The sequence below is a fragment of the Ochotona curzoniae genome, unplaced genomic scaffold (assembly GCF_017591425.1).
Source record: "Ochotona curzoniae isolate NIBS_2020 unplaced genomic scaffold, NIBS_Ocur_1.0 contig_1274, whole genome shotgun sequence".
Classification (NCBI taxonomy): domain Eukaryota; kingdom Metazoa; phylum Chordata; class Mammalia; order Lagomorpha; family Ochotonidae; genus Ochotona; species Ochotona curzoniae.
The window spans coordinates 3203055-3491412 of record NW_024465023.1 but is presented as its reverse complement, the minus strand read 5'-3'; the positions used below and the strand labels follow the sequence as shown (position 1 = coordinate 3491412).

Here is a 288358-nt window from a genome sequence, read left to right as displayed (position 1 = left end):
TCCATGACCAATGGCAGGATTCCAGGAGAGTCCTTTTCATGTGCCAGCAAAAAGGAATTTCTTAGAAAAGCTACAGAAATGTTGCTACTATCACATTTCACTTTGTGGCACAAAGGCATCAGAGGATGAGACAAAGAGCAAGTGATGAAGTTATCCCTAAAAGTCTCACCTCTGCAGTTGCAAAAGTGCAATCCCATTGCTGTTCTCGCCAGGGCAGCAGTTCCTGGGAGGGAAACTGGGCACCCACACTGGATACTTGGAGAATAACTTGCGTTGTTTGAGCTTTCCTTTTCAGGTGGAGGGAGAGAGCAGCAGTGGCCAGAGTGCCTGGAAACTCTATTTAGTAGCCTGCTTTCTGATGACTTGCCCAACCCGCCCTGGGGACGTGCTTCATACAGAGGCAAACCTAAGAGAAGAAAAGCCCTGGCACCAATATTTCTGAAGTTTTCCCTTTATTCTTTTCTCCTGCTCTTGGGTACAGACAGGCACAGTGAGGGGCAGAACAAAACATCATGAGAAATTGCTGGCACTGCCAATTTTAGACTGGGTGAGCTTTTAAGAGTCAATATACTCTTTTCCTTGCCATATCTACTACAGTAAGGTCAATGCCATCCACAAAAGTGCTCAGGCATTACCTACTCTTCGAAATTCACATGTTCATTCATTTCATTATTTATTGAATACCACCTATGCACTAGGCATAGGTCTAGGCACAGTACACTGAAGCAACAAAAATAGTGAAAAAAAAAGACAAATCCTCACCCTCATGCAGCTTCATTTCTTCCATTTTGGCATGGCAGACAATAAGACATGTTAGTAACTTACAATGGTTGAGAAGTAGAGTTACAGAGAAAAATTAAACAAGGCAAGAGGATGTAGAGCTAGTGGGTGGTGGTGAGGGAAGGAGTACATAGAGTAGTCAGGGAAGCTGTCACTGTGATCCATGAGGTCTTGGTCATCAATCCTCATGAAGGATCTACTGAAGCTGAAACTCTAAGAGATTCAAGCTGTCAACCAAGGAATCACTGCTACTCAACATGGGCCCAATCATGTGGAAAGGAACGCTGGAGAAGAAATGATTTTTATTTTCCCTCCTGACCTCCTCTCCTTTTGATTGATACAACCAAGACAGTGTGTTGCCTCTCTGCTGCTGACATGTGATCATGAAGGAAACCAGGGCTGGAAGAACCACAGCACAAAGGAGCTGCAATATTATGTCCCTGGTCTCTATGTTGCTTGAAACAACATATTTCCTTATGATATAAGCCAGTTAGATCTGTCGCTTCTGATACTTTCAATCAACAATGACGTAACTACAGATGAGACCTAGGAAGTATGAGAACAATGGGCATAACAAAAGTATCTTAGAGTGATGAAGGACATAGTTGGGTTACCAGGTATTTTCTAAAATGTTTCCAAACACTGGACCCAGGTAGAATAAGTTTTACAACTTGAACAAAGCTACTTAGTATAAATAAAATGGAGCACTATTTTATGTATTATATCCCTAATTGGAGAAGTGGCTAAAAATGTAAATGGCTTGAAGAGAGAAGGATGGAGCTGAAGATAAGACACATTTTAGATGAAATGGAAAAAAATGGAATGATACACATGGTGAGGTGGAGCATACTGTTGTGTCAAAGTAAGGAGCTAAACTGAAGGAAACCCCAGTGACACAAGCTGGGACAATCTGAGAACATCAACGAATAATTACGGTGTGGGATGACAACCCAAAGTCTAAATCTGCATTGATACATATATGTAACAATTGAAGAAAAAGAGGAAAAAGTCCAGCTTAGCTCTATAGAAGAATTCCAGTGACTAAAGAGTGGGGGAAATAGAAAATCACCTTTACAACACTGCAGTAATAGGGCCCAGCGGCATGGCTTAGCAGCTACAGTCCTCGCCTTAAACGCTCTGGGATCCCATATGGGCGCCAGTTCTAATCCCAGCAGCTCCACTTCCCATCCAGCTCCCTGCTTGTGGCTTGGGAAGGCAGTCGAGGATGGCCCAAGCCTTGGGACCCTGCACCCGTGTGAGACACCCGGAGGAAGTTCCTGGATCCTGGCTTCTGATCAGCATAGCATCGGCCGTTGCACTCACTTGGGGAGTGAATCATCGGACAGAAGATCTTCCTCTCTGTCTCTCCTCCTCTCTGTATATCTAACTTTCCAATAAATAAATAAAATCTTAAAGAAAAACAACACTGCAGTAATAACTACAGGCAAGATCCACCGATGCATGATTACAGTGGCTGGAAAAGGTTTGAGCGGAACCAGGACATTGCTGTAGTTTCACAGTACCTCTCTCAGTGGGAATACTGAATATACAAGGAAAACTAGTGTGCTATCGGGGTGTCTGGGATTTCTGTCCACAATGTGCCCTGTGATTTCAGACAGGACAAACGAGATCCTAGTTGCAATTGTACAACTAAAATTTCATGGGTTTCTCCAGGAAACAGGAGGGGCCGTTGCCATTTAGAACCCTTAATTAGCACCAAGCTGGATGTGGTCTGGCTTGGAGAGTCGTCTCCTTTCTCACTACTGAGGAACCTAAAAGATCCGTCCTCCGCCCCATTCCCTACCCTGATTGCTCACTGCCAGAGAGGGTGGTGGTAAATTTCACAAACTAATTCCAGCATGGAGATAGGCTGAGTTGCCTTTCGTTTCCTCTACATTTTCAGATTATTTGTTTTGGCACAGAGCCACCATGTTCAGCTCTTCCCAAGTTGGAACACATTCTCAGAAAAAGGGCTGGTCCCACCATCTTCATCTTGGTTGAGGCCAAAGTCTGGTTTCATTTTTCATTAAACTGCCATTTGTTACTTCCATTGACCAGAATGACAGCATGTTCAACTGTCTTCATTCAGTCTTTTTACAGGAGAGGGCCTTTGCTACCTCCCCTGAGAATGTGTGTTTTATGTCCTGCATTGTGCAATAGGCTTACCACTGTTACAACTAACACAGTGTTCTAGAAAAAATGTTGCTGTCTCACATGGTGACTTCACCCTGGTTGGCAGTGATTGGAGGTCAGAGGCAGGTGGGATCACATCTACAAAGACCTCCTTTATTTGATTGAGGAGGATATGGAGGGCTGGGACCACCTCTTCTTGCCCATCTTTCTCTGCCCAGGGGCTGGCACATAGTAGCTTTGGTAGTCAATAGTGCTCTTCAGCGAGTACTTCCAACTCTTCACTTTCTGGGCCCTCAAGGCAGCATTTCCTAGCCTTTTAGATCTGGATATAGCTATGGCAACAGTTTAAACCAATGAGTTGAGAGCAGACAAGTTGCCCATCAGTTCTAGGCTGAGCATTTCAACGTGTAGGTTGTAGCTCAGTAATCAGACATGTTTGAGAAGGCAGCTACTCAGTTATGCTTTATTCCCGAGTGACCGCAGTGGAAAGAGCCATCTTTCCAATCTATGATACACATCCAGTAGGAAGAAGAAATTGACCTTTGCTATGTGAGCCACTGTGACCCCGTGGGTTGCTACTGTGGCATAGCCTAGAATATCCTCACTGATACCACAGGCATAAGATAAATGTTTTCTGACTGAATGACTGAGTCACTTAACCAGTAGAGACCCTCATGCAGCATTGCTCTAAAATTTCTGTAGAGGAGAGACTCAGGCATGGAAATCTGATGACATGTGAGTGAAACCAGAAGCCTATATTGGCGGGGGGTTGGGGTTGTATACTATCTATTTTAAATAGATCCTTCATATTGGGGGTATGGGAAACTTGATGGAGATTAATTGGGGGCCTAAAGCACTCCAAACTAGCCCGTGGCACTCTTACACTGTCACTGAAGTTCTAGTTGACCTTGCCATCCCCTACACATTCCATCAATGGGCAAACTGAGACCCAAACAAAATGACAAAACAGATCAGTCAGTGGCAAAGCTGATAGCATGCCCCTCGTTTCTCAATTCTCTGTCCGGTGCTTTTGCCATTCCATCTTTCCTCCTTGCACAGCCGGCTAGGAAGAAGGTGGAGGCTTGAGAGTGGGGCTCTGAGGGGATGCCGCCCTGCCTCTGCCACCGCTGTGTGGCAGCTGGGAGAAGCTCCTCTGCCCCTTTCTGTCTTGGTTTCAGCAGGTTGCCATGAGAACGGAGCCAACTCCAGTGTGAAGTTTCTAAAGACCTCCCTCCTAGTCCTGTCCCTGCTTGGTTTTCACTTGCACTCTCTTCATGCAGTTTCCCAGGAGACCATAGGGTGGCGTCTTTACAGACTATTTGGCCCCGGGTCAATTGCTTCTGAACTTCTCAGGAGAGCAGGTCCTTGAGCTGTCATCCTGGGCCTTGACGCTTCACTGAGGGCCCACACGAAATGCTCCTGCAGGCGGAGGAGGCGAGGAGACACAGCTTTCTGCCCTCCTGAGACTTGGTCTTTGTGGTGCTTGATGATCTGCTCATTCCAGCTGAACAAAAACCAACACTGGCCCACAGAGCCTATGAGGCAAGAAGACCCAAACTCACCCACTCTCCAGTACTCGGACATTAGCCTGAAGGCACTGGAGAAATATTGAACTGCAAATCCCAAGCACCCATGTCCTGCCTTCATGTCACCACAAAGAACCTGAATAGGAAGGCAACTTGGGACCAGGGTTCCTTGTCCCAGAAATGGTCTGAGTCCTCTGCGGGATAGCCAGGGTGCCCTTTTACTCCTAGTCTCTTTCCTGTCTGCGGGTCCTGATGTCTCAGTGATGTTGGTTAGATAGTGTGGGTTAAGGGAATAAAAACTTGGCTGCCAGTGTATTGAAATATAAATTTTTAATTTGAGTATTAGAACTAGCTGTTTTTCATTTTTAGACATATTTTCTTAGAGCACAGTTTTTTTTTTTAAGCAGCAAGGTTGTGTAAAGGAAAATTTTACTTATTCTGGTATCTTAATGTTCAAAATTTAAGTAACTTTCAACTTCAGATATGGTTATTTTAGTTTTTTATCAAAGTGAAACACACAGAACAGTGTCCATGTCTTTGCTAAATGAGAAGTTCGGTGAATTCCAGTCAACAACTGAAGATCTATATAACCAGCTTCACTGCTATCCCATAGTGACCACTGTCCTAACAGGGCAGATATAAAATAAATAAATAAAACAACCAAAATTAAAGATTATTTGGAAAGTGATGGGGGTGGGGGAGCAGAGAGAAAGAAGTTTTCCATCTGTTGGTTCACTCCCCAAACTGAAGCTAAGTATTCCATCTGGATATTCCATGTGGATGGCAGGAAACCAAGTACTCAGATTCCCTGCTGCTGCCATCTGACACATCAGCAGGAAGCTGAACTGGAGGCACAGTATCCGGGACTTAAACCGAGATGCTTATAGGGTGCTGGCATTTCAAGTGGCTTAACCCACTGCCCCACAATGCCACACAGTGCCAGTCCCACCTGGTCCTGTTTTTTTTTTTTTAATAGAAACAAAAGCACATAGTATGTATACTTTTGTGTCCCACTTCCTTCACTCAGCCTTGCTTACAAGGTCTGTGTATGACCGACACAGCAGTATTCACGCATTTGCCTTGCTGTCTAGTATTCCATGCTGCAGTGACACGCTGCGATGTTTGATGATGCACAGTTGTGGAGCTTCTAATCTGTGGCTATATCACCAATATAGAGCAGATGTTGTAGCTCACACTGATTTCTACTGAGTACAGTCCTACACAGGATCTTGCTGGGCATAGGATAGGATTTGGAAGCTTAGCTTTGGTAGAATGTGTCAGAATTTCCAAAACAGTTGGAGTGATTTACAGCCCTACTAGCAGTGTGGGAGAGTTCTGGTGACCACACCATATGAAGTCTGGTTCCTAACAAGCCTAATGTAAATTTTAAAGGAACTAACTGAAGCCTTTAGGGTAAGACTGAAGCTGCTTAGCAAATCCACTGCCTCTCCTCATGAAGTCGCACTGGCTTTGCAACCTGCATGCATTTGCAGGCCTGCAGTACTCCTTAATCCAACCAGTCAGAAGTCTCTGAAAACACCAGCCATTCATTTGTGCAGCTAGAATGTTGTGAGTGTTAACAAATGGGTGTTTGCACAACAAACGCAGCCCCTCCGGCCACGCAGTGTGTGTATCTGCTCCTGGGCGCAGAGCCCAATGCCCAGTCCCGAAGTCCACTTTGCTCCCAAATCAAAATGGTACAATTGAGGAGAATGCAAGTTTAAATGATAAACACTTCCCAAACACAACTCAGAGTGCTTCTTTTCTCCTAGTCTCTTTAAGGAATTTACACCGCAGAACTGAGCTTCAGCATTTGTAAAACAGTGGGAATGCTAGCACAAGCAGTTCAGGTGACTCCCATTCAGAGGGAAGAAAGTCCAAGAGGAAAGGTAACCCCCATCTTCCGTGCCCCCCCTCACAGGCAGAGCACTGGATGGGGGCCTGGTTTCCACGTAGCTGGCATATGGGCCCTTGGCCAAGCAGTCATGCCACTAACCCCCTTTTCCCCTCTGGTAGTCGGACCTGTCATTTTTGCATTCTGGACTATTGTGCTAATACGCCGGTGGGCGTTTGGGTATCAGGGCAGTCCCTGAAGGCGACCCAAGGAAGGGCGCGGAGGGCCAGGCAGGCTACCGGCATCAACTCAGGGTCTAGAGGTCCAAGGAGCCAAGAGTGTCGTGCCCGCTTCCCGCCCCGGCCGGGGCGTCGTGGGCAGCCAGGTCCCCGTGCCACCCACCTTCTGCCTTCCCTCTCCATCCGTGGGCCAGCCCACCACCCGGAGCCCCAGGAGCCCCAGGCCGCAGGGCCCGCCGCCTGCTCGCCCCCGCCTCTCCCGGCGCCCCGCCCGCTCCCACCTCCGCGCCCAGCCTTGCCGCCGCCGCGCGCGGACGCCACACGGTGCTGGGCAGCTCGGAGCCCGCGGGCGAGCGGGGCCGGGAGAGCGGGGGCGGCGCCCAGCCCTCCGGAGGGAGGAGGAGCAGGAGGAACGGGGCCCAGGCGAAAGGGGAAAAGGAGGGCCTGAGGGCGCCCACAAGCAGCCCGTCGCCGGAACCTGCAGGTAAGAGCTCTGTCAGCCCCCTCAGACACCGGACACGGAACCGAGAGCTGGCCACCCGGAGGCGGAGGGTGCTGGCCCGACGCGGCTGGCGCTCCCGCCTCCCGGCTGCGGCTCCGGGCTGTCCTGAAAGAGCCCCCCGCCGCCAGCACCGCAAGCGTGTGCCTCGGTGGCGGGGCGGCGACGTGGTCTCTGAGGGGAGAGACTTGCGTATCCCAAGCCTGTAAAAACACTCACGTCTCCCCATTCCTTTGGCAAGTGGAGCCAGAAGCCTTACCGTGGCGAGGGCAGGCTGCGAGCCGCGACTCCCGGGACTCGGTTTGCCGCGCGGGGCGGTGGGTGTGGCGGTGCCTGTGGAGCCGGGACGCTCCCTCCGGGGCGAGGGACCGCTCGGCGCAGCACCACCTGGCGAGGTCCGGAACAGGTGGCCCGGGGCAGTGCGGGATGCAGCAGCGCAAAGGAGTGAACCTTGAGGGGGAAGGAGGAGGCTGGGGGTCTCAGGACTGAGCACACTCCGGCAGGGGGGCGTAAGTTTGGAAGGCTCCACAAGTCTGTCTAGCACGAAGGAAAGAGACAACTGCGGCAGCCCGGTGCTAGGTGAAGGAGCAGCCAGAAGTTTTCCGTGACCTGCTCGATAGAGACACTTCATAGCCTGGACCCTGCACCTGAATCCTTTGTGGAATCTCGTGAAAATGAGATTCTGATTCTGTGCACCTGGGAAGGGCCCGAGCGCCTGCCTGCGTTTCTGACACACTCCCGGCCGGTGCTGGTGCTGCTGCCCCGGGACGCAGGCCCTACACGGTAGCTCTTGTCCGGCAGGCTGAGCACCTTCAGGCAAGTGGAAGATCCTTTACCCCAAAGGAGAACTGTTACGAGGAGAGCTGTTCATTTCAAAGAAACACTACTTTTCTTACCGGCTTTCTAGCCAAACAGCTCATCTTCAGCACAGCTGGTTTCCGGGACAAGCCAATTGCACCTGGTTTCATGCCAATATTCTTAATGATGGTTGATTAAGGGGTCTCACACTTTCATTTTGCACTGAGCCCCATAAATTCCCTCTTGGGATCCGAAAGGTTACTAGAGCTGGCAAACGGCCCCTGTTTCCTTGATCAAGCTGTTGGATGGAGTTGAGAGAAGGTCCAGAAAGCAAAGACCCCGAGGTCTTTGTGTTGCAGTAAGTTTATCTTAAGAAGTAAGCCTATGACAATCCCCCGATCAGACAAGGCACAACAAAATCTATTGCTCTATTAGTATTAATAATGCATTAAGAGCTTAATTATTAATAGACAAGACAATTAAGTTTGATGTTCAAATAGTTTGTAGGTTAATTGACAAGGTGTGTTATGTCCGGACGACTAAGGGAGCCTTTATTTTTTGTCTCTGAAAATTCTGCTTAGTTGAGATCAAAAAGGAGCTGGATATCACTTAGTTTGGCTATATTTCCTGCTCCAGTTCAATGCTAGAAAACACAAAGTGGTCATATTGTAGAGCTGTTCAGGGGGCTGGAGCTTTACAGGGCCTCAAGAGCCACGCCGAGCCAGATCAGGTTCCCTTCTGCTTTTATCATTCCCACATCCTGGCAAGGGGCAAGGTGACTTTTACTGAAAGGGCTGGAGCAAAGCTAGCTACTGAGAGCAAGCACATCCGAGCTGCACAGGAGCAGCCCTGGTGGCCGCTTTGCCTGTGAAGAACTCCTGCCAAACAGACGCAGATTCCAGGTGTGTGTACTTTTCTAGAAAAAAAAAATGTTGGAAATACAGAGAAGGGAAGAAAGCTCTAATTATGGATATAATTTTGTTCAGCAGAGGGAGAAAAAAGTCTGAGAAATGGAATTTCATTGGTGGGTTTGGCAGGCAAAGGAAAATGCTGTGTTTTTGGTACCGTGAGTATGCCTTCCAGAAATGGCAAAGTGAGTTTGCTCAGGTGTTAGTGGAGAAGCAGCTAAGAGGTGGATTTTCCATGGCTCATGGAGTCATTCTGGGGATTCCGGGACGGACACCGGGACACATGTGCCTGGGACTTTTACTGCGTAGATGAAACCAACAGAGATTTTTCTGTTTTGCTGCTTGGGAGTTCCAAGGCAATTTCAAATACAAAATACCAACTGAGAAGAGCAATAATGATTTGAAGGGAGGCAGGACGGGTTTCCGTAAGGTCAACAGTTCCAGAAGACAGAAATGAGAGAGCCTAAGAAATGTGTTACCTGTTGTGCAAAAATAATCATAAAAGAATCCTCTTGATAAGATTCTGGTGAGTAGGTTTCATTTTGTAAATCAATGTGCTTAATTCTGGAGTCTGTTTTATACCCCCCGCCCTTTTTAAAACATATTTATTTGAGAGGGAGAGGGAACACGAGAGAGTATCTACACTTGTTGGTTCACTCGCTAAACTTCTGCAAAGGCAAGACCTAGACAAGGCTAAGTTCAGGAGCTTGGAACTCAATTGGGGTCTCCTATGTGGATGTCAGGAAGCCAGTTACTTGACCTGTCACTTGCTGTCCCCCAGGGTCAGCATTTTCGGGGAACTGAGGCCAGGTATCAAACTCAGGCACTCCATCGAATATCTTCTTCTTCATTGGCATCTTAGCTGCTGGGCTAAATGCCTGTCCCTATTCCATGTCTTTAAAATTGTAGCTCATTTATGGTAAAAGTCACACTATTGAATCTGCACTTCTAGAGGATTTGACAGATGTTTATACTCATGTAGCAACCACCAGTATCAAGAGACAGAATTCCCTTACTCAAAAAAAAAAAAAACAAAACATGTTGATTCTCTGCAGTCACTTCCTCTCCCTGCCCTCCCTCCCTCCCATGCCCAGTGTTTTGCTTTCTGTGCCTTTATTTATTTATTTATTTTTATTTTCAGAGTATTTCTGTGAATGAACTCATATACGAGATAGCCTGAGTCTGGCCTCTGTTCCCTAGCATGATACATTTGGGATTTAAACATGTTCTTGTAGGAGTCAACAATTTGTTCCTTTCTATCCCTGAGTAATATTCCTCAGTTTATTTATCCATTCACCAACTCTCAATTATTGGGAATAAAGCCAGTTTAAACACTCTCATTCAGCTTTTTGTGCGAATACAGGTTTTCCTTTCACTGGGGTAAATACCTAGAAATAGGGTTATTGTATTACATACGCTACGTTCTATATTCCCCTGAACAGTGTATGATGAGTTCAGTTGCTTGGCCTCACTAGCACTTGACCTTGCTAGTTGGTTTTATGTTAGCCATTCTGGTAAGTTTGTAGTGGCATCATTTCCTGACTTCAGTTTGTTCTTCTCTGATGGCTGATGGTTGAACATGCCCTGTGGTCGTTTATACCTCTTTTCTTGTGAAGAATTGTCTTGAGTTGTGTTTATTTTTATGTTTATCCAATTGTCCAATCATAAGAGTCCCTGAATGCAAGTACTGTGTCAGATAGATGTATCGCAAATATTTAATTTTAGTCTGTGGCTTGTCTTCATTTTCCTAATGTTCCTTTGAAGATCACAAATTTTAAATTTTGATAAAATCTAACTTATCGGGCTTTTTTTCTATAGATAACATACTTAGCAAACTAATAAATATTTGGCTACTCCAAGTTCATTAATATATTCAGTACCCTCTCATAGACATTTTGTGGTTTTGTCTTTTCTATGTAGGTATATAACATTACTTCAAGCTAATTTTTGTTGAAATAAGGGCTGAGGTTCATTTTTCCCAAAAAAAAATGATACCCAGATCTTTTAACACCATCGTATTATTTTTGCTATTTTATCAAAATTGGACTGTATATGTATGGGCCCATTTTTTATCTCTGTTCCTTTGATCCGTATGCCTGACCTTGTGCCAGTACTATTCCAGATATCTTAAACATTCTTGTTAAGTAAATTCCTAGCATTTTTATTTTTACTTATTTGAAATGCCAACACAGAGAGAGAGAGAGATCTTCCATCCATTGATTTTACCCCCTAAATGCCCACAACAGCCTGAGGTAGGCCAGGATAAAGCCAGGAGTCCAAAACTTAATCCAAGTCTCCCACATGGGTGGCAGAGATGCAACTATTGGAGCCATTACCTGCTGCCTCGCAGCTTATGCAATAGAAGGAAGCTGGAGTGGAAGTAGAATCAGGACTTGAGGGGCTGGTACTGTGGCCTCGCTAGTAAAGCCACCAGCTGTGACATTGGCATCCTGTATGGGCTCTGGTCCATGTCTTGGCCTGGGAAAATCGGCAGAAGATGGTCCAAGTGTTTGGGCTCCTGCCATCCATGTGGAAAATTTGGATGAAGCTCATGGTTCCTAGCTTCAACCTGGCTCAGTGCTGGGCATCACTGGTGGATGAAAAATATCTCTCTTCTTATCTCTCCCTCTAACTCTGACTTTCAAATTGAACAAACATGTCTTTGAAACAAACGAAAAGAATGAAGACGTGAACCTAAGTACTCTGGTTTGGGCCACAAGTGTCCCAAGCAGCAGCCTAAGCACTGTGCCTCATGCCTGTCCCTCTAGATGATTTCTGATGTGTATTTTTTATGGCTTTTAGAAAGTCTATATCTTCCGCCATTTCATCTTCTTATCATGATACTATTGAGTAAGAAGCCAATGTAATTTTCTGGCAAATCTTATATTCCTTAAGGAGCCTTCCTCCTTAATGTTTTATTAAATATTGTAGTTCCCCAGTTTGTTTTCTTCAATTTTTAAGGTATATTATCAAATTGTCTGCAAATGGCAATTCAGGGATTCCTCACCATGTCCCATCCCTCGTTACATTTTTACCTCAGTTTATTGTCTTATCTTAGTGATGAGGCTTCTCTGTAGGACAATGCTGAACAGTAACTTCTGGTTTTAGAGAATTGCTTATAATATCTTACAATAATTAAATGGTATGGCACCTTAATTATTTCAGGAGCTTCCCTACCCCATTTTTTTTAGTTTGCTAAAAGCCTCAAGTTTAGTCTAAAAATCTATTGTTCTGCTTGGAACTTTGTTTTTGTGGAAAACTTAGCATGATTAAGGTCAGTGTTCCCAGCTTTGAGATTCATATTTTGATCTACTTGGGGAGGCTAATATATTAGTCAATCAATTCATTTTATTAGAGTATGAAAGAGTTTACCTTTGAAGTTTTAGCATAGTGTTCTCACTTGGGGGACACTGGGTACAGTGCAGAAAGGACAGAATAAAACAATCCAGTCGTGTATAAATAAGATGGCCTTTTTTAGTATTTTGCGAATGTTTTTTGCTCACCATTCACAGGAAGGTGTGCCTTTTACACTTTAACACAGTAAAAACATAATTGAAGCAAAATCTCACAAAATATGTTTTTTTCTGTGCCCAGCATATTCAGGTATTTTCAGTTCTCTTCCATCTGTACTATTGCATTTTGGAAAGATAATCAAGATCCTCTAAATTGCTTTGAGCACCCTTTTTGCTGGAGTCCTTGGGCCACCATGTGCAATACACTGTTTTATAAAACTGGTCATGGAGTTTCTTTGTCCCCAAACGGTTGCACTGGTTTCAGGCTGAATTGATTTTCTATCAGCCCTTGTTATGATGCAAAGTTTGCTCCTTTGCTGGTGAAAAGGAATGTGAAATTGCTGTACGCATTTCTCTCTCTTAGAGGACCATGTGGCCTTTAAGCCAATCTCTTAGAGTCCCCTTGTTGCTGCTTGCCCAGCAGAACCAATAAATGCTGTCTTGTAGTTCCAAGGTTTGGGACCTGTAATGACTTTATAGCCAACTGAGGATCCATCGCCCACTCCATCCCTTGCTGTATCCGCCTGTACCTCTCTTTCCCACACTCCTCCCTGTGCACCAGCCTGCCTCCCTCCCAGCCTTAGTGTCTGTACTGCTCTCTGCCTGGAGCACCATTGCACCAGAAGATAACAGAAGCTGTCCCCTGATTTCCATTGGGCCTTCCTAACTGCCATTGTAAAATAGCACCTTGCACCTAGCTTTGGAAAGCTCCCTCCTCTGGCTTTTGTGTTCTTCAAAATACTGTTACCCACCATTATGCTATTTAATTATTTGTTTACTAATTCTCTGTCCTTTTTTTTTTTTAACCCTACTAGAATACAAATTCCAAGAGGGTAGTGGCAGTTCATGTTCTGCTCACAGTTGTGTGTCAGGAACTAGAGCAGTGGCATGTAGTACATGATCAATAAATACAAGAACTGCCACAAAGTCCCCAGGAGGGTTGTATTATGAAAAAGAAACATTCAAAAAGAATTTGCAGCAGATTAAGTTTATCTTTTAAATCCATTTCCCATCACTTTTTGAAGGTTCCTTGTGTATGTCAAATGACTGAATAAGTGTTCCCAGAATCTAGGAGAAGTCAAGTGTTAATCCAAAGAGAAATTCAATGTATTCTACTTTCCATCCAATTTTAATGTGGAACTATTTTGAGGTTGAGTGTTGAGTATATTAAGTGTAACGGCTCTCTCTTCCCATATCTACTATGTTTCTGACTTTGTGATAATAATAATAATAGTTACCTAATAGCAGAAATTTGCTTTCTGCTTTGCATATGTTAACTCATTTAATCTGCCTAAGCTCTTGAGGCAGGTATCTTTGTTACCACCTTACAGATGAGGAAACCGGGGCACAGAGAAGTACCTTGTCTAATGTCACATGGAAGGTAAGTTAGTGGACTCAGCACTTGAATATGGACCATTTGATTTCGGAGCACGTGTTCTTAAGCATTCCTAGCTATAGTAAGGAGAGTGTACAATTTGTGACCTCTAGAAGTGTGTGGTACTGGTGGCTCAGCTCATGTGACCAGCCCAGTGCTTCTCCGCAGGGGATGATTTTGCCTCCAAGGAAAACAACGAGGCCATGTCTGGAGACATTTTTGACTTTTGGTTCATGACTGGCCAGGCTGGAGGTGCTACTGGACTCTGGTGGAGGGAGGGCTGGGGTGCCACTCAACATCCTGAAATGCACAGGAGAGACCCCTCCTCAGTGCCCTCACCACCACCTCAGACAAACTGATTGATCTGGCCCTATCTATAGCAGGGCTAAGCTTGAGAAATCATCCCTTGACGTGGTGCTACTGGAGACTGGTTGCCTGTTAGCACCCCTCGGGGAGCTTCAGAAGTTAATGCCAACATTGAGGTCCAGATCCTGACCTTAACAAACCTCAAGTGGACCTTCAGCATTCTCTGGCAAGCCTACCCCACTTACCTAGGGGCCTTGCTTTTCCATTCTCTAAAAGAGCTGCTTTATATAAAAATTCCCTCTGCCCCTCCTGTATCAACCACGGGCTCAGCAGATAGGCAGCTCCACATATTCCACCACCCAGATTCCCAGCATGTCCGCATTTGTGCAAACACAGTGTTTCCTGGTGTGGTGGTGAAGCTGTGAATGGAAATGCTGCTGATACGTGCAAGGGCCACCTTCTTGTGGGCTCTCCATCTCCTGTTCTCTTTGTCTTCAAAGAACCTCTTTCTTTCTGTCTTCTTTGAAAATTATGTTAAATTTTACAAACCGATTGTAAAAATGAAAGCAAATGAAAAACGCCTATATACTCTTCCTGCAGATTGATCTGTTCTTAACATTTTGCCCCATTTGCTTTGTAATTTATACTCTATGCTTGCTTTTGGAACCATACCAGGTTAAGTTACTTTTATCTTGACCCTTTACTCCTGAATACTTGAGTATACATTTCATTAGAATATCAGTAGTCTCTTACCTAATCGTAGTCCTGTTATCAACATCAGTCAATTTAGTATGGATAGCATACTGTTAGCTGACCTGCCAGTTATGTTTCCATTTGGACAATAGACCTATAGCATTCCTGGCACTTTTCCTTCTCATACAGAGTCTACTACATTCTCTCCTCATGTCTCTTAGCCTCTGTCAGCTGGGAATGTTTCCACAGCCTTTTGTTGGTTTTTATATCGATATTTGGGATGCACATAGGCCATCCCCTCTCATTTTTTTAAAAATAGAAATTCCTCATTTTGGGTCTGTTTGATGTTTCTCATGATTAGACTTAAATATTGGGGGCTAGAATGCTACGTGCATGACATTGGGCCCTTTTCTGGGCTTGTCTCTTTCCTGCTTCAGTGAACACTTTCTTTTCTAGATCATTCCCACCAGCTTACAATCATGCTCTACTAACATGTCCATGAACTGCTATTTTCTGGCCTCCGTATCTCAGAGGAACCTCCTATAGGGGCGCTCGTACTTGGCTGCTGCAAGTTCCCCTCTTTTCTATTCTAATGCAGGTTCTGTGCTGAGGTTCTTGACAGTCCTCAGCGGTGTCCATATTGCCAAACAGAGCTGTGATTTCCCTCGCTGTGCTGGACTACACAGTAGCATTTGTCACACTTCGTCATTTCTTCTTTCTTTGAACATTTCTGATGGCTCCAGGTATCCTACACTGCTGGTTTTCCTGCTCCTGTTGGCAGCTCATTTAGAATCTGTCTTTTCCTCATCTCAATCTCTGAAAGTTCATGTCCTGCCACAGCACAGGCACTCTTGTCTTTCTCTGTACCCTGCTGGGATGACCCCAGCCGGTGTGAGGACTTTACATCCCATCTCAATGCTTTGGCCTCTGGCCATGACCTTTCATATCATTCAAGGCTGAATAATCTGTGTAAGGATCTGACAGACCTCTCAAGCTCAGTGTTCCAAACCTCCTTGATTGTCTCCCAGGGACACCCATTTTAGTCTACAGTATTGCCTCCACTCAGTTGTTCAAGCTTCAAACCCATGAGGTTCATGCTCCACATGCATCCTATCAACACAGCTTGTCAGTTTCCAGTCCAAAGTATATCCCAAGTGTTCCTGCTTCTTCCTTCCCCCACTTTTGCAGCATACTTTTCCCCACAACCAGGTCTTCCTTGGGTGATTTTTGTGGCCTCTCATAATCCAGTGTCACATGGCAACTAGAATATCTTTTGGGAAGCATTAATTGGTAACTGGATCATGTCATTCCTGTACCGTGATGTTCTGCTTGTCCTGGCCCTGCTGCTCACCTCTGTGAGCATACTCCTTAGTTTTGATTCTTCTAGCACATCAAGCTCCTTTTGGCCTTTGGCCTTTGTACTGTTTGTTCTCCCTAGAATGTTCTGCTTGCCTCCTCCTCCGTCTTTTATGGCTGATTTCTCATTCAGATCTCAGTTTAGATATTCACCTCTGTGATGATCTGATCCGAGATAGCCTCCAAGTCACCCTCTATGCTGTTCTACTTAATTCTCAATGTGTTTGTTGGCTGTTTTTTTCCCCTTTTTTTCTATGTGAACTGTTTCTTTGTCCTCCTCTCTGTCACCCCTCACTAGGATGTGACCAGGATCCATATGCTTCTCCCTAGTACCTAAAACAGTGTTGATATATGAGAAGTATTCAAAAAGATTCGTGGAAAATGCATTTTATAAAAAATCATGCCTTGACTTTCCTTGCTTACACCAAAACTGACCTGCTTCCATCTCCCATGAAGCCCTTTTGTGTAGCTGCTATTCGATAATTACTTGCTAAGCAATTGATACATTTACACTGTCCAGCAAGATTGTGGAAGATACTCAGTAAAGGTTCTCCGTTTTCTGTGAGTTCATTTGTGTGTCTTAGAAGGTTCTGATAAAGATAGTGATATTATAAAGAGTTTTATATTTATGTTAGGATCCTAATTACAACAGTTTCCAGATAAAGGGGAATTACACTTTATCAAGAGAAAAGCAGTGGTAAAATTCCCGGGGTCTCCAGTGTCACATTTTTCAGGGTGGGGTTTTCCTAACTGCAACAAGTCTGGTTCTCAGATTCCAGAAGATTGGCATGCTTTATCTTGAGATCTGGACATGTAAGTCTTCTAAGCGTGTTTTTGTTTGTTTGTTTGTTTGTTTGTTTGTTTGTTTTTGAAGGCTTGCAAGTATTTCTAAGTGGTAAGAAGGGGCTAGTAAAGGAAGTGACAATTTTTTTCTGCCTTTTTAAATGGTGTCATTTATGCTCTCCATTTCAGCAATCACTGTGATTGATATAAGAGATAGGTTATGTGAGCTTGTATGTTACTGGGGGAGGGGCAAGGATACCAAAAAGTATTTTCTAGCACTTGGCTCAGGTCTGAAATTCCTAAATTGAGCATGTGGGAGTAGGATGAAAGGCTGAGAGGATGTGTACCAAAGTGGCTTCCCTTTTAGCCGTTATTTGAAGAAGAGCTTGCTGTGTTTTTTAGCTCTTATGTTTCCGAAAACTCTTTTAGTGGATTCTGTTCTGGCACTAAAGCACCCAAGGAAAGCAGCATATATGAGCTCAAAGAGTGGTGGTGTTGTCCGGGTGATGAACTTTTTGACAGACTGTATCCCATGTTTAAGGTATTCGGATAAATCATTACCGTTGACTGAGAAGGACCAAACCATAGTCACAGTTCAAATATGGGTCAAGAACTGTGCACCGTTATTCACTTGGGTGGCATTTATCACCTATGGAACCACCTTTATGAAGCAAAGCAAGACTGTCAGCTCACCTTGCATGGGTTCTATTTAGAAGCTTATTTTGGACTCATCCACGAACATGGATCTAGTGTGAAAGTATGCTTATTTTTAAATTAAACTTCTCTTGCAGTACAAAATGTACAGGTTAGCAATGTATAGCTCAATGCCTACTGGATTACCCAGCCATCAGCCCACAGGTTAAGAATCACAACAGAGGCCCCAGAGATTCTGCCTGCTTGCTTCTCTACCATCCTCGCTGCAGTACCAAAGGTCTTGACTCCAATGGCAGCAATTCATTTTGCTTGTTCTTGAGTTCTGTGTATTCAATAATAGACTAGTGTTATTTGTGAATCTTAACATGGTCAATTGTTGTTGCTGGCTCATTCTCACTGCCTTGTGGTGCCGTGTTTATGAGACTACTGCTGACTGGCTTCTAATTCGTTTCTAGTTTTTTGGCTTTTATGGACACTGCTCTAAGGAATGATCTTGAATACCTTCTGGTGAACACATAGACTCTCTGCTCCCAAGTAAATATCTAAAAGAATGCCTGAAGTGTATTCTGAATCAATTTCATGCTTGTCAACTTTTTCTGTGCCAAAAGCAATTAGGATTAACAGTCACCTTTGGACACAACTCACAAATCTACATCCGTATTCAATATTAAGACTCATTTTTGTAATGTTTGGAGCGTCAGTTGTTTTCTACTTCACTTTGCTCCCAGGTATCTGTTTCTATGCTCATTTATTCCTTCACCAACTACCTATATCAAAATAACATTTTAAAGTATCTTAAGAATTTTGGCGTGCCTTTTGCTACAACCCCCCCCCCCGAGTCCCCACTTCTGATTTTGAAATGAAAAACACTCCTGGAACTATTGAATGAGTTTTGCAGATACTGGGGCAAAGGTTTACCACCTGAATAGCTTTCGGATGCTCTAGGCTTATTCAGCACTGCTTCTTATTTTTTCTAAGGCAAAAGAAGCCAAGAAAGAAGTACAAATAAAGCAGCTTAAAAAAAAAAAACTGCACTGTGATTTCCTTGCAACTGCAGGATTGTGTCTTAGATGGTAGGTGGGACATACTTTGTCTCCATCCAGTAAATCCGCTTGGTTGACAAATTCCGCTTTTTTTTTATGGGCAGCATCCTCCCTAAATTGACTTTTTTATACAATGTTTGAGCAAGTAACCCATAGTGGGGTCGCCTCCAGCTGCACTTTGCAAATTCTGAGGTATCAGGGATCTAGCTGAAATGCAGCTGCACTGCCGCCCCCAGTGCTGGCTGCTGCTGTTGGCCCTGCTGAGGACCGCACTTGGAGTTGGGAAACCTTCAGCTGCTTGCCTGTTCCTGCTGCCCCTTGCAGATGGTAAACATCCTTGCCCCAAGCCTCTCCAACCTACCCCGCTCAAGTACTGAATGAAGAGCCAGGCTGTGGGCATGCTGGGTTTCTTTTCATCAACTTCTTTCAATCCTTCTTCCCCTGGCCTCTCCTCAAGCATATCAGACCCCTGAAAAGAAGCCACTGTGTTCTTCAAATACACCCCAGACTGAAGCATGCACACGCGCACACACACACACTGAATTGCAGGTACTGACTTGACAGCAGGGGTGGGGGAGGCAGGAAGGCTTCCTCTGCTCACAGCCCTGGTTCCAATCTTTCCTATTTCCTCATTCATTGCAGAGCCCCTGGGTGCCCATGTCAACACTGGCTCCTAGAATTGCCAGGACCAAACTCTACTTGCCCCCAGTGGGAAATTGGCTTGCCACGTGCTGTCTTCGCTGCCCTCTTGTCTCAGTCTCACTTCCCCATTCTCCTGTGTTTCCTGGGATCACATCCTAAACAAACGACTCACTCTAAAGTCTGTGCCCCCGAGTCTCCTTCTGGGAGAACCCAAACAGAGGCAGGGCTCTTCGAGGCAAACAGGTCAGGGGCACTGCATTCATTTTGATCAAGTCACAGTTGTTATAAGTGGGGAGGGGCTAATTAGCGTTTAGATTTTTCTTGCTGGCATAACAGATTCAGCTCAATAATGAACAAATGCTTCTGTGTTCCTGGGGCTGTTTGGGGAACCATGCCAAGAGCTGATTTTTTTTTTCCTGGGCTCCCCAACAGAGCTGGTTCTGGTCTTTTCAACCTTTGCCTAGAAAGATCTGGCTGCAAGTTCTGCCCCAGGGCTTTGCCAACACCTTGGGGCCCCAGTGCATAACATCTTATCACCATGTGCATTTCCCTGGACCTCCCACCCTGGCCCCCTCTGTGCTGGGCTCTCTGCCTAGCCCCTGGGGACAAAGAGTTGTGGGACATTCATGGTGTAGAGCCCCTGATGACACTGAGGTTCAAGGACATGCCGACATGTATTTTCCAGAGCCACATCCTTAGCCCTACCCATGCCTTCTTTCCCACAGTGCAAGTGGATGTGATTCTTGAAATAATTTCAGGGGGGTTAGGACTGCCAGGAACCCAGTTGGGATTTTGGGGCATCATTGGACACAGCCTTTTCTCATGATTTTCCTGTACCTCTGCCAGAACATGCTGCCCATCAGGCTAAATGTCCACCTCTTTTGGGGGGGAGCCTCTTAGGGGAAGGGGTCCTTATTAAAGACCTGTAAGCCTTTGGATTTCTGTTTTGAAAGTATGCACTATACCTACAGGATTAACATTAGTGTCAACATCTGTCACAAGCTCAAGGGTGGATGGTGGGGTGGTTGCTTTCCTAGCACCTTGAGAGCCAGAAAAGATAACTTTCTTAGTCAGCCTGGGCTGCCAGAAGCAGATGCCATGGACTGGGTAGCTTAAACAGGAATTTTGCTCCTCACTGCTCTGGCAGTTCAAAGTCCAAGGTCAAAGTGCCAAGCATGATTGGTATCTGGAGAGAGCCTCTTCCTGGGCTGCAAACTGCAGTTTTATGTGTCCTCACTCAGGGGCCAGGGGAAGGAAGGGAGGGAAAGAGCGAGAGATCTTTCTCTTCCTCCTCTTACAAGGTCACAGTCCTATGGGAGTAGGGCCCCACCCTTATGACTTCATTTAATCCTAATTACCTCCTCAGACACTACCTCCTGACACACTCACACTTGGGGTTAGGGCTTCAACATGTGGACTTGGTGAGGGTGGAGACAATTCCATCAACAGGATTAACTTCCCAACTACACTCCCCATGCCCCATAGCATGTCACTGGTCATGTAGCTGGAGCCTGAACTTCCACAGTTGAGCATTCATTTCCCAGTTGAAAATGTTGTTAGAATAGCAGTGGACACAGAACCGGGTAGATGTGCCTGCCTGTAAGTGAAGGATTTTCCTTAGAGCAAACAAGGGTTTGAAAGGATGAGGTCAGAGGGCACTCACAAGTTGGGAATGGGCCCCACCTAGAGGAGAGAATGAATACTACAGGCAGTCAGTTTTCCTGGAACAATGCCTTGTTGTTGTCTTTGCTTAAGATAACCTGGCCTAGTGTTTGGTAATTTTTTTTAGCAGTGTCTGCAAGATAGCCTTTTAAATTCAAGATTTGAGGATTTAATTTTGTTATATCCATGAGTGATTTGGGAAACATTGCATTCTAGGTGATAGTCTTTTGCTTTGGTTTTTGTTGTTGTTGTTTTAAAGATTTATTTGTTTTAATTGGAAAGACAGATTTTCCATCCACTGGTTCATTCCCCAAATGGCCTCAACAGCCAGAGCTGAGGTGATGTGAAGCCAGGAGTCAGGAGCCTCCACCAGGTCTCCCACGCGGGTGCAGGGTCCCAAGGCTTTGGGCCATTTTCCACTGCTTTCCCAGGCCCAAGCAGGGAGCTGGATGGGAAGTGGAACAGCCGGGATACGAACCGGTGAGGATGCTGGCATTTGCAGGTTGAGGATTAGACTGCCCAGCTATGGCGCCAGCCTCAGAGTTAGTCTCACTGACCTTATTGCAAAGGAAGAGGGAGAAGCACAGTTTCTCACTGCTGGATTTGTCTCACAGCCAACACAAACTGTTTTTGGATAGCAAATTCCATACTGTTCAATTTCCACTGAGGAAAGTACATATGAATCCTGCCCCTTGGGGCCTGCCCTATCAGTAGCTGAGTTCATCAACCCAGGCCCTGGGGCTCTACTGTTCAAAACGTGTATAGAGTTAAGCATTATCCTGACGTTGGTGTTTGGCCTTCTCTAACATTTCTTAAAACTTCCCCTACATACAGCTATGTCCCTAAGCAGGAGAGAATGCCACTTGTGTGCTTTTGTTTATCAATTTGTTTTTTCAAAATTTATTATATTTTATTTGAGAGAGAGAGAAGGAGGAAGAGAGTTCTTCCATCTGCAGGTTCACCCCCAAACCAATAGAATCTGAAGCCAGGAGGTGGGAGCCAGGAGTTTCTTCCATACCCATATGCTCACATGAGTACAGGGGCCCGAGGAGCTAGGCCATCCTGTACTGCTTTCCCAGGCTGTAAGCAGGGACTGGGCGGGAAGTGGAGTGTGACTCAAACTGGCAATTATCTGTGATAACAGTGCTGGAGGTGGAAGCTTAGTGTGCTACACCACGGTGCTGGCCCCTTGCATGCTTCTTAACAATGATTTATTGTGTGCAATGTTTACTTTTGAGAGATTCAGCGCATTGCTGCCTGTAGCTCTGTTTCATTTCTTTTCCGTTATACTTGAGTCACTCCCACCGGACCTGCATTTGCCAAGGTAGGAGGGGTGAGAGAGCCAGAGCAGAGCCTTTTCTCTCTCTTTCTGTTTTGTCCCTGGGGAACCTCTGGGCAGCCCCTCCTCCATCCAACAGCAGCCTACATGCCATCTTCTCACAGGCCCCGTCTCTGAGACTGCCACCTCCTCTCCAGCACACTTCCAACCCCACTTCATGTTCCATTTCACACTTGTTCTTGACATGTAGGTTTTGCTGCAGGGCTACTAAGGTTTTGCTTTGCTTGGAAAGAAAATAGGCTGTGCCTATAAGGAGGAAATATATTTTTTGTGTTTTTAAAACTCATGTTTAGGGCCCGGCGCGGTGGCGCAAGTGGTTAAAGGTCCTCGCCTTGCACGCCCGGGATCCCATATGGGCGCCGGTTCTAATCCCGGCAGCCCCGCTTCCCTTCCAGCTCCCTGCCTGTGGCCCGGGAAAGCAGTCGAGGACGGCCCAAAGCTTTGGGAACCTGCACCCGCGTGGGAGACCCGGAAGAGGCTCCTGGCTTCAGATCGGCCCGTTGCGCTCACTTGGGGAGTGAATCATCGGATGGAAGATCTTCCTCTCTGTCTCTCCTCTCTGTATATCCGCCTTTCCAATGAAAAAATAATAAAAATAAATCTTTAAAAAAATCATGTTTATATCAGTAAAGTTTTGAAAAATACAGAAAAACATGTGAAAACATTGAGTTCACTCGTGGGCCATCATCCCCCTGACAAGGTTGGTATTTTGGTGTGTATTATGAATGCAGCTTATCCCAGCCCTGGAAGGAAGGGGTCCATTCCCTAATCTAATCCAAGGACTTTACACAGCATATAAGCAAAGGATGGTCTTCTGTGATTGCTAAGTACAAAGTATGCATTCCTCATTGAACAATCCCAAATGCTAAACTTTTTGGGTGCTACCTGAAGCTCAAAACATTTCAGTTTTTTGAATGTTTTGGATTTTGAATATTTGGAGTGGGGCTGCATGATAAAGTCCATGCTAATAAAATTTCAAAATCTGAAACTCTTCTGGTCCCAGGCATTTTGGATAAGGGATGATTGTGTTCTAATTTTCTTTCCTTTAAGATAAACTTTTTCTTACATATTTTCATGTGGAACTAAACTGAGAAATGGTCTAGCATAGTCCCATTTCTCAAGGTAAAGACAAAAATATAGGAAGGATAACTGAATGAAAAGGAATCTTTCCACACTTGAAATTAAGGTTTTGTGGCAGGTTGGCAAAGCTTTAGCCTGACTCTTGCCAAAATGAGAGTCTTAGGAGGAATTAGCGTGTATCATGCTAACTACTGGCTAATGTTATAATACTGACCAATCTGCTTTTCTGTTAGCATTATCTCTGCTCAGAATATTATCTCAGCCCCTTAATGTGTTTGCTTCCCAGCTCTCATAAAAATTTGTCATCTCCTAGATTTGCCAATTCATGTTTTTGTGGGTTTGAGTGCCCCACTGGCATGGACATTCCAGAAGGGTATAGTGTATCTGTCTTGTTCACCTGGGTGTTCTCAGCACATCTCATGGTGCCTGGCACCTGGTGTCTTATTCAATACATATTTGCTGAATGGAAAAGTGTCTAAGCTGGGGTGAGGATGGATGCTGATGGTATGCAAGGACCTCTGTGAGAGAATGAACCCCCAAAGGGTGGTCCTAGTCCTTCAGATAACATCCATACTTTCTCCCCTGGGACTCAAGTTCCTCTAACAAGGACAACATCATGGTTTAAAGGGAAGAAGCCTTTTGATATATGAAGCCATTGGCACCCTCCTGAAAAGTGTAGGGTAACTACCCACGTTTTCATCTAGCTCTGTTAGTTCAGCATCATAGCCATCATTCCTAATGAGCAAGTCACTGGTTTTACCAATAAAAGGTTTCTGGCATCACATGTGCTGATTAACAAAGTGTGGGGTGTTGGTCAAGGTCAGGGCAACGGCTGGCCTGACTGCTCCAGACAGTAGTCCTGCTATAAACTTTGCTGAGCAATCATAGAGTTCAACCTTAACTAACTGACCCACACAATATCACTGTTTGCCCTGCAGCATACTAAAGGGAGTTACAGGCCTTGTAATAGTAGATCCCATGCACCTTGCAGGCTGGGATCTGGTGGCAAGTAGTTAGCTTTGAGAGTAACTTGACTCATGGAGTCCACTCCCATTTTCTCAAAATATCTGCAGAGTTGGAATCTTACTGCAAGAGCAAATAATAATACTCCCAGTATTATTGTTCCAAGATTGAAACACTCCAGTTTTGGAAAAAAAAAATTATCACTTAAATGCTGTGAAACCACCCATGGTGTATCAAAGTGCAGAAGGGTCATTTGGGAGAAGGCGGCTTCCAGACAACTGTGGGAGGCAGGATTTGTATGGTCTGTTTGTGTGTCCAGTCTTGCCGTCTTTAGAGAACTCCATCCTGGCTGTCGGAAAACCACCAAACCTGTCAAGTTGCTGTTTGCCAGGTCTCCTGGAAAAACACACTGAATAATCTCAGTGCTGGGTGGGTCAAAGAGGAGAGTACTAAAAAAAGAAGAAGCAAACAGATGGCGCTGCTCCGGTGTAAGACCAGTGCTTGGCGCTGCAGCCAAGTTCACTGGTGATAGATGAGTTTCCATCAGTGGAGGTGTTCTATTCTGGCTTTCCCCACCCTGCCTGACACCATCCAGGCTGCAAAATAACCCCACTTCCGGTGGAGCCAGGTGTGGTCATTGAAGGTGTTGTCTGCCAAAGGAGCAGGTAGTGTTGATGCTTCAGGAGAGGACATCTTGCTGAGGGAGGAAAACCTGAAAACAGGAAGAAAGCTAGCCAGTAGCTGGGGAGAGTTTGTATTTGTAGGAGAGCTGATTGGAAGGGTGCACACTTCCGGTTTCTAGGGGAGCAGACCTACACGGCAGGCAAAGCCCCTCTGCTCAGGAGTTTCCAGAAGCTTGGGCTGTCCCTGTCTGACCCCAGCAGGCTCTCCCAAGTCTCTTAAGCCCGCTGTATTCCCCCTGCTCCCACTCCCCCCCCACCACACACACTTAGCTTCAAAACTGAGTGGTAAATGAAGTCTCACCCAACTGTGAATGATCACAGCAACTGAATTTGACATGTTTTAAAATTGAGTCCTTAGCTGGTCTTACATCGGTCAGAAATCAACTTTTAGGGTAGGAGAGCAGTCCTCCTTCAGGCTGGCTTTGCAGATCCCCAGCATCTTCTCAAAACTCTCTCAGGCCACATGTTTCTTTGCTCTACCTCCCCAAATGCCTGAAACAATGAACCACTCTCATCTTTGTGTCTTGCAAGCAGTATTCTGAAGACTAGGAGGGTGTTCCTTTGTATCTTTTGTCCTTGCCCATAAATTGGCCAGTCTTCCCGAAAAATGCCCCTTTATTTAGTCCTGGCACAGAAGGTGCTGGCTTCCTTGTGGAGGAAAGAAAAAGAGCCACCACTGCCTTTAACTGATGTGACCCACTGTCCGAGGTTCCTAAGAGCAGGGGCAAGCTGAGGATGGAAAGCTATCAGGTAGAAGTCTTTGTGACCTTGTTAATCAGTCAGTACAGCAGAGGGCTGGGAAGACAGGAAGTGGAGGGACGATATGCGTGTGCAAGCCCTGAATAGGTTCAGCTATGGACCAGATGCAAAGACAGGCTCTGCTCCTCCAAGTGTGTTCATGTTTTCTCCTCTGTGTGGATAAAATTTAGAATAAAACGTGATTGCTTTCTCAATTTTAGCATCCAAGAGTTTGGGGTTTGATCATTCACGTGTGAAGACCTTATAGTCTCCTGTTCTCTCTTCCTGTTCTCCTCCTTGGCCTTGATCTCGGTCCCTTATTTATGTTCTTGAACTTGCTTTTCTTTAAAAGTATAACAGAGTTCTGAGACACAGCCCATGTGGCATTCCTTTTCCCCATCCCAGAGAATACTTGGACTAGTCCTGTTGCAATATGTGTTTGTGGAGTCACTGAGATAGGTGCAAAGCCAGAGTTTTAGCACACTGAGATTGGGGGCTGGGTAGGGGAGCCAGAGGAAAAACACAGAAAAGGGCTACATACCCCCCACTTAGAGCTATGGGACTGGATTCCTATTCTTTGGACCAGTCTTTGTGCCCTCCCTGGCACCTTGGGGAGCAATTGTTCACATACTTGGCTCTTTAGGTTTATTCTCTTCCTTGCTGCCTTTGACCTTCCTCATTCTCTCCAGACTTGTCTCTGATCTCATCTTTCTATAGCTATTTCTTCTGGTCAGTTCCATCCCCACCCCCACAATTTGATTCTACACCTCATCAGATTAGGCACTGACAGTCTATTGCATTGATTTTTGGTTGTTGGCTTCTGCCTTATTTTCAAGTGGTTCACATGCATTGGTGTGAGGTGAAAGCTGGGAAATGATGTTAACTCTGTAGATTGTGACTATGAAGGCCCATGGTGTTTTGAGGAAGCATTCCGCACATTCATTGCCTAGCAACAGTGGAATACTAGGCCACAGAGGACTGGACTGGTGGGCTGTGGGCTGGGCAGGCAAGGTGGGGAGCAGCTGTAGTAGAGACTTATTGGGCCAGGAGCGGCAAAGCCCGGCTGCTTACTATCTCCTGGCCTCCCTTGCCTCAACTGAGCTCTAACCACTGCCTACTGCTCTCTCACCCTTCAAATTTCATCAGTGAATCCCCATTGGTCTCAGAAATCTGAACTTGGCCACACACCCCTCAGTGGGAGCTGAGCTATTTGTGCCTCTCCAGCCTCATCTCTCACAATCCCCTTCCCCTCACTCTGGCCTTTCCTACACAGGTGACATTTCTTCCTGCCACAGTGCCCTTGCACATACTGATTTTTGTACTTTTTGTGGTCTTCCCCTGTCTCTTTGCTAGGATGACTCCCACTTACCCTCAGGATTCAGCATTGCTTCCACAGGGAGCAATGTTTGTAGCCCATCTTTGCTTCCTCACTAAACTAACTTCTTGGAGGCTGAACTTGTTTGGCTTTCCACTGTCTCCCTCATCTCTAGCATAGGGCTAGGAATGAGCTGGAGCTACTCTGTAATGTTTATGGACCCAATGACATAATGTCCACAAAAGCATTTGCCAGCCATAACTCACTGTACAACTGCAAGAGATACTTACTCTGCAGAATGGATAAAAAGAAAGGCAATTATCTTTCAATGTGGAAAATCTATAGGCAGCTTAGAAACAGAAAATATTAGAGACATTGATCTTCCAGAAAACTCTGTGGAGTACTTAAGGGCAATCTTTGGAATGTGTTCCTGAGGGTACTCTTCCCATGACGGAAGCCATTAAAGTCTTTGTCCACCTGATATTTTGGGAGTTGATTTTGAAATACATTCACACATGCACCTAGAGAAGAAGAAAACTCTGGGGACTTTTGAGTAGCAAAGGGCCCCAATTAAAACCTTATAAATAGAAACGAATGTTTATCCAACCCTGACATCTAATTGGACCTTTCTAAACATTAATGTTTTAATCACAAACAAATGATGGGTTCTAGGACACCAGAGAAAAGTAAACTTTTTTTAAAAAAAAGAGAAAAAAAGCCTGAAAACCATCATTGGGGGAAAAACTGAGAGTGGGAATCAAAACTGAGGCTGTAAATGTGGAAGACAGAAGCAAAGTATTTTCAGAAATGACCCTGTTTTGGCTTCTGCATTACCCTGAAAGGTTTGATGTCATCAGTAAGACGATACTATTGATTTCCTTTTGTTCATGTAGTAAACAAATGGAAATCTAAGTATTTTCCACTCATGATATGTTGGCTCCTGTACTTATAATTTATTTTCTGCTCTCTTAGCCTAGGCAGCCATGTGAGGGAGCCTTAGGTTATGATGCCCCTTAACCCTTGGGTGCCTGATTTATAGGCTCATTGTCTTATACTTGTCCTCTAGCAGCTGAGAGTGATGGCTTGAGGAGAGGGCTACAGTACACTCAACAGGTGCCAAATGATTCACCATGGAGACCAGCAGGGCAAAGGCCCAGAGGTGGGCTCCAAATTCTGCCAAGATTCCACCTGTAGCTGGCTTATCTCCATAACTATCTGTTTCATTAATTTAAGAATAGGGTCACCAGTCCATGCAAGGTCTTTGGCTCTGCTTCTGTGAGTTCCAAAAGGAGTGGCTTAGAAGAAAAATGAGGTAGGCTTTGAACTAGAAGTGGTTCAGGCTAGCATGTTACACACAGTGAGTCCATCAATGGGTGTTTGTAGTCCTTATAAAAGGAAAAGAAGAAAGCAGGAAAAATAATGAAAGAAAGGAAAGGTAGAGAAGAAAGAAAATATGGAGAAAGGAACAGAACAGGCATTTAGGTTAGCTTTTTTTCTGTGAAAGTAAATGCCGCCAAACTCAGCAGCTTCATGCAACAATCGCACAGCCATTGTATGGCTTAATGATCAGGATCTTCTCAGAGGGACAAGTTATTAGGCAACTTCATCCTGATGGGAATGTTATAAGGTGTCCTTACACAAACTGAGATGGCTACAATAGCATGAAATGATGCAGTCCATGAAACCACTGTTGCATCTGCAATCCATGACGGGCTGAATGTTATTCTGCCATGCATGAGTGTAACAGTTGTTCACAGTTTGAGAATCTACAACCTTGGCTCAGTTCAGCAGGGTGGTCCTTCTGGCTGCAGCTAGGCTCACTCTTGCTATCTGTAGTCAACTGCCACTCATCTAGGTGACTGTTCTTGGGAGTTCCACTAGATGTTAGCTGGAACAGTGAGGTGACTGGGTTCATGGCTTTCAACATTTGGCACACTAGCTCGGGCTTGTTTTTATGCCTATATGGTAGCATGAGGTTCTAGGAGCAGCAGGAGACAGCAGATTCCATGTTGATGCACATTTCCAGCTCTTGCTTAAGTCCCATTTGCTAGCATCCCATTGGGCAAACCAACTGACAAGGCCAGCCCATGTTCAAGGAATGGAGAAACAGACTATACCTTTTTAATAGGTGGAACTGCCAAGTCACATACAGGCATACTGGCAAAGGGAGAATTTATGACCAGTCTTACGATCTACCATAGAGCACAAGGGCCAAACATGTCTTTTACTGGCAAATTTGGCAGAGATACAACAATTTTGAAGTTGAGCTCTCACATTGTATTTAAAAATATTAATCACTCACCAAGTCCCTATCTTTCACAGTTTATCTGTCAAACAGCTGGATAATAATGCAACATTTTACTCATTTCCAGGGGGAGCAATAAAAACTTTATGGGCAAGAGTTTTCTTGTATTGCATTCCCTGGTAGTAGACTAAGAAGCATGTAAGAGTTTAGCACATCTCAAAAAAAAAAAAGAAAAGAAAAGAAAAAGAAAAAGAATTTAGCTCATCTCAAGTGGCAGATATATTTAGAAACATTTCACACATCAGCTTTAATTTCCAGCCCAAGTGTCAAATATACAACAAAGACCTACTAAACAAAGGAAAAATTTACTTTTTTTAATTGGTGGGACCCGTCCTGTGTATATAATTGTTGTTTTCTCATCTGTTTTCCTTTTAGTCATAATTTCTCTCATTGAAAATGCAGTATCAGACAAAATTTAAGTAGAAGGAAAAATGTTGCTACTCAGAGGAAAGCAAAGTTAAGGATCATTAAAATGATCAATCATAGCAGCCGACATTGATTTAGGGTTGAGGTTGTTATCTACAAGTTTTCATATGAATAAGATAGTTTACCTCTAACTTTATATGAATACAGCTTAACACAAGGCTTGCATTTAACAAACCAAGTATTTCTGTTCTGTGTGTAATAGGAAATATTTGGTAAAATGTTCTGAGAAGTTTCTCTGAGAAGGACAGCAAGCTCACCAATTGTGTAATAGGAAATGTTTGGTAAAAGAATTAACTGGTATATTAAAGGTATATGCACTTATCTTTAACTGAGCAAAGTTCCCACTGGTTTGAAACACCTTTTGTGCTGTCAGGTTGGGTGGAGGGCTGGGGGACTGCCTCAGCTGGACCATTGGGCCTGGAGAGCAGGGAGCCTTGAGGGAAGGTTTCTAGCCCTGTGATCTTTCTCTCCTCTTCAGCTCTGCCTAGAGACAGCCAGGGGGCATTCTACCCCTGGATTACATGGCAAGCCCTAAACTGGAAAAGAGGAGGGAAGGAGAAACAAGGAAACCGGAATGAAGGCTAGTAGAAGAAAGGAAAAGAGGAAGAAAAGACTGGAGGGATAGAGAGAAGAGAAAGCTTTTGGTGTCATAGGAAAATAGCATAGCATGGCTTGATTCATTCCACCTCAGCATACAGCCTCACCAGACTAGCCAAGAGCTCAGTCACTCTTGCACTTTAATGATGGCCATTGCCAAAATGTTAGCTGAATAAATTATATTCACAGTTTTTTGATCTGTCTTTCCATTTCACTCTTGAATGGTGGCATCCATAAGTGGGAAAAATCCATCTGCAACAATGGGGTCCTGTCAGTAATAGGACCACCTCAAGACTCTAGAACCACTCTTGTCTTACTCCTGGGCAATACCCACCATTCTATAGCCAAGAATCTGCAAATTCCCCATTATGTACAGGTCCTAAGTCTGCCATTTCCCCATTATTTCTATTTGTGTGATTTGACTTTTCCACTAGTGTGGGAAAAAGTTCTCTTGGCTTATTTGTAGTCCCACTCCCTATTTATCAAGGCCTCTGCAGTCTGAGACTTTCTTCCATGGTATAGGGATCTTCACCAGGAATTGCAAAGTGGTTGCTACTCCTCAGTCTGGGTCACTGATTAATCATCAGGTTCTGAAAGAAGCCCTTTGGGATGCCACAGTTGTGTTTTCTTTGGGGTGGGTTTTATTTTTCTGGTTGATCCTTGGACCAGTGTCGTGTTACCTCAAAGGGACAGTGGAACAATGGCACTTTCCCTATTGGATTAGTAATTGTCCTTAATATGCCTGGGTCTTGTGGCCAGCTGCCCCAGACTCGAATCTTGATTCTTAGACACAGCCTCTCTGCACTGGGGCAGGGCTCTAAAAGTGTCCAGAGATTATTTCCTCCCCACCCAAATCACTTACAAAGTCTGCTTGCCATAATTTTTTTCCTTTTTTTTTTTTTCTAAGTCACTTTGGTATTACCCTGAGTTTTAGCCAGCTTGATAAATAGAGGAAATTGGATGCCTTCCCAGTGATGTCATGGTTTGGGGCAGTCTGCAACTGCAAGAGGCTGCAGTTAATCCTAGCAATTGGTGAGCTTGCTGTCCTTCTCAGAGAAACTTGTCTGTTCCTTGCCATGTCTTACGTAAGTTGATACGGTTCCTTTTGTGACTTGCCCTTTCCTTTCAATGATGTAAGCGGCCCAAACATTGGCATTCTCTCTGCTTTGTTACTGAAGTGCTGGTGCTCGTCGGATCCTGCTTCCTGTCTAGTTTCTCTAGGAGGTGATGGCCTGCGGGGCCGGTGGAGGGATCTGGGGCTGAAAGATGGGCAGTTGTTTGGTTATGTGTAGGCTTCAGTGTCCGTGAGGCGCTTTCACATCATTTGCTCTTGGCATTCTTCTCCATAGCTTCTTCCACATTCCCGGGAAGCTGATATCTTGGCTCTGAGACCAGAAATCTTTTTGTTCCCTGTTGGTCCTTTATGATCAGACTAGGGTAAGGCAAGAGGAGATGACAGTGAGCTGAGCAAGCAGCCTTCCCTTCCTTTGATTCTGCCCTGAGCTTGACATAGGAACTCTGTTTGGCCCTCAAAATAGTGCGCTTTTTTTCCCCCACAAGAAATATCCCTTATTGTGTAAGTAACACATGATACGTGTTTGTGTCCTACAAAAACATAGCTTTATCTTCTCCCATATCACACACCTATCTATACAGGCATGGTAGGCTTCCTTCTACAATTTGTTTTCTTCATTCATCCTTGTTGATGTACAAATAAACACAGAGATATGGTTTGGATTGTAGTTTCACATGTCCTGGTATACATATTATCAAGGAACTTATTTTTGCACTTGAATTACAGCTTTGACATTCTGTATGTTAGTATATCTGAAGCAACTAATTTACAGCATTGCATACTATTCCATAATGTGGCTGTGCCATTCATCTACTGGTGAATATTTGGATTCTCCTCTCCTCTACCCCTTGCCCCCCGCCATTCTGCACAAAGCTGTAGTGCCAGGGTTTTATGAATATTTTTATTTCTATGTCTAGAATTAGAGTTTTTATACATTTAAAGAAATTTACATGAATTAAAGAATAAAAGTATGCATGTTTAAAATCTTAAAATCTGAAAGTTTACATTTCTGTCACCTGTGTTTGTTTCTGCACATGCTCTGCAGCTCTGGATATTAGTATTATTAGACTTTTTAATTTTTTCATCTGTGGGGAAAAACAAATGTCATTGTTGTGTGCCCTAATTTTCTACCTGAAAGTCTTGCAAAGGCACAAACAGAATCTCCTGTTGTTCATTAATAAGCTGGATTACCAGGAACCGTTAAGTGGGCTTTATTGTGGTCATCAATAAGGCTTTGGAAGAAGCAGCATGTTGAGCTGTGAAATTTCACTAAAATATTGTCAGAAATTCCTATGTAGAAAAATCCTCATTTCCACAAATGTTCAATGAAATGATTTCTAAGCTGAAGGTCACAACCGATTTGTTTCTTTGGGTGTTTTTCAATTGATAATCTACTTCCACTCCATGGGGCACTGGGCCAGGTGTTTGTAATTTGTTCACCCTGCGGTTAGGGTGACATGTCTTTCATTTTTGTCTTCTTTAAACATTGCTTAATGACATTTTTCTGGCACATTGGACTTATAATTGAGAACTATCTTTTTCATTTCCCTTTAAAGAGCATAAAATGATAATAATAATAAAAAATGTAAAAAAAAAATAAAGAACATTTCATAAGTAACAAATTTGCCATGATTCCTTATTTCTTCACATTCATGGTCTGGATTCTTCCTTGAGTCCTCAACTTCTGTCACAAAAGTGTTGACAGGATTCATTGGTTCCAGGAGGACCCTGTAGAACATTTTCTCTCACAGACCTAGATTTGAAAGACAGTATGTCTCTGTTTCATGTGAGAGGATTGCACTATGTGAAGTGACTGTGCTACTGCTAATAGCTATACCAGTGTTTAAGTTTTGAAGTGGGATATGAATAAATTACAAGATAGAACTCAGGTTGTTAGTAGTGCTTTCTGTCTTGAGTGGGAACACACATCTGGGTTTTCTTAAGCGTATATCATTGTCACAAACTTTGCTTCCCTCTTTGGGCTCGGAGCCAAATGTAGTAGTCATAAGAGTCATATATCCAACCTCTGGCTTTGGGGGCACATGCGACAGAAATGATCTAATCCTTGCGGTACAGAAGGTTAAGTTCTAAGAAATTAAGTCACAAATACAAGGGGAGATACCTAACCAAGCATAGGCTCTAGAAAGGACCACCCTCCTCTAGATCTGATTCTTTCATTGTCCATGAGGGCCCCATGAAACCTCAGATGGAGCACTTACAAATGCTACTGAAATAATAGGGGCAGCACCCACACTGACACTGGGCTTACTCTCCCAGTGTATAAGCTTCTTAAGAGCAAGATTTGCATTCTCCATTTCTTTGGTTTTACTGTACTACCAGGTGAAACCTTGATGTGCCTGACCACACAATTGAAGTCTTAGAGTGCCAAGGACCTTTTCCATTGGTCTAATTAGCTATTCTTTTTCTTTTTTTCGTTTTCCAGATGTGTGCAGTGCTCCTCCGCTTTTTATTCTGAACTTCTTGACAGGTGAGTTCATGTCTATATGATAATGTTGTAGATGTGATAGATATAACTGGTTGGGATTTTTTTTCTTCCTTCATAGCTCTCCTCCTTCATTCCAAATCCTAAATTCCATAATAACTGCATTCTTGCTTGGTTTGTTTTTAACTCCTCGCTCCCACTTGAAGCTTTTTTTTTTTTTTTGACACTGTTCTTTTCCTTGGAGATTCTATTGCTGACCTATTTCTTCTTGGTAACCCAATTGTTTTTTAACAGACTTTCAGGAATGGTTACAGATTTAAAAATTACATGCTGCAGTAAGAGCTGGGGATGGAGAATGTTCATTTACATAGAATTCTTTGGGATTTTGTTTCACTGTTTTTCCCCTTTCCTGCTCCTTGGGCTTGCTTCCCTGGCACTCCAATGGCTCTGGTCGGGTGTTGAAACAGATGATGGAAATGATTGAAATATTTTCTCTCTTACTGCAATAGCTGTGTGGATGCAGCTCTCAGTGGCTACTCCCAATCAGATTTCTACTCCTGAATCCCTTTCTAGGGAAAGATTCTGAAGCTACTACTTTCATGCTTCTTTTGAGATTCATCAACAGTCAAAGTTTTTAAAAGCTGTTTATTTCTTTCAAAGGCCGAGTGTCATTGGGGAAAGGGTGGGGGGGTGTGGAGAGAAAGATAAATCTTCTGTCTGCTGGTTCATTCCTCAAATGACTATTAACAGCCCAGGATAGGTCAGATTGAAGGCAAACCCTACTACCCTAGGCCCTTTTCCATTGCTTTCCCGGGTGTGTTAGCAGAAAGCTGGATTGGAAGCAGAGCAATCAATGCTCTGATGGGGTAAGTGGCTGTTCTAAGCAGTGGCTTAACCTGCTGCACTGCAATAGCTGCCTCAGTGGTGACTATTTCTGGGATTTTGGTTATATAAATGATCAAAAACTCATAAACAATGCAAATATTTATTATAGTGAATAGAAAGTAGAATGATCTTATTACCATTTACTTGATAAACACATCAATTATTATAATAGATAGTACTCAGTCACTGTTATACATAAGGTTAAAACACCTAGGTAAGGTTAGCCGCCAAGTAAATGGGCAACCTAGGACTTGAAGCAGGAAACAGTATGGTGTGATGACAAAAGTTGGAAGGGCACAGAATACTGATGGGAAGGATGTGGAGGGGCCTTGGCTTTGCCCAGTGCCTCTTTTCCTCACCAATATGATCTCTAGAATGGTACCAATCACATTCTTCTGTCTCATCCCACCGTAACCTCCCCTTCCCACAGTGAGATCAACATCCTAAAGCCAGGAGCAAAAAACTGCTTCCTGGCATCCCACATGGGTGACAGGCACTGAGTACGTGACCCATTATCTGCTGCTTCTCAGGGCGCACATTAGTGGGAAGTTGAGCCAGGTCTAGAACCAGGTACTCTTGTATAAAATGTGGCCATAGCAAGCAGTGTCTTAACCATTGTGCTAAACACTCACCCCAACAAAGTATCTTTTAACTTGGTTTGGTTTTTGGAAAATCTAAGTAGTGGCTCTAAGCTATTGAAGGTGAAAAAGATACCTGTCTTGTTTATTGTAGTATCTTAAACCCTTAGCATCGTGACTTCCTGTAGTAGAACCTCAGTAAATACTTGTTAAATAGATGAATGAAATAGTTGTGAGATCTCTTCACATTTAGAATTGGAGTGTACTCTAAACTCATGTTGTAATTATGCTGTAATCATAGCTAATGGTTCTTGATTATGCTATGATTTACCCCAGTTGATCCCTATACAACCCTATGAAGCAGATCTATATTACCCTCCATTTTTTGTCAGGGGAATAAGTTCAGATCCACAAAGGTGAAGAACCAGCCCAAGGTTACATTCTGAATGGTGAAGCTTGAACCCAAAGGCAGGTAGATTTGTTCTGTCATGCATGCCCTTGAATGAGCTCATTTGTGTATCATAAACTCACTATGACCATTGGACAAAAAGCCTGAAGGTGAGGAGACAAAGATGAAGCAGGCTTTTGGCTTGCTTTGGCTAACTTACACTTGGATAATCATGGTAGATTGCAGGTAGAAGAGTGGAGACATTTGGAGATGAGTGAAGGACACAAAAACCTAACACCCCTCACAAGGTTTTGTGAGTCATGCATAATTAATTTCTATTTTTGCAATCTGATATTGATTCACTCGTTTAATGGAATCAAGCTCCTTTTTTCTGCAGTAGAAAGCCCTGAATGCTTACTAAGACAATCATTTTGCACTGCAAAAGATGAAACAAGTCAATTGCTTCCACTTGCTTCTACACATGTGAAAGCTTCATGCTGCACTCCCGCTTGGAGAGTTCAGCATCAACCTGATTTGTGCTGACAAAGAACACACAAAGCTCGCATTTTGCAGTGAATATCCAGCACTTACCAGTTAACCCAGTTTCTGTCATCTTTAGGATATGGTTTTTGTTGCCATGTGGAGATGTAGGTTCTTATACTACTGGTTTTGGTTCTTGGTGACCTTCTGTTCAAAAAAATTTGCTGCTGAAATTCAGAATGGTTCCTTTTGCCCTATGTTTATTCAAACTACGTCAGCTTACAACTTTGAAAATTGCTACTAGACAGATCTGTGACCATTCCAGAGAATTCTGTGAATAGTCTCACTTGAGTTATATGATGGGTAAAAATCTGTCAGGTCTTGGCACCAGTGTTGTACTGGACTTGTAAAAAAATGAGTTAGAGTAGTCCCTTTCTCTTCAAGTTTTTGGGAAGTTAGAATTTTAAGTTAAGATTTTAAGTTCCTTAAATACTTGACAAAATCACCGGTAGAATCAGGGTCTAGAACTTTCTTTGTGGGACATTTCTGAGGCTTTCAATAGTTATATTTCCTAATAAGTTTACTATTTCTTGTTCATTCCTTTTTGGTAAGTTAAATTTTTTGAGGGAATGATTTGTCCATTTATATCAATATTTTCAAAATTTCTGGATAAAACAGTTCCCAAAATCTTTTCTCGTTTTAAAAAATATTTATAGCATTTGCAATTGTGTTGCTTTTTCAGTTTTTATTTGGTTTTTCTTTTTTGCTTTCTCTTTCTCCTTATCCTTTATCCCCATCACCTTTGTCAGAATTGCCTTTTGAAAGAACAGTAGTTTTGCCAATAACCTTTACTTTATGTTTTTTAAATATTTCTTTATTTTTATTGGAAAGTCAGAGATACAGAAAGGAGAAGAGACAGAGAGGAAGATCATCCATCTGATGATTCACTCCCAAAGTGACCACAATAGCCAGAGTTGAGCTCATCCAAAACCAGAAGCCTGGAGCCTTTTCTGGGTCTCCCATGCAGGTACAGAATCCCAAGGCTTTGGGCCGTCCTCTACTGCTTTCCCAGGCCACAAGCAGGGAGCTGGATGGGAAGTGGAGCTGTTGGGATGTGAACCAGCGCCCATATGGGATCCTGGGCAAGCAAGGAGAGAATTTCAACACTATGCTATTGTACTGGGCCCAGTTTATGCCTTTTTTATCATCATTTTATGCTTTTATTGTCTTTGGGTTTATTTTTGCTGTTCTTTTTCAAATTTCATGAGGAGCTTAATTCATCGTTTTTCTCATATACATATTTAAAATACACTCAATCTTGACTCTCTCATATTTTGATCTTTCATGCTTTATTTGTTGATCAAGTCAGATATTTTCTCACATATATCATGATTTCCTCTATGATGTATAAGTTCTTTGTTAATTACCAAGTTTAACTCTTGGTTATTACAGTTTCATTATGTTGCAGTCAGAGGGGGTACTCCTTTTTGTTTATTCCAGTCCTGTAAGTTTTTGAGACTTCTTTGATGGTCTTGTTGGTTTGTATAAGCATTCCACACACAACTTGAAAAGTTGAAAAGATATACAACTTGAAAAGATATATTTTGCAGTTACTGAGTGAAGGGTTCTATAATATGTTCTACGTAGCTTAAATATTACATGCAAATATTCTGCATCCTTTGGCCTGGCAATTGTTTTCTAGCTTGTCAGCTCTAATATGTTTAAGAAACTGTTTAATATTTTCTTCATGACTTTTGATTGTCTTCAGTAGTAGGCTTAATCTAAATAACCCAATCTAACACATTCCTGGAATACTGCAGAAATATTTGTGCTTTCTGCTGCAGTATTGACTGTATCAAGGTCTTTCGTTAGAGAACAATTAGAAATTTAGTTGTGCTTTTACTAACAGTTTTCCTTTTTCTTTTCTCTGACCTTTCAATATTATTATTTTTACATTATTATTTTAGATGATGTTTGCATAGTTGATCAGGGTGGGGAGCATCGAGGGTTAGGAAAAAGTGGGTATGATCACATTGTCTCCAGATTTTCTACTTCTTCCTAAGGGAAGAGGGAAGGGGGAATAGGGGAGAAGAATCACTCAGCCTCCCAACAGCCCCAGTACCCAGGAATGGGGAATGGCCACCTGATACCAACTCAGGGTTCCAATGTGGTGCATGCTCCAAGGGTTCTACCCAAGTGGTTTCGAGAGTTCTGAAATGTTGTCGATCTCGCCAATCCAAGGATAAAGGGACACTTTCAATATCTATTGTCTGACACAGTCTTAGAATCTCCATTCACCCAGATATTTGCGGTCATCATTTGGCTGGGGTAATTGTGCAATTTGTCCTGTCCTCCATCCTCTGCTATGGTACCAGGTATTTTCTGCAGACCACAATGAGCTGCCATATCCTCTGTGTGGAACTGGGCCATTACTGCATCTTTTCCACTGAATGCGGGGGCAGAAGGGTAGGAAGAAGGGGTCCGGCAGAGCCCATGTCCCTTGGCCCATGTCATTGGATCCCCTCTGCGGTGGGTGTTGGGTTTGTGAGCCCCGGAGGTAGGGGATGTGGTGGGCACCCTCCCCCGCCGCCCCCGTGCCCTCCTACTAGACTTGTTACTCAACACTTAGGATTTTATGTAAATATCCCAAAGAGTTTGCTAGACGACTTGGGAAACAATTGCCATACATTTGTTATTCATTTCAAGAACATTGATCATTGCAGTATCATAGCTGCTGTGATATAATCAAGTTATGCTAGTGATAACAGAAAAGCCTTGATCCAGACCTTTCCTAAGCAGATATTGAACTGCTCCCTCCCCCACCCATTTAATTTTTTTTAAAGGGTTGTTTGAAAGGCAGAGTTAGAGAGAGAGAGGAAGGGAGAGATAGAGCTAACTCCCCAAATGGCCCAGCTGCTAGGTCAAGCTGAAACCAGAAGCTTCTTCTAGATTCTCATGGTGGATGTAAAAGATTAAACACACTTGGGCCATGCTCTGCTACTTTTCCAAGCTCACTAGCAGAATTGGATTGGAAGTGGAACAGTCAGGACTCCAATCAGGTCCCGTTTGGGATGCTAGCACAGCAGGCTGCTAGGTCACAGAACCGCTTCCTCCAGCCCCACGTGCGCCCCACACCAGCCTGACTCCTGCTTTAAATTTCATTCTTTAATTGTCCTGTATGTAGTTAGATTCATCATTTATTGCCACTAAATGTTGTATTAATATACATTTAAAATACAATAGTTATAATGTGAGTGAAAATGAAGAGCTCTAGATCAATCTGTTGGAACAGCTTAAGCAGCCTAGTGGATTACATACAGTCATGTAGACTGTGACCCAGTGTTACCATGTTCATTAACATCTGCAACCTAAATGGGGGCACTGGATTAAGACAAATTCGGGGTCATCTTTCATGAATAGTTGTCTAGTGTCAATGTCTAGATTTTAAGTGACCAACAGTTTTCTTTGCCTTCTTCAGTACCTTAAAATGTTCTAAGAGCCAGTGACTTTGCGGATCACCTTTGCTGATGACCTAGAGAGCATTGCAGTAACCTAGACCGCACAAGAAGATGAAACAATGGTCCAGATGAACAGGAATACCAGTGTCAAAATCCAGATTCTCCTCTTTGTTCCCAAAGACCTTATGCCCTAACAGGACCTTCTCAGTTTATGCAGAAGGCAGTGGGAGCTATGTTGTTTCATATGTATTCTCCATGAACTTTTTGAAGACTCCTTGTACATTCACCATTGAAGAAACATTCTAGACATGACAATTGAAAATGGTCTTTTCAGCGACTCCCAGCCTGTGCTACCTTCTTGGCTTATATTCTCTTTTCTGGATGATGGCTGCAGTCGCCCTTCATTCTGGACTTTCTTGCCCTCACGTGGGTGTTGACTGTTCTCTTCTGGTGACAAGGCAAGTCACCCTGTGTAGTAACCAGTCATTGTGTACACTAGTTCAACTTTGACCAAACCTTGTATACCACTGGGTTTTGCCCTGGGAGTTGGCAAAGCTTAAGTTTACAGAACTTTGAAATTGATGATTTATTTCACCTAACTCAAAACTTTGACTTACAGGGAAGTAGATTCTCGGGATACTGGTATTATGGCCTGCTTAAAGAGTAGAGATTCCATGAAACAGCAAGTGGCTTTGACCTATCTCACAGAGCATGGTGGTCTTCCTCCAAACATAGAATGAGCTTTAGAGGCTAAATGGATTCTAAGTTCCTTTCTGAATATAAACTGCTCTGATATTCTTCTCAGCTCAAGTTGGATACTCATGCATTAGACTTCTAAGCCAACTATTCCAATCAAGTCAAGCCAAAGGTATTGTAATAGGAGAGTTTTGGGGTAGAGCTTTAGTTTATTAAACAGTGGCTATCCTCCAAGTACAGTGCCTTTGGAGGTAGAGCAGAGTTCAGAAACTTTAAAAATATGTTCACCTGTAAACTATTTGCTGAAACCTCTTATTACACACATAGGAGTATAAAACGCAAACAATCTCAGAAACCAAACACACCCAGGTAACCACGGAACATACCCTGTACCCCAGAAGCCTCCGCCTTTTGTCCATTTCTAGTGTTACTACAGCCCTCCCTTTTCCAGAATGGCCTCCTGACCTCTTACTCCATTGATTAGTTTTGACTACTTCCTATTTCGCAGATAAGTGGCATCACATACGATATGCATCCATTGATGTCTGGTTTCCTTGGCCGTTTGTGTATTTCTGAGATTCATTGATACTGTTGTGTGTAGCTGGAGCCCTTTTCTCCAGAGAGACATTGATCACCTTTGCACAACTGAGTTAAAGTTTTACTTTGAGTGACTCATTTTAAAAGATCAATAATCTGCCATTATGAACAGAAGGAGAAGATAAGTGCAAAAGAGGAGGACTAAATCAGAGGCATTTTATAATTTATTAAGAGTATATTATTAATCATAATACAATTTATTAACTTTATAACAGTAAGCTCTCTTTTGAGGGAGATTCACCTCTTAAAGTCTAAGGTGCTAGCACAGCATGTCAGGGAAATAGTCACTCATCTGTACTGATTATGAATATTCAGGTACAGGATTCCTACAGATTGTCAGCTTTATCTTTTTTTTTTTTTTTATTGGAAAGGCGGATATACAGAGAGGAGAGACAGAGAGGAAGATCTTCCGTCCGATGATTCACTCCCTAAGTGAACGCAATGGCCGATGCTATGCCGATCCGAAGCCAGGAGACTCTTCCGGGTCTCCCACGTGGGTGCAGGGTCCCAAAGCTTTGGGCCGTCCTCGACTGCTCTCCCGGGCCACAGGCAGGGAGCTGGAAGGGAAGCAGGGCTGCCGGGATAGAACCGGCACCCATATGGGATCCCGGGCGTGCAAGGCGAGGACCTTAACCACTGCCTCCACGCCGGGCCCTGTCAGCTTTATCTTAAGAGTGTGGAATTGTAGTTTATTTGTTGCCTCCTTTTCCTGCCCTGAGCCTCTTAATTCTTGCATCACCTGAACCTACCCTCAGCAGGTACAAAATGGAGATTTGTTAAGTGGGTGGATGAAGGGCACTACTAAACATATGGTGCCTTCCCAATGCCAGCCACTGTAGAGACCTCATTATCCCAGCACAGCAACTCCAGCAGATTGGTGCTGCTATCACTGTTTCTGAGATGGGAAAACTAGACCCCTGGAAATTATTTGTTCAACATCACACATATACATCACATGTCACAGCTGGGACTCCTGGCTATATGCTGTTCAGTCTTCAATACCACACCTGTGCCCTCTAGTTTGGGCTTGTGGAGGCCCCAGTGGTGGCTGCAACTGTGGATGCCTTCAGCCAGGAGCTCCGCTAACCAGGAACATTCACCCAGGTCTGTTGTGGCCTCTTCCCATCTAACTATGCAGAGGAGCCTGTTCCATAGGTGCTCACTGCCCTCCACTTGTGTCTGAGCCCAGGAGTGGGTCGTGAGTTCCTGGCTAGTTTCTTCCTCCCTCGGTCCTCGCTGGTGTGACTGCACCCAGCATGGGGAACCTTGGTCGGCTCCTCTGCTCAAGTGGAGGAGTTGGCTCAGTGTCAGCATCTTTATGTATTTCTCTCTGTTAACTGCCTTGGAGCCCTCATGTCTCATCTGGTACATACTGGTCTTCCATGAGTAAATCAATGAATGGTAAATGAGGCTTTTAAGTTCAGTTGTGGCATCAGTCTCTTTTTTGAAAAATTGACTCTGTCCTTCTGACTGCTAAAAATGCAAGCAATTATAATAAAATCATATGCAACAAACAGGAAATGAAATATGCACATAAGGAACTGGGGCAGGTGTTTGGCACAGCAATTATGATGCTGCCTGGGATGCCTGCATCACAAGTGGTGGCTTAAGCTATTGTACCACAGTGCTGGCCCCATAAATAACAATGTTTAAAAGTTAAAGAGAAAACAAATGGGAATAGATTGCCTAAAACTATGACTGCCTTCTGCTTCTGGTTCTAGCATAGATTTTATCCAGTTTTTTTTTTTTTTATGCTGGTAATCATTATGGTTGTAACATTTTCTCTTTTTAATTTCTTCTCTCAATGTTTGCCATAAATTCCATGGATTATCTTGCTTCTTGTTTTAAGTATAAAATCCCACTCAATGGCCATGCCACCATAAACATGAGCATTGCTTTTTATAGTGGGTGCCCACTTGACATTGCAGTTTCCCAGGAGTCATGGTAATGTAAAAGAACTGGGATGGCAGCCTACCTGCATGGGGCTGACCTTGGGAATGTGACTGTGTGGGGACTCTGGAAGCTGGGCTGACCTGGTTTCCCCTTATTTTATTCCAGGATGCTTTTCTTTGGTGGACGGTTTGACCATGCTGGCAGACTTGAAATTTTAGCAGCCTTCAGATTATCCCTCATTGTCATCTGTCTTCATGTTGTTCTGGTTACAACCCTGGATGGTAAGGTGTCTATTTTCCTTGATTTTGTTTTTCTGTGTATCTTTCTATGTATGCATGTTTTTGTCATTTAAAGTTGTTTATTCTAGAGTAAAATAGACATAATAGTTACCAGTTTAACCACTTTAACCATTTCATTGACATTAAGAACAGTCACAGCTTTGTGCAATCATCACCCTTATCCACTGCTAGGTGTTTTCATTGCCCCAAATAGAAACTGTACCCAATAAATTATATTTCCCATTTCTCCCTTACCATAACCTCCATCCTTTTTGTTTCTATGAATTGGTCTGTTCCAGGGACTGCAAGTAAATAGAATCATAAAATATCTATCTTCCTATGTCTGACTTATTCACTGCAGGATAATGTCAGCAAGGCTTATCCATGTTACACCATGTATCCAAATTTCATTTCTTTTCTTTTGAAGACTATATTTCATTGTGTATATCTACCACATGTTGTTTATCCACTTACTTGTTGCTGGACACCTGGGTTGCTTCCACTTTTGGCTACTATAAATGACACTCCACGAACATGAGTGTAAAGTGCCTTTTTGAATTCTTGTTTTCAGTTCTTTAGGGTATATGCTTAGGAGTGGAATTGCTGGGTTGTATAGTAATTCTATGCTGAACATTTTGAGGAAGTGTCAAGCTCTATTTTTCTGCAGCACCTGTACCATTTTACACCCCTACAAACAAGGCACAAGGATTCTAGTTTCTCCATCTCCCTGACAAAACATCATTTTCTGTTGTTTTTATGATGATTCTGAAGTGGCATCTCATTATGGTTTTGATTCATAGTTCCTTAATGTTTAGTGATGTTGAATGTATTTTCATGTCCTTACTCGCCATTTATCTGTCTTTTTTGGTGAAATAGCTATTCAGGTCTTTTGCCTATTTTTTATTTTATTTTTATTGGAAATTCAGATATACAGAGATGAGGAAAGACAGAAAGAAAGATCTTCCATCCGTTGATTCACTCCTCAAGTGGCCACAATGGCTAGCACTGAGCCAATCCAAAGCCAGGAGCATCCTCTGGGTCTCCAACGCGGGTGCAGGGTCCCAAGGCTTTTGGCCGTCCTGGACTGCTTTCCTAGGCCACAAGCAGGGAGCTGGATAGGAAGTGGGGCTGCTGGGATTAGAACCAGCACCCATATGAAATCCTGGTGCATGCAAGGCAAGGACTTTAGTTGCTAGGCTACTGCACCAAATCCTTTTGCCTATTTTCGAATTACATTGCCTTTTGTGGCTGTTGAGTCTGAGAAATTTTTATAATATTCTGGATATTAATTTCTTATCACAGATATGGCTTGCAAGTATTTTTGCTCAATCTGTGGGACAAGCATATTTTCATTTTTTAAATAATTTCCTGTCATGCACACAAGTTTGTAGTCTTAATGAAGCCTATTATTTGTTTTTTTTTTTCCTTTTGTTACCTATGCTTTGTGCCATACCCAATAAATCGTTGCCAAACCCAGCATCATGAGGACTTCACCCTGTGTTTTCTTCTAAGAGTCTTACAATTTTAGCTCCTTTGTTTAGGTCCTTTGATCCATTTAGAGTTAATTTTTAGAGATATTGCAAAGGTAGAGTTAGAGAACAAGAGAGTGCAAGCTAGCTGCTGGTTCACTTCCCAAGTGACTGTAATGGCTTGGAACTGGGTAAGACCGAAGCCAGAATCCAAGAACTCTACCTGGGTCTCCCATATGGGTACCAGGGACTCAGGTACCTTAGCCATCTTCCACCTCTTTCCCAGGCATATTAGCAGGGAACTGGATTGGAAATAGAATGGCTAAGAGCCAAATGAAGGATGCTGGTGTCACCATCGGTAGTTGAATAGCTGTGCCACAAAACCAGCCCCTAGAGTTAATTTGTTTGTGCTGCAAGGCACTGGTCTTACTTTGTTCTTCTGCCTGTGGGTCTCCAGTTTTCCTGGCACAATTTGTTGGGATTGTCTGAGCTTGGCATCCTTTTCAAAAATCGTTGTGTATTTGATTTTAAAAGTATCCACTTGAAGGCCCTACAATATGAAAATTTAAAAGCAGTTGAAACTCAAATTAAATAGCATGGTATTGTCAGAAAAAGATGTTTAGAAGCTTATGAAAGGAGGAGAAAAGATATCTGAGGAAACCAGTCAAAAATCTTATACCTCTGCTGCCATTTTTGCAACATTATTTACCAAAAGAATATAGTGCTACACAAATATAAAATGCCTCATTAGGAATGAGAAGAGAAAATATATGGCATTTAAGAAGAAGGTATTACCAAAGACATACAGAAAAATGTCTCTTATTCAAGGGGGTGGCAGGCTCCAGGATCTTCACTGGGCAAAATAAGTTATCTCCTCACAGATAGCACATGTAGAAACATACAGACACACATGCACGCACACACAGAATGGGAAATGACCAGGACGCTAATACATAAGTGACAATCTTATGAAAAGGGACACATTGTCAAGAAGCCTTCCCAGTTAGAGAGAAAGAAAGAAACAACAATATCCCTGTGTGTTTAGCATGGACCTACTTTTCATCTTCTCTACCGTACCTGCAAGGGAGACACTAGTCGTAAGCCTGTGTTCCGTCCCCAGTCTGTAGTCTAGTCTGTCTGGGTAGGATCCACAGATTGTCATCTCTTGTGAGCTCCTAGGCTAATGCTGCTGTGAATGGTGTAAGGACCTGCTGGTGGAAGCTACGGACAGGGACAGACAACATCATGCACCAGATTCTGTTGCTCTGACCATGTGAATTCGTGTTAAGCTAGGCCCACATACGTCATCCCCTTGAGGCATTCTTAAAACATCACCATGGAATTGGCAGGGCAACAAAACAAGTGTCCCCGCTTTACTGGTGAGTGACTGATTATTTGGAAAGTTGTGGGGCCCAGACTGTGACAGCTTCAATGTCAAAGTTTCATTGCTTTTCCATTATTGGGGATGGGCAAGGGAAGAAAGTGGAATCTGAGGGGGGAAATGCACCCAAATCAATGTTGCTTCTGACAAATAATTCCTTCTGGCAAATTGTATCTGAATTTTAGAATTATCTTTAAAAAATTCTTTTTATTGGAAAGGCAGAATTACAAATAAAGGAAAGACAGATCTTCCATCTGCTGGTTCACTCCCCAAGTGGCTGCAATGGCCAGAGCTGAGGCAATCTGAAGCCAAGAGCTAGAACCTTCCTTTGGGTCTCCAACATGGGTGCAAGGTCCCAAGGCTTTGGGCTGTCCTCCACTGCTTTCCCAGACCAGAAGCAGGAAGAAGGATGGGAAGTGGAATAGCTGGGACATGAACCAGTGCCCATATGGGATCCCATGCATGCAAGACGAGGATTTAGCAACTAGGCTATCATGCTGGTCCCCCAAATTATCATATTTCTAATTTTATTTTAAAGGCAAAAAGACCGAGAAAGATAATTCATATTCCAGGTTACTCCCCAAATGCCTGCAAAAAGCAGGACTTGGCCAGGCTGAAACCAGGAGCCAGGGACCCCATCCAGGTTTCCCACATGCATGGGTAGAGACCCAAGCCCTTGAGTCATCACCTGTTGCCTTCCCAGGGTACAAATGAACAGGACAGTAGAATCTGAAGTGGAGCTAGGCAAACCTGGGCACTTGGATACAGGCATCCCAAATGGCATTATCACTGCTGCCCCTGAGAATGGATCATTTAAAAGGAAGATAGCAGCAACTAAATAGAAAACTGCATGCTTTGGAAATAAATGTAAGTAGGGGAAAGTTGAGTGGTCACAGAGGGTGGCTGAAATGTGTTTCTAATATCACAGCTCTCTGAGGAACTGATTTCTCAGAGCAGTGATTCTTAAAGAGAGACAGGCACACAGCCTATTGGAAGCACGGATTCTAGGGCCTGTTGTAGAGAAAGAACTTGGAAGGGGAGGGCCTGGCAAAGTGTGGTGGCAATGCTGGGGATGCTAACACATACTCAAGCATCCACAGTTGGCTGACAGTGTACTATTGGCTGCAGACCAGAGTAGAAAACTGCTCTGTAGAAAGATGTGACCTAGGTGCCCTTCCCTCAGGCCTTCTGCCACTCATTCTGTGATCTGGATTTGCCCCTTAGCTTCTTGGAGCTGCCAGTTCCTTGTCTTCCCATCAGGAAACTGCCATAAGGTCCGAGCTTCAAAAACATCATGGGAAATGCATCTTAAGAAAACACTGCATATGAATTTCCAGAAATGTTATTTTTTCTTTTCACTAAAATAAGTTTACCTTTTAATTCTCTTGAACTTTTTGAAGCACTCCCCTGTTCAAAAAGAAAAAAAGCAGCTCCCTCAAGGCAAAGCTTTTTTTTTTTTTTTTTTTGAGTGAGGTGTTTTGGCATCTCCAAAGCACTGAGCAGGACTTTATTATAATGTCTTGGAACTCCCAGTGAGAGTACTTATTTAAGTTACATAGCAGTTACTTCAGTAGCACTCACCACTGGGCTAGCTAGGATGCCAAGCTCTTATAAATGGCTAACTCAATGTAAAGGTCACTCAGCAAATCCTTTGGAAAGGGTGCTATTTTTAGTTTATTTGGCAGATAAAGAAATTGAGGTATGGAGAAGGTAAGTAACTTGCCTTGGGACAAACAGCAGGGGACAGCAGATTTTGCTTCCTATTCAGGCCATTGGCTCAAGATTTAATATATTGAACCTCTACTCTATGATGCCTTTTGGCATTCTTGACCTTTTTGCAGTACTAGTGTGTTGTGCCTGTGTAGATTACAAGATAAGGTAGAATCCACAATTGTGAAAATCACTGGGTCACCAGGGGACAGGCATTATCTCCCTCTGCCCACCGTGGGCTTGAGACAGTTCACGATTTTTTTGAGTATGGTCTTCAATGAAGGCCAAAGGGATCAGCATGCTACTTTGACATTGGATGAACAGTTGTTCAGTGAAGTGCTCCTGCTATGTGCCCAGCAGTACTGGCTGCTGAAAAAACATCAAGTCTGGCTTCAGGGAATTGCCACTCCAATTGGAGAGACGTGGTGTGACACATGAGCTCCAGAATGCTACTGGTGGCGTTAGAAAATGCATATTATGAAGAAACTCTATGTAAATTTCAAAGTTTTTCAAAAACACCCAAATAAGCTTTTCTTTTTACTGTTTTTCCCCATGAACCTTTTCAAGTACCTGTGTATCACCTTGGGCTAAATTTATGGATTAGTCTTGCTAAATGCTTAGCCACCAGTAGCAGGTGATATTGGTGCCCTGCCTAATATCCCCTTGGCCTACCCCCAAAGGTCACCTGCAGGTAGTCCCTGTGCATGGGGAAGGCTGTCACACCTCTGAGAATAAGCTGTGCCCATGAAAGCCTGCATGACCTATGTGTGGAATAAGCCACAAGTGCAGGGAGTTAACACCCTGAAACAGCAAGAGACAGGAGTGGTGTTGCAATGTGCCAGCCGGGCCAGCTTCCTTGTTCTTGGGTAGGAGAATGCCAAGGCCTGTTCTCCATCATCTCCCATAGTGCAGCAGTTGGATTGTGCCCCAGTTGCCCATAGCAATAACTGGCTCATCAATTCATTGGCTTTTCTACCTACCCTATCACACTTAAGCAGTCCTTCTCTTGACTGTCTGGCAACATTCTCATTTGGAAATATGCTCAGCTTCCCAGGTTCAGCCAAATATCCCTGCATCTGAAAAGCCCTGAACGCCACAGAAAAATCCCATGTCTCTCCCCAGGGCTCCCCCATCTCTTCATCCCTTCCTAGTGGCACTTGCCACTCTCAACCATGTTCCCTTATCTCATCTAATCTTCCCTCAAACTAGCCATAGAGGGTGTTTTGCATCTTATTTTGACAACAAAGCAGCTAGCATCGAAGAAATGAAGTCATCTGCCCAGAGCCATGCAGCTAGGGAGACCTCTTTTGGCATCTGTGACCTATGCTAGCCCTACTCCAGACCATCCACAGCACCCTCACTCAGTAAGTGTCCGAGGACAGAATGAGCCTGTCACTGAGGTATGGGCATGAGGTGGAGGAGGAACCAGGGTAAGCCGCTGGAGAGCAGTCACCTCCCTGGCTCTATGGGATGCAGACTGCAGACCTACTTAGTTCAGCCTGGAAGCAGAAGCTTTTGACAGCAGCCAGAGGTGGGCCTGACACTCTGTTAGTTCATTGGCCAACAGAAATGATCCTTGGGCCTTAATGCTTTCAGTTGTAGCATTAGGTGACATTTGAGGGAGTTATTCTTGGTCTACCAGGAGCCCAAATGGTCCTTGGCAGATAACTGTCCGTAGCTCCAGCCCCTTGTTCTCCTGGGCTGAACCAATGCTTTTAGCCCCCACTGTGCTTTTAGCCTTTGTAGGAGGACTCCATTTGGACACAACCATTCTATTTTCCAGAGGGTGAGATGACATAATAGTGGAAGATGGTTATAATTTCATTCTTGCAGAATTGTCTTCCCCATTTGGAAATAATTATACATTTGAGCCAGTTTGATGAGCTCATGAGCTATAATCCCCAACTTACTCTCCCTCTGGGCTGGGTCTAGATATTTCTGTGCTGCAGGCATGTTTAGTGACAAGTCCCTTTCTAATTGCCCTGTTCCAGGGCTCACTGCCCCGTTTCCTCTTCCCCTCTCGTACTCATTTGAGTCTTTGTTCTTCCTTGTGCAGAAGGCCTTAGAGCTGCAGGCAGTAACTGAGAGGTAGAAAACCTATCTGGTTTGACTTTGTCCTCCAACATCAAACAGCTCTGCCTGTTTCTTTCCTTTCAATCATTTGCCCATAGAAATGATGTTCTAAATACTTAGCAAAATTTTGATCTGATACCCAGCTCATCTCCCAGCCCTCCCAAATCCTACTCATCATCTAGAAGCATGAGGATGCTACTGGTGGGTCCTGACTCTTCCTGCAGATGGAAGTGGGAATGAGTTGTTTTATTCTAGATAGGGTTATGGGGGGACTGAAAGCAAGAACATTGTGCCCTACTTTCCACTTGGAAGCCTTGGTAGGATCTTCCCTTCACAGGGAGCCTGTGTGCCAACAGGGCAATTGTGGAGATGAGAAATGGTAAAACTGTTTGGGCAGAGAAGGCCAGAGGCAGGGTGCCCCCTCCAAGTCTGTCTCACATGGCAGGGAAGGGAGTCTGAACTGCCCTCACCTTCCTAGTGCTAGGTGGCTGTTGAGAGCCAGGGGTGAAGACAGAGCTGCAAAGACCAGGGACCAGTTGAAAAGAATATGACAGACATTCAATGGAGAGTGAAGAGGAAGCTACAGAAGCAAGAGAAAGAGACCCCCAGGTCTGGGTCAGATTCTCATACAATAGAACATGGGATCCACTGGGCACAGCCTCCAAGAACCCTGCAGGGTAGACAGGCTTTCTAGACAAGCCATTGCAAAACTAGGTGAGCTTACACACACATGCCCCCTTTCCCTCTGTCTTCTGAAAGGCATTAGCACCTCATTCCCAACCTAGATGCCCTCTTGATAGCAGGAAAGAGGGAAAGCAAATATTGTGCATTTATTCGAAATACATTGAATTAACGAAAGGACATGTTAGAGCAGATATAACAAAGGTTGCCTTTAAGATCCCTTTCCTACACCTCTGAAATGGAGGCCCCAAAACAAGATGGAGGCCTCCCACATAGCAGAGGGGGCTTAGGGATTTTTTAACTTCAGCTTTTGTTTCCCTATTTAAATGGTATCTATAACTTTTAAGCTTGTTCCAAAATTAATATACATTAGACATTTGTAATGTCTGGACATTCCACCTTGATTTTTTTTAAAGATTTATTTGTAAGAGTCACAGAGAGAGGGAGAAATAGAACTTCCCTTTCTGATTCACTCCCCAGATGGCCATGATGGTCAGGGCCGGGAGCTTCATCTGGGTCTCCCAAATGGGTGGCAAGGGTCCAAATATTTGTGCCATCTTCCATTGCTTTTTCCAGGCCATTGGTGGGCAGCTGGATCAGAAGTGGAGTAGCCAGTGAGGATGCCAGTATCATAGGCACTGGCTTTACCTGCTGTGCTCCAACCTGAAATTTTTGAAGGCCTTCATTATATCCTGGATTATGATCTTCTTCCTGGTTTTATTTTTTTTTCTGATATATAGAAATATCTATTTAGGTTCTTGAGGATAAGAATGGCATATGACATCTTTTCTCTCTACATCGTACCTACTGTCCAATAGTAAGTACTCAGTAAACTATAGCTGGCTGGCTTTCATGGCCTTTCTCCTCAGCTTATATCACCAGCATTAATCTACATCTGAACCCCATGTGTCCTGGTACAGCATGTACTAGTGCTCCAACCCTTTGTGTAGATTTCTGTGAGGTGGCTGTCCCTTGGCTAGAATTAGCCTTGAAAAATACATTTTCTTTTGTCCTTGTGATAAAGGGGCTCAAGTGATTATTTATGTCATTTATCATAGTAGATTTGTATTATTTGTTATGATGTTTACTTGATTGAGAAGGATGCATGTCCATGTGGACCACCGATTAGGTTGGGAAGGGTCAAGGAATGGGAAAAATAGATGTGATAACTGCTTCCAGTCTTCCTTTTTATTCTTCCTTTATCTGGGGAAAGGGAGGAGTAAGGGGGAGAGTGCCACTCCTAGCAGCCTGACCACACCAATACCTGAGGATGTGGGATGGCCACTCAGTGTCATCCTAGAATTCCTGAAGAGTGGTTGTTACAATTCTTTCACAGTCTAAATTCAACCCCTCAGTGGGGACAGTCTTCAGATTTCAGTCATTCTGGAAATTCTCATGTTGATGTCAGAAGGTGTTGATTATGCCAGATTTTGGGATTTTTCTGTAGGTTGGAATCATCCACGAGCTTTAAGGAAATCTAGGTGTAAGACATCCCCTGCCAGGGATTCTGATGTCATTTCTCTGGAGTCTCATCCTGGTTTCAGTATCCTTCAAAGTGGCCCAAGTGACTTGTGCAAGACTGAGAGCCACGCTAAGCTCTGCAATCCCAAGTTGATTGTTCTCCTATTCAAAGTTCCCAATGTGAAAATGAAAATGATTTCAAAATCATATTTTTTTGTGCTGTATTTTTGACAGGGAACAACTTCAAAGGCTTTTAAAGCAATAATTAGGCCAGTGAATCATTTCAATTCAAAATTGGTAAGAACCTCAGCAGTAGCTCTTACTGACGAGTAAATGCCCAAGGTGCCAGTGCTATCCTTGCCTTGTTCTGCACTGAAAACCCTCAGGGTCCCTTAGTAGGCTGCAATAGCAGCAGCACCAACACGCCTGGACATCTCTGTAGGTCTCATTCCCTGGAGGTAGGCAGAGAAATTGGTGTTATTTTCCTTTTGCTGATGCGATGAATGGCTGAAACTAGCAATGAAGAAGCTTCCTAGGCTACCCAAAGTTAACAGTGTGAAAATCTGGAAAGCAGCTTTCTGGAACTGTCCATACCAGCCTGAAGACTGCAGATTGGTAGTATATCCAGTGTCTGATGAACAGTAGAAAACCAGTGTTGATAGAATTCTAAACAAAGCAATATCACATTCTGATTTTCTTATGCAGGCTATTTTGGGTAAATAGGCATTTTTGGAAATTATGAAAATATGGTCTAAGTGGCAACCTTTGCAAAATTCACAATGCTGCAGTAGATCATCTTCTGGTCTGCTTCGCCTTTTGAACAGATTTCTATGAGCTTCAGTTTCCTCATGTGTGATAACAGTGAATGAAGCCAGTGATCTTTCTAGAAGGTGCCTTCCTGTAACCCCAAAGTATGGGAACTTCAGCTAGACAAACATGGTATTCTAATAATCAGCACTAGTGTATATATAAGAACATTTATAAAGTTAAAACAGAGATCACATACCTGCAAATCATGAGAAGGAACTATCCTTCATGATTTTCAAAGCCCTCTACAAATTGCTTATAATATAGCGTAAGAGGAAAAGAACCAGTTTATTATGTAAGTGTAAACTCCTAAGGACACAGAATTATTTAACCTGGATTAATAATACTTAGAACATATTGTTGGAATTGTGATAAAATTATTCATAAATATATTGTCATTCAAAGTAATCAATTCCATTTTATAGATAGGGAAACATGAACAGAGAAATGTTAGACACTTCGAGACAGAGACAGAATCTGAATCCACATCATGCTCTGTGGAAGATCAGTCTTTTAATCAAATCACAAATTTAAGCCTTGAGTAGTACGCATGTTCATGCACCCATTAGAAATAACTGGACAAAGGCATTTTCTTCATATACGGAAGATCACCATGTGACAGTGACAGATTGTTAAAAGTAAAGAATCCCAGAGCATACTGTCCAAGTTCATGACAAGCCAAAGACTGTACATGAGGGGCAACATTGGAGCAAGAGCCACCAACATCTAAAGGCCCGGGACCTGCTAAGGATCTTCTACCCAGAAGTAGCACAGCAAAAGTTAATAGCTGATGTGATTTCAAAATAGAAACAGCTCAAAAATGCAACTTTTCCCACTAGGTGGGATTTCCACGCAGCAAGAATAGCCACAGTTTCAACCTCTCATAGTGGTTTCAACTAGTACGTAATTGTTTACAGAATTGGTTTGTCAAATGGGAGTCCCACTGTTGAGGGTCCTGAAAGAACCATGATCTTGAAGCTTGTGGGGAACAAAGCTGGGAGGATGAGTCACAAAAAAAGGGGGCCATTCAGTCCCAAAATGGCAAGGAATTCTCCTCTGGTGCACATTGATTCCCTGACTCCTGACCTTGTCAATATGAGAAATGAAAAAAGAAAATGATGTGTTGAGAGAGTGATTTTTAGCATTAATCTTGCAATCCTTAGTGTCTCCATGGCTCTCAAATTTTATGTGGTAGACAGTGGCTGGCTTAGCACCAAAATGTTTTCTTCGCCCTGTCCATCAGCTTACAACTAGACTACATTTCCCAACCTCCCTTGTAATTGAAAGTGACCATGTGGCTGAATTCTGACCAATGGATGTGCGCAGAAGTGATGGGACCACCTTTAGACTTAACTGACAAATCTATCATCTGCTTTCCCTCCCTATTTTTCTCCTATTTGCCTTCTGAATGTTGCTCTCCAGAGCAAACTTGGGATCTTCAAATGGAAGATCATAGTGCCTATGTTAACCTGGTTCCCCTGCCAGATCCTCCCCTCCACCCCCCTCACTAGTAATCCATGCTAGACTGCCAATTAGGTATTATACATGGTAAATAAACATTTATCTTTTAAAAAGCACTTACTTATTCATTTGAAATGCAGCATTATATAGAGAGAGGGAGAGATACAGACAGATCTTCCAACCACTGGTTCATTCCCCAAATGGCCTGATTGGTCTGGTCCAGGCTGAATACAGGAGCCTAGAACATCATCTGGGTCTCCCACATGGAGTGCAGGGGCCCAAGGATTCCAGCCATCTTTTGCTGCTTTACTAGACACATTACCAGGGAGATGGATTGGAATTGGAAAAGCTGAGACTCAAACTAATGCCCATATGGGATGCTAGCTTTTCAGGTGGCAGCCTAACCAGTTCTGTCACAAAACCAGCTCCAATGGACTTCTATTTTAGAGTCCTTGAGTTTTCAGGGTGTTTTTTATGATGGTAGCTCACTTTACCTTAACTAATACAGTTGACTTCCTGCTTCTTGCTCAACTTGTTGCTACATCTCATTCTGCTCCTGGGAGATAGGGTCTGGGGGAGGAGAGGAAGGCATTCCTTCTTAAGATCATGTAAATTGTACATCACACGTGAGGACAACCTAATAGCATGGTTATTAGCCATGCATTCCATTTTCTTCCTTGAAATTTCACCTGTTATGACTTAGTATAAAAACTTGTGAAATGTAAGTTACTCATCAGCTTTTCTAAAGCTCTCCTTCCTCCATGTGCTCAGAGTGACCCCAAATGCAGATTGAAAATTGGAAGCAAATGCTATGGAGAGAAGTGGAAGCCTTGCAGGTAGAAGGAAGAAATCAGTTTTTAGATGAGTCACTAGGGAAATGAGGATCAGAAAAATGTCATATTAATTACTGCTGTGAGCGCTGTGCACTGTGTATTCTTCTCAATACTGTAACATTAGCACTTGTGAAGTAAGCCCTACTAAGATAATGAATTTCTTCCCTATTTTTCCACATGAGAAATAGAAGTGCAGATGGAGTAAGTTATCAGTTAGGTTTTGAGCAAATTGCAGAGGCAAGATTCAGGCCTAGGCCATTCTGATCTTTGGGATCTAGGCTTCAAACTTACTATGCTGCCTTCTTAAGGGACTCAAGACAGTGTCCCATTAGCTGTTGCAGGGAGGGATGTTACCAGTTTGACCAGTTGACACCTACTCTCCCCAGCCCCTCACATCTCAGGGACCCCCATCCCCATCTCCACCCACTCTTACTCCTCCTAAGAGGTATCTATAGGACATCTCTTTTCCTGCCAGATTCCCAAGCCTGGGTTCGAGTCTTCATTGGGTCTTGCTCAGTGTTCTACAGTAGGTTGCTCTCTGACTTACTTGTTTCAGATTTCCCTCTTTATTTATTTCTTAGTAAAATTTAAAGGAGGTACCAGGGCAAAACCTAGGAGCTCTCTGAGGGGAAAGGTTCCCAGGCAGAGGGAGCACTAAGTGCCAAAGCCCTAAGGTGGGACTTCTGATGGCCGGAAGGCTAAGCAAGAGGAGGGCAGAAGATGAGGTCAGGGTAGAAAGCCTCGTGTTCCCCAGGGATGGTGGGGTGATTCCCTGAAGGAGCGGGAGTAGATACCAGTGTGGCAAGTGCACAGGATGGGCTGTTCTACCTGTGCCCTCTGCCTTAGGGATCAGCAAGCAACATTTCCAGGGCTTTCGACTAAGATAGTTCCAGAAGCTGCCTGCCTTCACGATTCCTATTCAGGAAGGAAATGCACAGCCAAGATAGTGCATTATCAGTACAGGCCATCACTTCTCGGCCTTTTGGCTAAGATCAAGTGTATCAGTATGGGCCTTGCCCAGCAGCTTAGTGGACTGGTTGTATGTCTTATTTCAGGAAGACTGGGAAAGAGTAACAACATTTTTATTTTAAAGGTTTAGTTGTATTTGTTTTAAATAGAGTTACCAAGAGAAGGAAAGACAAAGAGGTTCTCCATCTGCTAAATTCTCTCCCCAAATGGCTACAAAGGCTAGAGGCTTCACCTGATTCTCCGGTATGAATACAGGAGTCCAAACACTTGGGCCTTCCTCTTTTGCTTTCCCAAGTGCATTAGTAAAACATGGATTGGAAGTGGAACAGCGGGACCCGTATGGAATGCCAGTGCTGCAGGTGGCTTAACCCAGTAAGTCTCAACACTAACCCCAGAGTTTATTTCAATGCTTCTTCAAGGCTACATCCCTCCTGGCAGAGCAGAGTGAACAAGTGACAGGTTGCCTCTTCACTTTCTTAGACCACAGTCCAAGATGAGAAGCAACCTGGTGTGGTGGAGCTACAGAGCCTGGCTCACATCCTTGTTCTACCCTGTTTCTTAGTAATGGTCTAAGTTTTTGTTTGTTTGTTTGTTTGTTTTTTGCTATGTATCTCAGTTTCCTCATACATAGCCAGGCACAGCTGGCATAAAGAAGTTGTTTGTGCTTGTGTGTGTGTGTGTATGAGAGAGACAGTTAGAGAGACAGAGAGAGAGAGAGAGAGAGACAGAGAGAAAGAAAGGATTTCCTTTTTATGTGGGTAAGGACTCAGGTTGGGGAATGTCACCATGGGACATGGCCCTTGTGGAGTAGGTATGAGCTAAGCTTCCTAGGATGGCCTGTGGGGCCTTTTCTTTTTCTTGGTACTGCTCCTGCTAGCAGCAGCCTCTTCAGGTCCACTGCCTACTGGCTGTTTTTCTTGCAGACCCTCCTTCTGCCTCACCTCTCCTGGGTCACTAGCCATTCCTCCCCAGAGAAGGTTCATGCTGCACCCAACTCGTTCACAATAATCATGAGCCAACCCATCTTTGGGAAGATTTGTTTTTCTCAGGTTGCTCATGAGGGGCCTACGGGTGGGGAACTTCTGCTTCTGCTCCTCCGTGGGTTTGACCACATCCTCTCACTCTCCTCTGATCAGAGTGCTGCGCTTTTCCATGGACCCCACTTGAATCGCTTCTTTTGGTTGCCTAGTTTCTTGGCTGTCTCAGCAGATGGTTCCTCTGCCCGAGCTGTGCTTTCTTTCACAACCGCCAGACTCTCAAGGAACCTCCCCCAAGCTCACAGGAAGACAAAGTGCCTCGATGTGAGGCTTCTCTCCCAGTATGCTCACAGTCACCCCAGAAGCAATGGACTCCTGAGGCTGAACTGCATTTGTTTGTCAGCTGTCAGGAGATGCAACCTTTGTGCTTGGCAATCTGTTTGGCCAAAGAAGGTGGCAGTGAAAAACTGAGTCGGTATTGTGGTGTGTCATCCCTGGTCTTCAGGGCTCTGGAGACTTGCCTCCCTTTGGGAGCCCCAGGAACTGCTGATCCCAGGACTGGCCATCACCCCATCGCAGAGGCCCAGTAGAGGTCAGAGTCACAAATGCGTTCTCGAATGTACTGAGCTGGACAGGTCATGACCGTGGAACTTTCTCATGATAGTGTTCAGATTTCACTGAGCTGTGCGGGATTGCATTTTGGGAAGTATAGGTAGTAACTGAAAAATATGAAAAGTTTACTAAACTCTTATCACTTCCATCAAAGAAGACCACTGTCTTTTCTATTGGGAACCCCATTGGTTTGGTGATGGAAGAGACCAGCTTTGCCTGTGGGTGGGACTATTCTGGCTCTTGAGCCACATTTTGCCCAAGTGCCAACACTTGACTGTGGAGTCCATGCCTGTCAAACCTGTGTACCCCAAGATGGCAACCCAGGCTTGTCAGTTTCCCAGGAAGCCTCTTTCACTCCTCTTCCATGCATATCCTTGAGCACCCATTCCCTCTCATTGCTAAGACAGAGGAAACTCGAATCAGCCTTTTCCCTCTGGGCACAACAGCTCTGGTTAAAGATTCAGCAGCACACAGGATTGTGACCATTGGTGTCTCTGGTCAGCCACTGGGTGGCTGGTGGAAAAGCAGCAGGTGGAGCCTCTGTGGTCCTCCAAAATCATGCTCCATCGTTCTTCTGTGGAACTCAACTTTTACCCAATGGCTTCATCCTGTTCCATGCCTGTTCCTTGCCCCTGCCCAACGCCATCTTCGCCTGCCCATATTAACAAATATCATGCTTAGAGGAGTCCATATTGAATTCAGCTAATGGAAGTTAACTCATATTAAGATTGAAAAACCGAGCACCCCCTCGATGCTCTCAAGAGTAGTTCTGAAATGAATTCTTTGAAAGGTAATTCAAACTCATTGGTGAATATTACAGTAGCATGAGGGATATATTGGAGAGCAGAGACAGATAAAGGTAATGATAGTTAAATTAGTGCATCACTGGAATACCACTCTGCTGAGGTCGGCCTCACTGGGTATGGGGCAGTGGAGGAACTTGGGCATTCATTCTGTCTTGCCTTTCAAACAGAATTGTGATTAATGATCCCAGAAATGACTAGTCCTTTACTATCTCTGCAGGAAAATAGGCTCCAACAGCCTAGCAGGCATGTTTCAGTGTGCCATTTTTATTTTCCAATTATGCTTATTCTTTCATATTAACCATATAAGAAACCTTTCAAAAATTCAAAGGCATTAGAATTAAAAGATGAATTTATCTTGCTGCAAAAATTGAAATCCGGGCCCGGCGCGGTGGCGCAAGTGGTTGGAGGTCCTCGCCTTGCACGCCCGGGATCCCATATGGGCGCCGGTTCTAATCCCGGCAGCCCCGCTTCCCTTCCAGCTCCCTGCCTGTGGCCTGGGAAAGCAGTCGAGGACAGCCCAAAGCTTTGGGAACCTGCACCCGCGTGGGAGACCCGGAAGAGGCTCCTGGCTTCGGATCGGCATAGTATCGGCCCGTTGCGCTCACTTGGGGAGTGAATCATCGGACGGAAGATCTTCCTCTCTGTCTCTCCTCTCTGTATATCTGCCTTTCCAATGAAAAAATAATAAAAATAAATCTTTAAAAAAAAAATTGAAATCCATGGCTAGTGTTTTCATAATACACACTTTCTATGAACTTTCTAAGACCCCTCAAATATCAAGATAACACTGAAAATTATCTTTGCAATTGAGAAAAAAATTTCAGTTTATGAGGTAACACCCTGTATAGGTGAGGGTTTGGGGAAATAACATTTGCATATGCAGAAGAGTTTCATATAAATTGTCAAGTTTTCTACTAGGGATTTTGACAATTAAAACTCCAGAAATTTCTCAAAGAAATCACCAAGTGCATATGTAGCAATTTAACCAAAAGGACTTATTGCAACATTGTCTATATTCATGAAAAATTGTATACACCAAAATTCCCATTAAAAAGAAACTTGTTATATGGATAAATGATACAGCCAATCAATGGAATGATGTGTAACCATTACAATGATGATGTGGAAAAATTATTCAATGATATAGAACAATTTCTAGTATAAATCATGAGAAAAAATTAAGTCAAATGTTTTTGTGTGATATGATCCTTTTTATACATATAAATGCCATATCTATTAAAATATGTAGACATATACATAGAGAAAGAAAGTATGCTCAATGTTAATATCATTCATCTCTGAGTGGTAAAATTGAAAATGGTTTTTATTTTATTTTATCTATAACTTCCAAAGTTTCTCCAATAAGTATGTATTGTTTTTATGCAGAAAAAGGTTTTAAAAAAAAAAGCTCAGAAACAGTAAAAAAAAAATGGCTCTGACCATTTTTCCAAATGAAAACAATTTTCCCAAATGAAGACTTGGTAGCTGGAGTAGTTTATGCATCACAAGCGGACCTATCCAGTTTAGTTCCTGAGAAAAAAAGTGATTAAATAGGTACAAAGTCCATTAAAACCCAGCACAACTGGTGAAAGTTTGATTCATGCAGACGTGCAATTTACTTTTTGCTCATTTTCATGAGTGTTAGCCAACATCTGAAGTTCTTATCACTTTTAGTTTGAAATGTACTAAGGCAATATATTGCAAACTCTGAAGAGATGTTTCACCAGAGATATGTCTGCAAAGAATTAAAGGAAGTATTGATTGGGTTGGTGACAATAGTAATCAATCAGCATACTGCCCTCTTTTGGTAGTTATTTGCAACTTGTTTTACATGCTCGCCTATTGAAGATGCTAGTTTACATGTTGGTGCAGGAATGGAACTAATGCAAATCACCTTTTTCCTCAACAGAAAATGCTGATAATTCCAGTTTACTATCACCATCTGGTAAGAATGTATTTTTTATGACTTAGGGAATTTTAAGAAAAATATTTTTAAAATTCTCCCCATTATGTGGCATGGAGTCAGACACAGCAAAGCTTGTTTACCTCTGTGACACATAATTATGGCATTCAATCTACACCTGTAGTAGACATAGGAGATAGGCATATTGATGCTTCCATTTTCCTGGGCAAAATTGGAGAATAAGTCATTGGGGGTGTAAATTGCAGTTTTCATTATGGGAATTTCTTGAATTTTTAATCTATTTTTGGTGCTATAGTTCACACAAAACATCAATACAAGCATACCAGATGTTCTAACGCTTAAGGGTAAAATGTTCTCTTATGGTCCCTCAATTTCCCTGCTGAAGGAGTATTTCTCACAGGCTTCTAATGGTTTATTGGAGTAGGAAGGTAAATAAGTTAGGCAGAACCCTATATGGGCAGGAACCAGGAATAGAACTGGAGTTTGAGACTGTCAACTGGAAGGGAATCTTAGGGAGAAAGTATCCCAACCTTAGCCGTTAGTTGAGGAAACCATGAGGCCTGGGGCAGTTCAGTAAATTTTCTAAGATTGCAGTTTCTTACCTCCTGGTGTAAGAAAGTAACACATGGCTTCTCCCACTTGTGTGTTCTTTCTGCAAAACAGTCTTTTATAATGAGACAGTTCACATTCTATACTTAGCTGTGTGAAAATGAGCTGCTTCTGATATGGATTCATTTATTTAAATCAACTCAGTAATAATATCCATTGCTTCTCATACAACACACTATGGTGCCTGGAAGTTGCCCACCCTTCACATTCCATATTGAGTGTAAGAATTTTTGCCTTCATGTTATGGATGGGGAAACTGAGGTTCAGATAAGATGAAACTTGCTCATGTTCATATTGTCTGGAGCCAGAATACTTGGGGTTCAACCTTAGCCACCCCTCCTCACCCGTGTTGCTAGCTGTGTGACTATGGGAAAGTAACCTGCATCTTTCTGTGCTTCACTTGCCTCATGTGTAAACTGGAGAGAATCATAATTCCTGTTCTGTAGGGTAGCTATGAAGATGAAATGAAGCACATGTGATTAACAGAGTAAAGACCCAATGAATAATAACTAGTGTGAGTGATTAAGGGATGAGACAAAGATCAGGGGCAGGCTCCCAGGCTTCCAAAGGCAACTTTGTCTTTCCTGGGCCAATTTGCTCTCTAGTTGTTAAGTTCTAAGGTGCAGTGAACACTTAATTTGGGTGGGGGGGGCGGGCAGAATAACCTCAGCAAACTTAATTATGGTGATGCCTGAAAAATTGTGTTTGCATGCAGTGGAGAATGGGGCCTTAGAGCACACGCCAGGTGCAGTCACAGCCTGAGGCCCAGGGGCTCTGGGAGAGTCAGTGTAATATTGAGGGACACGTGTGGCTGTGCTCACAGGTCTCTTCTCTGCATGGCATCACCAGGCATCAGCATCTGGGAGAATTAATAGTCATTAATGTAACAATAATTTTAGTTACTTATTCCATCCTGCTCCAGAGCAAAGGATTCTGTATCAGTCAGAAGTACAGTAAATGAAAAATATGGAAGCAATAGTGTGGGCAAACAGGGTGTGTGTGCATTTCAGCAAATGCATGAGCAGTCGCCAACAGGCTGGCCAGACATCTTGCCTCACCCAGATTTCATCGGTACAGGTGGAAAATCAGACTCACTGGTGTTGACAGTCATTTCTGTTGTAAAATGTTTGCTTTCCCGTGTTGAGGTTGAGCCTTGAGATTGGGTTTCTTTAATATTTAAATGTACAAAGTGTAGTATAGCAGATTGATCTCTGAGTATAAATGAAGTCATTCCCCAGGAAATTTGTAACTTAATCAAATGTCTTTATAGGAGCCATATTTTAAAGTAACGTACTGGGAAATTGTATTTGATAGGATAGTATTATGTCGTAGCAGCTGTTGTTTTGTTTGTTTAAATCCTGAGTTCACAAGGAAGAATTAGGCAAAATTACAACAGTATGGACCCCATGTACCAATATATTCCATGATTATGATTCAAGAAGTTATTGACACAATGTTAATAACAACAAAAAAAAAGAAGTTATTGACAGTGCTGTCCAGAACTCTGAAAATCTTGAAAGAAGCACTTATCTGTTGGTATGCTTCTCAAACTAATTTCCATAAGATTCCATACATACGCTTTGTGATCATGGATCTCAGGCCCCTCTGTAATTTTCTTATTAAATATGGACTCAAGGAGGCAAGCATTTAATCTAGTAGTTCAGAAGTACACATCACATATTGGACTGCCCAAGTTCAATTTGTTGTTGACTGCTAATTCCAAATTCCTGGGAGGGAAGTAACAGTGATGGCTTGAGTAATCGGCTCCCTGCTACTTACACGAGTCCCTAGATTGTGTTCCTGGCCCTTGGCTCCTGCCTGATGGAGCCTCTACCTTTGCAGGCATTTGGGAAGTGAATCAGAAGATAAGCGCTCTCTCTCTTTCTCTCTGCCTCCTAAATAGTTGGTTTCTAAATGCATAATCAGGAAGTAATTGTGGAGCTCACAGATATAACTATATCATTCTGCTAGTATGCTGTTCTTTTTACCATAATTGTCTCTAAAGTTCTAACACCTGAAAATTTACTCATTATTCCCAAGTATTTATTTTAATGTTTTGTTGTCATTTTCTCTTGCAGCTGAATCATCTCTTATCGGTTTTGTTCCCTTCTCCAATGGTACTCCAGGCAAGATTTTGGAAAAAAAAAATTAATGTAGAATTAGCTCAATTTGTTTTTAAGTTTTTGTTTTGCTTCTACTTTCACCTTGTTTTTCCTCCTTGGGATAAAAAGAGGTTCAAACTACAAGCCTCAATAGTAAGAATTTTTCTGAGGCAAGTGAAAACTGGAAACACTAAATAAGAAGATATGTAGAATGAATGAGGCTGAAGGATTTGATTTCTAAATTAATTCTGAATACATTGAGTAGTTGCCAATAGCCCAAAACTAAACCTGTGAGCCCTCAAAAGTGACTTCAATTTCTTGGTTAATTGATTAAAAAAAAAATCTTGCAGTCATGGAAAGAAGACAGCCCTCCATCACAACTGTTCTAGAAAAGAAACATAGATCACATTTGAAGAACTCCGTCTCAGTTGCTTGTCAACAAGTTGCATGTGACACACTGTTTAAATGTATGAGAATGTCCAATGATTTCGATATGATTCAGTAGTTATGTTCATTTTAAAATTTTATTTCAGATGCTACATCAAGTATATTATCTACTTTAAACAAAACAGGTAATATGTAGTTACTTTTGAAGTCATAGGCTTGTGCTCTCTAGGTTGAGTTGTTCACTTGTGTAGTCTGTTGGCTTAGTAAACTACGTTCCCCTTGTCTCCTTGTCCATTCTTCTGTGCCTTCAATTGTTGGCTTATTACCCCGCTAACTTTGACAGTGAACTATGATTCTCTTGTCACCACGCCCCTAAACTTGCAAACTATAATGACTGTAGCACTCTATTTAAAATAACACCTATTATTGTTTCTGGTATTAATAATGATCTTATAATAATGGGAAATAAAGAGAAATACAAAGAAAATGGAAATAATCTTTAATGTTGCTTTGCTAGGACTACTACTGTTAATGACTTCTTATCTTCCCATTTAGTATCACATATACATATTTTTATATACAGATATCCTGTGTATATGTCCTTTGCAAAAGTAGTCATAGCTTACTTGTTGTTTTCATCTTCCTGTGTCTTAATATAAATTGTAAGTATTTTCCAATATCCCTTATTATTGAGTTAAAATATTCCACTATGTACATATGTTGAACATTAAAGGTGTTTATTTTTTTCTAATAGAAGTTGTTACAATGAACATCCTGGTGGCAACATCTTTACACTCATCCTTTATTTCTGTAGGATACATTCCACGGATTGGATAAAATGGATCAGCATTATGAATATTTTAAGGCTCTTGATAGCTACTGCCCAATTGCCTTCCAGCAGGCTTTACCTAGCAGCATCCCTGCTAGTAGATGAGGATGTCTATATCATAATACCTTTGCTGAGACGATCATATATTGTTAGATCTTTCAATTTCTTAGGTTTCATTGTTTGCTCTTGATTACTATAGAGGTTGAACATTTTCCCTCAAAAACACTTTGGTTACTAAAACCAAAAATTCATTCCATAGTTATATTTTGTTTGCTTTGGAAAAACATCAGGGCAAGCAAAATAACATTTAAATGTTCATTATTCATAAAGTAAAATGTCATCAGCCTCTATAATTGCCACCAGTCCATAGGTCCCATCAAAACTGAAGCTCATCAGTAGCACTGCATGAACAGATCAAGTTGCTGAAGCTGCCAGAGTAATGCCCGCGTTCTCAAGTGTCCCTCTCAGAGTTTGAGCTTTTCTGCAGAACTTTTCTACCTTTGTAAAATTGTGTCGTGAACACAGTCTCTTCTAATTAGCCATCTGCACAGCATGAATTTCTAAAACTGGTACTCCATTATCAGGGGAATGAATCAGGGCCTCTGTCCCCCAAAGCGTGTTTGAAAGTTATTTCCAGGATTTTCTCCTTCCAGGCAAGTTAATATTTGCCTGTGGTCATTGACTTTGAATAGTCCAGGTTCTGTTATTAGCTTCATGTGTGACCATAGTAACATAGCCTCAACTGTTTTCAGAATAGTTCTGTCACTATTATGGGGATAGTATGATATTAATTCTTGAAATAGCAGGACACTTGATTGCATGGTAGCAATGTCTTGATGTATACTGTTTTGTAATTTTATTCTGAACCATCTGCTCTTTACAATTTGTTACCTTTAAGTCCTGATAGCAGCTTAATCCCACATCTGTGATGTGTAAATCTTCATTCATTGGTCCAGCAGTAGCACATGGAAACAAAAGTAGAGTCACTTTCAGTGGAATATGAGACAGGTGTGATCTAACTGGATAAACATGGGACTCCAACTTTCACATCCAACCTATGTCAATGCTACATGGTCCTTGTATGTGATTCCCATTCAGTCTGTTGCTGAGCTGACTGACAGTGTCTTAAAGGTGTCAACAGTGTGATCTTCCTAATATGTCATTAAAATTATACTCATGGCAAATTGTTTTTAAAAACAGCAATTCTGCTCTAATATTTAAATTGCTTCTTTGCAGAAAAAACTAAAATCACTATAGTAAAAACCTTCAATGCCTCAGGTATGACTATCAATATCAAGATTTTCTTTTTTATAAGTAAATAAAAGTAAGTGGCTGGTGTTAATGATTTCTTTAAAATCTGTTCTAAATGAATAGATATTTATGTACTGGGTATTTGAAGTTGAACTAGGTGTTTTGGAGCTATGCAATAATAAGCAGACAAAGCGCCCAGCCTCAAGAATTGCTAAGCTGAGGAAGACACAAGCCAAAGATACAGATAATTAATATGAACATGCATGCAAATAAAGTCAATGATTATACCAGCATTTGCAACATGATGAAGGTGACATGGGAGATAGAGAGGGTTCAGTACTGGTGAGTTTATTGATAGGATATAATTATTGAAGGATTTAGAGAGCTAAAACAATGAAGGGATATACTTCTAAGTATTTGATGCAAGGCAAGACCCACAAGACATGCTTAATGAAGGCTTTTGACAATGGGTTGTATCTAATTCACTGCCCATTTTGTAAATAAAGTTTTATTCGAATATTACCATGCTGATTTGTTTGCATATGTTCTATGGCTACCGTTTTTGCTGCATAGAAAAGCAGACGTATAAAGGTTAAAATATTTACTATCTGACCCTTGGCCACCAAAGTTTTCTTACTAATGATATCAGGAATGATCTGTGGTCCTGTACATGGGAGAAATTGAAGGTTACAGTTCTAGAAATAGGAGCGAAAATTCTCAGAATGAATGAGGAGAAAGACACCCATTACTAAAAGTGGAAGTGCACCTACAAGTTAGAGGAAGATGAGGAATGACTGAATGAAAAGCCGTGAACAAGTGAAGGACTTATAATGTGCAGTGGAAATAAACTAGCAATTAAACATTGCATACATAGTCCTGATCAAACAAGTTTCAGCAAGGAGACTCAAATATTTCTCAACAGAAAACTTTTTTCCTTTGCTTAATACATTATCACTATTTGCTCCTCCAATTTAATATGCATCTCTTCTACTTTGTTGCAAAAGATGAAATTGAGAGGGAAAAATTCTTAGAGAAGTGACTCGTGAGCTTGTTCGTGTCAAATGAGGGATACACTTCTCCCATCACCAATGGAGAAAGTTTTTCCCAGTTTAGTTTGTATGATGATCTTTGTTCTAATATGATTGATTTCATCTCCCACTCCTCTTTGCCTCCTTCACATGTCTGTGTGTTCCATCATCCTGACCATCAAGTCAGTGAGCCCTCATTACAACATTTTTATGTACTGGCCAGTATCACTATCTAGACTGTAAGCTCCTCTTGAAGGACAAGCTCTATATCTGGAACTTCCTACAGTTTGTAGAATATGGCAGGTGCTCAGCAAATATGTTTTGATTTTTACAGTTTTCCCCCATGAGATGGGACCATAACATTAATGCTATTTCATTCATGTATTTGAATAAAGGGCTGGGACTAAATAAGATGTTTATGGACTCCATTGCCCAGGAAAGAGCAGTCTATTGAATTTGTAGCCATGATGCTCTGATTATATTGGACAGGAGGGGAGTTCATTGGGAAGGGAACAAACAAATTTGAGATAGGAGTTAGGAGTCCGATATTGACATGCTAGTGGATAATAAAGACCCTAATTCCATAGTGGACCAACTAAGAAATGAAAACTCATTAATTCATTGTGGAATTTATCCAGCCAATATATTCAGCAGATTTAAGTCTACTTTTGATGCCTAAATTAATGAATTTTCTTGACAATGCAGTCTGTAAGTGTAAAAGTTCACATACCTAACTGCTGGGTTGTGTTTTCGTTGCAGGAATCAGACCTCAGAAGCATATCTGCAATTTGTCATCTATTTGCAATGACTCAGGTTAGTTCTTGTATACATTAGACAGTACCAGATAAATCAGCATCATAGCAAAACTGGCTTGTTTTTCCCTGATTTCTCTCTTTCATACTACCTACCTATTAAGAATCCCTAATGAAAGTAAAAACCATATCTTAGATCTGGCTGAAATGTTCTTCCCATTGTCTAGTGAGATTTAACTTCCTGAACACGAGGCAGAAAGATCTACAACAGACTGTTTTCACTATAGCTATAAATGCACAGCAAATACCATTAGTGTTTATTCATAAATAAAATAATCACTGATTATTGAAAGGTCATTTCTATATAAATCCCTCAAGCTTTTCTGTAGGAGGAATTTACATACTGCAGTTTTGAAATGAGATGCTTTCTTTTGCTAAGAATAAAACCAGTTTGCTAGGAGGTTGGAATGGATGCCAGTTCCAGTAGTGCCTACAGTGTGTTTGTTTTGCTATTTCTAACTAAGACTCCCATTATTTTTAAAAATCGAGATGGAAATCTCCTGAGAACATTGATTTTTGAAATGGGAATATTATCTTTGCTGTTATGGGCCAGAAGAATGAAACAACCACTTTTCTCACATTGATTTGGCTCTGTGGGTTCCTTTTCTTGTTAAAGCCAGTGAAAACAAATGTGAAAAACAGAAAAATATAGTCTGGCACATCAGAACTGGCCAGAAGAGAGAAGAGGAAGGCAACATGGTATTTTATGATATTGAAGTCTTAGAATGAGTCCTGTGATAAACAACCATTGTGGAAATGTTTGTCATTTTTTCTGTTCTTTTTAACAATAATTTAAAAAACATTGGTGACAATTTTAACCGAAATTCGTTAAGTCTGTATAGATCAGAAAACAGGAAAACTATATTGAGAGAATGTTGCCTAAATGCTTTCTATTGTGTAACTGTAAGATTTGCACACGTGAGTTTTCTGTTGCTAGTATGCTTTACATAGGCCGCAGGAGGAAGATATTAGCTGATTTCAATGAAAGAAAAAAACCTTTGGAATCCATTTCATTTTCCTACGTTGTATAATTCTTTTCTTCCCTTCTTCTCTTTGTGAAACTCCCCATATTTTTTAACTTCCTCTATGTTTCGAATTTGGTAACAAATGTCTGGTTCAGTGTTGTGTCTGCCAGAAGAATGGTATTTGATAAACTGTTTGAAAATTGAGCATGTAGTGAGAAATAAAATGGTCATCTTAAATAATGGATGCCAAAAAGCTTATTGGAGTAATGTTTTCCTCCAATTAGCTGACTGAATTGACCATTTGTTTTAGTGTCTGGTGAAAACAACCTCATCAGGAAGCCAGCTCTTTTGGCACCAGAAAGCCCACCATTTCCTGCCAGAAACTAGAAACTTTCCCTTCTTCCAGGTTTCTGTCTGGTTCATTAAGGGAGGTGGAGACTGGTAAAGAAATTGGGAGTTGACCAGGAAGAATTAGGCTGTGGATCAGGAGATGGTGGCTTCCTGGTTATCACTGCTCTGAGCACATTTGTGAAACTCAATGTGTACACAAGGAGAACGTGAGAGAGGGGGAATTTTGAGTGTTAGCACTCAAACACACACGCATATACACATAAACACTGAGTAAGCTTTTCAAAGTCAAGAGTTTTTTAGTGGCTAATTCTGTGCCCATATCAAGTATGTTTACTTTTAATAATTAGATACTATGGTCGTTGAAAGTCCAGTATCAATATGCTAAAGCTACCATTGCAAAGTTATAGTAGGATAGGGCATGTTAATCACCACCATGATGACTTTGCTAACCATTTTGGAGTGGAAATGGTCTACTGGGTGCAGGGCTATGACCTGCTGTTGTCCTTTGCAGCAGAATAAAAGGTGAGGAAGTCTTCAACCCTCAAGCTCAGACGTTGGCAGAATACTGTCTATAGTCCAAATGTGGCCTGCCACCTGTTTCCATAAGTTCAGTTATGGTGGAACACAGCCATGCCTATTCATTTATGTATTGTCTATGGCTGTTGTTAGTAGCTCCAACATAGACCCTATGACCTGCAAAACCTCAAGTATTCACTAACTGGTCTGTCACCTAAACCATTGGCTGAATCCCACTGGAGTTGATATGGCATCCCTACCCCATTGTTCAATAGACCTGTTTTGATATTTATAGATTTACAAAGTGCCCACCACATGCTTCTGTTGTTTCCAAATAGAGTCAAAGTTCCCAGGAATACACCATGCAGAAATCCAGGTTCAATGAAATTGAGTTCAATATTTCCCAAAAGGAACATTTAAGAAGATAATTTTCTGGAATTTCTAGAGTGAGAGCCACCATGAGTTGATCCAATGAAGAAAAGATTTGCCCTGCATAACATTTAGGTTTGCAGCTCTGTTTCTAGGGAAGATATTGCAACTGGTGGCTGTCTTTTAAAAGCAAAATAAACAACAACAAAAACTGGCAAAGAGGCTTGCATATGCTAACTGCCAAAAATACTTTTTCCTTCCCTCTTATTTGTGTATGTGCAACTAGAACACCTTAAATGATTTTTTTATAAGTTAGTGTTAGAACCACTGTTCCCCAGTTAGCATCTTTAAGGAAAGCAACGTTGTGATAATAAGCACATAATAATATCTTTTCTTGACAGAGAAGCAAATTTTATGTTTGAATCTCCATCTTAAAACTTTATGGTTCATATTTTCCAAGAACATTAACTTATTACAGAAATGAAATACAAATAAGGTAATGTTTATAAAGCAGTTTGATACCTTTTATGTGTTACATTAATCTTCAAAGTGTCAGGATTCAAGTCTTAAATTTCTTTTTGGAATAATCCTTTCCAGCATTTTTTAGGGGTGAAATAACATTTCAGTTTGGTGAAGAAAGCAACATTACCCAGGTAGGTTTTAACGTTTTTTTCTTATTGCAATCTTAAGCATATACAATGTGTATTTCAGAATTGATCTTTAACAAAGATTTATTTAAGGTTCATATTATTTGTAACATTTGGTATGTATGCTTTTATGATCCAATTTAACTAAATATATATTGTTGCTTATTAGCTTTGGGGTGAGGACTGGAATGCATAATAATCATGGTATTTTGTTGCTAATTATATCCTAGCTTTGATTAGGTTGGCTAAAAGTGCTAATGTGATGCATTTTCACGGCCCGTTAAAGTCCTAGTGGAAATGCTTAGCAATGAAAAAAATACATGTATTTAAGGTTAGAATCTCCTGTCTTCCCTACTCACTGTGTGGAGGATGCAGTACAGGGATACCAACCTTTCCTGTAAACTTGACTTATTCAGGGCTCCCAGCCAAACACAGTTTGTTCATTCAGTGAGTATTTCTTGAGCACCTGCCACATGCTAAGCAATGAGCTGGGTGCTAGGAATTCAGGGATGGCTACGATCAAGTTTCCCTTCTTAAGTGGAGGCGTATTAAATCTGGGTCTTTTCATGTTCTTTTGGGACAATCCTTGAAATAAAGACAGACAGAAATTAGCATATCAGAGCTGCTGATTCAGAATATTTTTAAATGAAAACTGGCTCAGTCAATATGGATTAACTTTAGAGAACTGCTTTTTCCCTCCTTCCCTTTTCTGCATAACTGCAATTTAATTGTCTGATAGACACAAGTCCAAGTAGTTTAAATCCAGTCTTTGGAGTAGAATTCTGTCAGTGGCGACCAAAACTGAAGGACACCTTGTTGTTGGAGCTGGAGTGTCAAGAAAATAGAAAAAAATAAAGTCAATGATTGTATTCTTAACGACTTTATGCTTCTAACAGAATCAACATAGAGCTAATGGCACCTTAAATGGAATCCTGTCTCTGAGTGAATTGAAGTGAGTAATCTGATGTTTAACTTAACCCTTCAGACATGAACTTTAGAGATTTATTGAGCCACATTTGCTTTCAGATACCAAGAGGAAAGAGACAGCCCTCAATGTCATAGAGCTAACTTGTTCTTGACTTTTTTAAAACTAACAATAGTCACCTATTACCAACTAATATCCCCATAAATTTGTTCACTGTAATATTCTAGAATTACATAGCAGCTTTGTTTGAAGTGAGTATCTGACTTTATCTGACTTTCTCATAGAACTTCACAGTCTGCATGGTTCAAAGAAGAGTTTAAGGTTTGACCTCCCATTTTTGCCACTTGTTCACACATGCTTTCCTGAAGCACTGGGGAATCAAGTGTCAAATCTTTGTTAAGAAAGAGCAAGAATGGGCGCAGAGGGACATCATGATTCCAACACCCTCAGGGCCTACTGAGTCTGGAGTGATTAGAAAACCCAGCCGGTGAAAGCTGGGCTTAGCTCAGGGTTATGCTCATGATCTTTATGCCAGTTCTTTGACCTGCTGATGAAAATCTTGCTTTCTTAACTATTGAAAGTTACATCATATACATGAAATAAAAAGCAGAAGCTATCAAAAATGTGGAAGGATTTTAAAGTTTAGATAAGCAATAATAGCGATAGAAGACATTACATTTCATTTTATGACACAGTTTCATAGGCTCTGGGATTCCCCCAACCCTTCCCCAAGCCCTCCCCCCATGGTGGATTCTTCCACCTTGTTGCAGTATTACAGATCAAATCCAGTCAAGATTCTTTCATTGCAAGCATGTACCATGCATAGAGTCCAGCATCTTATTGTCCAGATAAATTCAACAGTTTCTTGGGGAGACCATCTTTGGTCTGAAAGTAGAACTGGCAGAATATCATCCCGTCCAATGAAAAGCCACAACACAACATCAACAACAATTTATAACATTATGGAGTTAATTGACATGGTATTGAGTGACCAATATGCTAAAAAAAATGCAAGTTCTTAACCACATCCTGTGACTAGTTCATTGACATTTCAATTTTTTGTTTATACACAGCTGGCTGCTATACACCTTAAAATGGCTATAGGGTACTATTCAGCAGTCTCGTATCTATTTTCATTTTAGTATTTAGCAGTTTGTAGTGTTGAAGCATAATTTTTAGTGAGCTTGGCAGATTTTAGGATAGTCTAAACTGGCTTATAACTCTAATAACAAGGCATTTGTCAGCAGTTGAGCTACAGAACAATTTTGGGAGGGGTGTGCAGAGAAATCTTCAATACCTTAGTGAGGAGTGACTTATCTTTGTGTCCTACCTAGTAAAGTATATATGAGTCCAAGCTGATCATTTCCTGACTAATTCTAAGCTTTCCTTGTTGTTCTCTATCTATCTACTCTAATTTTTTGGGGGGGTGTTCCAGAGCGATCCTGATGGTCATTGCAAGAGAGGGTGGGGATCCGAACTTGGAACTAAGTAAGGACCAGAGAAAGCTCCCCTCCCGAGTCCCAAAGGGAGTTTACTGTTCTTCTGTTTCTGCAGACCACTCAGGGCTCCTGGTTGTTGTTCCAATGACATTAGATCCTGTGAGGAAGGATCTGGGCATCTTCCATCCCGTGTGGGAGATCTGAAAGGGAGTGGATGACCTTAGAGTTCTTGGCCTACAATAGGAGACAGTTTTTTAAACTCACAAAGTTTAGAATACAACTTAGCATATTTGTAACTCATTAAAAAAAAGATTTCTTTGAAAAGCAGAGTTAGAAAGAGAGAGAGAGGGAGCTTCCATCCACTAGTTCGTTCCCCAGATGGCCACAATATCCAGTGTTGGGCTGGGTTGAAACCAGGAGCAAGGGGCTTTTAATGTGGGTTTCTCACATGGATGCAGGGGCCCAAGCACTTGGGCCATCCTCTGCTGCTTTCCCAGACACATTAGCAGGGAGCTGGGTCACAAGTTGGAGCTACCAGGGCAAAAACCAGTGCCCATATGGGATACTGGTGGCTTTACCCACTCCACCACTGTGCCAGTCCCCAAGTCATTGATCTTAATGACTAGACTAGAAATAGAGTTCAGTTCAGTCACCCAGCATTTGTTAGGTGCCTACTAAAATAGATCAGAGGCACAGAGTCCCTAGGGTTAGTGGCTTGTCCCTCATTGAAATGTTTGCCTGGGAAAGCTCCTACTCCTGATAAGTGACAAGACTGGGCAGCCATCTTTTACATCTTGCTCTTGGCTAGAACCCAAGCAACTCCTGGTGGGTTAGTGTCTCTGGTCATATCAATGATGCATTTTTTCCCCATATAGGAATTTCTTGACACAACCAGCATTTCTTTCAAATGAACATTATAAAGTAACCAGTACTGTGTGCTTGTTTTAATTAAAGATCTAATTTGTTTTGCTTCTGTTTGCACATCATTAATGGTCTCCTTAATGCCAGTGTCTCTCATTTTGCTAACAGACGTTCAGAGCTCAACACAACCCTGCAAGCCCTAAGCCAGGTAGCTAATTTGCTTATAATTAGTGCTACTACTTGGGGGTGGGATGAGAGGGGGGAATGTGGAGTTCTGCATTCCTGGGGTGATACATGTTCAAATCCTCCAAACCTGTCATGATAGAGTGAATTGATTGGGAGTGATGGGCAGACATTCCAAGAAACTAGATTTTCCTTCATGTGAGACAAAAAGCCTCTTAAAATGAAATATGGTAGAATCTGCTCATTTGTGTACCTTTGAGCTTTTTGACCCTGAAGGTCACCAAGCAATGTTCACTGGCTGACCTGGCTTCAGCGACACGCTGGGAAGGAATAGGACTTGGATGAGCCCCAGGAATTCTTGAGGTGCTAAGGTTCTGTGAATCTGGGATTCGCCCTGGGACATCTTTTCCGATGCTCCCAACGGTCACAATGATCTTTTTTCTGTCATTTCTCTCTTTCAGACTTATTTTATAGTGTGTGCTACTGAAGAGGCCCAAAGGTTGGTCATTTTTAATATGTCGTATATATGATTTCTGCATTCGTGGGAAACGAGTGTTAAGGGGTCTTAAAATGCAGATATAAAAGTGTTCCTCTAAAATACATACATATTAGTGAGATTTGGGGCTTATATATTTTAACTTTTTCCAAACACTGAACCGTTTGCCATATTCACCTTCTCATTTCTTTATGAAGCATGGGGCCCGGAGGAGTGTGTTTTGGTGGGCCACTTACCTCTGGTTCTATGAGGCTAACGATCCTTGACCCCAGGGCCACCAAAATAACCACAAAATGATTTCCAGTGGTTCAAGTAGAGTGAAAGCCGGATGGAAGAAAAAAGGAACTTAATATGGAGCTTGTGAGAAGCAGAGAGAGAAAGAAGGAAACGAGGAGGAGGAATGGGACAAAAAGCAATTTCAAAGTGCATGCAGGAGTGCGTAGGCAGAGATTGTGGGACAATTACTGGGCTGCCTAGGTTATCACTGACAATTGTATCCACTCACTGTCCTACTTGTGTAAACCAGTGGCTTATAGGACAATAATCTCACTACCCAAGCATTCCGTGAGCGACAGTGTTGGAGAATGACAGTTTCTACTCATCACACTATTCCTTGATACAAGTAATGCAAAACCTCGCCTGGACTTGTACATTGAATTCCTTCTGATCTGCATTTTTAGTTCATTCATTTACAACATCAGGGGTGTGTGTGGCCTAAATCAAGGCTGAAGTAAAGGGAAACAGAGGATATATGACATTCTTGGTTCTCTGATAATTTGGATTGAATTGCCAGGGAGATTTTACATTTAAGAGACCTTGAGTTTCGTCTCGACTGGTATCTGAAAGGGCTCCCGTGAGGCAAACCCCAGGCAAGAAGCCAGCGGAGACCAGAGACTGTAGATTACAAATATGTAGGTAGGCTCCCAACTGAGTAACTTTCTGGTTTATGTCTCTCCTTACAGCACACAAAATTGTACATTTACAATAAGATTGAATAAGACAATGAATGTATGTGCCATAATGGTTGCTTTGAAAGGAGTAAAGATTCAACGCATGGGTAAGTTGGCTGAGGTTCTGTTGCTGGCTTCGTTTTTCACATCACTTGTGAGGTGTCATTTTTCAAATTGACAATACAGCTGATAAGTGCACATATCTTACAGCTTTCTGTTTTCCTTCCTCTCCTCGGGCAATTTTCAAAGAGCCCCAGAAGGTGATTTGTCCTGCTTTCTTATAAAACTTTGATCCGTTGTACTTGAAAACAACATAAAACCCCAGTGAGGGGGAAAATTCAGCTTAGAGAATCAGATGGATTGTCAATGAGATATGCTTACTTCTTTTTCTAAAAGACAGGTCAAAATTTATATTTTTATGATTTTTGTTACATTTCATGATGTTCCGATATGTTGCGGCATGAATAAATCAGGTTATTTCATATATGGATTACCTCACATGCTTACCAGTGTTTTCATGTGGTGAGAACATTCAAATTTACTCTTAGCAATTTTCAATTATACAATATAACTGTAATCATCATGTTATGCAACAGTTCTCTTGAACTTATTCTTCCTGTCTAACTGGAATTTTATGTTTTCTAACCCACAGTTCGCCGCACGCTCCCTCTCCTGCGTCCCCTGTCTTCACAATTTCACTGTTTTCTATGAGTTCAACTTTTTAGATTCCACATAGAAGTGAGATCATGCGGTACTTGTCCCTCTGTGCTTGGCTTATGTCACTTAACCTAATGTTCTTGTGGTGTGTTTACTTCTGAATCTCTTAGGAGTTGCTGAAAAGGAATGGGATAATTGTGTTCCTATAACAAAAGAAGAATCACATAATTGTCAGTGTAATGACATCCAATTAATTTTGTCATTGGTTTTAGACAATTGCTCTTTAGAATGCAGTCAGTGTAAGAACTGCACGATTACTCAGTGGGGCTGATCTGCTGTCTGGCTTTGTTCTTTCACCTTTTCCTTTTGTCTCCTACAGAACAATGCTGTTGTTCTGCCAAGACACCTTGCCCTTCCTCCCCAGAAGACCTAGAAAAGCTGCAATGGTAGGTAATAAACACACTGACCTTTCTCGGAACAACAACAAAAAAGTTTGCATCACCACGCTGGCTTATTTTTGGGATCCCAGGAGTGAAGAAGGTCCTTCAGTTTTCAGGAAAAATGCACAATTTTCTGTGAAGTTTCCATTTGAGCCATTCTTTAAACCAAGTCCACAATCATGGCTGTCCATTAGAATAACCTGGGTGACTCCCAATAGATGTGCCAGATGATTTCCCATTGTTTTTATGTAATTGTTTTTGTTTATTTGAAAGACGGACAAAAACAGAACATTACTACCCCAAATGCCCACAATATATGACCCAGGCCCATCCCAGAAACCTAGAACTCAATCCGCATCTCCCACATCGAGGGCAAGAATCGAGGCACATAAGCCATCACCACTGCCCCTTGGAGCTTGCGTTAGCAGGCTGCTGAGACTCAGACCCAGGCACGCTGATATGCAATGCAGGTATACCCAACCAGAGTCCACATGGCTGGACCCAATGCCCACCCCTATGTTGTCATTTTCAAAGACATTTTGCCAGTTTGAAAAATGATAGCTCGGTGTTAATTCTAGCATTTCTAATGTTAAGGTTGAGCTTGAATATTTCCCCCGTATCTTTAGGGGCCATTTATGCACCTTTATGTGATTGAGGTATTCATGCCATGTCCTTATGGTTTCTGTTGGGTATCTGATCGGTTTGTAAGAGTGCTTGATATATTGTGGATATTAATTCTTTATCTGTGGTAAGTGTTACATTCTCTACCAGTATGGCATTGCCTTTTGATGATTATTTTTTTGCCATGTAAATTCTAATTTTTGATGTCTTATTATTTTGCTAGTGAATCTGGAGACATAGGTAGAAAGCCTCTTCCTCCATTCTGATATTTTTCTAGCACTTTTATGGCTTCATTGTTTATATTTAGGTCCACTTGGGAATTTCTTCTTGTGATTTAAGGTATAAATTTTACTGTCTCCAGCACCACTTAATAAAAAGCCCATTGTACCACTACCCCTCAATAATTTGAGATACCTCCTTTGTTGTTTTATATGGTAATTTTTAAAGATTTATTTATTTTTATTGGAAAGTCAGATATACAGAGAGGAGGAGAGACAGAGAGGAAGATCTTCCATCTGCTGATTCACTCCAACTGGCTGCAATGACCGGAGCTGTGCCGACCCAAAGCCAGGAGCCAGGAGCCCCCCTCAGGATCTCTCATGTGGGTGCAGGGTCCTAAGGCTTTGGGTCATCCTCTATTGCCCTCCCAGGCCACAAGCAGGGAGCTGGATGGGAAGCAGGGCCGCCAAATACGAACCAGCACCCATATGGGATCCCAGCATGTGCAAGGCGAGGACTTTAGTTGCTAGGCTACCACACTGGTCCCTATATACTAAATGTTGAGAGGTATTTGAGCTTAACCTAGGTGATAGCTGTTAACATTGAAAGAAGCTGAGTGAGCAGTCTGCAAAACTTACTACTATTTTTGCAGTGTTTCCATAAACTTAAAATTAGCTTAAATTAAGAAAAATTTAAGAAGTACCAATTCCCAATCATGGCTGTCAGACTGATTTAATCGGTCTGGACGTAGCCATGGAATTAAGGGTTTTCAGAGATCTTCCAGCTCTACCTTAAACTTAGAACCTCAATGGAGAGTCACTTGGAGATGCTCTAAGTCAACAGAAAACTCTGAAGGTCACATAGGATGTGATCACAGGTACATAAAAATATCCAGAGAAAAAACAGCAAAGAAATGAATGAAAGTTCTTCCTGTCATTCCCAGTGATTGATCCATCTGCTGGCATGACAAGTATTTAATTATTTTTTCTTACTTTGCAGCATCTTCTGTATTTTTCTAAAATCAGATAAAAAGATGTACCTGGAATAAACAAACCCATGTTTAAAATGGGAAGCATCTCATACAGGAATGGAAGCATAAGAGTAACCTCTCTGGTCTTGACTAGCCACATTTCTGGGGTGGATTAGAAGATCGGACTTGAAGGAACAGCTCAAAATCTATAGTTAAGGATCTGTAGCATTTTCTGCATAAAAAGTGGAGTGTCTTGCCCCATTTAACACATCCCATTAAGCTGGAAGGTTGAGCCTGTTTGGCATAATAGAATTTCTGGAAACATTGGGATCTGATCAAAAGACAACAGTCTTTTTGAGGTCCCCCATTGACCTAATGGTGGCCAATTCAGAAAGCTGTTGCAAAGAAACAGCAGCACACAAAAGGGGGTGTCTGGCTAGAGCTCCATCATTAACTAGCTGTGTAACCACTCTTAGAGCAGGTGTTTTATTACCTTTGAAGCCTCGGAAGTGGGTATTGGGAATAGGCAGGACCTGGGAGACAGTGGCAGCTACAGAGACAACATGACATACAGAAGCTAGAAGTGGCAGATCTAGGATATAACCACATCATCCTGGCTGTGTCAGATGGCCACCAGGAGGAGGACATCGACTCCTCAGTACCTCATTGGTATCTCACCAGCATCTGTTTTTTTCCCTTCAGTGATCTGCAGCAGTCTGTCGTCTGTCTTGCTGATCAACCACACGATCCACCATTGGCTTCTTCCAGCAAGCCCTTCCTAGTTGGACCTCATGCCACCATTCGTTCCCAAGTCTCTAGTGCTGTTTCTTTGCCTGAGCCCCTGGATAATCCACTGGTCACTCAGAAAGCTCACTCTGCTACAGGAAAGGGTCACCTCCCCTCTCCTCAGCCTTCAGCTTCCATAGTTTCCAACCCTTCCATTGATATATCCCCCCAGTCTGGAACTAACTCTTCCCCTGTGCTACAGACTGATCTTTCCCACACCCTACCATCTGCAAATTCCTCGCTTTCCTCTCCTGCCACAGATGCATCTACAAATGTCATCAGTGCAGTGCCTGAAAGCACAGGTGCGTATGTGGAGCCAAGCTGTTCCAGGTTGGAATTTTGTTTCCCTGAGATGTTTACAGCTACCAGCTGTAAAGCTTAGATACCTGTGATCAAACCATGTTGAGCCTTTCTTTGTATGATGTTTGATTTCTTGAGCTTTCTTCAAGGCATTCATAGTCATAGCTGTAGCTGTTTTGACCAAGAAATAAGTCTAAGGAACAAATCCAGATCTCTTTTGATCTAGATGAATATTCATCAGGTCTCTTTCTCCTTCAAAGATTGCTAGCTCCATGTTTTCAAAATTCTGAAGAGAAAGCATTGCAACAATTAAAGTAGTTCCATGTAGATAGAACACAGAAATAAAAATTGGTGTTCTTAAAAATGAGTCACAGTGTGACGGAGGTGAGACTGAGCCACGATAGCAGTAGAAGAGTAAATTCCCAAGGATCTAGGCTTGGGGTCTGCATGAGGCTTCATTGGCAGTGTGATCAAGGAGAAGCTATTTGACTCCTCCTGGCTTAGCCTATTCTGTGGAAAGATGAAGATCATCCCAGTGATAATGAATATGCCATGAAAACCTTGGAGGCTCCTGGGTACCACACAGGCTTAGCTGTAGAGAGATAAAGGGACAAGGGAAAGAAGCAGAGAGCATTCTGGATACACTCTGGGATTTCAGCCAGTAAAAAGCAGATGTTCCCCCATGAATTTGGAGAATGCAACTCAAAGGCAGGTTTGGCTAGACATTTGATTGGAGTACAGGTTGTGCTCCATCCCTCCACCATGTTACCAGCATCCTCAGAAGATAGTGGAGCCTCTGCCCAATGGCTTCATATGTCTTCCAATTTGCACTGCTTTTTCAATTAAAAAAATTTTTTTTGAAAGTCAAATATACAGAGGAGGAGAGAGAGATTCACTCCCCAGGTGGCTTCTACTGAGCTCATCCGAAACCAGGAGCCTCTTTCAGGTCTCCCACACAGGTGCAGGGTCCCAAGGCTTTGGGCCATCCTTGACTGCTTTCCCAGGCCAAAGGCAGGGAGCTGGATGGGAAGCAGGTATGCTGGAATTAGAACCTGACACCCATATGGGATCCTGGGCATGTAAGACGAGGACTGTAGCTACTAGACTACTGTGCAAGGCCCTTAATTTTTTAAATTAAATATGGACATTCACACTAAAATGCCAAATTATTAGGGCTGTGGTCAAAGGAAGAATTAACAGTTGCTGAAGGATAAAGCAAAGCTAAAGTGTATTAACCTGGGCCTAAGTGACTCATCTTTCCAAACTTATTCTCATTGAATTTTACAATCAACCTAACAGGTATCCATCTATGCAAAGAGCAGAAGCCAAGTGATAAATATGTTAAAGATGCACATTGGGGCATTGTTTAATAGCTAAAAAGTAGATAAAGCTTAATGGTCCACAAGAGAGGAATGATGAAATAAGATGTGTCCACCTCACTTCCATGGCTATTACACCACCAGCTGCAGAAACCTGGAGACATTTGTCAGATTTTGACATGAAGTGAGAATAGCCAAGTAGCAAATAGCTCACACTCTGTAACACTGTAACTGCAGAAAAATATTATAAAGGAATGTGAAAGTAAGTGGGCCATTGATTGATTAAATTGATTTGTTTTCTGTTTAAGTGAGGGTTGTATCACTGTTTCACAATTATTACTTATTAAAAAATGCATTTGCAGGGATAGTCCAGCTGCTGATTTCATAATACAACATACTAAGAAAATTCAGGGAAAAGTTTGATTCAAAGATAAATTTACATTGGTGCAAAAGTTTTGAAATTCTTGCTGAATTTGTTCATAGTATGCATTTTTCCATGAACTTTTGAAATAACCTTCAGCCTCTTTCACAAGAGTTTCCGAGTATCCACATAAAATCCTGTACCCATGATATAAATACCAAGTATTCCTGTGCTTATATGGATATACTATGATGTGCTTCTACTTCTTTCAGTTATGTTTATGGAAGTATAATTTACATGCAGTAATAGGTTCAATTCTATAGACAAATGAAATTTTTACAGCTTAATGGAGTCAGATAAAGCATTCAAAATCATGTAACCACTATCACAATCAAGTTGTAAAACTCTTCCACTACCCCCCCCGCCAAGGCTCTCTCATGTCCATCAGTACCTACCCCTGTCTGTAACCCCTGGCCAGCACTGACCTGTTTCTTCTCCCTGTAGTTCTGATTTCTTTAGCATGCCATGTGAAGGGAGTCAAACAGCAGATGGTCTTTAGACTGTAACTTCTACTTGGCATGCTGTATCAAAAAATTGGAGGTCCATCTGTATTGTTAGAGAAAAGAGCAAGAAAGGTGTCTCCCATATATCCATCCACTTCTAAGTAGTAACAACTGCCAGGCCTGAACCAGGCTAAAGCCAGGAGCTTCATTGGGGTCTCCCACAGGGTGGCAGGGGCCCAGCCACTTGGATTATCTTCTACTGCTTTTCCCAGATGCTTAAGCAAGGAGTTGGATGGGAAGTGGAAGCAGCCAAGACTTGAACTGACACCTGCATGGGATGTCAGCCTTGCAGGCTTTATCTCTACCACAGCAGCAGCCCCCAGATGTATGTTTTCATTTCTCTGATACAATATAATAGGGGAGAGTTTGCCAGATTATAGGGTCTATGTCTGTTTATTTTGATTTTTTTTTTTTTGCTGTAATGTGTTGGTGACATGATTTGAATCTTTGTTATAGAAACCGTCAACATCACCACTATTTTTGATCTTGAGAACCAAGTATCTGAGATGGAGAAGGCTCTGTCCTTGGGCAACTTGGAGCCTGACAGTGCGGGAGAAATGATAAACCAAGTCAGCAAACTCCTTTGCTCCCCACTCACCCTGCTGGCACCTCTGGCTCAAAGGTATGACTTAGCAAATCTGCGTGGTGCTGAGAGGGAACCCTTGAATGCTGAAGATACTGCTAATACAATTAGCTATGGCCAAGTAACTTTCTCCCAGGTTCTAGGTTCATAACAGCTTCAGTGTGCTACTCTGTGTTCTGCTTAGAAGATGAGTAGAGATGAAAGTGGGTATGCTAAGTGTCAACTGTCATCTCTTTACAGATTGCTGAAAGTAGTGGATGACATTGGTTTACAATTGAATTTTTCAAGCAAGAATATAAGTCTGACCTCTGCTTCATTGGCTTTGGCTGTGGTCAGAGTGAACACCAGTAATTTTGACACGACCACCTTTGCAGCCCAGGACTCTGAAAATCTTTTGGTATGTTGGCATTTCTGTGCGAAACACATTTTCTTGTGCACGATTGTGTAGGCCCTATCCTACTTCATGATTGAAGTGATTACCGCTTGTAGTCAAGGGTGTACTAGAAGTCTCTAAGATATGTTAACAGTGAAGTACCACAGAATCAAAGATGACATTGGTCTTGGCCAGAGTAGGTTGTTCTTTCTGAATTTGGCTTCTTTCATTCTAGCAGAGTATGTTTGGAAAGTGGAGAGCCATCCATATTGTAAGTGTTCGTGTGATAGTGTCTATCCCTGGGTGGTATTCTATTCTACAGAGTGACTGTGGCTTGTTTATTCATTTTGTGGATCATGCTTATGTGGCTAGACTCTAGACATTTGGGGAGAGGGCTATTTAGGGTCTGAGTCTCTGGCAGTTGGAAGAGCTGTGCAGAAATACCAGCTCTTTGCCAACCCATTTCAGTGTTGTAACAAGTGATAACTACACTAGCATGTCTAGTGGTTAGTGCAGAGTATCAGTCATGCTTCCAGTATTTTCTATCTACCTGTCAGAGAACCTAAGGGCTTGAAAGAACCAAGTAAAACCGAGACTTGGTTTTTACTTTCCTTAGTCTTCTTTTTCAAATGTAATTCAGTGTTATATGAAAATTGTCCATAACTGCTTGTCCTAACTTGGTGTACCTACTGCTCTGGTCTCTTGTGCACTGCTTGACCATTTCTATATATCTTTGACAAGTTTCCTATGGGACTTGAGAGGCCTCATTTCTGGATTACACATCCTCTCTTTAATCCTGGAATAGTCAGATACACAAAGCAGAAGCCATTATATACAGAAATAGCAAAGATCAAGCCCTTACATCAAAAGGGGCTAAAGACATTTTTCTTGTCTTGCACTTGATGTTCAGGTTTCCCTGGAAACTCAAGCTCCTGAGAACAGCATTGGCATTATTACTCTGCCTTCATCACTGATGAGTGCTGTACCAGCTAATGATGTGGGGCTCGCTTCCAGAATTCAGTTTAACTTTTTTGAAACACCTGCCCTGTTTCAGGTAAAGTTGCCACCTACTGCCTTTGGTTTGGGTACTGTTGGGAGGTTGGGGGATTTATTTTAATCCCTGCAAATTATGAAACCTGCTCCTAATCAAATATTTGCTCAAAGCCTACAGTTCATTTTAAAGCACAACCCAAATAGCTCACTTACATAGGATTTATCAATTGCCAAGAACAGTCATATACTCTCAAAAAAAAAAAAAATGAAGGCAAATCTTAGTTCTGTGAGACAACTGTTCTTATTCCTTCTACCTGAGGTGTGAAGGTACAGCAAGCTTGAGCCTGCTTAGGAACTCAGTTTAAATGACTTAACGTTTTGTTTCAAGAATTCATGAGACGCTGTAGTCCTAATCTGGGTCAATTGAACAGTGCACAGTGGTGCAAGCTCCACTTCTAATTGTGGTCCTTTGGGAAAGTTTGTAGTCCTTGGCCCTCGACTTCTGACCTATATCTAAAATAAACAATATGGACTACAGTGTCCTCAGTGTCCTTCTAAAGCTCTGCAATAGCATTTAAGTTTTTGTTGTCATCTTACCTCTTTGGTGTACTAGGATCCCTCCTTGGAGAACCTGTCTCTGATCAGCTATGTCATATCATCGAGTGTTGCCAATCTGACCATCAGGAACCTGACAAGCAACGTGACAGTCACGTTAAAGCACATTCATCAAAGCCAGGTAGGAAAGAACTGGCCATTGGTCCATCCACTGACATTGTGTAAGCTATGCTTGTAAGACTTAGCCTGAAAAGAGACAACTGTAACCTAAAGAACCTTGACCTTTTTTCCAAATATTGTATGAACTGGAATCTCACAGTCACACTGTTGGATTTCAATATGTCTAATGCCTAATAGCTAACCACCTAATTTACATGAAACCTCAGTATGAAGGCAAGGCTCATGCCAGCTGTTGAATTGTGCTCTATGGAGATCTGTGGATCTCGCCTTTAAAGGGAGAACATCTCAGCTCACTTCACACCGAGTGTTGGTTATGACCTTACTACTCCATGTGGGCCACAAAACTGTGGCATTAGCACCTCCTGAGAGCTTGTTGGAAACTCAAGCTCTCTGCCCCCAACGAGGAGCTGCTGAGTCGGAAGGTTCACTTTAACCAGCCAGGGTGATCCCCACACACAAGCAACGGATATCACAAGTCCTGACTTGTGTGAGTGAGGATCCCTTGCTCCTCAGAACTGTCTAGGACTAGAATTCTCCAAAAATCAAGGCCAAGAGTCTGAAATAAACATTACCATAGTGGTGCTGCCACCCCGCCTTCAGTTGCTTTTATGGGTGTTTAGCTCCATAGGTGAAATATTTGCGATTTCTCTTTCTACTGCAGGATGCCCCAAGTGTGAGCTGTGTCTTTTGGGACTTGGACAAAAATGGTAGGTTCCAGTGGTAACTCTTTCGAAGTCTTTGGTGAGCAAGTAGGAAGGTGGGGTGTTATGGGTGCTTGCTGATACTACAGAAACTCTTCTCAATGCCAACAGATGGCAGAGGAGGCTGGTCAAACGATGGCTGCTCCGTCAAAGACAGGAAGCAGAATGAAACCATCTGTACTTGCAGTCACCTGACAAGCTTTGGCGTGTTGTTGGTAAGTGCACCTGGGTGACAGGGCCATAGGTCTAGGTTCTGAGGGTTACCTGGCTGTATCACTCTACAATGTCTATTGTGATGCATGCCCTGATAAATCAACAGATGTCCCGATATCATAGCACAGTTCTACGGAACAAAATGATTCTTAGAACAAGCCTGAAGAGAAATATTTGTTCATGCAAATCAAGTATTTTTCCACATTAGATTTTTATATGTGTTTCCCTTTTAAATAACTAAGAGGACTAAAGAATTCAGAGAATGGGCAATAAAAAATGTTTCATTTGCAACATTAAGCTTTCCCAAAATACCTCTATGTAAATGATCTGCTTGTAGTCCTGTAAGATATGTACAATGGGGCATTGTTATCATTTTTTAAAAAGCTTTATTTGAAAGGCATAGTGATAGCAGGACAAGGAGAGACATCTTCCGGCTTACTGCTCTATTCCCCAAATGGCCACAACAACTAAAGCAGGAACATGTTACAGTGTCAAAGTCTCCAATGTAGTGGCAGGAATGCAAGCACTTGGGCCATCATTCTCTGCCTTCCGCAGCATGTTAGTGGGAAGCTGGGACAGAATGGAGTAGCCAGGAGCAAGAAGGGAGAAGGAAGGGAGATCTTCCATGTTCAGGTTCATTCTCCAGTGCCCGCAATCAGCAGGAGTGGATCAGAGAAAACTAAGAGTCTAGAATGTAATCCGAGTCTCCCAGTTGGGTGGCAGGGACCCAAGTACTTGTACCCTCTTGTACTGCCTCCCAGGGTGAGGAAGGAAGCTGTAATTGGGGGATGGCACTAGAACTCAAACCCAGGCACTCCATTCTGGAACAAGGGCCTCACATCACCATCTTAGCCAGTGTGCTGAATACCCCAAAGTGTAAAACTAGCAGTGCTGGCAGTGCAGAGTTGCCAAGGAGAAACCAGAAAGTGCCTCATTTAAGTGCAAAGATTTAACTTCATGGATTGAGGAAAGAAAACTAAGTGGAGATTGCTAAGATCTACAGAAAGAATGAATCTTCTGCCTTTGAAATGGGGAGTAAGTGAAAAAAAAGATTTCTCCCCATTGTGCTGACCTGCCCCAAACTGCCTTGTTGCCCGATTAGATGGAAAAGACTTTAAATGATAGCGTTTCATGCAATCTGTGATTTCTGGCCTCCACCATGAATAAGGGGTGACTATGGTAAACCACAACTCTCATTGAAAGTCCTTTGATCATCTGAAAGTGTATTTGCTTTTCCAGGACCTGTCGCGGACATCCTTGCCACCTGCTCAAATGATGGCTCTGACGTTTATCACATATATCGGTTGTGGGCTTTCATCTGTTTTTCTGTCAGTTACTCTTGTGACCTACATAGCCTTTGAGTGAGTATTCACAACTGGAAATTCGAATGATAGGACCCATCGTTGTGGGACCAGTGCTCAGCTCCACTGCTAAAATGAAATATTCGAGCCCTTTCCTTGGCTTGCCTTATCCCCTGCACCTGCTAAGTGGAGCATCTACTGGTAAAAGTTCATATGCTTGTTTCCTTTCACTAGTCTATGTGCTCACTGAAGGCAGGAATTGTGCCATAATCATCTTTGTAGGCCAGAATGAGGCCAAGGCCTAGTTCATCATAAGTGTGAAAGGAAAGGTGAGTGTATACCCCCAAATCAAGCATTTGTGACCTTAGATAGACCTTAGCTCCATGAAAAGTGAAAGAGCTATGGTTAGCTTCTAAGTTATGATTAACACCAAAATTAACATGTTAAACTCTGGTGGGGATGACAAAGAAAGATGTTTGATTTCACTTAAACTGTCTCACCCTAGAATGGCTGTAGAGAACAATAATATAGGGGCTGGCATGGTAGCATAGCAAGCTAATCCACCATCTGTGGTTGTTGCATCCCATGTGGGCCCAAGTTCAAGTCCCGGCTGTTTCACTTATGATCTAGTATTCTGTTTATGGCCTGGGAAAGCAGCAGAGGATGCCCCAAAGGCTTGGGTCCCTGCACTTGTGTGGGAGACCCAAAAGAAGCTCCTGGCTCTGTGGATGGAAGATCTTTCTGTGTCTCCTTCTCGCTGTAAATCTGCCTTTCAATAAAAATAAATAAATCTTTTTTTAAAAAGTACTATGTATTTTTTAAAAAGTACAAGATGTTGAAACTTTTTAATAAAGAGATAAACACCTGAGGAGATAGTTATGTTTACTCTGAATTGGATCCTGCATAATGTATATATATCAAAACATCACGCGGTATCTTATAAGTGTGTATAATTCTTATGTGTTAGTTATAAAAAGTTTTAGAAAAACACTGAGAAAACAGATACTCATCAAATGCAGTTTTGCAAGTCAAAGCAGAAATGACCTTCCTCAAGTCATTCCAAGGGTTGCCTGGTCACTTTTTGGGAGGAAATTCCAAAAAGCATTCTATTAGAAAAGAAGGAAATAGCCATTTTAAATCACATTAAATCACACTAACTAAATTCTGTATGTTCTAGGATTTAGTTTTTTGACACTGACCAGGAAGTGTATAAACTTATTTTCAGCATTTATGATCCAGCTATAATGGCAGGTCCTCTGGTAGACTGAAAGTGTTGTTAATGAGACTAAATGATCTGAAGGCTAGCCATTACTCAGTATGACTTCACCAAATGCAGTTATGCACACATGAACATGTACATGTCATTTGTGAGCTGTACTTTCCTGTGCGGTTACATTTTGGATATATTTTATACTGTTCTTTCCATGATCTCATTTTAATTGGTGGCCTAAGATAATACAGGAATGTGGCTCATTTTAGTTATATGAGAAGCAGCAGCAATGTGCTTCTAAAAGATTGGGGGAAATGCAATGGACTTCCAGTAGAGTCTACTGCAAACTATTTAAATGTATAGGTCGACACTCGTCAGAAATAGGCACAGATTTTCCATGTGGTTATCAATGATTCCGTTTAGATTTGTGGGGGTTTGCTTCCTTTGATATTTCTAATGCCTCCCCCAAATAGTCACATGCGTATTCAAAGAGGCAAAATATACAAATACAGATGTTCACCAGAAAATAAAAATAATGGATTCAGAGATAGCTTGACAAGCATATTCATATAAGGGTTGGCTGAAAGTCATGTTAATTTCTTCTTTGCCCTTTTCCTTTTAGAAAGATCCGGAGGGATTATCCTTCCAAAATTCTCATCCAGCTGTGTGCTGCTTTGCTCCTGCTGAACCTGGTCTTCCTCCTGGATTCATGGATCGCTCTCTACAACAGTCGAGGCCTCTGCATCTCAGTGGCTGTGTTTCTTCACTACTTTCTCTTGGTTTCATTCACATGGATGGGCCTGGAAGCATTCCACATGTACCTGGCCCTTGTCAAGGTGTTCAACACCTACATCCGAAAATACATCCTTAAATTCTGTGTGGTTGGTTGGGGTATGTATAAGTTTGCTTATGTGTTGTCTTCACCTTCTTCTTCAGTGTTTTGGATGTTTTTGGTCAGGTAGACGGAACGTGAAGCAGATCATACCTGGTTGGGTGACAGCTTTGTACTCCTTACATAGTGCCCTGGCCAAAGAGCAATCTTGGCTTTTCTGGAACATATTTCCTCGCAATTTGCCATGAGCATAAAACACCTCCAGGCTGGGCTGTGAATTTGCTTTGTGTCTCCAGCCTCAAATTGAGGTTGGCACAGATGGTGCTCGATGCATTTAGAAAAATAGCTTAGTGAGCCTGAAGCCCACTAAGCCTAATCTTGGCGCCTGAGCTCCTGGTTGGCCTCGCTATTTTGTAGTTCCCAGGTAGCAAAGAGACATGTAATGATGCTATGGGTAGAAGGTGCTCTCTCAAAGCTTTCTCTCATCCTCTTTGGCTATTCAAACTATATGTGACTGCTGTTTCCTGTCTTGCAGGGATGCCAGCTGTGATCGTGTCCATTGTCCTGACTATATCTGCAGATAACTATGGGCTTGCATCCTATGGGAAGTTCCCCAACGGATCGCCTGATGACTTGTGAGTACAAAGCCCATGCTGAGTAAATTAGAAAATGAAAAACTCCCCAAAAACTGGAGAGTCTAATCAGCCTATTGACTCTTTAAGCAGATCCACCAATGTTCAACCACAGTCTTCCCAGTCATATGGAATGACATAAGCTCATTGGAAATGCAGTGCTGCTCTTTAATGAGTTAGAGGGAGCATTTTGAAAATAGATGGATTAGGAGGTACTATTTCAAAAATAGTTTTAATGGTTTCATTAGATAAAGATGAGATATGGTCACATTATACTGATAAAAACTCACACAGTTGAGTCACTGGGATTTACAATGATAGAACTCTAAATACTTGAAGTTTCCTTTAAATGCTTCGCCACATATAAACTCTGAAATAAACTCTGAAATTCTTCTTCCTGCTGTGGACATCAGCAGGTTTTTAATTTTTTTTCTTCTCCTGTGCTGGTAGAAAATGTTTTCATAAAACATAGATTCGCTGGGCCATTTTGGATTCTACATCAGTGTAATGTACTTTCCCCTCTTTCTCTCCTTCCACCCCACCTCCATGCCAGTTGCTGGATCAACAGCAATGTGGTGTTCTATATCACAGTTGTAGGATATTTCTGTGTGATTTTTCTGCTGAACATCAGCATGTTCATCGTGGTCCTGGTTCAGCTTTGTCGCATTAAAAAGAAGAAGCAGCTGGGAGCCCAGAGAAAAACCAGCATTCAAGACCTCAGGAGTATCGCTGGCCTCACATTTCTCCTAGGCATTACTTGGGGCTTTGCCTTCTTTGCCTGGGGACCAGTTAATGTCGCCTTCATGTATCTCTTTGCCATCTTTAATACTTTGCAAGGTAAGTTCTGTAGCTTTAAATTTTCCCAGCGTGATACTGGTCCGATCTACAAACATCGCTGCTAAGAATATGTGAAAACCAGCTCATTTAGTGACTTAGGGTAACTCTGAATGCAAAACAGAGATTTGATTTCACTGACAATTGCTACATTGAGATCTTTGGAAGAAAGATGTTCCCCAAATTCAAGAATTGGGGCTTCTCCTCCTCCTGACCCAGCAGTCCTCATTGGAGAGATCATATCTGGAGGACCCTGCCACAGTGGATTGCTGAGAGCGCCAATGACTGCTCTTGCTTCACTTGGTTCCTAGCTGACACAAAGCCCAACTTGTCATTAACATAGAACATGCATACAGAGAGGCATGCAGCCCCTGTGCTGTGTCCCTGACTGGGGCCCTGTGCTTCACCCTCTTGGGTCAGTGTGATTTGGAGTCAGTGAGAAATGGAAAGGCAAAAGAGCCAGTCAGCCTAGTGCAGGACATGCGAGAGTAAAGGAGCAGGTTGGGCATGTAGCCCTTTACTTTGACACTTCCTGTATTTGTATGTGTTCACCAAGTCCAACTACAGTCCTTTGGCAACCCTCAGAGTTGGCTTCTTAAAAATGGGAAATTACTAATTTTTTTTCACTGGAATATCTCCACAGGCTGTGAATGAATAGAAAAAAAGGAACAAAAGTCCTATTCACAGGGCTTTGAGGGTTAAAGAAGAGATGGGCTGGACATGTGGCACAGCATTTAAAACAGCCCTTCAATCACTGCGTCCCATCTCAGAGCACCTGAGTTCCAGTCCTCACTTCTCTGAACCCATTCCATTCTCTGGCACCTTGGGAGGCAGCAGGTGATGGATGACTCAAGTGCTTGGCTCCCTGCCAGCCACATGGCCAACTCAGACTGATTTCCAGCCTCCTGGCTTTAACCTGGCCCAGCCCTAGCTGTTGGGAGCATTTGCAGACTGAATCAGCAAAAGGGAGATCCACATCTCTGCCTCTTATTATTCTCATTGCCTTTCAAAAATAAACGTTTAAATAGAAAATAATGAACTTTAAAAAGAGATGTGCACAGGGTATTTGAATGTGGGTATTCCCACTTTGATCTTGGCGATTCCCATTGTTTGTCCCCTGATACAACCGAGGTGGCCTTCTGAGGTAGCAAATGCATACAGATGTATAATATTAAGTGAGTCTTGTTGGTGAACATGTGTATCATACTATATGCATACTCAGAATTTCAAAGTAGCTTGACTAGGGCTGGCCAAAGAGGTTCAAACTCCAGCCATTCATCTGCAAATGTGTATTGGCGAAAACTTTGGCAAGTGGCAGAGATGGGGCATTGAGATGAGCCCTAGCCTAAGAAACTAAGGGCACAGGTGGGCAGCAGGCAGACCGAGTGCCCTCTTTTCAGTCTTCAGTTTGCTCTCCATGCAGGATGCCAGGGGACTATTTCCTTAAGCAGGTCAGAGGGAGGTGGGAAGATAGCTGAGTGCCTGCATGTAGTTCCCATGGCTCCAGGGCAAGAGGGAGAGGCCCAAGCAAAGGCTAGACAAAGAGTGCAGCATAGGGGAGAGGGATGTGAGAGCTGCCACAGGGATGGCGTTCCACAGAAGTTAGGGGTAGATTGTAAATCCAGAGGCGGCGAGCTGAGAATCTTCTCTGCTGGGATCCTGGGCACATATCTTATACTTCCACCGCTACAAAAGCCAAGCCCAGGATGTTAGAGAAGAGTCAGGGAAGTGGGATCATTCCACTCGATTTTACAAAGATTAAAAACCAAGTTCACCTCCCACCTTGCCTCTCCTTTCCTAGGACTCTGAGCATTTATTTGTGAGATTGCATTTGAGCCGCAGCTGCTAAACATCTTATGTACAAAGCAAGTTCTTGACACTCAGGTCTTACGTGGCATTCATTCTGTTCGGTTTTGCTTCCTCCTCTCGCCCTTAGGATTTTTCATATTCATCTTTTACTGTGTAGCAAAAGAGAACGTCAGGAAGCAGTGGAGGCGATATCTGTGTTGTGGCAGATTGCGACTGGCTGAAAATTCTGGTAAAGATTTTCCTTCCTTTTTCTCCTCTTACACCTTAAGGCAAAAATGGTACACATTAAGGTTCAAAGCAGTCCTTAGCAAAGATCATTTGATCTGAAAGTTAGTGGGATCTGCCCAAGAGAAAATATCCATGGTGAACATGGAGGCTGGGGACTCTAGATGGGTTAAAAAAAGAATAACCAATACATAGCTGCCTTAGAAAGAAGAGACAGTGACGTTTTGAGAATTTCCCCTGAGCTCCTGTTTGTCATTTCCCAGAGTAATCTTTAATATTTACCTTCACAATCTTTTAACTTTTGACTCAACTTTTTATGTTAGCAGGCTGAAACTTGGTGTATAAACTTTAGCATCTGGATACATTTGATTAGCTGTTTTTAGCATATGTCTGATCATTCTGAAATTATTTTCACATATTCCCTGTTGGGTAGTCAGGTATTTCACTCATTAAGAAGAGAGAAATGAAACATTGTTGGAAGAGCTAGATTCCTTGTGCATCATAAGTACCTGGGAAACCTACCTTGGCAGTATCTAGCGAACATGGCAGTACCTATAATGAGCCATTTCCATGGAGTTTGGAACAGCAAAGAAACACAGCACAGTCAGTCTGTTCTTGTGGAGGCCATAGCAAGCTCTGCATTACCACCCAGTGCAGTGGATACCACACACACAACCAAGCTAGCTTGACTTTTCATGCCAGGAGATGATAGGGGACTTTCTACCAGGAAGTCACTTCTAGGACAAATGTCTCGGGTATAAATGAAACATTTTTATCACACCAGCCTGTGAAGTGTCTCTGTGAGAGTTCCGGTAGTGAGAGAGCAGGTGCTAGAACTGTTACACTGTGATCTGTCTCTGGCGTTTGAGCTTCAACATACTGCCCTGTTTTTCTGTAATGCTTATTCTGCTGTAGACTGGAGTAAAACTGCTACTAATGGTTTAAAGAAGCAGACTGTAAACCAAGGAGTATCCAGCTCTTCAAATTCCTTACAATCAAACAGTAACTCCACTAACTCCACCACACTGCTAGTGAATAATGATTGCTCAGTACACGCAAGCGGGAATGGTATGTATGTCTCAATATAGTATTTAGCAAGCTAGTATCTGTTGCTGAAAGTACTTTTATCCTTTAGTGGCATTTTGCTAAGCAATAGAATGACATATGACTAGTAGATCAAAATGTGGTTCCCTGATAAGTTTGTCCATCCAAATTCGTTTTAGAGAAAATATTCAAATTAATTTTTAAGATTTAGTTTTTCGTAATGGGATTGCATGATAACCTGAAAGTTTTAAGTCCTGATTTAAGTATTGCCCAAAGACTTCAGTACTGTGCTATTTCTGTGAGAGCAGTACCTAAAATAATCAATAAGACTGATATTTATTATACCTATAATCATACACATCTAACACTTTTAAACCATTCTATTTTTCATTTTTCACATTTGTCAAGTCTTTCCCACAATAAAGGTAATTTTGTGACAGCACCCAAACCCCATGAATATACCAAGTGTTGTACCCATGGCACTAATAGATGAACAGGTTACTGCTGCGGTGCCTCCCTCACTAATTCTGACATTTCTAGCTAAAAACTTTTGCGATCTTTCTTTCTTTCTTTCATAAGACCTGGCTGTTTATTACTCATAAAACTTATATTACCCCCTCTTCTAACTCCCCCCCTTTTTAACCAACTTTGACTTCTTAGTGTCTTTTGCATTTTTACAAGAACTTAAACTCTGCCAGTATATTATCTCCTTGCATGGAGAATTTGCCTTTATCTGTTGTTTTAGGCTAGCAACCCTTCTCATGCCTAATTCAAAAAGTTTGGGAGAAGGTGCACACATCTATAAAATAGCTTTACCACTCTCCAAAAGATGGAAGGTACTGCTGGTTTGTCCAGACTTTTAAAATACAATAGGATGTGTCAAATCAAGATTTCTCAACCTCAGGCACAATTGACATTTAGGGCTAGTTAATTCTTTATGGTGCATCCCAGCTCCAGTTTTGACAACCGAAAACGTCCCCACATATGGTCAGCTGTTCCTGGGTCAGGGGTCACATTGAGTCTAAGATTGCTTCTTTTTTTTTTATTGTTATTAACATTGTATTATGTGATACAGTTTTATAGGCACTGGGGATTCCCCCCACCCCTTCCATACCCCTCCCCCCATAGTGGATTCCTCCATCTTGCTGCATGACCACAGTTCAAGTTCAGTTGAGATTGCTTCTTGATGAGATCCACTGAGAGAGAGAGAGAGAGAGAGAGAGAGAGAGAAACAGCTGCCTCAATGCCCTTAGCTCTTTACTGTCATTACCAGAAGTTAGGCTCTGAGTCGCATGTCCAACAGCTATATCACAAGTGAGCCAGCATAGGTAAACAGAGTCGAGGTAGTATGAATTCAGGCTGGTTTATAAGCCTAAGAAAGCAACTTGAACACAGAATAAAAGATGTGAAGTGGGTTCTCAAAGCCTTCAAATCACAAAACATGTTTAGGGCTCTGAATTCATATGCCAGATCTTTCTGTAGAAACAACACTCAGAGATGAAATCTGACTGGCCTGGCCCTATCGATGCATTGCCATGCTCTGGGGAAATCAGATCCAACAGCCACGGCACATTATGCCACAGCTGCCTGCCATAGCTATGTTGATACCTGCCGGTGAGGGTGAACATACATGTTAGAGCCATGTGACATACATTAATAGATGAAAATCCCTGGTTCTGTACTCCCCCCGCCCCAGGACCCAGAATGCATGGAGAATGCAACTGACACTTGCAAAAAGCTGATAGTAGATCGGTTTGTTTATTTTGCCAGGACAAAGTGTTCCTGTATCAAATGTCCTCAAGCCAAAATGCCTAAATCTGAACAGCTGCCTCAGATGGCCAGGCATCTTGGCCTGTTGGAAAGGTAGCACAGACAAATGTGTTAACCATATCAGTGGCCGAATTTGTACTAATGTGACATATCTCAGTTATGAGCTGCCTTAGAGGGCTTGGATAACCTTGGGCACAGCAAGGCTTCTGCAGCCATAGTTTCATTATCCATGAAATAGGTCCTACTCAATCCAGTAGGATTTAAAATGAGATGTCAATTAGAATGTGCTCTGCATATTATTAGCATTGCTATATTTGCATTACCAATCGCCAACTAACAGATGAGCTTATTACTCAGCTTTCCGTGCTATCTCCCAATAGTATGGTTGTCAGAAAGATGGGGCTAAGCACAGCAGCTGTGCTCCCCTGCATCCAGGGCCTGCTTGCGAAGGAAGTGGCCAGGCTTCAAGCACGCCTGCCCTCACATGCCTGTGTGCCCTGGACTTTCAGGGTGGAATTTCCTCTTGGAAATCAGCTCTATCCTGAACGGATCCAATCTATCCTTATCTAATCAAACTGGCTTAAACTACAATTTAAAAAAGTGCTGTCTTGTCACAAAGGTTGGGGCTACTTGCCCTGTGTTGCTCTAATATGAAAGTTTGTTTTACAGGAATTTTAGGGAACCAGGGATTTTGCAAGGATACACGTGGGGACTCTATTAACCTTATTTAACATTTGAGGGGACACCAGGATCTTTCCTTAGGTTGTTTAACACTACTTGTAATCAATATAGACTCAACCAGAGTTAGGAAATAGGCTTTTGATTGTTTTGCTTTAAAAATGCCATAGAATATTTCCAGTTTGCTGTGCTGAGTTTGAGTGACCTTAAGGAGGGAATAATATGGATATCAAGTTTTTAAAAGATGTATTTGTGCATAGTTCAGATGAGAGCAATGTCTGGGTTTGTTTTTTACAGCTTTCTGTGGCTCCCTCATGACACTGACTTTGATTTTCCCAATGTAGGGAATGCTTCCACGGAAAAGAATGGGGTTTCTTTCAGTGTTCAGAATGGAGACGTGTGCCTTCACGATTTCACTGGCAAACAGCACCTGTGTAATGAGAAAGAAGATTCCGGCAGTGGTAAAAACCGGATGACTCTTAGAAGGACTTCGAAGAGGGGAAGCTTACCCTTCATTGAGCAAATGTGATTACCTCTTTCTCTGATCAGAGCATGAAGCTCGGCAGCATGAAAGGTCCAGCTTTTGCCTTTTTACACAATGTGAGATGATGAAAATCAACTTGTTTTCTACTTAGCAACCTCGAGAGGAGCAGAAGCTAACTGGGAGCGATGGTTACCTTTGAAGAGGAAGGAAAAATAAATCAAGAAATCTATTAAAAAAATCATCATAGGTTTTAGAAATTTGTGATTTGGTTTCTTTACTGTGTTTCAAAGAAGTTAGTTTTAAACAACGCAGTGAAAAACTATCAAAAAAAAAAGTAGTTCACTTAGTCTCTAAAGATGTGGGCTGAAAATGACCTTTGATAACGTAAAGAAGCTGTTGACTTTAGCCTGTTGGCAAGTGTAGTTCTGCATGCTTTTGTTATGTATATGGGCTAAAAGCTGGTGACCCACATTGTCCAAAATAGCACTTCTGCGTGTTTGGTTATTTATTTCCTACTGTGTAAGTTCATGCCTTCCTAGACTCAAAGTCGTACTTTGTTGAATGTGATAATTCAGAAAAATCCTTGCTGATTTGGTGAGTTCTAAAGCTCCTTTTGGAGACTGTATGGGCTGTGAAATACAGAGACTTCACTGAATTCTAGAATAGCAGTGCTAGTCAGACTGGGAACCGTAAGGTGACAGTGCCACAATGAGCTCAACCACTACCTATGAGCAAGTTAGAAAAAGGGGACTCCATGGGACAGCCAGCACTCAGTAGGCCTACAGTTCTGCAGGAAAGGAGCCATGTGTGAGCTCCATTCATTCTCTCTGGCATCCTTGTGCGAGGCATGACCCTTACAGCTATACGTGGCATCCAGTACTGAGGCCAATGGCTATCTGTGCAGCTACCCCTAATTAGCAGTGTGCAATCTGCAGCAAGTTAGCTAAAGACCTTGGCCACAGACAGGGATGGAACCGGAGTCTCAACCATCTGTTAGCAAAGTGGTGAGTGTGAAGGAGGTACCTACTGACACTGCCCACATCCCCGGGCCTTTCAGAAGAGAGGAGCAGCATAGGATGACTTCTTAGAAGAGAGATTGAGAGAAAGGGGAAAGAGAATATTGCTGTTCTTTAAAAGATGTGTTGCTGATTATTCTGACAAATCACTCTGGCCCAACCAGATTTATAGCTATTTTGTAAAATGTGTCAAGCCTGGAAGAGTGTATAGTGACAAGGGGGAGCAGCTCCTGCGAACAGCAGACCACTCTGATGCTGTTGTTACCATGCAGATCAACTGCCAACTGCTCCTAGGCACATGGAGCCCATCTGCTTCCCACTGACACATGTCCTTCGCCACACACATGTCCTTCTTGGGAACTGTTCAGAACCTGCTAGTTCTTTCACTAAAGCTCCCTTGCATATATTTCCGATGGATATTATATTCCAGACTAACTGTAGTAGTGCTATAATCTCCTTCTGTGAACGCTGATTTGTCTCTGCAATATTTTTGATTTATTGATTTATTTAATTGTCTTATATTTATGTTAAAAAAATCAACCAAAGGGTTATAAAATCAATGGAAATGTTACAAATCAACTGAAATGCTAAAATCAATAAAGTAAATTTGCAGCAGAATCCTTTGATGTTTGGTAACTGTCTTAATAAGAAACGCTTTGTGGTCACTTTCCCTGGTGGGGTGGCATAGAGGTGACAGGGCGTCTTATGAAGATAAGGATTAGTAATGTCTAATATCTTAAATCTGCTACACTCATTTTCCTATCAGGTTTTATGTTTGGACTATGATCTTTCAGCCAAATTGTCTTACCTGGTTTTTTTCTTAATACGTGCTTTCTTGGCAAGGCAGCAATACAGCTCTTGTCTCCTGGTTCACTCCCCAAGTACCCCTAATAGCTGCAACCAGGCTGTCCTGCAGCAGGAAGCTGGGACCTCCACCAGGGTCGCCTGCGTGGGTAGCAGGCATCCCACCATTTGGGCCATCACCACTGCCTCCCAGGGTCATGTTATCAAACCTATGCCTTATGCTAATGGATTCAAGTATCTTAACCCTTAAGCTAAACACACGCTCCTGTTTTTTTTTTTTTTTAATTTGTTTATTTGAAAGGCAGAGTTAGAGAGGAGCAAAGAACTGGAGAGAGGTCTTCCATTGGCTGGTTCACTCCCTAAATGACCACAACGGCTGAGCTGAGCCAGGCAGGAGCCAGGAGCTAGGGAGCTCATCCAGGTCTCTTGCAAAGATGCAGGTGTCCACGCATTTATAGCATCCACTGCATTCCCAGGGAGCTGGATTAGAAGTGGAGCAACTGGGACTCAAATTGGTGCCCACGAGATGCCAGTGCCACAGACAGCGGCTTTACCGGCTCTGCCACAGTGCCATACAAATATGGGACAGATCAGAGGCAGGCTGTTCCTAAGCAGGAGCCACAATCTGAGTGCCTATTGCAAGGAGACAGAGAAGAGAAAAGCCTTGACTATCAGAGCAGGGGCCAGGAGGTGGAGTTCTTAGTCAAGACACTGCCATCATTCAGCACGTGTACCGACTTCATTGACAAATGGTCAGGATTATTCCCTTCAAAACTGATGGTACAGCTTCACCTGAAATTCTGGGCTGTGTCTAACCAAGTCACCCAGGAGGCAGGGCGCTGCTGAGGACTTTATGTTAATCTTTAACCCCATTTTACAGATGTGAACATTGAGATTCAAACTGAAGTAGCATGCAAAAATCACATTACTTTTAAGTGGCTGAACTGAAGTGTGAATTGAATTTGAACTGACTCCAAGTTTGAGGTTTTTACTGAAAGAACAATTTGAAGAATGTGGAGGGCCAATAGGAAAGGGGAAAGTTACACTGGCCCTTTAAGAGAATATTCTGGTGGTGAGAAGGGAGGGCCGAAGGGGTCAAGCCAACAGAAGCTATGTGGAAAACAGCAAGGTGTTTGCAGCATCGATGCCATGAAGCTAACTGTCCAGCGAAATTCTTATGAGGGCCACATCTTGGTGGACAAACGAAGGACCTAGATGTTTTCTGCTTTTGTGATTCTGCCTTAATTGTTTGGCTGGGGGCTGTGTGAACTCCAGGCCTGATAGTCTACCTGACACCTGGCAGGACAGCTGGCAGTCACCTAGACAGACCACTGCTCAGGAAGGAGGTTCCTGGTGTTTGATAAGATCTACCACCCATCAATTTGTACCTTTTGCTTGCTTCAAACCCACCAATAGAAGCCTGCTAAATCATGACTGTATAATTAATAGCCTGAAATGTATAAGGACCCTGGGCTGTTCAACGGGGGGGGGGGGGGCCCTCTCCTCTTTTACCCCCCCTGCTGTTCCTGCAGCAGCCTGGGCTGCAGCGGCCCCTCCCCCTCCAGCCCTGCTGCGCTCAGGGAGGTGGCTGGGAGACCGAGGCTAACCTGAATAAACCACCGTTATGCCTTAGCACTGACTTCAAACTTGATGATTTTCTGGGGATTTCAAAATCCGGCACCACACGAGGACTGCCAGGCCAAAGGCCGGCAGGAACAGTAGGCGATCAGCAGGCATGGGGAATGAACGAATAGCAAGTCTCAAATTGCAGAGCGATTCAGGAGAAAATGAAACCCTAGCCCAGGTAGCTGGAGGACCCCCGTCGAGTTTTCCCTATTTCCCTTCCAGGCTAGGATCCCCCAGCAGGGTTCTGCACCGCAGCGATGGGGATGGGGACAAGGACGGGGCAGTGAGATGCACGGCTTGAGAGGGCCTGTTTCTCCAGCACCGGCTGGGGCTTACAGTCCTTGGAGGAACAGAGTGGCTCAGGAAGGCCAGCTGCTTCCCACCTGCAGCCAGTTTCGCCACTGCTGCTGCAGGCCAGCCCGGGTTTGCTTCCCTACAGGACAGGCTCTGAGGGTTCCGTGGGTGGCAGAGGCGGGGCTAGGGGTGGGGCTCTGATGACATCACAGGGTGGGGCGGGGCCTCTGGCCGAGCTCTTGCCTGCGGGTCTCCCCTCAGGCCCGGCGCCGAGGGTTCGGCCCCAGGGCGGGGCAGGCCGCCGAAGACCGAAGACCTGTTCCCCCGGCCTCTGCTGGCAGCCTGGGGGGAAGTGAAGGGGATTAAGGAAGTAATTCAGTTCCCATCCTAAATCAGGTTGACTACGTTCCCTCGGGGCATCCCTTTTTCTTCCTCCTCAGGCTGCTTGCAGGGTCGGGGCGGGGGCAGGTCTGGGTGGGCTGCCTCACAGCCGAGGCGGGCTGCCCGCTACGCCCAGAGGACAAAAGATTCTGGGTAAGGGAGCACGGCTGGCCTGGTCGAGGCGGAGTCGCCATAACGCCTGCCTCCGTCTCCGCCCCCGCGCCTCCCAGCCGAGCCATACTGGCTGGCTCGCTTTCCAGTTACACTTTTCTTTCTTCTTCATTTTTTTTTTTTTTGAAAAGTCCCCACCTCCTCCCGCCCTTCCCCATCCTGAGTATTTGAGAAGCCTGCTTGCTAGGCAGCTGCAGGCCAGGCGGCCCGCCTCTCCACAGCAGAGCAGACTTCTACCGACTTCTGGAACCCGGAGCGTGGAAGAGATGCGCAGCAGGAGCAACTCCGGGGTCCGCTTGGATGGGTACGCACGGCTGGTGCAGCAGACCATCCTGTGTTACCAGGTAAGATGCCACTGTGTCAAGCTTTCCCCAAGTCTCTGTTCCCCCCCCCGCCCCCCCAGCCCGCTGCTGTCCGAGACCTTGCAGTTAAGAGGCGTCCCACCTGAGCCCACTCCTTGCTAGCCACTAACGACCACCCCCATTCCTGTGCAAATAAGGAGACAACTCCAACAGCGACTGTGACTGCTCTTCATGAAACTCTTTGATCATTGTTTACAGCCAAAACTTAGAGCTGCTTGTATATGCAGTGTCTTTCTGTTGTGTCTGCTTTTGAATGAGAGGTGTAGGAAGGCCGGCCAGCCTCTGCAGGGTAACTACTATTGCAGCTGCTGCAAGTAACCATCTTAGTGACCCCCCTGTCCGGGCCTCAGTGCCTACTCACATTGCTGTTTCACAAATAAAGTGCGACTAGCGAGATTACTGAATGTAGTAGCATATGGGCCAAAAACAGGTCGTGTGTTCCTAAGCTCCAAGGGTCCTGTAGAGACACCATGTGCTCCAAAGTGGAAACATGCCTGCCGTGCCTTGGCCAGCTGGGCCACTGAGGTGTGGGTCCGCCTCGCAAGACCACTGAACTATTTTTATTCAGAGTGTAGACAGCAGTTGTGTTGCTTGCCTTCAATCAACACGAGCTATTTATAGGGCCTTCTGAGTCAAAGAAACGAGCGGTATTTGGTGGTTAGAGGTCCAGCCTGCAAATGGGCAGCCATGGACCATTCTCAGCGCGTGCTTCATCTCTCAGCCTCGCCCCTTCACTCAAGCCATATTGGCTGTGCACCTGCCACATGCAGGGATCCTACGAAGGACTGGGCTTCAAGAGGATGAATTCTTGTCGAGCAATGAAATTTATGCCTAGGGTAACTGCAGATTCTCACATTAGTTTATTTCATCTCTTGCCACCAAACAGGCTCGGTCCACACGGCAGTTTGCAGCCCTAACTGGTGTTTGTGACTGACGGAGCGTGCTCCTCGTCTGAGAGCTTTGAGCAAGTTTGTGGGGCGGGAGAGGAAGGCCTGTCACGTGGAGAGTTCAAAGCGCAGGCACGCAAGGAGGGGAATATATTTGTCACAAATTTTATTTATTTTTATTGGAAATGCAGATTTATAGAGAAGAAAAGACAGAAAGATCTGCTGTCTACTGGTTCACTCCCCAAGTGGCCACAATGGTTGGAGCTGAGCTGATCTGAAGTCAGGAGCCAGGAGCTTCTTCCAGGTCTCCCAAGTGGGTGCAGGGTCCCCAGGATTTGGACTGTCCTCTTTCCCAGGCCACAAGTAGGGAGCTGGATGGAAAGTGGAGTGGCCAGGACATGAATTGGCATCCATATGGGATTCCAGTGAATGCAAGGTGTTTATCCACTAGGTTATCGCTCCAGGCCCTTGTCACATATTTTTAAATCCAACTTGAAAGGCCTCTCCCTCAAGGTCTGTGATGGCAGTGGCTGCAAGAACTGATGAAACCTGATGCTTGTGTCAGATCTAGTCCTGAGTTTGAATTCTTAGCTCTGCCTTAAAAAGATTTTAGCTATACTTTCTGGAACCCAAGCCCTAATCTGAATATGGGGACAAGAACACCAACTTCCATTGAACTACTATAAGGAAAAAACTTACGCCCGAATACATTGACTAGCAACAAATGGACAGTCAGTAAGTACTGGCTTTTCTTGATGGTGTTAGGGCATTGATATGGGCCTTGTGCAGTAGCCTCGTGGTTAAAGTCCTTGCCTTACAAGCGCTGGGATCCCATATGGGCACTGGCTCATGTCCCAGCTGTTCCATTTCCCTTCCAGCTCCCTGCCTGTGGCTGAGGCAAGCAATCAAAGATGGCCTAAAGCCTTGGGACCCTGCACCTGTGTGGGAGACCCAGAAGCAGCTCCTGGCTCTTAGCTCCTGGCTTCGGATCAGCTCAGCTCTGGCCGTTGCCGCCACTTGGGGAGTGAATCAGTGGGTGAAAGAACTTTCTCTCTCCTTCTCTCTGTAAGTCTGCCTTTCCAGTAAAAACAAATAAATCTTAAAAACAAAAATAAAACATTGATTCAGGACATGTGTTAGCACCCAGGTGGTTCTCACTTGAGCTGCTGGGTGATGCTGGGCGCTCCCGATGTCCATGACGCAGCTGCTACTGGCTCTGTGGCCCCCGGACGTAGTTACTATGCCTTTTCAAGCACAGAGACCTCATCAGTTGTGTGCTTTTGCATGGAGCAGTGAGTGCCCCAAGCTTTTGAAAGGGTCGCTTCATCCCCTGCTCATGAGACACTCCCTACACTGGACCCCGCTGCTGTGCCTGGTGGGCATGCCTTCCCTCAGGAGCAAAGAGCATCTTCCCAACAAAGCCAGTCTGCACGCTTGGACTTTCTTCCCCAACATTTTAATCATTAAAAAAAAAAAGTTGTCTGAGCCTTCAGTTGTGTTTGCTTTGGGGGTAGATGGTGAGATGCCCTTATGTTTGCCCTTTTTGCTTTTCTGGCTGCAGTGTCAAACTCCGCTGACTGACCAGCACAGCAGGTGTAGAATTGTGTGCTGTGCCACCCAACCCTTTGACAGTCATTTCCACCACCTGTAAAACCGCACTCTGGGGAAGGCCCCGGCCTCTCCTGAGGGATCTTAGGCAGCCACCTAATCACACTGTCAAAATGAATGAACAATTCTATATTAGGCATGTTTTGTATTATATATATTTTACCACACTAAAGAAAAAAGGACCAGGCCAAGTGGTTTCTATAATTTCTATTACGTTTTTCCATCTTCTACAGATACGTGCGAATGGGTTAAGGTGTTTTTCAGCCCCAGCTGCTAGAAGATATGAACTCTATCTGTGCTTTGCTTGTTAAGATAACTCACATTGGTTTTTCCTTGGTAGAAGTCATTCTGTGTTAAATATGTCAAGTTAATTACCATTCTTCTGTCAGAGGCAAGAGTCTATCAGCTAGCATGTCAACCAATTGTTTTTCCTGTATCTGTAAAGGAGAAAGACTTCCTATTTTTATTTGCCAGATACTTTTTATTAAATATTATTTGAATGCTTAGGGAAAAGAAAAGAGCTATGCTTGTAAAAGGCTCCTTTTGCAGATTTTGTGAATATATACACTAGAAAAATCACCAAAAACTTGTTGTTAAAAAAAAAAAAAAAAGATTTCTAGGCTATTTTGGCCTGACTGAGCAGAGCCTGATGCATTTCTTCAGTAGCAGCCCTGTTTGAAAGTGCGTTTTTGAAAGAGTTAAGTATGAAGTAGTGGTAATAACATAGGGATTCAAGAGTAGACACAGGCCTGGGTTATCGGCCTAGCCACCAAGATGCCGGGTGAGACAGGTTCCGCCTCGGGCTGCCTGGGAGTGATACTTGAGTCCAGTTTCCTGCTAATGTGGACTCGAAGGCAACCGTGCTGGCTGCACTAACCGGGCTCCTGCGGCCCACATGAAGGTCTGGATTCTTAACTTCTGACTCCTGGCTGGCTGTCGCAGGCATCTGGGGGGGGAAACCAGCTGACTTGGAAGTACCCCCTCACCTCTTGAAGAAGTTTTTAGTAATCAAGACAGTATTTTTTAACTTCCGATTATTTAGTACAATAAAGCAAGTAGTTAAGTGACCAATAACTAAACATTAACATCTAGCCGCAATAAAATTTAAAATGAGAAGAATGAAATAAATAAAACAAGAAGTATGGAACAAATAGTAACAGAAATAAAGACCAATTTGGAAAAGGTGAAAAAGAGTATAATTAAGTACTGTAAGATAATATGGCAAAAGAATAGGAATAGACTGGACTTCAACAATTCCAAGGTCTTTATTCATATTAAGAAGGAGGATAGAAGTATTAATTCTTTAAGAGTTCTTGTGTAAGCATGACCACAAATACAAATAGAATACAAGACTGCCAACATGACAGAAGAGTAAAGAAAATTGATTATTCCAAGAGTAGGAAAGAGGGTTTTGGGGGAAGGTGAAAAGTAGGAGGCGGCAAGGTAAGTTGTAAGAACAAAATAACTTGCAAGTAAGTCCAACCAAATCAGTAGTCACAGTAAATGCGGCATAGGCTTAATTTAGCTGGGTAATAGAAATTAATAAACTGGTTCGAAAGGGGTATATGGTTCATGAGACGTAAAACCTGAAGTGCAGGTTGCTAGAAGGTTGGGAGTAATGTAATGGGGTAGGATATAGTAGGCAAAAACTAGCCAAGAAGAAGCTGACGTAATTGTGCTAATGTCAAAGTAGGTTTTGAAATTTTTAAATTATGAGACATTGAAGTCTATTACTAGATGACAGATGGTAATTAGTAAAGAAAATATAGCAATTTTAAATTCACTAAATGATAACAAAGCTTCAAAGTATATAAACTTGCCAAATCCATAATTCTTACTTCTTGTTTGGATTGAAAGGGTTGCCTGCCATAGCCAAGGGCTGGGTCAGGTATGAGGCCAGGAAATGGGGTTTCCAATATGAGTGGCTGGGACTTAGGTGCTTAAGCCATTATTTGCTGCCTCCGGAATGCATTAGGAGGAAGCTACATAGGAAGCAGAGGAGGGACTCAATCCAGGCACTCTGATAGGGAACATGAGCATCCCCAGTGGTAGCTTAATCAGCTGTGCCAGAACCTCCAGCCCAACAGTGGGAATTTGTTTAAACTTTGTTTCTCAGATACTAATAGATCATGCAGAGAAATATGTAGGGCATAGAAAATTAGAACACCATGAGAAACTGGAATAAGTATTTTCTACATATGTAAAACTACTGAATCAATGTGAGGTACTTATTGTTGCAACTTTGCAAAATCTATTTTCCAAAAACGAGTGACAAATGAGGGTGGAAAGGCAGTTTCAACAAATATACAAGAGTCTGGGTCAGTGGTTGGTGCAGCAGTCCTGTGGCTGCTTGAAAACTCTGTATCCCAGATTCAAGTGCCTTGTTCAGGTCCCAGCTCCTCTGGTCCAACGTCCTCCTCTGTGCACCCGGAGAGGCAGCAGATGATGGCTTAAGCACTCTGTCTCTGCTGCCCTGCATTGCATTGAGTTTCAGTCTCCTGGCTCCAGCCTGGCCCCCACTCTGTCCATTCCAGGCAGTAAGGGAGTCAATCACTGCGTGCAATATTCTCTCTCTCTGCCTTTCAAATACCATGAAAAATGTTTTTAAATGTTGAAAAATCAGCTTTAAGCATGCCACATTTTTAATGTAGGAAAATTGGAAGTAATTGCTAAAGTCCTCCAAATGTGTTTAGCAGCTTAGCAAGACTACCTAGCAAGATCTAAAAACAAGTAACGAAAACTATATAGTGTTTAGATTTGAGTGATAAAAAAAAAGCATTCCAAATAAAAATTTATAGTATGTAGAGTGGTATTTGAAGGAAATTTAAGTTCTTAAATGTATAGATTAGAAAAGAGCAAAAACTTAAAAATTGGTTGACTCAAGACTGAGGGACAATAAAAAACATCCAAGAAAATAGAAGGAAATAAACAATTACTATAATTTAAAACAAAGAAAGATTAACAAAACCAAACAAAGCTGGTTGATTTTTTGTTTTGTTAAAAAAAAAAAAAGTGGCTTAAGAAGAGCCAGTGCTTTGGCTTAATTGGGTAATCCTCCACCTCCAAGAGCCAGCATCCCGTATGGGCACCGGTTCACATCCTGGCTGCTCCACTTCCCATCCAGCTCCCTGCCTGTGGCCTGGGAAAACAGTGGAGGATGACCCAAAGCCTTGGGACCCTGCGCCCATGTGGGAGACCTGGAAGAGGCTCCTAGCTTCAAATGGGCTCAGCTGCAGCCATTGTGGCCATTTAGGTAATGAACTAGCAGGTGGAATATCTTTCTGCCTGTAAATCTGCCTTTCCAATTTAAGTAAATCTTAAAAAAAAAAAAAAAAACAACTCAAACTCTTGGCCAGGTTGATGAGAGGGGAGCTGGGAGGAAGGACAAATAGATAGTTTTGAGGGTAACTGAAAAACACTATCATTTTTGTCAGTAAATTTGAGAACATAAATGGACAGTTTTCTAGATAAATGTTGCCAGTATTAGCTCAAGAAAAAAATTAAATCCTGATCAGATCTATAGCTAAAGGAATGGAACAAGTCAAAAAAGTTCGAGTCTAAGATGGTATTACAGACTAGGACCAAAAACCATTCTGAGGTTTATTTACTCAGGAACCAAGGTGAAAAAGAAGCCAAGTTTCTGTCCCGCTCTGCTTTATACATTAAGAAAAGTGTTTTAAAATTCCAAAGCTATTGGAACCAGAGTTTTCCATTCTTAGACCAAGTTTGTCATATATAACATCTTTAGAAAGATATATATTCATGAAAAATGTATCTTATGGAAAAACTGCATAGATTTCAAGAACTTTCTATTAAAATATACCTCTTTTAATACCACTTTCCCATGAGCCTTTTATCTTAGAAGATTCATGTGCAATAATCAAAGTATCCCCTTTACATCAGCCACAAATGATTCATAAACATTAGTTTCTTGTTAAAGCATTTACTGTGACAACCAAAACTATGAGGGATCTGAAGAAACCGAATGGGAGGGCTAGAGATGCTCAAAGAAAGTTATAAAGCTCCAGTGAGGGACATAAGAGGAACCCCCATGTTCCTCCCTTTGGCCCCAGATTTATTTGAAAGAGTGACAGAAGGAACAACCAGTTGGTACTGGTCTACTCTCCAAATGGCCTCACCGGCCAGAGCTGGGCCAGGCGAAATCCAGGAGCCTGAATCTCCAACTGGTCTCCCATGTTGGTGGTGGGAAAAAATGATCTCTTTCTTAGACCACACACAAGTGGAAATCCAGAAGGAAACGTAAATATGAAAAGCAAAGCTATTACTCTTAGAATATTTTTCAAGTAGTTTGATTCATTTCACCAACTTTTCTTATTAGACATTCACAAAGGAGTAGGTGGAGAGGCAGGGAAAGTTTTGAGCTTGGTGGGAACAGTGGCTGAAAGGCCAGACGTGAGAGGAACTTAGTGCCGAGTGAGCGGGGCAGTGGGGGCAGGGAGGAAGGACACTCCTTTAATGAGCTATGCCCTCCATCCTAACATGCCATCCCCTCCCCAAAACAAATCTAAGGCATGTTCGTGTGTTTATTTCAGAGAATTAGGCAAACCTCAGAAAACAACAACCAAAATAATTTCAGTTTGAATGTTTTTATGACCTTGAAATAGAAACTGTTTTTTTTAACTAGTAGCAAAAATCAATCCTAAAAGATATATTCAACTATATGCAAAGCCCCTCTTATATGACAAGAAGCTTATCTAAGCAAGTGTGAAAGAGATTCTCCAAAAAGGAGTTTTTAGATGTGTCTATCGGACATGCACTTACAGGGAAGAAGGGTGACACCTTCCACCCTCAACCCTTGTCACTCCCAGGTGGCCTCAACAGCCTGACCGGGCCAAAGCTAGGAGCCTGGAACTCCCTCCGGGTCTCCCATGTGGGGAGTTGGCATCCGAGCACTTGGGCTGTCTTCCACTGTTTGCCTCAACACAGTAGCAGGGAACTAGATCAGAAGTGGAGCAGCCGGACACAGACCAGCACCCATATGGGAATGCTGGCACTACATGCGGTGACTTAACTCGCTGTGCCACAACGCTGGTCCCTGAGCAGGGAGATTTCTGAAGCCATCAGGGAAGCAGCTCCTGCAGCACAGGCGTGCTGACCCCAGCTCCCACAGATCCACAGAACTGATGTAATAGGAGTTTGTTGGTTTGTAGTCTCCTGGTTTCAGGATTATTTGCTATTCTGTAATAGCTTACTAACGAGGAAGCTTACACCTAAAAGAGACCTTAGGGAGCCAACTGCTTGTCTAGCCAGTTGGATTCAAGTTTCCATCTCAGTTGAGAGCTTATTTTAACTTGATTAGCTAACAGGTACAATCATTGTTTAGCTTTCGACTTTGTAAATACTCTTCTCATTACTCCATAACAAAGAGGAACGATTTCAACATGGTGCCAGAAGAGCCCCAAAACATTTTAAACCCGTTATTTACTTCACTGTTTCTCTTTAATTAAGTTGGTTCTTTCATCTTTTATAATAATTGTATCTATATTATACTCATTTTTATTGTGTTCTATGATAAACAATTAGCAGAAGAAACTAATAAGTGAAAAGATGACTCAACCTCACTAATAACCTGAGAAAGTAAAGCAAATTAAAGCAGTAAATTCACTCAAAAAGATGGTAACGTTGTTGCGAATAATTATCAGCAAAGAGAATGAGTCATTTCTCTTCTAGCACCCACGGGAAGATGTACTAGTTAAGGTCAGCTAACTGCTATAATAAATAAAACCCCAAATGCCTAAGTTCTGGCTAAGCACGGCAGTTTCTCTCACACAGAGCAGTGCACTATTTGAGTACATGTAGAGCAGGTTGATAGGGGTGTCTTTCAGAGACCTGGGCTCTGCCTTCTTCAAATGCAGATTCCAAGGTGGATCAAGGAGAAGTATAGAAGATAACTCACAAGATTTTATAGATAGGGTGTGTTAACTTATGGGCTTGCACTAAAACCCAACACATTGGATCACATGCAACTGCAAGGGCTGATGGGAAATGAAGTACAGCTGAGTGCCTGAAGGAAAGAGGAAGTTGGATGAGTGGTTAGCTAGTAGTCTGTGCCATAGAACTGCTAATTCCTGCAATGACCTTACAGAGCAGTTTGAGATGTTAGTGAAATTGAAGTTGTGACTACTTTATGATCGAGGCTGACCATGTCCGTTTTTATTTTTTTAGAGATTTATTTGAAAGTGGGAGAGATGGGAATAGAGACTGCCATATATGGGTTCACTGCTCACATGCTGAGGTCAGCTTGAAACTCCTTTCAAGTCTCCCACATGGGCGACAAGGGTTGTAAGTACTTAGGCCATCTCCTCAGGCACATTAGCAGGAGCTGGAGCGGAAATGCAGCAGCTGGAACTTGAACAAGTGCCTGGATATGGGATGCAGGAAGCAGCTTAACCCTACTCCGCCACCAACCTGGCCTCATATCTAGGATATAGGCAGTAATTGCATGCTTTCCCCCTGCCCAAGGTGACATGGACAGGGCTGTTTGTTGAAATGAAAAAATTAGAAACAAATTTTCTGGCATTTACAAATGGATAAATAGAAATACAGCCATACAACTGAATACTAGATAGTATATAAAAGAAACCATTTAGTCTTACATGTATAAAATTGTGTAACTCAGTAACTTAAGCTTAAATAATGACTATAACAATACATTCTTAAAAATCACTGAGTTTGTGTCATTACAAAAATGTGTTAATTATGTGAAATGATGCATGTTAAAGTTAGCTATCTATAATGTATACATATTTCAAAATAGTGTGCATGATAAATATGCTGAATGCAATTTTTATCAATTAAAATTAATTGTAAACATTTAAAGTTTAAAAAGTTATGGAAAAATAAGTACAGTATATGTTATGCATGGAGAACTCCCAAAATGTCCAAAATGTTGCTATGTGTTATGAATGCATTATGGACACATTTGTTGTAAACATTTTAGAATCAGACAGTGAAAATCCACTCTCGCTTTGGAGTAGGCTCTCTCAGTAAGGCCAAAACTCTTCTCATCTTGTTACCAAGATGTTATTTGCTTCTGTCACTGTGCTGACATTTGCAGTGATGATAGGGAGCCAGCGGCTTAGCTTAAAGCCAGCGACTTACCCTCACCTTCAGATACAGAAGGGGAAAAGATGGAAGCATTTGTCCCACCTTCCTTCCTCCATAGTGAGCCTCCCTAGCCTGGTTAGTGGCCCACATGGATGTACTTTCTTCTCACCTATGTAAACATAAAAAAAAAACCTAGAGACCACAAACAATCTCAGGAGTCATGCACTTGCAGGGTAATCATTTTAAAACTAATTACGTTTAAAAATGTTCTTGTTGTGTTGCAGCAAGAAAATTATTTCATTTTTTAAATTTAAGCTTTCAAATATCTTGTGAAGTGCTGCATACTGAGGTGGGCTGGCTGCCTTAGGGAATATCGTGTACATGGTTGAGATGTGAGCTACGCCAGCAGGCTCTTGACTTGCCAAAATGATCGTCTAAAACCAGAAACTTTGAGAATAGCTGCGAAGTTTGAGAATTGTCTCGGGGAGACCATAAAGAAGTCTAACTTGCTCTGTAATCTTCTGTCTCCTTAAAATAAACTTTCAACAAAAAGACTGACACAGGGGCAGGGAGATGTTTTCATTGGTTGGGTCTGGGTGATGGGGTGGGAATGTGAGCATTTGTCATATTCCTCTTTGTTTTCCTGTTTTATATATATGTATAACCTCAAAGACTACTTTAATAAACAGACCAGGAACGTCTCTAGAAGTCAGCTTTGGATCCCTTCTGTCCCCTCATTTTCTACCTGGAATGCAGAAGTCTCGCTGATGGGTGAGAACATCAAGATGTGTCTCAGCCACACCCACTTCTTGTACATGCCTGTCTTCCAGTCCCCCTCTAGTCCTCCCTGCTTCCACTCTTGCCCAAAGCAGTAAGGGATCATATAGCAGGTACAAGGCTGCATGGCTTTCCCATTCACAACATTCCCTCAGCTGCAATGACCTCTAGCGTAAGATGCAGAGTTCTTGCTTGTGGCTCCATAGACTGAGCTGATGGCGGCCACTCTTCCCCTCATTCACCATCCAGGACATCCCAGCCAACACTACAAAACAGGCTCTTTTGGCTAGATAACTTGGCTTCTCTGCCAGGAGTGATAGCAGGTGGAGGAAAGCAGAGAAAGCCACACCAAATTTCTCATGCCCTACAGCAAACCTATGAGCTCTCCCAACAAATCTGGACATCATCAGTTACTTGGATGCCAATGTAGAGAACCTGGGTTTTTTTTTTTTTAAATTTGTGTCCTCTTTAGTGAATCCATTTGCTGCTTCTGATCCTGTCAACTTGTCAACCACCAGCCTCCCCTGTCTGCTCCTACACTTGCTTCCCAAATCACCTTCTCCCTCTATCCTTGGTCACCTCCAGATGTTTTTTCCCAGTTGCAGCCAAAGTAGGCCTCCTCGGGGACAAGCACCAGCATTCCGGGCAGCCCTTGGTCCAGTAAGGGCACACAGAACACTGCTTAGTCTGTGGTGGAAGAAGGGACCGTGACAGATGGTCTGTTGGTCTGGCAAGCAAGCACTCCACAGGAGGGCTCTCCTTCCTGAGGTAATCCTGCCACTTCTTGCTGCCTCCTGTTTCAGCTCTTTCCCTGTGCAGTGAGGAGAAAGGCTTTGCTGTGCCCTTCTTCAGGACCAGCCTTTAAATATCTTAGTGTCAGATAAACACATTTGAGAAATTCAAAGAAAATTCTGAAATTCTCCCTTTACAGATAGAGGATTGCAATAACTCATCCTGGGGTGAGATTGAGTTTTTTCCAGCATTGCAGGGTTGAAAATCATCTCATCAAATGAAAGAGCCTGAGAGATCACGCGGAGGGGGACCTTTGTCAAGGTCATTTTCTAGGAAGCTGACAGCTTATAAGCATTCTGACTCATAAGACCAGACCAGGGCAGTAGAGTAGTTGAGATACACCATATTTTTGTGATTTTCAGAGGAAATTGTTTGTTCTTTACTTCATGCTCTACTCTACTTACACTTTTATGAAGTGGCCTATGGCTAAGGCTTGGTTTATTTTCTTGGCACAGGAAGAAAAAGGGCAAGGAGAGAAGCACCATGGGTTTAAAGCAAAAGTGCACATTCAAGGAATGGGCACAGGTGTACTCAAAAGAGAAAGCCACAGGTAACAGGGTTCGGGTGGTCTTTTTATATGAAGTGGGGCGAGGGAGACAATGGACACAAGACATGGCTTGTGGGGAAACGCCTAATTGAATTTTCAAAACGTTTGGGGTGGAATTTGACTACCTCTCATTGAGTACCGCCAGTTTCCTTGTGCGTGATGGGAGCAGGAGTGTTTACCATGGTAATTTTATTATCCTGAACTAAAGGTCATCCCTGGGATGCAACTAACAGCTGCATTGGATGGTGCCAGTTCTAAAAAATAAAACAGGTGCCATTAAATATCACTGTTAATAAGCATCGCACCTGTCTCACAATGGGTAGGAAGAATATTAATGTTCAGATACTTAGAGAAGTGGTTAGCAGTCAGATGGGTGGATGGCAGGCATTTCATGGCCTTCCACCTTTGTTTCCCCTGCGAAGCCCACACTCTTCACAGATCCTTAGACTCCAGTAAAGAGCCCAGATGCTGAGTGCCATGTGTGTGATATCACCAGGCTCCATACCTGAAATCCTTGGAATGAAACAAATCTTATTGAGAATTGCAAGTAATGACATCTGCAAGTCTTCTGTGATCCCGTGATCCATTCATGCCTGAAATTGCAGGTATAGGCCATGGGGGAATTGACAGCACCCCGAGTTTATTCTGTGGTTGTTGCCACAGCACCAGACCAAAAATTGACATCTCAATAATGCTCCTTCCTTACTACAGGAATTGGAGAAGGAGGCAAAAGCATAAGCCTCTTGGGACCAAGAGGGTCATTTGCATATTTGATTGTAGTTGAGGGACCCAGAGCAGCCTCTGTGAGTCTGCAACATGAATGTTGGAATATAGAAGGAAGCTGGAAAGAAGTAACGCTTGGCTCACCATCCAGTCCGTTTCCCTGTAAGCCATCACTGGGTGCAGATGCCTAGGGAGCTTGGGCATTTTTTGTCAATCCAAAGGGGGAATGCTAATGAAGCAGAAATTTAGAGGGGCATCATGTAAAAGTGAGACTTGCACTCCTGTGCTGCCTGTAGGGAAAGCATGAGGCTGCTACATGTGAGAGCTCGGTTTTCAAGATTTTTCTGTGCCAGCTGAGGTTCACCTATGAAATGGTTTAAGATCTGTCTTCAACTCATGTGAAAAGCATTACTCAGAGGTAGTCTGTTATGGATGCAATTTTTTTCAAAGATTTATTTGTTTTTATTGGATAGTGAGATATACAGAGAGAAGGAGAGACAAAGAGGAACATCTTCTGTCAGCTAACTCACTCCCCAAGTGGCCACAACTGCTGGATCTAAGCTGATCTAAAGCCAGGAGCCAGAGGCATCTTCTGGGTCTCCCATGTGGGCACAGGGTCCCAAGGCTTTGGGCCATCCTCTACTGCTTTTCCAGGTGAAAGGCAGAGAGCTAAATGGGAAACGGGGTTGTCGAGATTAGAAACGGGATCCTGGTGCTTGCAAGGTGTGGACTTTAGCTGCTAGGCTACCATGACGGGCCCTGGATACAACTATTTTTAAGTCAGTGCTATTATAATTCCCCCTTAAACATCTCAAGTCCAAAGCATTGCCCTCCCTCATTCCCCTTTTACATTTATAATTGACTTATTCTTGTTTGAAAGGCAGAGCAACAAAGAGATCATCTGCTGGTTCACTCCCCAAATGCCCCCAATACTTATGGGTAGGCTAGGCACAGCCAGGAACCTGGGATTCAGTCTGCATCTCCCATGTGGGGGATAGCAACTCAGACATCTCCTGTTGCCTCCCTGGGTGCACATTATCAGGAAACTGGATCAGAAATTGAGCAAGGAGGTGGCACACACTTCGTGATTCTTCATTTGAAAGGGAGAGGATGGGAAGAGGAGGTAGGTGTTGGCCAAGAGACCTCTGACCTTGGCCACTGAGCATAGCCAAAGGAACCGCCTGCCCACAGGAGCAGCAGAGAAGGCTTCTGAGGGATGGAACAGAGGGTAGTTTGCCAGAAGACCTCATAGACAAGGAGAGGAATGAGGCTGTGCACAGCCCTAAGTGGCAAGCGGGACATGCGGGTGGGTTTTTGGTGGGGGGGTGCTAAGGAAAGGAATTGTTTGGTAGGCTGGATGGGTGGTGAAAACCAGCACATACCCTCAGGTGGCAATCTAACATTTACACTTTGCAGCTGAGGCCATGCCAGACCAGAGACCTGACCAGAACCACACAGAGTTGGAGCAGGTAAAATCAGATCCTTGACTGGAACAAGGGACACAGGCAGGGAGCAGCAAATCCCTCAGGACAGGCACGTGTACCCTCTGGTCTGTTGTGAATCAACAGGAAAACCACATCCTGGAGAGGTTCAGTGATGTGCTCGAGATCACATGGTGAAGAAAGGGCCGAGATCGGAACCTAGGGATGTCTTACAGGGGAGAGGCTTTGTCCTTACCCACTACTGTCCACTCTGCCTCCTGGGAAGGAGGGCCCCGAAGGATCCCAGGGCCTGAATTACCTCCAGCCCCACATTCCTGTCTTCCTTTGTCACCCCAAAGTGGAGCTTTGAGCCTCCTTGTCACCCTGTTCACCTGCCTGTGAGTGTGCTCTAGGTAGTGACTGTTCCTTTTGAAACAGATGTTTGGCAGCCACAAAATACCCCAGATGTGCTCGCTGGGGAGGGGGCAACTCAGTGGGAATTGCTCTACATGTTCTACTTTTAACATAGTCCTTGTGCTGCACTGTGGTGTGCTCATGTGCTGTTGGCATGTTGCTGCCAGTGGTGTGCAATTGAATGCTTTAGTGCCCAAGTGTTGGGGGCATGCCAGGCTGGGTTCCAGGATAACTGCCGGACTTGGCCACTACCTTAGTAAAGCAGCAGTGGGGCCCAGGAGATTGGGTTGTATGTGTAAATGAAGTTGAGTCCATTCAAAGCGGACAGGATGGCTGGTATAATTAGCTCATCAACTGTTTATTAAATATGAGGGCCCAATAAATGAATGCTTGTTGATTTCCATCTAGTTTATGTCTACATTTTTTCCAAGTCCTTTAGCATTTTGCTTCTTCAGCACTGGCTCCATCTCCACTTTGCTGTCCTTACCCAGCCCTCCGCCTCACAAACACACATCGCCATTATTTCAACATCTTAACTGCTGTTAAAATCTATCCCCCGTCCCCTCTTACTTTGAGAAATAGCTTGCTTCTTCGTGTTGCCAGCAGCCGAGAAGGTTGTGTAAGTGTTGATTCTGAAGTTTGCATAAGGAAGACTTTCAGCTTTTGTTTCCATTTTACAAGTAGAAAATTATGATGTTGAGCATTTGTTTTGGATCTATACTCCCCAAAACACAAATGAGGGAGTCATATACCCCATCCTCTCTGAGCCACTCACCACCACTATTACCCTCATACTCCCTGTGGTTCATTGCCTTCTTACGTTTCACCTTTATCATGTGAGGTTCCTGTTTTCTGTTTTCCCCCAGCTCATGTGAGTTAAGCAAACCATTTCCTATGCATGAAATAGCCCCTGTTTGGCCCACTCTTCTAGTTTTAAAGAGGATGTATTCTTTCTTTTGAGTCATTTCCCCGATTCGCTATACCTGTCTGATTTGCTCCTCCAGGGCTTTCTGACTAAATACTGAAAAGAAAGTGCCTCTTAATGGCAAGTCAGTTGTATTGACTATGCACAATACGAATGTATATGGAGCAGCATATTCAGTATTAAGTGTTTGAAAAATATTTCTGGGTCCGGCAGCATGGCCTAGCAGCTAAAGTCCTCACCTTGAACGTGCCGGGATCCCATATGGGCACTGGTTCTAATCCCGGCAGCTCCACTTCCCATCCAGCTCCCTACTTGTGGCCTGGGAAAGCAGTCGAGGACGGCCCAAAGCTTTGGGACCCTGCACCCGTGTGGGAGACCCAGAAGAAGTTCCTAGATCCTGGCTTCGGATCGGCATAGCATCGGCCGTTGCGCTCACTTGGGGAGTGAATCAGTGGATGGAAGATCTTCCTCTCGGTTTCTCCTCTCTGTATATCTGACTTTCCAATAAATAAATAAATCTTTAAAAAAAAAGAAAAATATTTCAAACCATAAATCAGTAAAAGTAACCTTTATTATAAAATTTATTCAATACCTAACTAGGCCAGGACCTTGGGTTAGAACGGTAAACAAAACACATACTTTACACATGGAAAAACTTGCAGCGTGGGAGCATTGCTGGTGGGGGAAGTGCTGTGACTTTCTGGGTTAGGCCGCTGCCTCTGACATCAGTATCCCATTTGCAAACCAGCAGCTTGTCCCAGCTGCTCCACTTCTGATCCAGTTCCCTGCTAACAGCCTGGGGGTGACCCAAGGATTTGGGCCCCTGCCACCTATAGAAGAACCTGTTTGTTTGTTTCTTTTTTTTTTCTCTCAAACAGCAGCCAACAAGGGAGCTGAAAGGAGGTGGGGAAGCCAGGAGAGCCAAGCAAATGACTAGGGTTAGAGGACAAGCCTGCCCAGCCATTGGCCACTTGTCCTGGGTCAACACAATTTAAATTCAGCTTGTCTGTCAGACTGCTTCTCTGTAGTCTCAGCCTTGACTCCTGGGTTCAAGGATGTCACCATCAGATATTTGGGTCCTTGCCACCCACGTGGGAGAGCCACGCTGGAACTGGATCCTGGGTTCCTGCCTTTGGCCTTGCCTGGCCCAGGCTGTTGCAGGAATTTGGGAATGAGTCCACAGATGGAAGATCTCTTTCAAATTTAAAAAATGAACATAAGTGTTGAAAAAGAGAAAATAATCAACTGGGCTTTGCATGCTCTCTCCTATAACTGAATCGGTACACTATTGAGTAATGTATTTTTCTACGCTGGCAAGGTTCTGATTGTTATGCCTTTGATAAGATATGCGTTTCCCTGTGTATTTTCAGGAAAGGGCTGGGGGCTTTGTGACTTTCTCATCTATCCATTTTGTTTCTAGGCATGGAGCTGATCAGGACTGTCTTAAAAAGCATCTTTGGACCTGGTCCGTACTTAGGACCCCCACAGCCTATGTCTGAGCACTGGGCTTAAGTCCCAGTCACTCCCTGCTTCTGACCTAGCTTCCTGCTGATGTGCCTGGGGGGCAGCTAATGATGGTCTAAATACTTGGATTCTTGCCACCTGCATGGGAAACCTGGCTAGGGTTCCTGACTCCTGCTTTAAGCCTAGCCAAGCCCTGGTGGTTGGTGTTATTTGAGAAGCAGCAGGTGAAAGAAGAGCTCTCTCTCTCCCTTTCAAATAAATCTTCACAGAATAGCTTTATTGAAGTATAATTTACTTGCCATACAAATCACTTATTTATGCGATTGAATGATTTTTAGTATTTTCAGGATTGTGCATGAAGCACAATCAATTCTAGAACATTTTCTTCACCTACAAAAGAAGAAAACTTGTTAGCAGCACTTTCATGTTCAACCCTGGCATCTGTGAATCTTCAGTTTCTGGAGATTTTCTTGTCCTGGGCATTTCATCCAGAGAAAGTACACTGCACACAGCCTTTTATGAGTGCTTTCTTTCACCTAGCATAATGTTTTCCAGGTTTATTCCTGCTATAGCATGCATCAGTGCTTCCTATTACTGCCAAGTCATGTGGTAGTGTTTGTAAAGGACATTTTGTGTGTGCATCCATTAGTCAATGGGTTGTTACTTCTTGGTTTTTATGAATGCTACTACTATGGATATTGTGCACATTTGTTTTGGTATGTGTATGGTGGGCTGGTTGTTTTTGTGACCCTGTCCTTTTAAATAGCACTGAGAGCCTAGCTAGACAGACTTTCATCTTGCCTGATGCTCAGCACCTTCTGTTTAGGTCGATAAAGGGTCTGGATTGCAGACGAGGCTGCTGAGGCCCAGATGGGGAAGACAACTTCTCTGGTGTGAAGCTAGGGAGCCAAGGAGGGCCCTGTGTCCGGATCTCCTGTTCCCGGGTGCCATGCTCTACTACCGATGGGAAATGTGAAGGCCAAGAGGAGCCGAAGCCCACAATGCATACATGTGTAAAAGCCTGCGGGTTTGCTGTGTGTTGCTTCTGCTATTTGACATAACAGTGTACTCTGAAAGTAAGAGAACAAAAGTGCATAGAGTTCTCGTTTGTTTGTTAGACGTGTGAGGAAACTGAGGCACAGAAGTGATGCAACTTCTTGGCCAGGGTGGTACGTTAGTGGCAGAGCAAGGACTGAACTCTGGTCTCCTGCTCTCTCTCCTTTTCTACTTCGTCTGCCACTCGAGGAGGAACATCCATTGCCTAGGAGCTGTGTGCTGATACCTAGTCGTGTTATCTCTTTCCTTAACCAGAACCCTGTCACGGGGCTGCTGTCTGCCAGCCACGAGCAGAAGGATGCCTGGGTGCGAGACAACATCTACAGCATCCTGGCCGTGTGGGGCCTGGGCATGGCCTACCGGAAGAATGCTGATCGGGATGAGGACAAGGCTAAGGCCTACGAGTTGGAACAGGTAATGCCTGCCAGCCATGGTGTGGTTGCTTGGCAACTTTTCCTTCAGTTGAAAACCAAACAGGGAAGTAGCTGTGTGTACAGAGCAGACTGGATACAGGCCTCTCCTCCATTTGTCCTATAGAATATTTTAGGAAAGTATTTACATAGTCTCAACCTTATATTTGTCTTTTGAGATTTTTCCCTCTGGAAAATGGCATCAATAAGTATAGTGGATAGGAAACAAAAATCTGAATTTCTAGCTACAAAAATATTGCTTTGCCCAAGTAGCTACACTTCTCACATGTGCTATACCAGCTTTATACATATTTATAGACAGGATGTCACCGTAAGTTAATATGACTGTTTCTGAAATGTCAGCACACCACAGCCATGCATTCCAAATGACACACTCTTCAGATTGAAAGAACATGATGCATAAACAGTGCTGCTGTTGCTTGGAATATTGCTGAAACATTTCTTAAAAATAGCTGTCCAGTCTGAGCCATTCCAGAAAAGCTCTTATTAATTTATGGTCACCCTATAGTTTGAAACCAAAGTGGTATCACACAGCTTGTGTGCCTGTGTTAAACAGCGTAAGTACAGTTTCTCTCACTTTGTAAAATCAGAAACCAGGATTCCCACCAAAACAGAGCTTTACTGTGACTGAGTTTGTCAAAAAAATAGTCTGTCTTTGAGCACAGGTGGTATTTTCCAGGTGTTTTTTTCCTAGTTTCCAGGTGTTGAAGTAGGGAGCGTTAAAATATGCGAGTATGGTTGTTTTGGCAGGAGTACACCTGTCACGTATTTTTTAAGATTTATTTTGATTGGAAAGACAGTTACAGAGAGGATGACAGAAGTATTCCCTCTGCTGGCTCACTCCCCAAATGACTGCACTGGCCAGAGCTGAGCTGATCCGAAGCTGGGAGCTAGAAGCTTCCTCTGGGTCTCCGCAGAGGTATAGGAGCCATCCTCCACTGCTTTCCCAAGTCACAAGCAGGGAGCTGGAAGGGAAGTGGAGTAGCTGGGACATAGCCTGGCACCGGTATGGGATCCCAGTGCTTACAAAGGGAAGATGAGCCAATTAAGCCATCATACCGGGCCCCAGGTCTATCTTTGGCTCAGATATCCCATGATGGCCAGCACAGCCAGTGCGATTGTCAGCTCTTGGAAGAGTGCTCCCAGTCCTCTGGGTGCTTGTTTCTGGCAGCTTCGAGTGAGCACAAGTGACAGGAAGCAGGAAGCAAGCTGAGACAGGCGCAGGGAAGCTAGGGAAGAAACACAGGGCAGGGCAAGAAGGATTAGACTTGACAAGACACGCCACATGTGAGAACATCTTCCAAGTCTCAGGGGTACAGCAAGGGTGGAGTGCTTTAAACATTCCATGCAAGCACCAAACACTTCAAAAAGTTGGATGGTTTCTACACAAGTGCTTCATTTACTAGAATAAGAATTCAACAGCAAAATATTTGGCTAAATTCCTCATCCTTCCTGTCCCCCCTCCCCCCGAGAGAAAAGTCAAAGTAAAGCAGTGTCTGTCTACACACAGCTAGCCCTATTTGGCCTGAGTTGAGGTTGACATAGCCATGCTACTCTTTAAGAATAGTGAGATGTGAGGAGCGCGCCTAGCTTCCCAATGCCTTTGACTGTGTGGTGAGCATAGTTAGTAACTGGAACAGGTGTCTCCCTTGATTATGGCGAGTAATGTGGACAACTTCCAGGGATCATTAGTGAGGGTGCTACTACATCCCGGGCTCATTGTACGAGGCTGACCCGCATGTTGCAGCTCGTTTACGGTCTTTGGTCTGCATCAATGAATGCCTCACCTTCAACACTGACAAAAACTCTTCCACCCCCACATTTCCTCGTGCTTGCCCACCCCCCAGGAGTGGCAGTAGCTCCCCCAGTTGGCAAACATTCTACCTCTTTCTAAATAAAGTAAGGTTCCCATTGAGGGGACGTCAGGTGTCACATGTTTATGTGGTAGGGAAAGTTAATTATAACTACATTTTCCTAGGAAATTGTTACATACTTTTTATAATAAGGAGGTATCATTCTCCAACCCAGTAGAGTTTATAACCCAGTGAGAGGGTAGTGTAGAATCCCAGCGCCCTAGAGGTGGAAGGATCTGAAGGACAACTCGCTCTGGAGGCTTGGCTAGTGAGGGATTCCCGGGGCCCTCCCCTGGCCACCCCTCACGTGTTCTGTGAGAGGGAACTGACATGCCCGTGCATGGACTGCTGGACCTGCAGAACATCCTGCTCTTCAGGCTGAAGTGGCAGCACAGTGCTTTGAATGGGCCACAATAGAATGAGTTTTAAAGGGGCCTGACACATGGAGGTGGGAGGCGCATGCTAGCCAGGCAAGGAGCTCAGACTCTGCCATTGGACTGCATGGCCTGTCTCCTTGCTCCCGTCCTGGCCAGCTGGGAGACTTGAGTCATGTCACTTCCCCTCTCTGCACCTCAGTTTCCTCATCTATGAAGTGGAGTGGTGACACAACCCACCTTGGCAGGCTGGTGCAAGAATTCGCCGGAGAAAATCCAGGTGGTGCTTTGCTACAGTACCTGAGCGTGCTGTGTGATTCACGTAGCCTTATTATTTATAATGACAAAAATAGGAATTGACTGCAACACATTAAGATACCTTGGCTGCCCTTTGTATGATATAAGGGCTTCACTTCAATAGGCCTATTTACAGTCATAAGCTTGGTCTGGCACGTTGGCTCAGTTGGTTAATGGTTCACCCGCAAGTGCTGGCATCCCATGTGGGTGCCAGTTCATGTCTTGGCTGTTCTGCTTCCCATCCCTCTCCCTTGTTATGGCCTGGGAATTCAGTAGAGGATGGCCTAAGTCCTTGGGCCCCTGTACCTGTGTGGGAGATTAAGAGTCTCCTGGCTCTGGAGCAGCTCAGCTCTGACTGTTGTGGCCGTCTAGAGAGTGAACCAGAGGATGGAAGATCTCTCTCTCCTGTCTGTAAATGTGCCTTTAATAAAATTTATTTTTTTTTTAAAAATAAAAGGTTTATTTTTATTGGAATGGCATACTATAGAGGAGACAAAAATCTATCATCCACTGGTTCACTCCCCAAGTGACCACAATGGCCAGAGCTGAGCTGATCTGAAGCCAGGAGCCAGGAACTTCTTCCGGGTCTCCCACATGGATGTAGGGTCCCAAGGCTTTGGGCCGTCCTCAACTGCTTTCCAGGCCACAAGCAGGGAGCTGGATGGGAAGTGGAGCAGCAGGGACTTGAACCGGTGCCTGCGTGGGATCTTGGTGGATGCAAGACAAGTATTTAGCTATGAGGCTATCACACCAGGCCCAAAATAAATATTTTTTAAAATGTCAGAAGTGGCTGTTTTAGCCAAACATTGCTTTTGGGGAGGCATGGCAGACTTGTCTTTAGTGTAACAAAGGTAAATTACTAAAATGTAACAAAGCTCTGGTTCATGAACCCTGTGTTGCTGAATTGTCAACAGTCACAGAATCTCAGAGCCAGGATGTACCATGTGATCCAAGCACCTTTAGGTGATGTAAGTCACATGGTCATGGTTTATATCCCTCTTTGTGATGGCGCAGGAAAGGTGCCACCATTATGTGAACCTTGCAAGTACTTCTTACGCATCCAGATCGGGCAGTCTCCCTCTGACTCCACTGTGTTTTTCTGCAGAATGTGGTGAAGCTGATGCGAGGTCTGCTGCAGTGCCTGATGAGGCAGGTGGGTGCCGACTGTCACTTCATCGGAACCATTCAGCTTGCTTCTTTTTACAATGACCACCAGTAGTTCTATTCTAGTGTAAAATCAGTCTCAAGGACACCGAGAATTCTTTTCGCAGAGTTAGATGTGTAAAAGGGGAACACACCTTGTCTTTCAAATAGGGAAGAAAAGTTTTAAAGCCATGTGATAGTGTGTTCTATCAGGTTAGAGAAAGTGTATTTTTGAAATGAAATGCTTGACATTTTATGACCTGACATGACTGTCGGGGCCGTTTAGTGAGAGGTGATGGAAGCATTGAGCACGCGCTGTGCACGGCACGTGCAGGACCTGCACCGACCCGCAGCTGTCTGGCATCCTCAGTCGGGACATTCTAAGATGCAGTTGCTCTTTTCCTTTCAATAGTAGGAGGTAAGAAGTTGACATTTAAACAGGTACTCTTTCTTGGAAGCTCTACCATGTGCCACAGTTGGGGCTGTGCCAACAAGGACGCCCTCTGACCCCCACACACAGCAGAGCTTGTTAGCATCTCCCTGGTCAGGGACATTCCCAGCGAATGAGCAGGAAGAACTCCCAGCACAGCATTCCCTGTGGCTATTTTCCATCCCCCCCCGGCTCCCCGTGGTAGCAGGAAAAAGCCCAAATGCAGGTGACTCACCCCTACCAAACATGAAGCCTTGCAGCTCTTGGAGCCAGCGTGCTGTCTCCCTCAGGTGGACAAAGTGGAGAAATTCAAGCACACTCAGAGCACCAAAGACAGCCTGCATGCCAAGTACAACAGCGCCACCTGCAGCACTGTGGTGGGCGATGACCAATGGGGCCACCTGCAGGTGGATGCCACTTCGCTCTTTCTCCTGTTCCTGGCCCAGATGACGGCCTCAGGTGAGCCAGCAGCGGTCACTTGAACCCACGGTGTAGAGGGTGCCAATCCAGGAGTTGGGGGTGAGGGGAGGGAAGGGCGCCAAGCCTTGACCCACATCTTAACCTTAACCGCATCTTAAGACGCTATAACAAAACGAAACTGGCAAATGATAAGGACCAGAAATTTGTTTTCCCATAATTCTGGAGTTTGGAAAGCCCATGATCCACATTCAGTTAGTAAGGGTTCCTTCCCCCAGAGGGAAAGCGCCCCATCTTCAGGCAGGCAGCAAAGGCACTGAACACAGAACTGTGAACTGAACCCTTAGCAGGGCCGTCATGCGGCGAAGGCCCGAGGTGGCCCAGATGCCTGTTGAAGGGCCGCGCTCCTGTGCCCTCACAATGGCAGCCGCGCAGTGTTGGACAGACACATGGGAACTGTGGCAATCAGAATTTTTAATAAGCAAATGCCACATGGGAGAAGCCTGCTGCCCTGGGATGTTACCGGCACTTACCCCGTGTGATAGAGCAAGGAAGGCAGCCATCCTGTCCTGGCACCTGTGCCCTTGACGGTCAGCTGCTACCCAGGCACTGAGGGCTGTGGAGCCCGCAGCTACCTTCTTTTTTTCCCCCTTTATTATATTTTCGACATTCTTTACATAGTTAATTAGGGTAAAAAGGCTCAAGGGCTACAGGAAAGTAGGCGAGACTATTGTTTCCTTCATGTATCTGAGGTAAAGGGGGTTATAAGGGAGAAGCCCCACCCAGTCTCCCATCCTCCCCAGGTCCCTGATGTGGGGCGTGCTCCGAGGGTCTTGCTCGAGTGGTTTTGAGAGTTCAACAGTTATGAATCGCTGCCAATCTCGCCATTCTAAGCACGATGAGGTTGTTGAAGAATCCACTGATTGACATAGTCCATCATAGAGTCTGCTTGCCCAGTCTTTCACTGCCAACATATAACTGAGGTGGTTGATGGACTTGTTCTGTCCTCTGTCTTTTCATGACCACGGTTACCTTCTTGCCACCCTCACCTAGCACCCTGAACCATCTTCCTTTCACCCCCCTGCCGCCCTCCGTTTCTATAATTCTAACACCGCAGATAGTCCCCTGCCTGCCTGGGCTCCCATTGTCTGCCCTGTCCCTCCAGCTTCCCTCCCCGGTCCCTAGTCACCTTCTTGTGGATATGCCTCTGTTATGCAAATTGCCTTCCAACACCACCCGTTCCAGGGCTCTACAGTGAGCTAACCAGTCTGCAGCACCCATGCTGAGGCAGCACCCGGCTTGCACAGTGTGGTCATCGCTGCTGAAGCCCAAACTGCTGGCTTCCATGTTAGCCTGACGGCGAGGTCAGCTCCAGGCCGAGCCTCAGCTGGACAAGTGTCTCTCCCACCACAGCATCTGCTACAGGTGTTCTCTGGATTAGGGCACTTGACTGCTGGTCTCAAAAGTTCTTATTAGCAGCCCAGTAGACTGAGGCTTCGCACTACAAGTATGGAACTCTATACATCCCAGAAATCAATAATTATGCATTATCTTTATGGCTTTGCATATAAACTGTGCATTCTAAAAATACTTTTTGGTTACAAGTTAGTATGAGCTTATTGTAGATATTTTAAAAATTCTAATACAAAAAAAATTTTCCACTGGTAACTATTTCTTCTAAGTCTTTTCTCTGCATTTTTTAAAAAGATTTTTATTGGAAAGGCAGATTTATAGACAAGAAGAGAGAAAGCTCTTCTGTTTGCTGACTCACTGCGCAAGTAGCCGCAATGGCTGGAAGCTGAGCCAGTCTGAGGCCAGGAGCTTCTTCCAGGTCTCCCACACAGGTGCAGGGTCTCAAGGCTTTGGGCCATCCTTGACTGCTTTCCCAGGCCACAAACAGGGAGCTGGGAAGGAAATGGAGGAGCCGGGATACGAACCAGCATCCATATGGGATCCCAGTGCATGCAAGGCAAGGAATTTAGCCACTAGGCTACTGCACTGGGCCTCTCTCTGCATTAAAAATAATTTAAAGCCATATTTTATACATGAACAGTCTTTAAATCACATGGCATTATAACTTGTTTCCTCCATGATCTTGTAAGTTCTTGATAACACTGTAGTAACTATCAATGGATATTTGATAGTTTGACTATTTCTTTATTCTCTGTGGTAACTGTTTCAATACATTTGACCTGCACCTCTGTTTACTGCCTCATGAAGCTTAGATGCCATTCACAGGCTACAGATCCTAGTTAAGCCTTCATGGATGTCAGAATGTACATCCTTTTACAGCACATGCCATAACATAACCCAGCTGTACTGCTGAGGGCCTAGCGAGAGCCGGTGGGCAAGTGGCTAGGAGCTGAGCTTTGTGTGGGGGAGCGCGGGTTCCTGAAGCTGGGGCCTGCTCTCACTATGTGCCATGGAGAGAAAGGGCTCAGCCTCCCCTTTCACTCACCCAAGGACAGGTACAGTGTCTCGGATTCTCGTGGCCTAAAATCTTTATTGCGGCTTTCTGTGCACGATCCAACCTGTCCCGCTCCTTCCTTCAGTGCTGTCTACGTGTGGGTTCATGTACGGAAAGGGAACTTGCCCGCCCTCCCTCCTGTCTACCATTTTTGCTTTCTCTTTCCAAGATTAGGATTATTGTTGACTTACTCCAGACATAACTTTTGATACCATATGAAAAATGAAAATGAGGATAGAAGGAGGATCTGCTTTCTAACATGACACCATTAGTGCTTTGTAACTGGCAGCTTCCCCCATGCCAGCGCTGTGACCTCACTGCACGTCTGTCTTTACTTAGGTTTGCGTATCATTTTCACTCTTGATGAAGTGGCCTTTATACAGAATCTCGTTTTTTACATCGAGGCTGCATACAAAGTCGCTGTAAGTATCAACTCTGGCGGTGCTTCCAGGCGTGCCCGCCGTCCAAAAAAATACACATCGTGCAATTCTCAGTGAGCCGGGCTGCTTGGGGCTTCCCTGAAGGTTAGCAAGCCAAGCCTGGGCCTTTGACAATATTATCCATTTCCCGTGCAAAGTGCAGAGTCTTGTTCTGCTCTATATTTGGGGAGTTCTGTTTTTGGAATGCCCTATGAGCTGTATGAATCCAGTACGCTTACTCTGAATAAGAAGCCACAGTGTCCCGTGAGCTGCATGTGGGCCAGCTGGGCTCAGGGCCAAAGAAATGGTAGCTGTAATGATTTAGTTAGAGCTGGGATGCCATGGGTAAGGCCCAAGCTGGCCCACAAGAAGAGGGGCCCAAGCGAAGCAGATAACTCAGTATGGTCAGCTTGGACATAATGTGTGAACTCTACTCCTTCCTGGCTTCTCTATGGTTTGTAGGGTAAGGCCAGAGCACCTCTAGACAACAGCCAAACTGCAGGCCCTATCGTCTGTCCCTCTACTGTCATTCGAAATCCACCAAAAAATAATAGTTAAGCACCTGAATGAGGCCATGTGCCAAATGGATTTGACAAAAGTCTGTGGCAAGCTAGGTTTGCTGAGAGCTGTTCTTTCCTGGCCCCAGAACTAAAGCGCTTTAGGAAAAAAAAAAAACACACAAAAGCTTTCCCTCCCATAGGAGATGTGGCAATATCAGGAGTCATTTGTGGGGTCACAGCTGGCAAGGGCTGCCACCAGGTGGGCTGAGACCCCTGACGCTGCATCCTCCCGTGCACAACACACATCCTACAGGACTCAAAATGACATGGCAGCCAAGGTTGGCCATGGCAGCCAAGCTTGATGAACCTGGGCCTAAATTCCAGGAGCCTCTGTGGAGAGGCATGCCCTGGGATGGGCCTTGCGAGGCAGTAGGGCTTAGATAATTAGCAGGGAGAGAACAGTGTAGTTGGGTGCAGAATAGCACAAGTGGTCCTGGGTTTCGGGGGCTTGCTGGGACAAGGGTACAGAGTAAAGGAGCAGACTTGGGGTGGAAGTTGACATTGCAAGTAACAGGAAGGAGTGGCGGTGCAAGCCAGGTCACAGAGGGGACGGATGTCCGGAGAGAGGAATGTGACTCGCCAGGGAAGAAACTGGCATTTTAGTCTGACACAGGGAAGTGAAGTGATCAAAGCAGTTTTGGAGAATGAGTCACTTGACTCTGGGTTGGAGTAAAGGTTGGAGGGAAGACCAGCCGAGCTGGCAGGATGACCAAAAGTAAGTCCTGGTCTCTGCTACAAAGCATGCCCGGCAGGGAAGGTGCCAAGACTCAACTTGGACACTTTAGAAAATTTTCACAGAGCTAGACTGACATCTTGTCCCTCGCCCTGTTCCTGCTGGATTGGACACTTCCTGTAGTGCATGTAGGATGATGTTAAAACAGCATCCAGTTCTTCTGTTTGTAAATCACATTCTCTGGGTGACACTGTTCCAAGTCAATTCATATTAACTGGGTTTAAAATACTGTGTACATTCAGCATGCCTTGCCTCGGTTTTGACTTTGGCTCCAGTTACTAGCTGAGCAAGTTTTGCCTAAGATAACGCTCAAAAAAATCTCGAATCATTTTAAATGGTTTTAATTATAATTATTTAATAATAAGTGACTGGTTAAGGTTCCGTTGTTCGGATTTGAGTGTTCAATATATGTTCCAAGACATTGGCTAAATGTGGGAGCAGGCTTTTGATTTTTTAAGATAAATATTACCTACAAATCAGTTTCTTACAAACTACTCTCATTCAGAAATAAAAAGGTTTTGCATGTCCTTTTATTCTACTTGGGCATTTTCTAAGATTCTGCATAGGAACTGGAGTCGAGAACACACTGACCGGGAGTAGATCAAGCTGTGACATTTGGGAGCGGTGGAGCAGTACCCGTGTTGCTTTATGCCTGCAGTGATGTGGAGGCTCATTTTCCACAGCATTGCTCATATGCCTCTTTCTCTGATTCTCACCTTCTTCTGCCCCAGGATTACGGCATGTGGGAGCGTGGAGACAAGACTAATCAAGGCATTCCAGAATTGAACGCCAGCTCTGTAGGAATGGCCAAGGTGGCGATCCTTTTTGGTCTTGCTTTTTTATTTTTTTCCCCACTGTTTTGCTTTGTTTTCTTCACCAGAAGTTTGCATTTCATCAGCACAGCTATTTTTCTTTAATATATTTGATGTGATGGATAGAGAGATAGGCAAAGACTGATGAGAAAATAGCCCATTTTTCAGAAGTCAATAGCTAGCATGTGAAATTCAAGTGGCCCACATACCCCAGCCAACTGGTCAAGAAAGTAGGTTTGAAATCTGCAGGTGGCCTTTTGTCCTTACTATGCATTCTCATCAACAGCTCTCTGTTGCTTTAGAGGTTGCGTGCATGGTCTTCCATCTTCCCCTTTGGCTCCTAGAGAGGGCTAAAGAATTTGGCTGCTCTGAAACTTGTGAGCCCGACCTACACAGTCCACAAGGTCAGGCAACTTAGTTTGGCAAGTGAAGCTTGCCAGATAAAGATGTCCGGAGTACTAGGACACTAGGCACTTTCCCTAAATGCTTACCAATTCACTTTTTAAAAAATGTCCTCCAAGCCAAGCAAAAGGCTTGTTGAAAGCAGGTTCGCTGTGACTCCAGCTTCTGTTTGTTGCCATAGGCTCTTAGCCTGCCCCTCTTGCCCATCCTGAAGATGTTGTTGGACATAATCGAGGCTCCAGAGGCAGAATTTTTCAGTGAAACAGACACCCTTAAAGTAAACTGGCAGGAAATGTAGTTGTTTCTGAAACAATTCAGTTTGCAAGTGCCTGCCGGGCTAATGTTAACAGCTCCCTCGCCTAGAACAGGTGGGAGGAAGGCCCACCACCAATTCAATGCTACATGTGGTATGAGGTTGCTAATGTTTTGTGTTTTGGTAGAATAGCGATTTTATTCTAGGAGGTGTTGTCCTGTTTTGCTTGGCCCTGAAATGAACAGCAAGAAAAGAGGGTGCACTTCAAAAACTTCATGGGAAGTGGAACTAACAATACATGTCTTTTGCTACCAAAAAAAAAAAAAAAAAAAAAATGAAAGCCACCTATAAGCGTAGTCTTCCAAAAGTTCATGATGGTGCATGTTATGAGAAAAACTACGGGCTTCCAATTTTTTCTTGCATCAGTTTTTCATTTTTCAAACTTTTTGAAACACTTTCATACAAGGAAGCTGATCTGCTGAAAAATCAGGGTAGAGCCTGACGATAAGACTCCTCAGCTGGATCTTTAAAGACGGGTTTCGTTGCTTTGGGGAACACGTACGCTAAGTTGCTCAATAGGAAAGGGACGCCAGATGTTGGAGGGGATGTTCAGTAGAAGACAAACGCAATTCATGCCTGTATTTGTAGGCAGCGCTGGAGGCAATTGACGAACTGGACCTTTTTGGAGCCCACGGAGGGCGCAAGTCAGTGATCCATGTCCTGCCTGATGAAGTGCAGCACTGCCAGGTAACGGAGGCTGGGCTCCCATGCAGATTCCTCACCTTTCTAGCTGCCTTGGACTTGACTTCAGTGAGCTTTAGATTCCTCAAGAGTAGAATGGGCATACTGGGTCTCCTCCTCCTCTCTTACAAGAGATGAGTCAGGATCAGAGTACAGCAACTGAAGACAGCTCATGCAAGCACTTTGTAAGCCAGAAAGTTCTATGAAAGCGTAAGACACTGTGATGCTGCGTATACGTATGTGATCCGAAACCCTAGCAACCTTGTTTTGGTGAACGAGAAATCTGTTTAATGTGGTTTGAGCACATAGGTGGGGCTCTCTTGAGTTTATTTCATCATGCCCCCAAATTCAAGGTCTAGCAATCCCTAGGTCCCTCAGGGTAGTTGTGGGCAGAAATGTGTAGTGGTCAAGAGGTGAGAGATGGCAGGATAATGGAATACAGATCGTAGGAAGGAGTGACTTGATACAGGATTGGAGGACTCAATTACATAGATTATAAGTGATCAAGTTGCTAGTCAGTCAGCAAACTCATTCAGAGCTTACTGAGTTCCAGGTACTGTGGGTTGGGGCTGAAGTGAGTCAGGTACCTTGTAAATAGAGAACTGCCAGTGGGAGTTTGTCTGCAGGCCAAGAGCTCCTAGGAGGAATGACTGGTTGAGGAACTGGGCCCAGGGACTCAGAATTTGAGTCCACGTACACGAACTGGACACAGCACCCTACAATTCCTTCCTTGTCCTTCACGAGGCTATCTTGGCGGGGGTCTAGCCCTATGTGCATCCTTCCTAGGTCTCCATGTTGGTGCCTTTCCTTTCTGAGACTTCCTAATATTTTTAAATTGCTTTTCCTGTTTAGTAGGGTCTAATCCAGATACCTTGTAAATGAGAAACTATCGTAGTGCCTCTAAGTAGCCACGGGAAGGTGCTAGAACTACCCTACTTGTGCTGCTCATCGACTTGCTAGAGTGTTTATGGAACCTTATAGATTTGACTGCTTTTAGAAGTTTCTGGGTCACTCTGTCCAGCTAGTCACAGTCCTCAGAAGCCAGCCGTTTCTCCATGCTGGCTGTGTGTGTGCCGTTTTCTGGTCTCCGCCTCCATAGCCAGGACAGCCTGCCAACACAGGCAGCACTGTACCCAGAGTTCCTGCCCTGGCATGTCCTGAAGGTTTGGTGAAGTGGAAGAGGATGTGGAAGCGAGGGAGGCAGGCAGTGCTGAGCACAGGCTCCCGGCTGTAGCATGCTCGTCCCCTTCCTCTTCTCTACCGTGGAACAGGACGCAACGGTGAGGTAGGCCAGCTGCGGCCACGTCAGCAGACCAAAACTCCTACTCCAGATGGGCAAAACTCACTTGAATGTGCCCTTGGGACTAAGATTATGGCCTCTAGACAGTTGGTCCGGTAGGACTTCTCCTGGTTACACAGCCTCTTTGCTTTTCATTCAGTCGATTCTGTTCTCCATGCTGCCCAGAGCATCAACGTCCAAGGAGATTGATGCCGGACTTCTTTCCATTATCTCTTTCCCGGCCTTTGCGGTCGAAGATGTGAACCTGGTGAATGTGACCAAAAATGAAATTATTTCCAAGCTGCAGGTAAGTGCTGGTCACACTCACGTGCTTCAGCCGGTTACTGAGCACTTCCTTCCTATGATAACCTGAAGAAGCACCTCCCCCTCCCCATGCCCTGGCTCTCTGACTCTAGTAACTTCATTTGCATGCAATTGGATAAGGTGCTTAAAGTGGAATCCACAGCGAAAAGATGAAACCTCTGGGGATTAAATGACACAGTTTCAAGTAACAGAACTTACACCAAGCAGTCACCTGTGAACCCCAACTCCTGATATTACAAGCTGCTTCTAAGGAAGCCTGTATAACCCTTCAGCCATCATAGACAGGTTTTTGCAAATCTCTTGAAAGCTAGAAGGGGGCTGGTGCTGTGGCTCAACAGGCTAATCCTCTACCTTTGAATGCCAGCAACCCTCCTTTCTGTATATCAGCCTTTCCAATAAAAATAAATGCTTAAACAAAATAAAACACAAATGCCAGCATCCCATATGGGCACAGGTTCTAATCCCAGCTGCTCCACTTCCCATCTAGCTCCCTACTTATGGCATGCGAAAACAGCAGAGTATGACCCAAGTCCTTGGGCCCCTTGGGGCACCCATGTGGGAGACCCAAAAGAAGTTCCTGGCTTCAGATCGGCTCAGCTCCTGCTGTTTTGGCCACTTGGGGCACGAGTCAGTGTATGGAAGATCATTTTCTGTCTCTCCCTCTCTATTAATCCGCCTTTCCTATATATATATAATCAGGCTAGAGGGTCACTTCCGGAAAGATGCCCGTGTCTTTCCCAGTAACCTCGCACTGTACACACTATTCCAGGGAAAATCCCCAAATAAATAGCAATGAAAACAATCCATGTCCTCAGGTGAAAATTGCAGTAGGTTATGAAATGTTACAGCAGAGCCAGACTGTTACCCAGTACTCCAGCTGAGTGAAACCTAGGTTTCCAATTTTAAATTATATTTGACAATCTTTACATAGTTAATTAGGGTAAAAAGGTTCAAGGGCTATAGGAAAGCAGGTAAGACTATTATTTCCATATTGTTACCTTCATGTTTGAAGAGGGGTATTAAGGGAGAAGGCCCACCCAATTTCCCACCCTCCCCAGGTCCCGGATGTAGGGCATGCTCCGAGGTTCTTGCTCAAGTGGTTTTGATAGTTCAACAGTTATGAATTGCTGCCAGTCTTGCCACTCCAAGAATTATGAGATCTTTGAGGAATACACTGATTGACATAGTCCATCATAGAGTCTCTGCCCCATATTTCGCTGCCAACATATAGCGGAGATGGTTGATTGACTTGTTCTGTCTTCTCTCTTTTCTTGGTTAGGGTCTGAGTCCAGCATTTTGATTGGGGAGATCTCCAAAGAAACTTTGAGGTGTTCTCAGACCAGATTCTTGTATGTACTAGCAAGTACAGGGCCCGGCACAGTCCATCGCCCCGATCAGCTGGTGGTTGCAATTGCTGGGTTGGTTCTGTTTTCAGCCCCAACTTCCACTGGAACCAATGGGTGTTGCAGTCCAGCCTGGTTCTGCCCAGCACATACTCGGCCCTCGCATAAACCAGTGGGAGCTGCAGCCTAGTAGGAGCGACCCACAATAACCCCCCACCAGGCCCACCCCCTACCCTGGTTTGCCAGTATGTGTAGAAACCTAGGTTTCCAAAACTGAAATCTACATGTTGGCTGTCCTGCTTGGATTCAGTGGAAAAGTCTCTTGTCCCTTGCAGCTGGGTCAAAGGGTCTCTAATCATAATCCCCAAAGAAGGCACATGTGAACAGTCAGAGTTCTGTGGAGCATAGGGGACTTTCAGGTAGCTGAGATGGGAGCAGAGTTAATGAAGAGACTAGAACCTTTGCCAGGAGGTTGGGTGGGGCTCTATGCTGAGGCCTCCGAGGTGCACTTCTGGGACAAAATAAAGCTGGCCGCTAGGGGTGTGGCTATCAGCTAGACATCTCCACCCCCCCCCCCCCACACACACACACTGAGGAAATGAAGCATGGCCACCTAAAGCTATTTTCCAGGGATGAGGGGTCAGAGAATGCTGCCCTGCCCTCCCTTCTTGGTACCCAAGAAGCTGTGGGGAGCCCAAGGTCCGAGCCCAAGGAACCACACCCAGGCTTCACCCAGGTCCCAGCTGATGGGCTGGGGGCCTCCACTCCTCAGGCCTCATGGCCAGGAGTCTGGGCTTGACCCTGGTGCTTTCCAATCTTGTGAATGGGAGCACACCCATTGGGTGTCTGCCCTGGTAGCTTCTGTAGACAGCAAGGCCCCCTCGGCAGCTTCGGCTGATCCAGCGAGGCAAAATGCAAGTGTGGCCATTCACTGACCACTTCAGAATTTGTCTTGTAAACCTCGTACTTCTGTGGAATGGTTTGCTTTTCCCATCAAGTGCTGAGCAAGCCTGAATCTACTCGGCTCATTGTTTGAAAAAGACTCTTTAGGGCAGCATTGTGGTATAACAAGTTAAGCTACCACCTGCAATATAAGCATCCCACCAAGGCACCGATTCAGATCCCACTGCTGTACCTGCCATCCAGCGCACAGCCGATATGTCTGAGAAAAGCAGCAGGAGTGCTTATAGCCCTGCCACCCACACGTCCAACCCAGATGAAGCTCCTGGTGCAGCCTAGCCATCCAGGAAGTAAACCAGCCTTTCTCTAACTTTGTCTTTTAAATACATTTTCAAAAAATATCTCCTTGTACTGAGAGCGAAGAGTACTTGAACATTTCATTACTGAAAGACTCATAGAAGAGAAGCTGGAGGGCCGACTTTAACATCAAAAAATAAAAACCTCCTGATTTCACCCAGTGCACTTTCTTTGTCTTATCAGGGACGATATGGATGCTGCCGCTTCCTTCGAGATGGCTATAAAACTCCGAGAGAGGTTGTATTTAAATACTGTGTATTTGGTTCCTTTCCTGCTTCATATCCAAGTTGCCATTTGTTATTCTCCCTCTATTGATTATAATTACAGGCTGGGATATTGGAAGGGAAGGTATTAATTTTAGAGTCAGCAAGCCTGGAGGTAGGCAATCCATCAGGAGGGCAAGCAGGCTGGGAGACAAGGCCAACTGGATCTAGAGTGCACACATGGTTCAAGGATCTACCACGGCCTCCTCTTTGGGTTTCTTCCCTAGAGTGACTAGTACAATATAAACAAAGCACATTGTCTGCCCAGCATGGACACAGGCAAATTACTATTTATTTGTTAGAGATATAGAAGCTTTAGTCTGAAGCCATCACAGAGTCTTGTATGTGTTTGACTTGCTTTCTGACATTTTACCATGGGAAATTGCCAAAGATAGCAGCTTCCTTTAGAGCAGACTGCTAGTCTTAGTAACCTCCGAGCTGCTGAGCCTCACATCAGGCAAGCACGGGCAACCTCGGCAGACACATAGTATTATGTATGTCACCTGACTTCACCTTTAAGAAATTTTCCCTGCTTGATTCCAGGACCCAAACCGACTGCATTATGACCCTGCTGAACTCAAGCTTTTCGAAAACATTGAATGTGAGTGGCCTGTGTTCTGGACATACTTCATAATAGATGGAATCTTCAGCGGTGATGCTGTCCAGGTGAGATGGTGCTGCCTGTTGGGGAACATTTTTTTAAAGATGTATTTATTTTTATTGCGAAGTCAGATATACAGAGAAGAGAGGAGAGGAGAGGAAGATCTTCCGTCTGATGTTTCACTCCCCAAGTGAGTGCAACGGCCGGAGCTGCGCCGATCCGAAGCCAGAGCATTTTTATTCCACTGCTATGCTATTGGAATGTAGGGTTATGCAAGAATTTTGGTCACTGCTTTCAGTTATCCATTGCCACTTATACCATATAACTTACTTAGCAAACTGAAGCAACAGCTCTTTTGTTTGTTCATAGTCCTGCAGCTGCGGCAGGGCCCAAGAGGGACAGCTTCTGTCGGCCTTGCCTGCTGTTGGCTGATAGGATTCCTGGGGGAGCTGGAGCATCTGCTTCTAGCACGGCCTTGCTCACCTGGCTGGCATGTGCATGCAGACCATTGACTGGTGCTGTGTGGTCAGTGGAGCTCTTGTGTGGGGTCTTCGTTCTCCCCATAGCTAGCTTGGGCTCTCCAAATGTGGTATGGTGTTTAGACTTTGGACATGGTGGTTGCTTTCTCCCAAAAGGCAAGAGTACAAAGTGTCAAACTTTCTTAAGGCTTTGACCTGGAAGTAGCAAGTATCATGGCTTTCTGTTGTCTAAGGGCTTATCCCCCACTCCAAAGTGAAGGGCAAGGGGACCAGGAGGCACAATTCAGGTCTGCCACAGCTGTGTTGTTGCTATTGTTCCTAGCCATCAGCCAGTGGCTGAGGCTGTCTTAGCTGTAGTTAAGGCACACTGTCAGATAACATCCTAGCATAACAGTCTCCCACCTGCTAGTTTGGGTCTTCATCATGCCGCAGTGATCCTCTTCTAAGTTATGAGTATGCCACCGCCTTGCTAAAAAGCTTTGAGTGGCATTTTGATTGCTTTTGTACACACACTGCCATGTATTTTGTGGGGTCCCCTGTTATCAGAATCTGTTAGTACATTAGCCCGATTTCTAATGGCTTGCTTCCTTTCTTGAGTTCAGAGAACCCAGCATGCTGACAGCCATTTGGTCCTTTGGGCAGGCCCTGGTTTTTCCTGCTCCTCTGCTCAAATGCCTGGGACATTTCTTGCTTACCTCACTGCCCCACCCTCCTCCACTTGGTTCATTGCCGGCAGTGTCTCTCCTTCCAGAAAGCCTTCTCTGACCCTAAAAGCAGGCAAGGTGCCCCCTTTTCCATTCGCCACAGCACAAGTCACCCTAGACTTAGTTTCCCACTTCTCCATTAAAGGACTCTTACTATAGAAGCCATCTCTCTCTAGTTCATGATTTATTGCTCAGGCCAGGTGTGTGGTCAGTGCTAAGTACTGAGTAACACAATGCTTATTTGTTCCAGACATTTCTTCCAGATCTACTTGGTACCACACACTGTGCTGTGGCCTGGAGCATACAAGGGGACTCCACAAAGTTCCTGAAGTGGAGTTAAACACGTTTGTTTGGGTATTAAAACCATTTGGGAATCTATGCAAAGCTCTTTCATGAGACATTTTTCATGAACTTGAGCAGCACAGACCTGCACTTGAGAAGCTTAGGGACATGACAGACTGGGCTTCTGGGTCCTTTTCAGCATGAGGAGGAGGAGCCTAGCATGCCAAGATGCCTTTGTGCTTCCCCGAGCTGCCCTGCTCAGGAATGCAGAGGGGCCCAGCTGAAATGTTGGCACTCCCTCCTTTTTGAATCTTAGTCTAAAGCTTTCCACCAAGGCCTTGGGTCTTATGTCTTCTGTCTTTTTAAACCCCAAATTGGGAGATTTGGAGAAGATCCACTTTGAATTTCAATTGTGAACAGGCTTAATTATAAGGAAAAACCCAAAAAGCTAGTGGAGGAATGATTATGCTTAGTGTTTTGTAAGCCTCACTGCTCTGGGCCTATGCCATTGTTTCCACTTGATGCCTGCTGACATTAAAAAATATATATAAACTTGTGACCATACTTTGCCATTCATAAATTTTAAATGGAGAGGAAAATGAGACCTGACGGCATATGACTTGGCTCTCAAAAAAACAAAGTGACGCGTTCAGTAGGCAGGGGACTTGGCAAGAATTTGTCCCTTCTTTTCCCTTTAAGGAGATGGGTTTTATCATTGCTTTGATCAGGGCTTTTCCGTTTAATGGAACTGTCTGTTTCAACAGCTTTTATTGTACTGAGTAGTGTGTTCTAGGAGACCCTGCAGGTGGGCCATAGCACACACATTTCCTTTCTCTTACAGCATTTTTTTCAGCAGACATTTCTTGAGCCAGTAAGTGAGTGAATGCCTTTTAAGTGGAACACTACCAATGGGTGGAAAATGGGAAGAGCTGCTTAAGATATGGATTCCTACCCCCATGATGCATTGCTCTGTCCCTTGCCCTCAAGGCTTAATAGGTAGAGCAGAACCTAACACGCAGTCAAGAAAACAAACAGTGGTGGTTACCGCCTCCTGCCATTAGCTGTCTGCAGGAGTCCCTCCCACACTCCTCAAGACGAAGGTTATGTGTACATTTTGCCTATGTCTCACTTCTGTTTTTGGCAAGAAGGCTATTTCTCTAGGTGGTGCTGCCATTACAGCGTCGGACACCATAGCTCTTTCATGAAGCCAAGGGGCTGTTTTCCAGGTCCAAGAATACCAGGAGGCCCTAGAAGGAATATTAATCAGAGGCAAAGATGGGATCCGCCTGGTGCCAGAACTCTATGCCATCCCACCTAGCAAGGTAAGCAGGTGGTACAGGCTCTTTGTGCTGCTTATATAGGACCAAGTGCATCGGTGCTTGGCCGTTTGGTATTCTTCACCTCCCATTTAGACCTGGTAAACACTGTCTCTGGATTGTTTCTAAAGCCAATCACCAGGAGTTGAGGCTTTGGAGAAACATGAACATGGTTGATCATGGATGTCTCGGGGGGTGGCAGTTAAAGACCTTCAAAGGATGCATGCTCCTTCCCCACTCCCTCCCCCAACACTGCCTGGCCATAAGGAAGTCTAAAGAGCACAAAACGCTGGGGTATACCACGCTCTTACACATTACCACAGCAGCAGCCCAATGCATGGGGAGAGTTGAGAATCTCTGATTCAGACAGTTTCTGAGCTGAGGTTTTTGAGGGATTAGCTAGAAGTGCTGTGCGTCAATGAGGGAGAGATTGTCCAGTTCCAAGAAGATACCCAAAGATAGTTCTGTTCTGTATCGCTTACCAAATTGGGAGAGTGAGCCATATGCTCCCACAGATCGAGAGGGCCTAGAGGAGACAGCCAAGCAGAAACCTGAGCCACAGCAGCTAGGATGTAGGTGTTCTGTGGTTGGAGCAGCCACAGACATGCGGTAGTCAGGGCACTGGCTACGCATCTCAGCTATGACTGTGGAACCTGTCAAAATGCACAGTGCTGGGCTCTTGCCTGGGACCAGACTCCAGGATTCCGATCTCTGCCTGGTCCCACATTGCCTCCCAGTGGGCGGTCCGTTTCCAGGTCAGAGATCTGTCTACACAGATGCTCTTGCTGGCCTTCCTGAAGCAGTGCTATGGTGGCCTGGTTGTTACTTGTACATAGAAAACACATTTTAAAGCAGCTGGATGCTTGATTCTTAAGGCAAAAAAGGTACCACTGTGGCTTGCTTTGGCCCTTAATCTAGAAGGAAACATTGTGTTACAAAGCACAGAACCAATGAAATCATTGAGAAAAGCCAAACAAGGGAGTTGAGTTTCTGTGAATAGAATATTTTGTTGCTAGGAGCATTGCATCTTGGGCATTTATAACATCCCATCTGGCCAGCTAGTTCCCACTGAGCTTTGCCTAGTAGGTCCTTGAGGAGGCAATGTCCTTCTTGGACAGCAGGACGGGAGGCTCACTTAGCTCTGCTGAGCTGGACACTTGGCCCCGAGCACCGGAATCATAGTGACCCTTCATCTCAGTATGGCAGCTCACCACTCAGGCTCTCTCAGGACACATTGTCAGAGTTGCGGGCAAAACCTTGGGCACAACAGGTCCTTTCTTCCCCACATAGATCAGGCTCTGGGACCTGCCAAGGCTATTTCCTGAGTGTCAGAAAAGCACATCTTTTGCCAGTGTATGTGGCTCATTTTGTGTCAGGCGAACTTTTGGCCAGGGCCAGGTTACTTTCCAGCAGCTCCTGCTTGTCTCCCCTCATCCCATTACTCCTCTTCCAGTATGAGGCCCTTGACCATACAAAATCGGGAATGGAGGTCCTTGGGAGGCTGGTGGAGGCCAAATAAGGGAAGGAAGAGGACTTGAGGGGTACGCTTCCTATTTTCTGATAGAGAATCACCAACCCACTGACTCTGGAAGGCCACATTTTACTGATTACACTAAACGCTGAGGGTTAGAAGCTGTGTTCTGATGCACAGTGCTGGCTGCACATGCTACAAAGTTCTTCCACACTTTGTCTTCAACTGCACACTGACCTTTGGGATGCTCCTGGTTGTGACAACATCTGCCCTTTAGTCAGCATATTTACCCTAGCAGGCTAGGCTCCAATGTAGGACAAGAGTTTGCATTGACTGCATTTGTGTTTGGCTATGTTCAGGTGAAGGTTCCAGAACATGTAGAAACCACTGGGAAAGATTCCTGCACACAGGGCCACCACAGTCCTTGTGCTTCATGCTTGGACTGGCCACAGGGTGGTGCATGGCTTGTATTTCAGCCTCATGCATTTCCTCAACCAGATCAGCCTGTGCAGAAGGCCCTGTGTTGCCCAGTAGGAGCCTAGAAGAGCGACCAGCAAATGTGGACCAAGCAGCTGATTTGTGCCAGGCACCAGGCAGGGGACTCAGTCACACCAGTGCAGTCTTTATAAGATTATAAGCTACTGCGGGCCAGGGGAACTAGGCCATAAGCTAGAGTGTAGCCAGGGTATGGCTGAAAGGCCTGGTGCCTTTGAGGCCCTGCACACAGTTCTGAAGGACCAGAGTGGAGGAGGGAGAGGAGTGTCTGCACAGGGGCAGGAGCTGGCCATGGCTGGGAGGAATGGCAGAGCGTGTTGTCTTTGGACCCTGCTACCTTATCTGCTCTTGGCATTGCATGTTTCCTCCTCCTAGATCTTTGTAGTCTACCTTAACATGACTAACTTTCTAAACTTTAGCATACTCTGACTAGGGCAGTTGTCCTGCACACTATAAAACTTCTAGGGTTCTGCAAGAAGAACATATTTCTCCTCCAATGCTGGTGCTCAGATAAGCACCCTGGCAACATGGACATTCTCCTGTCTGCTTATGCACTAAAGGTTCCTTTAAATGTTTGTCACTAGTGCAAATGTTAAAGCTTTGTTAAATATGAGTCATCTCACTAATAAGCTCACAGAGAATGCCCCTGTGGTGTCACTGTCTTTTGGAGAAGGTCATTTCCTATGATTGACATATGCTTTCTGCAGGAAAACATGCCTGTGATATTAACCCCCAACTGATGTTGGAGTAACTGCAAGCTCACAGGTCAGCATGGAGTTTAAGTTACAGACTGCCTTACACCGTGCATCTAGCATGGTCCCTCAGAATGAACACTGAGAAATGTACATTTGGCTTAAGCAGTTAACACATCTGCATCCGTGTGCCAAGGCTTCATACCCAGTTCTGGCTGTCTGCTTGTGCAGGACCTGGGAGGCAGTGCTGATGGCTCAAGACATAGGGTTCCTGCCACCCACGGGGAGGGGGTCCCCAAGCTCCCTGCTTCAACTCTCCCCAGCCTCCGCCACTGTGGGCATTTGGGAGAAGGAGCTTATTAGGTTTTAGAATTTTATGGTTCAAAGGATAGGAGGTGACTGAAGATTTTATTTAGGGGAAACAGAATGGAGAAGGTGCAAGAGCAGAGTGGGAGCAGAGGCAGCCCTGACAGAGGGCAGGGACAGAGTCCCTTAAGCGGCTTGGGGGAGGTGCAGAGCACACCGAGGACCCCGGTAAGGTTGGTGGAGGATGTGCAGAAAGGCTCCCTGGTCAAGTTCACTGTGCAGGTCAGCACAGCGAATGGCCACAAGCCTTTGGCTAACTGCCTACACCCAATTCCAAAAGGCCTGGGGACATGGCTCGGTGTTCCGACAGAGCCAGCAGACACGAGCTTGGCTTTCAGCAGTCTCTCCCTGCCATTTGAGTAAATAAACAAAAAGGGATCACTGAGCTTGTTGTGCTGGAACTTTCTGTTTTTGAGACCTTAATGGAAGTTAGTACTGTAACAGCTCAATTATTTTTCAATAAATGGTGCCACCTTCTGGTAGTTGTCTTGTGCAGGTACACAATTTAGAAAGCTCTGCTGCTGGCAAGATAGAAGAAACTTGGCCCCCACCGCTGCGCTGCCGCACCTGCTGCCTATGCTGTGTAGTACAGCCGCACATTAGAGTGAGTTTGGAAAAATTCCTGCTGCCCAGAGCCTTGCGCCAAGAAGGCCAGCCGGGCGTCCAGGGCCATCGCTTGGTACAAGAACACTGGCCTAGGGCCAGGCAGAGGGCCTTTGCCACCCTGTCCTCAGGTCCAGCACTGGCCCAGAAGTGGCCTGAGGACAGGGCCACTTTGTGACTCATCAGCACACCCATTGGCCTCTGACGTGCTCACCGGGGGCTTCTCTCTTTGTCAGGTGGATGAAGAGTACAAGAATCCTCACACAGTGGACAGAGTTCCTCTGGGGAAGCTACCCCATCTGTGGGGCCAGTCCTTGTACATCCTCAGCTCGCTGTTGGCCGAGGTAGGGGCTGGCTCTGCCTCGGGGCTTGGCATTATGGCCAGGCCCTCCTCAGAGCTCTCAGAACCGCTTTTTCCCCTCTCATGGGCTCAGATCGTTTCTTGGAAGCGTAAGGAGATGCCTATTCAAATAGTGCACACTTGGCAAGGTGGGTGGGTGTCGGGAAGTTCTTGTTGTTTGTATAGTCAGCTCTAAGCCAACCCTCACGCTGCCATTTCCCTTTAGGGGTGTTGCTTCAGTTTCCCCACCTATAAAGTGGTGATGCTGGTGGTGCCCAGCTGCTAGGAGGCCTGACTGGTCGTGGCCATGCTGGGCTCAGCAAGCTCCTGGCACGGAGTGAGAGTGCTCAGGGAGTGTTAGTTAGCATCCTTTGCACTCATAGAAGCTGCTGGCATGTCTGCCTAGCCCTACACAACAGGATGCCCAAAGTGTAACATACTCAGTGGCAACTTCCAATGGTATACTCTATTTTCAAGAAAATAAACCATCAACTCCAAGACCACAAAGGACAGATCGAGTGTGTTGAACTCTAAAATCTCATTTTTCAAACTTTGGTTAGGGTGAATTTCTAATTGATGTTTCATAGTGTTATTTCACCTTGTCTTTTCATAGGGATTCCTTGCCACTGGTGAAATCGATCCCTTAAATAGAAGATTTTCCACATCCATCAAACCTGATGTTGTAGTACAAGGTGTGTGAGCATGTTTACTATTTGTCTACCTTTGTAAAAACCAGTATTATTTGTAATTCAAATTGTTCCCTTATTCCTTACTTTTTGAAAGATGTGTATATGCATATAGCTGTTTGGTGTGAGGTCCTTACAACACCATAGCACCCCAAAGGCAACAGTTCTCTTTCCAAACACAAAGTTACTCTCTGCAAAGCCAGAGTTTTCTTCAATAGAACCCTTGATTGCAACTGGGCATGAGTGATTAATTGAACACTGTTTTTCAGAAGTGTTACTCTTTATTTCAAAGAACCTTAGCCCAGGTAACACTTCAGAATGCAAGGGATGCTCCTTCAATCCCATCTTGGAGTTGTCTCCTTTCTCTCTGACCTTAGCTGGCCTCCCTCCTCTCCGTGACACTGGGAGGCCATCCTGGGTTGCTATCTGCCCAGTGGTGGGACTCAGCTTCTCTGTGCATAAGTCAAACCCAATGCCCCTCTCACCAGGCAGTCTTACAATGTACTGAGGCTGCGAGGGAGAAAGCGCTTCATGCCCAGTCAGGGAGTGACAGTCCCCCTTCCCTCCTTCCTACTGGCGGGCCTTGCTGTAGCTCACATTTTGCCTACCTCATAGAACACTCCTGTACCTTCTAGTGTCATAGTGGGTTGTATATACAGCTAGTTTTCGCTAAGACTAAACAAGTCAAGGCCCATACATACCATTCATCTTGGTTCTGTGTTTAGAAAACAAAGGGTAAACAAGATGAAAACCATTCTTGTCCCTGGCCACTGGCTCCTTTGGCTGTGCATGCCCATGATACAGTGAAAACAAGCGAATTGCTCAGTTGATTATGAGTGGCAATCCCAATTCAAGATGCAGCCAACTGTCCCAACATTCTGGTTAGGTACAAGCTGTAATGATAATGACTGTCATCTCCATCTCACATGCTCAGGATCTCATCACTGACAGCTAGGTTTGCAAACCCAGTTCTGCCTTCGAGGTGCAGGAAGTCAGCTAAACTGCGGTCCCTGTACTCAAACACATCCTGCTAATGAAGTCGCCTCCTAAATTCACAAGACTGCTTTTCCGGTGGCAGGCTGGGACATGGACACGGGTCCTGAGTGACATGTGTTGATGTGTAGAACAAAATGGAGTAGAAATGATCAGGGTCTGGCATGGAACAGAAGAAGTGTAGTTTCAGAAATGCACCCACATGGAGCTGTGTTGGATCGCGGGGCCCCCAGGGCTCTGTCAAAGCCACTGCTGGGAAAAGAGCAACTCCTATGGAGAGTGGTCACCATGTAGTTGTAACAAATGTGGGTTTTGTCATTGGAGGCTTCAGAAGTTAACGGAAGCCACCCACCCAGTCCCACATAGCCAATGCTCCCATTTGCTTGGGGTCTGGGGGTTAGCTTTCCTTCCTGCTTCAGCTGTAACTGGCCAGTTAGAAAATGCAAACTTCCTCCAAGGCTTGTTGTGAAGACCAGGTAACAGATGCTGACGTACTTTTAGAAGCATTGAGTATCATGCAACTAAGACTGTGGCATTTGGTCCTCAATGGAGTTTATATGTAATCTACATCCAGTTGCTGCCTGTCTGGTTACAATGAGGGAGGAGGCGATCATGACCTGCTGTCACAGCAGCCAAGGTTTTGGCCTCTGGTTGACCACAACCTGGCTCCTATTGTCCCCACAATGCTCTGTTGCAACTGGACATGTCACCAACCATTGTACTTTTCATTCTCCAATTGCCCTCACGGAACTCCTTCCCTTTGCCACTGTACTGCCCCTTCCCATAAGTGCCACCACTGGTGGTACAGTCTCCCTGACCCCCTGGTGTGACGTCAAGTGAAGGTCTCACATTGCCTGAGGTTGCAGACACCGAGAACTCCCTGCCTGCTAGACAAAGCTAGGTACTCTGCCTCACCCGGAGATGGGACCTAGCTGCTCCACCACCAAGTCCATTTCCTTTCTTGCCCCCTTAGAGTGCATCCTGTGCACACTCCCCTACATTGCCTGTGTGCCCTGGCCTTCAGGAGCAAGGACACGGGCATCTCCTGACAGCTTGCCAGCAGAGCCCTTTCCACTCTTAACCCTGTGTGAAAAGGCACGAGACAGCTTGAGAATACAATACAGACCCAGTAGGAGGTGAGACATCATTTGTGATGAGGGCTTTGGGTTTGGGACCTTTGGGAGACCCTCTGTTTCTAGAAGTCTATCAGCCTGTCCTGTCCACTGAAGGTACTTGATAAATATGCATTATGGGTGTTAGGAGGTGACAAGGAGAGAATCTGAGAAGAGACAGGACACATGTTGTCACTTCCAAAGGCAACCAGTGCATGGAGAGCATGTTAATGGGTCCGGTAGGGCAGAAGAGTAGGTGGTGAACTAAGCACCCATGTGGATGCAGTCTGCATTCTTGTTTGCAGTCACGGTTCTGGCGGAGAACAGTCACATTAAGGAGCTGCTGAGCAAACACGGGCTGAACATCCAGAGCATAGCTGACATCTACCCGATTAGAGTCCAGCCGGGCCGCATTCTCAGTCATTTATACGCCAAACTCGGTATGCTGGGGGAAGCTAGAGCATTTTTGGTGGAGGTGCATTTTGGTCCTGGGTTTGGGGGTCTGAGGGAAACCACGATGTATGCAAGTTCTGAAGAATTGGGCATAGCACCTGCAGCATGGGTTCATGCCCCATCAGCAGACAGTGCCATGGACTGGCCAGGCAACTTGCTAGATCTTGTGGAAAGTAAGGAGCCACCTTTGCAAATTCCCAGTTGCATCTTGGTGATGCTCCCCATGTTGATCTGCAGAAAGTAAGCATTTACCATCAAGATGGGAAGAGTTCGTTTTTGGGGGAATTTGATTTTGTTGAGCAGCAATGGCTCAAAATTAAGTCAATTCATAAAATCCTTTTAGTAAACTATGCCAAAACAGATCTAACCAGGGGTCTATGTGCGCGTATGACATAACGGGAGTGGGATTTGTTTCTGTCTTGCATCATTCTAAAGAGGGTCAATGCTATGAAAAGACCAAACCCAAGCCCAGTCTTAGGCTAAGTCACCACTAGTTGCTTCATATACTTCCTTTAATTCCAGTTTCTTGCTTGTTCCAAATAGGACGGAATAAGAATATGAAACTGAGTGGGCGACCGTATCGGCACATTGGTGTCCTGGGAACGTCTAAATTATATGTGATTAGGAACCAGATCTTCACTTTCACACCCCAGGTGAGAAGAGCAAGCCAGTAGCAAATCAGTAAGCATCCTTGTTAGGTTCTCTTTGCTGTCTGGTAAGTTTGTGTTACTTTGAGTTAGGGCAGCCTTCTGCATGTTCAGCCCAAGATAGCATGAACAATGACACCCAGCAAGACTGCTCATCAGCAGGTGCCCAGGAAAGGCTGGTCTAATCGAAGTGAGTTGTACCACTACTTCCAGTCGTGAATATTAGTAACACTCACATTGGTTTACACGTTGTCTATGGCCATGTCACTTGACTCACAGCCCTTGTACCCTAATCTTGATAGTCCTCAACCCTTGTGTAGGCTTGTCATTGGCTCCTGTGCAACAGAGCTGATCTGACCTTCAGGCACCTGCCTCCTGAGAACTCTGATTATGTCATTTGCTTCAGAGCTTTTATTTCCAAAGAAAACTAGTCCCAGGGAAAGTATGTTAAACAGTTTGCATCCATTTGCTGTGGGGCTTGAGGTCAGTAGCCCCAAGCTGCACTAGCTCATCCTATCCACCTAAGTTTTGCAAGTTATTTCCCGCTGTAGTAAACTTCAGAGCAGAGTTGAACATGCACGAGGTCCAGTGGCTAAGAGAACAGTTTGATTTTCTTCAGCATCAGACCAAATTGCCTTTCATTGCCACTTACCAGGCCATCAGGCATGTAAATAGAGCCACCATATCTTGCTGGCTCTCTGCACCTGTACTTGGGCAACATCTGGACCATGCCACCAGCGAAAGAGCAGGAATTAAAGAGTTGCTGGTTTGCTTTCAGAGACAACAGTGCTGGGCAAGAAGCTGCAAATAGATGTAGGTCCAAATGGCCCCAGAGCAGGCCACTGATCTGAGCTTGAGAGGTGCAGCCCTTACGGGGGTGGTCAAAGTCAGCTCTGAGCATATTCCCTGGCAACGGAACACAAGTTAGTTGTGTCCTGCACGACATGGCTGCAGATGTTCCAAAATCAGCAAAAGGCAACCTTTAACCTGGTCTCCTCTGACTTTCAGTTCACCGACCAGCATCACTTCTACCTGGCCCTGGACAATGAGATGATGGTAGAGATGCTGAGGATCGAGCTGGCTTACCTGTGCACCTGCTGGCGGATGACAGGCCGACCCACGCTTACCTTCCCCATCACTCACACCATGCTCAGTAACTCTTTAAATTTGGTCTGCCTCGTCCCGCCAGTGGTGGTTGGGCCCTTTCCCCAGTGTTTAGGGGGCTCCCATGGACAGAGCTAAAATACTGAGAGGGGTTCTTAGCAATTTGGCTTTTTACCTCAGGAATCTTCTATGCCAGAAATATTTCAGTGAGGTTGTATTGATGAGATCACTTCCTGTTAACTAATTCCTTGCTTTTATTGCCCTTAGCAAATGATGGCTCAGACATTCACCCTGCAGTTCTCTCTACAATTCGAAAACTTGAGGATGGATATTTCGGAGGAGCTAGGTAATTTGTGACTTTGTGACAGAAGTTAAAGCAGTCCTGGTCTTTTAAGAATGCTGCTGCCCTCCTTCCATTTTTTCTATCAGTTGCTGAGCCTGGTAACATGGAGTTCAAGTGTGTAAAGGTTGGCATTTTAGCTGACCTGGCCTCCCAGGTGAAACCTGAATCCCTCCTGATGCCATTGAGGCAATTCAAGCACCCACTGGCACCTAGTTAAGCATTTGCAGGCACAGAGGTGAGCCTGGCACCCTCTGTGGGTGACAGCTTCTTGGAATGCTTGCAGGGAATGCTGTGTCTTTGTTAGAAGACCTGAGATCCCACGGGTGCACAGTCAATGCTCAGTGCATTAAGTGTGCTGTCACCTAAAGAAAACTCACGGGACATGGCACATTCCTTGGTGGCCCTCAGAGCAGAGTGCCTGAATGGAGTTGTCGTGCTGTAGGGATTCCCATTGGTACCTGATGGAATGCCACTTCCTAGTGGGTATTTGGGAGTTGAGGTTCTTCCCTCTTACATCCTTCCACCTGAGGGACCTTGCTACCACAGAAGTCAACTGCCACATTGTAAAAATTGTGATGAAACATGAGTTATAACATTGCCATTGTACCCATCTGAGTGTACAGTTTGGCAACGTTAAATCCATCTGCTTTACTGTGTGGCACATCTGCAGAACTCTGACATCTTGCCAAATGAAGACATTGCCCTGTTAAACAATTTCCCTTCTCTCCAGGGCTGCCAACCACTGTCCATTCTGCCTCTGATCTTGATGGCTCCTGATAGCTTCTATAAGTGGAGTCATACAGTCCTGGTCTTTTTATAACTGGCTCATTTCACCTGGCATCATGTCTTCAAGGTTCAGTGTCTTAAGATGGAAGTGGCCATGGCTGTGTTGTAGTCCTGAAGGGGCCCCTCTGCCTAGCTTCTCCCCACCACTTAGGTGGCAGTGAGACTGTCCCCCATGTTTTGTTGTCTACATTCCCAGGGCCAGTGCCACAGTGGCAGTCAACAGCCACTTTGATAGTTTACCTCCAGTTTGGTCAAGTTGTCACTTAGTATATGTCTTCATATCCAAAAGACAATGCCAGAGGCCAAGAGTTAGCCATTTTGCAAGTTAATCTTGTGGCAAAAGGTTCTTGTGTGTGTTGAATGGAGTACTCGCTGTGTGTTCCTTGTGTTGTCTTGTTTGGTTTTCACGTAACTGAGTGAATGGACCATATCCCCCATTTGATAGGAGCAGTGAAGCAGGTCTCCATAAATCCAGAACTTGGCCTCTGACCCCATGCCACACTGATGCGAGCTGTGGCCAAAGTCACAGAAGCTTGGAGGAACAGGAATGCCCAAAGCTCCCTGGGCCGTGTTTCCTACTCAGTCCTCCCAGGATAAAGTTTTAATCCCATTTTAGATTTTCCTCTAGGGTCTGAGGATTTTTCAAAAGCTACCTTCTCCTGCACCTCACCATGGTTGGCTTAAAAGAACTGCCTTTCCACTATGAAGTCTCCTTCAGCCTAGTAAAACTGACCCCTTTCACCCTCTGAGGAAAAAAACTTTCCTTCCCCTGTTTGTCCTCTCCAGCACTCCACCTCCTCTTCCCCAACCCTGCAGACACCCCTGAGAACTGCCCTGGGGCTCCAGGGGGAGGGGATGAACAGTCTCCCTCCAGCCATCTTTCTGTGGCTGGCCAGCCAGAAGCTCCAGTGCCTAGGCTCCTTCGGCTGTTTAAGCCAAGACTGTTGTGTGCAGCTCTGAGGATCCCTTGTTCCTGCCCTCTGATCTAACTTGTTGAGAATGTTTCTGTAGGGTGGAAACACCCTCACACTGCCAGCAGGAGGAGGTGGATCTGCGGGAATTGGAGGCTGCTGCCTATCAGGCCCATGGGCTGCCAGACCCAGGCCCCAGGTGTCAGTGGAACTTTGCCCAGCCTGATGTAACAGGGCTACTAAGGGTGTGTGCTCCAATCTGGGAGTAGGCCCGCCCATAAAATTCCTTCTAGAGAACTTTGGCTTTGAGATGAACCTTTTGTATCATAGCTCCCCTATGCCTGTGTGACCACATGTAGCAGGAGGGACTCAATGGCTCGAAGCTCATGGGATCATTGCTTCTTGTAGAAATAGTTTGCACAATAGCTTCTGTAAAACTGTTGCTTGGTTTGGTGAAATAGATTTGTATGTATGTTGAGTTTGGGAATAAGAAAGCATTGCTCACTTGTCACTTCCTATTTGCTATTTAATTGTTGTTTGGCTTTCCTGGCTGACTACTCCTCTGGAGCAATCTGCAGAGTAAGTTATTGATTGGTGTGGCACAAGTGCCATCTAATCATTGAGGAGTCTCCTAATCCTTTGGAGTGGAAGTTGGTCGGGCTCCACTGGTGTCCCTAACTGTTGATGTAGTAAGCACCCATGAAGAGAGAGCAGCGGCAGAATGCAAACAAGCCTTTATCAAACAAAGGGACGTTGGCTCCTGGGCCTTTCCTCCATGCCACGCAGGGACAAGGAGTGGATAGGACTATGGGCAAGAGGAAAGAGTGTGGTGGGCCACGAGAACCAAGGTTTTATCCCCCTTTTGATGTACAGTATTGGCATGGGCTCAGTCAGGGCCCAAATAAGGCAAGGAGTTGTCCAGTATTGGTCAGTGTGCACCTTGGCTGCCTTGGGGCATACCCCGTTCCAGAGTGAGGTCAGAGTGATGTGTCTGCCCAGGAGCCAGCTGCACCCACCTTCCCATGCCCATGGCAACCATCACTAACGCTGTATCTTCTTGGCAGAGTCCAGTTAGGGAACCTTGCGGAATTTCTCACCACATCGTTCTACACGTACCTGACTTTCCTGGATCCAGACTGTGATGCGAAGCTGTTTGATGGTGCCAGCGAAGGGAGCGTCAGTCCCAATAGCGAGTCAGAGTTGGGAGGATATTTAGAAGACACTGATAATCAAGGTATGGCTCAAAATGCTTGAAAATGCTTGGAAGGCAGACAGATCTTCCATCTTCTGGACCACTCCCCAAATGCCTACACAAGCCAGGGCTGGACCAGGCTAAAGCCAGAAGTCAAGAATTCCATCTGGTCCTCTGCATGGGTTGAGGGACCCAAACAGTTGAGCCATCTTTGCTGCCTTCCCAGGCACTCGGGTTGGGAGCCTTTTTTTTCTGCCAAGGGCCATTTGGATGATTGTAACATCATTCATGGGCCATACAAAATGATCAACTTAAAAATTAGCCTGTGCCAGGCCGCCTCTAGCTCGAGAGGAGAGCAACAACATCTCAGAACTATGGAAACCACCTGGGCGGAACCCTCAGAGCACACTCCACATTGGGGACCCTGAGAGATGGCATCGGTGAGGCAGCCGGAAGGCTGGGTGCAGCTTCTCCCCTTACCTCTCCCTTCGCCCTAGATACAGGAGAAAAAGAAAATCTGGAAACATCCTCACCAACTTTCCCTTAATCCTTGACCCATCCCCCCTCCTCAAATATGTAAACATCATCAAAAATAACAAATTTTAAAAAACCCAAACCTACAAAGCACACAAACATGAAAATGCATAATGAAACCACTAACCAATTCAATAAAAAAAATTAGCCTGTGGGACTTATATGATGCACAGGCTGGATGTTGCCCATTCCTGTCAAGAAGCTGGATTGGAAGAGTGGCAGGGACCCAAACCAGCACCCCAATATAGGATATCAGCATTGCAAGTGTTATTTTTTCTCCACCCACTCCCTGCCTTTTTTTAAAGGTTTATTGCAAAGGTAGAGTGGCAGAGAGGAGAAAAGCATCCACTGGTTCACTCCCCAGATGGTCTCATCAGGCAGGGCTGGACCACACTGAAACCAGGAGCCAGGACCTTCGTCCAGGTCTCCTATATGTGGCAGGGATCCAAGCAGGTGGGTCACCTTCCACTGCCTTCCCAAGCACATTAGAAGGAAGTTAGTTTAAGAAGTGGAGAAGCTGGGACTCAAACCTAGGCATCTGTGTGAAATACCTGTTCTCAGAAGCAATGGCTTAACCCAGTGCATAAATTCAGCCTCTTCCCCACCCCAAAAGAGGCATCTTAATCCACTGTTTTACAACACCCTTCTTTCAGGATGTTTTTGAGTGGTTTGTTGAATGTAAACTTTGGCATTGTAAGCAAACTGTCAAAAACTCAAGGGCAGAAAATGATTGGTAAATAAGCTGGAACCAAAAATAACTTTATGAAAATTGTATGTGTCTAAATGAACAAAACATCAGTGTAAAAACCTATGCTTGGGGGCCCGGCACAGTGGCACAGTGGTTAAAGTCCTCGCCTTGCACGCCCAGGATCCCATATGGGCACTGGTTCTAATCCCGGCAGCCCCTCTTCTCATCCAGCTCCCTGCCTGTGGCCCGGGAAAGCAGTCAAGGACGGCCCAAAGCTTTGGGACCCTGCACCCACGTGGGAGACCCGGAAGAGGCTCCTGGCTTCGGATTGGCATAGCATCGACCGTTGCGCTCACTTGGGGAGTGAATCATCGGACAGAAGATCTTCCTCTCTGTCTCTCCTCTCTGTATATCCACCTTTCCAATAAAAAAATCTTTTTTTAAAAAAAAAAAAAAACCTATGCTTGGGGTGGGATTGTCGGTCAGAGGGTTAAGCTCACATTCCATTTTGGAGTGCTTAGGATCGCGACCCAACTTGGCTTCAGATTCAGCTTCCTACCATTGCACACTGCGAGGCACTCAAAGTACTGAGTCACCAACACCCATGTGAGAGATGTGGTAGAGCTCCCAGTTCCTGGCTTTGGCCTGGCCTTAGTATGCATTTAGGGAGTGAACAAATGAATGGAAGATCGACGTGCTGCATTTCAAATAAGGTTTAAAAAAAAACCCTAAACTCAAAAGCATGGCCTTAGAAATGGAAACTTGTTTTTTAAACTCAGGAACAAGGAGTTTCAGAAAGAAGAACTTTTCACAAAATATATTCTGTAGACAGAATTATGCTGCTCAGATTTTCAAAGCAACAGAATGATCTAGGTTTGATTAGAAATGTTATATACCAAAGATTACAGGCAAATTCTGAACAAGCTATTGAGTTGAAGGAACCCGTTTCCTTTGTTGGCTTGCTTTTAGCTCGTAGATGGGTCAGTAGATAGTACTGCTCACTTAGGACAAGACAGACAGCAGCTGCCATCCTTCAGATGGTGTTAGCACTCAGTTCAGCCCTGAAGTCACAAACACTCTTTTGACCTGTTATTTTCTTTTCCTGGAATAAGGATTTCCCAAACAGTGAATTTATACCCATCTGCATTATCTCAAAATCTTTCTACTTTCCAGGAGTATGCAGGGCACAAATTTATCGCCAGATGTGGTCTTTGACTAAGTTGATGCAGTCCTGCCTTGAAAGGCAATCATCAGTAAGTATTTGGATGTTTCTCCAATTTGTTCTCAGTGGCTCTTTATTTTATCCAATTGCAGAAAACCAAGATGAACTTGACAAGTATATCAACCACCTTCTGCAAAGCACTTACTCCCAGTGCCACCTGCCACCTCTGAGCAAGAAGATGGAGAACCACAATATTTTCAGTGCCATCCACTCCACTCGGGACATACTTTCCATGATGGCAAAAGCAAAGGGTTTGGAAATTCCATGTATGTTATTAAACATATTCATGCTATTCACATAACCTCTTTCAGAATGACGCAGGGGCTGATTTAAAAGTCAAATTGAAAGGCTACAAAATGCCTTTCTCCATCCTTCTGCGTAGAAGCGACCACTTTCACCCTCCTTAGCTGCTCCTCCTGACACTATCTTCATGTTTCTCAGTATGTGTATACACTTGTCTTTGGGTGCCTCCATTTGGTTTGATCTCTACTTACTTGGTGTTGTGTGGGTCAGGGTATAGCCATCTTGAGTCTTTACTCATGTCACTGTCCTTATCTAGAGAATTGTAGCACAGTTTAACTGAAACCATATTCACTCTTTATATTATTGTGTGTATGCAAGCAAATAATATTACCAACAGAGCATTATAACATGTTGTATTACTATTCTTATTTTTGTTTTCTAAAAGTAATAGTGCCCTTTCTTCTCATTTGCTTGCTTTCTTTCCACAATTCCCACAGCCTCATAATATGGATTTCCCTCAGGTCAGTCACATCAGTGACTCCCTCGATTATTTTGCGCACAGCCCTCAGCTTGGGGTTGAAGCCATGACATAGTAGACTAGCCTGCAGCACCGGCGGCCCCACTTCCCATCCAGCCCCCTGCTTGTGGCCTGGGAAAGCAGTGGAGGACGGCCCAGGGCCTTGGGACCCTGCACCCATGTGGGAGACCTAGGGGAGGCTCCGGGCTCCTGGCTTCAGATGCAACCGTTGCAGCCATTTGGGGAGTGAGCCAGCAGACAGAAGATCTCTTTCCTTCTGTCTTTTAAGGATAGATAGATAGCCAGCCTTGGCTTATCTGAAGTTCACTACCTCTTCAGCCTCAATTGCCCTCCTGTGTGGGTTGCAGTTTTCATCCTGGGATCTTTGCCATCATTCTGGAGGGTTCCCTGAGTGATCCTCTGGGTTGGCATTTTTGTTTATCTCAACTATTCTGCTCCTTACTGATTCACTTTTCTTTTGGTGAAGAGGACCCAATGGTTTTCTGAGAAATGGTGCATGGTGAGTATAGTTGTTGAAACTTTGCAAGTCTGAAAGGATCTACAAATACCCTCCAGCCATGAATCTTGGCTTGACATACAGTTCGACAATAGAAATAGAGTTTTGGAAGCACCATTTCATGATCTTCATTCCAGGGTGCTGACAAGAAATCTAAACCCATTCCAAGTTCCAATCCTTCAAATATAAATCCATTTCTTGGGAAGTTGTTAGGGTCATCTCTGCTTCCAGGTCCAGGCACTGCAGTCAGGGTTGGGTGCTGAGTGCACGGTGCTTCGTTTCCTTCCCCACATTCTCTTTCTAGTACTGCCAGGATGCTAAGGTTGGCTTCCTGGAGAAGTTTTTAATCATTTCTCTATTTCTTTGTTTTGAGGGCCATTGTCTCAGCTGTTACCCCCAGCCCCCATGCACAGGGGACTTTTGTGCTGCCGTTTTATATCCTCACTCCCCACACTGCATCTGTTTCTCTCTTTACACGCACTCTATTATTCTAAGAGCACTGATGGCAGGGCTTCTGTTTCCATTCATTCACATTCTCCCCTTTGGGCTTTCTGACACATGAAAGCCCTCCAATGCCTCGTGCTCTTTGGTTATCTGCTCACATGCAACCATGTGGGTGAAGCTCATATTTTTGCTTTACATTTTTTAAAGTTTTATTTGAAAGGCAGAACTACAGAGAGGCCAGGAATGGGAAGAAAGATTTTTCATCCACTGGTTCATTCCCCAAATACCCACAGCAGCCAGGGCTAGGGCTGGTAGAGAATGGGAGCAAAAGCCCATGCCGAGCTGCCCCGCTGGTGGCAGGCACTACTCGAGTGCCATCTGCGTCCGTGCATGTCAGCAGAAGGCTGTGCGGGTTGTAGCAGCAGGATCGAGTCCCAGGCATTCTGCTATGGGATGTAAGTAATCAAAGCTGCCGCATAACCTGCTACACCATGAAGCCCACCCCTAGGGGGCACTTAGTGACCGGATTATATGCACAGAGGCTGATCACACTGCCCAGGGAGGTTCTATCATCTCCTACTCCATCTCCTAGTTAGAGGGCAACAGTCCAGCTACCTGGAGCTGCAGTTATTTTGTCTTCCCTAGGAAATGTATTCAGGCCTCCAGTTCTGCTGGTCAACACCCACACCCCACCCTAGTGGCATCCTACCTTTTTACTACCCCTTCCTTCCAAGGGATTGCCAAGTCTGCCAGAGTGAATGAGGTGGCCACCGCGCCGTGTGCCCCTCAGGAGGGTAGCTACGGAGTGTGCCGCTGCTCACACGGCTCCCCTCCTGCAGTCTAGATTTTGCTCACCCAGTTCTGGACTGCCGGTGCAGCACATTCTTGAGACTCCCCAGAACTGACAACGATCTCACTGGTTCTTGGCTTCCCCCACTGCAGGCTGGGGACCTGGTAGATGATCTGCCTGTGGCCAAAACTTGGTGTTGTTTTCTCCTAATTCTTGAGGATCTGTCTCTATGAAAAAAATTATATATTTCCTGTAGTGTTGGTAAAGATTTGAAAAAGGGAATAAAACTTAGTTTGTGTGTTGTATACACAAACTAACCTGGAGGTCTAGAAATGCCTTTTACATATGCGTCAGCTTGACCTTGAAAACTTCCTGATCTCCTAAGGTGATGTCATACGGCTTGGAACATGGAGATGGCTTAGTGAATAAATGTTGGTTTAATGGGACTTCCAAAGGCAGTTGGAGCAGAAGCCCTAACAACTGGCAATGTCAGTGTCAGCCAGCAAGCCTGAACACCTGCACTGTGGGAGTCCCTGTGACCTTGGGCCAACAGCCTACACCCCTCTTGGGTCCCAGTTTCCTTATCTGAAAGAAAGGGAGCAGGCCCAGCCACTTCCATGGCACCCTTCAGTCTGAAAGTGCTGTCTATTTCTCCTTGAATTCTTGAAGGCAAAGCTTGAAATCAGCTCCTCATTGCAAGTCCCTTGTCCTTTCCTTATTCCCAGCGTCTATGTGATAACTCCTTGTTAAAGTGAATTAAATGATGTGCTCATTCTTTCACCTGGCTTGTGGGGACAAGGTGGCTACTGGGTAAGAAAGTGTCTTCCTCTGCCTCCTCAGAAGAGTGCTTTTGTTTTTCAGTTGCTCCCATGGCTTTGACAACTAAAGCGCTCAGTACCCACCGCAAGTCACTGAATCTTGTTGACTCTCCTCAGCCACTCCTTAAAAAGGTAAGTATTTGGAATATCAATTTTGAAAAGTATAATACTGTATGATGTTGGATTAGTCCCAAGAACTCTTCAATGGTTGTACTCTAAACAAAGTCTGTTCCTCGATAGGAGACCTTTAGTCTTCATGGGAACTCTGGGTTTGGACATAAACCCAGCTGGTTCTCTGGAAGCTGAGTTGCATCTGTCTGGTCACTGGATTGGATATAAACCTTTGCATTTTTGCTTGTAGGCTAATGTTCTCTGCCTACTCCTCAGAATCATGGTAGCACAGGCGGGGCTGGGAAGGCTCAGCCTGCAGGCCAAGTCAGGCGGGTGGAATCATTTGGTCTGGGCCTGCCTAGGCAACTGCAGGCAAGATTCAAAATCCAGGAAGTCTATAGCAGGCTACTCAGCTGATAGTTTTGTATGGTCCATAAATAATGTTATCAATATCCAAATGGTTCCCCAGCCCTAGAGAAAATAAATCAGTTCACTGTCTGGCCCCGTCCACGGCCGAGGGAGGTGTGCTTGTGGTCCACAGCATGGAGCTCTTTGTTGATAAAAACCAGTAATGGAGTCCTCAGGAGGATGAAATCTCCAGGTAGCTGTTTCCTATTGTTTCTCAGATTTATTGTCTTACCCAGAAGCCTCCCATCTGAGTAGAAAGATCCGGAAAGATCTGAATAGAAAAATCAAGTTAACCTAACTTGATTTTAAGCTAAGATAGCTTTGATGTTTGTTTTGCTCTCATAAATACCTAAGTATAACCTACAGAAAGACATGAAATTCAGGAAGCAGTGAACTAGCACTGAGCTAACATACACACGTGGATACAAGCCTCGTATCCTTGCCTTTGCTTACTGATGCTGCCCTCTCAGCATGAGAAGGCCAGGGCAGACCAGCCCAAACTCTCCAGATGTTGGGGATGCTTTGGTATGGCGTAACCCTGGGTGAGACTCCGAGGCGCCGAGAATACCCAGGGACTTTCAAAATGCACAGTGTTCCAGTCCCTTTGTCTCCCACCCTCTGGCCCCTCTTTCCACCTTTCTCCTCCTGTCCAAAGCTAGCTGCCATGTGATTTTTAACCCAGTAATTTTGCTTATTTTTTTTGACTTTGCATAAATGAATCCCACACAAACAGTAGCCTCTTGAACACTGACCAACACAGCAAGCGATTCATTAAATCAAAACCAGCCTATAAATAAAGGTATGAAAGAGCCACCAAGAAACTGAACCACAGCACAGTACATCATCAGAAGCCCAGGGTGGCATTTTGCTTTGGATTCTTTTTGAAAGTCCCTTCTCTTGCTCATCCCCTTTTCCTGTTTTTGGATCTTTGTGTGCCCAGGAGCCTGAAGGTGACTTCCAGTGGCTCGGAGATGACCAAAGTGGCATGGACTGCGAGAAGCTGCTTGAGCAGTTGAAGGATTGCTCCAGTCTACAGGACCAAGCAGATATCCTGTACATTCTTTATGTCATCAAGTAAGAGCCTCAGTCCCTCTGGGCTGCTGTAACAAGATCCCCACGCCCCGGGTAGCCTTTCCACGTCTGGAACTCTTGTTCTACACACTGGCAAGTCCAAGGATCAAGGCCAACTTGGCATCTCCCGTGGGCTCATTTTCTCATTCACAGTGCCTCGTGGGGTGTCCTCATATGGTGGGCGGGATGAGCTCAGCCTGCGGGGCTTCCTGTAAGAGGGCACGAATGCTGCTCATGAAGGCTCTTTCTGTGATCTGACTGGCCTCCTGGAGGCCCTGGCTCCTAAAACTCGAGTGAGGCGCTCAGCCCAGGGGCTGCGGCAGGCAGTCGTCCTCGGCGGAGCACCAGCTGCCTGTCACTACACCGAGCTTCCCTAGGTCCCCGGAGCTCTTAGTCTTCCTGGCATTCTTGCAAGACAGGGTTAGGATTATAGTCACCCAGCAGGCCAGTATGCTGCCACGAACAAGACCTGCATCCCTTCCCCTGCTGTGGCAGTGTGCCAGGACAGCAGTGTCCTGGCGTTAGGCCTCTGTTCAGGAGACCTACAGCTGGGATGCTTAGATAGGACTCAACTCTCCCTGTGCAGCTCCGGTGAGATCCATCCCCCTCTTCCCTGCCCGTATTCCTGGGTGCTTTCTACCTCTTTGCAGGGGTCCCAGCTGGGACACAGCCCTCTCTGGACAGCACGGGATCACCGTCCACAGCCTGCTCAGCGAGCTCTATGGGAAAGCTGGCTTGAACCAGGAGTGGGGGCTCATCCGCTACATCTCAGGCCTGCTCAGGAAGAAAGTGGAGGTCCTGGCCGAGGTAGAGTGGCAGAGTCTGCTGGGCTGACTGGCCCTCCCTAGTCCCCGGCACTCCATCCCCATTCCGCCACTGGTCACAGAAGTGCGAGGCCAGCACCTTGGATTTGTAAGGGAAGCAATTAGCCGGTGTGGGGCTGGAGCCAGGCCTGCCTGGCTGACCTCCCACTGCTTCAGGAAGGCAAGCAGAGGGAGGGACTCTTCAGTTGATTATTTGAGCTCTTTCCCAGCTATGAGAAAGATGCTTCTCCAGAAATCAGGCGAGGGCACTTGGTGGCCTGGCATCCTCTTAAGTGGAGCTCTCGCCTTGTGCACATCTGCAGCACAGTGATCATTAACATTCATAACCATGATGCCCTGCAAAATCCAGTGGTGCTCTTAAGACAGGAGAGCTCAGTGCAACGGTAAGGTGAGGGCATGCGCTGGTACGAGCCACAGGCAAATTGGTTACTTAGGAATAAAGTGAGCTCCTTAACTCGCCATCGCTCAGTGAGCACGCCCTCTGCCCGCCTTGCTGCAAGGTTCACTGCGGCGGCTCCAGCGGGCGGGCTCTGCAGAGCTGCTGTGCCATGCTGCAGATGCAAAGACTGAGCAGCTGGCCATTGCCTGGGTCACAAAGTCTGAGGCCTGGGTATGAATTTACAAGTAAAGGGCAAACATGGGCCATGGAGTTTATAAAGATATGTTTATGATCATATTGGCCATGAGCCTTCCCTGTTAGCTTTGCAAATTTTTCTCCTGTCCTTGCAAAACACACAGGCCTGTGCAGACCTGCTCTCCCACCAGAAGCAGCTCACGGTGGGCCTGCCTCCAGAGCCCCGGGAGAAGACCATCTCTGCGTAGGTGCCCTGCCTGAGGGTGGGGCAGGTGCAGGTTGGGGAGCCCTGGGACCTCTGCAGCTTCTCTCACAGCTCAGGAGAAGGGGCCTTGGCAAGCTACTGGCCTACTGGCCTACAGGCTCGTCTGATACACAGATCAGGACTCTCCCATGGAGGCCTGGAGGCCTGGAGGCTGGGCTCTAAGGCCCATGACCTCTGCCTCTCCCCTCACCTCCCTAAGTCCCCGGTGAACCCCACCTCTCCCCCCTCCCTAAGCCCCCAGCCCGGTGACCCACGCCTCTCCCCGCACCCCCCTAGGCCCCTGCCCCCGGAGGAGCTCACGCAGCTCATCTATGAGGCCAGTGGGGAGGACATCAGCATCGCGGTGCTCACCCAGGTCCGGCCTGTGTGAGAGGACCAGGGCGGGGCGGGGCGGGGCGGAGTGGGGCGGGGCCTTCCCCAGAACGGGCGGGGCCTCAGCTCCACAGCTTCCCTGTGTGTCCCACCAGGAGATCATGGTCTACCTGGCCATGTACGTCAGGGCCCAGCCCAGCCTCTTTGTGGAGATGCTCCGACTGCGGATCGGACTCATCATCCAGGTCATGGCCACCGAACTGGCCAGGAGCCTCAACTGCTCAGGTGAGGAAGCAGCTGCTAGGCCCTGCCCAGGCTGGCTCCCACCGCAGCCATGCCCACATCTTCCGGAGCTGGCCTCTCAGCCCTACTGGCAAGCTTGGCCCTCCCTGTCAGCCTGTGCACCACAGAGTGAAGTTCACAGGAGATGGCCCCTCAGAGGGTTCCCAGGAGCACTCAAGAGCCAACTTTGTACCCTGCTCCTGCCATGCCAGTTCGCTGGTGCTGGCTGTCCTTGCTGGGAGATGGCATGTCCCGTGCTCACTCTGCAGCACATAGACCAAACCTGGAACAGATAGAGATTAGCATGAGCCCTGTACAAGGATGACATGCAAATTTGTGAAGTGTTCCATAATTTTCTCTTCAGTGACACATAGGTTACACAACAGCATGGTTTTCTTCAGGAAGGTCTTTGATTTTCATTTCTTCAGTGACACATTAGTCATTCAGAGCATGTTATTGAACTTCATGCCGTAAATTTTCTACTCTTCCTGTTGATTTTGTTTTTATGGCTTTTCATTTAAGGAGATGTACAGTAACTGTAATAAAGACTGTCACATATCCAGATGTGAAGATACAATGCAGTGTGCATCTCTACTTCCAACTCAGTGAAACTTAAATACATCTTGTAGGATTATACATATATATGTAAATAAATAAATATGTATTTAAGTTGTAGGATGCTGGACTCTGCCATTGTCAATGCCAACAATGTCAGGATACACTTAAATAGCAGAAGGATGGATTGATGACTGTTTATGAAAGACTATACTATTGTAATAATACAGAGGGAATCTGTGAGGAGGAAAAGACTTGGAGAGGGGGAGGGGAAATCCCAGAGCCTATGAACTGTATCAGAAAATAAAATTTTTAAAAGAGACCTTCCCTGGTGAAAATGCAGCCAGTTTAAATATAACAACCATTGCAAGATGCGATGCATCAGGCATGAGTGGGATGGGTGATCAGGGAGTGAAGAGATGGGCCTTAGGGTCCCCCGGGATCAGCGCATGCCACCCTGCGGCAAAGGTGAGGGAATCCCGAGCAAGCTGCATCCTCCCCCCCGCCCCCCCCGCCCCGCTCCCCGCCGCCCGTTGCTCCCAGCCCAGCAGCTGGCTGGGGAGCTCACACGATGTCTGTCTGTAGGGGAAGAAGCTTCTGAAAGTTTGATGAACCTCAGCCCTTTCGACATGAAGAACCTGCTGCATCACATCCTTAGCGGCAAAGAGTTTGGTGTTGAGCGCAGCAGTGAGTACCTGCACGGCCCCCGCAGGGGCTGCGTCCCTCGCGGCAGGCAGTGTGTGAGCAAGGTGCCCAGAGGGCTTGGCATGCTAGCAGATTGCCGAGTGAGCATTTTCTTCCACATGGCAGAGTGGCCCCTGCAGACCCTGCCCTCTGTGTCACTTGAGTATCAAGCACCAGCACTTGTCTGCAGAGTGGAGGGGGAGGTGAAGGTAAGGGACAGGTGTGTGTGAGAGTGTTGGGCCTTGGGAGTCACGTAAAGTGTCAAGATGTAAGTGCTATGCGTCCAAGTCACCTTTGTGACCTGCCCTGGCCTTTATGGGTCTCAAAGCATCAAGCCAAGTTCTCATCTGCCCAGCCTGGCTTGCTCAGCCCCAGAGCCCCTGGTTCACAGTGAGCTCTCAAACAGACCCACCCAAGCCCTGGTAGGGTTCTTGTTCATGAATGCTCTCTAATTATAATTAAAGCAATTATACGAGCAGGAGAAGTGATAAAGGCCCAATGATGTGCAGGCGCACGGGTGGATTCGCCTCGGCAAGCCAAGGCCTCCACTGGGGCTGCCATGCCTTTCGGCTAATAAGAGGGACATTGGGCACATCGTGTTTTCTCGAGTGTGTGCCAGGCGCAAACACGACCCATGCTGTGCGGTCACATGTGCCCAGTGCCTGGCTCAGGGAGCCGTGCCGAGACTATCTTCCAAAAGTAATTCCCAGTGCTCTCTGGTGCACGCTCCTTTAAACGGAAATGTGTGAGATAAATATTGCATGCGCTCAACTCATCATCATGTCATGCGTGGCCTGGCACAGATAATTGTGGCAGTTTGGGAGGAGATGTTAACACTGCAGCTGCCCAGGGAAACCAGCCTAGCCAAGCAAGGGCGTTGGAAAGCCCCAAGTGTGTCTAATGACGGAGGAGGACAGAAGACATGCCATCTTTCAAATATATCATCTCTTAATTGTCCTTTGTGATTGTTCACTTTGTATAAGTCAGGATGCTCAAAAAGATGCAGAATGCTAATGAAACCCAGAGATGCGCCAGAGAACTATCCCATGAGCACCCAGCACCGCAGTATCGCCACGCCATCTCAAACCTCAGCCCCTGGGCCTGGACAGCCTCTCCACCAAATTTTACAACTGGTGCCCAAGTTTCAGGCCCCTCAGTGGGCACTCAGCAGTCTTGTCATTCCCTAGGGTCACATGGGCCTTGGGGACCAAAGCCAGCTGGGCTGGTGTGGGGTGCTTAGCTATGAGAAACCCTCTCAGAAATACAGATTGAGTTTGTTATCTACAACCCATCCCCACTTGAGACCTAATGCCACGCAATGCCACCAGAAGACATGTATGATATGAAATGCAAGATTTAGGTCATAGAACCCCCAGCTTTACATATCTTATATGTGTATAGCTCATGTGTATAGATCTGTGATAAGTCTGTTTTGGAAGTTAAAAACATACACAGATTTAAAAACGGGGTGGGGGGCCCAATATCTAAAGTCCTTGCCTTGCATGTACTGGGATCTCATATTGGTGCAGGTTTGTATCCCAGCTGCCCCACTTCCCATCCAGCTCCCTGCTTGTCGCCTGGGAAAGCAGTCAAGGACGGCCCAAAGCTTTGGGACCCTGCACCCGTGTGGGAGAGCTGGAAGAAGCTCCTGGCTTTGGATCAGCTCAGCTCCAGCTATTGCTGCCACTTAGGGAGTGAGCCAGTTGAAAGAGGATCTTTCTGTTTTTCCTTCTCTATGTAAAATCTGCCCTTCCAATAAGAATAAATCTAAAAAAAAACAAAAAAACAACAATAAACAAAAACAAACCTGGTGGGATAAACTAAAATATCAGCAGGTGTTAAGTCCTGGTTTCCTTGGGTAGATGGTCTCAGCTTTCTACAAGGAGGATGTGTTCTTTGATAAATATTAAACAGATCAACTCCCATCGTAGAGGGCTCGCTAGCTGTGTGCTGCTGCAGTGACATTGCATCTTCATAGGTGCTGTCAAGAGCCACGCGGTGGGCCTGTGAGCCCTCCCCGGCCAGAAGCGACACTGGCCCACTGGCGTTCCTGACCAGTGGGTTATGGATCCAGACCTTGAATCACTTTTCCTGCCTCAGGACGAATGCCCCATATGTGCTTCTCCTTCCTTGCAGTGCGCCCCATCCACTCCTCCACATCCAGCCCTGCCATCTCCATTCACGAGGTGGGACATACTGGGGTCACCAAAACCGAGAGGAGCGGCATTACCAGGCTGAGGAGTGAGATGAAACAGGTGAGAACCCCTTGGCAGCCATGGCTGCAGCAGCGACAGGAGGGAGAGACGGGTCCCCTGCCTGGGCTCACCTCAGGAAGTGGCAGGAACCCAGGCCCCGAGACCTGCAGGGACTGTCCCTTCTGCCCTCTGCACAAGGCCCTGTGCCCGGGCAGACATCCCGGAGCCACGTGTGCACCCACACCTGCTCAACTTGGATCTTAAAGTCATGTTACATGAATGTTCTAGAATACCCCCCACACGCACTTTGTCTGGATTTGCCTCTCTGCCGCTTAAACAGTCACACAAAAGAAACCTTCAAATTGTGTTTTTCCAATGTGAACGCTAGGGGGACCTGGAAATAAGTTGGAATGCCCATGCTGGCTAGGTCTTCTACCGGTGGCAGGCCTTTCTGCTTCATTCTTTTAAGCTGCCCCCACAGCACCATAATTGCACCATAATTGAGCATCTCTGATGCTAATGTGCCAGGTACTGTGCTAGAACCTGACCACGAACCACAGTTGGAATGTCTCTTTCCAGCCATGAACATGGCCTAGAATGGGCAATGCACTCAGCTTTCCTCCTAATGTGCTGGCCTGACCCATCAGCTCCAGTCATGGTGCACTAATGGGCCACCCCCTGCCGCGTGCCCAACACTGTCCTGGATTGTTAGAGGATGCCAGAAACAGTAGAATGTTCTGGACTCAGAGCTGGGTTTTATTCATTTCCTGTCTTTTTCCACTTTCAGATGACTAGGCGATTTAGCGCTGATGACCAGGTGAAACATTTCTGCCTTGTTTTGCCCTTTATTGTGTGTGCTTCGTGCTCTCTGGGTCGGATGTGGAAAGCAAGGTCATGCACATGCAGAATGGGAATGAATGTTCAGAGGAAGGTTCTGCCCATCAGACGGGCCGGGGGCTGGGGACCAGCAGCCCAGGGTGGTGGGGAGGGCTGCATGGGCTGTGCCAGGCAGCCCCTGAGGCAGGCGGAGAGCAGGGTCCAACAGGAGAAATGGTCTTGTCCCAGGTCTTAAATCCATCAAGCCAACGCTTGAGCTTTGTAGGATACTTTGTACAAGAGATGTTGCAGGCACTGCCCCAGTGGGTGTGTTTTAACAAGGGGTGCTACCTAGGCAAGTCCCTCGGGGAAGCTTGTCGAGCCGGCCTACAAACAGCCCTGGCATACCTTGCTCTGCTTTGGTGACATAATTCCTCATCCTTCCCCCAGAAACCTGGAGTCACGTGGCTAATGAGCTAGTGTCCCATGACAACTTGTAGTATAGGTTTCCCAAGTCGTCGCAGGGCACAGCAGCCTGGGCTTGCTCAACTGCACTATGCTCTCTTCAAGCTAAGAATCCCACTGTCTAAACATCATCCTGTGTCGGCCACTCGGTAGCTGCTCCCTCTGGTTCCGCACATCCCAAAACCTGGCTATGGGTGAACTTAAGTGGCTCCCTCTGCCTCCATTTCAGGCTGTACTCTGCATACCATGGCAACAAAATGGTCTCCTTCTTTGATAGGTTTGCATTCAACCAGCCAGTATAAGTTCCCCCAGGCAGTACAAGTTCCACATTTGTCTGTTTACGCCAAGAGAATAGATTGTTCTTTACTGAAAACATGCTAGGCGCCTCAGCAGTCTCATTTTTACTTGATTGTGCAGAACTGCTGTGGCCATAGACCACCACCGTCGGGCAGATTAAGTGTACATTCTAGATTTTTGGATGAGGTATAGGTATTTGGCTAAGGATCATCAGCCTGATGTTCCTTCTAGAATGCCTGTTAGGTGCCAAGGGTTAGGAGCAGCTGTGGGTATTTTGGTTGTCTCTGTAGATTTTCACGGCCCCATGTTAGGATATCAGCATTCTGTGACCAGCTCTCCAAAGCAGTGCCTTAACTTCAAGAGACACCCTGCCAGCACAGTGGGAGTCTTGTAACACTGGCTGCTTGAGGAAAGCCAGTTCAGGCAGCAGCTGCCAGAGGGTGGCCCTGGGCCCTGGAGGGGCCTTAAAGTGTGGCGAGAACCCCTGGTGTGCCCTCCTTCTGAGGGGCGCATGTTTGGCCGTGGCTGTTCGCCCTCTACTCGGACCCCCTGGGTCACTGTATGTGACCGAGTCGCTTTTCTCTTGTTCTGTAAGCCAGAGCATGTCCAGCGCTGTGCAGTCCTCCACATTTGGGATGTTGCCCTGGGCTCTTCCCTCAGCCCTGTGGCCCCCTGCCTTCTCCCCTAACCAGGGAGATCAGGGCAGGGTTTTCCACCGATGCTAATAGCCTGCTCCAATGAGGAGGCTCTAGAAAGATGAGCTGGACATTCAGAAGCATTGTCCTACATCCTGAGCGCTAAGTCCCAGGCTGCTGCTCACCACAGGGGAGCCCTGTGTGTCCAGGGGGCAGCCCGGGCATGTTGGCCTCCCGTATGCATGTGCTCACAGGAGAGATCGGCTGCATCACTGATGAGCGTGGCTGTAATTACTTTTATTGGCATCTAACTGATGCTTTATTGAAATGCTAGTAATGAGCTGGATGGAATACAGCCTACCTGCCTTTTCCAAGTAAGAGCTATTCCAGTCCAAACGGGTGCAAGGAGGCAACCCCACCTCTTGCCCTGTTAGCATACTCAGCATGTCTGATTCGCTTTTAAACCTGTTAGTGGGTATTTGCTTCTAGAAACCAAAGTGCCAGAGAGCTCAGAACAAATATATGTGGCAGCATGAAGGGCATCCATCTAGGGCACAACAATGGGCTGTCAATGCCATGGCAGGGAGGGGACTTGGGGCACATACCAGGGGAGCCTGCCCCACTTCTCAGCCTGCTCCCCAGACCCCCTCCACCAGGCACCTCTCTCCAAACCAGGAGCCCAAAGACAGGTGAGGATAGGGACCACACAGGCTCCGCTGGGTCCAGCTGGGGTTGACACAGCAGCAGTTTGGCCCCAGAGTGACCCCCCTCCCCAGCATGAGCCCTGCCACCAACGTCCAGGCTCCTTTGGATGGTATAGCACCTGCCATGGTGGACAGGAGCCTGCAGGAAGCTAAGGAGCCACGTGGGCCTGAAATGAAGCCAGGGATGAGAAGAGACTTTATTGGCAGGAGGGGGGATCCCTGCTCCCCCAACCCCAGCCACTAGGTTCCGATGGTTCTGCCTGGGCCACCCAGCTGTCCTTCCCAACAGACAGCTGTCCTCTGGCGGGCTGCTGAGTGGCCCCAGCCAGCCCTGGCAGCTACTGCAGGCTGCATGCCGTCTGTTTTCCAGCGGTCCAGCACCCCATCCTCGCCCACGGGCACATCCTCCTCTGACTCGGGAGGCCATCACATCAGCTGGGGGGAGCGGCAGGGCCAGTGGCTGCGCCGGAGACGTCTGGACGGAGCCATCAACAGAGTCCCCGTGGGCTTCTACCAGAGAGTGTGGAAGATCCTTCAGAAGGTACACACCCTCTGGCAGCTCAGTAGCTCTCAGCTTGGCCCCGCGGACATTTGGGGCTGGTAACTGTCCTGTACCCCGATTGTTCTTGGGAGGTAGATCAGCCTGGCTGAGCCCCGCAGGCCCGGCCACACTCCCCTCAGCCAGCCTCCCGCTGCACCTGTGGCTATCAGCCGGGGTTCCCATCAGTCTGGGAGCTCTTCCCATCTCACCAGAGCTTGTCCCCAGACACCAGCATGAGGTGGTGTAACCACGGGCTGCACACGTGCCCCTGGACCCAGGAGAACCTGCACACCTATCACCAGAGCAGAGTGTGGGAAAGGCAGCCCATCTCCCTCCTCCCTCAGCCCCAGAACATCTGTGCCTCGCCTCAGGTACGGAGGGCAGGGTGCTGGGCCTCCCCTAGAAGCTGCACAGCCCACATGGGGTGAAGGCAGAGCAGCTGCCACCAGCCACCACCAGCCAGGCCACTGGGAATTCAACAGGAACAGACTGTTCCTCGAAGAAATCCCTGTGCTTCCTGGGCCATCACACATTGCATCCACACTGGCTGGGCACCAGGATGCTTTTGTTATGAAAAAGCAGCGTTTTGTATTGAGCCGGCACTCCAGATCGATATGCGTGGTGGTGCTAGTGCAGGTGCAGGTCTGTGTGTGCACCAGTCTTTTGTGATTGGTGCTTATTATAGAAACCGTAAAAATAGATGCCTGCAAAGGCAGTGAGGCATCTCTCCGCCAGCAGGAGCCATGAAAGTCTGCCTTCATTATGGCATTAAAGGGGGCCTGGCAGCCGCCAGGCCTGGTTGCCAAACGAGAGGCAGTGCTTCTGGAAAGCATCAGAGGCAGCTCCCTGGGGCACTGTACCTGCGCAGTCCCAAGGCTGCCTGCTGCTTCCCTCCAATTGTTCCATGGAAAACACAGCCTGCAGGCAGTGCAAATGAGCACTCTAAAAATACCTGACAGTCGGTGCAGTCCAGAGCAGGAGGGAGGGCCGGGTGTGTGTGCAAGCAGGAGCTGTGTGTGCGTGTGCACACTTGTGAGCACCTTCTGGAAGCTGACTGAGCTGTGTTCTGCCTCCAGTGCCACGGTCTCTCCATCGACGGTTACGTCCTCCCGTCCTCAACAACTCGAGAGGTAAGATGGGAAACACCCAAAGCCCCACCCCTGAGCCGCAGGCTGACCCCGGGCATTGGTCCTGGACGGCCTCCGGGCTGCTTCTCCTGAGCCCCACAGCCACTGCTCGCTCGCAGCCTGCTAGCCACCTGACCCTCAGATTTTTCTCCCATGGTTCCTAGTTTCAGCTTTTCTGGCTTCTTCCCCTGAGAAGCGGCACTTGTAGACTCAGAGTTTTAAGTTTACTAAACACCCGGAACTGCCCTCCTACAAGAAAGGAGCCATACTCACTAGACCCACCTTCCCTGCCTTAAAGCTGTCTGCATTCTTTAACAAGTTGCTTAAGTTTGACCTGGTCAAGACCCCATGCTTTGTACCACAAGAACAGTAAGAAATGCTTCCTGTTTATTGAAGTCACAGTCTCGTAGCATGGATCAGCATGCAAGGGCAAAGCCAGCTAACAGCCAGGGGGAGAGTGTGCCCTGCCTCCTGCCCGCAGATTAGGAACTTGGCCAAGAAAGGGAGCAGTGTTTGCCCTGAGCCTGGATCCCACAGTGCTGCTCAGCATGGGTTACAGGACTGAAGCTGTCCCGTCTCACTGCTGGCTGCTGACCCATCCCTTTGGCAGATGACCCCACACGAGATCAAGTTTGCTGTCCATGTGGAGTCAGTGCTGAACCGCGTTCCCCAGCCTGAGTACCGGCAACTGCTGGTGGAAGCCATCATGGTGCTGACACTGCTCTCGGACACGGAGATGGAGAGCATTGGGGGCATCATCCACGTGGACCAGATCGTGCAGATGGCCAATCAGCTGTTCCTACAGGAGCAGGTGGGTGCACCCAGCCACCCCCACTTACCACATGGCCAAGGCACATGCGTGGCCAGACAGACTGGCTGCCATTTCTGTTGAGGCTGGAATTCTGTGTCCAATGGAAAGGAATATAGCTGAACAAAGAAAATGTCATCACAGATGGTGAAAAAATGTCAGCCATTTGGCTAGAAAATGGCATAGCAGCCACTTGGGAAGCATGGGAAGCATTCAAGCACCATCCCTTGCTATACATGTGGTTGGCACTGGGGGCACCACTTGCCCTGGACACAAAACTTGGGAGTCAGGGGAAGCTGTCACAGGTAGCGCTTGAGTTACAGAGTCAGGTCTGTGAGTGCACCAAGCTGGGAGCTGGCCACCTTCTGTCCTGGGGGATTTGCAGCCATCCTAGTGGCCCAGGCCAGGCAGCCTCTGCCTGCTTGCTGTGCCACCTCCTACAGGCAGAACCACTGGGGGGCGAGGACAGCCTCTGCTCACCCCCCCACGCACACATACCCTACCTTTTCTGCTACAGATGACCATGGGAGCCACAGACACTCTGGAAAAAGACCAAGGCACGGGGATCTACCACCTCTTCTACGACAGTGCCCCGAGCGGGGCTTACGGCACCATGACCTACTTAACCAAGGCTGTGGCTTCTCACCTGCAGGAGCTGCTGCCCAGCTCAGGCTGCCAAATGCAGTAGGCCCTCACTTGCAGGCACCACCACCCTCAGCATCTGTCACTCGTCCCCCACGACCCCCTGCACCAGCAGCCCCCTCAAACATTCGCTGGAGGCCATGGCAACCCTCTCTCTACCTAAAACCAATGAGAGCCGAGGAATCCTGAGCTCCCCCCTCCCCCGCAGCCCCTACTTCCTGCTCCCAGTAAGCACCCTGGGATCATTTCATGGCAACATTTGTCATAGCATCTGGGCTCCTGGACTCCGAGGAGGACTTGGCAATTGACTGTAACTGAGAGCTACAGAAATAGGCTCTGTGAGCTAGTGACATCTTGAAGACGGAGAGATGCTCCCAGGCGCAAGAACTAGGCAAGCGGACCTTGATCGAAGGAACGTCTTCCCAGGATGGGGTCTGTGAACCACACTGGCTACCATTTCCTGGGCCTCTCATCCCACTGCTGTGGCTGCTCTATGTAATAGACTTCTCTTTTATGAAGATTTACATGATTATTTCTAGTCCATTTTAGGTCCTGATGTATGTTATCCCTAGCTGCCCATGAATTAGGGCTCCCTCCTGTGGTAGGAAAAGTCCCATATCTTCTGCCTGGGGTGAATGTGCCAGCAGCAGGCACCTGCTCCTGGGCTCTGGGTGAGCCATCCATAGGCATGAGTCAGCAGATGCCCTGGGAATTAGTGGTGTTCCCACAGAAAACAGTGCTTCCTCTTAAAGAAACAGGTCACCTGGGAGGGTGACCCCTTTTCAGAGAAGCCCTTAGCACCATCAGGCCCTCAGGTCAGTGTGGTTGAAACCCTGCCAGGGGCTGGCCGATCTCTTGCCAGTGTCCTGTGGTAGCTGGGATTGTTTACTAGGCATTGTTGCCTTGCGGGAATATGCACCCAGCATGGGGAAGCGGTTCTGTGGAAAGAACTTTGAAGGCAAACAGATAGCTGGCGGCCAAAGGGTTGGCTCTGTGGCCCTGATCCAGCTATATAAAGGAGCCGCAGCAAGGCCATGGGCCAGCCAGCGCCCCTCACAGTCAAGTACTAACAGCTATTCTCTAAGCAGGCCATCAAGAAGTGTGTCAGTGCACCTGTCACACCTGGCAGTGTGTAGGTACCAGCCATGTGCGACCCACCCCCCCATGCCAGTGCCCCAGCGTCTCTTGCACTTTCTGCTAAAACACACTTGGACAGATCTTGCATTTCTATTTGTTTAGGGAGCAGACTCCAGAACCACAGGGCAGCCTGGGGCCCGTGCACCCAAGGGTATGGCATGGCCAAGCTTCTGCCCACAAGGCCTTCCTGGGAGCTCCCTGGCTGGTCCAGAAGGTTGAAGTCTTAGAGCTCAGGCTGCTGCCGCTGAGCAGGGTCCCAATGCCCCGGGGGCTGGCGTTCTGAATGTGCCACCTGGGTTAGGACCACACTGCCAGAGCCCTTTTTTATATGTTGTTTATAGTGGTGGTGATGGGGAGGTTCTTAAAAGGCGCCTACCATAAGAGTCACAGCACCATGCAATTCATCTGATAGACCTCAACAAGTCATGTCACACAGTGTGGGAAGGGTGTGTGTGTTGGGGGGCGGGGACTGCTGCTTCCTGCAAGCCTGCCAGTGGCCCAGATGCCACAGCTGCTGCTCTGGCCCCGGGGCGCGGACTGGAGGGCAGTGTGATCAGCAGTGCTGCCAGCCTGTGAGGTGCTTTTGAAAGCTCTTTGAAACGAAAGCCTGGAGTAGGGTGGCATCTCCACAGGCATCAAGCTGTTGGCTTCAAGGAGCAGGAGCAGCCTTCTGAGGCTAGCTCCCTTTAGCGAGCAGCTGAGGCCCACCACAGGCCTGGGTTCCATGTGGTCCCTTCCCAAAGCATCCTCACCCTCACATCCCATCCAGGCCTCAGTTTTCTGTTTGTAAAGAGTGAGCCAGGTAGCTCCTGAAGCCTGCAGGAGTGAGCTGGCCCCTTCCTAACACCCAGGGGTGGGGTGGGGGCTCTTTCCTGGCTCCCCCTCAGAGCCAGACACCCATTTTGGACTTGGAAATAAAAATGTTCTGGTTCCCAGGGCAAGCTTGTGGAGCCGGGAACAAACATTCCCCACTCATTCTTCCATTGAAAACTGCTGGCTATCTCAGCAGCTCCTTGGCTTTGGCCAAAGTCTCATTGGTCATGGCGGTGCCAATAAAAGTAGCGATCTCGACATGCCTCACTTTACCAATTTGCAAAAAGTACCAGAGACCTGGTACAGCACAGAACTTGGTATGCATGAACTGCCCCCCATCAACAGCCTCCAAGCATGGGGCAGCCGGAGCAGGGACATCTGGTGGCCACCCAGGCCGTGGGCAGGGAGCTGTGGGCAGGGAGCTGTGGGCAGGGAGGCAGCAGGCTCGCACTCTCCTGATGGGCGCTCCTGGCTGGGGGTCTGTCAGGCTGTGGCCCTTCTGAGTGCAGGCTGGAGCGGAAGGCCTTGTCAGCATCAGTTGCTTGTACAGAGGATGCAGTGCTCCCAGAGTTTAAAACAAAACCCAGAAGAGCGGGGGGCAGGAGCAAAGTTTGTCAGTGGATGGATGTCATTTATTTCTGGGCAAAAGACGGGAGGGCTTGACGTCCCCCTTGGTGTAAATGACAGCGGTGCGGGCAGAGCGCTCGTCTTCTCCACGTCCTCAGTCAGAGGATAAGGCCGCCCACTCCCTCTGCGCCATGGTCTCAAGGTGGTCACTTGTGCTTTTGTAGGCCCTGCCATCCACTCTGCCCTTCTCAGCACCGCGTGCCCACCCAGGATGCCTTCTCAGGGACAGCGCTGTCTGCGAGGCTCAGAAAGCAGCATTATCACCCTCTTAGAGCTGGATCCCCTCCCCCAACCCCACTCCTGCAGAAAGCCATGTAGGAAAAGCCTTGGCCTTGAGTCAGCGATGCCGGGCAGGGCTGAGCGCTGGCGCGGGGGTGTGCAGGATCCTTCAGAAGCCTGTGGGCTTTTTAAAGGAGCATATGTGCAATTTTGGCAAAAAATGCCTTCTTAGGAGGCCCGGAATAACTGGAAGCAATGAACCTGGAATGTGTGCGACTCGTCCCTCTGCTTCCTGATCCCATTATGTGATCTCTTCTGAAAAGTGATTCCAGCAAAGCTGTGCCAGGCATAGCTTTGCATGCAGGAACCGACTTGAGTGGTGGGGAACGGAAAATTGTGCCTCCCCATCTGGTTCCTTAAGAGAAACGAGTGACAGCAAAACCATTATAGACAGGCTTCCCGCCTGGGGGTTCACCCCCAGCAAAGGCTCTCAATGGTGAGGGACAGGGACCCAAGTCACTGGGCTGTCACCTGCTGCCTCCCATGTCTGTTGGCAGGAGGCTGGAGTCGGCAGATTAAGCTGGGCCTTAAATCCATGAAGTCCCACATGGGCCACCTGAACATGTGGTCTGCGAGGCTCCAGCCCTGCCAAGTAAGGACATTCTCTCGGCTCTTGGGGCGAGCACTCCTTGCATGAGTCACAGAGCGCCCACGAGTAAGTAGGACATTTAAATCCAGAATCTAAATCCTCTGTGGCTTTGACCAGGTCGTGGCAGGTGGCCAGCAGCCTCTTCCACCTCCAGCTGGTGTGGCCAAGGTGGCAGGCTTTGTGAAGAGCAAAGCAGCATCTCCATGGCTGTGAGCGGATGGTTAAACTTCCACGTCTCTTTTAGAAAGATCTTCCCAGACACAAACAGAATGGATTTGCCCAGGACCAATCCTAGCAACGGTGCTAATCTCCATGTGACCCTTAGATCACTGGCTCTTATCTTGCATGTAACAGAAACCAACTCTGACCAGGTGAGCTAAGGAAATGTGTTTTATTAACGATTGTTGGCCAAGTCTCCAGGTTTGGAGGTGTCCGAGCAAGATTCAAGCCCCATTATCACTGTCCCCCCCTCCCAGATTCACACTGCTAGGCTGGCACTGCAGATACTTCTGATGTTGGGCACTGCCGCTGGGGCCATCGCCTCAGCTCTTTTGGAAGCCGACTAGGGAAGGTGCCACCTGTCACCCAAGTGACTGCCAATTCCTGCCGTCAGGTATGCTGTGGCCTTTAGGGGAGCTGGCAGCTCCACCTCCTCAAGCAGAGAGGGGTCTGCTTCTGGGCTCAGGGAGCCCCAGACTCAGGTCGGGGACCAAGGTGCTCAACATCCCACACTCGCGTCCACTCTGGCCAGGACCCTGGGTCTTTATTCCCCCACCCTTGCATCCACTCCAGGAAACTGAGGGCACGGTGTACCACTTTCCCAAGGGGCAGGCACGGCGAGGGGCCACGGGAACCCCTAGTGCAAGCAAAGCCATCCACTGGCCACCTCCAGCCTCTAGACAGCCTGGTCACATTCCGGTTTTAGGTAGAGGTGCCCCAGGCTGTGGTGGCTGGATAACTGCTGTCACCTGGAACCACCCACCATGTATCCCCCACTGAGCCCCACCCTGGGGCAGGAGGTGGGCATTGCCCAGCCCAATTAGCCCCCTCCTGGAGCCCGAGTGACAACCCACCTCGGACAAGATGTAAAGGATTGTCACATCTTGTCCCAAGTCTATAGCCAGCTGGGGGTTTAAAAATAAAGACTTGAGAGAGGCTGATCCCACGAGTTGGTTCCAACGGTGTGAATAATTCACCCAGCTGTCACAGGCCTGCCGCCTGTGGGTAGGCGTATGTGAAGTCTATTCAGCGGGGAGGTGAGGTGGCCACCTCTTCCCCTCCCCCACCCACCCAAGACCCAGTTCTGTCCCTCATTAGCCACAGAGCTGCTGAGAGCTGATAGCTCCTCGCACCCAAAGAAGAGGCAGCTGCGCCAAGTGTTCTGGTGGCAGCAGGGTCCCCCACTGCTCTCCTGGCCTCAAGGGAAAGGGCCCCAGCTTTTGAACCTGAGGCAGTGAGTACACTTGACCAGCAGAGGGCGTGGCTGGTACCGCCAGCCGCAGCAGGTGCACTTCTGTCCCAGGACCATGACGATACTACACATCAGCCTGCTATCGTCAACACCCACATATGCAGCTGGTGCCAAGCTCAGCTGGCTGCAGTGCAAATGGCTACATGCCTAGTAGGAGAAAGACAAAAATAAGCCGGTCCTGCTGGGGTGACAGGGGTTGAGTTAGAAGAGGCATTCCAGGCATAGGGCCAGCAGACATGTGGCAGAGCCCAGGATTGCAAAGAACAGAAGGTGAGGGTGGCGAAGGGTCTGTGCTGCAGAGGGCAGGAACAGGCCCACAGGGCCACACTCGGGCTGCAGCCTCAGCAGAGTGTGTTGCCCTGGATACCAGGGACCAGCCCTTCCCCAGAGGAGCCTGGCTTGTGTGTGGGAGAACACTGAGGACTCCAATCCCACCCCGCCCCTCATCTCCCTGGCCAAGATAATGAAGGAGCAAGGACACACATCAGGTGTCAGAGGATGGCTAGATTCATGGACACGAATGAGATAGAGAAGCGGGGTGGGGAGGCCTGGGGCCCAAGAGAGAGACTGACATGGGGTAACCAGAGAGCTCTGAAGAAGTGAGATGTATTCAGACCTGCAGGAAGTGCAGCCGGCAAGGCCTGGGCGAAGAGCTTGTTTGATTGAGGGCAGAGGCAGTGCAAAGGACCGAGCAGAATTGCACCCAAGTTTTTGGTGGAGGAGGAGTTAGGAGGCCAGAGGGGGCAGGGCCGGAGTCTGGGAGAGAAATGTAGATACTGCCAACCCTTCCCAGCAACATCACCTGCTCAAGGGAAGCAGGGTGGGGCGCCTCAGGAAGAGCGGAGGTTGCCCTGCTTAGGCAGGTTTACAGGGCTGCGTTTGAGAGCGAGTGAGCCAAAGAGTCAAGGAACACATGGCCGAGACCAATTCACTTTCTGGCAGGCCTGGGGGCCACTTGAGTCTCAGAGGCCCCTGCTTTGCTGCCATTCTGAGACAAGAATCTGAGAGTCAGAAAATGGCGCCGACTGAATGACAGAAGGGAGAGGGAGAAGCTATTTCTGTCCCCTCCTGGAGCCACCTTGCCTGTCTCAGGCCAGAACACTCCTGGTCTTTCTAGCAGTTTCAAGCACCATGCCTGTATGCCTGTGGTGGCACATCAGGTGCAAGTAGACATGTGGCCTCCCCCAGCCCTGCCTGCCCTCAGGCACTCAGCCACGGAGCCTGCAGAAACAGCACCTGGGAGCTTGTGGGGGTTCACGCCGCATCCAATAGCCCCAAGAATGCACCTGTTCAAGTGGAAGCCTTGGAAAGGTCAGGCTCCGGAGCTGAGGCCCTCGGACAGTTCCAAACTTTCACATGCTGCAACTTGTTCAAAGGCTGCTTCCTCTTGCACTTAAATAGATGTGCTGGGCTGCACTTTAAATTGGATACATTGCTTTTTTTAAACTTTAAAAAAAAAGCACAATCAGAAAAAAAGCAAGCAAGCAAGCAAGAAACGTAGTGAGTCACCCTTGGAAGGAGGGCGGTGCTACTTGCTGGGAGGGGGCTCCAGGGCTCTGGGGAGGCCCCCAAGTAGTGACTGTGCCCTGGGGGATCAGGGCCAGTGGCCCACAGGCTTGAAAGCCCTGGCAGGCCTAGCCGAGAAGCACAACCCTTGGGTGTTAGTGAAGAGCAGCCCATCACTGAAGGTGCCTCTGCATAGCAAGATGACCACTGCCAGCACCAGGGCTTGCAGAAATGGATACTCGGCAGAATTACTGGGTGCCAGATGTCCACACCTCTCCCCACCCCCCAACAAGAGATCAGGGCAAGAAGCCACTTGCAGAGTCTTGGCTTACACAGATCCAGGCAAAGGGCGCCGCCCATCTCCTACAGATGGACTGCACAAGAGGTGCTCGTTTTCTTGGTTGACACAAGATCTGGACAGTAAACTCGGAAGTTCTCTGCTTTAGTACCTGGGGTTACAAAGCCACATCCAGCCTAGGTGGGGGCAAGTCCAAGAAAAGGCCCCAAGAATGCTGTTCAGGACAAAAAAAGACTTCACTGAAGACATGTGCCGCTCTAAGGTGGATCCTGCCAGGCAGGATGCCCTCCTGACAGCTGGTCATCAAGTCAGCAATTGCTACCCCATGTACTTAGCAGCTCTGGATGTCCATGACAAGCGAATGGGCTCCAAGGGCCCAAGCCCAAAGACTCAGGCCATGCAAGTCCAGTACCATGACCTTGTTCTTCATCTGCATGGCTGCTAGGTGTGAAGCTATTAGTGTCCCAACAGAGGCAAACTGTTTGCCAATGGGCAGCAGTGGGACCTGTGCACGGTTTTTGCCAGTCAAGATTCCAACATCCTCCCATGCCAGAAAGGGGAGGGGCACTGGCATCAGCTGGGTCAAAGACTAGTCCTGTGGCTGGGGACCCACTTCCTCCCAGTCCATCTCCAGCTGTCATCCTGGAAACGAAGGCCCCACTTAAAACTGGAAGAAGCATAGTCAGTGTTTTGGAAACTGCCAGGCTCTTAAGCAAGTCTCCCTTTTAATGTGAACCCAGCCACATGAGCTCAGACGGACACAAGTGGAACAGAGGCAGCATTTGTGGACCCGAGGGCTCAATCCTTGCGTTGTCCACCTCTTGGCCCCTGCGCTCAGACAAGGCCTGGAACCCAATCCCCACACACCTTCTAATTAGGCATAGCTTCTTCGTGCCTCCACTTGTTCCTCTGAAATGGAATGGCAGTTATGTAAGCCATCACTATCCAGTGCTTCCAGAGATTAACAGGACAATGCTCAACTAGTACAGGCATGGGTAGACCCGAGACGTTCCAACAACGCACAGAAGTGCTGCCATGTGACACCTGCTCTTGCCAGGCACCTGCTTTGGGAAGAGCTCAGGTGCCAACTGTAGTCCTCTCCAGGCAAGAGCAGCCAATAGGAAGAGAGAGAGGGGGCGGAATCCTGAGGCATTCAGTGGGACACAATGAAACAAGCCAGCAGGGGGGCAGGGCTTTCTTGAGGAGCCTCTCCCCCAAGCCCCTGCCTCCCTGAAAAATCTTCCCCAGAAGTCCCCCCTCACCCCGGGGCACACAGACTTCGCCCTTCATTTTCATCCTCTGGGAAGGACACTTGCCAAGGCTGGAAGCACCAACAGGATGGACTCAGAATTTCACTGGGGGGCCTAAAGCAGGTCTAGGGGAGGGAGCTTGTCAAGCTGGGGTCCTGGCTGGGGCACCTGGAGTCTGTCTTGGAGCCTCTTGCGCCAGTGCTGGTGCATTAACTGGGTGAAGTCCAGCCAACTCATCTCTGTATTGAAGCCAGACAAAACACACAGAGCCAGTGGGGGATGAGGGGAGGTAGGAAGCTCCTGGCTAGAGTCAAGGGCAACAAGGTGGAACAGTTCAAGGGACAGCCACCCCCTTGGGATTAGTTCCAGTCTCCCTTGGAATCCACTCTTAAGTCCCTCATAAAATAGGGTAGCACCTGCATACAATTGATATACACCATCTTGTATACTTTAAATTCCAAGGTTACTTCTAATATAGGCTGTAATGAAAATGCCATATCAATAGCTGTTATGACGCACTGAGGGACTAATGCAAAAGCAAAAAGTCCCTGTGTACAGTGCATTTTCCCCGCAGGTATTTTCCCTCTGCGGTAGGCTGAATCTATGGATGTGAATCAAATCCGGAGGTGACTGCATTGCGTTCTTTGCTGTTCCAGAGCCTCAGCACCAGAGGGCGCTGTTGGTTTTGGCCTTTCTTTTGGACAGCCTTACAAAAGGCCTAGGCAGAGTGGCCTTGCCTGCAGGTGCTGTGACCTAAGAGGCCCCAAGGTTCCCTCGTGAGTGTGACCCCTTTCCGCAACCGCCCACCCTCACAATGCAACTCTGCACTATGGAAGAGTTTGGGCTTTGTCCTCTGGGGACCGCGGTGACCTCTGCCCCTTTAATGCCAACAGGGTGTGCCACTGGCAGGTCTCGCCAGGTAGTAAGGGCCAGCTTGGGCTGAAGGCAGGAGCTTGAACTAGACTAAGCCCTGGGGCGCGGGTCCTGTAGCTGCAGGCTGCCCAAGGCAGTGAGGGGCCCAAGTGGGAGGCTGGCACACAGTGGCTGTTATTTCCGGGCCACTCCCGCCCCCATCCTTGAGCATGTGTTCTCTCAAACTTCTCCCTGGTCCCAGATATGGCTGCTGCTGCAGCGCTCCGTTCTCAGGACAAGAAATGAAGTTTTGATGCTCAGGTCACTTGTTCAAAGTTGCATAGTCCCTGGGTGGTGGAAGTGGCCAAGCTGTGGGACTTCAAAGCCCATGTCCAGCTGCCAGACTTCATTGAAAATACAGGACACCAGTTCACTTTGGACTTCAGATAAACAATGAACCCATTTTTAGTACAATTTTGGGGACATGCTTACACTTTTCAAAAAATGGGACGAGAACTTGGCGTATACTCTCCACCCCACGTCGCAGTACCTGGGTTTGCTTCTCGGCTCTGTCTCCTGAATGCTGGGAGACAGCGCCAAAATGCTGGGCCTGCCCACCCACGGGCAGAAAAGATTGCAGTCTTGGCTCCTGGCTTTGTTCTCTGCCCAGCTATAGCCATTGCAGGCATTTGGGGAGCAAGCTTGAAAAATGAGAGGGCATGGGTCCTCGCGTCTCATTTTTTCCCTTATGTGTCATTTATGAACAATGCCAGTGTGAACTAGGCTGTGCCCTGTGTTTATCTGGCAACCCCGAAGTAGGTAGCATGAGGCTGCCCCTCTTGCCCACTTAAGCCAATTGTTGCTGAGGGTGGGATTTCCATGTAATGCCAGCTTAGGGTGGGGGACAGGGATTTTTCTCAGTTGAATGGCACCAATGCTTAGCTTTGAAGAGGAAGGAAAATTGTCTTTGTCCCATGTCAAAGATTTAAACACGGCTGCAGGATCCCCTTGCCAGACAGTAACTGGGGGATTGCTTGAGAGACCCCGGGCTTTTCAGATCCCGGTGCAGCCGCCCCCGCGCTCAGCAGGCAGCCTCAGGCTTTCCTCCACCCTCGCTCGAGGGAGCTCTGACTAAATCCGATTTCTCTCTCGCAATCGATCATTGCAAACACCCCCGCTCGGCGGCTTGCAGCCTCAGCCTCTGCACCCGGGGAAGCCCAGGGCTCCAAGCCAGCCCCAGGCGCGCCTCAGCCCTGTTCCTCCATTCCCCCAACCCCACCCTACCGACTTGTTTGGTGCCCGCAGCCCTGGGGCTGTCGGTCCCCTACCAGAGCTGCTCATAAGTGTACTGGATGCCAGATGGCACGTGCAAGGGACCCTCTTCTCCCGCTGGGACCTGGGGGGCGTGGGGTGCGCTGGGCGGGTGGCACGCCTGGGTGCACGCTGCCTGGGGCCGCACCAGTCTAGGCTGTAATTAAATCTGACTGTGAACAGATTGTTCGCGGCAGCGCGTGAGTCACGTTGCGGCAGTGAATCACCCGGCCTCAGAGCTGCCATTTCCATGGGCTCATTTGGGGCTTTATACCTCCAGTTCTGGGGTTTGACCCCCATCCCCCTGCCTGATTTAGTCCCCCCTCTTGGGGACAAATCTCTAAGCCAGGCAGCAGAGGCCGACAGCCAGGGGTCCCCCTCTCAAGGATGCCCTTGAACCACAAAGTGGAGAGGACAAAGGGGGTGTGACAATTGCTAGTACTTGACTGTTGAACAGAAAATTTGGTAGCAGGGAGAAGCCTGAAGCTTTGCGTTGGCAACACTGCCACTGAGGCCACTTGTGGAGTGAACCAGCAGATGAAAGATATTTCTTTCCTTCTCTGTAAATGACTTTCCAATAAAAAACAAACAAAAAAAATTTTTAATTATGTATCAGGCTGCAAGTGATAAGTGAATTTGTCCTGCTGTAATTTATCACTTGCAGGGGAGCATGATGGACAAGTGAAGGCTCCACTGTTCACAGGATAGATGGCATTCCTAAGCCAAGAAGCTGGCATTCCTGCCAAGGGCAGGTAGAGTGCCATGTCCATTCTATAGAAAGTGGCCCACCCCAGCGTGCCCCAGTGGATGCCTGTTAAGATGACTGCCCTCCCTGGAAGGCAGGGAGCGCTGAGGACATGCATTCCATGTGGCAGTGCGGCAGTGTAGGCGTCACAGGCTGAGGACCTCACGCAGGGACGCACACAGTGATGCAGGGGAGGAAGGAACCAAGAGCTGGATCTGCAAACAGGGCCATGAACCTATACCCGAGACAGATGGCCCTGGCTTAGAGCCCAGCCCGCCCCCAAAGCCCAAGGGCCGCCAAGGAGGCCATCTTCTTGGACCTTCTGCCCCTGCACTGAGAAACTGAGTCCAAAGCTACGCATCTCCTTTAGGGAGGACAGGGTCCCTGACGAGCACAAAGCCCAGGAGCCTCCTGCTGAAGCAGCTCATGAAAAACATACCCAGCAAGCCTGCAGTTGCAGCCACACCAGGCTCACTAGGCTCCAGCACCCAAGGCCCCGTCCCTGCCACCTAAGCTGGCACACGTGTCCCTCAAGGTGCGCCCTACGAGCAACAACCGTTGTCCTAAACTGGATGGAGGACGAGCCAGGTTTCTTCACATTGGAAATACTTGGTTCTGTTCCCAATCCTGCTACTTGGCTTCTAGTTCAAAGGACTCCGCACTTTGCCCTTCAAACCCAGACCCGGTACTTCGTCATTTTCAATTTTACCTGAAAGATTTCAAACCCAGCATGCCTGTACGTTTCATTAACTCTATCTAAAGTAAATATTAACAAGGAGGAAAATGAGTGACAATACAACTAGCCAGTAGTTAAGAATTAGGGATAAAAATAAAATCAGGTATACCAGTCAATTCACCAAAAGTAATTAAACTGAAACCATCCAAATTGCCATTTTAAAAATAAAAACACAGGTATATGCAGCTTAGAGGAGAAACACATGGGATGGCAAAGATTAAAACTAAAATGCCAAAAAGAGACCAGGAAAATGCCATGGAGACAGAAGCAGAAGGAGCAAGTTGAGGTTCCAAACTCCAGGTAGGGTCCAGAAGGACGAGGTCTATGATAAACTTACATGCATCAACCTCGTATGAAGAGCGGGAAATAGAAATACAATGAAAATAGTTTGGTGGGATGTTTCAATGCTTTCAGAACAGAAATACTGAATAAGGAAAAGGCATAGACAAACTGGTACAACCTCAGCCTAACAAATACATGGAAAGCATTATGGTGTGACAAAATAATAATAAAACAAGCTTATGCTAGACCCTGCATCTCCTAACTACTCCCCAGCTCAGAAAGCCTCCACAGCCACTGGTGCGTGGACCTCCCTCCTCCCAAGCAAGTCTGCAGCAGGTATCAAGTTGGGTGTGCTCTAATTCAACGCCAAGTGCATTCAGCTGCAGCTAGACCGGATCCTACAGGCCGGAGGCTTAGTCCTCCAAGCTGAGCCTCACTTCTGAAACTAATCCTGGGCCCTTGCTCATTTCACCTGTGTTCCCACCAAGCTGCCTGCCATAAACTGGGCTGTCCCCCTCGCCGGGTTTTACTCACACTGGCTCACAGTACTCACAAACACGTTTATTGACTTGTTACCAATGAGATCACGAAGGGCACCCAGTGACCCGCAGGGCCAGGCCCGTTGGAAGGAGCATGGGCTTCTTGCCTTTCTAAGGTGTGGGATTCTGCTAGGAACCTGCAGGGGTTCGACTAGCCAGAGATTGCTGCAAACCCTGTGCTTTCAGCTCTGTGGTGCAGGCCTCCCACTTAAGCATGTCCGATCAAGTTGTCGTGGCTGTTGGGATCCCTGAGGGGAAGGGGTAGAACCCAAAGTTCCAGTGCTCCCACCCTGCCATGCTTTTTCCTATGACCAGCGAGACCCGAGCCACCTAGGGGTAGGGTAGGGGGACTGGCTCAGGTCATTACCACACACAGCATACAAAAGCCCCTTGAATGGTTCAAGGATTTTTACAAGTTGTGTGTTGGGTCCTACTCCAAGCACTAAGACATTTTGGTTGTATATCTGGTAAGACATTTACCAAAATAGAGCATGTGGCCACAAATGCAATCAGACTGTTAAGGAATGAAATTTTTCAAGGTAGAAAAGAAACAGTCCTGGAAACCCCCTAAAATAGGAAATTCAAAGGGAGATTACTGCCTGAGAACGAATACTTCACACTGACAGCACCCAGTAAACACAGGGACTTAAACTTTAATTCCTTTGTTTTCTAGAAATGTAAAAATCAAGGGCCTATACCAATATTAGTTTCTGGAAAAAGAAAACTTAAAAAGCAGCAAGTCAACAAAAATGGAGAATTTAAGTCTAGATAAAATCTGAAGCAAGCGAACAAAGTCCTCCCCAAAATAGCTCAAACACCAACTACAAAAACCAATTGTTTAGAACAGACCAAGAGGTGTTGCACTGCAGAGCAAGGAACAAGCCTGTACAACCACAGGAGGAAAGAAGGGAGCCTAGGGAGCAGCTCCACTTCCAACCCAGCTCCCCGCGAATGACCTGGGAAAGCAGTAGACAGCCCCCAAAGCAGGAGATCTGGAAGCAGCTGCTGGCTTTGCCCCGGCCCAGCCACAGCTGTTGTGGCATTTGGGGAGTGAACGAGCAAATGAAAGCTTTAACTCTGCCTTTCAAATCTTTTAGGAAAAAAACTCAGATTTAGAAGCTTACAGTCATTAAAAAGTCAAGAAAATTTGGTGAAGGACTGGATGATTTGTGAAATTCAGCCTAGCAAAATTGGATGGACACTTTTTAACAGACCATTAAGCCAGGAAGAGATCGGAAGAAAACAGCAACTACCCACGAGAAGTTTCATCTAACCATCACCCAACCCCTCTGCAGAGCCCTAGAACTGTCCCAGCCTTTCTTTGCAAACCCACTTGCTTCCTCAGGGGGTGGGCTGCCAACCCGCAGCGGCCCTGTTTGCAGGATTCAGGCTCGCTCTGTAGAAGACTTCCCCGACAGGAGGGCTTTCCCAGGAATCTCAAGCCCTGAGCAAGAGGCAACTACGTGTAGAGTTGAAAACAAAATGGAGTAAACATGGCTCATTGCTAACTGCAATACTTTGCTTTTGTAACTTCGGCTTTGCATGCTTGGCTAAGAAACTGTTTTAGCTTGCAGGTCAAACAGCCTACGTGACCTTTAGCATCGGTGGGCCTCAATTCTCATTAATCAAGGCCCAAGCCTAATTAACCCACAGATGACTCCAAGGCTGGAGTCTGGTTACCTTAATTGCCGGACTAGAGGAGAGCCAGGCACGGGCTGTCCCGCGGAGACAGGCAGGGAATGTGTGCTTTCCTTCCCTCACCCTACAAGCTACTGTAAACTGTCCCTATAAACACCCTGTGAATGCGCTGTTCGGGTTCCCACTCTGGTAAGGGGTGTCAGTCCCAGCCAGGTGGCTGCTCGGTCAGTTGCCTTGCCTCTCATTGTAGTAAAACTTTGTTGTGACTGTCACTGGTGAATGTACCATTCTGTTTTGGTGATCAAGAGGACGCAACATATGGCCAATGATGCAGTTTACTTTGCCATCACCCCACTTCCCACGAGCAGCTGATGCCACCTCCATCCAGAGGAGCACCATCACTGTAGCCCAACCTGAAATGACATTTCGGACCCCAGCTTCAGCCTGCAAAACTCTCTCCCCAGAACCCTCTGGGAAGCCCATTGAGAGTGGCCCAGCTCCTTGCTCTGTGGAAGATTTTCCCAACCTCACCCCCTAATGTGACTTGGGTGCCTCCAATAATAACTGTTAGTGAACGGAGTCCAATGTTCTTTATGCTTTTTTAAAAAATTTTACTTAGTTGATTAGGGTACAAAGGGTCAAGGGCTACAGAAAAGTGGGTAATACCATTGTTTCCACATTAATATCTTTTTTCCCCTGTATCTGGGGTCAGGGGAGAAACAAAGGGAGAAGCCCCACCCAGCCTCCCACCCATCCCGGCTCCCCGATCTGGGGCATGCTCTGAGGGTCCTACTCAAGCAGTTTTGATAGTTCAACAGTTCTGAACTGCTGCCAATCTCGCTGTTCCAAGCATGATGAAATTATTCTGAATCTACTGGCTGACATAGTCCCTACATGGTTGGGGTTCTGAGATCAGCAATTCAGTTGGAGGGATCTCCAACGAAACTATCTGAGGTGATCCCAGACCTGATTCTGGTGTGTGCTGGCCACATCAGGGTCCGGCACAGTCCCTTGCTCTAATCAGCTTATGTACATGCTGGTCGTTGCAATTGCTGGGTCAGTTCTGTTTCCAGCCCTGCCTTCCACTTAAACCAATGGGTATTTAGTCCAGCTTGATCCTACCCACTTCATACTCAGTCCTCACGCAAGCCAGTGGGAGCTGCAGCCTAGTTGGGGCGACTCCCCATAACCCCCACCAGGCCCGTCCCCTACCCTGGTTCCCATGTATGCCAGTATGTACCGCAGGCTTGCTCAGTCTGTCCCACATCCCATACAGGTCAATGGGTATTGAAATTAGTTCAACCCAACCAACCTACTATCCAGCCCACACACATACTGGCAGGAGCCCCTCTGTCCAGCCACCCCGGCCCCTCTCCTGGTTGTCATGCTCTCCAGTGGGAGTGGTAACCCCGAGGGATGTGCCCACTGTCTCCCTACTAGGCCATTCCCAGATTATGCACTCTCCAGGTGGTTCTGGCATTTAACTTGACTAAATTAGCAGAGGCTGACACTGGGGGCTAATTCAAATGCCTCCCTCTTTTCAACTTAAGACCTACACACCTAACTTACTATTCTTGCTAAAGATGCGTATTCCAATTCAGTACACCTGGGGTGGAATCCTGGCCTGTGCTTCCAGCTTCCCCACTGAGGCTCACAGTGCTGCAAGCAGTCACCAGTTGATTTAAATCTTTCAGGTAGTAGGGAAAATAAAATGCTAGGTTGACAAACACCAGCATGACTTAGCAGCAGTGCCGCCTCTGACAGAGCTTTACCCCGTTTCACTTATGATACTTAAGCTGAAAAGAACTCGCCCCCAACCCCAATTGGGCCTCTTGCACAATTTTTAAATTCCAAACCTCCTTGCTATGTTTTCCCCTTCTTCCCCCACCCCAAATCTTCACGCCCTGGAAGTTTAGTAGCCCTATCTTTATGGCTGGAACTTATTGGTAAAGAAAATGGAGCGAAAATAGAAAAACAGCTTTAGGGAATGAGGGTCAGAAGGTCAGAAATCGCCCTGTCCCCGCGCCCACCTCTCCAGCTTCTCTCCCTGTCTTAGGTAGTTACAGCCTAGGCTTTGATTCTGTTTCTTGTCCCTCTTGCAAAAGCATTTCCAAGACAGAAAGGAGTGCAAGTCTCCAGCAGTGAAAGTAGATGCTGAGGAAACGCAAAACGGAGAGGAAAGGAGCACTCCGGCGGGCAGAGGAGGTCCTTTTATGGGCATAGGGTGTCTGGGGCCAGGCTCACTGAATATTCAAAATGGGAGGGGCTTGGGAGGAGCAGGCCTTGAATTTTCTTGTGGTTTGTTGGAAATCTTGAATGGGCGTGGCATCAAGTGCGCGCAATTGGAAGTGCTGACTATGGTAAATTGATTGCAACACTGTGGCGAGCTACAGTTCAGCTGTCTTGGATATTTGTTAGCTGGTGCAGGTTCTTAAGCAGCGAAAATTTCGTCAGCTGCTAGCTATCTCGCTTCCCCCAGGACCTCCAAAAAAGTTTTATTCCTATCTTCATGCTAGCCAATCACGCGTATAGAGCCTTTCTTTCTTTTATTTATTTATTTTTAAGATCTATGTATTTACTTGAAAGACAGCGTTAGAGGCAGAGACAGAGGAATTGGAAGTACAGCAACTGGAACCACATCCCATGCGGGATGCCACAGTGGGTTAACCACCTGTGCCACAGCACCAACCCAAGCCTTTTCCTTCTTGCAGATGGCTGACATAGATTGGTTTCTTGCCCTTCAAGCAGTGAATTTACCCCAGTTAGTAACAAAATTTGGAAGTTCTTCAATATGAACAAATCTAGCAATGTGATTATTTAGATACGTATAATAAAGGAGGAAACCATCGCTAATGAAGACTCTAAGTGAAACAGGGCTAGACTGAAACTGTGGAAACAAACCCAAGGATACTTAGGAAAACCAACAAAAATATTATGTCAAATGTCAAAAACGCTGAAAATATTTAACCACGATCTTGCTACACACTGACATCATTATTATTCCACATTGTCTTAAGGCTGCAGCTCTCAACCCTGCATGTCCATTAGAATCATCTGGCAAGCTTTTAAAAGCTCTCTACCAATTAATTCTGAGCCTGAAAGGCTGACATTGGGACTTGTTAAAAAGCTTCCTGGCTGATGCTAATGTATGGCCTGGGGTGAGAAAGCATGGTCTTAAAGGGTACAGCAAATGCAACATGAAAAGAAAATGAAACAGCAGGTAGCAGCCTTGGGAAAGAAGTACAGATGCCAGAGCAAATACAGCACACCCAGGGTCAATTTGAGTTTCAAACAATCAATACTTTTTAAATATAAAGTATGTCCCATGCAATATTTGGGACATATTTGCACTAGAAAACAAAATTGACTATTTATCTGAAGTGCATATTTAACTGGGCACTCTATTTTTGTTTGCTAAATCTAGCAACCCTAACCAAAGAGATGTAAATTAACTCTGTTTGCAGATGGTATGATTGGCTGCCTCCAAAACCCAGGTGGTCCTATTAAAAACCCTTTTAGACTTCACAATGATTTTGGCAAGGATCTTGGAAGCAGATACAACGGTAAATAGTTCACCTTTTACTCTAGTAGTAGGTACCTAGAAAAAAAATGTGTAGATAAGCTGTCCATTTGTAATAGTGGGGAAATATAAAAAACAGATTTAGGAATGAATCTAATGAGAGATATAAAAACCATGAGAGGAAATCTTAATATCTTAAATCTCATTTAGAATCTTAACAGGATTTTCTTGGAGTTTGATAAAATCATCCTAAAGTTCCTATAGAAACACAAATAATATGAAAAGAACAGTGGAGTAGTGGAGTAACAATTGCCTTACTAGATGGGGCTGGCATTGTGGCACAGTGGGTTAAGTGGCTACCTGTGATGCCCATATCCCATATGTACACTTCTGATCCACCTCCTCCTTGCCAATGAGCCTGAGGAAGTAGCGAAGGATGCCCACTTGGGAAACCTGGGTAGAGTTCTTAGCTTCTGGTTTGGCTTGCCCCAGGCCAGCCCACAACATGCCATGGTGGCCATTTGGGAAGTTAAACAATAGATCAAAGATTTCTTGTCTGTCTCTCTCTGTGTATGTGTCACTTTCCCTTTCAAATAAATAAATCCCTTTAAAAATTGCCTTACTAGAGATCAGAGAAATTTATAAAACCCCTAAAATCAAACATATATAATATTGGCCTAAAAATAGAAAAAATTTAAGGGAATCATCTAGAAAATATAGAATTAAATACTGAGAAATTAGTCTGACAAGTGTGGTCATTCAATTTAGGAGGAAAAACATGGACTATTCAATAATGAGGCTGGCATGATAGGGTATCCATATGGAATAATATAAAAATAAACCCCATATTATACTGTATAAAAATAAGTTCTTGGATGTGAAGATTTAAATGCAAAAAATAAAAACCTTGCAAGAAAATTCAAGAGAGCTTTTCTTCTGGGGATGTTGGAAAGACCTTCAACAAGTCAAAAAGTTGCAAGCATACTATGAAGAGGTGCATGACACAGTGGTCAAGCTACTCCTCGGGAGGGCCACATCTCATGCAGGAGTGCTTGCTTTGAGTCCCGGCTTATGAGCTTTGGATTCAGCTTGCTGCCACTGCACCTGGGAAGGCTGCAGATTTGGCCTAAGTGCCTAGGCACCTACAACACACCTGGGAGACCCAGAAGGAGTTCCTGGCTCCTGGCTTCAGCCAGGCCCAGCCCTGGTTATTATGAGCATTTGGGAGTGAACCAGTGGAAGATTTCTCTTTCTCTCCTTCTCATTCTCTATCTCCCCCCATCACTCTGTCTTTTAAATAAAAATAAAGAAATCTTAAAATACTTTATCAGTTGATGAGAAAAAGATGTATAGCCCAAAAGAGAAAAACCAAGCACAAATATTGAATATGCAATCAACAGAAAAGCATATCCAAACACAAATTCTCCAGCAGGGAATTTAACATACTAATGAGATATCATTTTATAGTCATCAGATTCATAAAACATAGAACGATAACACTTAATTCTGGCTGAAATGAGGGGAAAGGGATTATCATGTGGTTTGTGGTTTGCTATCACTACAGTCTGGTTGAAAATAATTGAGAAATAGCTCTTCATTTTCAAAGAGTTACTATATTAACCAGCAATTTGACATCTGGCAATGCATTCCATTAGAAGGGGTAGCATAGTAATTCTAAGCGAGGCCATAAACTCTATATTTACTGCAGCTTGGCCCTAATGGTCAATAACAGCAAACAAATACCTAATAAAAGCAGAATGATTGAATATGTGACGGGACTCTTCAGCATTGAATATTATACAGCCACTAACAAGAATCATGTTCATGGCAGCCAGTACCCTCCATGATAACTTAAACATAAACCTAATATCATACTAAAGAGGATGTACTGAATGGACTCTTGTTTATAGGGCACAAAACAGGCTAAAGAAACTTATTGAGTTCCGCATCAATTTGATAACTATCCTGGGGAGGTGAGAGGGAAATGGTAGGAGGCATGGGCTGGGGGGACGGGGAGCGGCAAGCCCGGGGCTGGTTCTCAAGCTGGGTGCTGATGTATATCAGTGTGTTCGTTGTGAAAATTCACTCAGCAGAACACTAGAGATTTGTGCATTTAGCTTCAGCTATTTTCCATTGCAATAGCAAAATACCCAAGATGGAGTAATCTATAAAGAATTGATGTTTGTCTCATCGTTCTGCAGTCTGGAAAGTTCAAGAGCATGTGCCAGGCATCTGATGGGCACCTTCTTACTGCTGTGGAGCATGACCAAGGACATCCCACAGCAGCACAGAGCAAGTGTATAGGCTGGGGTCTCTTCCTCTTCTTATAAAGCCACTGATGCTGCCACAAGGATCTAAGCCTCAGGATCTCATAAAAATCTTATCTCTCAAAGGGTATACCCAACACCCCAAATCAGTATATGATGTTTCCAACATGTGAAACTTGGGGACACATTCAAATCATAGCAGCATTCCAGCCATAATAGCTCATAGGAATTTTTTAGGTATTGTTGGTTGAGGAAAGCAGATTACAGAAAGTGATATATAACATAATGCCATTTATCTACTGTGTGCAACAATCTCACTTTAATTATGTATTACTGTGTGTGTAAATATATCCATCTATAAGGAAATCCATGCATTTGTATAGGTTTTTATTCAGAGATGACACTGTGGAAGGTCATGTAGAAGGGTAACACAAATTTCTCCAGGCAACAGAAAAGGGTCCATATTGGAGGGGAACAGCTGGGGGGTGGGGATATGTCCTTTTTAAAAAATGTACAATTTGATCTCATTTATAGTTTTACAATTGCAGACATTCAGGAGCAAGTTTATAGTCTGAGAGCCTGGAAATGACACATGTTGCATAATTCGAATACGGGGCATATTATGAACATTCAGTCATTATCTGCTTGAAAAGCATGAAGTCCAAAGATGATTAACAAAGAGCAAAGGATACAAAGAAGCCTATTTATCTGCTGCTAGAAACACGGTGGACTCAGCCTGAAAATCCTTTTACTATAATCACGTAGAAATGCGGAGTAAAATGTAATGTAATTATTTTAAATGTACAGTGAGGGCTCACAAATACGAAAAGCAAATCTGCAGGTGCCAGAAACAAAGAGGGAAATGAAAAAGCAGAGAGGTGAATGTTTGAGCTAATAGGGGGTATTTGTCTCCAGGACCCAGGGGCTGAGGATTCAGTGCCCACTCATGGGCAGGAAATGAGCCCTTGGGTTTTGGCAGGTCGAGAACTGAACGCAGAACTTTGCATAAAGCCCAGACCCTCAAAGGACTATTCCATTTATGAAAGGATTTATAAACAAGGGAGACCACAGGACGTAGGGTTTTGGGTGGGAAACCAATAAAAGCTCTCTGGGAATCCAAACCCACAGAACTACAATTCACATGGCTTTTACTACCCACGGAGTTCAGAAGCTCCAGACTAAAAAGTAACACAATAATGATCCCTCAAGAAGTGATACTCCTGGGGGAATGGGCAGAATCAAACAGAAAGCTTCTCTGAAGAGGACGTTCACGCATCTCTAATACCAAGAAATGTTCACACAAAAGAACAGAAGCTCTGCTAATGATGAATTCACCATAAACATTACAAAACCCATGAGTGAACAATCCAACTCGATCCAGAGTCCACTCACGAAACAAATACAACCATGCCCCCATACACTCAGAATATCTAGATAACCAGAAACAGCAAGTACATAGAAAATAAGCAAAGACCAGAAAACAACCAATGAAATCCTAGGACTAAAACTGTACTATAAGAAAAAATGAGCAAGCTGAACTGGAAAAATATATAACGATAAATTCAAAATGCATCTGGGAATAAATCTTACATTATAGTGATGATAATAAGAAATTCATTATGCTCTGCCATTGTGTTTCAGTGGATTAGGCTGTCTTTTGGAATGCTCGCATCCCACATCAGGGTGCCTGGTTTGAATCTGGGCTATTCCACACTTCTGGTCAGGCTTCCTACTAATGTTTGAAATTTTTAATTTTTGTGAAAATTTTTGTGAAAATTTTAATTTTTAGTTAATTTTAAGTAACTAATTTTAATTAGTTTTTAAATAATTAATTAAGAATTCATGAACTGGTGATGGCCCAGGTACTTGGCTTCCTGCCACCCATGTGGGAGACTCAGGTGGAATTCCATTTTCTGGCTTCACCCTGACCTAGAGCTGGCTACTACAGAGTGAACCAATGGATGGAAGATCTTTCTATGTCACTCTGCCTTTCAAAGAAGTAAGTCATTTTGTTTTTACCTTTGAAAAACATCCCCCATCTGCTGATTCACTCCTCAAACACCTGCAACAACTAGCGTTGGGCCAGGCTTTGAAGCCAAGAGCCAGGAACTCCATTGGAGTTTCCCACATGGGTGCCAGTTGGCCCATCACTAGGATGCCATCTAGGAAGCTGGATTCAATACTTGAGCTATTAGTGGGAAAACAGAGGCCAGTGGATCATAGAACCATGTATTAATGGGCACTTGCTGCTTAATAGAGATGGCATTTCAAATGGAGGGAAAGAATGAACTACTCAATAAGCAATGCTCCTCCATCCTTCATCCATTTTGCAATTGGATGAAAGAACCAAGTACTCTTTTTTAAACTATTTTTATTAGGAAGTCAGATTTACATAGAGAAGGAGAGAACAGAGAGAAAGATTTCTTGTCCACTGGTTTACTCCCCATAGTGGCCGCAGCAGCTGGAGCTGAGCCAATCCAAAGTCATGAGCCAGGAGCCTCTTCTGAGTCTCCTATGTGGGCACAGGAGGCTTTGGGCCATCCTTGACTGCTTTCCCAAGACATAAGCAGGGAGCTAGAAGGGAAGTGGGACTGCCGGGATTAGAACTGGAGCCCATATGGGATCCCAGTGCATATAAGGCAAGGACTTTCGTGACAAGGTTACTGTGATAGGTCCCGAGTACTCTTGACAAGCAGAATTTGAGAAACTCCTTTGGATGATACAGTTTTCATTATTTAGGGTAGTTATGTTCTGTGAGTTCTTTGTACACATTGCGTTATCAAAGATTGCCTCTAAGGCAAGTACTGGGCTGCTTTCTGGTCAGCTTGTGGGCCCAACATTTTCATCAGCTGATCTACACCTTTGCTTGTTTTCAGTGGGCTTCTGTTTAGGCACTTCATTTCATGTATATGAGGGAACTTCAAAAAGTTAACAAAAATGCATATTGTGGAGAATTACAGATGGATTTCAACAACTGTTTTCACCAAAGAGACTTAGCTTTTCATTTCCATTTACCAAGAAAGTCTTGACGTTCCCTTTTGAGTTGGTAACACTGAAGTCATAGCCAGTAGTGCTGTCATTCACACTTGGACCCAATTTATCCAAGACACACATTTGCCCCCTTACAACACAAGGCCACATGGCAGTACTGTGTTTGGCAGCCATTGGGCAGCAAAGTCACCCATGAAAAGCACACAGCTGTGAACAATGTAGCACTGACTGTATCTCCAGAAGAACACTTCCTTACTGTTTCAGATCTGAAACTAGAAGCCAAAGAGTCAGCGGTCACAGCAACTGGGGTCACATATGGCTCACAGTTTTCACTCCTTTTGAACATGGCTGCTGCACATACCATTTTTTCCTTCATCTATTGGAAAGAAAGCAAGGAAAAAAAAGAGAGAGAGAGAGAGACAACTATTCCACCCACAAATGCATGAAACAGCTGGGATTGGGCCAGGTTAAAGACAGGAGACTGGAACTTAGCTTTAGTTTTCCACATGCATGGTGGGGACCCAAATACTTGATCCATCACTGCTACTTCCCAGGGTACACGTTAGGAGCAAGCTAGAAGCAGTGTGGAACTCAAACTCAGACACCCTGTTATGGAGTGTAGGAATCCCAAGTGGCTTCTTAGCTACTATACCATATACCCACCCTGCATACTGATTTGGGGTAACAAAAACAATTTTAGTAGATGATTTTGGAAATATAGAGCATAAACAATGAGAATGGCTTTATATTTCCGGAGTAGGAAAGGGTCTGCTTTTGGTAATCAAGGCAGAAACAGCACAAATTTTGAAGGAGACCGAGAAATTAGACAAATAAAAATTTAAAGCTGCATAAAAACAGATGCCAGAAAGAAAGTGAAAAATCAAGTTACTGGAAAATAATATTTGCTTCACAAAGAAGAGAGAATTAGTATCAACAGTTTTCAAATTCATGGAAATAAGAGCAGTACAATCAGCCCTCAGACAAAATAAGCAAAGGCCAAGAACATACACTTTACATATAAAGAAAATAGCCTGGCAGATCAGCTAGTAAAGAATGCCCAATCTCATTTGCAATCAAAAACTATGGAAAATGAGATAAACACAAGCACTTTGAAAAACCAAAGTGTACTTACACACAACTGATGTGTCAGACCCAAGTTGCACAATACTAATTGACAGCCATTAGCAAAATCAGAAGGCATTTTTAGGTGAAATTTTCAACAAAGGCCTATAATTAATTCTGCAGATTAGATGCCCTAAGGAGAAAATGAGAGTTCCAGAAAGAACCCTGAGAATACACAGCCAGACGCTATTCAGGAGACAATAGAAAAGAGTCATCAGGGATGGCTAGGGGAACTGGATGTTTCTCAGAATCGCTAACCTTGGATTCTTGGTGGGTTTTTGTGCATACTAATGGGTTGAGAGTTCTGTCTATATCAAATTGAAGACTCCATTTTTTCCCACAACTACAGCTGTAATGAGGCCTGGACTTTGATCTTTAAAGCAGCCTCTCCCCATTTCTCCTGCAAATAGAATCACAGTGGTGGCAGCCTGCAGTTCTGTTCTCCATGTTTTGGGCAAGGGCTTGGGTAGCCACTAGAGTCCACCTTCTAATTGCATCTGTTCTGCTCTAGGCTGAGAACATAATCATAAAGGAAAATGAATGTCAATCTTCTTACACAACTCCCTTTGGTGCTGTGGATTTTCATCAGAATTAATTTAAATGAAATATTTCATCAATGTTAGGTCCTCACCATCCAAGATGGTCATCTGGCTATGATAGCAAATAAAAAATATTTTAGCAGTAGTTTAGATGATCTCATGTGGATGACTAGCAATGAGTAACAGTGGAACATCCCCTGCAAAATATTTGTCTTGGTGTCTCTTCATTCTCTGATACACCTCGGCAAAGTGCTCCTCTTCAAAAAGAAGGTAGCAAGAGAAAATGGTGAGCAGGAGGCAAGAAGACGCCTTCTCTAACTGCACAATGAGACAAACAATCTTAAAATTACAAAGCATAGAATAAATGCAGTAAGAAAGAAGCTGAAACTAAGGAGATTGGATAAAAGCCATGAGAACATGTTCATACACACTCTTGCATATGGATGTTCATAGCTGCCATGTTCATAACATTGTGCTCTTCTCCCAGTGAAAAGGAAAATAAATCAAAATGTACTGTATCAATACAGTAGCAATAAAAGCAATGACTTGTGGGTACATGCTTGACGTAGATGACCCTCAAAAAACATTGTGCTCAGTAAAGGAAGCCCGATGCAAGAGGCAACTCCATTTGTATGAAATATCCACAGAAGGCAAATCTATATACAGAAAGACCGGGTCCAGAGATATAGCTGGGAATTCCTCAAGAAACCTTGCCTGGGGTGGCCCCTGACCTGACTCCTGTGTGCAGGGTCAGCCAGTGCAGGGACAGATTCAGTCAGTCACCTGCACCAGCCAACGCATGTACCAGTGGATGCAGCTGCCTAGTTAGTTCTACCTGAGCCCCATCTCTCACATGAACCATTGTGTGGTTCATGTGAGAGATGAACCAGACCAATCAGATTGCCAGGTCTGGTCCTTACCCATACCAGCAGGTGCTGTAGCCTAGTCTGGATGACCCCAACCAGGCCCACAGCCCAGCCCCTTTTTACATGTGCTAGCTTCTGCTGTGGCCTGGTCTGGTCCAGTTTGCATCTTGCCCTCATGCATAGCCATGGGTGCTGCAGCTTAACTCAGCCCACACATATACCACACACGTGATCTTACCCAAAAGGCTGAGAAGCGATAACCACACATATACCAACAAATGTCACTGCCTTGTCCAGCCTGGACTATACCCAGCCCTGGTTCTCATGCTCACCAATAGTAGGTACAACCTAGAAGATAAGTGCCCAGAATTCTCTTGCCAGGCTCCCGGCCCTGGATCTTGTACCTGCTTGGGGTACTACCACAGTCTAGTTTGACACGACTCACACCTAATGCTGGCACTTGCCAGCTGGCATTGCAGCCTAACCCAGCTGGCCCACATTCATTCTGGCTCTCTAACACACCAGTGGGTAAGGCAGCCTAGTCCAGCCTGCCCACCCCCCCCTCCACCAACTCAGCTCAAACGCTAGCTGATGGGTGCTGTAGCCCTGTCTGGATTGGCCCACCTCCAGCCCTAGCTATCATGCTCACCCATGGAAGTGGCAGCCCAGCAGGGGAGTCTTTGAGGATCTCCTACTAGGCCTGCTCCCAGTCCTGCGTCTTGTGTGTGCTAGTGGGTGCTGAGGCCCAGTCTGAGACGGCCTGACACCCACCCCCATCTTGGCATTTGCCAGCAGGTGATGCAGCCAGGCTCAGCCCAGGCTGCCCCCAGTCCAGCTCTTGCCAGCGGGTACAGCAGCCCAGCCCAGCCTGCCCACTCCTATCCCCAGCCCTCATGTGAACTGGCAAATATTGCAGTCCAAACTGGCCTGGTCTGCACCCCTATCCTGGCTCTCACTTGTGCCAGTGTGTGCTGTGGACTGATACTGTCTGGCCTACCCTAGTCCTGCCTCACACATATGCCACCAGGTGATATAGCCTAGCTTGGTCTGGCCTGCTGCCAGCCCAGCTCTTGCACTTACCAGTGGGAGCTATAGCCCAGCAAGGGAGTCCCAAGTTGCCCTACCATGCCCAGCCCTGGATCTCACATGTGTAGGTGGGTGCTATTGCTCTGATTGACATGTCCAGTCCCCAGTACTGGACAGTGGGTACTGCAGTCTAGAGTGACTGGCCTTCACCTATTCTGGCTCTCACCATTGGATACTACAGTCTATTCCAGCTTGGCCCACCCCCAGACCGGGTTCTCATGTGAACTGGCAGGTGCTGAGGCCTAGCCTGGCCTGTTTCATACTCATTCTGGCTCTTGCAATCACCAGCAAGTGCTGAAGCCCAACTTAGTCTGACCCGCTCCCAGACCCAGCCCACATGCTGATGGATACTGCAGCCTTGCCCAGCCTGGTCTGCCCACAGCCCTGGCTCTTGGCACTCACCAATAGGAGCTACAGACCTGTGGGAGGGTCCCCAGAGTTCCCCCACCAGGCCCATTCCCAGCCATGGGGGACTTGTGCATGCTGGCAGGTGCTTTGACTCAGCCTGGCACGGCCTTCCTACACTCTCAGCTCTCACTGGTGAGTATTGCAGCTTAGCCCACTTGGGCATGGCCCACATCCTGTCCTGGCTCTCATGTGTGCCAGTGGGTGTATGGCCTGACCCAGGCAGCCTGTCCCCAAACCTGGCCTACACAGACACTGAGGAGTGCTGCAGCATTGCCTTGCCTAGCCTGCCCCAAGCCCAGGCTCTCTTGCTCCCCAGAGGGAGTTGTGGTCTAGAAGGAAAGTTCCCCAAGTTTCCCTACCAGGCTTGCTCCCAGCCCTGGATCTCATATATGCTGGTGGATACCGTGGCCATGCTTGGCATGGTCTGATCTCAGTCCCAGCCTTTGCATATGCTGGCAGTACTGCAATTGGTCCTGCCAGGCCTCCTCCCAGCTCCAGTTCCCCCAAGTGTCAGATGAGTTCTTGTCAATTTTGTAGTCCAACCCGTCTCAGCCCATCCTAACTCAACTGTCCTGTGCAAACCTATGGGTGCTGCAGTCCTACAGAGGTGAGTCCACAAGTCCCCTACAGAATCTGCCCCCAAATCCAGTTCTTTCATGTTCTTGTGGGTGCTGCCTGACATGGCCCACCTCCTGCTCTGGGAAGATGCCATTGCCTAGTCCAGCAAGGTATGCCCCCTCCCCAGTCCCAGCTTTAGCATGTACTGGTGGACAGTAGGTTACGCTATTTAGCCTGGCCCAGGTATCCCACATGGGCAGTTTCTTGGCCTGACCCAAATATGCCCTATAGTTTTCCCTATCTAAGCCATTCCCTCTAAGCCCCCTTGCAGTGGCCAGTGGCCCAGTCCACGGAAGACCCCAGAAGTCATTCTTTTCCTATCATACATGCCCTCAGCCACTCACACTCCAATATGTTCCCAGACCTTTTTCCCCAGGCAATCTGTAGTACTGTCTGCCTTGGGCCAAGGGTGGCATATCCAGGCCTGGAGTTCTGTGCCTTTTCCACATATCTTTTTTAAAAAATCTGAAAAAAATAAGCAACTATGCTGGCATACTGGTATACATAACACAAATTTAGCATTAACCAGTCCCAGAATGCCCACCAGCCATTGGCTGATATTTTTTTCAGCAGTGTAACATTTGCCTAGGCACAAGGAAAAATGTTTTTGTTTGTTTGTTTGTTTTAAAGGAAGTAGGTCTACAGTTGGCTGGAAAGTAGATGGTGTGGGAAGGTGGGGAGAGGTGAGGGGATTCACTCCAAATGGACATGAGGTATCCTAGTGCAGTGATGATGAGAGTCTTCTCAAACATACTTAGGGTGGTAGTTGTATAACCTGAAGAACTGACTAAAATAGACATAAAATGAAAAGGGCGAAACAGATGATCCAAAATACGTTTCAACAAAGTTTGAGACTAAGAGAGCAGGGAAAAGCACCTGTCAGCATTAGGAAATTTGTGGGGTCAGCTGAGATGAACCCCACCCCTGGCACAAACTGGCACCTCACAAGAATGAACAAAGGTCTGTGGCCTTTCTTATGGTCTCTGACTTTGGTGACCATGTGTCCTGCAGAAGTCAGAGCTTCTATTCACAGCTCAGGAATCAGAGATGCTGACAGAGAGGATCGGAAGGGGTGGGGTGGGGAGAAGAAATGGAGGTCTTGCTTCTGCTTCCAACAGGCAAATCAGATCAGCAAGAGCATGTGTGAGTTACCACGTGGCTTCCCTTTCCCCTTCCAGATCTCTTAGGAATCTCCCTTGTGGCCCACCCTAACCAGAAACACACAAGAAAATGAATTCTGAGAGGTAGGTCGGCCTAGCCAAATTGGCCCATTATGAAGCCATAATGTTCTTTAATGGTTATGTCTTGCAGATTCCCCTGTCTCTTGTCACTCAGCTTTAGTAAATTACATTTTCTCTTAGGCAATTGTGCATTCTCCTAGTTTTAAAAATTATTGCCATAAAATTCTTCACAGTATTGTTTGTTTTTCTTACTATTTTCTGGTGGCTCTAGTTACACTAACTTTTTAATTCATTTGTTGATAGGGTTATATTTTTAATCCTGGTTTCTAGTTTAGTTGTATTAAGAGCAGAGAATATGTTTGCTATTGATTCTTATTAGTATTTGAGATATGTTTTGTGGTTTAATACATGGTCGATTTTTATAACTGTCCCGTATGTACTTGGAAAGGATGCACATTCTCTAAAATTAAATATCTGTATATGTACATGTACCCTTACATACATACACACATGTATGTACTGAGGAAACTTTACAATACATGTATGTATTGAGGAAACTTTTCAAAGTTGAAAAAAATGGATTAAAAGATAAGCCTATTTTCATACAAAAAAGCTTTTTAAATCCATGCATGATTTTATAATACACATTTTCTTTATATGCAAGGATTCCTAAATTTTTTTGTACCAAAATACATTTTAATTTCATTTTCCATGACCCTTTTGAATTTCTCTCCTATCTACACATATATGCCCCATCAGGTGGATTAAGTGTGTTGTCCAATCTTCTATAAACTAATTTTTCATTTACATGATCAGTTATGACAGAGATATAAAAATCTATCAATTTAGCCTGATAACCTGTAACAATTTTTATAATATAGAATTTGAGGCTCTGTTATTAGATGTATATAAGTTTATAATTTGTATCTTTCTAGTGAATTATTCCTTTTAACATCCCTAATGATATTTTGTGGTCTTAAAGCCTATCCTGTCTGATTTTAAGATTGTTATAGTTTTAATTATGCTTTTTTAAATATAAAAAATTCATAAAACAATTTATAATTTTTTAAATGGGTTCTATTTTATCCATTATTTTTAGTGTAACAGGCAGGCTGATAGGATATCTATTCCAGCTTATTAGTAGATTGTAAGCTTCTTAAACTTAAAAGGAAAAAAAATGGAAATCTATACTTACCCTTAAATAGAAATTTCTTGTTTGATATATGCAAGCAGAATTACACAGTGTATAACCAAGGCACAGCTCAGCACTGAAGGTGCCAAACCATGGGAATTGTAGGGCTCAATTCAACTGCATTCACCCTATGATTCCACCAGACATGACCACAAAATAGGCTTTTCCAAACAATGTTTCCACAGCTTCCCATAAGAACCTGACATGGCACCTATCCTTGAAGGCTGATAGCCTGCCAACTGAGGATTACTAGTTTAAAGAATCTCCACAGATTACAGTTTGAGGGTGGGAACAGTTTATTCCATTTGACAGTCGAATGTATCTCTTTTACGCTCATGCACAGATGTTGCTCTTAGTTGTTTTGCCTGATGCTTAATGGATTTCAGTATTCTTTCAAACTGCTATAGCTACCTGGTTAGGTGGTGCACAACAAACTCTAGGCTTGAACCCAGTTTTTCAGCGGCTTTGTGTAGGTGCTAACACCAGATTTCTATTAGCTGATGTTTAACCTGGTCTTAACAAATAACAGCTTTCTAGGCACTTCCAGTACCCAGCTGGATTGTGCATCTGCTTGGCATGAATTGGGGACTATCTTACTGTTGGCGATGAATCTGTAGGGTCTTGGAAAACACTGTTTTTGTGGGTTTGGGTCCAGCTGTTTGTTAGGAGTCCAAGGGAATGTCTCAGGACATTTCAGCTACATTGGATGTCTAAGTTTTTAACCTTTAAGTTTATGCACTACATAGAATGCCTTTAAAAATTCATTGAAATCAATGCTTCCATCCTTGTTTAAGTCCATGGTGTTGGCGAGCTCATTAAGTTGGCAATCATCGATGTGGACATTATAGTGAGAACTAAAGAGATTCCACATGGCCTGAAATTCTTCCATGGATATGAAGCCTAAAAAAATGCAGGAGAAGGTTGTTGAGTGTTCATTTTGAGAGTAAGTGGGGGTGTAAGGCAGGCACAGTGATGGAGCAGTCCCAATTAGACACCCTCCAGCATGCCTGAGCATCACGACACTGAAGGCATGGGGGAGTGAGCCCAGAAATGTGAGAAGCAACATGTCACTTTTGATTGCTTGGGTATCCTGAGATTATTCTAAAGCCAGAATGAGGGAGCAGTGAAGAAATAGGGAGGGAATCATGGATCATGGGGATTACGACATTCAAAATCTAAGGGTATGGGACATGGAAGAAGGACAAAAAGGAGAGAAACATCAGAAACAAGGGAGAGGAACAGGAGTTGGTAAGAGGGTTACAAACAATGGCACAGCCTGCTATACAGTCAACAATTGAATTCATGTAGTTAGTACTCATTTTTGGGTGTTTAAAGGTCTCTCCAGTGAGGATTCCGTGACAGTTTTTTTTTTTTTTACACGTGAAAGTAATTGTGTATCAAAGCTAAACAAAAACTGAGTCTTCATAGCCCCTAATTCCCCAAATCATCAGACCTCTAGAAATGATTTTGATTGCCAACAGTAACTAAGATCAACAGATCAGCAAGTTCTCTTTGTTTCTGGGCCAGTGATTTACAGAAGGAGCCATTCCAGTTTGACTCAAGGCTCTGTAAGGGCTCTATAGTTAGCAATACAGAGTTTACAATCACACTAAAATAATAGCAATATTAAACCCAAGTTTTTTCCATTGAATTTCATGAAGCATGGGTGAAGAAGCAAAATGGATTTCAGAGAAACAGACCAACCTCTCTGCTTTCTATTATGACTGACCAGAGTTCACTTACCTGAATGATCAGTGTCAATGATATTAAATATGATTTGCAGTTCGGATCTGTATCGGTACAGAGTTTCAATTACATTGGATTGAGCCTAAAACAAAGATTTTTGTCATGTTAAACGTAGGATGAATAACATAAATCAATTTAAACAATTGTAATAATACAGCACATCACCACCAATTCAAATTATGTGATTTAAATAGACATTTGAGAAGGTTCTACCCTCTTTAATCAGATAAAACACATTTGCTGGGGGTTGAGGGGGGAGACGTTGGTAATTCAGGCAGCAGTCAGTGATAACCACCAACATTCACAGAGAGCTTTAAGTAAATTACTTCATTAAGTACTGCATAATCAGAGAATAGGAATGGAAGCACCATTGCTTTCATTTTCTAGATTAGACAGCAGGGAGATGAAGGGTCCCACAGCTGGCTAGTAGGATTGGAATTTCAGATCCCTGAAGTCCTCGCCTATGAACTTCATCACAGCAATCAGCTGCCTCAGGAGTGAGGTCCAAAGCTCCTCAGGAATCTTCTAGTCTCCAGTGTAGATCCTCACTTCCCTTCTCGCTGCTCCTCACATCTCTCCCCTGCCAACAGCCACCGACCTCCTCGTTCCAATAGGATTAATTACTGATGTGTTAACTAACAGGTACTGGGATCCAATAACTCTCCCTTTTGAATAAAGGCTTTTGCACTTTGAAAAAAAAATATTTATTTGAAAGAGCTATATATAGAGAGAATCTCCCATGTACTGGCTCACTTCCCAAAAGGCCACAATGGTCAGTGCTGAGCCAGCCCAAACCAGGAGATTGGAATTCCATCCAAGTCTTCCACATTGGTACAGGATACTAAGCACTTGGGCTTCCTTTACTGCTTTCTCTGTCACATTAGCCAGCAGGTAGATCAGAAATGGAGCAGCTAGGACACAAACCGAAGCTCATATGGGATGCTGGTATTGCAGGCTACAATGCCAGTTCCAGTATTTTGCATTTTAAAAATCGTTAAGGCACATTGTGAATCATGTAAGCAAGTCTATATTCAAAATTTAACAGAGGATAACAGTAAGTATTTAAATGGTGTTTTATAGAGAAGAATGAATGTTTGCTAGACTGTATTTAAAATAAGAATCCCATTTGGAGGTGGTTTCACTTATATTCTTTTGGCTTGTCCTTAGTTTGCACAAATTTCCTGACTGGATCACAAAGTACTAGGGTGGAAAGAGATGAAGGGGAGTCCCTCCAGCCTTTCCTAAGGCCACAATCGCTGTCCATTAAATGATCCACTCCTCATTTTTCAAACGATGCAGTTACTCTTACATGTTGGGCAAGGGGTGTTTTGCCCAGCAATGTTTGAACTGGGACTACATCTCACTTACCTCTTTAACAGGTTTTTCAATGTGGATATCCTGGAAGCTTGACATGTAGTCAATGTCCCCATTTTTGTCTGTTTTTACCAGATGGTTACTCAAGGATCGCCATGGTAAATTCAGTCCCAAAACATTCTCCATAGAAAAAGCCCACTGGGTTGTTGAAATTTTTCCTAATAATGACAAATAAGTCCACATAGTTTGTTAATCATTTGATTTTTCAAAGAATATAAGCTCCTTGGCAGAGCCAGTGGGCAGCCTAAGGTATCCCAGCAGGCCCCACTGCCCTAAGGGAGAACTAAGTAGCTATATTTTTTTCCCTTTTCTGATGAACAATATAAGGTATGCTTATTGTGCAAGATTTGAGCACATAAATTAATACAAAGCACAAAGGATTTGCTTTTGCTTTTAATACTTGGCTGTATTTTTCATCTGCCATTTCCCAGCTAATACCCCTTGCACCATAATATTTTATATACTTTTTCAAAATATAAATATCTATTTTCTCTGATTATTTAAGTGTACTCATTTAAGTGACTTGAAATAAACAGAAAACAATATTACTTCTAGTTTTCTATATATCTAAGCATGTGATACATGTCTATTTTCTTTCTTAAAATATACACTATTTCGAGCATGTTTTATATAGATATTACATATGAAAACATGCACACATATATATTTACTTCAACCTGTTTTTTATCAGTAACTTATGAACATACATCTAGGATAATAAACATAGATTTATAAAATCATTTTCTGTCTTTTGCCTCAAATTATATTTTTAAAAAGATTTATTTATTTGAAAGGTAGAGCTACAAAGAGAAGAGAGAGAGAGAAAGAGACAGAGAGAGAAGTCTTCCATCTACTGTTTCACTCCCCCAAATGGCCACAATGGCCATGGCTGGACCATACCAAAACCAGGAGCCAGGAGTTTCTTCCAGGTCTCCCATACAGGTATAGGGGCTCAGGAATTTGGGCCATCCTCCACTGTTTTCCTAGGTACATTAGCAGGGAGTTGCATCAAAACTGGAGCAGCCAAGACTCAAACTGGTGTCCATACGGAATACTGGTGATACAGGTGGTGGCTTAATGCACTAAATAACGCAGGCCTTCAAAACCATATTTTTATAAAACATTTATTTATTCATTTCACTTATTTGAAAGGCAGAGAGAACAGAGAGAGAGAGAGAGAGCACGTGCCAACCATCCACTGATTCACTCTCTGAATGCCTGCTATAGCTAGGGCTAGGTCAGATCAGAGCCAGGTGGCAGGGACCATCATCTACTGCCCCATGTGCATTCACAGGGAGCTGGATAGGAAGGCTGAGAATTTCATTCCAGGCCCTGGGATACAGGATGCAGGTTTCCCAAGTGTCAGTGTAAGCCACGGCACAACAACACCAATGCCAACCCATATATCATCAGTTTCATGGCCATGAAGGAATTCCATTATTTCCTTTGGATTATTCCTAGAAGTGGAACTGCAAAATCAAAGGGTCTCAAGATTTTTAAGCCTTTGAATATTAATAGCCTCAGTAACCAGTGAGTCAGTGGGAGATGGGTTTCATGAAGCAGGTCCACTTTCCCTCTCACCCACCAAAATCTGTGGTTGCACAAGTCCCTTATAGGAAACATTGCAGTATTTGCAAGTAGCTTCATATCCTCCCATGTGCTTCAAATCATTTCTAGACTACTCACAACATATAATACAATGCAAAAGTTATGTAAAAAGTTACTATACTCTTTGTCAAGGGAAAATGACTCCCTTGACAAGTCTCTAAATATTTAGTACAGAGACAATTGTCTTTTCATAAGTATTTTTAATTCACGATTGGTTAAATCCAAGGATACAGAACCCACAGATATGGAGGGCTGATGACAATATCCAAAGATGCTTTATAATGTTCATGCAAAATGTGTATCAGAAAATTGCACAGAAAATTGCACAGATTTCAAAATGTTTTTGCACCAAAATAAACAAACATCTTTTCATTCCATTCCTCATGAACTTTTTGAAATACCCCCATATATTCCTTGAGAGGTTACTTCTATTATTAGAGCAATTCCAGCTTTGTATTTTGTGATGATTTTCATGATTTGCCTTTCTCTAAACACAACTGCTAAGAAGTTGCTCAATCTCACTGTTGTGTCTTTGCAGCGATTCGTGTGTCTTTAGGCTATCGGTGCTCTGGAGTTTTTCCACAAGTGTGGACAGGTATGGATTTAATTTTATTTATTCTGCTTGTCAATCATTATTCCTTTTTATTTTTGAATTTGAGTTTTTCACCAAATTCATCAAAGTTTTTCATCAACCCCATTAGCCCATCAGATATAGCCCTTCTTACATTCTATTCTCTTTCTCATGCTCTCATTAAACAGAGCTTTATGCTAAACTCTAGAGCAGTATTTAGGCTTCTCTATAACTCACCCATTATATTTTTAACAAGTGTATTTTTAAATCCATTTGATTCTTCCTCAAATCATTTTCTAGTGCCTGTTTGCAATTCCATTTTTTATTTCTTTAAAATTTCTTACTTATTTTATATTTTGCATTTGAAAATTACAATATCTGGTCTCCTTGGGGGAAGTGTTCATTTTTATCTCATTCATAATAGTTTATTTTCTTGCTTGTTTGGTCATCTTTGGTTGTAGGCTCTTGTTGGCTGATCTTATTCTCTGGATATAGTCGTGGTCAAATTAGGAGTATTTCCTTTGAAGATGGTTTGACACTTGCTTGTCAGGAGTTAGGGAGCATTACAGACCTAGGACTAACCTCAAAGTCAGCTTTTCATCATTCTCCCACATCCCTCCAGGACAATTCAGCCCTTTGTGCTTGCCTGCTGCTGCTTGCTCCCACCTGTGGCTCCAAATCACTTTTTACACATAGTAGATGGACAATTCATAGATGTACATTGTTGTGAGGTTGACAAATGCATTCAAATTATGCACCCTCCAGAACCAACCAGCTTCTAAATAGGAGGTTTCCCTGCCCCAGGAGTATCCATTGTGACACACTACCAGAATAGACGTCTAATTAGGGCTTTTTTGAAAGTTGAGAAATGCTATTTGAAAAAAAAAATAAGCCCTTTGTCCTGAGCAGAATAAAAAAATTACATTTTCTTTTCATCTGTCACTTCCTTTCTAGAAAAAAAAAAGGAGAACTGAAACGGAAACAAAGGGAAGAAAAATGAGCTGTAGCCTGTTATGTCAGTAAGTGGTAAGCATTATGCAATTCTATTACCTGATCTACTGTGGTCTTGAAGTTGGAAGGCATGGATGAGGTCAGTTTTTCGTCCAATTATTCTCTCTTTTAATATCTTAATGGCACTGCTTTCAATAGTGTACACCCTGTGTTACAGAAATAATCATTAGTAAAAATTATACCAGACATTCTGTCCTGATCCATTTTAATGTGCTGTTAGCAGTTTGCAGTCTCTGGTTTAAATGAATTGCCTAAATTCCCACAAACTGTGTTAGCAGATAGTGAGTGCATACATATGTGTATATGCTTGTTCACATTTATGAAACTTTAAAAGGATAAGTAGTGTTTTCATTTGGGTTTTGAGGTTCACATGAATAATTATTTGAAAACGAAGGAAAATAAAGAAGGACTTGCTACACTAGATAAGAAAATTCATCATTAAGTTACTGAAACAAAATAACAGATACTGACATGAGAGGAGACTGATACACAAATAGAACATAAGTTTCATAAATATGTCTAGTGATGTAAGGCAACAACACATGTGACAACAGTGGTATTACAATATAATAGAAAAGGATAATTTTAAAAATTGGTGCTAGCATACTTAGCTAATCACCAGAACTTAGAAACTTCTGCCTCATACCACTTACACAAATAAATTTGAAATGAAACAGGAACACAGGAATAAGATAGTCATAACTTCTATATTATCCTTCAGAATCAGAGGATGGCATTCAGGACTCACCAAGGTTACTGCAATCCACAGGTGCTCAAGTCCCTTGTATAAAAGAACCTAGCATTCACATATAAGCTATGGATACTGTCTTGTGTAGTTTAATTTCTTAATGACCTTTGCTACCTAGTATCACATAGTGCTATATAAATAGCTATTACACTGCATTGTTTAGAAAATAATGAAAAAAAACCTGAGATGTTGAGTTCAGACACTATTTTTAAGTGTTTTCTGTTTTCAGTTAAGTCCATAGATTCATAACCTGTGAACGTGGAGGACCAGTTATACATTATACATATATACATATGTATGTGTAATTGTATATACATAAAGCAAAATGGCAGATATAAATCCATTCATATCAGTAATAACATCATACACAAATAGATTAAATAATCAAATTACAAGGTCAAGATTGTGACAATGTATAAACACAAAACAAAACAAGATCCAATTATATGTAATCTACAGGAGACACATTTTAGCTTTAAAGATCCAAAGAGACTGAAAGGAAAGGATAAATTTCAGGCAAATAACTCTGACAGCTACAGTGGCTATATTAACAGTAGACAAAATGGACTTTAGAGACATTTTTTTACAACAGAAAGGAAGAAAACCAAGGGGTGAGGGAAGCAAGCCTCCCAAAGAGGACTCAATCTCTAAAATGAAAGAAGGGCTGTCACTAACGGTCAAACAGAAATAAGAACAAATATAAGGAAATATTATGATCGTACACCAACAAATTAGACAATCCATAAAAATAGACAAACTCCAAGATAAACACAAATGATCATGATTTACTTAAGAAACAGAAAACTGAACATGCCTGGAACAAGTAAAAAGATTGATTATGTAATCAAACAGCTCACAAAGAAAGCCCAGGGTCAGATAGCTCCATTGGGGAATTCTATGAAATGTTTGATTTTTCTAAGAAATAAAAGAGGTGAGAATACTGATGAGAAGCCAATTGTACCCTGATGCTAAAATAAAAGATAAGAAAATTAGACATATTTCTCTTATAAATATATGAATATATATTATACATATATCATAAATATAAATGTAAAATCCTCAATAAAATACTAGAACACTATATGTAGGTACATGTAAAAAAGGATTGCACACCATCAGCAACAGCATTTATTCTAAAATAATGTTTTATGTAATATCCGAAATCAATCAGGGTTTTTGAATAAAGGAGAAAAATTATATGACCATCCCAATAGACGCAGAATAAAAGGTGTTAATCAAAATTCATCACTCACAAACTAAACATAGAAAGGAACTTCCTCAACCTTCTCAGGGCCATCTACCAAAAAATACCCAGCTAACTGCATCCTTAGTGGTCAAAGATTGAATACTCACCCCTTCCGAGCAGGAACAAGATACGGAGAACTGCGCTGATCACTTTTTTCAACACAGTACTGCACAATTTTAGCCATGGCAAATAGGCAAGGCAAAGCAAGACATGCATCCAAATGAAAAAAAAAGTGTAACTATTTCCATTAGGAGAAAATCTCTCTCTCCTTTTAAAGGATATTGCATATAGAAAACCCCTTTTAAAGGATATTGCATATAGAAAACCCCAAAAGTTTCATTAAAAAATGATCAGAATTTATAGCCAAGTTCATCAAGGTCAATATGCAAATATCAGTTATGCACAGTGGTTAACATACCACTGGGATACACATGAATGGATCTCAGAGACATTGTGCCAAGAGAAAGAAATCAGTCACAAAAGATAACAAACTGTGTGATCCTAATTATATATATGTCCAGAATAAATAAAATCCATAGAGAGTAAACAGATTAGTGGCTGCCTGGAGCTGTGATGGGAGGAAGTAACTGGTAGGTAACTGTTAGTGGGTAAGTTCTCATTCTAGGGTAGTAAAAATGTTTAATAATTACGGAAAGGGGGGCATCGTAATGCAGCAGGTTAAGTTACCATTTGGGATGCCTGCAGCCCATATTGACATCCAGTCCCACCTCTACTTCCCATCCAGTTTCCTGATAATGAGCAGCCTTGGAGGCAGCAGCAGATGGTTCAAGTACTTGGGCCACTGCCACCCATGGCGGAGACCTGGATGGAGCTCCTTGCTCCTGGCTTTGACTCAGCTCAGCCCCATCCAATATGGACATTTGGGAAGTGAACCAATGAATGATAGATTCATATTCATTCTCTCGCTCTTCTTCCCTCTTTGCTTCCTTCCTGCATCATCATTCCTTTCAAAAAATAAATAACATTAAAAAAAATTTTATAGAGGTGGACCTGGTCCAACAGCCTAGTGGCTAAAGTCCTCGCCTTGCATGCACTGGGATCCCATTTGGGCACCAGTTTATGTCCCGGCTGCTCTGCTTCCAACTCCCTGCTTGTGGGCTGGGAAAGCAGTCGGGGACGGCGCAGAGCCTTGGGACCCTGCACCCACATGGGAGACCTGGAAGAAGCTCCTGGCTTCAGATTGACTCAGCTCCAGCCGTTGCGGCCACTTGGGGAGTGAGCTAGTGCACAGAGAGCTTTTTCTCTGTTTCTCCTTCTCTCTGCATATCTGCCTTTCCAATAAAAATAAATAAATCTTTAAAAAATTATATACAGGTCATGGCTATAGAATATAAATATACTAAAGATAATTGAACTGCAGCTTTTAAGTGGGTAAACTTCATACCAAACACTTGCATTTCCCTGATGATTAGTGATACTGCACACCTTTTCATGCATGTTGATCATTTTTATGTTTTCTTTAGAAAAATGTCCAGGCCCTTTCCCATTTTTAAAATCGGCATATTTAAATTGGCATGCTTCTTGTTTTGTTTTTGTTTGTTTGCTATCAAGTAGAAGGATGACTTCCTTACCTACATTGGCCATTGTACTTGCAGTGAGCTACGTATTTGAAGGAATTTTTAAAAAGATTTATTTTAATTGGAAAGTCAGATAAACAGAGAAGAGGAGAGACAGAGAAGAAGATCTCCCATCCGATGGTTCACAGCCTAAACGGCCACGGTGGCCAGAGTTGAGCCAATGCGAAGCCAGGAACCGGGAGCTCTTCCGGGTCTCCCACACAGGTGCAGGGTCCCAAGGCTTTGGGCCGTCCTCAACTGCTTTCCCAGGCCACTGGGAAAAGTAGGGAGCTGGACGGGAAGCAGGACCACTGGGATTAGAACTGGCACCCATATGGATGCCGGAGTATTCAAGGAGAGGATGTTAGCTGGTAGGCTACTGCGCTGGGCCCTGATGAAGGAATTTTGTCCTTTTTTTGTATTGCTATATCTAAATCAGTGGTTAGAGCAGTGTTTGACCCACAGTAGGTGCTGCAAAGGCAATCTGTTCAATAAATAGATAACTGCCTATTTTCTGTAGAGCACGAAGAGAAGGGTGGGCGAGTCTATGAATTTTAGTTGCTGTGAAAAAGAAGCAATAAGGGTGAAAAAGATCACTAATATTTTCCTTATACACTACTTTTTTTCTCTTTTAACTACAAACATATAAATTCCATAATGTAAAAGAAAAATAATGTTAAAAGAAGAAAAGGAAGACACACTCTGAATGCCATCACTGCTGTCACAGGAAGAGAGATACTCCACTGTTTTAATCATATCCACTTCCTGGGAGAAAAGAGAAGGGGAGAGAGAGGACAAGGCTGTTTGTGGAGCCCAGATGGCTGGAGGCAGGACTGAGCAGGTATGGCAGGCAGTTTCTTCTCTTTACCATCAGTCATGTTTGAGCGCATACTGCTTTATCCATTCAGGAAGATGTATGAATTGAAAACTGCTCTTTTGGCTTTCAAATGCAGGTGCATTTGCCATGTGATGTCTGGAGTTATTTCCACTTTATTTTTACCAATGAGGAACCCAAAAATGGCTCTCTTCACTCACATGACTGCTCTTAGCCACTTGGGAAAAGTCATTACTGGCAGCGCTCAGTGTTCTTAGAGGATACGCACCTTTGGTGGAGAGGCTTTGGGGATGTTGACTTAGTGACTCGGTACTGGAAAAATCGAAAGTTCAAACCAAAACTCAGTCTGATGTAAGCTCCTCGATTGCTACCTTCCTCATAGTAGTTAGAAGCCGAAAATACCGTAATCACCTGATTACAGAAAAAGAAAGTCATGTTTCTGTTATAATAGTTCTCAAGAGGTCATTATCAGAAAGTTTAATTCTTAAAGTGCAAGCATCTTAAAAAGTACAGAATCTCTCAGGTTATCCAAGTCTAATGTGATTTCCTGTGATTCTACTAGAAGGAAACAAGGTTTTGACTCAGTATCTTCCAGGCATGCTAACTCCTGATCACTCACCCATGATTCCCATGCATGGCCCTGCAGTCCTGTATACAACTTTATACCAGATCTTAGAAGCCTTTCTGCTTCGTCTTGCAAATTTTGATTTTTCTAAGGGGATAGATAAATCCCCATTTTCTGCCTTGTAATATCTGAACATTCAAATATTACACATGTAATGTGGAGGACAGTAACTGTCAATGACAGGAAGCATAACTTGGGCCCAGAATTGTTCTAATGAGCATATCAATTCAGACAAGCTATTGCTATTTTCCCTTTTCTTATTACAAAGGAGCCCTAAATAACACTTACCTTATCCTTCTTGCAATGTTAATATGAGCTTAAAATGAATTAACATATTTAAGGAAAGAGAAGATTTGGCATAGAAAGAGATGCTATGCAATTTGGTATGGGTAAAATACTATTTATGTGAAATGCTTGGACCCAGAAATAATCCAGATTTCAAAGTTTTCTGGATTTTGGAATATTTGCATGGCTCTACCAACAAAGGCTCCCTAATAAAAAAAAAATCCAAAACCTGAAGTGCACCAAACCTGAAACTTTTTTTAAGCGTTATGTTGGAGGTCAAGAAATTTTGGATTTCAGATTTTCAGATTTGGGATGCTCAATCTGTATTCACTGCTGCTCACTAAAGAAAACCGGGGTGGGGGGTGGTGATGCTGGGGTGTGTTCCCAAGACAACTTGGGACAAGAGACCACTTGTTCAGTCTTCACTTCTGCTGGCCTTTTCCTACAACACTGAAGGAGCACAACACAGTCCATTTTAGTGCTGGAAGCTAAACAGATTACAGCAAGCAAGTTGCTGGAGGTGACCTCGCAAGGATTTGAAAGGAAGGTGTGTGTTGTGCTGTCTTCTCTGCAAGGACAACATGTGGAAGGCGGGAGACAGCAAACTAGACTTGCTGCCACCTTTCACATGCTCTACCTATAACCTTGGCATCACTGTTTGGTGTCACCACGCAGTCTGAGAATGAAGACTTGCCAGGTATGTTAAGTGTCACATGTCTGCATTTCTGTGTCTGGGATTAGGGAGGATCAGGGAACAACATACCACAGCATCTCTTACAGTGGGGAACAAGTAGGTCTCTCCAAACAGCCTATGTGAATTCCATAGTCTCTGACTTCCACTTGATCGTGGGGAAGACATAATCTCATGGGTTTGGCAGGTGAGACGTGCTTGACAAAGAGAAAAGCTCCTGCTTGGGGCAGGGAATCTGGGAGCACACCACAAACAGGCTTAGCTTACCTTCCCATCATGGCAGATTTCATACCCTTCAGGCTTGCATTCATGAGATCTGATGAGCATCTTCAGCTGATATTTATTAAGAACTTTGGCAGTAATGTCTGATCCAAAATAGCAGCCCCCTCCTCGACCTGTGTTTGGATAACAGCCTTTTCTGCCTCTGGGATCACTCCACAGAATATCAGTAACCTTGGAACAACAAACTGGATTAGGTTGCTTCTTACAAGTGAGAGTCTAGTTCTCTAGATTCCAGCTCAGTTGCTGGAAATATTCATCCAAGGTACACCCCAGGCTATTTTTCATTTCTCCTTCAAAATTGTTTCATCCTCATATCCACCAGAAAGCCCTTCTACAATAATTTCTTTCTGCCCATCACCAATAATTCACAATAACCAAGGCAGTGATATGTATTATAGTAAATCAGCCCTTACCCTTTTTTTGTCTTTAAAAATTCCATCACAATAGATGAATCTACATTTTTTTAAAACTCCTTCTTAAAACAGCTTCATTATCATGAGAAACTAGTTCTTTACAATGAATACACAGCAGGTGTTAATAAAGTAGGTCTTCCTGCTAGGGTTTTGACCTGGGTTTTTGTCCTCTGAGCAGGCTCTCTCCTGTCACAAATCCAAAATCTGACTATCCACCAATTTCTCCTAAAGCATCCCCACTAACCCTTTGCCCCTTTATAAATACTTTCTCAATGTGAGCACATGCAAGTGCTTTAATAGAATAACATTTGCTTTGGTGGCCAGAAGAGGCAAATTCAGATAACATGACAACCAGGCCTGAAGATCCAAGATTCCAAGAATATTTTTCATAAAAAAGTCAGAAGCTCATTTTTTTGTGCCTCTGATCAACGTACAACACTTCTTTATTTAAACTTCTATAAGCACATAAAGGGCAGTAAGTACACTATCTTTGTCACTGAGGCTGCTGACCTGGAGAAAACCCTCTGGGTCTCATTTCTGAAATGTTTAAAAGCAGGCATCTGGGCCAGCTGACCTGTCAAGCACTGGGAAGTTCTAACAGCCAAGGATGCTGAGAGTCTATATTTTCCATATCTTTCTTTGGAGGGCACCTACAGGCAGGCATCTATCTGAAGCCATGCACTTTATTCTACTGGCTCAAAATCAGGTCTTGAGAAGAACAGAAATAGTCATTCCACCAACCTAGGCCGTACACCCATCTATAGATTTGGTATTGGTGGGGGGCTAGGAATGAGAGGGAAACCAGTGAGGTGGAGAGAAAAACAGAGCTGGCAAGAAAACTATCCTGGAATGATAGCATCTCTTACAACTGGACAAAGCCTGCACCCGGCACCGCCCAGACACTTGCAAAGATTTTGATGCTTGACTGAGGTAAGAACTAAAGCCCTGGAAAGAAGAGTGACCTCAAAAGTCTCCTTTTACCACTCCCCTAAGATTCCAACATTGGTACAACACTACCTCACAAATAGATAGAATGGAATCCCTTTACTTGGTTGGCATTTATGGCAAAAATAAAACTTGTATTTTAAGGTGAGTCATTTCTGATTATTACAACCTGCATTCAGGTTTGGGGGCAAGACTGGACCTGAAGCGTATAATGAAGGAGGAAGTATTGAATAGGAGGAGTTATACTTTATTAAAATGGAATTATATTTTCAATTTTTACATGAGATACAAATCATTTACAGCCAAAATCACCCCTGTGAAACTTCTTAACTTACCCTGAAAGTACAATGTACATGATTTTATGTATATAGCCCTATGTAATAATATGCATGTTACACAGATGACAATGGCTAGTGTGTGGTAAAGAAATTTATGAAAATAAATTTTTGCATATATCTTTCTCTTTATGCAAAATTGAAATATAATGCTCCTATGGTCAGACATTTGTGAATTAGAATAAGTACTGGCCAAGGAGTTAGCTATTCATAGACACTTATGTCACTTTTGGCAAATCTCTTGGTCTATTCCTCATCAATAGTATAATCAACATATATTTAACATTCATTTTTCTTTGATTCAGAGGTATAAAGGCTAATGTTTTTTCCCATTTTATTATTATGCTTTATTATTTGATACAGCTTGCAGAGGCTTTGGGATTTTCCTTACTCCCTTTCTAAATTCCTTCCCACCCACGCTGATTTCCCCTATATAATAATATAGTTCTTCATAAAAGTCATAAGCCCATCATTGTGGGCATGAACAATGGCACAGAGTCCAGCATTTTATTGTCAAGATCTATATAACAGTTTCATTGGGAGTCCATCTTTGATCCAGAAGTAGAGATACATACTGCATTGTATTCTCACATCTGAATATGATAGTCTCCATTACACAGTTACTATACATTCCCTTAAATGAAAAGTCACAATACAAAATAAACAGGAAAAAAATAGAAATTTACAATGCCATGAAGTTAAATAATATGCTACTGAATGACTAACGTGTTGCTAAAGAAATGAAAAGAAAATCAAGAACATTCTTGAAGAAAATGATGCTACTGTATGATATATGAGTCAGTGAAGAATTTAACATGAAAGGGAAAAAAACTGTTTTTGAAGAAATGAAAATAAAAACAAAAACATCAAAATCCGTGAGATATAGTTTTTGCTGAACTTTATTGGTGAGATGTGCCTCCTTTTGGCAACAAATAGATGGGTTTCCTTTTCTAATCCAGTTGACTAATCTATGACATTTGATTGATGAATTTAAGCCATTTACATTCAGGGTTAATATGAATGGATGGTCATTTGGTCCTGTCATTTTAGCAATGGGTTGATCATTGATTTAGTCTTCTTTTGTTGTTTTACTGGGATGTTCTTCACATTTGCCTTTGGTTTTGGTGTGTGCTATTCCTCTTCTCTGTCAAGAGAACATTTTTAAGTATCATTTGTAAGGCAGGTCTGGAAGAGGCATATTCTTTTAACTTTTCTTTACTGTGGAAGAATTTTATTTCATTGCCAAATACAAAGGAAAGCTTTGCAGGATAGTTATTCTGGGCCAACAATTGTTTGCTTTTAGAATCTGGAATATGTCACTCCATTCTCATCTGGCCTGTAGAGTTTCCTGTGAGAGGTCAGCTGTGAGTCTGATTGTCATTCCTCTATAGGTCAATTGATTATTTTCACAAGCACATTTAAGGATCTTTTACTTATGTTTGATTGAAGAGAGCTTGATCACCATGTGTCATGGTGAAGATCACTTCTGGTCAATCCTGTTGGGAGTTCTGTGCCCCTCCTGGATGTTGTTTCCCAATTCTTTCTCCAGACTAGGAAAGTTTTCCTTTATTATTTCATTAAATACATTTTTAAATCCATCTTTTTTTCCCTGCACTTTCTGGAACTCCCATAACTCTGATATTTGACCTCTTTATTCTTGAATACTGTTTTTTAGCTTGACTTAGCTCTGGTATCAGCTTTTTGATTGTTTCTCCATTGTGGCAAGAAATATCTTCCAATACCGAGATTCTTTCTTCTGCCTCATTCACTTTATTATTGAGACTTTCTACAGAATTTCAGGTTTGCTCTATTGTAAACTTTCTTTCCAATAATTTGTCTTGATTTTGTTTCAGTGTTGCTATTTCCTGTGTGATAATTCCTTAAATTCCTTGAACTCCTGTATGTGCTTCTTGTTGTTGATAAGGAGCTTTATAATCAGTTTTCTGAATTCTGTATCCTCCATTTCCTTCATGTATTCCTCAATTAACTGTGAGGTTGGCAAAGGCTTTTGCTCCTTTGCAGGGGAGTCTTCAGTAACATTCATTGTGCCCTGTCTCTTGTTTTGCTCTTGGTCATTGTACTGGTTAGCAGATTCTTCTCCTTAGGTCAAGTTTCTAAGCTGCGTTACTCAGAGGTCTACAATTAAATTTTACTTATTGTGGTTAGTACCAGGTTCTTCATTTGCAGTCACTTGTGCTATTCCCTCAAGCAAGTTTCAGGTCTAGGCTCTTGTGTAAGATTTCCACCATGGTCTCCATAGCTCCAGTTTTTGGTTCACCACTCTCTATCTTCTGTGAGCCCATACTGAGGCTATATCATTGTCTGTACAACCTTTCACCCACTTTCAAGCAGTTCCCAGGATTATGGTGACACCATGGTGGTGCTGATCTTGCTGAAAAATGCTGGCCATTAGATTGGAGGGCCACCCGGACCTATTTTGACCCACAGGATGCCTAAGTCAGTTTTATTTTCCCTGTGGGACCAGTGCAATGCACTGAGCTGGAACTGAGTTTGTTCTGAGCTCAGTGCATGTGCAGCTCACTGTTGTCTGTATAATCTCAAAACCTTTGTCACATTGTACAAAATGGTGCCTGATGTCCACTGGTGGAGATCTGGATATGCTGGGGGCTATCCGACCTATTTTGGGTGGAACCTGTAGAATGCCACATTGGTGCAATACATTGTGCCAGAAATGAGTTCACTCCCAGCTTAGTTTATGCACAGTCCCATCCCAAAGACTTCCTTTGCCTCCCTACACAAAATGGCACCCAATGCAGCACTTGTAGGGGGTCTGGACTATGACATCTACCCTGTTCCCGCACAGCCTATTTGGGATCTGTTGTTTTCTCTCTCCTCCTGATCGAATTAAGCAAATCAGCAGGATGGGCAGTTCTTTGCTTGGATTTACCTCCTGAGCTCCCAATGAACTTCCCTTCCCACCTGGCTGCTGGTGGAAGCGGCAGCTGCTGGTGGAGCTCAGATTGCTGCTTGCTGACTGCCACACAGAATCTGGTCACTGAAACATCACACCATTGTCTCTACTGCTTTCTCACGTCCATCAGTCTCCAGGTGCCCCTCTGTTGTCGGTTTGTCTTCTATTTTCTGAAATATGCCCTCTGCTTTACCCTGGCTAATGATTCTGTGTTTGCTTAAACATGTCTCTACCCTATTCCACCATCTTGATTCTCCAAGGGTAATGGATTTTTTAAGAAGTGAGCTTTCCTTTTAGAATCAATTCCATGAGTTCTGCATTTCATTTTCCTGTTTAGGCAAACCCAGTAAAGTGAATGATTTGTAACTTGTTATAGCATAGATTTGATCCTGGAGCTCACAAGCAAAATAAATCTATAAAAAAGGGACCCTCTGTTGGAGAAACCAATCCCATAGTATAAAATATCTGCTCCCTTTCCAAACCACCATATCCTGTGAAATACAGAAGCATTTGGGTGGCAATTGCATGAAAGATGAATTATCTACCACATTTTCCTCTGAAATCTTTGGAACCAGAAAACAGGAACATTTTACAGAATTGCAGCTTTTATATGACCTGGTCAACAAAAATCTATTTGTGATTCAGCTTTTAAATCTCCTCAATCTAAAATAAATCCTTAAAGAAGTAGCTCAGGCTTGTTTGCAGCTCTAAGTAATCCAGTTTCTAAAAGTATGCTTTGGGGAGGACTTAACTGCTCTGCAAGGTGTAGCTAAATGCTCCCTTTCTAAGACGTTGATACTGAAGAGTCACTGTTCTTTGGTATGTTCCCTTAGTGATGTGCGTTCTTTCCAGCTTTGGAGCCTGTTGTTGGAAAAAGCTACGCTCAGCCCAAGCCTTCCAGCCACATACCTCAATTTCTTTAGATCCTGTTCCTTGTCTACACTCTGCCTTATTGAGTGGGGGGAGACTATGTGCATCATGGCCTTCCTGAGAGTTCTATCATCCTCCAGTCATCTATCTCTTGAGAAGAAAAGGGTGATGATGTGATGCAGACCTGGGATCATATCCTGCGCTATCACTCATTACCTCATCAACAGATCCCAAGCAAATCATTTCCCTCTTGGGAACTATCTCAAGAAGGCTAACCCTATTGAAAATTGCAATTTGTCCCCAAATCCAATTTTCTGTCCCCTCTAATCTTGTTCCTACTCCTTACCACTTAACTTACTGTCTTATTTACTTATTGTATTATTACTCAACACTGCTTAAAATTTAAGCTCTTGTGGAAACAGACCTTTGTTCAGTGACATTTCTCAAAAGCCCATAACAGAGCCTTACCTACAGTTGGTGCTAAATAAATACTTGTTTAATGAAAGAATGAAGAGAAGGAAGGTGCTTAGGCTATAAATCAAAATATTTGTGACATCTCTGTAACCTATCTTTTCTTGTAAGTCTGTCCTTAAAGAAAGGGTATTACACTTGTCTCATCTCTCTAAACCATGGGTAACTCTGAGTAATGTTATCTCTTATCTCTTGGTAAGCCTAACACAAAGCTTAAACCAAACACTTTGCCAAGAGTCACGCACTTCCATGACTACAGACAAAATGAATAATATATGATCTGTGCGGTAGTATAACTCATGGATATTAAGAAATAAAGTCATTGTGAGCTCTGGTTTTATCTCAAAATCTCATGTCTAGCTAACTTTGCAGCAACAGCAGGGAAAAGAAAATTAGGGGCAAAAGTAAACCATTCAAATATTGGGCATGAGATTCTAATCAAATTTACCCTCCATCAGCCCCAGTAATATATGTGGAGCCTGTGAAATGCCACCTCTATATAGATGGTACAGGGGGAGATTCCACTGAAGAATGATACCCCCAAGAATTATACTTAAGCAAGCCAAGATTCTAACTCCCTTAAGCCTCCAGAGGCCATGAATTTCTTTTGTGTAATTCCTATCTCTTTAGCATTTATTCATTATAATCCTAGAAAAGCCAGTGATTTCAGTCTTTGGAATTTGAATTTCAAAATTTAAGGAGGTCTCCTTTCCTATTTGGCTACAGGATGTCTCTTATACGCACTTTGTTATTAAGATTTATTGATTGAATTCAAAAGAGTTATGGCAGGATAGAAGAGGAGGAAGAGAAAAAGAAAGAGATCTTCCACCTGCTGGTTCATTCTAGAGATGGCCACCACAGGCAGGATTGGACCAAGCTGAAACCAGGAACCAAGAGCTTCATCTGATTCTCTCACATGGGTGGAAGGATTCCAAGCACTTGGGCTATCTTTCACTGCTTTTCCCAGGTCATATATCTGAGAGCAGGACAAGAAGTGGAGCAGCTGGGACAAAAACCAATACCAATATGGGATGCCAGCATCACAGATGGTGGTTGGTAAAACTTAACCACAATGCCAGCCTCTCTTATACTTAAAGATTTTCTTTTACTTACATGAAAGACATAAGTGAAAGAAGGGAGGCAGAAGGGAAGGGAGGAAGGGAGAGTGATTAAGACTGACTCCCCAAATGCCCACATGGCCCTGTACAAGCAGTAGAAGCCTGGAGCCTGGAAATTAATCCAGATTTCCCATTTGAGTAGCAGAAACTCAAGTACTTGAGCCATTACTGCTGCCTTTCAGGGTCTGGCTTAACAGTAAGCTAGAGTCAGGAGCCGGGGCCAGTCACTGAATCCAGGTACTCTAACATGGGGTGCCTGTGTCCTAACAAGAAACTTCAGCACTAGGCCAAACACCTACCCCTTTTTTATTTTGAAATATTTTTAGTATACAAGTCAGTGACGGATTCCATTTCTTTCTTTTAAAAAAGATTTATTTTATTACTTACTTAAAAGGCAGAATCAATCTCTCTCTCTCTTTCTCTCTCTCTCTCTCTCTCTCTCTCACACACACACACACACACACACACACACACACACACACACACACACACATATCCCCCTTCCATCTGCTGGTTCGCTGAAAAATTAGCCTCAATAGCCAGGGCTGGATCAGTCTAAAGCCAAGTGCATCAGCAGGAAGCTGGATCAGAAGCAAAGCAAAGTAGCAGGGACTAGAATTGGCACTGATATGATTTGTGGGTGTCCCAAGTGACAGCCCAAACCTATACCATCACAATGCTAGCCTTTCCATTTCCCCCGCCTTTTTTTCTTACCATTCCTTCTTTCTCTTTCTCTTCCCTCCTCACTCTTTCTTTCTCTTTATCCTCCTTGATTGATTACAGAGTATTTTATGTCAAACATAAGGGTTTTGAAAATATTTTCAGCAAGTAAGAGATGAGAACCAAATCAAGAAATGAACAATTAGCTAAGAAAAGTGAGAACTTAAACACCATGTGGTAGCTTGCTTAGTGTTTCCCAGCAGCAGCTATTAGCCCACATTGTATGGATGTGTGTCTAGGTGCACTTATGAGCACACACGCATGTGCAAATGCATGCATGTACTTGTATGCTTATATGTAAACAAGAAAGCTACTTATATTGGCTACCATTCAAGTCACAGGAAAAACATTCTTATCATTAAGCATTAGTCGATTTTAAATCAATTATGTGAAATCTGAAGGAATATCTACAAAAGATCTTTCCCAAATGTTATGATTTTTTTTTTGGAACATTGAAAAGCAGCATTCTGTAACATCTCTTTCTACAGTGAGAAATATTATGGCCCAGTAGTTAAAAGTGGAAACTTTAGGGGCTAGCATTGTGGTACACTGGGTTAAGTTACCACTTACAATGTTGGTATTCCATATCAAAGTGCCAGTTTGAATTCTGACTGTTCCACTCCTGATCTAGCTTTCTGCTACTGCTCGGGGGGAAGGCAGCACAGGATGGCCCAAGTACTTGGGTGCTTGCTACTCATGTGCTAGACCAGGATGGAATTCTTCACTCCTGCCTTCAGCCTCATCTGGTCTTCAATGCTGCAGCTATTTGGAGAGTGAGCCAGTGGATGGCTTTTTGTGTCTCTAACTCCCAATCATTCTTCCTTTCAAATAATTTACAAGTAAGAAATCTGCTTTGAAAGCATGAACACTTTAGAGGCCAACAAATTTGGATTCAAATTCAGAGTGCTCTCTTATGACATGGGAATCATGCTACTCATCTCCCTAGGTAGATTCAGTGAGATAATATATACAGTCATTGTCCCTCAGAACTTGGCCTGGTAATATGGGGTAGAAATTGGCAAGAGAACAACTAAACTATAGGATTGGAAGCTTAGGAAAATGCCAAAATCCACTAAAGCAAATGAGCAAGAAGACCCAATAGTGGTCAATACATTTTTGTTGAATGGATAAATAAACAGAAGCACTACCGATATCCTGGCTGCATGCAGAAGCCACTAGAGTTACCAAGAGGCAGCTTGAGGCCATGCATTGCTGTCACAGAGATAAATACATGTCTTATTTTTGCCTTTGATCCATCTTTACAGAAATGTGTTAAAATTCCCCCCAAATAAAAATGTAACAACAGGAATGGCATTGCTAGGAGCTTAGTAGACCCCCTCCCCAGTGAAACAAGCATTTAACTGGTGAAAATTAAGGGGGAAAAAAAAACAGGGCCCGGTGCTGTGGCCCAATGGCTAAAGTCCTTGCCTTGAACGTGCTGGGATCTCATATGGGCACCAGTTCTAATCCTGGCAGCTCCACTTCCCATCCTGCTCCCTGCCTGTTTGTGGCCTGGGAAAGCAGTCGAGGATGGCCCAAAGCCTTGGGACCCTGCACCAGTGTGAGAGACCTGGAGGAAGTTCCTGGCTCCTGGCTTCAGATCAATACAGACCAGCCATTGCAGTCACTTGGGGAGTGAATCATTGGATGGAAGAGCTTCCTCTCTGTGTCTCCTCCTCTCTGCATATCTGACTTTGCAATAGAAAAAATTAAATAAATCTTTTAAAAAACCAGGTAGGGACTGGACTGGAATTGTGGTACAGTAGGTTAAAAGCTGCCACTCACAATGCTAGTAATCCATATGGGTACCAGTTCTGCTTCACATTCAGCTCCCTGCTAATGAACTTGAGAAAGCAGTAAAAATGGCCCAAGTCTTTGAGTCCCTGCTACTCACAAGGGAGATCCAGATTGCATGACCGGCTCCTAGCTTTGGCTAGCTAAGTTCTAGCTGTTGCAGATATCTGCAGAGTAAACCAGCGGATGGGAAATCTGTTTTTTTTTTTTGTCTCTCTGGTTTTCAAATAAATACATTTTTAATTTAAGTTGTCCTAATGGTATACATCATATAGAGAAATGTTTATTTAAGAAATTCTACTAGGGACCAGTGCTGTGGGTAACCCCATATAGGCTCTAGTTTGTATCAAAACTGCTCCACTTTGAATCTAGCTCCCTGTTAGTGCACCTTGGAAAGCAGTGAAGATGGCCCAAGTCCCTGGGCCCAGGCATTCATGTAGGAGACACAGATGAAGCTCCTGGCTTTGCCTGGCCCAGACTTGTCCTTTGCAAAAATTTAGGGGTGAATAAGTAGATGGAAAATCTCTCTCTATATGTCTCTCTAACTTGTCTTCCACATAAATAAACCTTTTAAAAACAAAAACAATTAGACACAGGGGTTTTTTTTTGAGGGGGGGAGGTATTACTGAAAAAAAAAAAAGAGGTCCCTCTTTCCTAAGCAAACAGTAGAGGAGGTTTTGCTGCTGAAGAGCTAAAGTGATGAACATCCTCTACTTCACCCAGTTCTGTGTTACAGATTGTAGATTCCAGGCAAGCACAGCACCTAGAACTGGGGCTCCCTTCCCCAACACACAGGGTGAACTCTCCACCTTAGGAATGGCAGGCTGCAAATACCACATCCCAAATGTCTCCATCCCTGCTCACTCAGAAGGAGAAGATGCTGGGCCAGGAATGGTAAGCAGAGAGCCCCAGAGCTAGCATCATTGCCCACCATTCTACTGTAGAACAGAGCTGTCATTCTGAGAAGTGGGCTGCTGCTCTGGCTCCAAGCTCCAGTGCAATGGCACAGAGGCTGGGTGCAGGGAGAGGGAGGCAGGTGGAGAACAGAGGTCTCCACGATTATGCCTAAAGGGACTGGCTTTATTGGCAAAGAGCAGGAGGGATCTTACAAGTAAAACAGAAATCTTAAAAGTAAATAGGAGAAAGGTAGTGGTTTCCTGCCATTAGTAGCAACAGTAGTCCAGTTCAAAATTTAACTGTCAGAATCAAGGAAAGAGATTGAGAAGGACCCTCTAACAGGTCAGACTGAGCCTCAAGGATGGCTAACACCCTGCTCCTGCAAACGAGTTCAGCTTTAATTGCATTAGACTATGGAGCAAATTATGGCTGAGAGGGCTTTGTTAAAAATAATAGAGCAAGAGGTGAGCAATTAGTGAAGACTAATAGCTGAGTCTGACACAAACAGCAATAGATAACCCAGACACTTACAGTGGATATCAGGGAAAGATGATCAGAGGAAGCCCAGCAACCACAATTATCCCTGGTAGTCAGCAATGATAGCAGACTACACATTGACTGAGCCAGCCCAGACAAGTCACTAAATCCAAAGCAAATAACAATGGGGACAGCCATCTAGAGCTGCTACAATCGAACATATCCAGTATTCAACAAAAAGGTACAAGACAGGCAAAGGAAAAAGCAAGCCTGTATACAGGGTCAAACAAGTGAGCAATGGAAGCTGCTTCAGAAGGAACTAGGCACTGGCCTAACAAATATCTCAAAGCAACAGTTAGCAATGTATTCAGTGACACCTATAGGGAACCTCACCCAACAAGAGCAAGATATTTAGTCTTCTCAACTGCACATATAGCAATGGCTAGGATAGACATAATGTTTTGTGTCCAGGCTATAAGATAAACCTCAATAAATGTTCACATGATTTATTTTTTAAAGTGTTCACTGGATTTAAATCATGCAAAGTCTATGTTCTCTGACCACAATTAAATTAGAAATTGAGGGCACGATGTGATGGCTCAGTGGGCACTGGTTCATATCCCAGCTGTTCTACTTCCCATTTAGCTCTCTGTCTGTAGCCTGGGAAAGCAGTAGAGGTTGGCCCAAGGCCTTGGGACCCTGCACTCACATGGGAGACCTGGAAGAAGCTCCTGGCTCCTGGCTTCAGATCAGCTAAGCTCTGGCTGTTCTGGCCCCTTGGGTAGTGAATCAGTGGACAGAATATCTTTGTCTCTCTTTCTCTCTGTAAATCAGCCTTTCCAATAAAAAATAAATAAATATTTAAATAGATAAGTAAAAGTTCTCATACTTATGGCCAACTGATGTTTGATAAGGGTGTCAAAAATTCAATCTAAGGGGTGAGTAGGGAATGTGGGCAGGAGGGTGGGTAAGGGTGGTAAGTATCACTATGTTCCTAAATTTTCTCACCTTACATCAATAAAATAATTTAAAATAAAAAACTCAATATTGATTTCCTAGTCTTTTTAAACAAATGTTTCTGGGATAACTGGATGTTCATGTGAAACAGAATGATTGCAGCATCGTACCTCAAACTACACACAAAAAATAACTCAAAATGGATCAAACACCAAAGTGTAACAACTAAACCTACAAAACTCTTAGAAACATGATAATAAACCTTCCAAACATTGGGTTGGGTAATGGTTCAGATACAATACCAAAAAGACAAGCAAGCAGCCAAAGAGAAAATTATATAAATCAAACTTCATTAAAATTAAAACTATTATGCTGTAAAGGCACCATTAAGAAAGGCAAGACTGGAGCGGGGGGCACAGCAGGGAGGGGAGAAAAGTAAGGGGGAGGGGAGACCCCAGTGCCTATTAAACTGTATCATAAAATAAAGAATAAAAAAGAAAGGAAGAAAGGAAGGAAGGAAGGAAGGAAGGAAGGAAGGAAGGGAGAAAGAAAGAAAGAAAGAAAGAAAGAAAGAAAGAAAGAAAGAAAGAAAGAAAGAAAGAATGAAAAGAAAGGCTAGAGACTACCCACAGAATGAAAGGGAACATTTGCCAGTAATGTATCTAATAAGGGATTTGCTAGTGATAAATCTAATATCAAGTAATATCTGTCAGTAACTTACTTAATATCCAGGATGTATAAAACTCCCACAATATACTAATGAAAGGATAATAACTCAGTTTTTTTTGAATGGGCAAAGGATATGAATAGACACTTCTCCAAAGAAGATCTACAAATGTCCAGAAAAAATATACAAAAAAGTATTCAACTCCATTAGTTGCTCTGCAAATGCAAACTAAAACTGCAATGAGATTGTATTTCATGTCCTCCAGGATGACCATAATGAAAAGGACAGATGGAGCGGGCAGTTAGCTCAGTGATTAAGCTACCACTGAGGATGCCAGTGTCCCGTATCAGAGTGCCTGGCCTCTAGTCATAGCTCCACTTCTAATTCCAGCTTCCTGCCATTATACATTTTGTGAGATAGCAGGAATACAATTCAAATTCAAATACAATACAATTCAAATGCCTGAGTCCATGCTGCCCACATGGGAAAGCTGAATTGAATTTTAGGCTCCTGGGTTTTGCCTGGTTCAACTCTAGCTGTTGTAGACATTCAAGGGGTTAATCAGAGGATGGAAGATCTTTGTGCCTTTCAACTACAATGTAGATTAAAATAAAAAAAGAATGCACAATAACAATTCTTAGAATGCAGAGAAGTTGGAACCCTCATACACTGCTAGTGTGAATATAAAATGATATAACCATTTGGGAAATCAGTTTGGAAGGTTCTCATAAAGTTAAATTTTAGAGTTACCTTATGACATTTAGAGTTACTTAACACAACTGCACTCTTTATACCCGAGAGAAATGAAAATGCATGTGAACCTAAAAACTTGCTAATTTTCTTAGCATTATTCATAATAGCCAAAAAGTAGAAACAACCTATATGCCCGTTAATTTATGGCTGAGGATGTTCCCCATCCACATAATGAAGCATTACACAGTAATAGGAAGAAATGAGGCATCAGTATGAGCTATAGCATGAATGAAACTCAATGTGCTGGATCATAGAAGCCAATTACAGTCAGTATATGTCCATGTGAACAATATGCTCAGAACAGGTACATCTATGAACACAGAAATTAGATGAGCAGTTACCTAAGCGTGGGGGTGGAGGCAGGAAGGGTTTGGGGAGTGACTGCTTAATAGGTTTGCAGTTTCTTTTTCAATGATGAAAATGATCTAAAATTAGATTGTGATAATAGTTGTACAATATTGAGAAGATACCAAAAACCATTGGCTTCTATACTCTTTAAGTGGGCAAGTTTAATTATGCATAATTGTATCTCAAAGTGTTGGAAATATTGCAAAGAATCCAGAGAAAATGACAGTCTGCTAATCACAGTAAAGCCAGTTTTTATCTACACATTCTAAGGAACAGCAGCATCTATGCTACTGTCTTTATTACGATTCTGGTGAACACCCTGGTTGCCTACCTGTTCCCATTCATGCTTTGATAATTGTTCAGAAAAGGCTTCGCTTAATTTGCTTTTCTTCATGTTGGAGGCATTGTCTCCATCTACAAGCCCTGGTGGCATCAGCACAGATTTCATCTACAATATAAAATCATGATTTAGTGAAACTGCCTGCACCCCATGCTAAAATACAGAAACATCAGAAGGCAATAGGATTCTGTCTATATTGTTGTGCCTCAACCCAGTGAGAACCACCGGTACCATTCCCATCTCACCCGCGGCCTCCATCTTCTGGACTCACTGATGCAAGTAAGGTGTGGCTGTTCAGTTCTGGTTGTACAAGTGTGGCCATTGCTCTACAGGGAAAGGCTTCCGGGGTCCTCAAGCTACAGAGGGAAGTGCTAGCCATGTGCTGAGGCATTAGTGTGGAACTTGGAAGAATCCAAGAGCAGGACAACACCTCCTTCTGAGCCTCTCTGCAGGGCTTAGGGAAGCTCAGGAACACCTCACAGAAGGGGGGTTGCTATTCATTTTGCTGCATCTCTCAACAGAAACGAAAAGTATATTTGTGTCTAGGACAGTTCTCAATGAGGTGTAGTTCTCAACCTGATTCCACTAGCAAAAGTCTAGGTTCTTTACTCCTAGTTACAATGCCACTGTGCTTCTTTGGAAAAGAAAATGTCTTCCTGATATCACATCAACTGCTATAATTGCTGTGTAATCCCTTACACAACCTAGGATTGCCATTTAATAATTGTTTCTTTGTAGCTCCATGCCTTTGGAGCTCCTGTCTCATTGGGATGATTGAAACTTCAATCTCCGCTATTATGAGTAAGTTCCCAGACTGTCCCTCCTGCCTCCTCCTAGTAATTGATCTCGTGTTTTTTGGCAGAGCAGAATATTCTGAAAGGACCCTCCTACTTTGTGTCTCTGTCACTCAGTTCTCATAAGCTCACTGGGCAAAGCCATAGGGTCTTTATCATATGCATAGTTCTGCAGTTTTCAGAATCACTTAGCATCAAACTATTATGCTTCTCACCAAAGCACTATGCTGCCATTTTCTCCTGTGAAGCAGGGGTGGGGAGGGGTGGTAGTGGTTCTACTAGCTATTCTGCCCCATTCCCCTTGCTGACTTTAACTCTTCCGGAATCTTCCTTCTCTGTCATGCTGGATTGACATGTGACCTGCCCACCTGACAAAATGCCTTCACTGGACCTAAAATGGAAGTTGTTATCAAGTTCCTCCAATTCTATCCCCACCTCATTTACAATTATCTACAAGTACAGGTGTAAACCATTTAGTGTTGTCACCCCTATAGCTAGAAATTCCTGTGGTATAAAAGAGCTGGGTTATATATAAAACCAGACTTGAAAATCTGTTCTTGTATCTCATATGATAGTTCCAAAAGCTTGGACCTATTTCATTACAGTTTAGTGATATTCAGTATGTGTGTAGGGCTGGTTCATCTTCATTCTAGGAGAGGGAGAACCCACAAACCATACGTACATCAAATTGCTTTTTTTAAAGTCAGTCTATGAGCAGGCAGAACATAGACTGAGGTGGGGAAGGTAGGTAGATAAAATCAGCAAAAGGTGCTGTAAAAAGACCTCTGCCAACGGTGCTGGGGCTTATAATAATTAACCAGAGAAGCAAGGCAAGGGAGCAAACAGTTACATAATTCTTCATTTAATTTTGGAACCTGTTGTGAAGGCTATGTACAAGGAGTTGGCGAGCATATTAAAAGGAATCTGAGTTAGACCTAAGGCCATATACTGAAGGTGAAATTAAAAGGATGAGAAGACAATAGGAACAATATTATCATTCTTACGTGGATAAAGGCTCTAAATCTCAAGGTGCAGAAGGGTCACATTTCTGTCTCTTAAAAATTAAATTCCAATTCTAGTTCCTATCTGCCCAGATCGGTTGGAAGCGAATTATCAGTCCTAAGGGGTAACAGTTCAGGTTTCCTATGTAACACCCCTTTTGCTCTTAATCTGGTCTCTTTCTTGCTTGGCTCTGGTACAGAAATAAGACACCTTCAGGGTCCAGTGCAGTAGCCTAGCAGCTAAAGTCCTGGCCTTGAATGCTCTGGGATCCCATATGGGCACTGGTTTATGTCCTGGCAGCCCCCACTTCCCATAGCTCCCTGGGAAAGCAGTCAAGAATGGACAAAGCCTTTGGATCCTGCACCCATGTGAGAGACCTGGAAGAGGCTCCTGGCTCCTGGCTTTGGATTGGCTCAGCTCCAACCATTGTGGCCACTTGAGGAGTGAATCATTGGATGGAAGATTTTCCTCTCTGTCTCTCCTCCTCTCTGTATATCTGACTTTACAATAAAAATAAATAAATCTTAAAAAAAAAAAAAAGACACCTTCAGTCAACGTGCAAGGCCTATCGAAGCAACCCATGACTAGAGGTGGGGATCTTTAAAAGTTAACACATTGCCAGAACTTTTGTGCAGGTTCTGACTATGCTTCTGTGATATTTAATATGATTATTTAGTGCAAAAACACTTCAAAAATGAACCTGAGCCATTGGAAGAATAGACGAAATTATATTAATTCAGAAATATGCTGCTGTGTGATTTCACTTGCTTGAGGTCACAGAGTACTGAAATCCACAGACGGAAAGTAGACTTAGAATAGTGGTTATCAGGGAAGGAGAACTGGGGAATTAATGTATTGATGAGTATCCTGGTTAATGGACATAGGATTTCAGATAAGGAAGATGAAAGTTCTCAAATGAATGGAGGTGATGGCCATGATGACTACAGGACAATATGAATGCACTTAGTGCCACTTAAATACACTTAAAATGGTTACAATGGTAAATTCTGTATTATATGTACTTTACAACATAAATGAATGAATGGAGACCTAAATTTTTTAAAGATCATGATTTTTCTTTTTTCCTTTTTTTTAAAGATACATTTATATTTATTGGAAACAGATATACACAGAGAGAAAGATAGAAAAATGTTTCACCTACTGGTTCACTCCCTAAGTGGTTGCAACAGCCAGAGCTGAGCTGATCCAAAGCCAGGAACCAGCAACTTTTTCTGGATCTCCCATGTAGTTGCATGGTCCCAAAGCTTTGGGCCATCATCCTCTACTTTCCTAAGTCATTAACAGGGAGCTGGAAGGGAAGTGGAGCAGCCAGGACATAAACCAGTGCCCATATGGATTGTGGCAGATGCAAGGCAAAGATTTACCCATAAGCTACCACACCAGGCCCAGGATTTTTTCTTATGAATACTATCTGAGATGTGAACATAGCCTGATTTTTCCACTTTCAGCATGAGTTTTTAAAAAAATATTTTCCTTATGTATAAGTTAGCCACTTAGTTATCACATAATCATACATTTTTCTTAAAATTTGTATTTTTCACAAATATAACCCATAAAATACCACCAAACTAATAAGAAATAAAAGAGTCCTATAGTCCCTTTATACATTTGCGACAAAATTCATGCAAACATTACTTCTTACTTTGTTTCTTTGTATCTGGTGGAGCAAGTTCAAGTCTGTGGAATCAGATATTCCTCCATGAACAACTAGGACTTCATTGTCAATGATGGTACCAATTGGAAGCCAGGTATATACTTCTTCCAACATTTGTAAGATTTGCTTCCCATGTATCTGTAAATAAGAGCTTGAGTAAATTTTGTCTTTCTGACAGGTTCTATTCATCGAATAGTCCCTGTGTACAGCCCAGAAGCAACATGCCACCCAAGGGAATCATCACGGAGTTCCTGACCAACTAGTATGAGTTCATCATATCTTTTTATTTGGTATTTTTTTGATACTTTGTTTTGGGGAGCCTTGCCATTCCTGGAGAGACCATCCCTCCCAAGGGTAGCTAATTCCTAGAGATAGGAAATAACTTGCCTTTCATATGCAAACCAACTAATATAAGACCTATCCCCCCCACGAACCCCATAACTGATGGCAGATCCTCAGGGTTACTATTCCTTGATCTTAAGCCCCAAGGCCTAGTAGAGGCCCTATGCCCTATGAACAGCCCTATGCCCTAGCGCAGGCTAAACTGATTAACAAACTAGTCATTTCTAAACTAGCTTAAACTCAGACAACTTTTCTTTCCATCCAAGGAAAGTCATGAAGAAGGTTTGTGCCTATGGATGGCCTCTGGTGTTTCCCCAGGGAGTTGCCCCATTGTGACACACAGAGCCTCCAGTCTATAGGGAACAGTGAATAAAAGGTCTCTTCCTTCTTAAGAGTCATTTCTGTTTCTACACGTTTTGCCATACTTAAGTCAAACAGATTCTGGGTCCTTTGAAAGCAATGGAGTATGTTTGTATATATGCCAAAACTGACACAAAGGTCACAGTGAGAAAGCTCAGATTAGTTCAGAAAGCCTCCACCATAGGCAGAGCCTTGTGCTGTACCTTTATTTTACTGGCATGGATTCTGATGAGTTAGCCAATCACTTTTCCTAAATCCCCAGTCTATTCTTTACTGTCTTTTGCTTTTTTAAAAAAAATTTATGCTTTTATGTATAAACAGCAAAGAGAATTCAATATAAAATAAAATAAGTCAGTCTTACCTTGTATTTATGCAAAACTTCTCTTGTGAAGCCATACCTGAAAAAACAAAGAGATTGAAGCTATCCAGCCAATTGTTGAGAACTCCCACTTGCATGAGTCATGCCAGAAGAGGATCCCTTGACATCCCACTCTCCCAAGTACCAAGAACACAGCTGGAACTATCACTTACTCAGGTCTTTGCTAGGCCTGATGGGGAAGAACAAAGCAACCACTGATATTGTCCCTACCTTCAAAAACTTTGTGGTATAGTTGAGGAAAGAAGACAGGTTTTCACAAAACACAGCTTAGGACACATGTGGAAGGTACAGGTTGTGTAAATGTTACAAGTATTCAGAAAACTGTGCTGCAGCGGCTGGGGGAAGTTGTGTGGGAGAAGGCGTTTCACTGACAGAATTTCTCCTATGTTTCATAGTAAATAATTAGAGAAAAGACTGAATAAAGACAAAGAAAAGCCTAGAAGATAATGATGTGGTTCTGATGCTTTCTATGAAATAAGTAATATTATATAATGGTTTTAATAAAAATGGTAAGGAATTGTAATACCTGTAAAAGCAGAAGCAGAGAAATTTAATGATGGATTTTTTTCAATTTCCTGGCATTTAAATAATAGTATGTGCCCTTAACACCCAACAGGGTAAAGTAGGAAGAAAACATGCCCCACGTTTACATGAAAATCATGTCATGTTAGGCTACTACAGCACAAGATTACATTTTCCAAGATGAATTCTATCCTGTGTTCATCAAAAGGTCCCTTGATTAAGTCTAAAGGACACTATAATCTCACCTTTCTTGGTTGCTCTGAAACACTAAATGCAGGTGATTACTCTGCTTTTCTGAACAGCTTTTCTTATCTTCACATGTTGTGACAATAAACTCGTGGTCTTCCTGCTATCTTTCTAGCTGTTCTGAATCTCCTTTGCAAGTTCCTCTCCTCTGCATAGCCTTGAACATTGGAGTTCTTTCCAATTTTGTCCCAGGCCATCTTCTCCCTTCACTTTCTCCATTAGCAATTTCATCCGTGCCTAGCCACGGCTTCAGTTACTACTTCATGTCAACACCGCAGGATGACACCTCAGGCCACAGTTCATGTATCATCTCTGCACACATATACTTAATAATACCTCAGATCAGCTGCCTGCAAAAGAAATCCATCCTTCTCCCTCATTCCAATTTTCTCTTCTTTCCAAGTCCCCCATATCAATGAATGATGCTGTAATATCCCCAAACTCAAGCCAGGAATGTGATGAAGGTCATCCTTGATTTCTTCTTCTTTCAAGTCTCCAATATCAAGTTACTGAGCCTTAAATCATGATTCCCTGAATTCCTAGATGGACCTATTTCTTTATATCTCCATTGCTGCCACCCGGTTTAAATGAAAACCCATCATTCAACTCTTCAAACATTTCTTGTAGCCACTTTTGCCCATCTCCAAATAACTATAATATTTTAAAGCTCACATTTTATGATGTTCTTCAATGATATCTTGCAGTCTTTGGCTGCCACCATATTTCTATAGGCAAACTCTGCCAGCCTTTAAACAAGATTGGAACCCTCTTCACAAACTCACCATACTTGAGGTGGGCACCATGACACAGCAGGTTAAGTTGCTGTTTTCAATGCCCAGATGGACTACCTGGTTCCTGGCTTTGGCTTAGCCCAGCCCAGGGCATTTGTGTAGTGAGCCAGAAGATGGAAGATTCCTCCTGGCCTCTCTGCCTTTTTAAACAAATATTTTAAAAAAAACTCATTATACTTTAAAAACTTGTTCAACATGTATCTTCCCCGCTAGATGAAAACTTTATGAGGTTAGGGATCATATCTCTTCTGTTAACTGTTATAGATACTAGATAAGTGATTGGCTACTTGAATAAATGAAAAGATAATAGACATGCCCAAATAAAATATTGAGCTATATTATACATATTGAGACTCTAAAAATAGTTGTAGGATTTTTATTTTCATAGCCATAGAATTTTCTTATATACCTTGAGAATTAGACTTAAAACTCTACACTCAGGCCAGATACCAAAGCTGAGGACCAAGTGTGAGAGATATGTCACACCATCTCCTTCCCTAGAACTAGCTGATTTGTTTTTCATAAACTTAGACATGAAAAAGAAGAGAAAGGAGAAAAGGAACATTTGTCAACTACTGTGCCTTTCAGCAAAAATTCTCAAACCATTTAACCAATTTTTATCCCTCAAATCTCCAGTGAGTCAGCTTAAATGCTATGCTACAGCTGTTCTCAAATATGTTTATGAACAACTATGCCAGAGCAATTACCATGCAATTACATTCCCATGTAAAACATGGTATGTTTTCTGAGAAAACATCTGAGGCAAGGCAAAGAGCAGCAAGAAAATAATTCCATCTAAGTCTGTTTAGGGAACTTGACACCTCCAAATATGACCTAACATACTGACCTGACACACAAGCTGACCTGTGAAGAGCGGGCCTGGGAACAAGAGAAAGAATGTAATGGAAGGAAGAAGCAAGAATAGATCTAGTGGGAAAGTGAGGAGGGCTTCAGAGCCATTGCTACTTAGAAGAGTAGGGCCTGTGATCAAAGGTAGGAAATAAGGCCTTCCTAAGATTCCCCTCAGCCTTCCTCCTCTACCCAGACCCCTAACTATGCTAGAAATCAAACATGGCAGCAATCTCAGGAGCAGGGAAACCAAAGAGGGAATCGGAAGCCCTAGGTTACCTCATATTCATCATGAAATCTTCATGGTTGCCTCGGTTCAAGTGCAGGTCATTGGGGTAGACAAGAAAACTCACAAATAGAATCATTAGGACCTCTATGGAATTTTTTCCTCGATCTACAAAATCACCATTAAAAACATATGAGTTTTTCTCCGAGGGGAGGCCATTCTGTGGAAGGAGGAGAAACAAAAGTAGTTTAAAAAAATGTCTTTCAAATTAGGTTTTGCATATGTACAATGTTTCTGTGAATATGGAGAAAAGAGGTAGAGTCAGTTCTTCCCTTGGGCCAAAGCTGCTCACTTGACTTAGGCTTGTCCTTGACTTGTCTAGGACAGGCATCCCTGCAAAGGACCCTGGAGTGAAGTCAGCTTAGGATCAAAAGGTGCCAGTTAGGACCTTCTACTCATCATCAGAATTTTCTCTGAAAGAAGCTGACATTTGTCCCATCAAAAACAGCTACTCCCAACTCTACCTGCTCCCCTGAAAAGAGGAAACTTCTATCGAAGGAAGAACCTTGATCAAAGAGTCATACTAGGGGATGCAATATTTAATTTGTCTGGGTTGCCATTTCCTCAGTTTGTAAAGGGATGACCCCATAGGCCTCCCTGGGTCACCTGAGAGAATGGATGTGAAAGTACCCAGGTGAGTGGTAGCAGTTACATAATGCAACTGCAAGCAGGACTACTGTGCCACCAGCATGCACCCATACAAGCCCAGTGGGCATGTGTTCTGGCTGACTGCTAACTGGGCCATTCTCATTGTTAAATATTTTGAATATCACTCCTGAATATGAGAAGATACTTTTAACAGTATGAAAAGGAGCTGGGATTGGAACAAAGAACTTCAAGATAGCTATTAATTTGGCTAGTCCTATTTTATAACACTCTAAGATGAAACAGACATATTTAGTGTATTATATTTTCTTGATGTCATGCTTGACAAGGAAGTGATCAAGAGCATTTCTATCGCGCAGTAACATTAAACTCAAACATTTGAAGAATATGTTAAGAAAACCATTCAAATATTGATATATCAAGATGCATGTCCAAATTCAAAAGTTACCTTTGGCAAAGAATATAGTGACATTAAACTTTGTCAAATTTTTCAAAGCCCTTTTTTGATAGACTTCAAGCAATATAGAATTTTATTATTTCCTACTCAGTGGTTAGCTACTTACATATATTTTAAATTGTTCATATCAGGATAATAGAAATAGTTGAAAAAACATAGGTTACCAAAGCATAACTTAAGGGGTTTCAGAAATAATTTGTACAATGCAACATGTTCTGGAAGCAAGCAAAGAAGCAGTGTCATAGTATTATTACTAATTCTTTTTTTTAAAGATTTATTCATTTTTATTACAAAGTCAGATATACAGAGAGGAGGAGAGATAGAGAAAGATCCTCCGTCTGATGATTCACTCCCCAAGTGAGCTGCAACAGCCAATGCTATGCCGATCCAAAGCCAACATCCAGGAACTTCCTCCGGGTATCCCACGTGGGTGCAGGGTCCCAAGGCTTTGGGCTGTCCTCGACTGCTTTCCCAGGCCACAAGCAGGGAGCTGGATGGGAAGTAGAGCTGCTGGGATTAGAACCGGCACCCATATGGGATCCTGGTGTGTTCAAGGCGAGGACTTTAGCCGCTAGGCCACGGCACCGGGCCCGATTACTAATTCTCTAGTCCAATTTTACTTATAACTCATGTACCCTCAGGAAAGTCACAGTTTTTATGACCTCTAGTTTCTTCATGTGTAAAAGAGAAATGTTAATTTCCATACTTATCACTTGGGGCAATTTGGGAACTCAGATTAGCTATGTGTACAACGGCACATAAAAATTGCAGAGCATAATAAAAATACAAAATCCATTTTATTAGAATTCAATTATTTTACTTTTTCTTACATATTAATTCACAACCTCATTCACAGTGGAATTCAATGGTGTAAGAAAGTTGCAAAAATATAGATTATTGTTCATCTGAACTTAAAGAAAAGGGTAAGAATTCTGCAGCTGTGACACTCTTCCTCCATGCAGCTTTCAGCTGGCTAGAGTAAATATGCTGGAGAAACCAAAGGCTATCAGATGCTATACCCTAGCCTCTGTTGAGAAGGCCAGTTCTGAAGGAGGGTAGAGGAATGGCAGTTGAGAGCCCTGGAGTGAGAACATGGAAGAAGTAGGCAAAGGGATCCCTTGAGTATCTTGATTAAGAGGGTGACTCTTTCTCAGAATGTGTATGTGATCCTGGCTGTGGGGCAGGCGCAGGGGACAGAATGGCACATGTTATTAGAAAAAGTATAAAAGAATTTCTACATTCCTGAGATAGTGCATAGGATACCCACATCCCTCATCATAGTGCCCAGGTTTGACTCCCACCTCTGGCACCCATTTCCAATTTCCTGCTCATGTGGACCCTGGGAAGCAGCACATGATGGTTCAAATAGTTGAGTCCATGTCACTGAACCTGGACTGAATCTTGGCTCCCAGTTTGGATCCCTGGCCTTTGCAGGCATTTGGGAGTGAACCAGTCAATGGGGGCTCTCTCTGCTCTCAAATAAATTTTAAAATAACAATACACACCTAGAAACATAGAGACTTCTTCACCTTCTTGATGCTAGAGTAGAAAATGTCATGCCTCCAACTCTGGAGATACTTACACTAGCTTAAGCAGAAATAGAAAACAGAAATAAGCGAGCACTTAAGAGGATCTGGCCAACAAAAGGGCAGACCAATCAGATATGCTAAGGCATATGGCTCCTACAGAACAACAATGCTGGAGGAGACAAAGGACAGTTTTATTTTAAAAACTAGGGGAAATTAAAAAAAAGTTAATACTTCTTGGCATTTAAAATAGGACATTCAAATTTAAAATCTGAGATTAAAGCCAACTAAAATAAAGAATGATTAGGAAATATATTACAGACCTGCAAGAGAAACAGAAGAAAAATCTTTCACATGCAGCACAAAGCAAAAATGATGGAAATTATAAAGCAGGAGCACAAGACCAGAATTCAACCAGAATCAGAAAAAGAGAGCTGATAGAAAAGAGGATGTAATTTTGAAAATGAAAGAGGGAATTTTCTAAGGTTAAAAAGAGACTTCAATCTCAAATTTGAAAGAGTAAATGACTCCTACCTATACCAAACTAATGCAGGGAAAATTCTCTATTATGTGGTTTCTTTTCTTTTCTTTTTTAAGCCTTAGAATAGGCAAGATAGAAGGAAATGACAAAGGGAAAAGCATCAGCCCGGCATGAGACTTGTTATCTACAGTAGGGGGAGTGAGGAGCTGGCAGAAGAAAATCTACCAATGGACAATGAAACTGGAATCCTGTCTTGACCAAGAAATGTTTAATGTCTCTGATGAGAGATATTTGCAGATGTGTAAGTAACAAATGTGTAAGTTTTAAAAGTAAATGACAGTAATAAAATAAATGTTCTTCTAGGAAAACTTGTGCAAATATGTAGGAATCTAGCACCACAAAAACAATAGACCTATACAGACTGTTATGTACCATGCACAGTTGTTAGTGTAAGGAACACAGAAGCAAACGATACAAAGTCTGTGCAATCCCATAGTCCACCTCCAGAGAAGACAGTACCCACACGCCCCATAGAGAAAGCACTCAGAAAAGAATCAAATAACAACTGTACTAGTTTGTCCTCAAGCCAGGGAAAGATCAAGAGGAAGGAATTACAGATATGAAATGAAGCTTGAAATGTATAGTGAAATATAGATCAGTATGATAACATGCAACCTTCATTTAGGTACTAAGCAGGTATTATAGAAATAAAAGAGACATTACAAAGGGAAATCTAATAATTTCTAAGGCAAATATACGGCATGAACAATAACAAGAATTTGCAAGTGAGGGGGTGGAGAAAAGTAAAATGCTCTATGAATCTTATCTGCCTGTGAGATATGGAAAGTGTGAAAATAGGCAATTTACTAGGAAGAATAGGATCATGATGGAAGAATAAAGTTATACTATTTGAGAAATATACACATACCCATTTTTATTAAAAATGTTAGCAATAGGAAAGAAAAATGAAAAAACCATTAGTGAAAGAAAAAACACAATGAAAATTTCAACTAAAATAACAATAAAAGAGAAAGCCACAAAAAGAAAGAAAGAAAGAAAGAAAGAAAGAAAGAAAGAAAGAAAGAAAGAAAGAAAGAAAGAAAGAAAGAAAGAAAGAAAGAAAATGGGTGAAACAAAGTAAAAGAAATAGGGCCCGGTGCAATAGCCTAGTGGCTAAACCCTTGTCTTGCATATGCCAGGATCCCATATGGACTCTGGTTCATATCCTAGCTGCTCCACTTCCCATCCAGCTCCCTGCATGTGGCCTGGGAAAGCAGTCAAGGATGGCCCAAGGTCCTGGGACCCTGCACCTGTACGGAACCTGGCTCATGGCTTCGGATCGGCTTGGCTCTGGCTGTTGCCATATATCTGCCTTTAAATAAATAAATAAATAAATAGTAAGACAAAATATGAAGAGAAATTGTAAAATACACATTGTGTGCTGAATGTGAATTGGTGAAATGCGCCCATTAAAACTCTAGTCTGTATTAAAGCACAAAAATCAAGAGGTATATTTGTGAGAAATACACATCAAAAAGCACATAAGAGGAGATTGAAAACAAGATAAATGCAACAAAAGGAAGCAAGAATGGAAATATTAATATCAGAGAAAGAATTTAAAGTGTTAAACAAGATTGCAAAGCAACATCATGTCCTAATAAAAGGTGTTTTATGAAGAAAACAACTTATGAGTTTAATAAACAAAATAACAAGGTTTTGAACATTCATTTGAAATCATGCCCATAGTGTGTTACAGATCGCCTCCCTCTGGACTCAGCTTCCTGTTCATGTACACTTCCGGATGCACCAGCTGATGCAAGTACTTGGGCCCCTACCACCCACATGGTAGACTCAGACAGAATTCCTGGCTCCTGACTTCAGCCTAGCACAGGCTTGGCTGTGGCAGACATTTGTAGAGTAACAGGTAAAATATTTTTTCTCTCTTTCCTCTTTCTCTCTTCAAATAAATAAAAGAAACAACAAATGTTCATACATTCTTTTATATTCCCCTTCAGATATAATCCTTAATTTGCCTTCCTTCTAGTGTGGGCTAGTAGAAAAAAACCAGAAGTGATGATGTGCAACTTTGGAGATTATGTCATAAAAGATACTGTAGCTTCCTGCCTGCTTTGTCTCCTAGATCACTCTGGAGAAAGCCAACACCTACGTCATGAGAAAACTTAGGAATAGGCATCTATGTGGCTGTTATACTAACAGCCTGTGAGGAACTGGAATGCTATGCCTACAGCCATGTCAGTTATCCATCATGGAAAGGTATCCTTCAGCCCCAGTCAACCTTTCAGATAACTGTAGCCCTGGCAACTAGTTTGACTGCCATCCCATGAGAAATCTTAAACCAGAACTCCCCCCAACCTTAAGCTGTACTCCAACTTCTGATGCACAGAAAGTTTGAGATAGTAAATTTTGTGGTTTTAAGCCATTGAATATCGGGGTAATATGTTATATGCATATTGAAATATAGAAGAGAGCAGGTATTGCAGTACAGCAAATTAAGCCACTGCCTGAGTTATACCCACAACAGATACAGGAATGTCTGGTTCAAATTCTAGAGGCACCACATCCCATCCAGCTTCCTGTCACCAATGTAGGAAGCCTAGATGGAGTTCTAGGATTTTGAGTGCACCTTGCTCAGCACTGGCTGTTGTGGACATTTGGGAAATTAACCAGTTTGTATGTTGCTCTTCCTTTTAAATATATAAATCTTTTTACTCCCCAAATGCCTGCAACAGCTGGGGATGGGCAAAGTGAAAGTCAGGAGTCAGGAATTCCATCTTGGGTCTTCATGGCTGACCCAAGAAACTGGACCATCTGCTGATGCCTTCCCAGGTGTACCATCAGGAAGCTGGATTACAAGCAGAGCAGCTAGAACTCAACCAGCACTCCAATATGGGATTTTGGCATAGTGAAGAGATTTTTGGGGGGTATAAAATGATATTTACTAGGTTTAGATGATAAATATGTTTTCTGTTGTGATGACAAATTTCTTACATTAAAATTTCTCTGGTCATGCCAGGTAGATTCTGTTCTACCTGTCTTCTTGCACCTCCACTACGGGCAAAGAATAACAAATTTCTTTAAATTTCATTTTAAGCCAAAACCAGGAATGGTCAGCCAAGCTATCCACCTCAGACAGTACACTTGACAGCCCACACATCTTCAAAAGACTCAGCTTTGTGATAATGAAGTTCACTCAACAGAATGTGTCACAGTCTGTGAAAATGATTTAAAAGGAGTCAGAATGCTAACTGAACTCTCAAGGCAAGCACTTCAAAGAAAGTGAGACTATCTGGTTGTGAAAATCTACCCTGTTGGTTAAGGATTAATCATTTTATTTTTGAAAAGTCTGACTTAAAATAATATTTAGTCTTAAAAAACAAAGGAAATTGGTTGTGACATGGATGGTTAAGCTGCACCTATGAGGCCAGCATCTGATAAGAGTGTGAATTTGAGAGCTAGTTGCTCCTATTCTGATACAGATCCCTGGTAATGCACCTGGAAAAGCAGCAGAACCTGGCCCAACTGCCAGGGCCCCTGCATTCACATGGGAAACCTAGAGTTTCTGGCTCCTGCCTTTGGCTTTTCCCTGCCCTGGCTCTTGCAGCCACTGCCGTGTGAATCAATGGATAGAAGATCGATCTCTCTCCTTCTCTCTTTCTAACTACCTCCCAAGTAAATCAATCTTCAAAAAATTAACAGAACTAAGAAACAGGATAATAAGGAAGTAAGTCTGCTGGGACATGAGTCTTGAGGACTTCTGACTATTAAGTTTTCTCTAGATTTCCTCCCAAAAGGCAAAAAATGAGTGCTATAACACATCCTTCACTAAATTAAAAAAAAACAAAAACAAATTCTAGGGCTCATTCTTTAGCTGATACACAATAGGCTGTCTAGGACATGGACATGAAGCTGAGGTCTATCACACATTTATCTCTGAAACTCAGCTCCATGTTACTTGAACATTTATTTGTTTATTTGGTAAACATTATTTTAGCTGTTTATACTTCTGATTGTGTCATACTGCCTCAATCTCAAAAGGAAAAGAATTGATCGCTACAGCAGAATGATAGAAAATAAGGAAATGTTAGATTATCCTCACAACTGGAATATTATGGGCCTGGAGGTGGAAGATGGTGCAGAAGAAAGAAAAGGAAAACAAGCAATATGGCTTCCTCTGGACAGCATGAGTATGGTGCTCTCAGGGTTAGAATTAATTAGCTTCTTTCTGTCCTTGTGTATTTCTTTTTCAGCTACAGGAGGTTGCCACTCATGGCATCAGTTTAAAAAAACTAATCTGCCAGTACTTGATTAAAAATTTCAAGGTTTCCATTCAGTAAGGGAAAGTATGTTTTATAATTTCAGCCAGTCTGGGGCACTGAATGAAGTATTTAGAATTGGTCACTCTAATTAAGCAAAAGTGGCTGATTAAAATTAACCTTCTCAGAAAATAAAATCTGAAATTCTGACCTAAATCTAATGATATGCAAATTACTTTACTTGATGATAAGAATTATATTTGAAACCATGTAGAGTTGAGATGCCCTTTTAAACCAAGATCTGCTGTGGTTAAGAATGTAGTATCCAGGCAGGAAGAATCCTTTTCAAATCCAGATGGGATTGTAAGCTGAAAATGTCTTGCTTCATATTAAAGTCTAAATGATGCCACTTTTCAGGAAAGTCAAGTATTAAGGAAACCAAAATCCCAAAACAATCACATGTATGAATACTTTCTTTCTTTGTGGCATGCTAGTACTTGGAATTCCATATTCAACTGAATCACAATACATCCCGCCATGCACCATTTTGTCTTCTTATCAACCAACCTTCCCCACTTAACTCTGGGGACATTTGGGCCAACAACCGTATCTTAGTCACATTGTACCACTAGGCCTTGACAGAGTACTGCATTCATAATAGGTGTTTAATAAATAGATGAACTTTGTATTCACCACTGTATGTTCCTACTATTTTTATATGATACTTTAAACACCAAAACGATCAAACAAAAATTTTTTGAATGAACTGTTAGAATGAATTTAGCATATAATGGTTACAACAAGAGAAATCTTAAGTCAAACCAACCACTTCGAGATCAAGTGGTGAAGCATCTTAGGGACCCTACATTTTAACTTCCCCTCAGACTATGCCCTATCATCTGGACAGCTGTACCCATATTGTGTCAATGAAGAAGAAAATGTCTAGAAAACATCTAGTGCAACAGTACTAAAAATTTCTCTAATTCAAAACCTGAGGTTTTTCTGATTTTCTTTTGGGTTGATGAAGAGGAATCAGTTAAGTATTTAAATTCTGGTAATTCATTGTTCCAAAACTCCCCCAACAAAATGTAATTTGCTAAAATAGTCCCACAAAGCAAATGTTGCTTTCCTTAGAAAAAATAGTAACAATAAACTAAAGGTGTTTAAACATGGCCATTATCTACTTCTAAAATAAGGCTTGGAAGTTTGTTGCTTATGCATATTTAACTCAGCCTCATGGCTCCTATCAATGAACCAGAGCAAGGCATTACACGCACCTGGGACCCAATGAGTTCAAGACATTTTGAGTGAGCCCAAAGTATTGCAATGAAAATCAGAGCTTGTCACAGAAATTTTACGATTTCCTAGAATGACTGCTTAGGTCATGGTTATGTACCTCCTGTAACCCTTGAGTAAGCAATCTTTGTATGTGACACCAAAAAGAGAAGTCCGTCAGTCCCTACTTCCTCTCTTCATTTGATTATATTCTTTTCCTTAATTCTTCATCTGATTTTCTGGACCATCATTCTTATCTAATGAATGTTTCTATTTTTTAAATGATCTCTCTTTTTACTACATCTAACACTCAACAATGATTGTTACTTGTTTAACAGAATTTCCCAGGGCCCGGCACAGTGGCGCAGTGGTTAAGGTCCTCGCCTTGCACGCCCGGGATCCCATATGGGCGCCGGTTCTAATCCCGGCAGCCCCGCTTCCCTTCCAGCTCCCTGCCTGTGGCCCGGGAAAGCAGTCGAGGACGGCCCAAAGCTCTGGGACCCTGCACCCGCGTGGGAGACCCAGAAGAGGCTCCTGGCTTCGGATCGGCATAGCATCAGCCGTTGCGCTCACTTGGAGAGTGAATCATCGGATGGAAGATCTTCCTCTCTGTCTCTCCTCTCTGTATATCCGCCTTTCCAATAAAAAAAATAATAAAAATAAATCTTAAAAAAAAAAAGAATTTCCCAGATCACTGAAACCTACTCTTTCAAACAAGTGTCTTTTATGTGTGTGGTTGGGATTCTCTAGAATATACCATTTGTTCCATTTATTATTCAGCATAGTATATATACAGTATACAAGTGGGAACTTTCTTGTCCAGGCAGGCTTATCAATCTAAATAACCTTTCAGGAACTTCTGAGAAGTCCAGAGTTCTCTTCTGCATTCCCCAGATCGCTGAATATTAGTACTTGATTTTCCACATAATTTTTGTAGTTCTATTATTTCCTGTTACTGCCAGGAAGAGCTTTGACTTTTCATCTCTTCTATTATATTTCACTTTCACCTACTCTACTCTGCTGTGGGACAGGTAGCCAGACAGCTACCCCTGTGTGTATGATGCTTTCCTGAAACATCTTCACTGTTCTCCAATAAGGGTCTATGTAAGGCCTGTCCTGTGAGCAGAGTGTTTTGGATTTATTAGAAATATCTTATTTTAAAAAATATGTATTTGCTTGCTTGTTTAGCTGTTTATTTGAAAGAGACACAGAGAGACCATATATCTATTGGCTTACTCCCCAAATAGGTGTAACAGCCAGAGCTGAGCCAGGCTGAAACCAGGAGACTACAACTCAATCCAGGTCTTGCACATGGATGGCAGGGGCCCAAGCACGTGGGTTATCATCTACTCATTACCTTCTCATGCACCTTAGTAGGTAACTGGATCAGAAGCAGAGCAGTTGGGACAGGAACCAGTGCTCCAATATGGGATGTAGGTGTCACAAGCAGCAGCTTAGTGGCTATTTCCCTATGACAAGCATTTCAAAGGCCCAAACACCCTTACACAGTCCTGGGCTTAGGATCATATGAGGGACAAGAGAAGATAAGTAAAGTAAAATAAAGTTTGAGAATGGGATAGGTAGACTATCACCTGTCTTTTGTATTTATACATATAAATGTTGTTTCCAGAACACCTTGTTTTAGGCTGCAATCCACTTGTGTAATCTTACTACCTCTGTATTTAAGTTGCAGATTAGAAAAAGAAATAGAAAAGGACAAAATGCTGATCTCACAAATTAGAGATAGTCATTGGGCTGCATCTTCCTCACACATCTCTGTGTGCTATGCTTTCATATCTTTGCCTCTATCTCAGGACACTGATTTTGCCATACACAAAGTTACCTAGTACCATCATTACAAGCCCCTTTTGTCATTATCACTTCTCAGACACCATTAACTACACCATCATTTCAAGTTTCCTTTAAAAAAATGTTTTTAATAAGGGAAAATAGGTCTTCATTCAGTCTTCACAAATTCTTTGAAATGATAATATTCTGTCAGGGTGTTTTGCTGTTCCACTATTAACAGTAACAAATAATATTAGTGATCAGCTCCCTCTCCCACTGCTTGGACCAGAGTTGTTACTCTCTTTTAAATTATGTCATTACTGTAATGAAGGAAATGAACATATCCATCATCTTACATGCTCACCCATCTTTGGCTTTGTGGCAAGAGCAGCTGATTCATTTTGCAGAAATCCAATGCACAGCATAGTTTTCATTACTATTGTCCTGCTGTTCACATTAGATTTCTTTTCTGTCTCTTAAAGACGAATCATGCAACTGTTAGCGGCCCTTCCCTGTCTCCTCCTCCAAAACAGTCAACTTCACGACTCTGATGTGTTTGGCTCCTTCCAGGTTCAAGACGTAGTTTACCTTCTTCTCACCCAAGCCTGCTAAAATTCTGATTTCTAAACATCTTGCTCAGCTCTCTCTGCTCAGATCCACCCCAAATGTAATAGTGCCCTCCTCTCTCATCATGGAACCCACATTCTTCACTTCCTGAACACTCTTACTGGCTAGCTTTCAAAATATTTCTTGCTCCATCTGAATGCTATATTTTTACCTTCAGTTCCTTTTATAGTGCTCCTTCCACCTACCTCCTCCTGTTCACTCTTAGCACCTTCCAGTTTGATATGCTCCCTAGCATTTCATGGACAGAATTAATGAAACACGTCCTGATACTCTTTCCTCATCTGTCTATTCCAGAGCCCTATCTGTAATCACATTTTAACATCATCGACTGCCTTGCAAGACATTTTTTTTTAATGCTGTGGAATTTAGTGACTACGTTCTGAATTTAATTTACGCAACTATTTTTCCATTAGATATACTTCCCAAAGCCTCTAGAGAAACAATTGCCAGACTGCCCCTTTTTTTTCCCTCTCCAGGCTGTAATCATCAACAGCAGGAGTGATCCTCTGAACAATTGGAAAGGAAGCAGGTACTGCATTACACAACAGCCATTCTCAAAACTGTGAAACTGTGCTTTGGGAGAGAAGACTGGCATATGACATGCTCAATTGCAAATGAAATAAAAACACATAAAACACACTACTTCCTCCCTATCCCATAGACATTCATGATACAGTAAAAGCAATAAACACAATAAAGTACAAGCTCTAAAGGACATGCAGTAATAATGTTCAACAATGACTCAATTTTTAAGATTTATGATATGTGTATAAAAAAACAAAAAGTAAGAGGCCAGAAATGTAGTATAACAGGTTAAGCTACTGCTACAATGTCAGCATTGCTATAGGTACTAGTTCACCAGTTCAAGTCCTGCCTGCTTCACTTCCCATCATCTCCCCACTAACACACCTGAGAAAGCAGTGGAATGTAGCTCATGCTTGGGTCCCTGAACTCACGTGGGAGAGCCAGATGAAGTTAGTGGCTCTTGGCTTTAGCCTGGCCCACCTCTAGCTGTTGTGGCCATTTGGGGAGCGAATCAGTGGATGAAAGATTTATTTTTCGGCCTCTCCCCTTCTCTCTGAAACTGCCTTTCAAATAAATATTTTTTTAAAAACTAAAAATATATGTATTTACACATCTTTGAGATTCTTGGGCCTGACACAATGTCTCAATTGGCTAATTTCCCCCCTTCAAGCACCAGAATCCCATATGCCAGTTTAAATTCTGGCTGCTCCACTTCCCATCCAGCTCCCTGTTTGTGGCCTGGGAAAGCAGTTGAGCACAGCCCAAAACCTTGGGACCCTGCATCTGCGTGGGAGACCCAGAAGAAGCTCCTGGTTTCAGATCAGCTCAGCTCCAGCCACTGTGGCCACTTGGGGAAGGAACCTGTGGATGGAAGATCTTTCTTTATCTCCTCTCTGTAAATCTGCCTTTTCAATAAAAATAAATAAAATTTAAAAGAAAAACAACAAAAAACAAATCTTTGAGATTCTTGAATAAAAATAACATTACATTTATATCTGTCTATATCTCTAGCAAAACTATTATTATCTATCCTAGGACTTCCCTCCCAAACCAAATGTAAACAATTAGCAAAATAATCATTTACCTTATAGAAGATCAAAAATAGGTCATCAAGTTTCCCATGCAAATCTCCTGAAATGCAAATAAAAATCACATTCAGTAGGAAACAAGGTGCAATGCCCACCATTTTAGTTTTGTTACAGATTTATTTATTTCATCTGAAATCCAAATTATAGAGAGAAGGACAAGACAGAGCAATATCTTTTACTCAGTGGCTCACTCTCCAAATGGCCACATTTGGAGAGCTGGACTTGGGCCGGCCAAAGCCAAGGACCAGGAGCTTCATCCAGGTCTGCTTATGTGGGTGTAGGGACCCAAGCACATGGGCTGTCTGCTGCTTTCTAGGCACGTTATCAGGGAGCTAGATTCAGAAGTAGAGCAGAAAGGACTTGAACCACTGCTCATATAGGATGCTAGTATTGTAGGTGATGCCAGCACTGAGCCGCAACACTGGGCTGCCATTGTATTATAAAATCTTAAAATGAAACACTGCTGATAAGGTTTTTACCCTCCAATGATGTTAATTCAAAGGTAATTTGGGGGGGGGGGCATTTAGGGAAACAATTAAAATGCTCCTATCTCATATTGAAAAAGTGCATGCTTCTGTTTCTGACACTTGCTTTCTGCTAATGTGTAGCCTGGGAGGCAGTGGTAATGACTCAGGTATATGGGTCCCTGCCACCCTTGTGGGAGACTTTGATAGAATTCCCAGTTCCCAGCTTTAGCATGGTTCAGTCCCAGCTGTTGCAGGCACTTGGTTAGTGCATAGTTGATAAAAGATCTATTATAAAACTATCCTTTCTTGGGTCTAGCATGATAGCCTAGTGACTAAAGTCCTATATGGGTGCCAGTTCTAATCCCGGCATCCCATCCAGGCAGCCTATTCAGTTCCCTGCTTGTGGCCTGGGAAAGCAGCGGAGGACGGCCCAAAGCCTAGGGACCCTGCACCCACAAGGGAGACACAGAAGAAGCTCTGGACTCCCAGCTTCAGATTGGCTCAGCTCCAGCCGTTGCAGCTGTCTGGGGAGTGAATCATCGGATGAAGATCTTCCTCTCTCTCTCCTCTTCTCTGTATATCTGACTTTCCAATAATAATAAAAAATAAATCTAAAAAAAAAACTATCATTTTTTTTTTTAGAATTTGCCTGGTACTCTTCTACCTCCTCTCAGGGCACAACATCTGGCCTGTTCACTCCAGCCATTTATGCAGTCTCACTCCCTCTGGGCCAAGCACTGTGCTGACATTTTATATGATTTATCCTGTTCAGTACTAACAATCCTGCTATGAGGCCAGTATTATTTTTATCATTCTCATTTTACAAATCAGGCTCAGAGTAGTTCTCAGGAACTTAGGCAGTTACCCAGTTACCAACTCTCCCAGAGCTGAAATTCAAACCCAACTTTATGTTGCTTCAAGCTCCAGCTGGGAGCAATTACTCCTGCTGAGGACACAGTAACCCCCAGGGGAGTAGCAACAGTAGCTATCTCAGCACTGAGTCCACAAGAGCCTCCCACAGTAGCTGGTGCACAGTAGGCACTCAATAAATACATTTAATCACTAAATGCATAGTTGTTTATAGCTGTTTACAGCTATTTTTTAAAGAGCAAGCACCAAAATGTAAAAATTGTGTGTGGTTGACATTCTTTAGATAGCAGTTATAGGAAATAAAAAAGAAAGCCAACTCAGGGAAAGCAAATGAATCTATGAAGTCCTTAATTTAAGAGCGTACATGTGAATATTCAAAAGCCCGATTTGAGTAACTATTGCTAGGTAAAATATCTGCCTTTCACAAGTTCTGCTAATAAATTTTTATTCTTTGGATAGAACCTAATTACCGCAGAATTTAATTTAGGAACACTTTTCCTCAGTTTGCTTAAAATCCCACAATCAAGATGAGCCAAATATATGCAACAGAAGACTCCAGTTATACTGAGGTTAATCAAATTAAAATCCCATGTCACCAGCACTTAATTATAAAACATAATTATAACATTACGATTAAGAGCATCATATTAAAGTTAATATATCATTGCATTTTTAAATATCATTGATTCAATATCGTCTCACTCCAAGTACAAGGAAATGAAGATAGAAGGTTTTTTTAATTTTATCAGTTTAAAATATAAATTTTTATTTATTTTAAAAATTTCCCTCAAAGTGCCTTGTCTTTCAAAAATTTAGGTATATAGAACCGTAATAGATGGCATGATAAAACAAATTGTCAGGCCTGGCATGGTAGCCCAGTGACTAAAGTCCTTGCCTTGCATGTGCTGAGATCCTATATGGGTGCTGCTTTGTCTCCTGGCTGCCCCACTTCCCATCCAGATCCCTGCCTGTGGCCTGGAAAAGCAGTGGAGGATGGCCCAGGGCCTTGGGACCCTGTACCCATGTGGGAGACCTGGAGGAAGCTCCTGGGTTTGGATCAGCTCAGCTCCAGTTATAGTGAACTCTTGGGGAGTGAACTAGCAGATGAAAGATCTTTCTCTCTGTCTCTCCTTCTCTCTTAAAAAATCTGCCTTTATAATAAATAAATAAATAAATCTAAAAAAAAAAGTGTTACAGTATATCAAGAGTTCAAGTGGGAGCCGGTAACACGCTGTAGTAAGCTAAGCCTCTGCCTGCCGTGCTGGCATTCCATATGGCACCAGTTCAAGTCCTGACTGTTCCACTCCCAATCCAGCTCCTTTCTTTGGAAAGCAGTGGAGGATAGCCCAGGTCCTTGGGCCCCTGTAGCCATCTGGGAGACCCAAAGTAAGCTCCAGGTTCCTGTTTTAGGACCAGCCCAACTCTGGCTGCTGCAGCCATTTGGAGAAGGAACCAGCAGATGGAAGGTCTCACTCCATGTCTCTGCTGCTTCTATAACCCTGTCCTTTCAAATAAAAATAGATAATTGTAAAAAAATTTAAAACTATGAGTACAGAACTGGTTATCATTTATAATGTAACTAGTGTAGAAAGTTTCCTATATTTAATACATGCTAAGATCTATTCTAAACAGGCATATTTAGATGTGCACATAAAATGCATCTTGACAGGCCTGGTGCCATGGCCTAGTGGCTAAAGTTCTTGCCCTGAACACGCCAGGATCCCATATGGGCACCGGTTCTAATCCCAGCAGCTCCACTTCCCATCCAGCTCCCTGCTTGTGGCCTGGGAAAACATTAGACGATGGCCCAAAGCCTTGGGACCCTGCACCCGCATGGGAGACCTGAAAGAGCTCCTGGCTCCTGGCTTCAGATTGGCGTAGCACCGGCCGTTGTGATCACTTGGGGAATGAATGAGTGGATGGAAGATCTTCCTCTCTCTCTCTCTCCTCTCTCTCCACTCTCTCTCTCTCTCTCTCTCTCTCTATATATATATATATATCTGACTTTGCAATAAAATTAATTTTTAAAAAATGCATCTTGACATTAATGGTAAATTTTGAACACAATTTCTCTCTCTTTCCTAATACCATCTTAAACAGAAAATGGTTTAGAAAAGATGACTCCAATTGTAAATTTTCAAACTGTAAAATATTTTAAGCTTTTAAATGTTCAATGATGACGAAACAGCCCATGTGCAATGGGCCATTTAAAACAGAAAACAATAATTGCTATGTTAAGAGAACACAATGATCTTTGGATTTCCCTCTAGCAGTGTTTCCACATGGACAAAGTCTGGAAATCAATGTTGAAGATGGGGGAACCTTTAAATTAATAGAATTATCCAATCAACCCATTTAGTAGCCTTTGTCTTATAATGGAAACTGAAATATCAGCCAAACGGGCTCATGATGGGAGTTGACAGATATGAAGTCACCTCAATGGGATACAGAAAAGCTGGTTTTTAATTCTGACCCTGCCATTGACTAGCTAAGGGTGCTTGGCAGGGGTGGGGCTAACACAGAAGCATATGTAACACACTTTTTTTTTGTCTTAGGGCCTCAATTACATTCTTAGTAGTGAAGGATATATCAACTAGACCATCTCTGTAAGAATCATTTGGTTCTTACACTATGGGATGCTAGGATTTCCTTGCCCTCTAAGTCTTTTTCCAGACTCTATTTATCAAACATGAGACTGCAATGGCTACTGTGGGGTTACTGGAAACATATTTGCTATTTTGGCTTTAACATGGTAGCAAATCCAGCCCTGGTGTCAGGCTGGCATGGCCTGCTGAGCCTCATGATTCGAAGTGCTTTATTTCCATGAAAAACAGTTAGGCCTGCTAGGGCCTGGCGTACAAGGCCTCTGGTGCTGAGATGCCACATTTGCTAGTCAGAGACGGGGTTTCCTGATTTGGTCACAATGGAGCCATTAGAAAATCTTCAGAAACCTGGGTTCCAGCATGAGGAATGTCGTTGCCACATAAAATGCCTCTCACCCCTGTCAAATGCTGTGAATAGAAATGGTTTAATTACATTGTCAAATCCACTTCTACCTACCAGAGTAAGAGAAACATGGGCTAAAAATTGATTTGGAAAAGAACCATCCCTGTTTTGTAAGCTAAAGGTTTAATTAGAAGTGAAGAGAATTGCTGTTCCTTCCACTCAGCCCATTCTCAGGCAGCTGTAAGCATGCTGAGCACCAACTGGGAAGAATTTCAGCGTGTGCTCTTTCTTGAAGCAATATCCTGCCAGGCTGACCTATATGATAACAAAATTTCAAATCTTGTTATTTAGAAGAACAAGAAACAGATTTCTGGGACCTTCCCACTCTTCTACAAGCTGGAGACCAGTTGGAACAATCTAAAACAGCAGCCAAGGGCAACAAGAAGAGTTTACTTTCTAGCCTGACTTGGGCTTTTGTCTACCAAGGGTAAGTGGCATGCAGAGACCCACCTAGAAAAAGCCACATGCAACAAAGATAATGAGAGCTAGACGGAGGGCAAAGAACACTTATTCCACCCATGAGTGGTTTTCCATATTAAAATGCTGCCTGCCTTTATAAAAAGCTATGAGTTCTTTTAATTTCTCACATAATTAATTCCTACCAGCTGGTATGCAAAACAAAGACAAGATGGGGAACAGTATTATCATGATAGATAATTCTATATTAACATTTTTCCCTTAACACCATCCAATTTACAGTTTTCAAGTTAGGCAAATGATGTAGGAGCAAGAGGCTCCCAAATATTAATTTGAAAACTCTACTCTGAGACTTACCACAGATTGTTATCTCTTTGGTGGGAGAGGTGTCTACATGAGTGAAATTCGGCTTGTGCATCAGGGCTTTCTTGGTTTCAAATAGCACTTCCAAGACATAATGAGCATGAAGTATCTGCAGGAGGAGGTGCAGAGAGAAGCAGAGGAAAGGGATGTAATAAACCAAGCAGAAAAGACATAACTGACAGAAAATAATAAATTGGAGTGAGTACAATTTTAGGTTGTTATATTTCAGGATCCCTCGAAATCATTCTCAGATTTGTCTACCACACAGCAAGCCCTTGGTAGACATTTGTAATTGAATGAATGAGTGGTTCCTAAGACATTTACATTTTTGTAATTGACATTATACATCTGCAAACACTTCTGGTCATTGTTGGTCCTTAGAGTTCAAAAGGTTGATGGGGAAAAAAAAGCAGACTCCTGTGCCCCAAAAACTGCAAAAAAATGTTAATAGTGATAAAAACAGGAGAGGAGCAGAAGACAATTAGCCTAGAGAATACGACACCTCCAATCCACATGGGAGTGCCTAGGTAACTATTCCTGGCTGTGGCACTTCACTTCAGCTTCCTCTTAATGAAAGTCTCAGGAAGCAGCAGCAATGGCTCAAGGAATCAACTCCCTCTCACCTAGAGCTAGATTTAATTCCTCATTCTTGGCCTCAACCTGGCCCCGTTTTGGCCATTGTAGACATCTAAAGAATGAGCAAGACAGGTGCTCCCTCCATGTATTTCTCTGCCTCGTCAGTAAATAAATGAATTTTTAAAAATAGAGAGCAAGCATGAGAAAGAGAATAAGGTGCCAGCATTATATAGTGGATCAAGCTGCTGCCAGCAATGCCAGCATCCCACATGGACACTGGTTCTAGTCCGAGCTGCTCCATTTTCAATCTAGCTCCTTGTTAATGCGCCTGGGAAAGCAGCAGAGCATAACACAAGCTGTTGGGCCTCTGCACCCATGTGGAAGACCCAAGAAAAGCTCCTGGTTTCTAATTTCTGCCTGGCCCAGCCCCAGCTGTCACAGCCATTTCGGGAGTGAGCCAGCAGCTGGAAGATCCCTCTCTTTGTCTCTCCTTTTCTCTCTATAACTCTGCCTTTCAAATAAATGAATAAATCTTTTAGAAAAAGAAAGAGAACAAGAAGTAAATAAAGTTTGTTGAAATGGTATTGCTTCTGTTTGTTGGGACATCTTGCCATCTGTGATAGAAACCAGGTATTGCTGGTCTCACAGATCATACAAATGTAGCCAGAACAGCTCCCGGAGAACTCCTGAGTCAGGCCTCCCAGGCACACTCCAATATTTCATATAGTCTGGAGAATTTTAAGAACAATGAGCATATTTACATAAAACATAATTATAAAATGTATTCCAATCCTCCAATAAAGCACTTGGATTATCTGCTATTTATTACTATTCATCCATTGCTCTTCTGCAGTTAGAACATTAATAAGATCATCATTTGGGGGTACAGGTTTAGTCTGTTTTTTTATAAAAAAATCTACATGTTATTCTCCCTTTTTAAAATCATAAAATACTTCAAGTACATACCCCAAAATATAACCAAGATGTGACTATCACACAAATTTAGCAGATGTTAGCACAACTTTATGTTCAAGAACTGTTTTCAACAGTGTTATCCAATATTGTGGCCACAAGCCACATAGGATATTAGGGAGTTGAAATGGAGCTAATCTGAACTGACAGGCAATGAAAGTGCAAAACTCATGGTAGATTTCAAAGACATGGTATGAAGGAAAAATGTGTAAGATATCACTAACAATTTTAATGTGATTGCATATTAAAATGATAATATTTTGTGATTAGTGCTGTGGTACACCGTATTAAGACACTAGCAGCAATGCTGGCTTCCCATATGGGTACCAATTTGAGACCCAGCTACTCCACTTCTAATCTAATTCTCCTCTAATGTTCCTGGGAAAGCACTGAAAGATGGCCCAAGTTCTTGGGCCCCAGCATTCTCATGGGAGACCCAGAAGGAACTTGGACCTGACCCAGCTTTGGTCATTGTAGGCATTTGGGGAGTGAACTAACAAGTTAGAACATCATTCTATGTCTTCCTGCTTCTTAACTCTGCCTTTCAAATAAAAATTAAGTCACTCTTATAAATGATAATATTTCACATATCAAATGTATTATTGAAATTGATTTCATCTGGCTACTTTTTTAGATTTATTTTTACTTATTTTACTTGAAAATTAGAGTTGCAAAGAGAGATGGCCAAGGCTGAGTTGTTCTGAAGCCAGGAGCTTCTTCTGGGTTTCCCATGTGGGAGCAGGGTCCCAAGGCTTTGGGCCGTCATCTAATGCTTTCCCAGGCCACAAGCAGGGAGCTGGATGGGAAGTGGAACAACTGGGACATGACCTGGCGCCCACATGGGATCCCAGCACTGCATGTGAAGATTAGCCTAAAAAGCCACTGCATCAGCCCCTGGATTGTTACTTGAAATTTCTGATGTACCAAGAAAATAGAAATTATGTATATGGCTCATTTCTACTAGAAAATGCTGCTTTAAATTATTGAAGGCTGAGAGGAGATCATAGCTATATATGGTTCAGATACCGCTTTAGGTATAGGTTTAAGGATAGGTAGAACCTGAGATTTCCATTTTCATACTTATAAAAATAAATTTTTCTATCACAGGCCCTTGAATATATGCTTTAAATCTGATGAAATACTTTTTGTGGGGGCAAGCATCAGGACGCAATGGGTTAAGCTGCTGCTTGGCACTTGGAGTGCCTGGGATTGAATTCTAGCTCCTCCACTTTTGATCTAGCTTCCTGCTGGTGTGCCGGTGAAGGCAGCAGGTTAGGACCCAAGTCCTTGAGCTCCTGCCACCTAGAAGGCAGAACCAGAGTTCCTGACTCCTGGCTTCGGCCTAGGCCAGCCCTGGCTACTGTGAGATTCTGGGGAGTGAACCAGCAGATGGAAACCCTCTCTGTGTTCTTCCCTCTTTGTTTGCCACTCTGCTTTTCCAGTAATAAATAAATAAAACTTTAAAATAAATCTGTTTTTAAAGAGACAGAAAATAGGATTTCTGAGAACTAGGAGGATATTGACTAACGAGGAAAGGTTCATACTTCACGTCTATCAAGACCTACTGGACTGCCATGCATTTTCCTCACAAAAAGCTTCTAAGTCCATTCAATCCACAACTGGAGTCAAAACTTGAACATGAACTTTCTGTTAGCCACATTTTAAAGTGATGTGCAAAAGTTCTTTTGTATAATGGTTTATGTCAGCACATCTACTGATTACCAACACTGGCTTCAGTGTTACCTTAACTAGCTTCTGTGGCTTTTTCTGGTCCATTTGTAGCACTGATCAGAATAATCTGCTCCCTAAAGAGGCAGTTTTGTTTTTCCAAAAAGTTAAATTAAATTAAGTTATTACTGAGAATATATTGCAACAATTAAAATTCTTATTATTAAAGTAGCTTTTCTGGATTCTAATTTGGCTAAACACTACTTTGCCTTGTTTTTAGAATTGGTCAGTTATCTATTTAGATATCTGTTAGAGAGGCAGAGAAAGAGCTCTGCCTCCAATTGCCTGCAGGGACTAGATTGAAGCCAGGCACCATGAACATGACATTGCTAAATACTCAAAATACTCAGATATTGGTTTTTACACTTGTAAACATATTCAGTTAAAGCATTGGCATCCTTTTAAAGACAATGAAGGAGGAAGATATTAACTTTTTTTTTTACAACTTTTTTTAATGGAAAGGCAGATATACAGAGAGGAGGAGGCACAGAAGGGAAGATCTTTCGTTTGTTGATTCATTCCCCAAGTGAGCGCAATGGCCAGAGCTGCGCCAAGCTAAATCCGGGAGCCCGGAGCTTCTTCTGGGTCTCCCACGCAGGTGCAGGGTCCCAAGGCCTTGGGCTGCCCTCAACTGCCTTCCCAGGCTACAAGCAGAGAGCAGGATGGGAAGCAGGGCTGCCAGGATTAGAACCTGTGCCCATATGGGATCCCAGAAGTGCAGGTGAGGACATGAGGCCGCTAGGCTACCATGCCGGGCCCAGAAAATACCAACTTTAAGGGCCATTAAAAAAAAAACCTAGTTTTTGAATGGACAGATATCTCATCTTTTTTAATTGGCACAAACATTTACTGAAAAGGGATAAAACAATAAAAAGTAATTTTCATTCTGCCCTAGACCTCAATCCCAAAATCCCTGGCCCCAGAAACAGCCACAGGTAAGTGTCTTCAGTACTTTTTTTCCAAGAATATTCTTTGAAAGCATACAAAAATCAATAGAACCACACATGAATATGCAAATATATATATAAGTGGAAAGACCCTTGAATAAATTGTGGTATTTCCATACAAAATAATATAAATTATATGGTTGAAAATAGGAAAGTACTGTGCCATTACACAATGGATGGACAGTAAAAACATGCCAAGAGAAGAAGGCAGACATAAAAGGGTATCTATTTTGGACAATTTCTTTCATATGAAATGTCCAGCTCAGAAAACCCCATAGATTTAGAAAACAAATTAGCGGTTGCCAAGGGCTGCAGGAGACATGAAAGGGATGTCACTGTTACTGAGGAGAGGACTTTGGGAATGATAATGTTCTGGAATAGCAGTGATAGTTGTATAACATATTGAATGTACTAAAAACCACTGATCATGTACTTTGAAATCATTAAAATCATTGATTTCATATAATACAAATTTTATCTCAATTTTTTAAAATAAAAAGTATCATTTATTTTATACATGGGAACATATTGAACAGTGCTTCGAATCTCCTTTTCCTTTTGCAGCAGCATAATTTTTTCATTTTTATGTAGTCAAAATTATCAATCTTTTCCATTATGGCTTCTTGGATTGATATATCTTTTAATTCCTTTAACATGTTAAGTACTTTTTGTGTATTAATGAGGGAGGGAGGGAGTCAGTGTGCAAGCACTCCTATCTGCTGATTCACTCTACAAATGTCTTCAATGACCAAGGCCTGACTAGGACAGAAATGGGAACCAGGAACTCAGTCCTGGTTTCCTACATGAGTGGCAGAGAAGCAGCTATGTGACTCGCCACCTGCCCCCTCCCATGACCTACATAAGCATCAAGCTGGAATCAGAAGCCAGAGCCCGGGGCCCACACAGAAGCACTCCAACAAGACCCAATCAGCGGCTCAACCATCAAGCCAGCTAGTTCCATTCTTTCTAGTTTGTCTCCATTTTCTTTCATGAATCCTATATTCCCCTACACTTGTTTTATTTGTACTGAGTTCTGACAAAAAAAAATATGATGGATTTCAACGTGGTTTTATACAAAAATAAACTTATCTTTCAATTCCACTTTTTAAATTACCCTTGTATATGAAAATCTGAAGACATGATTTAAAGCCTGCTCACTCCCAAAGAGGATTTAAATTTACTGCTGGCAGATGGCTAGGAGTACCAGTTATCTTGGATGATTTTAATTCAGTTTTGGAATGGGAAGATTCAAAGCTGAGCTTCAATTTCTGCAAAGCCACACAACTTTAAGTTCACTCTCCCTCCTACAGTTGCCCTTAATTTTTTATTTATTATTTTCTATTTTTTTAAAGATTTATTTTTATTATTTTTTCATTGGAAAGGCGGATATACAGAGAGGAGAGACAGAGAGGAAGATCTTCCGTCCGATGATTCACTCCCCAAGTGAGCGCAACGGGCCGATACTATGCCGATCCGAAGCCAGGAGCCTCTTCCGGGTCTCCCACGCGGGTGCAGGGTCCCAAAGCTTTGGGCCGTCCTCAACTGCCTTCCCGGGCCACAGGCAGGGAGCTGGAAGGGAAGCGGGGCTGCCAGGTTTAGAACCGGCGCCCATATGGGATCCCAGGTGTGCAAGGCGAGGACCTTTAACCACTTGCGCCACCGTGCCGGGCCCTATTTATTATTTTTTAACATTTTAAATTTTATTTTTATTGGAAAGGCAGATTTACAGAGAGAAGGAGAGGCAAAGAGGGACCTTCCCTTTGCTGGTTTGTTCTGCAAAGGGCCACAACAGCTGGAGTTGGTGCAGGGTCCCAAGGCTTTGGACCATCTTTCACAGCTTTGCTGGAGACCTGGAGCAAGCTCCTGGCTCCTGCCTCCTGGCTCCTGACTCCAGGCTTTGGAGCAGCTCAGCTCAGCTCAGCTCAGGTCTGGCTGTTGCAGCCATTTGGGGAATGAATAAGTAGATGTAAGACCTCTGTTTCTCTCTGCTTCCTTACTTCCCTCCACTTCTATTTCTCTTCCTCTCTCTGTAATGCTTTCTTATAAATGAATAGATACTTTTTAACAGTAAAGGAACATAAGCTAAAGGAAAAGAAATTTTAGACAATAGAAGCATACAATAGAGCAATCTACTCCACAACAGAATCCACATTTTTCTCAAGTACACATGCAACACTCTCCAGGGAGACCAGATGTTAGGTCACCAACTAAGCTTCAATAAACTTGAAAGGACTGAAATCATGTAAATCTTTGATTGCAATGGAATAAAGAAATAAATAACAGAAGCAACACTGGAAAATTCACAAATATGTATAAGAAAACTAAAAATATGTATTCACACAAAAATATGTACATGGACATTCATAGAAGCACTGTTCTTAATAGCCAAAATGTAGAAACAACCCAAGTATTCATCCATTTATAAATGGATAAGCAGAATGCAGTATACATTGGAATGCTATTCAGCCATGGAACAATACAAAGTAATAACATGATATAGAGGAACCTTAAAGATGCTATATTAAGAGGAAAAGCCAAACATAAAAGGATACATGTTATATAATTTCATTTATATGAAACATCCAGAATAGGCAAATCCACAGAAACAGAAAATAAAGCAGTGGTTGACTAGGGTAGTGGATGAAGGAATGGTAATGAGTATAGTCTTTCTTTTCGAGGTGATGAACATGTTCTAGAAATAGATACTGGCGATGGTTGCACAGCCTTGTGACTTGTACTAAAACTCATGGACTTGTACACTTTCAAATGGTGAATAATATGGTAGGCAAATCGTACCTTGGAAAACAGGGAGGGGAAGGTGCCATGCATTCGAGGAAACTGCAAAGCACAGGCAACTCATAATGTGAAATGCATTTCTGCAATGGTGTTTTAATCCATGTAGCCATTCATTCATTCAACAATCATTGGGCACGTGTTATGTAGAAGAATCACGGAAATGTCTGCTTCCACTTGCCTGTTGCTTCTTGAAGGCCTCAATTAGTAAGTCAATATCAGCAAAAGTGAGAGGAAATTCCAGTCGAGGTCCTTCATAGGAGTCGGGGACGTCTACCAACTCCACATAGTCCTTTCTATCCTTGATATCCTGAAGTGTGCGTTCAAAAAGTCTACTTGCTAATTCTGGAAAAACAAAAGACAGAAGGGTCCGTAAGGAGAGTGGAAATCAACACTTCAGCACTTCCATAGGATAACTAGATACTCCCCTCTTACCAGGAGGAGTGATGAGTTCTGGGACCACCAGCTACATTTACATGCATTATTAGCATCTCTTCCTGGGTCCATGTTGTACCAAAGGAGAGAGCCCAGGCTCATGGGGAAGCACAGTGAAATCTGGTGGAGTCAAGGTATTTTGAGCCCCAGCTCCAAATGTGTCACCTATTCTTACATCTAAGATTTTTTTATATATAAGGCTAGAATCATAACAATATACTGTATTTGGTTCAAACATCTGCTACTATTCAGGATCCACAGAGAATTAAACCACAGCATTCAATTTTCCCCATTAAACACTTCAGAGGGTTTTTACTTAGCTTTAATTGATTTGTTTCTCTCTTCACAGAAGAAATAAATTTTCTGACATGGTTTTCTTTCTTTTTTTTCTTGGTAACAAAGCAGATGAAGTTAAATGACAAGCCATAGATAGAAATACCCAAAGGGCTTCTTTCCCTCAGAGAGAGTTTGCTATTTAACAGATTGCCTCCGATGCCCATTTTAGTAGGTGCTGAAACCCAGGATCCCTTCTTGCTTGATTGCCCAGGAAACAACCCAAGGACAGAAATTCAGACGATTTTAGTGCAAAAAGAGGAAGGGCTTTGGGGTAAATGTTAGGTTAATTGCTATCAACTGAAGATATATTTTTTTCATGAGCTGGTTCTGTTAACCCCCAATTCTCCCAACTTCCAGCCATGTTCTTTTTAATGTAATTTTACAATCATTCTCCTGCACAGTCTATTTTTGCCTCCCTTCCAGCTGAGCTTGGCTCATGACTGGTATTTGCCTAAGGGATGTAGTGTAAGTCACATATACCAACTGAAAGGCAGGTTTTGGGATGTCTTGTACACTTTGACATGCTTGTTTTCACAACTGTATGCCATTTGCGAAGCCCAGGCTGGCCTACCGAAAGATCCAAGCCTCAGTGGGCTAGATCTGAGCCATCCTGGCCAAGGCTGTCCCAGATCAACTTCAGCCAGCAGATCCCCAGATACACAGGTGAACCCCAGCCCAGGCCTCCAAAACTGTTAAATCAACGTTGCTAGGATCAGAGGTGTTTGGCTAATCTGTAGACTTGCTAGCAAAAGAAACCTTTATTATATGCTAATGTGGCCGCTTAATATGCAACATCATTGCAGAAACAGGTAAATGATTCAAAAACAATGACATATTCTTTAATTCTGACTTGCTACTAAGGCCATTCTTCAGAAGTTCTCTGCAAATAGCTTCTGTCTTTTTGAATATTTAGACTGATGACATTTGGAAGGTACAATGCTAGCAGCTGCAGACAGAATGGATTTTACAGAATACATTTTTTTCATGATCTGGTTAACACTGAGAAATTACAATTACAAACTAAACTTGAAAAACATTTTTAAAGCAAATCAGAATAATTAGTTTTTTAAAATAATTTCTAAATTACTGTGCACCTCAACATTTTTTGATGGAGGTTGATAATGTTTCAGAAGAAGAGAAATTAAGGACTAATAATGTTTGTCTTTAGTGTACTCCAGTGGGGACTATTATTCTCATTAGGATTCACTTTGAGACTTAAGAATAACTTTATTCTTTCAATGAATACTTGGGAGTTACAGATACAGGGCATTTTGATAAAATTTATCTCAGACTCATTACATGGGACCATAAAGCCTCGATATTCAACTGCAGTAATGATTGTATTATCCATTTCAATTTGATAGTCATTCTGTTTTTTCTTTTAATGATTCATTTATTTAATCGAAAGACAGAGTTACCGAGAGAGGGGAAAGATACAGAGAGAAAGAGAGATTTTCCATCCTGTGGTTCACTTTCCCAAATTATTGTAATGGCCAGGCTGGGCCAGGCTGAAGCCAGGAGTCAGGAACTCCATTCAGATCTCCCACACAGATTTCAGGGGCTAAATACTTGGGCCATCTTCTATTGCCTTCCCAGGTACATTAGAAGGAAACTATATCAGAAGTGGAGCACTCACGGCTCCAGCTAGCACCCATATGGGATACCAGTATGGCAGCTTAATCTGCACATAGCACCAGCCCCTTTTATTTTAATTTTTATTTATGTATATCATTGGCAGTCATTCTTGGGAATGAACCTTGTTCTAAAGGGAATGCTTGTGCCTAGCACGGTAGCCTAGTGGCTAAAGTTCTCACTTTTCACATGCTGGGATCTCATATGGGCACCAGTTCTAATCCCTGCTGCTCCACTTCCCATCCAGCTCCCTACTAGTGGCCTGAGGAAGCAGTAGAGAACCTTGGGAACCTGCACCTGCATGGGAGACCTGGAGGATGCTCCTGGCTCCTGGCTTTGGATCAACTCAGCTCCAGCCATTGCAGCTACTTGGGGAGTGAACCAGCAGATAGAGGATCTTCCTCTCTGTCTCTCCTCCTCTCTGTATATCTGACTTTCCAATAAAAATCAATACATATTTTTTTAAAAGGAGAGGTTTTCCTTTCTTGACTCTACACACTGAAATATTAAACAACTCTGAGAAAAACAACAACAACAACAACACTTGGGGGGGGGCTGTCATTGTGGCACTACTAGTTAAGCCACCTCCTGCAATGCTGGTATCCCATTATGCACTGGTTTCAGTCCCAGTTGTTCTGCTTCCAATATAGCTCCCTGCTAATGTGCCTGGAAAGGTAGCAGAATGTTGCCCAAGACCTTGGGCTCCTGCAGCGACATAGGAAACCTGGAAGAAGCCCCTGGCTTTGGCCTAGCCCAGCCCTGGCTATTGTAGCCATTTGGGGAATGAATCAGTGAATGGAGGAAGATCTCTCTCTCTCTCTCTCTCTTCCCCAACCCCTGCCCCTAACTCTGTTTTCCAAATAAATAAACGGAATCTTTTAAAAATAAGTCAAATAAAACCTAGCAGCTTTACCATATCATCTAACAGGGTTAAAAACTATTGTTACAGTCTGTACAAACTAAAGCACATGTGGTCCCAGCAAGGATTTTGGAATTTAGATGGAGAGGGTCCTGTGGTGTGGCTGCAGTGCTGACATTTAAATAGAGGGAAAAGAAGCCAAGGGAACAGGTAGCTATATAGATGGCATTGCCTATGGAGATGTCCACTGCATCCCCTATCCAAGTGCCCAGAGACCATGGAAACCTCCCTGGTCACATCCTTCCGTGCCTACAACTGTAGCCTGATTGGCCCTTCAGACTCTAGAGCCCAGGTAAGGAGATGAAGACTCTCCCAGGTAAAATATCACCCAGGGCCTCATACGTGCTTGCACACTGAGGTGGATTCCGCTTCGTGCCTAGCATTCCACGGGTTAGTATTTCATCTTCCTCGTCTCTATTGCCCTTGCTTCCTCCCTGGTCTACCCTTTCTGTCTCCACTTTGGATAATTTCTCTTCCTCCTTCAAAACTAAGCAACCTTCCCAGGTTGAATCCCAAACCATACATTTTCCATAGTATCACAATGATAATGATTGTGAGGAAATCACCTACTTACTGAATGCTTATTGTCAGGCAGTCTTAAGCTTTTTACACATGTATATTCATGTAATGATCCTAGCTACCTCACAAGACAAATCTTGCTATTATCCCCATCTTATACATGAGGACAACAGGGCACAATACATGAATGGGAAAGAGGGAACTCAACCCAGACAAACTATTTCCAAATCCAAATTGTAACCACTACATTATTGCTATACATAAAAACATAAATATTTCATACCTCCCCCACACGTTATTATCTATATACTTGGAATACATTATCTCATCTTTTTGAGACATATAAAACAAATTATTCTATTTTCCCAATCATTACCTTCAGCTATGCTCTTCTTTAAATGTAATTTAAAAATTTTAACAGACATACAAATATTACATTATTACATATGTATGGAGTACTATGTGATTTTTCACTGCATGTCTATCTAATCAGGGTAAATATATATTATCCTTTAGGACAACTAACATTTCTTTGTAGTGAATATGTCCAAAAATTCTATCTTGTAAGCTTCTTTATAGAGGAAATACACAACACCCATGCTCTCCTAACCTCCTGCCCATTAGCCACCTGAGACATCAAGCCAATTAGCACTCTGTCTTAAGAATAAAATTGAAATACTACTTTCCTTCTTTAAAAAAATAAGCTCAGTCTCATCTTTTCTTCCATAGATTTGCTAACCCTCATTCCTTAAAACTTCAGTGATGGGCCCTGTGTGGTGGCCTAGTAGCTAAAGTTCTCGCCTTGCATGCGCCAAGATCCTATAGGGGCGCAGGTTCTAATACCAGCGGCCACACTTTCCATCCAGCTCCCTGCTTCTGGCCTGGAAAGGCAGACAATGATGGTCCAAAGCCTTGGGACCCTGCACCCATGTGGGAAATATGGAAGAAGCGCCTAGCTCCTGGCTTTGGATCAGCTCAGCTCTGGCCACTGTGGCCACTTGGGTAGTGAACCAGTGGACAAAAGAGCTTTTTCTCTATATCTCTGCCTTTCCAATAAAAATAAATAAATCTTTTTTTTTAAGTTCAGTGATAAATGCAAGGATATTTCAGAAAGCTCATGGACAGGGTCAGCAATGTGGCACAGTAGGTTAAACTGCTGCTTGTGACTGACATACTTTATCAAAGTGCTGCTTTAAATCCTGGCTGCTCTGCTTCTGACTCCGCTTCCTGCTAATACACTTGGGAGTATAGCAGATGATGGCCCAAGTACTTGGACCCTTTCTACCCACATGGTAAACCTCAAATGGTGTTCTCCTGGCTCCTTGCTTCAGCTTGGCCCAACTCTGGCCATTGCAGTCTATGTGAGGATTGGGAAAGCTGGAACTCTTTCTCTATAGTCACCCTCTCTCTGTCATTATACATTTCAAGTAAAATAAATCTTAAAATGAAAAAAGGGTCATGAAAAAATGGAACCAGGTGTGAGTGTTTGGCTTAATGATTAAAACACTGATTGGGTTGTCCATATCCCACTCAGAGTGCCTGGGTCACAGTCCCAGCTCCAAATCCAATTTGTTTCCTGTTAATGTGTACCCTAAGAAGCAGCGTATGATAGCTCAAGTACTTGGGCCCTGATATCTGCTTGGGAGTCCTAGATTGAATTCCTGTCTCCTGATGTGGTGCAGCCCCAGCCCTAGCTGTAACAGGTATCGAGGGGCTGAACCAGCAGATGGGAAGTCTCCTGATGTGGTCCTGATGCAGCCCTAACTGTAACAGCTATGCAGAACCAACAGATGGCAAGTCTCTTTTTCTGTCTGTCTTTCACAGAAATGTATTTTTAATACAAAAATGAAATCAATACGTAGGTCTATTTTGATGTAAATAATTTTGAAATCCAAGCATAATTTATTAATAATATACGTTTCCACAAACTTTTAAATGTACCTTTAAAGCACCGTTTCCCTGAACCAATTCTTAGTGGAAACTACTCAAGGCCCAGTGCAATAGCCTAGTGGCTAAATCCTTCTCCTTGCATGCACCACGATCCCATATGGGCACCACTTCGTGTCCAGGCTGATCCACTTCCCTTCCAGCTCCCTGCTTGTAGCCTAGGAAAACAGTGGAGGACGGCCCAAAGCCTTAGGACCCTGCACTCATGTAGGAGATCCAAAAGAAGCTCCTGGCTCCTGGCTTGGCTCTGGCTGTTGCAGCCACATGGGGACTGAACCAGTGGATGGAAGATCTTTCTGTCTCTTCTCTGTTAATCTGACTTTCCAATAAAAAAAAAAAATTTAAGTACTCAGAATATTAGTCAATTTCAAATCATAATTCTTCCTTTGACTTGCAGCAACATAAAAAGGATTAACAAAAATTCTCTTCTAATAGTTAATGTGTGGCATGTACAAAAACAATCAAAATTTTTAATATTTGTAATGAATATACTATCCTTATTGACTATTACTATTATAATTACTTGTAATTATCAATGCCAACATATATAAAGATTTGTGTAACATATAATTTTTATTAATCATTACCTATTTGATTTATAATTTTTGTCAACATGAACCTAAGCTAATTAAATATAATAAAATCTTAAATTGTAACTACATGATACCTTTTGAAATTGTTATAAGAAAAATATCTCAAAAATACCCCCCACACGCAATCTTATTTTTCTCCACTACAGACTCAAAATCTCACAGGAAAAATTTTAAAGCCCATAATTAAAAAAAAAAAAATCTGCTTCTACCACCTACATGTCACTTTGAACACAAGCTCCAGATATTGTTGGAAAAAGAAAAGCCTCAATTGAACCAAATTCAGTTATTTCATTTCCCATTTTCAAATCTGGAGCAAATCCATTGTTGTTCCCTGTAATAAATTCAATGAATATCAAAATGACACTTCATAAAATTCAGTAACTTGTTCTGATATTTTGAAAAATCGAAAAACTAGGAATGGAAGGATACTTCCTTAACATTAATTTTTAAAATGTATATAAACAATCATGGTTTTTCCACTAAATCATTAACAAAACAATAATGCCCACTTTCAGTGTTTAACATTTTCTATCTCCAGACAACGGGATGAGACACGAACATTAACTAAGAGCAGTCAAACATAAAAATAAGATCAAATAATTATATTCAAGAAAACACATTTATAAACTCAGAATTGGAGGCCAGCAGTGTGGCATAACAAGCTAAGCCTCTAGCTGCAGTGCCAGCACCCCATGTGGGCGTTGGTTAGAGTTCTGGCTGCTCCACTCCTGCTCCAGCTCCCTCCTAATGGCCTGGTAAAGCAGTGGAGAATGTCCCAAGTGCTTGGACCCCTGCACCAGTCTGAGAGATCTGGAATAGAATCCTGGCTCTCCTGGCTTCGGAGAAGCCCAGTTCTGGCCACCGCAGCTATTTGGGGGGGGTGCAAATCACTGCATAGAAAATTAATCTCTCTCTCTCCCTGTCTCTGCTTCTCTTTTAGTAATTCTGCCTCTCAGATAAAAATAAATAAATCTTAAGAAAGAATCCCTTTTAAAAAAACAAACCTCAAAATTGATGGGGGAATTAAATATGATACTGAGTGAGATTAATCACACTGGTTTGAAACACAGCTTCATCATTGCTAAGATGAATGCTCTAGAGAGGTCACCCTCTAAGCATTAGATTCTGCATCTACAAAAAGGATTTAATAATAGTAATCTCACTGGTTTCTCATAAATATCAAGTGAAATTATGTATTTAAACACTTAAATATATGGTACATGGTAAACATTTAATAAATAACAACAATAATTATTTCATTAACATTTCTATTTAATGGGAGTAGACTATAAGATAAAAATAGATATAAATCAAAAGCAGTTTTACTAAATACCAACAATAATCAATGCGCACATGCAATGGGAAAAACATGCTATTCACCATAGCAACAAAAACCATAAAAAACCCAATTTGATATGACATTTTGGGTGATTTAGGAAGCAGGAAAAGATGTCAAAATGATGCTTGCACATATTCCATCGATTCCGTCTATCCCCCCTCCCTTCTCCCACCAGTCTCTATTTAAAACTACTGCCTATGTGTGGTAGCCTTGGCCTTTTGCCTGTGGTAGGACGCTGATGTGAACAGTTCACTGGGAAAGTTGGTGTGTTCTCTCGTCCCAGAAAGTTCCATGAACTTGTTTTGAGCTGCTAAAGTAGCAGAACTGAGCAGAGAATGGTGACATTGCAAGGACAAGAACTGCTTTCAGGTTACCCTTCACCTTTGGGACATTCAAAATCTTGCAAGGTACTTTGTGCCTCAGAGTTAAAAACATTCATCTGGCCTTGATTTCTGGAGTAATTAATAATCTTATGGCCTCTAAAACTACTCTGCTGAGAAATCAAATCACTTCAGAAAAACAGGCCTAAGTGGGACTTATCTGAAATCTATTAGATATCAACCTCCAACAATAATCTATAAATCTCCCTGTTGGCTATACTGTAATAATGAAATCACTATGATTCTCATATGACTATATAAAGATGAATAAAAGAATAGACCAGAATTGTGCCCAATTACACATTTTTAAAATAAGTATATTATGAGGGAAGGAATATACAGAGATACTTTAAAAAGTCATGAAAACTGAATCAAATGATAAGTTGTTGAGGGGCAAGACTGCCTGGGATGCCCACATTCATACTGGAGTCCCTGGATTCACATCCTGACTCTGCTTCCAGTCCAGCTTCCTGCTGATGGGACCCTGGGAGGCAGCAGGTGATGGCTCAAGTACTTAGATCCCTGCCACCCACATAAGAAACCCTGATACGGTTCCAGGCTTTTGTAAGCATTTGGAGAGTGAAGCAGAAAATGGAAGACCTATCTCTGTATGTGTCTTCTTTCAAGTAAAAAGAAAATAAATAAAAAACTTTTAAAGATAAGTTTATTTAGGTGCTAGATTTTGAGATCCACGTATATGCAGAATCTTCAAAATGTTCATGGAAAATGTATTATGGGAAAAACTGAATGAATTTAATTGTTTTTCATTAAAATAAATTTATCACAACAGGTATTTGACACAATGCCATTTAGGATGGTTGCATCCCATGTCTCAGCACTTAATTCCCTAATTCAAACCCTAGTTCCACTTGCAAACCAGCCTCCTGCTGACATATTCCCTGAGAGGGAGCACGTGGTGTCTCAAGCCCCTGGTCCCTGTCAGCCATGTGCTTGGCTTTGGCTTCACCCGGCCCTGGCTATGGTGAGTCAGACGATGGTGGAGCTCACTGTATTTGTCTGTCCTTTTCTCTCCCTCTCCCTCTATGCAAATAAAAATAAACAAGATTATTTTAAATTTATCTTTTAATTCTATTTTCCACAAATTTTTTTAAGTATCTTAGTATTAGAAATCAGTAATAAAAAGATCTATTAAATATGTGTAACAAAAGACGACTATTTGCAAATTTTGTGTGAAGTTATGTTTTTAGATTATTCTCAACCACTGAACATTAAAGTTTTCTTATTTAGTTCCACAGTGAAATCTAAACTTCATAATCTACTAAAACATTTCTAACTGAAACCATAAAACTATCAAGAAATATGGCCATAGTGATTCACATATTAAATATTTTAGAATCTTCTAAGTTAAAAGCAAAAATTTACAAAGAAAACACGATATTTAGGCTTAAAAGAAAAGATGCTTTGAATAATTCATGAATGCAAATGTCCTAAACTTGATGAAAAATAGATATCATAGAATCTCAGCCAATCTCCAGCAGAATAAATAAAAATGAAATCTCATCAAGGCACATTATGGTTACAACACTGCTCTTATTCAACCCTAGGTTGGTATGCTTCCTGTCCCTCTCCAAGGTGGCTATGCCATTCATTTGTAACAGCTTTGTCATAGTTTGTATTCTACTTTATTATTACCCTTATGCACACACAGGTGGCCCTTACACACATACGTGTATGCATTTCTTATTTTAATTATTACTTTGAGGGGAATGTGAAACATCGTCTTGGTTGTAAGAATCAGAGATGCAAAAAGATACTCAGGGAAGCATCCCACCTCCTTCATTCCTTCACCCAAGCCCCATTCTCAGTTTCTGCTGTGTTTTTAACTCATCCCCTGCAGGTGAGTAATGTAACTGATTTCTGATCTACCCTATAGGTTTATTGTGTATCTATTTGTATTCAATATTAATGTTCTATTAGAGAAAGATTTCTTAAACAGGATACAGAATATATTCAGCATAAAGAAAACAACCCAGTAGGAAAACCAAAAACCTAAACAGGCACTTCGCCAAATGATGGGGCCACATGACCAATAAATACACACAAAGATGAACAACTTCACTGCTCACCAGGAAAATGCAAATTAAAGCAGAAATACAGTGACACTACAAACAAATCAGAATAGTTAAAATGAAAAGGATGAATGATTCCAAGTGTTGGTGAAGATGAAGAACAACTTGGTGGGAATACAGCTTGGTACAATCACCTTATAAAACTGTCAATCTAATAATATTGAATGTGTACACTTGTGTGTCCTATCACCAAAATTTTCATCCTTGGGTTGTTGTATATTGTTATAACAATGTCACCCAATGAGCTATGCCTCCCTGCGTACACTTTTACAACACAACACTGCTACTCCTTATAACAAGAGACAGACGTTTTTAAAATTTTTTTCTTTATTTTCATTTTAGTTGAAAAGCAGAGACAGACTTTTGAAGTGCTGGTTCATTCTCCAAATGCTCATCACAGCCCAGGATGGGACAAGCTAAAGCCAGGAGCCCAGGGCTTAGACATGTATCCCACTATAGCTGTCAAGGATGCAACTACTGGAGCCATCATCTATGGTCTTCCAATGTTTACATTAGCAAGAAGCTGCAAACAGAAGTCCTGGGACTTGAACCAGGCACTCTATCACAGATGCAGGCATCCCAAGAGGGATCTTAACTGCTGCACCAGACACCATCCCCCAATCGGATATTTCTTAACCACTTTAATTCCATGACTGACTCTATGACTTGTTTCAACCAGTTGAATATGCTAGAGCTGATTTCTCTTTGTTCAAGTGCATAGATCTTAAAAACCTTACAGCTTCTACCTTTGCCCTCTGGGACTCAACCACTAAAACAGGTTAGGCCACCACCTGCAATGCCAGAATTCCGTATGAGAACCAATTCAAGCCCTGGCTGCTCCACTTGCAATCCAACTCCCTGCTAAGGCATCTGGGAAAGCAGCAGAGGATGGTCCTGATGCTTGGGCCTCTGCACCCATGTAGTAGACTTGGATGGAGCTCCTGGCTTGGGTCAGTAAACCACTAGATGGAAAATCTCTGCCTTACCCTCTTTCTCTGTAACTCTTTCAAATAAATAAAGAAATCTAAAAATAAATAAATAAATAAATAAATAGCATTCTTTAAGAAAATAAATTCACTGTCCCTTTCTTTGATAAAAATATTTTGGGGATATTTTAAAATCAACTACAGAATTTTTAAATGTGTGTTAAAAAAAATAGAGTCTGAACAAATGTCATTGGGTTGGAACCCAGCCATCTGATGGCTCAGAAACTCTAATGAAGGGAGCCTGGGCTGCAGTGTCAGGTCATTAAGCAGAAAGAGAGCTATGTCACTTCATCTCTATTATATTTCCTCTCAAAAACATTTTTGCCAAAGAACATGAAGCACAAACATCTGTTTTCAAATTGCAATTATCTAAAAGCAAGAAAATGGCAATGTACCCATTTCCACCCACTCCCCAGGTTTTGGCTAGTTTACCTTTCAGAAAGTGTCCACAGATCATTAAAATACTTTAATGAGTTTCATATGTATTTAGCTCCTGCCATTAAAGCACCACTCCTCTACCATTTTGCATGATGTTTATTGAATTACTTTCTGAAATGCTCCTAGATGCCATACACATTTTAAACAGCCAACTATTGGCCCAACTGAAAGAAAAATGAGTTTTTAAGTCTGATATCTACCTTGGACATAATAGCATGCCTTGTGAATACTTCTTTGACACCATTTTCAACACACACCTATACTGCCTGATTAAATCAGAATGTCTAGACAGAAAGGGGATAGACAGAGTGTCTTAGTCCATTTTATGCTGCTGTATCAGAATACCACAAACTAGGTTATTTATAGTGAACAGTAATATATGTGGTTCACAGATCTGGAGGCGAGAAAGTCTGAGATCAAGGAGCTACACATGGTGAAAGTCTTCTTCTATCATAACATGGCAGAAGGCATTTTGTTGGAGAGGCTGTGCAAGAAAGAGGAATGGCAACCAAACTCTTCACTTATAAGAACATCACCCTTATGATCACAGCCCTACTCCCTCAATAATGCATTAAATCCATAAAGGCAAGGCCCTATGACCTAGTGATCTAATGATCCCACTTCTCAATGATGTTGCATTGAAGATTACATACATTTCTACTACAAGAACTCTGGGGCAGTTGGGGGGAGGTATATATTCAAACCACAGGTGATAATGGCTGGCTGGATCACTGGATGAATGGATGGATGGATGGATGGATGGATGGATGAATGGATGGATGGATGGATAGATGGATGGAGGGAAGGATGAATGGATGGATAGAGTGTCAGTGAGTGAATAGGTAGGTAGATAATAAATACACATATGGGGCCAGCTACACTTAATACACCATTTTCATCCAGATTCACTGCATAAAATACTCGAGTTATTTTAATTTATCACCCCCAAAAGTTTACACATGAAAACAAAGATCCTTTTTTACTAGGCTGCCCTTGTACATCAATAGGTTCTGGTTCAGAAAAGGTATTCAACAAATAGATGTTTAGTAAAATATAAGTCAAACTTCTATAAACTGAAAAAGGAAATGGTCATTTTAATCAACACTCATCCAGATGAGAGGGAAATCAGTTGAACCAACTTTACAAGCTGCTTGGTGTCACACTTACAAGACAGATGGGCTTTTAATTTTTTAGTGTTCTCCCATTTGTATAACACATATCTCTGGATGAGGGTGATTCTATATTTAATAACTACTTTTCTAAAGGAACTTTGTACTTACTTGGATCTTCCTCATGTATCCGAGTATAGTTATCAAGCATGAAGGAAAAGAAGTTGGATAGCTGCATAAAATAAAAACACAATTAGTTCACGAACACCAAACTACTATTGTGGCCAAAGTTGTCAGTAGTCCATGCAAATCCTAGTACTCTTTCAGGGCATCATCTCACCTGCTGCAGGTGCTCAGAGTCACACCTATACCTGTTTCTAGAGACTTGCTCCCATAAATTGGGTGGGATCTCACCAACAGCTGCCAAGGATACACACACACATATCCCTCCTAAGAAGTTGCCCTTGACTGACAAACAAGAGCATAATAGTGCTGTTCTCTCTCCACCTTGCCTTTGCATGGGAAAAACTATGACATATTTCATACAAGTACCACATGGACTCAGTACACAAGTACACAAGGACTCAGGGTGAGGTCAGACTTCCATAGAAAACACAATTTTGTCTAGCCTTCCTCTCATGTCCTATATTGGCTTCCTCATTCTGTGGTTTGTTTTCCTGCTAACACTCCCTCAGTAACTCACTCGTACCAGAAATACTGTCTCAAACTCTGCTTCAAGAAAATCCAATCTCAACTACTAACTTTGGTCAAAATGACATTTTTTCTTTTTGGTGATTAGACTAGGACTTAAGGGATACATATTCAGTTCATACAGAAAAAAGAAAGGGTAGAAATCCACCAGCATTCAAACAATAATGTAGGTGCTACCTCTATGCCTGCCTGCTGAGACATATGTTTATGCAGCACAAATAATTTCTTCTCTAAGCCCTTCCTCCCATGAAGAATGAATGCTAACAAAACACAATCTCAGAGTAAGTCTAGGAGTTGACTTTCCACACAAACACCTAAATGCATGATTTTAATGCTGCTGAGTTTTTCCATTAACAGTCAATAGAAACCACAGTAAGATACGTAAGATACGTCGCACCTACTAGGATGACTATAATCAAAGTGTTGGCAAGGATTTGGAGAAATGAGAATCCTCACACATCACTGGGGTTAAGTGATGCAGTTGTGTGGGAAAAAGCTTGGTAGGCTTTCAAAAAGTCAAACATGGAGGTACCATGTGGCCCAGCAATTCCTGTCTAGATATATATCCAAATGAGTTGAAAACATATATTCATATTAACAGCTGCACACAAATGTTCATAGTGGCATTACATTATTCATAATAGCCAAAAAAGTAGAAAGAACCCAAATGATCCATTAACTGAGGAATGGCTAAACAAAATGTACACATATAAGAAATATTATTTGAACATGAAAAAGGAATGGACTGCTAATACATGCTATATCATATGTAAACCTTGAAGATGTTACACTAAATGGAGAAGACAAACACACAAAGGACTACACATTTTATGATTACTTTGATATGAAATGGCCAGAACAGACAAATCCATACAGGCAAAAAACAAATTAGCAGTTGCCCTAGGCTCCATGAAAGTAAATGCTACTGGGAATGGGGCCCTGGGGGTACCCATTACTCTACTGTGGTGATGGATACACAATTCTGTGAATATACTAAAGATTATTGAACTACATAATTTAAATGGATGAATTGTATGGTAGGTGAAACATATATATACAGATGCACATATATAACATAATATATTGATATATAATTATATCTCAATAAGTAGACATTTATTTCTCATAATAATATAATAACATGAATATATATTATTTTCCATTATGGGGTTTTACAGGTGTAATGATTCCCCACTCCACCTCTCCTTCCTCCCTCCCCATTTTCCTCCTCCACTGTTTTCTCCAATATTATTACAATATTAGTCTTTCAGCAATAGTCTCAAGTTCAACATTCTACTATTTAAGTGTATCATGCCATTGTAGACACACACAATGGTAGAAAGTCTAGTATCTTATTGTCAAGGTATATTTGACAGTTTCATTGGGAGTCCTCCTTTTATTCAGTAATAGAGATGCATATTGCAATGTATCTTCCCTTCCTGGTATGGTAGTCTCCATTATACAGTTCATCTATGAGAATACATGTATGTACATGTTTATATTTCTATTGATCCTGTATTTGGCATGAATGTTGCCTTATATAAGAGAGCACATAAAATATTTGTCCTTTTAGGATTGACTTATTTCACTGAGCATAGTGATCTGTAGATGGGATCACTTTGTTGGTCCATCTTTTTCATGGCTGAGTAGTAGCCCATGGAGTAGATATACCAAAGTTTCTTCATCTAGTCCTCTTTTGATGGGTATTTGGGTATTAAAAACAGTACAAAAGAATGTACTCATAGTAGACTGTTTATATGTAAAGCATACCAGTTTGGGAGCTCATTCCACCTTTATATTCATCACTGTATTCTGCCATGCTTAATAAGGCAGGCAAAATCATGAGCTGTAATCAAGGCAGAAACATCTGATTGAATCATAATGTAGAATTTTTATAGCTGCCAAGAATCAACTCAGTAACCCAATTCCTTTAAGATTTAAATTATTTATTATTAAAGACCATCATATGATATAATTATAAGATTGGCCAAAACAACAAATAATACCAAATGAAAATGAGAAGTCACTCTTATCCCTACCCACTGACCAATACCACTCGGAGCCCCAGAAGTAACCACTCTAAACAACTTGTTGTGTATCTTCTTCCAGACTCGACTGTGATTTTTTCCATCTGTATGTGATGAGCTCTATGTCTTGTTCCACAAGTTGCTTTTTCTGCTGACAACTGTATCATAGATCTTTCCAAGATTTTTATTAGAAAGTATTTTTATTAATAAGCATTAAAGCTGGATTTTGGTACTTTTTTTTTGCAAGCTTTACAAAGAGCCTCCTCATTCATGTATACTTTCTTTTAAAACTTTCACAGGTTTGTTCCCAGGAAATTGTTCTGATTGTTCTTTAAAGCATTTTTCCTTTATAAAGTAATAACTTTTGTACACTCAAAAATAGAATAAGACTATTTTTTATTAGTTACCTCAACATCTGGCTTTTAAAAATGTGAACTTCAAAACTGAAAAACATCATCATCATCTTCACAAAACACACTCTCTCAACTGTCAGTTCCAAGAACATATCTAGTAAAGCCTTTAACCAAGGCTCTTACATCTTAAATGGAGCCAATATTTCAGTCTTCCAATAATAAAGGGTAAATGGGAGCATTTTACCAAAAGAAAAGACAAGCTCACAAAACAAACCTGCATCTGGCTTTGCTCATCGGCATATTCAACAGACTGGAAGATGGCAAGGGCATAGTGCTGTCTGGCCCTCAGGCGAGCTCTGTAACCTCGGTACCAATTCTGGATGATCAACGTAGCTTTCAGTACTGCAGATACACGGGACATGAAAGTCAAAGAATAAGAGTTACTATACAGCTGCTGGGGGAAGTAGATGCTTCAGAAGGAAAAGATCAGTCTATCCATGTCCCTCATTTCTAAGATTAAAAACTACAAAGTAATGAGAATGACCTTTAAGGTTTTAATAAGATGTCCTCAAGTCTCAAACACTCAGAGAATGATGGCATGGCTATTACGAGTTGAGATCTTAGAGTAAGACTGCCTGAAATTGAATGCCAGCTCTACTAATTACTGTCTATGTGACTTTGGGTAAGTTATAAAACGCTAAAAGCCTGTTTCCTCCTCAGCAAAATGAAGATAACAGCAGCACCTGCCCCTGGTGTGACTTAGGTGTACATATGAAGCAGCAATGCCATTCTTCTCTCTGAAACCCAAAGCAATTCTCGCATGGCTCATTAAGGAAACATGTGAGGGAAGCAATGGCCTCTTCATGGCAGGAGGGAGCTTGGTGCCAAGGCAGCCTGGTTGTCCACTGCTAGAAAAGAGAATGGGTACCTATGTGGAATGCACTGCATGGCATACCATACCTTGACTGGAAGCAATCAATTACATAAACCTATTGCCACATGGACAGGTCTTAAAACTATAGGGCCTCAGATAGAACAATTATAAAGGAGTTAGAGACAAAATGAAATACAACAGGATACCATTTTTTACCCATTAAATACACACACACACACACACACACACACGGACATTGTGGCATTGCACATTAAGATGCTATTTGAGATGCCTGCATCTCAGATTAGAGTGGCTGGCTTGAGTCCCAGCTACTCTACTTCCTGCTAAAGCACCTAGCAGCCAACAGGTGCTTGTTTGGGTACTCAAGTTCCTGTCACCGCATATGAGATCCAGATGCTGCCTGCATTTGGCTAGCCAAAGCCCAGCTATTATGGGCATTTGAGGTATGAACCAGGGGATGAAATCAATCTCAATCTCTTCTATGTCTTGTGAATTGATAAATAAGTCTTTAAAATATATACATTTATAAACAAAAATAATGTATATGTCATAAGTGTATAGAGAAAGAAAAAAATATACACTATACATAGTGTATTGGTTATTTACAAGGGAGGTGAAGGAGTGCCAGCTGCATGAATGAAAGAGAACAGACTAATTAAAATAAGGAATCATCTTATTCCGATTAGGAATGACAATATACAATGAATTGGGAAATATGATTCACCCCAGCTTCTGCACCTGAGATTTAATCAGGAAAGACACAGATGGGGAAGTAGATTGCTGTAAGGGTAAAGAACTTAGTCCACATCTGGTATAAAGCAGAAGCCAAATGAATGACAACATAAGTAACTGTCTTGTTTGTGTCCTGTACAGGCACACTGGGACCAGTAGTCTTGAACCACCTTGGAGTTGCAGTATGGAAGAAAGTGATCAGGTGAGAGATAATGAGATTTAAAATATAGTCTCTTATGCCTCCTCAAGTTTTGAATGAGGAGTAATCAAGCAGCTGGCTCTTTTTCTCTATGCTATCATTTCTCCCAGTTAGCACATAAAAATTGAGTTGATTATAACTGGAACAATTTGAGTTCACAAAGCAAGGATCCAGCCACCAATCCCAGAGTCTAGTATACTGAGTCTACCCCAGGACCAAGCCATCTAAGGATTTTTATTTATGAGTTTCTCCGAGGCTCTTGGGTTTCAGAGACTCTCATTTTATTATTTAGCTTTCAGAAAACTCTGGAAAATAAACCTAAAGTCAAGAATCACAGTCTTCCTAGGGAAAAACCACAGAGAGAAGCTAGAGAATGGTTTGCTCAATACACAAGGCAAAGAATCAGTAGTGCCATGGCAGAAATCTCAAGTGCTATTCTCTTACCCTTATAGCCAGGTTCACCCAGAAGCCCTGTGTTGTGGGAACCAACCTTGTCAGCTCAGGGATTCTCATGGGCACCAAGCCCCCTCAGGCTGGTGCAGTGCTAGTTCCTGAGCACTCACTGAGGGCCAGGCAATGTATTAGTTCCTACCATCCTTGCCACACTGGGAAGACCAGAGACTGCAGACTTACTAACTTCAGTTCAATTAGCCACCAGGTGGAAACGGATAGCAAGCATTTGAATAGGGACCTGATTGACTCTACAGCCCAAACTCTTAACTGCTACAGATCTATTGATCTTTTCCTGTGCTCCAGTTTCTTTATCTACACAATGATGTATTAGAATAAATGATCACTAAAGGTCTCTTCCACTTTGCATTAGCAACATCAAAGCTAAATAACCAAAATAAGCTTATTGTTGTTTCTATAATTAATAATAGAACAAAATATCTACCATATGCTAAGCATCTAATACAAGACATTCTGTCTCCATGAGTATTATTATGTTATTGGTACACATAAGGAAACTGAGTTCAAAAATGCAGTACCTTGTTGACTCACCCAATAACAATTTGCTTAAGTCTATAGCCTGGGTTCTTTTTACTATAGCCAGTTACTTCATGTCCTAATCCATCTGTACCTTTCCTTCCTTCAAAAATTACCAGCCACCGTTTATTGAATGCCTGCTATTTGTCCAGCACCACATAGACATTTTACATACACTGCCACTTCTACTCCTCTTCTTTCCCATCTCTTCCCATTGCATCCACAGCTAGGGCTCCCACACAACTCTCCAGGGTACTATTGTGTTTGAAAGGCACACAACATGTCCACTGAGCTCTCTCCAAGCGAGTGTGGATATTATGTCTAGGAAGGTAGACATAATATCAGTTCCCTCTATCTTTTACTTGCTCTCCTTCTCTAAAGTCAGGTAATGGAAGGCTGCTAAGGCCAGCCCCAGTCCTCTTGCCACTCAGCCATCTCTGGGCTTATATGCCTGTGTCTGAGCACGAACACCTTCAATGAAGCTGCTATCTCTCAACTCCAATCACACTCTCTCCAGTTGGGTCAGCAATGCTGAGGCTGGCATTCTGCAGAGCATTGCACCTTTGCCAGTTGTTCACTGTTAGGATCTACTCATAGAGGCAGTACAGGAACAGTGGCACACTCCTTCCTGTCCTCTTCCTGTTCCTATTTGTGTAACCTAGTAACCACTCTTCATTCCCTGCCACAGCAGTTGGTTCCAGTGTACAGTAAGTCCAGCTCTTGCAAAACCAGCCTCATGGCTGACCCCAAGACATTGACCCCCAGATGAGCAGCATTCCTGATCAAAGGTCTGGGTTTCGGTTTGGTGAAACAGTCCAAGTTTGTAAACTGCAATAATTTAATCTTTTCCCTTTGTATCCTCCACCCTAAGGGAGTGGTAATTTTGCTGTAGTTATTATCTCCGAATAATTTACAGTTCTCCTCTAGTTACCTAGAAATCATTGCATTCCTATCTGACAATTCTTTACCTCTAATTCTCTCTGTTCAAATCACCATATGATTTCTGCTTACTGGCTAGATGCTACTTCATGAGCTGGCCATTAGGGGAATGGGGAAAAAAATAGGTTCTCTTTTGACCTCAAGCCTCAACTTTCTGGGTGCTCCAACTCAGGTACTTCCTAGAGAGCTACACTGAGACATTGAATGCTTGTGGGAGTGGTCGATAGAGTAGACTTTGAGCCATATCTGGTCCTTGTCCCTCAGACAGAGCCCTCAGAAACCTCTTGAGGAAAGGAAAGGAGACTGGCAAGGCAGGCTTGGGCATACCAACATCAGACCTCTAAAAGCTCACATGATGCCTAAGAGCCCACCTTCCCCAGGGCACCCCTAGCCAGCTGAGGACATTCCTCAACAGCACAAACCTCTCACACAGCAAGGGAGAGAATCGAGATGTGACAGACCCTAGCCAAGGCAGTCCCTGGCTCCCATGCCCCTATCCCCACCTGGTGATCAGAAGATCTGTGCCATTCAGTTCTGAACTCATTGGACACCTTAGATTTCAGCTGCTTTTGCTGCTTCATTGTACAAAAAGCTTACCTTCCCTGTCCCACTAATTCCATGCAGAAAAGAAAATGAAATTACAAAATAAGACCTATTACCATACGACTCCCAAAGGAAGCAACACTACAGACTTAATAAATTACCTGACCAATTTTTCTGTGCCCAGCACGGGTTGTTTTGCTATTTGCTAAGCTATTTTTTTTGTTTTGTTTTTGGTTTGGTTTTTAATAGATCCTTTCTCTGGTGGCAATCATTATCATGATATTTTGCAAGAAAGCAAATATCCATGTAGGAGTTAGTGAACAAGACAAATAATACATGCAGAGCATTTGTTTTATGCCAACCACTAAATTGGGTGCTGATTTGATTTAATCTTCTCAACAATGCTATGAAGCGTTACTATCCTTATTTTACAGATAAGAAACTGAGGCCCAGAAATAGTTTGGGGTTATATTGTTTGTCAGTGGTAAAATGCAGTCAAATTCATAGCTCTATAATTCCAGAACCTGGGCTTGTAACCACTGTACTGGACAATGCAGTTTGGTTTGTAACCAACCATTAAAAACAATGAGCCAGTATATAAAATAGCACCTCCCTCCCACACCACCCCCCAAACACACACACACACACACACACACACACACACACACACACACACACACACACACACCATATCCTTTTTCTGCTCTATTGATCCTCATGGCACTTTTCACCATCTGATTTTGAGATAGCCACACGTTCATGCTAACTGTCTATCTTCCTCTATTGCATATAAGGACAAGCTATATAAGGACAGGAATTATATTTGATGAACAGCCACATCCTCAGCACCCACATGGTTAACAGGGATCCAGGTACTTGAATCATCTCTTGCTGCCTCCCAGTATGCAGATTAGCAGGAAACTTGAGTGGAAGCTGAGCTGCTAGGCCTCAAACCAGGTAATCCAGTGTTGGATGCCTATGTCCTAGTTAGTGGTTTAACCTGCTGTACTGCAATGCCCACCTCAGTTTTGGTTGTTAAATAGTATTTTGACAGCTACTTTTTAAGGAAGAAGTTTCATAGACTGATAAGACATTTGAAGTCCCTGTTTTGAAATTCTACTGGCAGAGGCCTCCCATGAAAGCAACAGGATTGTGAATATTTAATGTATCTTTGAGAGGCCAGACATTCAGCCCGGAAGGGACCATGGCACAAGTGTGATAGCACTGATTAGATGGAGCCAAATGAACTACAAAGTGAATGACTCCTCTAGAGGCAAAGGATTTAAGGAAGGAAGAAAAAACATATATTGCTGCAGCTGTGCAAAGCATAATGTGAGGAGGGTGTGGCCTGACTTGGGCTGAGACCACTGGAGTTTTCATTATTATCATATTTGCTTATAGAGATTGTATATCCGCCATCTACTAGAATATGGGACTGTTCTGGTAAGGCTTCCAACTTCCCTGGAAAATGGCAGCAAATACAAGCCCAAGGCTTGCTTCTTGGGTAGTGCTGTAGTTTGAATAAAACTCAGGTTGGAATTTGACACCATGACAATATTAGGAGGTGGGTCCTTTAAAAGAGACCCTTAAGAAATAGGTTAATGTCCTTGTCATGAGAAGTGGATTAGTTACTGTAGGACTGGATTCCTGATTTTTTTGTTTAAGAAGTGAGGCCCCGTTTTTCTCATGTATATGCTCCCTCACCAAGTGATGCCCTCCCCCATGTTACGATGCAAAAAGAAGGCCCTTAGCAGATGCTAGCACCTTGATACTGGACTTCATGAGAAGTAAACTTCTTTATAAATTACTCAAACTATGGCATCCTAGTATAGCAGCAGGAATCAGACTAAGATATGTAGCAAGCAAAGGGCTTATCAGGCTAGCTCATCCCAGAAAACAAGAACACACACACAACACACACAGTCCTTGGCCCTAGAAAGCATCTGTTTTCCATTTCTAAAGATTTATTTGAGAAGGGCTGGTATTTGAAAATATTGCAAATACATGGAAATTGTAAGAAGAGTACAACTGCGAATATTTTGTTGTATGTGCAGTCTCTCTTCACACATTATTTTGTCTCCTTTATTCTGGAATAACTCCTCAGCTTTCCCTTCTTTTAACTGATGCTCAAATTTTCAGAGTATAAGCCAGTTATTTGTAAAATTTTAGTTTGGATTTGCCAGGTATTTAATTATAATTAAGTCCAAGTTATGAATTTGGGTAGGGTGAGTGACGCATTCAGTATATTACATTAAGAGGCACATGATACTAATGATCTTAATACAGCTGATGTTGGATCACTTAGTGAATGATACCCCATGGCAATTCTATACTACAGAAGAATTTTCTTTTTCTTTATAATGAATAAACCATATTCAAGAACATGCTTTGAGACCATATAAATATTCTATTCTCTAAAAACACTAATAATTTTTAGGTGGAGAATTTACTTCTATGGTAGTTGCAAAATGGTCACTCTTCAATTCATTTCAGTACATTTATTAGAATTTGGATTTTTTGGGCACAGCCTAGCAGTTAAATCCTCGCCTTGAACGTGCAGGGATCCCATATGGGCACCGGTTCTAATCCTGGCAGTCCAGGTTCCCATCCAGCTCCCTGCTTGTGCCCTGGGAAAGCAGTTGAGGATGGCCCAGAGCTTTGGGACCCTGCACCCATGTGGGAGACCTGGAAGAAGCTCCTGGCTCCTGGCTTCAGATTGGCTCAGCTTCAGCCGTTGCGGCCGTTTGGGGAATGAACCATTGGACGGAAGATCTTCCTCTCTGTCTCTCCTCCTCTCTGTATATCTGACTTTCCAATAAAAATAAATAAGTATTAAACAAAAAAGAATTTGGATTTTTAAACTCCTCATCTCAAACCCTATTTTATTCAAAAGGGCATTGGAACAACACAAGAATCACCTAAATTTACCTTATACAAAGTTTACACCATTAGTTCAGGAAAACAAAATTTTACCTATACAATACCAAAATAGACCAAGTCAGTAAACACTCAGAGCAGGGGGATAAGTTTGCATTAACTGTGACGGCTTCATCGTAATTTTTTGGCCAGTTTTCTAAAAGATTCATTATTATAAATATTTCAATTAAAAAATACATTCTTCAGCATGTAAAAGATAATTTAGCAATGTGAAAGCATTACTATCCTTTTAAATGATCTCATATGAAATATATTCTATTCAACAATGCAATCATGACCTTTAATCCTAATTCAGGAAAAAAATTTAAAATATTCACTGCAAATCAATTTTATGTCACTTTTCTTAATTACTAATTTGAGTTACATCGCCATACCCATTTATTCAAGGTCGAACACAGCATTCAATTTTTGTCCTTTGCAGCTGCTAAAAAGCTAACACACTATAAAGCCATAATCATATAATACAAGTATCCTGATTATGGGAAATAACTAGCAATTGAGGTCAAGGTGTTGCTCTTTCTTGCAGTGAGTCAAAATGTGTCTCTCTATAACAGGATTTTCTAACAATTACTGGGATCCAACTATAAAGTTGCTTCCTTATGAGTTGGCTAGTGAAGGCTGAAAGCTGAGTAATTGGAGAGGTGGAACTCGGTATCATCTAAGTAGTATTTTTTGCTTTCAACAGACTCACAATTCTAGAATGGATATCTAAATAGCCATTGACTGAGTCTCAAAATACCTGAAATTTTTCAAGCAAGAGACTAATCACAGAGCAAATAAAGAGAAAGGTGAAGATGCATTTAATTGGTGAACAGAATAAAAAAGTGTATGTGTGTTGCTTGTTTCACAGAAGCAATGTGTTTGCAGTATCAATACTATACAAATCTCTAGGCCAACCTAACTTATCAAAATGTGAATAATTAATGAAGAATTGTTATTACAAGATAGAAATTGTTCTCCTTTTACAAAGAAAAGTACTTATTTATACTGATTCGCAATCAGCCAGGAATCATAGTACAAAATGTGGGATCACAATAAAGATTTGGCAGTCCTGGGGCTGGCTCGGTAGTAGAGCAGCTAATCCTCAGCCTGTGGTGCCACATCCCATATGGGCAGTGGTTTGAGTTCTGGCTGTTCTACTTCCCATCCAGCTCTCTGCTTATGGCCTAGGAAAGCAGTAGAAGAAACACCAAGGCCTTGGACCCTACACCCACATGGGAGATCCAGATCAAAACTCCTGGCTCCCAGCTTTAGACCAGCCCATCTCTGTCGCAACCACTTGAGGAGTGTACCAGCAGATGAAGAGTTCTCTCTCTCCATTAAAGAAAAAATACTTGAAATCTTGACACACTGATTTTAATTAAAAGTTGGGGCAGGGGGGATGGAGTCCACACAATTGGTTTAAGTAGAGGTCTAAAAGACAAACCAGGAGAATGTTTTCATTGAGATCAAGGACAATGAGTATTTTAAGAAGGTAGAGTGCAGGCATGCTAAGTACTACCAAGAAGTAGAGCAAATGAGCACTATGAATGTTCCACTGCACCTCAAGTTTATGCAAGAACCTGTCTGATCATTTTCCCCTGGGCTGGGGGCTATGAGGAATGAGGGGGCAGTGGTGGGGAAGTCCCTTTCAGGAGCAAGCTTGGAATAGAGAAGGGAAAACAGGAGGGGGCAACCAAAGAGATTTTTTTCAAAAAGAGAAGAAAAATGCTGTTGCAAAAGACAATGGGGGAAATTTTGAATATAAGGTGTTAGATAAAGTTATGTTATCAATACTCAATGTCTTTGTTATGATCTGGTATTGTTTTACACAACAGAAGAGCCCTCTTCTTAGGAAACTGTATTGAAGCACATAGAGGTTGATGTCATAGGCCTACAACTTGTTTTCAAATGGAGAGGAAAAGGAGAGAGAGAGGAGGAAAGACAGAAAAGATGGTGAAATATCAACAATTGGTAAATGGAAATAAAGGGAACATAGGAGTTCACTAAACTGCACAATCCTATCATTTCCTCCATAGATATGTAATTTTCAAGAGTAAGAAATTTTTGAGAAGACAACAAAGAAGAACAAACAAAATTGTGAGAGAAAAAATAATACATGTATATCCAAACAAAAAAAAAAAAGAAAGAAAAAAGAGGAAAGGCACTTGAGTATGTCAATATATAGAACATACAAATAGAAGAGAATGACAATGCACTTTGTAGGAAAGGTAATGTAAGGCAATGGTTAAGCATCTGGGAACACCCACAACCCATAACGAGTCTTGCTTCCTGATAATGTGCCTGAGAGGCAGTGGATGCCAGCCCATGTACTAGGTTCCTCTAACCTTTATGATACATTGGGGAGTTCCTGGCTCCTGTCTTGCCTCAATCCTAGCTTTCAACACAGCCATTTGGGGAGTGAATCATGAAATATACCCCAACACACATACACACCTCTGTTCTATGACTCTGCCTTCCAAATGAGGGGGGTCCTGGCTCCCAGTGATGCCCTAAGCACCCCATGGTACAAGGAAGACTGTTGATGGTAATTAGAACCAATGATCTTGCAGGAAGCAAAAAGCAAGCAGAATGGCAAGAGGGCCTCTAGAATTTGATAAAATTCCTTAGGAAACACTGAAGAGGAAGGAAACAATAGTATTCATTGTTTTTCCATGAAGGTCCCAAATTAAAATATAAATCACCGTGAAGGAAGGTGTAGGGGTGGAGGCCACAGGACTCAGAGTCAGAGGAGAGCTCTAAAGTAGCCATGAATGCTTGCTTAGATTGTCAGCAACTAAGTTAATTTGATGTTTTACCAATAGTCATACCAAGAGTTAAACATGTGCTTGCTATTTAGTATTTTTTTTAATTCTTAAATAAAAATAGAAAACAAGCACTTTGGGTAAGAACAGTCTCCATCAGAGACATGTTTTGTTTGGTATAGCTTAAGCATTAAACTTTAAAATCAAAAAGGCATAGATAGCTTTTGTCAGCTCCTTAGCACTTAGATAAATTGAATAAATGCATTTCAAGTGGTCTCTAGGGAAGAAATAAAATATACCATTCTTCTCAAAGTGACAAACAAGAGGAAAAAAGGCAATATATTACTAATTCAAAATTGACTGACATATTTAAGTGCAAAGTGAGATTCAGGAGATTGAAGTTACAAAGTTTAATTTCTGTAATGTTGGGTAAATCTCAATTCTCCAAGTCAGGGGAGTGTATGCATAAAGAATTGCACTTGAGAATTTGCTAATCTGGTTACAATTCAGGCTGAGCATCAACAAGTACGTAACTTTGGGCAGTTCTCTATAAGTCAAAGTTTCCTCATCTGTAAAAGGAAACTGATCCAAGCTTCCTCCAAGAGTTGTGGTGAGAAATTATGAACATAGCAAGCACTCAATAGTAACACAAAATCAATACTGCTTCTCTACATGAAAAGTGGAAATCCCTGAGGAAGGGGATCGTCTTAATTTTGTAAAGATTTATTTTTGTATTTAAAAGTCAGAAGAGAAAGAGAGAAAGAGATAGAGTAAAACAAAGACCTTTCTCTCACTGCTTCACTCCCCAAATGTCCACAATACGAAGAGGAAGGCCAAGACAAAGCCATGAGCCAGGAACTCTATCCAGGCTTTCCATCTAGGTCGTTGGATCTCAAGATCTTGGGCCATCATTTACTGCCTTCCAATAGCATCAGCAGGAAGCTGGACCAGAAGTACAGAATAGCTGGCACTTGAAAGAGGTACTCCAATATGGGATGCAGATATCCTGTGCTATGCCACAACACTAACCCCCAACAGTCTTAATTTATATATGGTTTTTATCTTAAACCACCATGACATCCGAGGACCAGAGTTCTGTGGTAGAAGTGAACACCAAGCAAGGGGAAAAAAATTGCTTAACACTGGTCAGACCATTAGAAACAGGAAACAAGCTCTCCTTGACTGTCAGTTACTAGCTGTGCATTCTCCAGGCAAACATTTCACCTCTCAAAGTCTTACTTTCCTTTTCTAAAATTTGAGAACAATCCTTCACAAGGCTGTGAAGCTCTAAAATGTGTGAAATGGTCTGGCCAACTACAAAAGCACTCTACAATTAAAGATACTTTATATTAAGGAAGTTAAATAAAAGCATGGTTCTTCCTGCCCTTCTAGGCAGGAACACTAGGAGGCAGCATAAAAGGGTATAATGATGGACAGCAAAAAGAAAAAAAGGGGGGGGGGCGGGTAGTTGGGAATGTCACAGAGTGAGTTCAAATCTCAGGTCTGGCAGCTGTATTTTGTACTCCCTTGACAAGCACTTGCCTCGCTGTGCATGAGCTGCTTTAGCCATACAACAGGAATAATAGCACTTCACTCAGGTCTATTGCAGGGATTAAATAAATGTAGCATATGTTGTACATTCTCCAGAACACAGTTAGTAATCAAGAAATAATAGCTATAATTTTCTATCAAGAGCTTTCAAAATATTCATAGCCCCTTTACATAGCCATTTCAGATCTAATCACCTGATTATAGGAATAATCCAAAATAAGCAAATAGTTTTGTAAAAAGAAATTCCTTAGAGAGTTATTTATGTTAGTTTTTAAAAGATTCAACATTCTGAGGATAATTAAGTATATTATGGCCTATCCACTAAAACAAATGAAAAATGTTTACATAACAATCACATTTTAGGCTATAAAAATGAATATTAAGGATGATCACAAATCTGCACTCTATCATTAAAAAGTGGGGGGAAATTACGAGAATGTTAACAGGTGTTAGTGCTGCATAGTGGAACAATGATGAATTTTTATTCCAACTGTCTTTAATATTTCCCAAAATTTCTGAATGAGCAAAAATCCACATGTATAAAATATCTTTGGATAAATGTACATAAACACCATTGAATCTGCTTTATGATGAAATCATGACAAACCTTTACTGATGTATTCAACTAGAGATAAAGGAATTTTTTACAAAAAGGAATGTTAAGGGAATACTCTGAAGAAGTAAATGCTAGCTAATTAGAAATGTAATAGAAATTCCTAGGGCACAAACTACTGAAGATGACTCAGAAAAAAATAGAAACTACAACTAGATCTACAACAAGTAAATACTTAAAATAACTAAAACCAAAAATACTGTCCACAAAGAAAATTCCCAGCCCTGACAGTTTCACCAATAAATTCTACCAAACACTTAAAAACTGACACTCAGTTAATCCTGACCTCATGAAGGTCAGCATTATCCAGATGTCAAAACCAGATGAAGACAAAGCAAGAAAAGAATCTATGTTCTCCATCAATATTGTAATTTCTTTTGCATATTGATGCAAGGAATATAAATGCAAAATTCCCCTACAAAATACAAACTAAATGCAAGCAGCAAGATCTAAATTATATAACACACCAAGATCAAATGAGATTTATTTCAGGCATGAAAAAGGTAATCTATATCAAAATTCAACCGATGTAGTTATTTCATATCATAAAACATGTCATTATAAAAGAATGGACAAAAAACATATGATCATCTCAAAAACTGAACACTACTTCATAAAAAATTTTGTATAGGATAGAATTTTCTCAATTTGAGGGAGAGCATATATGCAAATGTCACTACAATTATTATACTTAACTGTGAAAGACTGAATGCTTTTCAGTTGCTATCAATGACCCATGAATTCCACTGCTATGTATATCCCCAAGAGAAAATACATGTTCACACAATAATTCATATATGAATGTTCATAGCAGCATTGTTCATAATAGCCAAAAATGGAAACAATTCAAATTCCATCAACTGATGCTTGGTTAAAGATAACATAGCATATTTCATATAATGGTATATTATTCAACAACAAAAAGGAAAGGGGTTTAGCATTGTGGAATAGCAGAAGGTTCAGCCACTACCCGCAATGTCAGCCTTTCATATGAGGACCAGTTTGAGTCCTAGATGCTCTTTTCCTACCCAGCTCCCAGCTAATGTGCCTGGAAAGCCAGTGAAAGATAGCCCAAGTACTTGAGTACCTGCTACTCATGTAGGAGACCTGAATGAAGGTCTAGGCTCCTGGCTTTGACCTGCCCTAGCCCTTACTGATGCATTCATTTGGGAAGTGAACCAGCAAATGCAAGTATGTACAATTTCTCTTGCACACTCTTTCCCCTCTTCCATTCAAAGAAATAGAAATACTTGAAGAAAGCAAAAAGAAATTAAGTACTATTATGTACTTCAATATGGACAGAGCCAGACACAAAGGAGCACATGATATATGATTCTATTTACATATGGATGTATGTAAATAAATCCAAGAGACAGAATGCAAACCGGGTGTTACCAGTGGACGGAAGAAGAGAGAAGTAGAGAGAAACTACCTGCCAACTAAAGATTTGACTTTAGAGTTGATGAAAATATTTTGGAAGTAGGTGATTGTACAACAATGTGAATGACTCAGATACTACTTTGTTGTTCACTTTACAATGATTAATCAATTGCTATGTGATTTTCACTTCAATAAATTATTTTTTTAAGTAATACTTAAAAAAAAGCTAATACTTCCATTGACATGCAACATTTCTAAAACAGAGAATTTACTTTTACAAGTTGGCAATAGCCTTTTGGCTCAAACTTAAGACATTCGGCCAAATTTAAACAGTTTGGATAATCATAAACAACAACAACAAAAAATGCTGTCTTCACTTTCTGCTTACACAGTACCGCTATGGAATTAGTTCAGCTGAAACTTTGGAAAGATTCTTCTCATGGCATGCTTAAAGATTTGTAAGAAGGGTCAGCACTGTGGCTTAGCAAGTAAAACCACAGCCTGCAGTGCCAGCATTCTATATGGGCATCACTTTATGTCCTGGCAGCTCTACTTCATATCCAGCTCCCTCTAAAGACCCGGGAAAAGCAGCAAAAGATAGCCCAAGAACTTGGACCCATGCTATCCACATGGGTAGACCTAGAAGTTTCTAGCTTCAGCCTGGTCCAGCTTTGGCTGTTGTGACCATTTGTGGAGTGAACCAGCAGATGAGCAATCTATCTGCCTCCTTTTCTGTAATTTTGACTTTCAAAATAAATAAAATCTTTATGAAAACTTGAATGCATTGATATACCTTCCCATGTCCCCTCCTCCATTCAGAAATTAGCTTGCTAGCCCATCAGCACAATTCAGCTGGGATTGAGAACACTGGTTCCCAAGGGAAAACATTACAGACTAATTAGTATAGAAGACCCTATGTCCTAACCCCTCTGTCATAGGCCTTAATAAACCTCCACAACAGACATGTGGAACAGAAAAGGGAACATTATCTATAACCTCGATAACAAAAGAATAGAGTTGGAGAATAAATTAGTCATATAATTGTCCTAGTTCTACATGTTTTTATTTTAATTTCCTGGTAGAATCTATGCCCATAAGCATTCAAGTGAGTTTTGGCTAGACCCCAGTGAGTATGAGAAAAACCCAGTGGAAAACAAACTAAGGAAATATTTAAGCCTCTAGTTATATGAGGGTACAGAGAAGCATGCCATCTATTTGGAAAGAAGGCAGTTTTCTTGGGAACAGATGATCCAGCATTCTTCCAATGATCCAAGTATCCTTCCTAGAACAGTTTAAAAACATGAGGCAAATCTTATAAAGTAGTGTGTTGAATAGCTACAAAAGTAAATTAATCACTGAGTTACCAAATCCAATAAAAATTCAATGACGCTACTAACTGTCACATAGGTATGGATATGGCTACTTATAAGAACACTGAAGAAACAGATATATATTACCATTTCTTTCTTGTTTTGTGCCACTGCATTTTGAATTGAGACTTAATGCTGGTGTGCTTTCAACTGAAATTAAATCAAACATAAGATATCTCTTAGATAATATTTTATAATATTTCATAAGTCAAGGCTATATTTTCCTAAAGGTCATTTCCCATGTTCCCCCAGTAGTTCACCTTCATTATAAGCAAGGATTCTTTGCACAGAATCACCCAGGGCAGCTGGAGAAGCATGGCAGTAAAAAGAGGAAGGGGAGATCGTGAATCTGACTCACTTGCTCCTTTTCATTCATAAACACAGGCATCTTTCCAGCACTCACCTTTTTGAGATGTCTCTTCTATTGGTGAAGAACTTTCACAGCCCATGACTAAATCTTGTATGTTCACTCACGAATTGAAATTCTGCGTCTACGATAGAATAGGAAAAATCCCTTGGTTTATGCTGTGAGGAGACACTCTTAGCTGATCCCCTTCAGTTGTAGACACTAAGGAGAAATATCCAGGAAGCAGGGAAGGGAGGCATTGGTTGAGAGTGTGGTAGGCAAGGGGCTATGCAGCAGGACCCATTTTACACATCTTCTGAATACTGTTCAGCATGTGACCTGGAAGGCGATCAGACACCATTAGACACCTGATTATGCTCCCACACCAGAGCAGCAGCTACAGAGTAGCTAAAAATTGCTTTTTTGTGCCACACATAGTTTCCCGCATGTCAGGGTCAGATCAAACTCTTTACAAAACTAA

General features: G+C 43.5%; 3 protein-coding genes and 1 non-coding gene across 7 annotated transcripts; 3 read left to right on the top strand and 1 right to left on the bottom strand.

The window, feature by feature from the left end:
• The first annotated feature begins 47511 nt into the window (after positions 1-47511).
• On the top strand, positions 47512-95542 carry ADGRG2 (adhesion G protein-coupled receptor G2). The gene is made up of 24 exons (XM_041002595.1): positions 47512-47520; positions 64037-64148; positions 65288-65329; positions 67090-67143; positions 69941-69996; positions 70887-70942; positions 73384-73423; positions 73860-73897; positions 74857-74951; positions 75881-75947; positions 78454-78839; positions 81537-81702; positions 81904-82060; positions 82947-83090; positions 83643-83765; positions 84426-84471; positions 84577-84680; positions 85918-86039; positions 87812-88080; positions 88557-88656; positions 89207-89490; positions 91424-91525; positions 92437-92589; positions 95358-95542. The coding sequence occupies exons 1-24, from the start codon at positions 47512-47514 to the stop codon at positions 95540-95542; spliced, it is 2910 nt and encodes a 969-aa protein (XP_040858529.1).
• Positions 95543-99915: 4373 nt separating this feature from the next.
• Positions 99916-168410, top strand: PHKA2 (phosphorylase kinase regulatory subunit alpha 2). Of its 4 annotated transcripts, none has more exons than XM_040997704.1 (32): positions 99916-100133; positions 118089-118247; positions 121894-121941; positions 122652-122820; positions 125585-125667; positions 127689-127769; positions 129073-129171; positions 130605-130751; positions 133552-133605; positions 134175-134297; positions 136924-137019; positions 140877-140984; positions 141594-141672; positions 144077-144211; positions 144768-144877; positions 145880-146024; positions 146243-146321; positions 149080-149249; positions 151744-151917; positions 155024-155112; positions 156440-156573; positions 157221-157377; positions 158133-158212; positions 158510-158588; positions 158701-158830; positions 159968-160069; positions 162203-162321; positions 163049-163078; positions 165495-165719; positions 166796-166849; positions 167457-167657; positions 168172-168410. In XM_040997704.1, exons 1-32 carry the CDS (start codon positions 100056-100058, stop codon positions 168340-168342), a joined length of 3708 nt encoding a protein of 1235 aa, XP_040853638.1. In that variant the 5' UTR covers positions 99916-100055; the 3' UTR covers positions 168343-168410. The 4 variants fall into 4 exon arrangements, with proteins under 4 accessions (XP_040853638.1, XP_040853633.1, XP_040853625.1 ...); XM_040997699.1 differs by having other exon boundaries at positions 99976-100133; positions 156443-156573; positions 165549-165719; XM_040997691.1 differs by having other exon boundaries at positions 99976-100133; positions 165549-165719.
• LOC121171852 lies at positions 159082-159183 on the top strand. The gene has a single exon (XR_005886169.1). It is a non-coding gene; the product is annotated as a U6 spliceosomal RNA (small nuclear RNA).
• Positions 168411-198263: 29853 nt separating the features above from the next.
• PPEF1 (protein phosphatase with EF-hand domain 1) lies at positions 198264-287980 on the bottom strand. Its single transcript, XM_041002589.1, has 16 exons — positions 287935-287980; positions 272916-273043; positions 269722-269782; positions 257009-257172; positions 249806-249920; positions 244685-244731; positions 232035-232201; positions 229330-229366; positions 228255-228404; positions 224787-224903; positions 210744-210929; positions 209144-209286; positions 204509-204615; positions 201274-201437; positions 199903-199987; positions 198264-199059 (listed from the first exon to the last, which is right to left on the bottom strand). The coding sequence occupies exons 1-16, from the start codon at positions 287978-287980 to the stop codon at positions 198878-198880; spliced, it is 1899 nt and encodes a 632-aa protein (XP_040858523.1). The 3' UTR covers positions 198264-198877.
• Positions 287981-288358: the final 378 nt, after the last annotated feature.

Coding starts and splice junctions, on each gene's coding strand:
- ADGRG2 (XM_041002595.1), top strand. Junction 69,997..70,886: donor AAGAAAGCAACATTACCCAG/GTAGGTTTTAAC, acceptor TGCTTCTAACAG/AATCAACATAGAGCTAATGG. Junction 92,590..95,357: donor AGTACACGCAAGCGGGAATG/GTATGTATGTCT, acceptor TTCCCAATGTAG/GGAATGCTTCCACGGAAAAG.
- PHKA2 (XM_040997704.1), top strand. CDS start 100,056: ATGCGCAGCAGGAGCAACTCCGGGGTCCGCTTGGATGGGTACGCACGG. Junction 121,942..122,651: donor TGCAGTGCCTGATGAGGCAG/GTGGGTGCCGAC, acceptor TGTCTCCCTCAG/GTGGACAAAGTGGAGAAATT. Junction 158,589..158,700: donor GCATCGCGGTGCTCACCCAG/GTCCGGCCTGTG, acceptor GTGTCCCACCAG/GAGATCATGGTCTACCTGGC.
- PPEF1 (XM_041002589.1), bottom strand. CDS start 287,980: ATGGGCTGTGAAAGTTCTTCACCAATAGAAGAGACATCTCAAAAAG. Junction 273,044..287,934: donor AGAAGAGACATCTCAAAAAG/GTGAGTGCTGGA, acceptor GTGTATCTGCAG/TACTGAAAGCTACGTTGATC. Junction 224,904..228,254: donor ACCAGATACAAAGAAACAAA/GTAAGAAGTAAT, acceptor TTTATATTGTAG/ATGAAATCTGTGCTGATGCC.